The sequence below is a fragment of the Eulemur rufifrons genome, chromosome 17 (genome assembly GCF_041146395.1).
Source record: "Eulemur rufifrons isolate Redbay chromosome 17, OSU_ERuf_1, whole genome shotgun sequence".
Taxonomy (NCBI): domain Eukaryota; kingdom Metazoa; phylum Chordata; class Mammalia; order Primates; family Lemuridae; genus Eulemur; species Eulemur rufifrons.
In genome coordinates, this window is record NC_090999.1 from 87969963 (window position 1) to 88199843 (window position 229881).

Below are 229881 nucleotides of genomic sequence, written 5' to 3' on the forward strand. Positions count from 1 at the left end.
ATAATATATCAGAGTATCCTCAGCATGTGTTTGCTTCCACTTATTTCTGTTGAAATGTTAAGCCTACTATAGGTGTTATATTTATACTATATATATCCCATATTTATATTTCATATAAATATGAAATATATATTCATACATATATTTATATTCATATTATACTCATATTTATACCCCAGAAGCCTGCATGGCACATAACTTTATTATTATAAAGACTTGGGCCACACATAATGGCATGTACCTGTAGTCCTAGCTAGGGAGGTTGAGGCAGGAGGATTGCTTGAGCACAGGAGTTCAAGGCTGTAGTGCTTAATGATTGTGCCTGTGAATAGCCACTGCACTCCAGCCTGTGCAACATAGCCCTGTCTCTAAGAAAAAATAACGAATCAGTGAATTGAACAGGGAAAAAAAATCTCAGGAGATACAAAGTAATGTTTGCCCTTTTAAGAAGAAACTGAAGCAGAAATAGTGCAATCTTTGCTTCTACTATAAATACTTTTGAGAAATGAATAATTCATTGGTAATATATAGCAGATACTACCTTATTGTCTCATTAATATTGGGCAAAAAATAGGTTTATCAGGAATAGAGTTCTACTAGAATGATGTCCTAGTATTATATCCATGGTTATATTCCTTACAAAGGTATAGTTTGTACATGGGATAATAACTTATTCAAGTTATTTATTATTAAAATCTTTGATTCAGACGTGGTACATTCATTAGAATATTCAGTACCTCCAATTAAAATATTACATAAATATTTTTAGCCTTAAGCTCAAGAAAGTAACAGATCCAGACTTCATTCCCCTTGCCCATGTTTACTAAAAGATAAGCAGTGTGTTGGAAATTTCAAGTAAATTATGTGAACCTCTGATACCTACCAACATTTTAAGATTTAGTTATTTCAACACTCAATCCATCAATCTTTATTTCTATTGTTCATATTTCTAAAATGCTTTCCTTCCAAATAAAACAAGAGCATTAACAGTGCTAATAACATAATCTTTTAGTTGTGTAGGTCTGAACTTAAGTATTTTTTTATGAGATGGAAAGTTAAAGGGGCTAAGGCAGCATAATATAGTGGAACAAGCTAAACTAACATACATGTCTTCAGTCTTCTCAGTAGCTGTAGGACTTTGCGCATGTCACTTAAATCTCTTATCTATAAAATCTATAAAATCTCTTATCTATAAAATACATCTATTCTTGAAGTGCCTTTCTGCTTTAAAATGTTTTGTTTAAAATATCAAACTTCAATATAAATATTCTATTAGAAAACCAAATTCTAATCAAAGACTACCTCCTATTATGTAAAACAATGCTAGAGCAAAATGAATGTAAAAATGTGATTTTTAACACAGAAGAGTAAGTTTTTTTTATTGTGTTTTTACTGAACTATATTCAACTATTCTACTTGTTTTTCTCCACCCACAGTCTACTTGTTTTATACATATATATTTATATTAATCTCAAAATGCCCTTGTTTCATTGTTGCTACTGAATTTTTTCCTTTTTCTCCAGATCTAGTAAAGTTTCTCAAGTTCACTGTACAAATTGTTTCATGAGTGGTTTTGAATATATAAAATAAATAAGCCTCTTAACATGATCAGCTTTCTTTAAAGGAAGAAAGTCAAATAAGTAGAGAAGGAAAGTATATTCATTTAAAAATGCTTAATCTTAATGTCTAAGGGAATTATAAAGACTTCCATTTTTCTGTCTTAAAGGATGTGACTAAGCTAAATGGCTACTTCACTTTTCCTGCCGTGGTCCTGCATGGGCAGTCATGTGACTAGGGAAACAGATGATATTCAATAACAGTAATGGCAGGCTGATCAAAGTCATCCTATTTAGCTGACAGTGGTGACCGGTGCCTGTAGTCCCAGCTGCTTAGGAGGCCGAGGTGGGAATATCGCTTGAGCCCAGGAGTTTGAGAGCAGTCTCCAAAAAATAAAATGAAAATTTTTAAAAGTTCTATTTTAAAGGAAGGAGGGGTTTGTGGTAGTGAGGAGGGAAATAACACTTGTGAAAAGGAAGTCCAGTCACTGGCTTAGGAACCTTAGAGGCATTTCTGTATCATTCACTAGTCAAGAAATGTATATGTTATGATACCTGTGTGTGTATGACATATTCCTTGTTTCAAAGTATTGAAGAAAGACTGAATAGAACCACTATCCCCTTACTCATCTAAAATTCAGAGTAAAATAAGTATCATTCCTAACCCTCACAGTAAAGGATATGGTTGCAAGTAATAATGAAAGTAGATCATGGGCCAGACATGGAAATAACAAGAAAAGGAAATCATTTGACACAACGAGAGAGATGTGAATTAATTGTTCATTACCCTGCCTTTGTGATCAGGGCAATGGGGAGAGGTCATGTTAATCTGGATGAGGTCCTTAAGAGTTTATTTATTTATTTATTTATTTATTTTGAGACAGAGTCTCACTTTGTTGCCCAGGCTAGAGTGAGTGCCGTGGCGTCAGCCTAGCTCACAGCAACCTCAAACTCCTGGGCTCAAGCGATCCTCCTGCCTCAGCCTCCCGAGTAGCTGGGACTACAGGCATGCACCACTATGCCCGGCTAATTTTTCTATATATATATTTTTAGTTGTCCATATAATTTCTTTCTATTTTTAGTAGAGACAGGGTCTCGCTCTTGCTCAGGCTGGTCTCGAACTCCTGACCTTGAGCGATCCACCCGCCTCGGCCTCCCAGAGTGCTAGGATTACAGGCGTGAGCCACCGCGCCCGGCCTTAAGAGTTTAGATGAAGAAAGGCCAGGTGCAGTGGCTCCCACCTATATACCAGCACTTTGGGAGGCCACGGCGGGAAGATCATTTGAGGCCAGGAGTTCAAAACCCAGTCTCTACAAAAAATAAAACTAGCTGGGTGTAATGGCACACACGTGTAGTCGTAGCTACTCTGGAGGCTGAGACGGGAGGATGGCTTAGGCCCAGGAGTTCAAGGCTGCATTTAGCTATGATGACACCAGTGCATTCCAGCCTGGGCAACAGAGTGAGGCCCTGTCTCTAAACAAGCCAAACTTTTACACCAAATAGAAATATAATGTGAGCCACATACATAATTTTTAAAGTTTCTATAGCCAAATTTTTAGAAGTAGAAAGAAACAAGGCCAGCCGTGGTGGCTCACGCCTGTAATCCTAGCACTCTGGGAGGGCGAGGTGGGAGGATCCCTTGAGCATAAGAGTTCGAGACCAGCCTTGAGCAGGAGTGAGACCCTGTCTCTACTAAAAATAGAAAAAATTAGCCAGGTGTGGTGGTGCTTGCCTGTAGTCCTAGCTACTGCGGAGGCTGAGGTAAGAGGATCGCTTGAACCCAGGAGTTTGAGGTTATAATGGGCTGATGACGTCACTGCACTCTAGCTGGAGCAACACAGCAAGACTGTCTCCAAAAAAAAAGATTTAATATTAAATCCAGTGGTTCCAATGTACTAAAACTTATGAGATATTTTACATTGTTTTTTGTATTAAATCTTTGATATCCATGTGTATTTTACAGTTTCATTACATCTCCATTCATACTAGCTACATTTTAAGAGATTAGTTGTAACACGTGGCTAGTGGCTATGATATTGGACAGCAATGGTTTAGGCAACGCCTGTGGAAGTGAAAATGGAAAGTAAGTCCAACAGCTAGTTTATTTACCATCCTGAACCCAGTGAAGAAATCAAAGCTGAATAAAGGACTCCTACTTGGTGCTTTTAAGGGGCAAATACAATTTAGGTATAAAACTTTGTAGCATAATGTTTTGCAAGTAGTGGATACTCAATATCTGCTATGAATAAATTGTAGCATTGTGTTGCCAGAAGGAAACTTACAGACTGTCTCTTGACCTCTTCATCTTACAGATAAAATAGCAGATTCAGGGCTTAAATGATGATTGAACTGATTTTTCCTCTTACATTTGTGTCTTAATCATGTGTGAACATTCTTTGAAAATGTATGATAAGTTTTTCAAGATTCCTGTTCTAATCATTTATATATAGAATTCTAGGAAGTCCTTTGGGATACAGAGAACTTATTTCTTCAAACTGTTGCTTCAGAAGCTGCTAAGAATAGAAGATTGTAGAAGATAGGGAAGTTGTGGCTTTCTGTCTAATTTTTTAATGAAGTAATTAAAAATGCTCATCTTCCTTTCTCTTGTTGTCACATACTTTTTAAAAAGTCTCTGAAGATTGAATAATTTTAAGTATTTCTTAACTGGGTGAAATGGAAATTTTGTAATTAAAGCCAATCAAGGTGAAGCTGCCCATTTGTTAATACACAAATTATTTTCTTAAGGTCAGTTAATGGGATAAACCATTTTAAGAGAGTATTTTGAGAAAAAAGTTCTATTTTAAATTTATATATGTAACTGTTTGATAAAAATTAAAGTTAGACAAAACTTAACAAACTATTTAAAGAATAAATTGCCTTCTTACTGCTTCATAGTCGTCGTATCTTGATTTTAACCTGTATTTTATTTTCTAGATCTCTATTTCAAGTGTTCTCACTATACATGTGTATACAGTGTGTGTGTATTTGTGTGTGTGGAAACGTGTGTGTGCACGTGACAGTAGGCTTTTAAACCAAACTTAGTTTCTACGTTTAAGTTAAAAATGCTTCCCAGCCTTCTGTAACTGAGACGTAAAACCAAAAGCTTATGTTTTCAAAGTTACATTTCTTAGGCGTCATAATTTTACCAAGACCAACTTGAGTTGATTGTATTTCTGAAATCTCTGCCCTTCTCATTTCTCCTGTTTCTCTCCCTTGGTCAGGATCTTAAACCACCTGCCCACCCTCCAGTCCCCAGCCAGAACCAGGGTCAAGATCTTGTTACCATTTACCAGAACTATCTTAAATCTCCTATGAAAGGCTATTCTTGTAGTCTCTCCCTACTCTGCTACTCTTACAACCTGCTGTTAAATTGATCTTCCTAAAGAATTCTTGTCACAGCACTGTGCTCAGAAATCTCCAATAGACTCCCTGCATCCTACAGATAAAGTCCAGATGCTCCGTGATCTGGTCTCAAACTACTTTTCCTGTCTTGATTCTTACCCCTTACCTTCACCCATCTTTTGCTTTAATCAAATGAGGTTCCTGGCTTGTGAGCATACCCTGTTCCTTCCTGGTTCAGTGTTTTTGTTAATGATACACCTTGTCTGAGTTACCTTTCCCTTTTAACAGCAATTGTTTAAATCCTACCCATCCTTTAAACTTTAAAGCCAAATTTAAAGTCCACGTCCTTGTCAGTTCCCTAGCTAAAAGGAAGGAAGGAGGGAAGGAATCTCTTGATCCCTCCATATCATTCTAATAAAAAGTTTCTTTCAGATTGTACTTACTGAGATCTGTCTTGTATTATAGTTACCTGGCCTTACTTCCTTGACTGGTCTGTATGTTTCTTGGGAAATGACCATGTCCTTATTATTTCTTGTAGAACTTAGTGTGTTACAGTCAAGACAGTGTAATGGAGTGCTTAAGAACACAGTTATGCATTCAGCCCACTGGTTTGAATCTTGGCTCAAGAACCTACAGTATTGACCATGAGCAAGTTATTTTTCTCTAGAACCTAAGTTTCCTTATCTGGACAATGGAAAGTACTCCTTCACATGCTCCTTAAGGGCATTAAGATAACTGATATGGATTTCTTAGCAAGTGCTTAACAAGTATTAGCTATTATACATCCAATAAATGTTTGCAGAACACGGAACATCTCAGTATGAACAAAGCACCTGCGTTTCGATTATTTCACCAGTCCTCTTTAAGGCTTCTTCAAAGTAACAGGTTGATGCTTGCCTAGGGCCTAAATAGGCTTACCAAAAAGGTTCCCTCCCAGAACAGTCTACCCCAAGGAGATCTACTCTGAGAGTCCAGGGGCTGAAGATCAGATGGGGAGGGGAGGAAAGCTTACAGTCAAAATCCATTAATATTCAGCAAACAAAAGCTTAAAACTCCCCCCACCACGGAGATATTCTACTACAGTTAAATGAGTGTTGTTGGTAAATGTCAGAGACCTTTAAAGAAGACTGGAGGCTAAAAAGGAAGGGCGAAATAGAAATGTGGTAATTGCTTTGGGAACAAGAAATTTATTTTCATACACATTTGTGTAACAGCCCTCAATATGTAGTAGACTAAGGGAAATAGTAATCTGGGAAGAAAGATGGAGAGTGAGAATTTCATGAGAACAATTGATGGAGTGGCAGCCGTCCAGCCAAATGATGCGGGCACCTGAACCACTGCTGTGGAAGTGAGATAATTTAGGGGAATGGAAATAAAGATGGCAGGTTTCACTTAGTCACTCATTTATTAGAGATTTATTTAGAGATCGGCATGCGGATTTCAAAATCCTGGGTAAAACTAATATCTAAGGGAAGAATGGAGGAAAAAAATCAGGTAGATAGAATCTCAGAAAAGTGGGGATATTTCTTACTTTCAACAAAAGGAAAGGGTAGAATGAGTATATTTGGAGGTGAAAAAGAAAAGCTGTATGAGTTTTAAGCCTGAAAGTTTTTATTTTCTTGATGAAGTAAGAAATTAAGCCATCATCAGGGGGCGATGTCAGCAGGAAGGCCAAAGGAGATTGGAGGCCAAAAAAAGAACAGTAAATGTTTAGAAAAAAGAAATAGAGATGAGTGCTAATTTTCAAATCAGTTTGGAAATCACGAATTTACAAATAAAGCCAATGGAAGAAAGTATCCATTTCTTCAGCCATCAGACAGCAGGATCTAAGCAAATTGATGGACTTAATACTGGGGATTGGTGGTGGGTTTGAGGGAACATGGGGGCGGGAGGGGAAGAGACTTTGAGATATGAATTTAAAAGACTAAGGTTACATTGAGCAAAATGAAGGCAAGAGAGAGAATACAGTTAGGAACTGGAGGGTTGGGATGTGATGAAGTGAAAGCAGCTTTTCTGGTAATGAGGGAATAGAAAAGGAGGAGAGCCCGGGTGCGGTGGCTCACGCCTGTAATCCTAGCACTCTGGGAGGCCAAGGTGGGCGGATTGCTTGAGGTCAGGAGTTCGAGACCAGCCTGAACAAGAGTAAGACCCCCGTCTCCACTAAAAATAGAAAGATACTATCTGGCCAACTAAAAATGTATATAGAAAAAATTAGCCAGGCATGGTGGCACGTGCCTGTAGTCCCAGCTACTCGGGAGGCTGAGGCAGGAGGATCACTTGAGCCCAGGAGTTTGAGGTTGCTGTGAGCTAGGCTGACGCCACGGCACTCACTCTAGCCGGGGCAACAGAGGGAGACTCTGTCTCAAAAAAAAAAAAAAAAAAAGAAAGAAAGAAAGAAAAGGAGGAGAAAGTCAAAGGCAGGAACTTAAGTTTCAGAATCAACATTAAGTTTTAATGCATTTGGCACTTTTTTTAAAAGAATGACTTTAATATGGCAAACAACTGTCTAGGCCATTGGGGTTATTTCTGTGGCATTCCTAGAATTTGCTTTTTGATTTGCCAGTGTCTTAGAAGTTTTTGTTTGTCAATATGTAAAAATCTACTGCAGTCTTCTGATTTTTTAATGTTTATTTTATTAAATTAATACATGCACAAAAATCTGAAAACTTTAGCATTGGCAAGGCCAATGAAATACAGTGGTTCTTTGCCCCACAGGGCCCCGGTTTCCCCAGTCCTCTTCCTCAGAGCTCTTTCTACTCTTAGCTGTTTCTTCTGCCACCTTCCCATTTCTGAATAACAGGCCTACACTGCTATCAAACATCAATTTTGGACATCATCTACTTGTCTTTTTTATGGTAAGTAAGAGTCTAGGTCACTTGCTCTGCCACCGCTCTGCTTTACCCACTTGTCCCCCACCCTTCCAGTGCAGTTATGTTACAATTTTTGGTTAAATCAGTATCTGCATTATTGTGCCTACAGAAATACTGCTCACAGCGGAAAGTTGTAGTATAGTCAATGATTATCTTTATTCAAAAAAAATTAACTTTATTTTTTAGAAGTTTTAGATTTACAGAAAAATTGTGAAGTTAGGACATACAGGGTTCTCATATACCCTGCACTCAGTTTCTCCCACTGACATCTTGAATTAGTGTAGTACATTTGTTACAACTAAAAAATACTGATACATTTTTATTAACTAAAGTCTACTTCTTGCATTAGTTTAGTACATTTGTTACAACTAATAAATATTGATATGTTTTAACTGAAGTGTGCATCTTGCATTAGTATACTACATTTGCTACAACTAATAAATATTGATACATTATTACCAACTAAAGTCTGTAGTTTATTCAGATTTCCCTAGTTTTTGTTTAATATGTTTTTTATGTTCTAGGATCCCTTGCAGGACACCACATCCAGGATACGTTTCTTATAGTTGTCATGTCTCCTTCTGCTTCTCTTGGTTGTGACAGTTTCTCAGGCTTTCCTTGTTTTCAATGAACTTGCTATTTTTTTCTGAGGTAAAACATACTTTAACTTTTTTTTTAATTTGGTTGGTGCTTTTTTTTCTTAATCTATTGGTAATTTTCTCCATGTCTTCCCATAGTGTCACAGTGCATTTTCCTGTAAGACCATTCACATCAGGTAATCTGACCATTCCAGTTGTTTTCCTTAGAGTCCTCCTGGAAAGTAATATTCTCTCTGGGGCTAGTGCTCTCCGGGCTTGCTGTAGAGTTACCCTTGGACTTCTCTTGCTCTCAACTTTGGAATTGCCTTTGCCATTCTCCTGGGATGTATTCTCTACTGGGACTCAGGCCACTTTCTTTCTTTCTTTTTTTTTTTTTTTTTGGTTTATTTTCTTGTGTTGGTGATGTATATTTTCCAATAGTTTCTTTAGATTAAAAAGAAGATATGGCAGAAAGCATTGTGAAAACAGCTCTCAAAATACCTACCTCTTGAGTCATGTTGCTCTAGTCTGGACTGGTTACCTTGTTAAGCCCGTTGCACGTGGTGATCCTGAAGATTCCCCTCACTGCTTCCCTGGGTTGTATCTTCTACTTTCTATACCCATATTTTCCTCTTTCTTGACTTAGTCCCTCATTTTGGTGGATATACAGGATAGGTTTCTGTACATGAACGCATAGAAAGTATATTTTTTGAGACCTTATGTTACCCTAATCTTTTGTAGGGTAAAAGAGTTCGAGACCAGCCTAAGCAAGAGTGAGATACCATCTCTACTAAAAATAGAAAATATTAGCTGGGGCTAATGGCACAGGCCTGTAGTCCCAGCTACTCGGCAGGCTGAGGCAGTAGGATCACTGGAGCCCAGGAGTTTGAGGTTGCTATGAGCTATAATGGTGCCACCGCATTGTGGCCCAGGTGACAGAGTGAGTCTGTCTCAAAAAATAAATAGATAAATAAATAAAAGCTTGATCAGTAATCTGTGGCTCAAAGATTTCATGACTACATGATCCTGGGTTATATTACCTGTTTCAACCAATCTTGAAGTTGTTTGGGCGGTCTTCTGCCATCATCACTGTTATTATTTTAAAAATAAAAAACAAATACTGCTTCCTAGCCCTTGAAAGTCGTATTGCATCTTATTGTACATAACACTTCCTCATGGGATCATTACAAAGTTTATTATTATTACTATTATTGTTTTGGGGGGACAGGGTCTCACTCTGTCACCCAGACTGGAGTGCAGTGGGTGGTCATAATTCATTGCAGCCTCAAACTCCTGGGCTCAGGCAATCCTCCTGCCTCAGCCTCCTAAAGTGCTGGGATCGCAAGTATGCGCTACCGCACAGGGTCCCAGCTGAGGAAACTTGATTATCAAGTTACTCAAGTAAGCCCTGAGTTTCCTTCCTTAGGTTAGAGCACAGTGCAGAATTGAAACTGCTCTTTTGGAGGTGACTTGTGGGTCACTGAGAAGTGACCTCAATTAGCCAGGAAAAAAGGTGACCTGCCAGTGAGCTTCTTGGACTGCAGCTGCTTTTAATTCAGTTTGTCCTTGAGAGTAGGGGGCATTTCAGCTTAGCAAACTGTAGAGTTTATGATGGAACTCTGAGTCACGGGACAGAGAAATAACTGGGCTTCTTGCTTTCAGAACTCGCCTGGAAAGCCCTCTACATTAACCTCATCTGAGGATCCATCCTCCTAGCCCAGCACTCACACACTGGCAGCTCCAAGATGTGCCCTCCTCTCAAAACTCCCTACTTTTCGCTGTGGCCTGAGACTAGACCACCATTCCTTGTTTGTTCTGGCCAGCACCTCCTGATGAACTAAACAGCTCTGTGGACTCTCTGCTGTGAGTTTAGAGCCCAGCTCATAGGTTACCTTAAGCCTCTAGTGACTATCACAGTGTATTGTGTGATTTATCTGCCTTACCGACTAGGTTTTAGGGCAAGTGCCATTTTAAAAAGTCTTATCATGGCCAGGTGTGGTGGCTTTCGCCTGTAAACCTAGGGAAGGATGGGGCGGGAAGATCCATGAGGACAGGAGTTCTAGGCTGCAGTGAGCTATGATCACGCCACCGCACTCCAGCCTGAGCAACAGAAAACAAAAAAAGAAAATAATGTCCTCAGCTGGGACACTTAATCTTTGAGGTACTTTCAAGCTACTAGTCCCTACCTTTTATTGCGTCTTCTACTTTCTCTCATTGTTAAAAATCTCCTTACAGTTAGAGGCAGCGTTTTACAAGTGGAGCCTGAAGCAGGAGGGCTCATCCCAGGGCCCCGCCAACTTTCGCGCTCGCTTTCGGGCTCTGTAGCCCAACACCGTTGCCAGCGTCCACGGCCAACCCAGGAGACCCTGACCTTCGAATCGAAGGGAAACACGAGAGTCTTGGTGAAAGTTGGAGGGTTCACAGCTGTCCGTGCCCTTCAAGGGTAAAAACAAAAACTCAGCCAACCGAAACAAAATTAAAAAGCTTCACCCTATTCCATTCCTTTCTGCCTCGCGAACTGCACTCCGAGCGCCGCCGGAGCCCCAGGGCAGGGAGCGCCGGGTGCGGCCGGGTGCGGGCGCGGGGGCGCGCGCCCCTTTTCTGCAGACTCAGGTTTGCAGGCCCCGCCTCCTGCGGGCCCAGCTGATCTCCGCCGCCCACTAGGCCCGAGACTCGGGCGCCTGAAGCCCTGCGCCCTCCGCCCCGGTCTCCCGGCCCGGCCCCGGCCCCGGGCACGCCCAGAGCGCGGCGGGCGCGGCGTGCGGACCCGGGTCCCGGCCGCGCAGCCTCGGCGGGCGCAGGGCCCCGGAGGCGGGGCGGCCGCGGCCGTGAGCCCGCCCCCCGCTCGCCCTCCGCCGGCCGACCGGCGCGGCCATGGAGGTCTACATCCCGTCCTTTCGCTACGAGGAGAGTGACCTGGAGCGGGGATACACGGTAGGCGCGGGCCGCAGCGGGACAGGGCCCCGCGAGCCGGGCCTGCGGCGCTGCGCCCCGGGAGGTGCCCCAGGCCGCCGCCGCCCCTGCGCGGGGGTCGCCTCGCTCCTCTCCCCTCCCCCGGCCCAGAGGAAGGGCTGTGCCCTGCCACGGTTGCCAAGGAAACGGGCGCCCCTCCCTGGCGCGACGGCTGCGGGCGCCCCCAGGCCCCCCGGTTCCATCCCTTCCTGCTCCCGGCCTGGGCAGGAGCGCCGGGCGCCCGGAGCTGGGACGCGGCGCTCGCCGTTCTCCCCGCCGCCCGCCCTCTGGAGCCGGGGTGGGCTGCGTTCGCTCCGAGCGCAGCTGCCCCCTTAGTCCAGACTGAAGCAGCTTCGCGGCAGGTTCTTGCTGGCTTCCAAGTGCTGTACGATTCGTGCAGCTAGAAAACATGGTACTTTAAAAAAAAAAAATCATCATTTGTAGTTGTTTATTAGCCAAAGTAAACACATGTGTCGATTTTAGAGGGTTTCCAAAGTTTGTTTTTTTCTTCTTTTCCAGTTATGCGGTGCCATGAAATGGCAAAATCAGTACTTACTGAGCACCTGTTTCATACATAGGACTGTGGTCGCCCAGAAATGTGAAACTAAACCCCTGCTCTCAGGAGTGAAGGGGAGGGCAGAGACCAGGGCGTGGGCTCTTTGGGGTAACAAGTTTATTGAGTGAACTGTTGGTGGTGATTTCTCCATGAATTTAAGCATTCTTGCCAGTGGGGGAGATGTCAGAGGGTGTGGGTAAACCTTGGAAGAATTTTCCAGTTGTTAAAGAATGGGTAGGGTTGGAGAGAGACTGTAGAGAGCCGTCTGAAAGGATTATTTTATTTACGGCAAATTCACTATCTTGCTAAACACCAGTTACATGAATTTGGAAGAGAAGTATTTTAACCCATCTCCCCTCCTCTAAATATTATTGGAATTTGGTGACAGTCTTTTGGGTCCTTGTGTTTTCATAGCAAGGACTAAATCGCCCTGTCAAAGGAAGATTTAGAATCAAAAGCAGTGATTGAAAAATAAAAGTCCAGCAAGTATGTAGGTTTTTAGAATTCAGTAGACTGTTGGGTCCAAGTGTCCTGAGACAAGTGCTTACTGAAAGTGCTTTCCATGGGAGGAAACTGCAGGGAGAGGGGAGGTGTGCTATATAGTGGCGGTTATTTATACAAATAACCCTTTTCAGTGCATTAACATTTGGTTAAATATTCTTTTTTTTTTTTTTTTTTTTTTTTTTTTTTGAGACAGAGTCTTGCTTTGTTGCCCGGGCTAGAGTGAGTGCCGTGGCATCAGCCTAGCTCACAGCAACCTCAAACTCCTGGGCTTAAGTGATCCTCCTGCCTCAGCCTCCCGAGTAGCTGGGACTACAGGCATACGCCACCATGCCCAGCTAACATTTTTCTATATATATTTTAGTTGGCCAGATAATTTCTTTCTATTTTTAGTAGAGACGGGGTCTCGCTCTTGCTCAGGCTGGTCTCGAACTCCTGACCTCAAGCGATCCACCCGCCTCGGCCTCCCAGAGTGCTAGGATTACAGGCGTGAGCCACCTCGCCCAGCCTGGTTAAATATTCTATATCTTCTTTTTTAAAAAATTGAACTTAAACTTGAATCCATTCAAGACTTTTTTTCTTGGAGGTTTTATCCAAGTCTCCTAAGCCTAAAACCTTGATTCATTTTTCCAGGGATCTCACTTCTCTCATCAGCATCCTCAACAGTCGTGGAGAGTCTACCATTTTGGGGGCTTTCTTTTAGGGTCTGAAGGTAAAAAGGCCGATTGTTAGGGGCCTTGGTTTTCAGAGAGAAGATGAAGTTGGTTTCAGTAGTCCAAGCTAAAAGTTAATTACCTGCAGAATTAAGCACTTTGAAATAGATCATAATTAAGGCTCTTTGCCTATTATTGATTTTCTTCTGCTGGAGGATCTGTGCTCTTTAAAAGTTTACTTTAAAAAAAAAAATCCTAACTCATTTAGATTGGGAGCCAAACTGTTAAAATGCATTCTGAAGTGATTTTTTTCCTCTATGAGTTTGTGAAGCAGTTAATACCTTTTCCCACTGAGCAACTGATTTTATACTTGTACAGCAGTTGATTCATTCAACAAATATTAACTGAGCACCTGCCGTAAATCTCTATTCTAGGTGCTGGGAATATTGCAGTGAATATTTCAGCTTAAAAAAAGCCCTAGAATTTAAAAATATAATCTCAGTTTCCTAAGTAAGAAACTGGTAAGATAATGTATACCTTTGTAAAAACAAACAAACAAACAAAAAACCCCACCTTTTTACTTTAGTGATTATGTTTGTGTTTTAAATTTAAAAAGCATTACATCTCATTCTAACAAATTCAATGATAGGATGTTTAAACTAGAAACAGATAGTTTCTCCTTTCTGCTTCTAGTCGCATGCCCCCAGAGATAAAGTGTAGGGGTATGTCTTAGAGATTTTTTTCCCTATACTGTGAAGACATATATTTTTTTCTTTCTTAAAAAATAGGTGGCAAGATTTTACTACAGCTGTCATTCTACAACTATGGACGTCATTCATTGTTGATATGAAGAGGTCTGCCGCCTCTTTCTAACTACTAGTGAAGGACTCTTCCACAGTATGGTGTACCATAATTTGTTTACCCAGGTCTCTGTTGATGGCCACTGACATTTGTTTCTAATTGTTAGCAACTATATCTATGTTGAAACAAGACGACATTGTCCATACTTTTTTATGGCAACTACTGAGATTTCTGTAGAACATTAACTAGAAGTGGTACTTCCATGCCTTTTAAAGCTTTTATAGATAATGTGCAATTGTTATTCAAAAAGTTTATACAAATTTATGCCCAAGGTACAAATTTATTTAATTTTAAAGAGTAAATTTTTGCCCTTCAAGCATTTAAAGATTTGCTGTGGGCTTGCACTGTGTTGGTGGGGATTTAAAGGAAGGAAAGGTTTTGTTCCTGTCCTTAGGGATTTTCGGCCCATCTAGGGAGCTGTTCAGAGCAAGGCAGGGCAGGGTTAGGGTACTCAGGGGCCTGAGGGAGTGAGAGGTCAGTTCTGCTCTGCAGGGTGGGGGTTGGGGTGCTTAGGAATGCTGACTTTGAAATCTGGTTAGGTTTTTGCTAGGATTGTAAATTTTAGAAAGAGGAAATGCAGGGCAAAATGTCATCTCAGAAGAAAGGCATTTTAAAACTCAGATACACCAAAAGGGGGGGGGTGTTCGGGGAGGCACTTCTCAGTCAGTTTCCTTTACAAAGAAGTAGGAAAGGATATTGTAACAAAATGTGATGAAGTCAAATGTTATTGCTTCCTGGGAAAGTTATTCTCTTCTTTGTCCTCCTCCTGCCCCACTCCATATGCCAGTAGTTTACTTGTTTAATATCTGTTTTCCTGCTAGGCTATATACTCCTTAAGGCTAAGAATAGTGTTCATCTCCCCTGTTGCACCTAGTACAGAGCCTATCACATAGTAAGAATTCAGTACACGTCTGTTGAATAAATAGTGATTAGATCTTTGTGAGAGGAGAAAATCAGAAGAGCAGTGATCTTGAGGCATGAAGCAGCTCAGTGGGTTATGTGGGGGTCAGGCTGCAAACTGAAATTTTGAGTAAGTAGCAGGGATTGTGCAAAGTGATTCCAGAGAGAGATGGGGGAGAGACTGGCTCACTAGCCTTGAGAGCTATAAAGGGAATATGGACTTTAACCTCAGATAGGGTGAGAAGTTGGAAGGAAGGAAGAAAATAACATGATTAGCTTTGCAGTTAGAAAGATGACTATCTTAGTTCAGCCTTCTAGGTAGTTTATAAACAACAGAAATTTATATCTCACAGTTCTGGAGGCTGGGAAATCCAAGATCAAGGTGCTAGCAGATTGTGTCTGGTGAGGGCCCATTTCCTGGTTTATAGATGGTGCCTGCTTCTGTGTTTTCTCACATGGGAGAAGGGTTAAGATCCATCCCCCTTGGACCTATTTTATAAGGGCATTAATCCCATTTATGACGGCTCTGCCCTCGTGACCTAATCACCTCCCACAAGGCTCTACCTTCTAATATCATCACCTTGGGGTTAGAATTTCAACATGTGAATTTGAAGGAGACACAGGTATTCAGACCATAGCAATGGCCCTGGAGCACTCATCATTTAAGAGACACTTGCAAATGATCGGGAAGGAGAGGTTGAGGGCCTGAACTGAGGCTTTACATTGAACACGGAAAGGAAAGGATGACTACAAGAATCTCCAGTACCTGGGGACCAGATGTAGGGCAGCAGGGTGACTCCTGTGGATGCAGGTAAGATAAGAACTGAAGCAGGGGAGATGTTCATTTGGGCACCTGCTGAGTTTTGGTGATCGATGCAGGCATTTGATTTTGGAGTTCTGGGTTAGAAATATGGCTCTAAGGGGACATTCAGCATAAAAGATGGAAAAAAAACAAGCAAACACATGCAGAGTGCGGAAAGAGGGAGGGGCAAGGGTAAAATCCTAGGATTTGCATGAGCAAAGATGTCTGAGCACAGAATCCAGAAGGAGAAAGAAACCGGGGGATGCGAGGCTGGAAAAAGGAAGGGTGGGAGATGCTTTACAAGAAAGTACCAAATGTTGCTGAGTGGTCTTACAAGGTGAGGACGGAGAACAGCCCAGTCTAAGACCCAGAATATGAGGTCTCAGATGCCAGCTTAGACTAGTATTTTCAATTTTAAGATATTGTTGGCTGGGCACGGTGGCTCACTCCTGTAATCCTAGCACTCTGGGAGGCTGAGGCGGGAGGATCGCTTGAGCCTAGGAGTTTGAGGTTGCTGTGAGCTAGGCTGACACCACGGCACTCTAGCCTGGGCAACAGAGTGAGACTCTGTCTCAAAAAAAAAAAAAAAAAAAAAGATATTGTTGGTAAAATCAACAAAACTGGAATTACTACTTAGGTAACAATACAAAAGTTTGAATGTGTTAGATTTCAGTTTTCATAGCTATAAAAATGAAAGCATGAATTAGATTGAAGTCCATTTTAACTGAATGTCTGACTATGTGTGTTATGGTTATACAGATACAGCCTTTTGGGATCTGGAACCTGTGGCTAATTTACTTGTTATACACTGAAAATGTATTATGCTCTTCAGTACATAAGGCAGCTCTAGATGTACATATATACAGGATCATAATATTGTGATATATGTTGTTTTAAAGTTTTTATGGATTAAAATACAAAAATTGAACAATATAACAGACCACCATTTACCCCTTACTGACTTTCGGTATTTTATAATTATTATTAATATTTCATTTGCCGTCCCTTATTCTCTGTCTTTTTTTTTTTTAAATTCTGGAGTATTTTACCTGTAAATATTTCACTGAATATCTGACAGTTAAAGACTTTTGAAAACCATAACCAGAATGTAAATATTACTATAAAATTAGCAATACTTTAATGTCCAATTCCCAGTTGTTTTTGTTGTTTTTTAACATAACTACAGTGAAAGTACTACCTTGGAATTAACAATGACTTATTGCTATTTTATAGCAACATAGGTTGAGGGTGTCTGGCTGGCTACTGGAAAGTGGCCCTCTTATCTCTGTTTGCTTTCATCCTCAGAGCAGCTTCCACCTGAAGACAAAATGGACAAAATTACAGCCTATTTAAAAATTTTATATACTGTAGCATCCAGAGGAAGAGAGGATATTTCTTCATAGGAAGGGCACTTTTTACCCAGGAGGCATGAGCAAATAATCCCTAGCTGGTTTCTCAGACAATCCTCCTGCCAGGGGAATTCAGAGGAATTCTGTATGCCAGTTTGCTGAGGCCAGGGTTATCTGAACCCACCACCATGGGAAGAAGGGTAGGTTAACCAGGTGGAGTTAAAATAGTTCGGCGGCACCTCTGGAGCTGGGAATGGATCAGTGCGTTCCTGCCACCTAACGCCCCAGGCACCACGGTGGGAGAAGGGCCGCAGGGTGTCAGTGAGACCACAGTGTCCACAGCAACGTCCTTCAGTCATCCGTTACCAGCACGTGTGATGAAGGCGGCCTTTGTGTAACAAGGATGTAGCTGGCACGGTGCCTCATTTGTGGTAAGCTCATAGCAGAAGCCCACATTAAATATTTGTTGAATGATTAAATCAAGCATGTGTAAGATATGTTCCTTACCCCGAAGGACAAGAAATACAGCTTGAAAACATTCTTCTTGACTATTAACAAACTTAGAACAGTACATTCATTTAAAAGTCAAAATAGGTACAAGAAGGTTGAGTTTTGAAAATGTAGTGTTTAGGAATTTGGGGGCAGAATTAAGTTTGTTTTCACTGAGCTAGAAATATGTTTTAATCTTTTCGTAGTTATTTCCAAATTTATGTATTCTTTTTAAGAAACTTATAATTTTAGGTTTGCAGAAAAGATGGGAAGTTAGTACACAGAGTTCCTGTGTACCCCTCGCCCAGTTCCCCCCATTGTTAACGTACCACATTACCATGGTACGTTTGTTGGAACAAGGAAGCTAACATTGGTTCGTTACTATTAACTAAACTCCAGACTTTATTTGAAGTTCACCAGCTTTTCTACTAATGTCCTTTTCCGTTCCAGGATCCATTCCGGGATACCACATTGCATTTACTTTAGTTTGCTTTGATCCGATTCTAAGTGTGTTGTCCGAATTGTGGCACACTGTGACTTGAAAACGAGACAGGTATATTATTAATAGATGAACCTGCACAGATCACATTGAATTTTGGTTATTTCACATGCTTCCTGGGTGATTTTTGCCTGTGAGCTTGTTTATAATATTCCACCCGTGCATGGTGGAAGCTCACGTTGCCTGATGGTGAAGGGCACGGCTGTGGTCTCGCGCTGTCTGCGTTCGAAGCTGCCTCCAGCACTGATGAAGAGATCAAGCTACTTAATCTCCTTGTGCCTTATTTTCCTTGTCTACAAAAGAGGACAATCTGTAAAAGAGTACCTACCTTATAGGTCTGGCTTGAGAATTCAACGAGATAATGTTTACAAAGGGCCAGGAATGTTCTACCTATGTTTGTAATTTATCATTATTTCAAGTAGGGTCTGCTTTGAAGTTTACTGATTTTTTTAAAGCTCTTTAATGTAAATTAATAATGTAAACAAAAGTCCAGGTGAAATATTTATGTTATAAAAAAACTCTATGCAAATAATTTGATATACAGTACTTTAGAAACAACAATGACATATAAGCAACTGGTATTCTTACTACAACTTTCAAAGTGTGTACTCAGTTAAGGTTCCATTTTATCGCCTTGTTTACTATCCGTGCTTTTTTCTCTCATGATCATTCAGGCCAATATATTTACACATATGATTAGGATATAGTACAGAGGTCATGGAGATATTTCCAGTCTTCATTCTTTTCTGGGCCCCACTCTGCCCCTTCAAAACAAAGGAACTGTCAGGTTCATGCTTTGCATTCTTAATCTGGTTTAGAAACATTTAGATTTTTTTTTTTTTTTTTTTGAGACAGAGTCTCACTCTGTTGCCTGGGCTAGAGTGAGTGCCGTGGCGTCAGCCTAGCTCACAGCAACCTCAAACTCCTGGGCTTAAGCGATCCTACTGCCTCAGCCTCCCGAGTAGCTGGGATTACAGGCATGTGCCACCATGCCCGGCTAATTTTTTCTATATATTTTTAGTTGTGCAGCTAATTTCTTTCTATTTTTAGTAGAGACAGGGTCTCGCTCTTGCTCAGGCTGGTCTCGAACTCTTGAACTCAAGCAATCCTCCCACCTTGGCCTCCCAGAGTGCTAGGATTATAGGTAGGAGCCAACATGCCCGGCCCATTTAGATTTTTAATGAAATTTTCTGTTATTTTGTCTTTGTATATGTGTTTACCGTGTTATTTTTTACTGTTGTCTTACTCCCTCTTGCTCTTTTAAAACTAACTATTTACTATGGAAAATTTCAACTTATGCAGCAGTAGGGAGAATAATGACCCCTTTACCCAGATTTGAAAATTAGACTCAGGACCCATGTCCTATTCTTTCCCACTTCTCCTTGCACATCCTTCCTCATTCCATTCGGAAGCAAATCTCAGACCTATCTGTAAATATTTTCAGATATTTATATTGTATGTCTAAAAAACAGATTCCCCCTTTAAAATATTGCTATAATATCATTCACTTAAAAATGAGCAATATCACAAATACCAGTCTATTTTTACATAAATTCATTATGAATTTGAGGATATAGTATATTTGATATAGTTCAGTCCGTTGCTTTTACCATTTTTATGACTTTTTATGCCAGTTTTGTTCATTTTCAAATTTGGCCTTTTCAACTTGGGTGCTATGCCCTTGATACAACCTTAGTAGTCTTTGATAACTTCCTTGCTTTTCGTATAACAAGATATTCCTGATACTTCTTTTACTTTCCCACTCCAGATCTGGGATTAGCCATTTCTCTAAAGATCCCTGATTGCTTTTAGCGGGAAATGATATTTAGAAACCACAATCTGGGCACAAGGTGTGGACTAGTTTGTGAAGATTTCTAGATCTTTTCAGTGATCAAATGTAGGATTTTTTTTAAGAGAAAATACATGATAAATTGAGGATATCAGGATTTTTTTCTTACTCTTTTCAACCTTAAATAATGAGATTCAGAAAATTATTAAGTATAGAGTTTATTCAAATGCAAAGCTTGAGGACAGCCACTTGGGAAACACACACTCCAAATGAATGGGGTCAGCTGCAAATGAGTGGGGAGCTAAGGTTCCAGTTACACAGGCAGAGCCTGAGAAGTTTTAGCAGAATTACATTTTCATACAGGACTAGTGCATACATTACAGGGATTTGATTGCTTACAGATTACTACATTCCAAGGAAGATCACTTTATTACTCCTGAGGAGGGATAAAGATCTGAGGGGGTCTTATCTCTGGAGCTGCTTGGTCTTCCCGATTATTTACAGAAAAAAAGGCAGAAGTTGCAGCTGCATGCCAGGTGACTCAGGCTGCATAGCCACATTTTTCTCAAGGTTCGGAATAATTTAAAGTTCCCAACAGTTTTAAGTTTGAATTGCTTAATTTTACACTGTCTTCAGTCTTCAACAGTGACTTCTTTCTCCCACAGTGAGAATCTTGGTTCTTGAGTTGCTGAAACTGATAGAATTTGCATATCACATGATTAGCAATTTGCATTCTCTTATAAGCATAAATATGTCTTAATTATAATACCAGTACTACCATCAACAACATGATTACTGAACACAGCTTACAATTAAAAAAAAAAAAAACAAGTTCTTTGATTCTTAGACCTATTCTACTAGGTGTTTTAAATCTATTGGATTAGTTCTTCTCTGCTTATAACACCAACTGGCTACCCAATCTCATTTTGTATTTTTAGGAATTTTTTTAAGAACTAATTTTGTTTTAGACTTGTGTAAGATACATACATAATTCTAAATGAATTACACGACATCAGGTTTGTCTGCTAAAATTCAGCGTCCGTTTATGTCCTCCTCGCCTTGTTCCCCTCCCCCCATTGGTTACCATTATTGAAAAAAAAAACAAAAACAAACGTTGTGGCCAGACATGGTGGCTCATGCCTGTAATCCCAGCACTTTGGGAGGCCAAGGCAAGGGGATCACTTGAGGCCAGGAGTTCAAGGGTACAGTGAGCTATGATCACACCAGTGCACACCAGCCTGTTGGGTGGCAGAGTGAGACCCTGTCTTAAAAAAAAAAAAAAGATATGAGACTGTCACCACACTCCACTGATAATGAGGAACTATTTTTTCTTCTGTGTACAGAAGAACTCACTGCTAGCAGATTATGGGAGCAAAAGAAGGAATGTAAAAAAAATCAGTAAAGTGTTTCCTATGTAAAGAAAAAAGTTACGAGTTATCCTTTAGTTTAAAAAATATATTAAAAAATACTAATATATTTGTAGCCCCCACTTCTTTTCTTAGATAAACAATAGTATACTAAAACATTTTCTTCTACCTTGCTTTTTTGTACCTTAACAGTATATCCTGGAGATCACTACACAGAAGCATGTGTTGCAGAAGCATCATTCCTTTCTATACAGGCATACCTCATAGATATTGCTGCTTTGGTTCCAGACCCTGCAATAAAGTAAATATAGCAATAAAGCAAGTCACATGAATTTTTTGGTTTCCCAGTGCACATAAAAGTTATATTTAGGCTAGACTGTAGTCTGTTCAGTGTGTGATAGCATTAGGTCTAAAAAACCCCAATGTATTTACCTTAATTTAAAAAATACTCTATTGCTTAAAAAATGCTAATGAATATCTGAGGCTTCAGTGAGTCAGAATCTTTTTACCTGCCTCAGCATTGATGGCTACTAGTCAGGGTGGTGGTTGCTAAAGGTTGGGGTGGCTGTGACAATTTTTTATTTTTTTTATTTTTTTGAGACAGAGTCTCACTCTGTTGCCTGGGCTACAGTGCCATGGCGTCAGCTTAGCTCACAGCAACCTCAAACTCCTGGGCTCAAGCAATCGTTCTGTCTCAGCCTCCCAAGTAGCTGGGACTACAAGCATGTGCCACCATGCCTGGCTAGTTTTATATATATATATATATATACACACACACACACACACATATATATATATATTTTCTTGTCCAGCTAATTTCTTTCTATTTTTAGTGGAGATGGGGGTCTCACTCTTGCTCAGGCTGGTCTTGAACTCCTGAGGTCAAACGATCCACCTGCCTCAGCCTCCCAGAGTGCTAGGATTACAGGCGTGAGCCACCACGCCCGGCTGGCTGTGACAATTTTTAAAAATAAGATAACAATGAAATTTTCTGCATCGATTGACTCTTCCTTCTACAAAAGATGCCTGTGTAATATGTGATGCTGTTGGATAGCATTTTACACATAGTAGAACTTCTTTCAAAATTGGAGTCAGTTCTCTCAAACCCTGCTGCTGCTTTATCAATTAATTTTATGTACTATTATAAATCTTTTGTTGGCATTTCAACAACGTTCACAGCATATCACCAGAAGTAGATTCCATCTCAAGAAACCACTTTCTTTTCTCATCCATGAGAAGCAACTCTTCGCCTATTGAAAGTTTTATCCTGAGATTTCAGCAATTCAGTCACATCTTCAGGCTCCACTTCCAATTCTCATTCTCTTGCTGTTTCCACCACATCTGCAGTTACTTCTCCCACTTAAGTTTTGAACCCCTCAAAGTCATCCATGAAGACTGAAATCAACTTCTTCCAAACTCCTATCAATGTTGATATTTTGACGACCTCCTATGATTCACAAATCTTCTTAAATGGCATCTAGGATGATGAATCCCATCACTTCTCAGCCTTTTGGCTAAGATCATGTGTAGAATGGTGAATCCTTTCCAGGTTTTCAATTTACTTTGCCTAGATTCATCAGAGGAATCACTGTCTATGGCAGCTATATCCTTATAAAATATATTGCTTAAATAATGAGACTTGAAAGTTGAAATGACTCCTTGATTCATGGGCTGCAGCATGGATGTTGTGTTAACCAGCATGAAAAAAATATTACTCTCCATCAGAGTTCTTGGGTGACCAGGTACATTGTCAATGAATAGTAATATTTTGAAAGAAATCTTTTTTTTTCCTGAGCAGTAGGTCTCAACAGAAGGCTTAAAATATTCAGTAAAGTATGTTGTAAACAGCTGTGTTGTCATGTAGGCCTTGTTGTTCCATTTATACAGCACAGGCAGAGTGTTCTATATTTAGCATAATTCTTATGGACCCTATAGATTTAGCATAATTCATAAGGGACCTAGGATCTTCAGAATGGTAAATGAGCATTGGCTTTAACTTAAGAGTCACCAGCTGCATTAGCCCCTAACAAGAGCATCTGCCTGTCCTTTGAAGCTTTGAAGCCAGACATTGAGTTCTCTCTGGTTATAAAAGTTCTAGATGGCATCTTCTTCCAATGGAAGGATGTTTCATCTACATTGAAAATCTGTTGTTTAGTGCCGCCACCTCCATCAGTGATCTTAGCTAGATCTTCTGGATAACTTGCTGCAGCTCCTCCATCATCACCTGCTGGTTCACCTTGCACTTTTCTGTTATGGAGATGGCCTCTTTCCTTAAACCTCATGAACCACCCTCTGGTAGCTTCCAACTTGTTTTTCTGCAGCTCCCTCACCTCCCTCAGCCTTCATATAATTGAAGAGTTAAGGGCCTTTCTCTGAATTAGGCTTTGTCTTAAGAAAATGCTGTGGCTGGTTTGATCTCTATCCAGACCACTAAAACCTTCTCCATGTCAGAAATAAGGCTATTTTGCTTTCTCATCATTCACGTTCACTGGAGTAGCAATTTACATTTCCTTCAAGAACTTATTCTTTGCATTCACAACTTGGCTAATTGTTTTGTGTAAGAGGTCTAACTTTTGGCCTATCAAGGTTTCAACATGCCTTCCTCACTAAAGCTTACTCAGGTCTAGGTTTTGATTTAAAGGAGAGATGGTGTGACTCTTCCTTTTACTTGAACACTTAGAGGCTATGGTAGGGTTATTAAGTGCTTAATTTCTATATTGTTGTATCTCAGGGAGTAGGGAGGCTGGAGGAGAGGGAGAGAGATGGGGAAACAGCCAGTCAGTGGAGCAGTCAGAACACACACATTTGTGAAGTTCTCCTCTCATGTGGGTGCAGTTCGTGACTCCCTCAGACAATTACAGTGGTAACATCAGAGATCACAGATCAACATGACAGATATAATGATAATGAAAACATTTGAAATGTTGAGAAAATTGCCAAAATGTGGCACAGAGACACAAAGTGAGCACGTGCTGTTGGAAAAATGGTGCCAGTAGACTTGATTGACTAGAATTGCCACAAAACTTCAATTTGTGAAAAATGCAATATCTGTGAAGCACACTTGTTCTCCATGGTTTGGCTTCAATCAATAGCCTTGTGTGTATGTCTTTTTGTATTTTTGTGAGTGTATCTGTAGAATAAATTTTTAGCAGTGGTTATTGGACGAAAGGTAAATGCATGGTTAAGTTTGCCAGATATTGTTAAATTCCTGTCCGTAGGGATTGTGCTACTTTTGCATTACCATAGCAATTTATGAGTGTGCACGCTTACTCACAAGCTTGCCAGCTGAATGTGTTCTCAGGCTCTGGGCTTTTTTTTGCCAGCCTGATAGGTGAGCAGTGGTATCGCAATGTAGTTTTTTTGTTGTTGCTTTTTATTTATTTATTTATTGAGACAGTGTCTTACTCTGTGGCCCCAGGTAGAGTGCAGTGGTGTCATCATAGCTCATGCAACCTCAAGCTTCTGGGCCCAAGTGATCCTCCTGCCTCAGCCTTCCAAGTAGCTAGGACTACAGGTGTGCACCACCATGCTCGGCTAATTTTTCTATTTTTTGTGGAGACGGGGTTTCACTCTTGCTCAGGCTGGTCTCCAACTTCTGGCTTCAAGCGATCCTCCCACTTGAGCCTCCCAAAGTGCTAGGATTACAGGTGTGAGCCACCTCGCCCAGCCTCAGTGTAGTTCTTAATGTCATTCATCACATCTTGAATTATGAATGAAGTTGAGCATCTTTTTATATGATTAAGAACTGTTTGCATTTATCTTTCTGTGAATAAGATAGTTTATATATTATAAATAATAAATTATTTTATTAACATATGATTAAGAATATTATTTAATATAAGTAAACAGAATTATTATTTTAAACTTTTCACTATTTCAGACAACCTTCTATCTAATTACTATTACTCAGATTTTATTAAACCAGTACACAGGGATTCATAGTGAATCAAAACATCCCATTAAAAGAGAAGTGTTCGTTTCTTTCATTAACCACTCAAATATAATTTTATCAAGACCAGCCTGGGCAATATAGCAAGTCCCTGTCTCTACAAAAAATATGAAAAATTAGCTGGGTGTGGTGGCATGTGCCTGTAGTCCCAGCTACTTGGTAGGCTGAGGCTGGAGGGTCGCTTGAGCCTAGGAGTTGGAGGCTGCAGTGAGCTATGATTGTGCAACTTCACTCAAACCTGGGTGACAGAGTAAGAATATATCTCTTAAAATAATATTAATAATTTTATCCTGACACATTTATGTGCACAAGATAGCTCCATAAATAAGGAAAGTGAAAATAAAATATCCTCAAAAATATTTTATATAAGGCTAGGCTAGTTAGTAAAGGTGGCTGTTTTATCCTGTTCCTAGAGTATTTATTCATAAATTGAACTAGTAAAAGCATGCATTTCACAGTTCTTGAACTCCTGGCCTCAAGCGATCCTCCCCATCTTGGCCTCCCAAAGTGCTAGGATTATAGGTGTAAATGGCCAAAAGCATGCATTTCTAAAGCAAGATTCCCACCGTGAAGGGTTCTATATTTGAATCTAGTTTTCATTGAGGTTCCTGACAGAAAAGATAAAACACAGGTCAGACCATGGGTTTGGGGTAACCTAGTGATTTATTGATGATGTGCTAAGCTTCATACTAAAAATTACATTTAGTACCGAGGTATTCCATTCAGTTGTGAAGCCTAAGGGTTTTTGGTGGAAACATCTGTGTCTTCAGGAGTAACTTGCATGCTCACACACTCCAGCTTTGTGAATTGACTGCAGTACACAAAACCTCAGGTAGCTGAAGGGAAACTTTCCCAAAATGTCAAGTTCTAGTTTGTGTACTAATCAGATAAAAGAATCATTCTACTCCTAAAGTCTGCCTGGTAAGTTTGGAGTTGTCTGCTTTGAGATCATAATGCTTGCAGATGAAATACAAATATTATCACCTGTGAGCTATAAGGTACTAAAAACTGTAAAATACATAAGCTTTCAGATAGTCACTAAATTTTTCAAAACATTTCTTTTTTGATTGTTCCATATTCTAGGGAAACATAGAGTAATAATGGTTCATTTGGCAAAATGAAGGCCAATAGTTGGTTCAGGAAAATAGGGACAAAGAGATGTCTAACTTGTGTATATTTATGAATTTCTGCTTTGAAAGTAGGCAGTGAGGTAATGCAGAAACATTTGGTAGTCACTGTAGCTCCCCGAAGGCAAGGACCAGGTCTGTTTTAATGCCATTGATTTCTAAGAAGCACGCATGGATATTGTCATCATTTGCACTTGAACAAATGAATGGATAGATATGGCTCACCTCGGAGGCGCAGACTCACCACTGATATGCTTCACCTGTGAAAGTTCCCTAAGCACTTCCCCCCTCACTGTCCTGGCTCAGAGGCTGAGCTTGTTATCTTCAGCCCCCTGTGAACATTGAAAGAAAGCTGACTCTATTTTTTTCATTCATGGAACCAGATTAGCCCTGTAGGAAATGGAAGGGCATTTACAGGGGTATATATTTCTAACAGTTTGAAAAGACTGAAAGAATAATTTTTAAAAGCTGAATTATCTGTCATGCTAGGAAAATGTCACCTCGTTTCAGTCGGGTGGGGTCTTTTTGCCACTTCCTCTTATGTTCCCAATCTAATAAGTAAACGCAATTAATGATTTGGGAAAACTCTGAGAGGATTTTTTTAATCGTCCCGAAATCTTTAGAAGGAGCAGATAACCTTTCATATAGCTAAAAGCCCTCTCAGATCCCATGTAATTAGCTGGCTAAATCTGATTACTAGATTGGGCATATTTGAAACATGCGAGTGTCCTTTTCTAGAGCCTTTTCTTTTTTGATGACAGTAGGGTAGGTATTTAAAATATGCTGTTGTCCTCTTCTTATTGATTGTATTTTATTTCTTTTTAGAGACTGGGTCTCGCTCTGCTACTGGAATTCAGTGGCATGATCATAGCTCACTATAACCTCAGACTCCTAGGCTCAGATGATCCTCCTGCCTCAGCCTCCTGAGTAGCTGGGATGATAGGCATGTACCACCATGCTCAGCTAATTTTTAAATTTTTTTTTAGAGACAGGGGTTTCACTATGTTGTCCAGGCTGGTCTGGAACTCCTGGCCTCAAGTGATCCTCATGCCTCATCCTCCCAAATTCCTGGGATTACAAGCATGAGCCACTGCACCTGGCTCTTATTGATTTTATCATTCTCATTCTAAGGAAGAACCAATGTGTGAATTAAGTCTCACCAACTGCCTTTTTTTAGTTCTTCGAATTTAGATGAATTTAGGAATCTAGGGATCACTTTAGAAACTATAAGCTCTCTCTTCTACACCCCTTCTCTCCTCCGTATTGCTAATGGAAATCTGTTGTATTATTGAGATTACATAAGTGGGTAGAGCAAAAATTCATTGCTATGGTTATTTATGTTTTGCATCCCCACTCCTAGGCACTGTGTTAGGATCGTGGGTGCAAGAGTAGCTGACATGGAAACTTGTTCTGGAAGGGTGAGTGGAAGTTTGACATTTTGAGAAGGGGAAAGAGATCATTTCAGGTTCAAGGAAGGGCTTGGGGAAGGCCAAGAAATATGGATGGTTGGTATGGAAGGGTAGATGATGGGAGTGGGACTGGAGTTTGAAGATTCAGGTTGAGTGGTTGCAGTGGGACTATATAGCTCCCCAGCTAAAAGGATGGCCTGGAAGCATCTACAAGTAGAGAGGAGTTTTCTGTTTGTTTTTGTGTTTTAAGGGAGAGACATCAGAGTTACAAATGACCAAAAAAAGAAAAGATAGTCAATTTCACTGGTAATTAAAGTCAAAGTAAAAACAGAGTTTGTGTTTTTTTTAATTTAATAGGCAAAATGAAACAGATTGATAAAAACCAATACTGATGAGGATGGAGATGAAGGGAGACAGTTCTCTAACACACTATTGATGAGACTGAAAGTTGGAAGGTCTGTTTTAGAGGTTGATTTGGCAATATTAATAAATAAGATATTTACCCTTTGACCCAGCCTTCCCACTATTTAGTCTATATCTGCAGATGCACAAGGATATCCATACAAAAATTGTTCATTGTAGCATTGTTTATAATATCTAGAGAAAATGGAAACAATCCATTTACTTATTTAACAAATACTTATTGACTGCCTGTTAAGTGACTGGCACTAATCTGCCTGCTGGGGATACAGCCGTGAACAAAACAATCAAAAGTCTATCCTCAGGGAGCTCAAATTCAGGTTGAAGGTGGGAGGGCAGAAATCAACACGATAATTACATTCTATATAGTATCCCAGGCAGTAGTGAGCACTAAGGTGAACAGTAAACAAAGGGAGGGAGACAGAGGGTGCTGGGAGATCATCAGAGGAGCCCTCCCTGGAAGGTGACCTTGGAACTGAGACCTGAAAGAGGCAGAGGTGAGTCATGAGGTTATCAAGGGAAGAGTGTTCTAGGCAGAGGGAACAGCATGTGCAAGGGACATGAGGTGCGGGTGTGCTCAGTGTGTTTTAGGAATAGAAAGGAGTCCAGTGAGGTTGTAATAGAGTAAGAGAACAGAGAGCAGTAGGAGGTGAGGTTGTACGTGGTATGGAGGGGGCCAAGGGGAAGTGGAGTGGTGGGGTAGGGAGGGCAGCCAGTGGGTCTGGTAGGCGATGATAAGGCGTTGGCTTTCACTCTGAGAGATGGGAAGCAGAGGAGTGGTGTGATTCAGTAAGTATTTATTCATTGGCAGCTGTGTGCCAGGCACTGCTCTAGATGCCAAGGACACGGCAGTGAAGAAACCAGATGAAAATCCCTGCCCTTTTGGAGCTTACCTGTTAGTTACATGAGTTATGTCTTAAAAGGATCACATTCTTACTTTGGTGTAGAGAATACGCTATAGGAAGGGTGGTGTAGGCAGAAAGCTCAGTTAGGAAGCTGTTATAGAATCCCAAGTAATAAAAGATGATGATGGTTTAGAACAGTTCTGTAGGAGGAAATGGTGGAAGATGGTTGGATTTGGGATAGATTTTGATGAGGGCACCAATAGGACCCACTGATGGATTTGATTTATGGTGTGAGAAAAAGTGAGGAACGAGGGTGACCCCTAGGTTTTTAGCCTGAGCAAAGGAAGGAATGATGGTGCGGTTTACTGAGAAGTGGAAGAATGTGGGTAGAGCAGGTTTTGGGAACAAGATCAGAAGTACCATTTTTGGACATGCTTTATTTAAAATGTTTGACCAAATATCTGGGTACTCTGTGGCTCAATCAAGTTGATACATAAAATTAACCATCACAAGTCTACCCCTTGTCAACTTGACACCCATACATGTCTCCCTAAACCACACTTTTTTTTTTTTTTTTTTTTTTTAAGACAGAGTGTTGCTTTGTTGCCCTGGCTAGAGTGAATGCCGTGGCGTCAGCTTAGCTCACAGCAACCTCAAACTCCTGGGCTCAAGCGATCCCCCCCGCCTCAGCCTCCTGAGTAGCTGGGACTACAGGCATGTGCCACCATGCCCGGCTAATTTTTTCTATATATATTTTTACTTGGCCAGATAATTTCTTTCTATTTTTTTTAGTAGAGACGGGGGTCTCGCTCTTGCTCAGGCTGGTCTCGAACTCCTGACCTTGAGCGATCCACCCGCCTCGGCCTCCCAGAGTGCTAGGATTACAGGCGTGAGCCACCACGCCCGGCCTCCTAAACCACACTTAATAGCAAGGTCACAATTCCACTTGACACAACACAACTAACCGGAATACAACCAAAAATCAACTAATCCCTTCCCCAGGAGATAAGGTCCTTGAGTGATGCTTGCTCTTCTCCTTGATAGCCCTCGTAACACATAAGAGGAAAAAAGAGGGAAGAAAACGATATTTGGTTAATACACACACAAACAAACATATTCCTAACAAAATAAGGAGGGAATACGATAATGACAGTCTTCATTTCTGTGACTGGTTGTGTGGTCAGAGCTGGTATTTATGACTGCCACCATCATTCCATATTCCCTCTGCTTTCAGGAAGCACCTTAGCTCATCATATTTCTTTACCTGGTGTGTGACCCAGATTTTCATTCCTGAAGGATCTGGGCTGTTAGTAGCCCTGCCTGAATTGGGTTGCTGTAGTTTTTTCATTGACTTTAGTCACAAGGGATCTCCTGTGTTCCAGACGTGTTCTTCCTTACCTCCATGGTGGAGGAGTAGTCCAGTTTGCCCTTGGTAGTCAGGATCTGCCACCCCAGCGAGTACATAGCATGGCAATACACAGCACAGTAACTCCCTTCTTTTCTTGTCAATTAAGACATGAGGAGTATAAAATGGCCAGGCTGTAGCCTTAGCTTCCATTTCAATGAAACTATTGTTGTGTCTCCTAGTGGAAGCATTCCTTTCTTTAGAACCGAGACCTCTAGGCCACCAGAGCATGCAGTCTTGGGACAGGAAACAGGAATTCTGCTGGTGAATCACTAGGGGTGAGAGTGAATGGTGCCACTCCCATCTTCACCCATTGATTCCTGGCCCTGTCAATCCTGGCCATGGGAAAAACAGCACCATGTATCAGAGGCTGATTCAGAGCATATACAGCCTTCTGGAGAACCTTGCCCAGCCCTGCAAGGACTAGCCACCTAGCTGGCACTGTCACTAGTCTTCAAAAGGCCATCTATCATTCATCAATCCACCTGCTTCAGGATGCTGGGAAATACGGTAAGACCAGTGAATTCACATGGGCTATAAATACTTTCACACTGTTTGTCTATTCAGATACCACATACCTCTTCCTCAAATTTCTTTGTCACCAGTTTTCCAGTCATATTCCTTCCAAGTCCCTGACCATCCAGCCAAACCATTGCATGAATAAGTGTATACTCACAAATCTAGCCATTTCTCCCTCCAGGGAAAGCGTACAGCCAGGTAGGTGCACTGCTTGAGGCGCTGCCCACAGGGAGGATCTCCTCTCACTACTGTCCTTCAGGGATGTCCCAGAAAGGGGCTGGAGTGCTACAGCTGTCTGCTTTGGGGTCGTGCTTGCAAATAAAGCAGAACCATCTGTAAACCAGGTCCTAGTCTTCTCTACCTCTGTCAAAATGATCGTAGGGCACCCCCCATGAGGCTGGGAGGGAGAAGGCAGTGCAGCAGGAGTGGGCACCAGGGGCATTTGGGCCACTTCTTCGTGGAACTCGTGCCTTCAGGACCTGCTTGGACTGATCTCATATATACCACTTCCGTTTGATGATGGAGTGCTGCTGTTCATGCTCAACTTTATAGCTTGGTGGGTCAGATAACACCCTGTTTGTGATGGCCAGCTCAGGTGACATGGTAACTTGGTGGCCCATGATTAAGCATGCATTCTCTCAGGACCAGTAGCAGGCTAAGAGCTGTTTCTCAAAAGGAGTGTAGTTATCCACAGAGGATGGCAGAGCTTTGCTCCAAAACTGTAAGGACCTGCGTTGCAATTCGCCTATAGCAACTTGCCAGCGGCTCCGAACAGCAACCCTGTCTGTCACCGACACTTCCGGTGCTATCTACGTGCTGGATCGTGTGGCCCAAGTGGCAGAGCAGCTTGCACAGCAGCCTGGACCTGTTGCAGAACCTTCCCTTTTTCTGGGCCTCACTCAAAACTAGCAGCTTTTCAAATCACTTGGTAAACGGGCTGACGTAACACATCCAAATGAGGAACATGTTGCCTCCAAAATTCAGAGGTCTGCCGCATTATGGAAGGTAATCTGCCTTAGTCTACAGATTTAAATATAAATCTCATCTAAAAATACTCTCACAGAGACACCAGAGTGACGTTTGTCTGCATATCTGGGCACCCAATGGCTCATTCACTCTGACACATAAAATTAACCATCGCATTCCCTTTCTAATGTGAAATACACTCTTCACTCGTGTAAATAAACATTGTAGTGTTTTCCTCCATTTTGTTTCAGTTCAGATGAACATAATATGAAAAAAACAAGTTTTTATATTTTATTATTTGCTATTTCTTTTAAACTTGTTTAGTCCTTCCTGCAGTTGGGAGGTTTTTCTTCAGCACATACCTATGGACAGTTTGCATCCCAGTTTTCATTTTCTTTTTTCTTTCTCACTTTAAATCAAAAGCTAGCATCCCAGTTTTTAAAATGTAAATACAGTTCAGGATAAAAGTTTATAGAAAAGGTCTGTTTTCCTTGTTTATCAGTGAACAATTAGATCTCATTGTCAGTAAAAAATTGATGACTGCAGCTTCCCAACTATTGAGCCCGTGCTAATGAATGCAACAGTTGTTCATAATTTGGTGGTAAATGACCTTTAAATGTAGCTGTTTATGGAGGCTGTCCTTAGGGAACAATTTAACTTCCAAATGACACCCATGAGTACTTGTTATTTAAATATGCTTCCTTTTGTCAATAACAGAATAACAAATACTGGTTAGATTTCTGATGTTGATTCAGATACTAGGAAATCTGCTGAATAAATTAGTGTGCATTTGATTTATATTGACCAAAATTTTTTACATTGCTCTGTTACAGGTCAAGGTGACATGCATTTAAATGCGTTGTAGAGCAGAGGTCATGTTTGACTGACATGAATGCTTACACTGTTTTTAATTAACTTTTAAATATTATCCTAAAATTCCTTCTTAAGTACCAACTATTAGGAACAAAATTGAAATTAACTTAGGACATTAGTGGAGACCTTATTTTAAATGTCAATAAACTTGAGCTTTCCTATAAAAATTACTGGAATATATTATTGCTACATTTTCTCTCATAATTTGTATGGGAATCAGATCTGCTTTTTCCATCACCAACTCTGAATTCATCGTCTGTGATTTTTCCGTTGATAGTTTTGCAGAAATAATCTGAGATAGCATTGAGAAAAGCACCGTAACGGACAAAGTCTTACCTAGTACAGGAAGTACTCTTATCAAGCAAATGCACTTTCTTAGTGCCATGAGCTTTTTCACTGATGTTGTGCATATGTGAAGGAGGACTGTGTGCAGGGTGAGGATGTGGATTAATTTTGTCAGTCATTCATTAGTAGTCCAAAGTGGTATATGCTTTAGGGAAGCTTTAATCAACACCTGATTTCCTTTTTGAGAGAATATCTTCACCCTGAATGCTGCTGCTTTTGCCTTTAAATATTGTTGGATAAAAAGCATTTTGTGGCCAGTGCCTTGGCTCATGTACTGTAATCCCAGTGCTTTGGGAGGGCAGGGTGGAGGATCGCTTGAGCCCAGGAGTTTGAGACTAGCCTGGGTGACAAGAAATAGACAAATTAGCTGAGTGTGGTGGCACACACCTGTAGTCCTAGCTACTCAGGAGGCTGATGCAGGAGGATCACTTGAGCCCAGGAGTTCGAGTTTGCAGTGAGCTATGAGTGCACCATTGCACTCCAGCCTGGGCAACAGAGTGAGACCCAGGCTCTTCCTTCCTCCAGAAGGAAAAAAAAAAGCATTTTGGTTTCAGTTTAAAATATTTTTCATTACTGCCCCATGTAAGAATGTTTATGTAATTCAAAAGTTTAGAATGGAAACGTATAAAGGTTTTCATTCTTTTCAACCATGAAGATCTTTGTTGTTAATCAAATGTGTCTTTCGGGAATTCACGATAACCTTTTGAGCTTTGCATCTTTACGAGCTGCATGTAATCAAAAGGCAGCACTAAGCTCCTCTACTTCAAAACTTTCCAGTATGAACTTTTATAGATGTAAACAGAGCTACCCTCCAGAGTAAAATGGACCTCAACTCTGCCCGCATTTAGAGAACAGCGGCAGTCCTGGGATGTCAGCTTAGTTTCAGCCACACTGTGGTTCCTTAGCCTGTAGCTTTGTGCCTAAGTTTAATGTGTCCAGAACAGTATTAACTCATATTGTTCATGAGGGCAAAAGAAGTGACAGTGTTGAAAATGCTACTAAGAGAGAAAAGGAAGTGGAGATGATAAAATTGAAAGTGGTGGTAGAATGACAAACTTTGCATGTGGAATGAATCATCTAATAGTGGGAATGATTCTGGGGGACAGAAGGGAGAGTCATGCAGCGTTTCTCTGAAGCAGGCATGCATATGTGCAAGGAGTTGGGCCACGTGATTGACAAATGGAAAGGCTTTTTGGGTGTGAGTACCAAGTTTGGGGGCCTGACGCTAGGGGAGAAGGCAGGGAATTTGAGAGGAGGCTAATCATTGGTGCGACAGTGCTGCCGGTGGGCAGCGCATTGGAACACCATCCAGAGAAGGTTGGGGCTTCTAGTGCACACCGCTAGGTGCTGAAGCCACGGTGCTCATCCCTTGCTGCACACTGGCATCACCCGGAGAGCTTTACACACTACTAATGCCTGGGTCCCACCCTCAGAGAATCTGCTGGTTCTGGGATATGGATTGAGCGTGAGAATTTTTTTCTGAGAAGAAGGAAAGAGAAGTTTATTGCTTTGCCAGCAAAGGAGGAGGATGGAGACTACTGTCTGAAAAATGCCATCGTCCTCAGAATAAGCAGAAATACAGAGCTTTTGAAGGGTGGGTTCTCAGCTTCAGGAAATTGCTGTTCAACTACAGTTGATGATTCTAATCATCCCATCTCCACTGAAGACAATGTCGTGACCTCTGCCCAGGACCTCCCTCCGCCAGGTCTGGGCTGAGCCATCTGAGCATCAGAATTTTTAAATGATTCTAATGAGCCATCAAAGGTGAGAACTCCTGCACTAAATATGTCCCCCAAGATACATGTGGAGATGATTAAGGCAGGTTACTTGCCCCAACACATCTTAATGAGGTAGATCAGTGTTTCTTGGCGAACATTTGAAAATAGATTTTAAGGCTTTTGTCCCCAGAGATTATCATGTAATTGGAGCTCCAGCTGTGGTACTGTTTAACAGCTCTCCAGTGATTTTAATTTGTAGCTAAGCGTGCAAACTATGGGATGGGTGGCTTCCCTGTTTTGGAAAAGATGCCGTATAGAGTGTATCTTTAGCATGAAGGAGAAACATCAGCTTTCTTTTAAAGCTTTATCGAACTTGTTCATATTCTGATTCAGGAAATGTGCATCTAGGACTGGCTTATAAACCTAAGAAAAACTTTTCTGACCTCAGCCTGTTTGAGGAACTACTAAGGAGTGTCATTATTGAGCTTTGGAGCCAGACAGACCTGGTTCCACATTCTAGCATTATGACCAGTTAGGGAACTTGTGCAAGTCATTTAACCTCCCCGAGCTTCATTTCCCTGAAATGCCTGTCTTGGTTTTCTCCTACGGGTCAAGGGCAAGCACCAAGAACAAAGTAGGAACTCACTACGTGGGGCAGCTGTTGTTATTTCCAATACTTCTAGTGAACTTTTTGCCAGTTGGAGTTAATGTATCATCATATATTTTACCTCCCTTTCATCTAGTGTGAGAATTTATCTTGTTTCTCACTTTTGAATGATTCCATATTTAACTCACTCCTTTAAATGAAGTTTTTAAAAAAGCAATATCGAAAGATCCTTGAAGTGCTTTTCAATTAGAGAACGACATCAGAAGTGTCCCAGTCACTTCATATGTAAGAGTGAATGAAGAACCCTGATTCTGTGGTTAAACAAGCAATTATTAACAGCTATTTATTGATCACGGAATACTTCAACTACCTTTCTGTACTTAAGGCTCCTAAAAATATTCTCAGGAAAAACCCTTGTATTGGTTCCTTACTTTCTCCATTTATAAGAAGGTCTTTTTAGAAGAAGCCAGAGAGATAGCCCCTACAGATACCAAAATCCACAGATGCTCGAGTCCCTGCTATAAAATGGCATAGTATTTGCAAATAACCTACGTACATCCTCCTGTATGCTTTAAATCATCTCTGGAGTACTTGTAATACCTAATACAATGCAAATGCTATGTAAATAGTTGTTGTACTGTATTGTTTAGGAATAATGACCGAGAAAGTCTGTACATGTTCGGAATTTTTGTGTCCTAATATTTTCTATCCACGGTTGCTTGAATCTGTGAATGTGGAACCCGCAGATACTGAGGGCCAGTGGTCCCTTGGCCTATGGCTGTAGCCTGGCAGTGGAGTGGGGCCACCTCCCACCCAGGCCCGTGCCTGTGAGCTTTGCTCTGAGCAGCAGTAGACATTTGGACTCCTGACTTCTCAGTGTTCAGGTCCAGCCAGGTTCAGATGAGGCCAGTTTCAACGATCGTGATTTTAACCTAGAGTTTTGTTTCTGAAGCTGTTTTTGCAGTCAGGGTGTGCCCCCTCAGTGAGTTCTGGGTCTAGAAAGGTTCTGTGGAGCTCATCTTGCTGTGGCCCAGAGAATTCTAAATGCCTGGTGGGGATGCTGGCGGCCTGTTTATTGGAAGTTTAGCTCAGAGTTGATGAGATATGCTGGTGCTTGGCAGGGCCTGAAGAGAGGGCTGGCGGGGGCAGGCAGCGGTGCCACGCCAGAGCTGTGAGAGTGGCAGGGGGTGAGCGCTGGGTGAGAGCACAGAGATGTCGGGTGTGAGGCACAATTTTGTCAGCCCTGGTGTTTACTTAGACTCATTTATACAACCGATGATCCCTGAAGGTCTGCCGTGTACCAGGCGCTGTGCTGGGCTCTGGTGCTGCCATCACTCTCAGTAGTTTTCTTTCTAAGACCCTCACGAAATTCCAGAGCTCGCTCTCAAAGGGATTCTTCCTGTTTGTGAACACAGTCTACACCAGAGCTGCAGTTAACTCACCTTGTGTTGCTCCCTGGAGAGCCAACATGTAAATACAGTTGCGTCAGTGAGCTTAATGTGAACACTGGTAACCTCACTTTCCTTAACAGCAGTACCTAACCGCATAGGGTCATTGCCGAACTTGAATAATGCGTGCGAAATGTCTGGCAAGGTGGCTGCCTCGGACTGCAGTCAGCTCGGCGGGATCAGCTGCTATTGTTAGGCCTGTCTCAGCCTTCAGCACCTTGGCTGGGGCCTTCCCTGCAGGCCAGGTCCTGGACAGTCAAGAAAGTTCTGTGAAAGACAGGAAAGCAGCTGGGTCAGAGAGCCCGAGGGAGGGGTGTCTAAATAGGTTTCCTCGGTTTCTAACATATTGGCAAACCAGGGCGGGGCATTAAACAGGTGGGATTATTCAAGTAGAGGGAAACGGATGTGCATGCCTTGGGTGCTGACCAGTGAGCAGCATGTTTTCCTCGCTCTGAGACTGGACCCCCGGCACGAGAGCCAGCTCTTGTGAATCACAAAGAAGCTAGGCTTATATTTATTCTGTAAACTTGACCTTTGTGGGAGGGGTTCTGTGAGGAGCGAAGTAACAAAGCAGTTGAAGAGTGAACTTGGGAACCGATGGAGCCTGGACAGGCCCGGCCCTGGCGCTGCCCAGCCATGTGGTGAACGGTAACCGGCGCGTAACCGCTCTGAGCCCGGCTTCCTTCGGCGGGGGTGACGGTAACGGCTTCATAGCCAACAGGAACGGTTTTAATCACATGAAATGATAGGTGTCAGGGACCTAACACATAATCGGTCCTATAATAGCTAGTGTTGGCATTTGTTTCTAAAAGTTAAAATCTTTACACTGGGTTTCTACAGAGAGTTAGACTTGTGTGGGATTTCTGATCTGAGGACAGTTAATCCCGTAAACCCCTCCCCTGTTCCTTCACTTTACCTCTAGACCTAAACAAAAACAACACAAATAATGCTTTCAAGTAAACTTTTTTTTTTTTTTTTTTTTTTGTTGAGACAGAGTCTCACTTTGTTGCCCAGGCTAGAGTGAGTGCCGTGGCGTCAGCTTAGCTCACAGCAACCTCAGACTCCTCGGCTTAAGCGATCCTACTGCCTCAGCCTCCCGAGTAGCTGGGACTACAGGCATGCGCCACTATGCCCGGCTAATTTTTTCTATATAGATTTTTAGTTGTCCATATAATGTCTTTCTATTTTTAGTAGAGACGGGGTCTCGCTCAGGCTGGTCTCGAACTCCTGACCTTGAGCAATCCACCCGCCTCGGCCTCCCAGAGTGCTAGGATTACAGGCGTGAGCCACTGCGCCCGGCCTCAAGTAAACTTTTGATAGACATTTCAGTATGGCAAAGGGATTTTGGGTTCGTGAAGTTGGATTGGAATTTCACCTGAGTTCATTTTATGCATGAACTATTTAGAATTGTTTCTTGTGCCCAGCAGAGACACTCTATTAAAACCAGTTAATGATATAGTTTCAACAAATGGAAAATACGATGCCATGAAAAAGGATTATCCAGAACTCCCCAGAGCCCAAATATTAAGACTTCATTTTTATGGGGAAAACGTATGTAAGTCTTATGGGTAGACCATGCAAATAAGCACTTGTGAAGAAACCCTCTTTCAATGTTTCGCCATCATTTATTTACCTGGGGCCCATGCAGTCTGGGAGGAGTGCGGCAGAGCAGAAGGCAGGCCAGACCTGGGTTCTCACCTATCGCGCCTGCACACGCCTCAGGCCCCGCATTTGTAGGGGGCAATGCTATCACCGAACCTTGTCAGGATAAATGCGTGATGGAGATAATGAACGAAAAGCACCTAGTACAGTGCCAGGCATGTACTAACAAATAGTTAGCATCATCCTGGGTCTAAAAAGCAGGAGGAGAATTGTAGGTTCTCTTCATTGCAAGCAGGATATGAAGAGCACCGATTTTACATTTTCTTGTGCCATCTCTACCTCTGGCCTGGGGCATCCCGTTCTCCGAGTGCTACCTGCTTAGGGGCGGAATCTCTTGGGATTTGCACTGCATGAGAGGAAAGTGCAAGCAGCTTAGCCTGCCCGGTAGATTGCATGTGGTGTCCTTTCTGCTATGGAGAGTATAAAGGAGGAGGACTGCTGTGTTTCTGGTGCTCTGAGAGGCAGAGTTACTCTTGACTGGACCAAAGTGCCAGCAGCCCCAGCAATGAGGATCCCACCTGAACCAGGGTCCCAAGGGCTCTGGCTTTGCTGTTGCCAGCCTGGTCCTGGTGCGAGGGTCATGCTAGTGCCTGATGGGGAAGTTGCTGGGCATGCAAGGGATTTGGACGTCAGATGTGAAATGCGGGAATTAATTCAGGCAACAAAAGAGAGTTTTCCAGAATTGTCATTAAGCACTGGCAAGGAACTTAAAACAGAAACTCAGTGCTTGGCATGGTCCATGGTAGAGTGAGTTTTGGTAATCTGAGGAAGTGTTTTGTAAGGTTAAATGTCCAGTAATGTGTAGAGTTAGTATATAGGAAACATTTTCACATAAAAAATGGATGCAGAACCAGAAGTGCCAGGACTGGCTTATTAAATAATAATGATGAAAAATGATTTGAAATCTTGTGTTGTATTTGTGTGTGTGTGTGTGTGTGTGTGTTTTTAAAGTTAGATTATCTGAAAGGTGGCCTTAAACACTTCTCTTGTATGATTTGTCCAGTTTTTGCTCCCTTTTGGGTAGTCTGGGTCCATGCAAAAAGCACCTCCTTGTACAAGGGAGTATTGTAAGACTAGGAACTTTCCTCCTGAATTTCTTGTGGACCATTTTGTTTTTAAGCATTTATGCTCAGTTTCATTGGTTTTTTCAAGTGATATACAGACTTTCTTAAATGAGTATGGGTAGGCACTGGGTTTTTGAGTTGGCCACACTGTCATTTTGAAAGTATATATTTATTTTACAATTTTTTAGATTTGGAGGGTTTTTAAAAAGCATATCTGCTTTATGTTAGAGATACATTCATTTTCATTGGCCATTAATAATGTCAGTTTATGAAAAGGAGGAATATTAGTCTTTGAAAGCACCTGAACATACTTTGAACTGATTGTTTAATATATTTGTAACATTGTAAGACAGTTAATTTTAAGAAAAAGTTTCATAAAAAATAGATGGGGATTATTAAAATCAATGCTGTTTAACCTCTTGTGCTCTTAGTTGCAACATACCATGAAAGCAGAGCATTTATGTATTACAAAGTAGCATAATTAATTAATATAATTCAGTAAATCAAGTATTTGAGTGCCTGTGTTGTGCCAGCTACAGGCAGTTGACTACTATAAGGTATGAGTCTAGGAGGTAAGGAGTCTATAAGATAAGGAGTTTGTAGTTTGGCTCTGCACAAAATGATACAATTCCCATGAAATGATAATGAATGCTTATGGTAATAAATTATTTTGCATGGAGATTTTGAGAATGAAATCAGTGAGGAGTGGAGTACAATACCTGGAAGACTTCCTGAAAGAGGTGGTAAGCTTCGTTTTGAAGGCTAGGAAGGATTTAGATAAGCACAGGAAAGGATAGGGCTTTGTGAAGGAGCCCATCCCCAGTAAAGTCAGAAAGATATAAATGAACATTGTATCACGGGGAATGGGAAGCGAGCAGTGTCCTACGTGCAGGAGTGCGTGGTGGGTAGAGAATGGAAATATTTTGGATCCCTGAGCAGAGCACCTTGCAGAGGTCCGTGAGGAGCACTGCCTTTGTTCTGTGTGCTCTTGGAGGGTGGACAGTGACCAGTGTTGAAGGTATTAGAGTCCAGTCCACTTTTGATGGGGCGTAGGGAGAGGGGGACACATTCCAATAGGGGGAATACATTGGTTGCTTTGGGGGGAGGGGTGGAGAAGAGAGAATGCCCCATCACTGGCACTGTTCAAGTCGTATCAGGACCACCAAGGATGTTTCTGGCAGCTGTGCACCAGGTAAGGGTAAGAGCAGAACCTCTGAAATCCAATACCTTTGCACAAATAAACAGCGCTGTGTAGAATGTTTCTGAACAGCATGGTGATATGAAAATGTAGAAATCATGCTGATTAAACTTACCTTGGTGTATAGAATGTTTCCAAAGAAGATTGACTGAAATCAGCTATGGAGTCCCAGGATGATGGTCTGGGCTGGGCCAGTGGCATAGGGTGGACATGAAATTCTTAAGAGAGTGTCAGTAGGCTTTAGAAACTATCTAGAGTTGGTAGCTTAAAGAAAAAGGTAAATGAAAAAAATAAAATTTAGTATCCTCTATCTCATCTCTACTCACTGTCTACTCAACACTTCCTGCCCTGCACTCCTGAACTGCCCCCGCCCACCCTCAGTTGCTGGAGGGCCTGGGGTGCTCATGCTTTGGGTCCCATGATCTTCTGCCTGTCTCTTCCCGCTACCGAAGTTGGCTAACTTGCATTCTGCCTTTCCACGCTAGTTCCAGTTTCACTTCCTCCTCGTAGCCAATGGTGGGATTTCCACTTTTGCCCCAGAGTTTGCTCCTTACTCCATTGACCCTGTCTTCAATCCTATATGCCAATGAGTGATAATTCCCCACTGGACCCCTTCTTGGTGGCCCTGCTTCAATGGACGGGAGCCCTCAGGCCATGCTCTGAAAGGTGGCTGCTACGTGGGGCGGGATGTCCACTCTGTTCAGATGATGCCTGGGACTCAGCCTGACTCCAGCTTTTCCTGGACAGGAATGGCGTGGGGTGGGGGACAAGCCCACACAACAGAACTGTGGCTGACCCAGGAGGTTCCATGAATAGCACAGCTGCAGTGAGCCACATCTGCCTTGAGCCAAAGAATGCCCAGGTAATGAGAGGACATCCTCTTTGGCACCAGGGGTGGGAGAATGGGCTGGGAAGGTTAGTGCCACTCCTTTTTTTTGTTCACAGAATTTAGTAAATAAGTTTCTGTCCTTCCTTCGAAGTGCCTGGTTGGTGTTCAGGTCCGTTGAAGCCTGCTGTGTGGTTCTAGGGAACCAGCTGCTGTTCTAGAAAGGTCAGGAGAACCAGGTGGAGACGGGGCCTATGGGGGATGGAGTCCGATTGCACTGCATTGAGGGAGTTGGGGGGAGAGTGAGGGGCCTAGCAGATGCTTTGCCTATGAAAAGAGGGAGAGAAATCATAGCAGCAAGGAGGGAAAGCGGGGTAGGTCAGGTGAAGGCTCTTTGTAACTTAGACCAAAGATGGTGAGTACTTCAAGGTCACGGACAGGAGGCAGTGGTGCAAGAGCCTGAGAGCTGGGAAGGGAGAGAGCCTGTGAGTGGGAATGAAGCTTCCCAGGAGGCGAACTGCCGTCCTTGGAGTTGTTTTTCTTGTCAGGATTACAGATTTGAGCTGATGATTCAGCCATGCAAAGTTTGGGATTAAGGGGTGAGTTTAGAGCAGCATTGTCTGATAGAAATGTAATGTGAACCACAAATGTGAGCTACATAGGGATTTTAGATGTTTTTTGTAGCCACATTAAAAAAGAAACAGGTGAAATGAATCGTTAGGATATATTTGATTTAACCCAATAAATCCAGAATATTATTTTATCATATAATCAGTGTAAGCATTATTAGTGAGATAGTTCATGTTATTTTTGTAGTAATTTTTTGAAATTTGGTGGGTTTTACACTTACAGGACATGCCTGTTTGGACTGAGCCACACTTCAAATGCTAGAGAGCAACATGTGGCGAGTGCCACTGTGTTGGATGAGGAAGATTTAGAGAACAGGAAGGGTCCAGCTTACAGCAAAGCATGCAGTGAGGCGGGAATAATAGTATTTGGTTTCAGGAGCTGAAATCTCAAGCTTTATCATCTGCAGCTCCTATTGAGAATGTAATCTCACTACCACTTGTCTACACTGTCAACGTGAGTTCTCTGCAGCTCTTGGCTGCAGCACAGGTGAGGCTTATTGTTCTTGTCACCTTGTCCTTAAGTGAATGGAGCTGTGGAACTAAGAAGCAGTGTTGAAGGGGGCTCACGGGAAACGCTTTGGGCTCAATCCCCATCTTTGCAACTCATGAGGTGTGAGACTTTGGGCAGATTACTTTACCTCTCTGTGCCCCAGTTTCCTTATTTCTAAAATGGGGGTAGTGATAAGAAAGTTTAATTAAATGGAACTGTATACTTATATTATAAAGTTGTTGCAAAAATTAAATATAGTTGGTTTAGAACACTGCCTGACCCACAGTTAAGACTTAAATAAATTTAAAAAGAAAACATTTAGACTACTTTATTTGAATCAATGTTAATCATCATTAGATTTTTTTCAAAAATAAATTTTTAGGGACTAGAATTTTATGAAATGTTGAAAATGGAGCTTACACAAAAACTGCCTCCTTCAATCTTGTGTTTTCTTTCTTTCTTTCTTTCTTTTTTTTTTTATTTGAGACAGTCTTGCTCTGTTGCCCAGGCTAGATTGCCATGGCATCAGCCTAGCTCACAGCAACTTCAAACTCCTGGGCTCAAGCAATCCTTCTACCTCAGCCTCCCAAGTAGCTGGGACTACAGGCATAAACAGTGTGCCCAGCTAATTTTTCTATTTTTAGTAGAGGTCTTGCTCCTGCTCAGGCTGCTCTCGAACTCATGAGCTCAAGCAATTCTCCCCCCCTCAGCCTTCCAGCGTGCTAGGATAACAGGCGTGAGCCACTATGCCCAGCCTAATCTGGTGTTTTCTTTGGGGAAATATCAGAACATAGACAAGGTTTCTTGTTTACTAAATTAAAATATACGGAGCAATAATCGATATATTCTTCTTAGGAACTGCCTTAGAGTGGGGAATACACTCTTTAAAACCTTTCACAGATGCAAGGCAAACTTGAATCTGAGATGCTGGTGTTTCTGAGAAGTGTGCCACTGACATAAGGCAGCTTCGTTCTAATTGCATCCCAAATTGGAAAACTTTTTCGTTAAGAATATCTGAATGAAGAGGCTATTAGAATGGAGGTGGGAGTGGGGGAGAGGGGAACAAGGGGAGCAGAAACCTTGTAAAAGCCACTGTCCATATGCCCTTTATCTGTTAGTCAATGCCCCATTTTTCAAATGAGCTTTTACAATAACCAGATAGCTGGATCACATCACTAAGTGAGGATTCATGAACCGGCCCTGCCTGCTTATATCCTGCTCAACCCTTCTGAGTCCAAAGTTGATTTTTGCCTATAAAAATGGAAAATGGACCTGATAAAAATGTTTAGTCTGCAAGGCCTCATTTTATTTATCATATCAGAAAAGAACAATGTTTTGTTGTGTTGTGGTCAAAATAGAAGCCGACCTTGCTTGTTCACAAAAGCTCAAATTCTAGAGATAAGGGGGGCAAAATAATAGAGTACAATGGAAAGAGTAGAGTGTAATTATTTGTAGCTTGTCAAGTGAAGCCCTTTCAAGCCCCAAGTGATTCAAATCTGGGAACTCTGCACAATTCTGTAAACTAACCACAACCAGCATCAGAGAAATCTCCCCTGGCCCGCAGACAGCACTGAAATTGCATCAGTTTGTCATGCACTGAACATGCCGGCCTCACACAATATCATTTGGTTGCAAATGGGCCTGCCCCCAAAGCCCTGAAACACATTCTGTGGTATCTGACTCTTGGCCTGCGATTTGTCATGTCCCTGCTGCTATCAGTGTACAGTAATTTTAATAGATTCTGATGGTTTCCTTGTAGAAACACAGAATGCATCTGGTTTGGACATAGGACACGGGAGACTCTTCTGGCTGAAGACAACAGGAATGTGTGCAGAAAAATTGAAGATTCATTTTTATTTCATTAAAAATTGGTTTTAGGCTATAGAGTTGTGTTTTCTGATTTAAAAAAAATTTATTGCACAGTTTAATATCTATAAAACATATTGTTTGTTTTTATTTTTAAAGTAGTTGCTTTTTTAGAGATGTATTGCTAGCAGCACACTCAACTTTCAGAAGTTATTGCTTTAAGTATAGAGTCAGTCTAATATAATAGTTTATTTAGCTCCTTGCTGCTTAAACCTTGGTCCGTGAATCCGCAGCGTATGTGGGAGTGTGTTAGAAATGCAGACTCTCAGGCCCTGCCCTAGGCCCACAAATCGGAGTTTGTAGGCTCACCAGAGCTCCAGGGGATTCACATGTGTTAATACTTGAAAGTTTGAGCAGCTGAGGACCTCGGGGTTAGAGCACAGGCTCTGGAGTCAGAGATTTGTGTGGAAATTCCATCTCTCTGACTTAGTATGTTTGACTTTGGGCAGTTTGGTCGGTGGTGTTAAGCTTCAGATTCCTGATCTACAGAATGGGGATTATAGTAACTATATCGTGGTTATTTTGAGGATTAAATAAAATTATGTATATATAGATGGAGGTATAAAGATACCTCTATATATACAGTGTCTGACATAGGGAAAGCATACAATAAATTAAAAATAGTATATAGTGGTGGTTCCATGGATTTTGCCTTAAGAACATTAAAATTTGTCTAATTGTGAAATAATTCACCTGCAAATAATTCCCAGGATACAGGGGTTGTGAATTTTATAGGTGAACTTTAGCCGACTGTGTTTTGTGTTCAGATGCCTCTGTCCCCTCCCACGTAATCACATGACTTGTTGACCTTTGTCCTACAGCATTGTTCTGTCATGATTTAGAGTATGTGGTGGAGCCGTGGAACATGCTGGCTACCTGGAGAGGTGTCTCAAATGCACCTGCGGACTCTTGGAGATTGGACTGGTGCCATCTCGGCCTCGGCCAGGTTCCAGAGTCAGAGCCCTCCAGGCCTCCTGGCCTTGGCCTAGCATGGATAAAGCCCTGTCCTTGTCTCTGTGCCCTCTGTTCTGGACCCGCTGTGTATACTTGGGGCTGTCTATGTCCCTGAGACCTCCTAATTGCCACAGGCAGGAGTGCAGTCTCTTTTCTTGGAAATCTTGTTTTCTCTCAGTCTCTGTCTGCAAACGTAAATTTTCAGCACACTGGCTTTTAAAATTATGAATAATAACATAAAAATTTAGTTAATTAGGTCACCCAATTATAAGATTTATTTTCATATCGGGACCAGTTAAGGAAGTGGGAGTGGGAGGGTATATCCCTAGGGAGACATGGGAGTAGGTGAGGAACTGGGGAAAGCTGGGCAGAGAGGCAGAAGGGATCAGGTGTAGGGACGGATGGAGCCGATCTGAGGGAATGAGGAACAAAGAACCCAGAAGTGGAATACAGAGCAAGGGGGTGTCCAGGCCCAGCGGACGATCAACTCAGCTGCAGGGGTGTGTTCAGTATTGGCCAACTGCTTGCCAGTGTTTCTAAAGGTGGGTGGCAACTGCTCTTTGCCACAGGTTCCTATTCCTGAAACTACATGCAGAATCTTGCATGAATCCTCATGTATCCACAGAGGTCTTTCAGTTTTCGGATCTATGACCCCAGGAAAGGTTCAGAATCACTGCACATCACTACTCCAACTGGGATTTCTGCAAAAGCCAAAACCGTTCTCTATAGTTGTATTTCTCTATATTTAAGGACTCTCTTCTTTGTTAATCACTGTTACTAATATAATAGCATTTTCTGTATTTGTTCATATGTGATTATATTTAATGAAATCTCTTAATGTGTCTTGAAAGGAACAAATGGCATACCTACCTAAATATTACCATTACATTCTTTTCAGATTTTAAACCTACTTGATGAATTGGTTGCTTTAGTGATGGTTAGCTTCTGCCATAACTCTGTGAACCTCTATAATGTTTGTGTATTTCACTGAGCTGTTAATGCAACCAGTAAGCTTCCAAAACTGTCACAAGTTTATTACTCAGGATTTGTCACATCATTGATTCTTATCTTATATATAATAGAACTTTGCATGGGTAGACTGATAAATACTAATATTTTCTGTGATAATCTCATTGGTTCCATAGAGGAAACAGATTTAGGGGCAGCGTTGACTAACACTATTTGATTTATTTAATTGAATATATAAATGTGCATTTTAACTTATGAATTTAGAATGTGGAAGTCTCAGATGTGAAACACACTTTCTAACTTTTTCTTGGGTTCCTATAAGAGTGAGTTGGTCTGATTTGAATTCGGGATCTTTTCTTTGCTTCTTGCTATATTGAATTACCCCCAGTCGTTTCTTTATCTGACAAAACATATGTCAGACAATCAGTTTCTCTCAATGAAATCTGCCCTCAATAATTACAGCCCCGACTGCAGTGGACTCACCTTAAACTTTAATAACAGGGAATAAGCAGTAGAGACTGTAAGTGTGTCTGGTGAGGATTAAGAGGAAGGTTCTGACGAAGAGTGGGGGTGGGGGCTGGAAGAGCGGGTGTCAGGGGCTGGGGGTGCTGTGTGGTTGCCCAGAGCGGAGCACATCTCCGTGAGGGGGTCTCTGTTCTAGCAGAAGGTGTGTAGTCTCTGAATGGAGAGCTCAACTTATACTTAGCTTCTCAGAAGAATGCATCCACTGCAGAAAACATTTGTATCAACACTTCTGCATCTGACTGTTGTACCAGGTTGGCACATACATTCTTAGAGACCCACTGGCCATTTCCGAAGAATGGTTTTGTGGAAAAGGAGACATTGAAATGAAAGTGGTATAAGCAGTTTAGAAGTAAACAAGTCAAACAGCTTTAAAAAAGCACAGGTGCAGGGCTGGACTTGAACGGGGGAAGGGCCCCCTTCTGTGAGAATGGAAGGAAGAGAAGAGGCTGTCGTGTAGGTGGGCTGGGGTGTGTCAGTAGCCGGGCCCCTATGTTGGGGGCTCCGCATTTTTCTTGGGTGTTGCTTTCCTGCGTGCCTCCCTAGCTTGCCTCCTCCCCACGCTCATTCTGTTCCAGCTAGAGCCCCCGCCTGTTGCTCACAGCCTGGCCCACGGTGGGACGCACTGTCCGGTGGCCCAGGGCCCTCTGTGGCCGGGTCTTCACGGGTTTGGGACCCCTGCCTCCCCTCCCAGCTTTTGTATCATGCTCTTTTGTGCGTGCTCTGAGAACTGTGGCCTCCTCCTTCACCCCTTCCAATGCCTTATCGTCTGCGACAGTTTATGACGTACTGAGAGCATCCTTTCTTTTTTGTAATGTGGTTGTGAATTTGTTATTTTGAGATAGTCATTTCTAAGGAATTTGGGGCAGACGGGGCAGCCTACAGCCTACACCCAGTCCGCCAGCGTCACCTTGCCCGGCGCGGCTCCTCCGTTCCTGTGCGCCCTCACTTCCGCGGATGAGCAGGCAGGAAAGGGTCAGGAATCCGTGGATTTTGGGTAAGGACAGAGGTTTGGAGGGGTCTGGGTTTGGGAAAAATGAGAGCAGAGGTGCTGGAGCAGAACCAAGTACAGTGTGTGCTAAAGGACAGGGCTGGCCTCTGAAGTGCCGGGAGCAGGACGGTGGGTGGCGAGAGTGCAGGAGACGCTAGAGCTTCGCGGTGATGGCTTGGACTTGGGGGTGGAAGACTAAAGATACTGAATTGATTCTTGATAGTGGGAAAGAATTCATTTTTATTAATTACTTTATAAATGCCTATGGAATACTTTATAGAAGAAAATACAAATTTTAATAAAGCTGTCCATTTGGTTAGATTACTGATACGTTTCTATCATCTTATAATTTGTGTTTTTTATCAGTCTTAATTCCTCCCTCTTTCTCTCTTCCCTTGTCTTCTATTAGGCAGATAGTTTTCTTTGTTTCTCCTTTCCACATACTTTGCCAGCCATTTTGGAAACTATAAATTTTAGAATATTTAATACTGAAAAATTTTTTTTTTTTTTTTGAGACAGAGTCTTGCTCTGTTGCCTGGGCTAGAGTGCCATGGCATCAGCCTGGCTCACAGCAACCTCAAACTCCTGGGCTCAAGCAATCCTCCTGCCTCAGCCTCCTGAGTAGCTGGGACTACAGGCATGTGCCACCATGCCCAGCTAATTTTTTCTATATATTTTTAGTTGTCCAGCTAATTTCTTTCTATTTTTAGTAGAGACGGGGTCTCGCTCTTGCTCAGGCTGGTCTCGAACTCCTGAGCTCAAACAATCCACCTGCCTCAGCCTCCTAGAGTGTTAGGATTACAGGCGTGAGCCACTGCGCCTGGGCCTTAATATGAAATTTTTACATTTATCTTTTGTTGTGTGTGTTTCCAATAACATTTAAAATGAATCATTATTTTCAGATTTCTCCTGAGCAAGGCAAAAACCTTAACACACCTTAACTACTGTACTCCCCCCAATCGATTTTTCTTTTTATGTAGGAATATAGAATTTTCGTTTAGTTTTTTAAATTAAAAAAAGCTATTTTAACAAATAATTTATCACTATCCATATTCACTATTTTCTCCTGCATCCCATTGTTTCCCTCTGGTCTTATATTTTTTTGCTGAAGTTCATTTAATTTTAAGCAAAGGTCTCTGGGTGATAAACGTTAAAAAATTAATTAAATAAATAAATATGTAGTCAATCATAATTTTGCCCATAACTGGGGTGATAGTTTAGCTTCATTCACAAGTCTGGATTGACAGTTATATTTTATCGGCACCTTGACTATATTACTTCATCTTCTGGCATCTTTTGTTGCTGATAGAAGGTCTACTGTCAGCCTAATTGTCATTTGTCAGTAAGTAATCTGATTTTCTCTCAAACAGCTTTTAAGCCTTTTTTCTTTATCTTTGCTGTTATACATTTTCACTATAGTATGTCCAGGAGGGAATTTTTTTTTAATTTTTCTTTTTTATCATTCTGTGTGCTTTTTAAATCTGAGGACTCAGGTCTTTATTGAGTTCTGGGAAATTATCAGCTTTTGGAAATACTTTTAGATGCATGTAGAGTCTTCTCATTCCCTTTCATTACTCTTTTATATTGTTTATGTCCTGGTCTCTCGCTGTGTTCTGGGTAATTTTACAGGATTTCTCTTCTACTTCACCAGTTTTCTCTTTAGCCTTGTCTAATTTATTGTTTAACTGAACCAGTAAGTCTTGATTTCAGTGACTATATTTTTCATATGTATAAGATTTATATTTGATTTCTTTTCATACCTACCTATATATGTTTCATTTGACTTGCTTTTGTTTTTTTATCCTTTCTAATGAATGTCATTTCTTTCTTCATTTCTTTATCCCTTTGAGCTGATCCAATGTTCTTTAAATTTTTCAGTTCTATTATTTGCAGTTTTTTCCAATTACTGTTTGTTGACTATTCTCATGTGGTTTGGAATTTTAGTCTACAGGCTTATTTTGAATGTGAGTCCTCCCTCCCTCTACCCCTTGTGTTATCCTTGTCTGGTGGTTTGGTGGACGTCCATCCCCTCTGTCCTGCCCCAGCCTCCTGGTCTCTAGTTTAGGCTGGGCTCCTACCACTTAGAGAGAGAGATAGTATAGCACAGTTGCTAAGAGTACAGCCTCTGCAAACTGATAGCTTGAGCTCACATCTTGGTACTACAGATTACTTGTGTGTTATCCTGAGCATATTGTTCAACATTTCCATTCCTCAGTTCCTCGTCTGTCAAATGAGGATAATGGTGGTATCTAAGTTAATCTATTATTTTGATGATTCAGTGAGTTATTGCTCAGAAGTGTGTGTGGCTCATAATACTCACTCAATAAATTCTAATATTTTGGGAATATTGCAGATCCAGAATGAGCCAACAGGATTTTTGCACAATACCTCGTTTCTTGGCTGTGTCAGCTATCTCCTGCTGCCTCCGATATGCAGCTTTATTTAAGGCACAGCCCTGGGTGGCTGTAACATTCCCCAATTTCAAGCAGTGGGTGAAACTCTACTCCCAACTCTATTCCCTCAAAATGGACTTTTATTCCCCATTACACTATGGAAAATGAATTCCCAGCCCCCTCTGCCTGCATCTGGTTCGTTGTAGATATAATGGGACAACTTTATTTTATAACTTTATTTTGAAATAATTTCAAATGTACAAAAGAGTTGCAAGAATAATAAAAGGAATTCTCATTTCTGTATACCCACGTTCATCAATTTTTAACATCTTGCTACATTTCTCCCCTCTTTTATCATTTCTCTCCTGTCTCTCTCTGTTTTATATATATATATATACACACACACACACACACACACCCCCCATATCTAATCTATCTGTATAAATATATACAGTTGAGTATCCCTAATCCAAAACCTGAAATGCTCTAAAATGCAAAACTTTTAAGTGCCGACAAAAAGCTCAAACAAAGGAAATGCTCATTGGAGCATTTTGGATTTTGGATTAAGGATGCTCAATCAGTGTGTATAATATAAATATATTTCAAAGTCCAAAAATCCAAACATTTCTGGTCTCAAGCATTTCAGATAGGGGATACTCAACCTGTGTATATGCATGTATATGTGTGGGGTGTGTGTGTGTGTGTGTGTGTGTGTACGTAATTTATTTTTCTGAACCATTTGAGAGTAGATTGTATATATTATGCCTGTTTATCCCTCATCATTTCATAATACCTAAGGACAAGGTTATTTCCTTAACATAACCACAGTAAAACTGTCAAATCAGAAAATTTAACATTGACACAATACTTTCTAGTCTGTATTACAAATTTGTCAGTTTTCTCAAAATGTCTTTTATAACATTTTTTTCCTGGTACAGGATTCAAATAATGCATTATGTTTAGATGTCATGTCTTTTTAGTTCCCTTTAATCTAGAACTCTCAGCCTTTCTTTGTCTTCCATACATTGTCATTTTGTAAGAGACAGGTCAGTTATTTTAGACTGTCCTTCAGTTTGGCTTCATCTGATGGTTCCTCATAGATAGCTTTAGATGGTGCATTTGGGGCTGGACGACTCTATGAGTGATACTGTGTCCTTTTTAGATTATCACATCCAGAGGCACATGGTATCTGTTCGCCCCTACTAGTGATGCTATTTTTGACCACTTGGATAAGTTTTGTTGGTTTTCTCTGTTGTATGATTAGTATTTTTCCTTTTGTAATTAGTAAGTAACATTTGGGGGGAGACACTTTGACATTATATAAATATAAAACATTTGTTCCTCATCAGATGTTTTCCTTTCTGAATCTGTAAATGTGATGATTCTTGCCTGAATAAGTTTTTTCTCTGTTGTTGGCAAAATGGTAACTTTCTAATTCCATCATCTCTTCTCTGTGAGGAAGAGGTTTCCATTCAGAGGGGATTTTTAAAGCATGAACTTATAGCCCCTATTTTGACAATTAAGTCCTCAATATTTCAATATTCCTTTTGGCTTCCTTTTTATAACTGATAATTTCCTTTTTATAATTTTCCATAACTGATTATTTTGAGAAAATGAGTTGTAATTGAATAATGAATTTAACTGTAATCCTTTTGTAGCTTTTCAGAAATAATAATTATTAGTTAAAACTTTTATGCTTATAAGATTTCCCTGCAAGGATTATAAAGTAAAATTTAAAGAATACATAAGTATATGAAGTAAAAACTAAAAGCCTCTTTTCTTCCATGTCTCACCTCTCAAGGGGTAATAGTTTGGTATACAGCCTTTTAGACAAAAGTGAAATTATATGTAATTATTCTGCAGATTGCTTTTTCAAATTGAGAATTTACATATCAAATATTTTTGACTTTATGAAACTTTACCTAACATTTTTTACCAAAGGATTTTATTTTCTTTGTTGAAATTAAGAGTGTTGACTTTAAAATGCTTATCTTGGCTGGCATGGTGGCTCATGCCTGTAATCATAGCACTCTGGGAAGCCAAGGTGGGAGGATCCCTTGAGGTCAGGAGTTCAAGACCAGCCTGAACTAGAGCAAGACCCTATCTCTACTAAAAATAGAAAAAAAATAGCTGGGTAACTAAAAATAGAAACAAAAAATTAGTCCCAGCTACTCGGGAGGCTGAGGCAGCAGGATAGCTTGAGCCCAGGAGTCTGAGGTTGCTGTGAGCTAGGCTGACGCCATGGCACTCATTCTAGCCCAGGCCACAAAGCGAGACTCTTGTATCAAAAATAAATAAATAAATGAAAATAAAATGCTTACCTTATTTATTTTAATATTAACATATTCTATTTTAAAAAGTACTGATTGGTAGGTAACTTTAAGAACTCTCTAAGGCTAAGCATTAAATAAGAAAAGCTATTTACAAAATGGTATGTACAATATGAGACTGTTCGTGGGAAAAAATACCAATGAATTCTGTTTCTATTGGTACACACACTCCAAGTTGATAATCATGGTTACCTAAGGAAAATGCTGTTTTACAGGAGGTAAAATGGGAGAATTTTCACTTGGTTTTATTTGCTTTTTTTTTTAATGGTGATAATGTATTCATTTTTAAAAATAAAATCTATTTTTTAAAAGTATAAATTCTTCATTATTACCTCGCACAATTTTCAGTTGTCTTTTCCCACACTGACCGCCCTTCCAGCAATCATGCATACTCACAAAGAAGGCCTCTTATTATTCTGAAGAAGTATCCCTGGATCTTCAAGTTTTATTAAAAATTAAATTGACTCTGGTCTGATTTATTTTTGTATAGACTGATCTTTTCTCAAAACCTTGTTAGTATGTTCAGCTGTATTATTCATTGACTAGGCTTTTTGGACTGGCCAGGAAAATTAATGTTTCTGTGAAGAAATGTGTTGTTAGATGTTGACTTATGAACAAACATGTAAGAATAAAATATGTGTGTTACGTTGGAGACTGTCTAGTGACCGAAAGGGAGCTTCTCTCAGTGAAATAGGAGTTGAAAGTGTCAGAATATGGGAGAGTTGTAAGGTCAAAGGCATAAGTGTGTAGCACAGTGAGGTCCTTCAAACTGGGAGAGTTCTCACTGCAGACTTCTTTTTGGTTTTCCCACCAATGATTAATTTTGAAAAATTTAAAGCTCAAGGAATATTGAAAGCATAATACAAGGATCATTTTTATTCACTCAGATTCACCTGTTAACCTTTTGTCATGTTCACTTTATATTATTTTTCTCTCTTAGTCTCTCTTTATACACACACACACATTTTATGTATTTATATTTTTTGGATGAACCTTTTGGAAAGTAAGTTGTACTTTTACTTTCACCCCTAAATTACAACATTTCATCCCTTTGACCAAGTGATTAACTAGAGTAATGGTCTTTGCTTGAATAAGCTATTACATGGGTAGTTGCAAAATAGTACTTTTCTAATTCTATCATTTCTTCTGCATTTATTAGCTGGCATTCTTCTGTAAAGAGGCACTTCTCCCCTTCCTTCTTCCTTCCTTGTATCTCTATACACTCCTGCCTTTCCTTTTCAAATTAAAAGTGTTTTCTACTATTGTCATGATTCATTTCAGTGCCCAAATTGTTTCAGATTTGTCTCACGGGATCTCCTTTAAGTTGGCTCTTGTGTTCTTTTGACACGATCCCATTTGTCTTTGATTACCATTTCCTGCTTTCTGTCCAGAATGATATGTAGGTTCAGCTTGTACTTTCACAGTTCTAGATTTTTCCAAGGACCTCTGTTTCCTTTTAGTGGGGAATGATATGCAGAAACCAAGATCTGGGTGGTAGATGTGCTGTGGTTTATCATTGCTTCTAGATCCTTTCATATGCTTATTATATATGTGTGTATATGTAATATATACATACATTTATAATATATAGTTATACATAACAATTTATAGCTTTGTATATTTTAAAGTATGAGAATATACACATATTTTAAGCTATGACTACATTTAATTTTATATCTTTTTTCCTCATACATAATAATTCCAGCATTTTAAGACAAAGCTGGGGGGACAGGTGGTACATGGGCAACGTATGTAACCTGAAATTCTGTATCCCCCATAATAAGATGAAATAAAAAAAAAAAAAAAAGACAAAGCTATTTTAACAGTAAACCTACTAAACAGAATTTAAGATTTTTATGCAGTTCTTTTTGTCTTAAAATATACCCCATTAGGTTTATGCAGTCAGAGTACTGTGTTCAAAAGTTACTTAAATTATTTGCCATATATTGTTATGTAATCAATTTTATATACAGTAAGGCTCTTTTTTTCCTGCTTATATTCCATTTGTGGGTTTTTTCCCCTTTCTTTTCACTTAAATTTATGAATATATAAAACATTTATTTGGTTCAAAACCCAAAACTGTATGAAGGTATTTTTGAAAAAGTCTTGTTCCCCTTCCATCCTATGCCCATGTCTATAAATAATCATTTTTATTAGGTTCTAGTTTATACCTCCTGTGTTTCTTTTTTTGTACGCACACATACTCTTTATCCCTAATATAATCTATCTCCATCTCTTATTATATCTCAATCCTTTATTTTTACTTTCTTAAATAATATCATACTATATATAATCTTTTCTTTCTTGATTATTTTTTCAGACAATATATCCTAGAAAAGACTCCATATGAGTTTGTAAGAATCTTCCTCATTTTTAGTAGCTACATGGTACTTCATTGTATGACTGTACCATAGTTTAACCATAGTTTATCCAACTAGTCTCCTTTGAATGAGCATTTGGGTTGTTTTTAGTATTTTTCTCTTACAAATAATGCCCTCAGCCATTTTTTTTTTTTTTTTTTTTTTTTTAAAGACAAAGTCTCCTTCTGTCACCCAGGCTAGAGTTCAGTGGCATCATCATAGCTCACTGTAACCTCAAACTCCTGGGCTCAAGTGATCCACCTACCTCAGCCTCTTGAGTAGCTGGGATCACAGGCATGCACCACTATGCTTGGCCTATTTGTTTTATTTTTTGTAGAGATGGGATCTCTATGTTGGTCAGACTGGTCTTGAACTCCTAGGCTCAAACAATCCTCCCACCTTGACCTCCCAAAGTGTTAGGGTTATAGGCTGAGCCACTGCACCCAACCTCAGCCAATTTGTTAAGTGAACATTTGTTATAGAAAAGGCATTGTCTTAGTACTGCTTGGTGATACGGTGAAGAATAAGGTATACTTTCTCTGCCCCTGAAGTGGAGGGAAGCCCTCTAGTGGAGGGATAGTTTTAGAAGGACGATGGCTAGGAAGAGAAGTAGCCTAGTACCTAGTGGTTAAGTATAATCTGAATTCTAAGTGATTTTTGAGTATCAAATGCACATTCTCATAAAAACAAGATGAGATAAATATATAGGAAGGAACTATTATGCTGTAGACTAGCTTCCAAAATAGAACAAAACCTTTTAAATTAAATAGTCTTTAGTAAATCTGCATTTAATACATTTATTTAACTACAAGTATTAAGTTTCAGTGTATCACTTCATTTTAGTTTAACAGCACTTTCTAAAGGTAAAATACAGTTAGGAAAATCTTTCTCATATCAGTATTATTCATCCAAAATAGTCTGTTTTTTATTTTGTCTGTTTTAAAACTTCATATCTAACTTTCCTTCTTACACGGTAAACACAAACATGGCTTGCATAGCCCACTCACAGTTTTAAAAAATTAATATGTATTTTTAAAAGAAAAGTTATAAGACAGAAAAGAAGAGAGAATAAACTTAGGGGAAAGTTTAAATCATTAACTTAGCCATTGATTAGCTTACCCAATTTCATTAATTTTAGGGAAAACATGTCTTAATTTTAACATGTTGTCATTTCTAATGGAATACATTAGAACCAGGTTCAAAAGGCCAGTGATGTACTAGCGGAGAGTTCACTACTGTTCAGATTTAGAAGTCAGCCCACCTGTGATAATTCCCACCATCTCATATCCCACAACTTGGGCCAAGGGTGTAGGCAACCTTGGATCCTGGTGACTTGACCCAGAGCCTCACTTAGGCTCTTTTCTGGTGGAAGGGTGAGATTGTGCTAGAGGCCCTCAGCTAGGGGGATGCAACGTCACCCTGGCAGGGGGGACTTCTGCAAAGCGTGTTCCATGAGCTCCACCGGCCACTGCTTTCCAGGCCAGTGCGCCCTGCATGAGCAATCGTCTCCGCCACCTTCACCGTGCCTCTCCAGCTATCCAAATAAAACCCCCCTTCTGCTTATTGAGCCATGATAGGGCTGTTTTCAAACTAGATTTCACTTGGAAACAAAGGGAAAGACCAAATACATGAAGAAAAAATGCAGCAGTATAGAAATGGGTGAGTTTATGAAGCAGAGTTTTGTTTGTTTGTTTTTAATCTTAGGGTAATGATGTTGCAAGTCGTTGGCACATGCATTGTAATTTCCCTTCACCATGCCCATGGCAGACATTGCTAATTGATCCCAGCACTCTCTTCTATTGATTCTACCTTGGAAATCAGAGCAGTACAGTGTAGCCATGATAGTCAAGCAGCTTTGCATGCAAGTTGCATACCTATTCTTAAGGTAATTCAATTTTGCCAACAGGTTGGCTTCACAGACAGAACTTATCATGCATATGTTCATGTCATTCTATCTGGTCCGGCCCGAGGCCAACTTAGTTGCAGCTGGCTAAGGATCTCCTACAGTGGCAGCCCCTGTGGCAGCCACCATTCCTGCCATCTCTGGAACCTTCTGTCGTGTTCAGCTCCAGACTCTTCTTTTTCTAGTTTAAAGTGAGACTACCTATACTTGACCAGATTTCTGATGGATGCTCTGCTTACTTGCCCATATTTTTCCAGCTGCTTCATCTTGAATTTATTTCTTTCCCTCCAGCCAAATTCAACAATAGCATATGTATGGTCAGAAAAAAAAGTCTTATGAGTCTTGTCTTGTTTCGGTGATAGACCACAGCTTATTTATAATAGGCCACAGCTTATTTATAAAGCAGCTGACTCCCCCAACTACTATTTTCTTGGTTTATATGATTTTTAAAAATTATCACGTTATGTGACTGCCCTCAACCAAGCATATTGATCTCAGTGAGGTCTGAGGTTTAACTCTAACCGCCAAACATAAATGCTTACGGCTTTTGGAAAATGTGAACTGAATGCTAAAGTCAAGTCTCCAAACCCTGTGTGTGTCAGTCCGGTGGTGTCAGTAACTTGAAACTGAAAACAGACGTGGGCTTTTCCCTTGCTTCTTTCTAGTATTAGGTCAGTACAGTGTTCTAGAATATTGTACTTAACTAACGTGTCATGTTACAGGAGGCATATAAACATATCTATTTCAGAGTCCTCTGCCTATGTATGAATTTTCACATCTCGTCTGCATTGCCTCATCTGTATGCCAGTAGGTGTCACTGTGTACATTAAATGGAAATCAAAGTTGTCATTAAAGGAATTTCCAAAATTAAGTATATCATTGCAGTTTTTTCAAAAACAGAGTTCCCAACAGTAAGCAAGAATATTTATGCCTTTTTTGTTTTTAAAACTTTCTCAGGCTATTTTAAGAAAACATAACTTCATTCTTTCTCTCCCCAGTCCTCTACCTTATATGAGCTCTTAGGTACATATGAAAATGTTTGAGCGTGTTCATAAGAATCAAAAGACAACATAGAGACTAGTATGTTAACTTGAAGGAATGGATCATTTTGTGCTTGTGTATGTCACTCTTCCTTTGTAGAAGTGTGTTGCTAGACATCTTTTTTTGAGGGGTTGTGGAGATTTCATCAATTTTTCCAAATATTTTTCCATGTGTTTTCCAAATATTTATTTATGTCAGTACAAGAGTACTTTTAGAAACCTAACATGCAGTGAATAAATACACATGTGTGCAAGCACATGCATGTTTGCTGCCTGAGGATTTTTTTAACAAGTATTTTTAGGTACTCCATTTTCTTCAGATTCTTTAGTTTTTGTGTAACAGAAGAAAATTTTATTTCAGAAACTTCTGAAACAAAAGAAACTGTTTCCTATCTTATCATATTTCATAGTCCTAACTGATCAAGTTTTGTATGTAGTAATATTAGTGGGACTTCATTGTCTAAATCTCTGAGTCTTTTCTCTATGGGTTCACTGTCCTGTTTACCGCTTAAAAAATATAAAAGCATTTGACTTTATGTCTTGTGTTGCTTTTTGGGGGGAAATAGTAAGATGCTCACTTATTCTGTTACAAGGCTTTAACTGTTCAGATTAGTAGCATTGTAGAATGCTTTCTTCAGTTTAGCAATACAAACTGAGGTTGTACCAATGTTCTGGAAAGCTGTGTTTGTGTGTATGTGGGGGCTGTGGTGGTGTTGAAATCGTGATCTGTTGTCTGAAATACTTACGTGTGATTTTTCCATTCAGAAGAAGGTTGATATTATTTTCATGAAGAGTGACTCGAGGAAGATTCATGGTGACTGAGAGGACCTGTGCGAAACTTTAGGGCATTGATGCATTCCTACAGAGTCAGTGTGAAATCGCCTTCAACCCTATTATCCCTGATATGCACAATAAACTTACAGATATGTCCTAACTGGTGGCAAGAGGAAAATTGGCTGCAAGACATACTACGGATAGCAATTGAAACGCAATGGGGCCTACTCAAAATTTCTTTCCATTCATAACTTTTTAAATTAATAATATTTAGAGTAAAAACTCTTGCCCATCCGAGTTCCTGCAGGCAGTGTGGTACTGTGCAGTGAGCCAGGTGCCTTGGGGTCAGATGGCCAGAGCTTCAGCTGCTACAGCAGCACTCCAAGTTGGGAGTTTATGGGCAGAGCTCAGATTTTCTCCAGCTTTGAGTTTCCTAATCTGGGAAAGGAGGACAAGTGTTGTTGTGTAGGTAAAACATGGGGCTTTAGCTGAATCAATCACATTTCGTTTCTTCAAAGAAAAAGAAAAAGTGAAATCAAAATAATGTGGAAAAACATAAATATCTGTTAAATCTTGATGATGGGTAGATGTGTCTGTTCATACTGTTTTCTGCCAGTGACTGATGTAATTGGTCTGGGTGAAGGCCTGGGCACTGGTATTTTCAAAACATCCTGCAGGTAGCTAACGTGCAGCCAGATTGAGAATCATTGGTGTACATGGCGTCTTATTCCTAAGCAAGCCAGCCAACTGTGGTTGGTGGGAGAGAGATGAGATCTCTGCCACACCTGAAGAGCCCAGCCTCTTCTGCTCTTCACTCCTGTGGTCTTCAGCATATACCTGGCTGGGAGTGATGGTGGCTCTGGAGGTAGAGTAGTAAGTCTCTCGCTGTTGGTAGGGTTCTGGCAACAGATGTTCTAAGGGGAGGTTGGCATCGGCAGTAGCAGCAGTAGTGTGAGTGAACATATGTCTTCAGCCATTGCTGAAGCAATAGGAATTTACCGTTTGCTCCAGAAAAAAAAATAGCTTAACATCCAGTCTGTTGGTAATGCTTCTGTTGAATAATATAAAGTTCCTTCAGCACTTACTTGAGCACTTACTTGACTCTTTGCTAGGTACTTATCTTACGGTGATGAAGGAATTCTGTGAGCTCTTAATCTTCAAGGGCAGCACGTGTTCTTGTGGGGATAATTTTCATAGCAGAGTAGGGGACAGTTTTTCTTGGTAGGACTGATTAACTCACAGGTGAGTAAACCAATAGCTTGAGTACAAGCAATTTTTAAAATCTCGATTCCTCCCTTTTTGCCAGCTTTATTGAGGTATAATTGACAAATAATTATTGTATATATTTAAGGTGCACAAGGTGATGTTTTTGATACAGGTATACACTGTGAAATGATTTCCACAATCAAATGAATTAACATATGCATCACCTCACATGGTTTTGATTTTGTGTGTGTGTAGAAGAAATTTTTAAAATGCAATATATACTTTTTTAAAAAATTAAGAACAGAACATGCAGGTCTATGCATTAGAAAGTAAGTTCAAGTTTCAGTTCCGTGTGGTGTATGGAAATGGTATTATGTACCATAGAAAACATAAGTGCAATAAAATCTTTTTAGAGACTTAAGAGCCAAATTTTTATTTGTTTACCAATATAAGTAATGCTGTTTGAGAGGGAAAATGATTTATATATTTTAAAAAGATAAAATAGTATTTATGATGAAGAACTATTGCATCCTACCTAAGTTTTGAATTTCTGAAAATACAGCTTGTTTTCTTTTCATTTAGTAAGCATTTATTGTGTTCCTACTTTATGCCTTGTATTATGGGGACAATAAGTAGGATGTAGAAGATTTATAACATGTAATACCTTTCTCATAGGAATTTGCAGGCTATTTAAAGAGATTGCAGTTGAACAACAATGAAAACTACTGTATGGTTAGGGGCAAAATACAGAGATAAGAAGTCTTCTAGGAATTTAGGGACTATCAACTTGGTCCAGAGGGGCTGGCACACAGAAGGCATTTGGGCGTCCCAGCGCCTTTTACTGCCAAGTCCAGGACCTCACGCTCCGCTGCTGCCTGTGTTCCATACTCCAATTTGACGTTTACCTGGCCTTGGACAGTTTTGAATTTATCTTCTGTCATTGCCCCTTGGACTTCACAAATTCATCACACAGGATCTGGACCCTCCATCCTCTCCCCTGGATATGTCTTGAACACATGTTCTTGTTCTGTTTGACCTTGGCCTCGGGGGTAAATACGATGCCTAGCAGATATCTGGTCCTAGGATCCTCCTCTGCAGTGGCCCTGACTGACTTCTCACAGGTTGTCTGCCTCTGGACATCCTCTAGGTACCTAACTTCAGGATGTTTAAAAACTAATGGTTGTGTTATCTCTATTCTGTCCTTCTCCTACAAGATTATATTTAATGGTTGTCATGAGCCTTGTTAATTGTGAGTACAGCATAGTGGGTCTGATTTGAGTCAATTTTTTATTTCCAGATAGGCCTAGAACACAAAGAATGTGAAGTAAAAGTATTTGGAAAATAACATGTGGCCCATAGTTCCGAAGCCCTGCATTTATGAGTGCTCTAAGGCTGTGGTCCCCAACCCCTGGGCCACAGACAGGTACTGGTCCATGGCCTGTTAGGAACCAGGCTGTACGGCAGGAGGTGAGCAGCAGGCAAGTGAGCAAAGCTTCATCTGTATGTACAGCCGCTCCCCGTCACTCGCATCACCGCCTAAGCTCCGCCTCCTGTCATATCAGTGGCGGCATTAGATTCTCACAGGAGCACGAACCCTACTGTAAACCGCACTTGCAGGGATCTAGGTTGCGGCTCCTTATGAGAATCCAATGCCTGATGATCTGAGGTGGAGCTGAGGCGGTGATGCTAGCACTGGGGAGCGGCTGCAAATACAGATTAGCAGAGAGGTTTGACTGCACAATAAACGTGATGCCCTTGAATCCTCTGGAAGCCATCCGGGATGCCCCTCCCCCACCCCCAGTCGGTGGAAAAACTGTCTTCCATGAAACTGGTCGCTGGTGCCAATTGGTCAATCCAGCTTTGGCACCAGGGACCAGTTTCATGGAAGACAGTTTTTCCATGGTTGGGGGATAGGGGAGTGTTGTGAGGGGGAGGCAGAGCTCAGGCAGCGCTGGGGATGCTGAGAGTGAAGGGGAGCGGCTGCAAATGCAGATGAAGCTTCACTGGCTCACCCACTACTCACCGCCTGCTGTGTACGCCCCCTTCCTAACTTTCATGCAAGACAGTTTTTCCACGGACGGGGCAGTAGGGGTAGGGGTGGGGTCGGGGTGGCAGCAGAGCTCTGCAGCGCGGTCCGTGGCCTGGGGGTTGGGGACTGCAACTCTAAGGCCTACGTTTTGGTCTGGGTGATTAAAAAGGAAGATTTTTAATTCTGGTAACTTCAAAATACAAAAAATGAAGCTGAAGCATTTTCTACGGTATGATTTGTGAAATGGCAAAACTCATAGTATTTCTTGAAAAATCTCACATTTTGAAATAAAGACATTTAGCACCTTTCTGTTTTTCAGTTACTTTTATTTTCATTATTCAAGCTGGTGCTATAAGAAAAGAGTCATACTAATTGATCACAACCAGCCACAGATTCCTTTGTTCCTTCTCCACTCCTACTGCTTCACTTGACCAGCCTTTAAACAATAAAAAAAGAAAAAAAGTCAGAAGCAATGTCAGGGCCAGGCGCGCTGGCTCACACGTGTAATCCTAGCACTGTAGGAAGCCAAGGTGGGAGAATCGCTTGAGGTCAGGAGTTCAAGACCAGTCTGAGCAAGAACGAGACCCCGTCTCTACTAAAAAATAGAAAGAAATTAGCTGGACAGCTAAAAATATATAGAAAAAAAATTAGCCAGGCATGGTGGCGCATGCCTGTAGTCCCAGCTACTCGGGTGGCTGAGGCAGAAGGATTGCTTGAGCCCAGGAGTCTGAGGTTGCTGTGAGCTAGGCTGACGCCACAGCACTCTAGCCCAGGCAACAGAGCGAGACTCTGTCTCAAAAAAAAAAAAAAGAAAAAAGAAAAAAACAAAGTCAGAAGCCATGTCAGACCATCCCTTATTCAGATCCACGTAAACCTCCCCATGTGGCCTGGCCATGCTGGTGTGGCCTTCAGAAGGGGGATGACCAGGTGTTTGTTGATTTAGCCAACTCCACTCAATGCGTGCTGGACCCGGGCGCTGTGCTGGGCCCTGAGGACTTGCGGGGAGACCTGGCTTCTGTCTTCGAGGAGCGTCAGGGCTGAGGGAGAGGCCCCCACATAAAACAGGGAAGTGCGCTTGAGCGGTGTTGCAGGAGCTGGGAGGAAAGCAAGGGGCAGGGCTTGGGTGGGGTCCGACGGGAAAGCTTCGGGAGGCTGCTGACGGGGGTCTCAGTGTCTTCTGTCCTCTGTCCTTTCTTTCTTTCTTTGATAAATGAAAGTCTATATATGGAGATTGGGAAGAAATGAATAATAATGAATGGCTAACACTTGTTGAACATTTTCTTAGTTTCAGATACTATGCTAAGCACTTTGTATGCATAATCTCATTTTCTTCTCAGAGCAGTTCTTTAGGGTTCATATGCTGTTAGTCTCTCCTATAGATGAGAGGCAAGTGAGGCACAAGGAGGCTCAATAACTTGTGGGGGAGGCCGCATGGTAAACGGGAGGGACAGGATTTGACCCTAGCAGCGTGAATCCAGCTCGTGACTTCAGCACACTACGCTCATGTTCTCTGGGTTTGGATACAGGCCAGCTGGTGCTGCAGGAGGTGCGTTAAGTGGCGCCTGGACATTGGATAACATGGATTTCACAAGGGAGAAAGATACTCCCTTTTTATTTATTTATTTTTTATTCCTATGTCATTTCCCCCAACTCCCTAAAAAATTCTCCAAAAGCTTTAACTTGGCTTTAGTTTGCAAATCTCTCTTTCTAAGCAAAGGAGAGCAGCTTCAGGCTTAGAACCTTCTGTAAGAACTGTAATTTAACAATGAATATTTATTTTTATAGTCACCTTCTATTTTTGGCACATTCTATTGGCTTCCCTTATCTATTTGTGACATAAAGTTTTCTTTAAATCTTATTGAAGTAAAAAGTCTGTGGAAAGAAAAATATTAAGTCTAGATAGGATGCAGATGTGGCCAAGTTGTGAAGGTAGTGTGGGAATTCGTGATCTGGGAGAATACTCCCTCCTCAAGGGAGGAATTAAGGAGCAGAGATAAAAGCCAGACAACCAGCAGGGTAAAGTTTTAGCATTCTTTCACCTAGGAGTCAGAGGGCTGGTAATTCTGTCTCATTTGCTGCCTTTTCCTTTTCTTACAGTTGAGAAGTCACATGGCAAAATATTAAGAGTCTGTCTGACTTAATGATCCCTGTTCCAGACATGTACTGATTTATAACTTTACAGTCATCTATCTGCATTGGCAATGGAAATGGAAAGTGGTGGAAATTGTTATCTTTAAAACTGAAAGGGATAATGAATAATTTGTATGCAGAGGGCCTTCATATGGTATATTAGTTCTTAGAAACAGCCAAATTCTCCCATTTATAAGTAAATTTTGACTATATCTCAAGTTATCAATTTTTTGTTTTCCTGACAATGGCACAATAATCAAAGAAATACCCATTTAAACTTCTTAACACAGTGGTATAAAAGTTTAACTTAAAAGTATAACCGAGCAGTTATAGTTCACTAAATGGTGATTCTTTTTTTTTTTTTTAAAGGACAGCACAATTAGATTTTGGTAAGATTGAGACTTCAGTGTCTCTTGGTATATTTGTCAGGACAGATTCACAAGTAGTTTGCAAGTGTTCATGAACAAATCAGGTTAGTAATACATTGAAACCAGCACAAATGGATTGTCCTCATCACCACATAGACAAAACAGTCAGGAGATGGGTTTGGTGCTGTAAGCACAAGTGGCATGATATAATGAAGTTGTATTCCATTAAGCTCTTGTGTACGGGGAGCAAAATGTCATCACCTGAATGTGGCTGCATTTCTGTGATACAACCTCATCTGTTCCGTCAACTAGTTTTGCTCTGATCAATAAGCAGTTTTCTGTGGCCTTTCACCGCTGTCAGATGTCATTGAGTGATGTAAATGCACGTCAGAAACTAGAAACTTGACAGCTCACCCGGAGTGGGAAGGGAGAGAGGAGAGGGAAATCGCTGCAGTGGACGTGGTTGACAGCTGACATCTCCTCGGGGTAACTGATTGGATACTGGAGCAGCCGGCACTTTTCCCATGTAAACACGGAGGAAAATGATCCTGTTATGTGTAAAATACAGAGCAGATGTTTTAAAATAATAGAAGGGAAAAACTATTCTTGTAAACTGTAGCATAGTGATTGTATAGATCGTGTAAAATATACCAAAAATAATTAGTTGCCGTTAGTTTTTTGACTAAGAACAACTAAGGCAAGTGAAAATATTATGTTTCTACCCATTTTTTCCATTACCCACTGCCAAAACTATAATTAGGAAAGTTTATCAGTCCAGAAAGTGATGTAGCCATTTATATACGTAATATATGTAAGACATTCATTATAACAGTATTCATGCAACAGAATATTATGTAGCAATAAAAGGAAGGTCTTGATGTTATGGGGAGATTGTCAAGGTCCACTGCTGTGTGAAAAAGCAAGAGGTAGAACGGCATGTGTAATGTGCTGCCTTTTGTGTACAAGGGAAGGACATGAGACTCTCGTTCAAATGTGCACGTAGCAAGGCTGAAAGGATCTGCTACCAGTGAGCGCTGGGAGGCGGGGACTGAAGCGTGGGACCTGGTCAGAGAGTGGTCGGGTCGCAAGGGAGACTTTTTACTGTATGTCTTTTTTTCCCCATTTTTAAACCCTATGACTCTATTACCTATTCAAAATGTTAAATTATAAAAAGATATTTATTTATTCCATATATGAAATTGTCTTAAATACTTGGAAAAAAATCCAGTATTGCCATATTACCAAAGGACACATATCCCAAGAGCACTCTGGTTAGATTCTTCATTACCAAAGCTAGAAAAAGGCATTCCGAAATATTAAAATGAGGGGTTATGATTTCTCATTAAATCCTGGTTTAAATGATTTTAATGTCATTTTGTCATTGACAAAAATTCAGGGACACTTAGATCATGAAAGTTATAATACCTATTTTTGATTGAGTGCTTACCTTATGCTAGACTCCATACTCTGTGCTTCATAAATGTGAACTTATTTAAATCCTTGCAGAGAAGGTAGTGTTATTGTTTCTATTTAAAAGACAAAAAAAAATGATGCTCAGAGTTTAATTTTAATTTTTTCTTTTCTTTTTTTTTTTGAGACAGAGTCTCGCTTTGTTGCCTGGGCTAGAGTGAGTGCTATGGCATCAGCCTAGCTCACAGCAACCTCAAACTCCTGGGCTTAAGCAATCCTCTGCCTCAGCCTCCCGAGTAGCTGGGACTGCAGGCATGCGCCACCATGCCCGGCTAATTTTTTCTATATATATTCTTAGTTGGCCAGATAATTTCTTTCTATTTTAGTAGAGACAAGGTCTCGCTCTTGCTCAGGCTGGTCTCGAACTCCTGACCTCGAGCGATCCACATGCCTCTGCCTCCCAGAGTGCTAGGGTTACAGGCATGAGCCACCATGCCCGGCCTCAGAGTTTAAATAATTTACTGTAGGTCATACAGGCTGGTAAGTAGGAAAGCTAAAATTTGAACCCAGGTTTTCAATCTCCAGAGGCCAGGATCTGAGCTGCAAGTGACAGGCGCAGACACTTGAGCATGTGTCTACATGTGAGGACAGTTGCCTTAGCCTGGCCATGCCATCAAGAGTAGAGCACAGTGCTAAATCTCTGGGGTGGTCCTTCATTGCCGGGCTTCCCTATTAAAATGATTTTTGCCACCATCTACGTTTCCTTTTAGCACCTATTTTAGTCATAATTATGTGCTTATAATTGGTTAATTTATCTCCTCCCTGAGTTCCATGGGGGACAGACTGCCCACTATATTCCAGCTCAGAGTCTGGCCCAGGGAAGGTACTTAATACTTGCTGAAGGAATGATTCCATTACTACAGACTGATCCTGTGGTAATGACAAGGTTGCATTACGTTGGGATGATTATCTTCCAAAACTACCTAATGGAATAATTCTAGTGCATGCTTTTCACTAATGAGGAATGCAATTTTGAAGCCAAAGCAGATTGAGAGCTTGTAGGTTCAAGGCAGAAAGATATCAGTTTATTCTATAAATAGTGAACCATCACTTCAGTATTAGGAGTATAGCTGTAAAGAGAGAAGATTAGGAAGTTGAGAAAATCACCAAAGATAAAGTTTACTTTGAGAATGGGAAACTTAATTGAAAAAAATCCAGCGGAACAAAGTTGTGGTAGAACTTTAATCCTACCACTGTGATGTCAGTGTTCAGTATTCAGTGTTTGCTTTGAGTGGGGATGTCCTGAGACCTCCCCTCTCCTAGGCTAATTCCCTGGTCTGCAGCCCAGGCGACTTCTCTGTTCACAACCATCCCCATTTCTGTTGCCTTTTGTTTTCATTTTTACTTTTGAAGTTCTTTACCTGTTCATTTCAAGACTAAGGTTATAAAAATATGGGGAAGAGTTCAAAATTACGGTCATCCGTACTGCTCCTCCAGGCCCAGCCTGCTGGAAGACAGGCTTTGATGAGTGAGGTAGAGAGGACAGAGGGAGGAGGGAGAGGGAAGAAGGAATTTAGGTAGGGGGTGGCTCTGTTGAGGATGGAAACTCCAGAGTGGATGATTCCTGACCATTTTTCCTTTGATCCAGGTGAGGTGGAGGTGGGAGGGGATGCTACTGATAGGTACTGGTTGAGTGTCCCTTATCAGAAATGCTTGGGCCCAGAGTGTTTTGGATTTCAGATTTTTTTTTTTTTTTTTTGATTTTGGAATATTTGCATTATACTTACCAGTTGAGTATCCCAAATCTGAAAAGCTGAATCTGAAATGCTCCGATGAGCATTTCCTTTGAGCATCATGTGGACACTCAAAAAGTTTCAGATTTTGGAGCATTTCAGTTTGAATTTTTGGATTAGGGATACTCAATCTGTACACAAAAAACTGTGCTCTGGATATTATCCTTTTGTTCCCCACCCACACCTTTCCCTAAGATTGGCTTAAAGTACCTTCTCTGTCCTCACATACACTTTCACGGTGCTTCCTGCAATGCATGAATAGGCTACAGGTGCATGTGCTCCCGTGTGCCCTTGTCCCCTTCTCCCATTCATGTGCTGGATGGAGAACGAGACCTCTCATTGGTACTTATCTCTGATACTTGAAAATTATGTCACCAGCCTGGTCATTACATGGTTGACTGGAACCCAAAGTTGTTGTCACACATAATCCCAGTCATAAATAGGATACATTGTTTCCTCCTGATGGACACTAACCCAGATACTGTAGATCTGGTCCATCTTTATCTGAATCATTATCATCAGGACACTTGACATGTACAGTTAATCTGGAGACCTCAAAGGTCTCTCTTGCAGTATTCTTTCCTCATAGGACAACTCAAAACGTTCTACTTCTCTTTCAAAATCCAGTTCCCCCCATGGATTAATTACCTCAATGGTTACTCTGGTATTCCACCCCCAGCCCCCAATCCGCTCTTCCCTGGTTTGTTTCCTTTCCTCTGGGCACACCTGCAAACCGCGGACGTTGCACTGCCCTCTTTGCCCTCGAGGGGGCTCCACATGCTGCAGCGGAGGCAGAGGACCACTGGCCGGCTCTTCCCGCCTGGGACTGTGCCTTGCAGACTGGCAGGGGTTTTTCTCGCACATCTCAACTGGCAGAGCAGCCTCCTCTTGGTCTCGCACGGAGGGAGAAGTGAGAACAGCCTTTTGGGAGAAAGTTCTTAAAAGGTCCTGGTGACTTCATGTTTAAAATGCCAACTATCCACTTTTTTTTTTTTTGAGACAGAGCCTCATTCTGTTGCCTGGGCTAGAGTGCCGTGGCGTCAGCCTAGCTCACAGCAACCTCAAACTCCTGGGCTCAAGCAGTCCTCCTGCCTCAGCCTCCCGAGTAGCTGGGACTACTGGCATGTGCCACCATGCCTGGCTAATTTTTCTCTATATATATTTTTAGCTGTTCATATAATTTGTTTCTATTTTTGGTAGAGACAGGGTCTCGCTCTTGCTCAGGCTGGTCTTGAACTCCTGAGCTCAAACAATCCACCCGCCTCGGCCTCCCAGAGTGCCAGGATTACAGGCGTGAGCCACCGCGCCCGGCCCCACTTTCTTTTTGAACTTCTAAAGACCCAGCTTTCTAATTGTTACATGACTGACTGCACTTTTTAGTTGATAACGGTGTAATTATAAAATGCTTCTGTGAAACACTAGAAACAATATTTTTGAGATGGAAGGGAACTTTGGAGAAGACTTTAGAGGGTTTAATCTCTTTATTTTAGTCTTTCTTCACATTTCCTTCTCTACAGCCACCACTACACACCCAGCTTTCAAGCCCCGAACTGGGGAGTCACCCTGGTCTCCTCCCTTTCTGCCAACCTCCACGTCTAAGCCCCAACACCAAGTCCTGGGGACTCTCCCACCTAATCACCTTTTAAAATCCGCCTACTTTCACCCACGCTGTCTCCCTCATCTCTCCCTGGACTACTGTGCTAACCTCCTACTCCACCTGCCCCTCCTGCTCTGACTCCGCAGCACCCACGCCCGTCACACTGGGCCAGTCCCCACGTGCAGTCGTCGGGAGGCTTCTCCTTGCTCCCCAGTCCTTGCTGTGGCCTGTAATCCCCAGTGTCATCTGGCCTCTCCCTACCTTAGCTGTTCTTGATCCCTCAGCCCCCTCAAGCTCCAGGTTCACAGTCTCAGTTCTTCACGTGAATCTGTTTGTTTGTTAAACTGCCTTCCCTCTTTGCCTTGTCCTCACCTCCACCCTCAACTCCCCCTCAATTCCTCCTCAGGCTTCAGACCTCAGTTCCATCATCACCTCCGCAGAGGCTCAGCCCTGACCAGCCTCTCTTGTTTCGTGCTCTCTGCAGTGATTCATTGTGCCCTTAGTTCACTGTATTCCCAGCATCTAGCACACGTTCACACGTAAAAGTCATCAATAAATTTTTACCGAATAAATAAATAAAAGTCGCTATAGCCAGAAGCGAGAGTAAATGATGTATCCAGGATAGCATGGCCACTTAATATCAGAATTAGGACAAAACCCACAGCACTTTCTGCTGTATCTGGTTTTTGTTTCTTTATTAGCAGTCCGGGTCCACATATGTGACTTGCTCATTCGATTGCGTGAGGGAAATGTGTCTCTGACTTTGTTTCCAGGGAAACCTGGATCTCTGCTTTTTGTTCCCAGCCCTTCCGTGGAGTTAGTGTCTTCTGGTACATTTCCTGTGTCCCCTCTTAAGGTCCATCACCGGGGGCCTGCTTTATTCCATTGGCATCAGAAAGCCAGAACTTGAATATTTCTCTTTTTTTAATTCTTTAAAGTGACTGTTTCAGGTTTTATGTTTATAATATTTTGTGCTTTTGTATTTTACCTTTATTCTGAGCCTTGATCATGATGCTTCCTTATGTTTAAATAGTCAGTGTGGGGCCTTTATTTTTAACTTTCTGCATCCCAAATTCTGTGTTATTTCTATAGTTAATGTCGCCCTGGCCCTTGTTGATTGACTTTGAAGAAAGAGGCTGTTTACTTAAGAGTAACATGTAGTCTGTTTCCCAAAATACATACTCTGACCAGAGACTGGGTTGAATAGTAATCCTTCCCCACATAACCTTCCTGCAGATTGTCAGCTCAGCCTTATCTGGTGGGCGATTTGGGATATGGGCTCATTATGCTTGCAAGGCATACTCTGTTGTGATCTTTTTTCTCATCTCTAGACCGTACAGAAAATTTACTAGCTGGCCTTAATTCTGTTATTGGGATCTATAAAACCTCACTACAGTCCCTCAACTCATTTGCTCTGAAAGTGCTTGAAGACTGCTCCCTGGGGTAAACATCTCTCCCCGCTCTTCAGATGCCATAGGGAAGACCTCTGGCCCTGCTGTAGCTTCTCCATGAAAAAGACTCTATCTCATTTGACAATGACCTTCTTAAAATGTGTCATCCAGACCTGAGCACAATGCACCTTTAGAAGGTGGTTCTGTGTGGACCCAGTGTATAGGTTTTAGCTTTGCGGTAGAATTAAATAAATAAGCATGTTGTTTGCTTGCTTATGTCTGTCCCCCGCCGCCCCATTCTTCCCTTCTTCTTCAAATTCGGTTGTCACACATTCAGGAAGGAAGATGTGAAGACAACCTCTGTGGTTTGGCTTTCAGTTTGCAGGTGTATCTTCAAACCATGGTGGTGGTGGTGGTGCTCACCATAAACTTTCAGGCCTTGGTGTGAGGACCGTGCCCCAAATCTAATAGCACAGAAAACATGAAGCTGTGTTCTTCACATGTCAACTAAATAAACGTAAGATAGAATTAGAAATGGTTGCAGTAGCTTCATGGTGTTCAAGGTAAATACTAGGTACTATTTTGAATGATGCTGACAAACCAAGGGACATGGCCGAGGGCAGTGAAGGTTTTAATGGGACCAGAAAGGTCGCAAGGATGAAGCCTCCTTTGGCCTTATGCGATAGTTAATTTTGCAGAAAGGCCCGCCCATAGTATCCTGGAAGACAGACTACCGGGTCCATTGTGAGGCTTTTGAGAAGTCATTTACTTTTCTAATCCCCATGTGATCTTCTCTCTGCTGTAAGACGATGATAATAACCTGCTCCTGCCGCCTCTCATGAGCTGGTAAATAATATCACAAAACTGCGATAAGCATGATTAAGTGATTGCTACGTGGCTATTACATGTTCCAGAGGCATCTTGGTTTAGGGACTGTAGTAGTTAGCTTGGGCTGCCCTAACAAGGTGGAAAAGACTTAAACAACAGGAATTTCTCACAGTTCTAGAAGCTGGAAGTCCAAGATCAAGGTGCCCTCAGGGTTGGCGTCTGGCGAGGTCTCTCTTCCCAGCTTGCAGATGCTGCCTTCCCACTCTGTCCTCATAGGGCCTTTGCTGTGTTTGCACTTAGAAAGAGAGAGATCTCTGGTGTCTCTTCTTATAGGAGAACACCTAGTCCTATAGGGTTAGGGCCCCACCCTTGTGACTTTATTTAACCATAATTGCCTGTAATTACCTCCTTAAAGGCCCTATCTAAATACAGTCACGTGGGGGTTAGAGCTTCTCCATATAAAGGTGGGGGGAGGGGGGGGGGGGAGGGGGGCATGCATAGCCCGGAACAGGGCAGCGGCTCTGTGCACAGGGTTTGTAGCTTGCCCAAGACCAGCGTTAAGTGACCATATAATGAATAATCTCCTATTTGCCTATAGTTAGAAAGCCAAATTACATAATCTGGATGACTACCAATAAATTTGTATCCCCTGTTTGCATGTACAGCTACTGCTTAAGACATTTTGGAGAGAGAATTCGGTTTATATCATTGGGGTGGCAGTTTTACATATTGCTTTATAATTAACTATGTTTACATGTCTTCTTTATTAAATTTTAAGCCTCTTAAAGTTTAAGAGGATTAGAATTTATATAATATCTTACTCTATCTTGTGTCTAGTACAGAGCCTAGCATAGCTTAGGAATTTAATAAATATTTCATAGATTTTTAGAGCTGAAAGAGTATGTGGTGACCATCTAGTTTAACATTCTCACATATTTACAGATGAAAGAAAAAGGAGATCCAGAGAAGTTAAGTGGTTTACCAAAGTCACAGACTCCTAGAGAAAGAACAGAATGTGGCCTTTGTGAAAACATATTGCACTGCCTTTGAATAGTTTAAATGAGGGTTAAAAAGTGTGATTTAAGGGTGGATGCCTTTATATATACTGTTTTAAATATGTCTCCCCATATGCAAATTTAAGGGTGTATATGTCTAATCTATACAAAAATTTATTTTATACTCTTAGTGCAATTACAACTTTTTGCCGCTTATTAAGACTTCAGAGATACAAACCAGTAGCTCAGTAATTGCTTTCTTGAATCTGCCTTTAATAATTACATTTAGTAAAGCTGTATCGAAAATTAGAAAGGCAGAGACTAATGGAAAACTAGATTTTTCACTGAATTAGAAAGCAAGACAATCCATATATTGACAACACTTCAAGTTGAAACAGATCAGGAAAACTGTTTTGGACTGTTTGTGCAGAGAGGCAGGCCTGGACCTGATGGGCAGTGGCGTCCGTATTTCGTGGAAGCAGAGAAACTCTAAGAGATTTCATGTAAATCGGCATGTGGGGAGGCGCGAGTCCAGGTCTGATTTAGGTACAAGTCATTTGAATCTTTTAAAGCCTGGAATTTCTCTTTGGTAATAACAAAGAAGTAGAAAATAAAGAATTGTGTTAATGAAGTGGGAATATCTTTGAGTTAAAAAAAAGTACGGGACTCGTTTGGGGGTCATATCATGCAATCAAAAAGAAACCTGTGCAGGAAAATGGTGAGAGGGCTTCATTTGACTTGCTCTGGTGGTGTTTGGTGTAGTACTTTGGCTGTTAGTAATTTTAGTTTTACTGTATTTCAGAAACTGTTTTAAAGAGATCCTGATAGTAGGTTAACTCGGGATTTTTTAGATATTAGGAAAATAATTAATACAAGATGTAATGATTTAATTGAAACCAAAAAAACCTCTTTTTCACCTGTCAGAGGGACAGTGTGGTTTTTTTTTTTTTTTGGAGACAGAGTCTCACTCTGTTGCCCGGGCTAGAGTGCTGTGGCGTCAGCTTAGCTCACAGCAACCTCAAACTCCTGGGCTCAAGCGATCCTCCTGCCTCAGCCTCCCGAGTAGCTGGGACTACAGGCATGAGCCACCATGCCAGGCTAATTTTTTTTTTTCTATATATTTTTAGTTGTCCAGATAATTTCTTTCTATTTTTTTAGTAGAGACGGGGTCTTGCTCTTGCTCAGGCTGGTCTTGAACTCTTGAGCTCAAATGATCCTCCTGCCTCGGCATCCCAGAGTGCTAGGATTACAGGCGTGAGCCACCGCGCCCGGCCGGGACGGTGTGTTTTTGCACAGTAAGCCGAGAGACAGGCCGAGTAGCCTGCTGATGGAGCTCCTCTCCCAACCCAGACTCTGGCTGCACAGGTCACCGGCACCAGGGCCTGACTAACCCTTCCCATACTGTAGCGAGGCCCATGGTTATAACAACTTCAGAAAAATGCCTTTAAAAGGGTCTGATTTATGTGTCGCATTATCATGGACATCCTAGCTGAATTTTTTAATAGCGACTCGTTGGCCAAGTCCATCTCTTCCTGAGAATTAAGGCAAGTGTTTGCTTAAAGCCTATAGCAGTAGAATGTTTTCTGTGTCCCTCCAAGGCAAACGAAAACATCTAGAAACAAGAGAGTCCAGGTGGATAGCAACATGCAGGCTTTATTGCATTGCTTTTCAGGCCAAGGGAGAGAGAGGGGTAAGGATTTTGGAAAAGCTGGTAGGATGAGAAAGCACGAAAAATGAGCAGAGGGTGTGTGGTCAAGCCTTTTTGAGAACTAACTTCTGGCCCAGATTAACCTGGGGCTGACATTTGGTAGAGCTCTCTGATTCCATAACCAGAAATTGCACAATGGATGGAGAAGCAGAGTGGGGTATGTAGGGTATGGGATAGATTTGTCCTGCCTTGAGAACTGAATTTGCTATTTGAGAGATACAGACTAAGACAACTAACTGAACAGAATCTGATCCTGAAGACAGTGATTTGAATGGTAAGGTGAACATGCATGGTTAGTTGTAAGTGTGCTAGCATTGATTTGTCCTGTGCAGTGTGTAAACCGTGGCACAGTCTCTACCTTAGAGTGGACTTGAGCCATACACATGACAAAGCAATACACAGTTGTTATGAACAAGTAAAATATTAAGATGCTAGAAAGCACTGGGTCACCCCCTCGTGTTATAGATGAGCAGGCACAGGGCCGAGAAATGACTTTTCTGTCTGTGTGGCCAAGAAGGGTCAAAGAGGGACCTGGAACTCAGGATTTTTGATTCACAGCTATTTTTTCTCCTCATAGAATGTTTTCACTCAAAATTTAAAAAAATGATATGAGATATACATGTCCAATGTAGAAAAAGTACAGGGAAAAACTGAAAAGTACAAAGAAGAAAAAAAGTGTCTATAATCCCTCCAAAACATTGATATTTTTTCCCCCTGCTTCTTTTATAAAGAATATACACATACGTATACATACACTATTATGAATATACATTTACTGAATGAAACTAAGGTGTACTCTCTGTAGACAGCTTTTATTTTTTAAAAAAATTTAATAAGAGTAATCCTATCATTTCATGTTAATAAATCTTGTGAGAAATGATATGAATATGCAACCATTTATCAATCGATTCTTTAGTAAAATATTAGGTTTATCATTTTTTATAATTATAAATATGCTTTTTTACTTTTAAAAGTCATATTTTCATTTCAGGTTAGTGCCACTGTGTTAAACAAATAATTCTTATCTGTGCATTACATGTTCATCTGTTAGTTGAGAAATCACCCTTACACATTTTCTAGTCTTCATAGGTATCTTTTCAGATAATTTATTCTTATACCTCCCATGAAAAGCTACATGCTAAAACTGATATAACTGGCCTTTCCTACTCTCAACTATATTTAAATTGGATGCACAGTTAATCCCCGAGGGCCAAGAAGCTCATCTCTCTGCAAATGTTTTTATGTGTCCATGTTACAGTGACATTGAGAATTGTGGTTTACACAAGGATAGCTTTGGCAAAGCCATGGTGAGGGATAGAGTGGTTGGTCACTTAGAGAGCAAATATTTGGAACATACAGACATTAATCATGGTTGGAGGTATTAGTTCCCTGTCTTGTGAACTGTTTTTGCCTAGGAAAGGACTTCATCAAAAAGTTTCCTTTAAGTGTGTGTGTCCTGGCCTGTGGCGAAATGGTCGGCAGAGATTCACAGCTGTACCGTCTGTACAGAAACACTGCAGAGAGAAAGAAAGAAATATTCATATTCAGGTGATTTAATTGTGAATGTCTAATATATTAAACCTAGTGATAAGGCTTGAGAAAAGCTTTATCCTTCCTACCCTCAGGAGCAATGTAAGAGTTTTCAAATGTTGGCTGCTTTAGATTTAGCTCAGACTCTTGGGAATGGCATGAATTAGAGCCTTGCATTTTCAGTTTTTCTGTAGAGACCACACATGTCATATTACTAAGGGAAAGCAACCCATACCAGCAGCAAAAAAACTTGCAAAATGATTATAGTTTTGCAAGTCAACACCTTTTCTTGAATCCATTGTTCTTTCTTTACAGTAGTCAGACAAATTAAGTGATTATGATATATCATGTAACTAGGAGGATCTCTTTGTTTGGGGTAAAAGAAATCAATACAAGAAGCTCTTGGAACGGCCTTTTCCTCTCTCTCACTTTAGCAGTTCCTTACATATGGGTTTAGAAATGCTGATTCTACATGAGCAATGACAGTGATTCATGCTGAGGCCCAGCCTTGTTAGACTCCGAACTTCTCTCTGAAAGTCTTTGACATGGATGTTGGTTATATATAGTTGCAGAAGAGGTAGTCATTGCTCTAATTCAGAAATTTAGTTGTAAATTGTTTATTCGATAAGCTTAGTATTTAACATTTAAAGCTGCATATTAGGGCATTTTTAGGGAATTAACTTAAAAATGAATAAAATAAAATAAAAAAGGTAGGCCAAAAAATAAAATAAAATAAAAACCATGAATGGATGCTCTCTAACACCGATCCATAGGACAGAAAAAGCTTTTCCTTCAACAGGAACAGGGTCCCTCTTCATGAGGAGGGGCCGCGATTGTGGGCCTTAGGAAATGGCCTGTGTGCACGAAGCTTGTCCCTCTCGACCTGCTCTCAACCCGCCTTTCACAGCCCAGCGCAGAGCTTTGAAGCTGGCAGCCGTATTGCACACTGCTGTTCTCAAGCAACCTTCCCCTTCTGGGATCCGGTAAAGACGATAAGCTTAGCCTTGGGAGAACACAAGAGTATCTTGGATCTCCTCTTCCAGATGCCCAGAAAAAGGAGCGTGATGCATCATGAATGAAACAAATAATTCTCAGCCACCCAAGCTTATGCTTTGCACCTCTTTTGGTTAAAGAAATAACTATCTATCTATCCATCCACACACATATGCATGTATATTTAAGTGTGTGAGAGAAAGAGAGGACACTGTACGGTTTTTGATCTTTTGAATTACGTAGGATTTTAATGAGAATGTCCCTTTTCAGAAATAAGCATAGCACATCATAGTACTTCATGGTGTTTTAGAGAAATAAAGGCTACTGATAGCTTTAGATTCCATTTAGATTTATGAGAAACCCAACAATACAGTAGGTCCCCTCTTATCTTCGGGTGATCCATTCCAAGTCCCCCAGTTGATGCCTGAAATCCTGGCTAATACCAAACTCTTATGTATACTATGTTTTTTCTTATACATATATACCTATGATAAAGTTTAAGTTATAAATTAGGCACAGTAAGAGATTAACAGCAATAACATAATAAAATAGAACAATTATAACAATATGCCATCATCACTATTCTTGTACTTTGGGGCCATTATTAAGTAAAATAAGGGTTAATTGAACACGAGCACATATCATGACAGTCAGTCTGGTAACTGAGATGGCTCCTACGTGACTACTAGGCGGTTAGTATCGGCAGCGTGGGCACAGTGGACAAAGGGTGAGACAGGACAGGATGGTGTGGGACAGTGTGAGATTTCATCCCTCTACTCAAAAAAGCATGCGATTTAAAACTTAGAAATTGTTTATTTGTGGGATTTTTCATTTCATATTTTCAGATGTAGTTGGCCATGGATAACTGAAACCACGGATAAGTGGGGGAGGAGGCACCTACTGTATTCAGGGAGATACGAGAATGTATTAAGCACCAAACATGTGCGAGACCCTGTGCTAAGGGCTCTATATACCTTGTCTTATTTATTTACTTCATCACCAGCCCTAGGAAAGCAGGCATTATCATCTCCATTTTACAGATGTGAAAACTGAGGCTCAGAGTGGATTAGCAACATCGATAAGGAAGTACAGCCAGGAGGTGGCAGATCTGGGTGTCAGGTGTGTCTAACTCCAGGCTGGTGCTCTTTCTACCATGTCACTAGCTTATAGTACAAATTATTAAGACTGACAGTTTCTTTTCATAATAATAAAAGCTCTTTGTTTTCATAACTTTCAGGCCCTCATTAACAGTACTCTTTTGACCAACTACAACCACCTTCCTATAAGAAACCATCTTATACTGCACAATCTGCCTCTATCATATCTAACTTATCGGTTCTTCTTTCTAACAAAACTGAATCATTTTACTTTTTTCGCGATAAAATAGCTAAGCTGGACAGAGGCGTAGTCGTGTTCTTCCCAATTTGTCGTCCAGCTCTCGGTTACCTGCTCACCGTTTCTTCCCCTCCTCCCTTATCTCATGGATTCAACCTGCTTTATTGCCAGGTGCTGCTTAAGGCCGTGGGGATATAACAGTGAACAAAACAGATGAAATTCCTGTCCTAATGGGGCTTATAATTTAATGAACAAACCGATAATAAACTAGCCAGCCAGCCAGCAAACATTGTGTGTGTGTGTTTATGCCAGACCGTGGTAAATGGTAAATGCACAGAAGAAAAGTAAAGCCAGGGCTAGGGATAGAGAGGAGCTAGTTGCTGTTTTAGAAGGGGGGTTAGATAACACCTCTCTGAGATGACTTGGAACAGCAATTGAACGAAATGATGGGGAAGCTTTCTAGGTAGATCAGCAGTCCCCAATCTTTTTGGCATCAGGGACCGGTTTCATGGAAGACAATTTTTCCATGGGGCGGGGGTGTGGTTTCAGGATGATTCAAGTCATTATATTTATTGTGCAGTCAAACCTCTCTGCTAATGATAATCTGTATTTGCAGCCGCTCCCCAGTGCTAGCATCACCGCCTCAGCTCCACCTCAGATCATCAGGCATTAGCTTTGCATGAGGAGCCACAACCTACACCCCTCACAAGCGCAGTTTACAATAGTGTTCCTGCTCCTATGAGAATCTAATGCCACAGCTGATCTGACAGGAGACGGAGCTTATGTGGTGATGCCAGTGATACAGATGAGGTTTCCCTCACTTGCCCGTTGCTCACCGCCTGCTGTGTGGCCTGATGCCTAACAGGCCACGGACCAGTACTAGTCCACCGGCCAGGGGTTGGGGACAGCAGAGGTAGAGGAAAAAGCACCGCAAAAGCCTATAGTTGGGAATGTGCTTGTTATGGTTGACAGTGAGCGAGGAGGCTGGTGTGGCTGTGCCAGGTGAGTGAGGGGTGCGTGTCAGGAAGTGAAGGAGGATCTGATACAAGACTGAAAAGGGCCCCTGTGGCTGCTGTGAAGTGTGGATTGATTGCCACAGGGCAAGAGTGGGCAGGGAGACCAGCTGGGAGGCTGCAGAGTGAGCACTCGGGCCTGGGTGAGAGCACAGAAGGCAGGTACTTCAGATTTACAGATGACACACAGCTTGGCAAAGATACTGACTCATGTTTTGGATGACAGAATCAATTTTCAGAAAAGTTTCAACAGTCTTATATAATGGATCAAAATTAACATGATAGGCCGGGCGTGGTGGCTCACGCCTGTAATCCTAGCACTCTGGGAGGCCGAGGTGGGTGGATCGTTTGAGCTCAGGAGTTCGAGACCAGCCTGAGCAAGAGCGAGACCCCATCTCTACTAAAAATAGAAAGAAATTATATGGACAGCTAAAAATATATATAGAAAAAATTAGCCGGGCATGGTGGTGCATGCCTGTAGTCCCAGCTACTCGGGAGGCTGAGACAGGAGGATCGCTTGAGCTCAGTAGTTTGAGGTTGCTGTGAGCTAGGCTGACACCACGGCACTCACTCTAGCCTGGGCAACAGAGAGAGACTCTGTCTCAAAAAAAAAAAAAAAAAAAAAATTAACATGATAGTAGTTAACAGGTCATTTATAGAGCCTGACCTCAGATCTGAAAATTACCTATTCAGGAACCCTTGGGGAAGACCTGGGGGTTTTATTTGACCTCAGAGGCATCATGAGCTGACATTGAGATATGGTTTCCATAACATTTAGGTGAACGCAGAAGCTAAGACTGAGGGCAGCCACGGCTCCACTCAGGAGTCCAGGGCTATGCGTGGGCGTTGGCCGAGGTGCGTGCAGAGGCCACACAGTGTGCACTGCGGGTCAGCCCCCTCGGGTGAACGTGGTCAGCAAATTCCTCTCATGATCGTTTTTCCCTCTCTCCATCTATCAACGGCTCCCCCCACCCCCACTGCTAAAGAAATAGTTGTAGCTGTGGTTAGATGTCAATGATGATATGAACAGGTAATGTTGTTTGGACTCTTGCTAAATGCCACACAGTGTTGTAAGGATTTACGTGGATAATTACATTTAATCCTTGCCACAAACCTATATGATAAGCACCACTATAAGCTCCATGTTACAGGTGAGGAAATTGAGGCTTGTAAACTTGCCCCAAATCATAGAGTACTAGCAGAGCCCAGAAGAGAGTAGTAGAAGACACAAAATTCAAACCCAGGCAGTTTGATTCAAGAGCTAAAACTCTAAACCACTGTGATTAATACTGCAAATCTGATGGGTGAAATAATATCAGTATTGTAATTTATGTATATTTGTATATTGTATATATTGTATACCATATACAATATATTGTATACAAACATATATATTTGCATATTATATTTTTTTAAAGGTTGACATTAAACCTAACTATCTTTTGTACTGATTCTATCGGAAAATGTGTACTGAATTTTAAACTACCTGAAAAACGGATTTTGGGGACATGATCTGTTCCTTATTGGGAAATACCAGTATTTCATGGAGTCCTGGATTCAACATTTTAGGGACAACATTGAAAAACTGTATTTTATTCCAGGAGTTGCAGTGCACGACCTGAAAACCATGTGATCAGAAGGACAGCTGTAGGAGCTAGAAGGTTTAATTTGAAAGAGGAAGGCATTAAGGCATTTAAAATGAAGCAAAGGCTTCTCGTTGCTGAAATGATAAAACCACAAACCCTAATATGATCTAAAGACCTCTAAATAAACTTCTCTTTCTAGGTGATCGGATCTAGTCTTCATTCACACTCTGATGACTCCTAAATTTCTGTCTCTAGCTGAGACTTCGCCTCTTATCCCCAGACTTGTCCTACCCAGCATCTCCACTTGATGTCTAATATGCATCTCAAACTTAGCATGGCCAATGCTGAGCTCTTATTTGCCCATACCTGGTCGATGCTGTCTTCCCCAATTGAGCAGTGATGGAAGCACCACCATCCTGCCGCTTGCTCAAGCCAAAACCATCACCATTGCATTTGATTCCTGTCTCTCTCTCATTCATTTTTCCCAACCCCATATCCAGTCATCAGCCTGTCCTGTTGGTTCTACTTTCACTCACCTGTCCCCATGACCACTCAGACCTTCTCACCGTTCTCTCTCTTGATCACTCGAGGAGCATAGACATGCCAAGCAATCGCTCTTCCTTCTGCCGGACCACCCGCCTCCTGCCCCAGTCTCAGGACTCCCACTCATGTCCTTCCCATCTGTGGTGCGTGGAATAATGGACCTTCACCACTGTCTACACCCTGATCCCCAGAACCTCTGAATATGTTACCTTGAATATAAGATATTATATTTATATATATAATAAAAGAAGGGACTTTGTAAATGTGATTAAGGTTAAGGACCTTGAGATAAGGGAGATTATCCTGGATTATCTGGGTGGGCCCAGTGTAATCACATGGATCCTTCAGAATAGAAGAGGAAAGTAGGAGAGTAGGTTAGAGAAGGACTCGAGCTGCTGTTGTTGGCTTGGAAGATGGAGAAAGGGGCCGGGAGTCAAGGAATGCAGGTGGCCTCCAAGGACCTGGAAACAGCCCGCAAGAAAATGGGGACCTCAGTCTTACAACTGCAAGGACCCTACTACAGGAACCTCAGAAGGGAACACAGCCCTGCCAGCACCTTGAGTTTAGCCTGGGGAGACTTGAACGGGAAAATTAGTTAAACACACTGGACTTCTGACCTATAAAACTGTGAGATAATAAACGGGCGTTGTGTTTATTACAGAAGGAATGGGAAACTATGCAAGGTCTCTTCTCAAATATTATTTTACCTTCAAGACCTTCCCTGACTACTCCATATAATAGTCATACACTCTCTCATCCAGGCCCTCTCTGTCCCCATTGTCCTGGTTTATTTTTCTCTATAGCACTTATCATCAGCTCATATGCATTCATTTGTGTGATTGTCTTTAACACCCTCCCCCACCCCAGCCCAATAAAATGTAAGTAAGCTCTGTTAGGGATTTTTTTCTATGTTTGCTGTTGTATCTCCTGTGGCTAGATCTGAGCATGGCATGTGATAGGCAATTAATACTTGTTGAGCTGTTTTGTGCAATTAGACTTTTCCTCCCTCTCCAGCCTCCTGCAGAGATGCTGTCCTCGCTGGCTGGCTGTACTACACTCAGCTTCCTCCACCCCTCACCTGCTGCTTCAGGGTCTTGGTACCTGTTCTGTCTGCAATGCTTGCCCCTCCTCTTTGTCCGCTTTTACTGTAGGTCTATTTGGAAGCATCAGCTCCTGAGGGAAAACATCTTGGACTCTGGAGAGCACATCTGTCCTGTCTTACACATTCAAACAGTGTTTTAAAAACAAGCATTTTATATTGAGTGTAGGTCAGGTAGCTTCTTATACTTCTCCTTTATGACATACTCACAGTTCCTTATAGCAAATCCATAGTCTTAGCCTTCATGGTGCTTATAGACTAGAAACTAAGAGATATTAAGATACTTATAAAAACAATTCATAATTATAAGGTGTAATGTTAGCTGCTGCTTCTGTCATTGTTAATACAGAGCGTAGCAAAGTGCCTGGCACACAGCGCAGTAAATATCTGTGGAAATGCATATGTGAATTTCCATTTAGGTGCTTCTGTTTAAAGGGGAGGAAGACATTGATGCCTGACGTTCCAGAAGGCTCTGGAATGGAGGTGGAATTTCACTTGATCGTGGAAAGGAGGGCAGGGTAGGAGTCCTGGGCCTGAGGAAGGTGGGCCAGCTCTGTGCGGGTGGTGCCCAGAGCGGGGAGGATTCAGGAAGGAGTTGGCTGTGGCCGGCTCCTCCAGGAGAGCTGTGGAACACAAGAATGTGTCGATGGGTTGGAGCACATTCTGGAGGATTTTGGAAGCAAGTGGAAGAGTTGGTCTTTTTTGCTGAAGCCATGGGCTTGTGATAAGGAGGTACAATCTATGGCTAAATAGTTTTGAGAGAAAAAAGATGGATTATTTTGTTCCTCTATATGACAGGCTATTTCAACCACAAATCCCTTCTTTAAGCAGCCTGTGAGGAAGTCTGTCCTGAAATGCCCATGAAAGCCGTTCTCTGTTTCCTTCTGGAGACTTTGTTGACCTCTGCATAATTTGCAATGATTATTCCTGCCATTTCAAAGTATCTTACAAAGCACCAAGACATTTATTATCCAGCAATCTGGTACAGTAGACCTTGTTTTGTCATTCTTTCTTATTTTTATTAATGAAGATACTATGACTCAAAAGATATTTAGAGATTTGCCCAAATTAGTACATAGTGGAGATAAAATTTATTTATCTGTTTACATTCTTTCAAAGCAGGATGTAAAGGAAAAAAATAAAGCTATATGATAGCAGCTGTCTTCCAGAATGTTTCATTGTTTAACATGATTTATTGTCACAGCTCAGGTAAGCAAAGAACCATCAGTATTCACATTTTATAGAAAAATCTAAGTCAACATTATATGACATTGAAACAAACGAAAAACTAGGTAGCCAATCAGCATGTATGACCTGATGTATTTTAGTGCATTTTTTCCCTCACACTGAATTGATTGATTGGTTTTTTGTCATATTGATACAGCTTAAGAGGAGAAAAATGAAGACTTTTCACACTCAAATAATTAGTCAAGGAGCTATAGCTAAAATTAGTCAGTCCTAGGGTTTAGACTTGAAACTTGGAATCCTATAAATATCTGTAATCCTATAACCCAATAAATATCAGTAAACTCAAGAAAATATTTTATTTATAACCAGAAAGATTTAAAACATTTTGCAGAGATTACATTATTATTAGGATGTCTGAAAGTAATATATGTGTGTGGAAAAAATTCCAACACTACATAAACATGTAAAAGGAAAAAAATAAAGTATGTCTAGACCTTCCAGAACCGGAAGTTAGTTGAAAAGTTGCTGGTTTGTTTAAAGCACAATAACTATAAATAACGTATCTATATTTCCATTTCTTGATGTCTGAATCTTCGAATATCTCCATTGTCCTTCCACTTTGAAAGGTGAATTTAACTCACCTACCCATGTATTCACTTTCCCTCCACACTCAATTTTCACTTTGTATATGATTTTAATATCAGTTTTTTTAAAAAATTGACATTATAATTTTTTCTATTGGTTGCTTTGCAGCTTGAATCTTTCTTCACCCACCAACTTTTATTGGTAGTATCTTTTGACTACCAATTATTAAGATGAGAAAATGCACCCCGTTCAATTCTTTTCACCCATTCCCTCCCCAGTTCATCTCATATCTTCTCAGCGTGCCATGTTTTTTTATATTGACAGGTTTTTAAAATATTTACAGTCTGTTCTGTAAAAATAATTGTCTTCTGTGCTATATAGGTTGAATCTAAAAACTGAGCACCATAATTAATGTTTCCAATAGTATAGTTATATGTATGTGTGTATATGTATTTATATTTTCACTATATAATCAACAAGTGTGTTTAGAACTGTAGAGAAGGAAATATTCCCTTACAAATTATTGAATCTGTAAAGCTCAATGGAAAATATTTCAAAAATTATGACAATGGACACTCTTCTTATTATTCTAGAAACTGTACCAAATCATGTTATATTTAGTTTGCTTTATATTTGGACCTTTATAATATTTGCAGTTTTGTTTGTTTTCCTCGAAAATTTTAAGCACCTTTTTTTTCTTGATAGAGAAAGATAAATGCTTTGACACTATCACTAAAATCTTACAAATTATAATTGGTATTTGAAGGCATTCTTCTTGGAGCCCCTGGCTTCTTATTCTAATTCAAATGCTTTTAAGGCTTCAAAGCTGCCATTTTAGGTTCCCCACTCACCATTTTCTTCCTAAGTTGTTTCTTAGAATAGAGGAAATGTGATTTAAGGCTCAGAGTAGAAACAATCAAATTTTTACACTAATTTTTTTAACTGTAAATATACTTAGTAATCAAACATCATACTAATTCTTTACAATTAAAGGGTTTCTTACCCACATTCCCACATAAAAACTGTATGCATTGTGAATACCTTGTTGAGAATCTGGCTCATAACAGGGAAACCATAAATAGCTCTTTTAGAGATTTAACTTTTTATCGCAGAATAACAACCTTCTTTATTTTATTTTATCTTTATTGCTTATTTCTACTCAGGAAGGAGAGTATGTTGATTTCAAGCCTGGAGTTAATATTTGGTGCATCTTGTTCTAATGTATATATGAAAAGTCATATTCTTAGCAGATAGTAGTCCTTTGTGTATTAATATATCTCAGATTCCTAGTTTAACAATATACTGACCTAAGCTAGTGTGGAACACTGGAGCTTAACACTTTATTTGTATATAGAATCCCCATCTGTATTTGGCAGGCACTTGAGTTACTTATTAGACACTTTTAATCTGTTATAAGGAAAGCTTTTTTTTTTTTTTTTTTTGCTGCTTTGATTAGAAGTGAATAATATTGTAAGATATAAGAATCTGGAAAGAGAGAGACCATTTAACCTGGAATATATAGGTTAAGCCCTTCCTTAGGTGAAGTTTATTTTATTTCTTAAGTATATTCCTGAAAAATCAGGTATAAACCCACATTTTGAAATATTTTATCATTGACTTCCAGTATAAGTTCAGAGATATTATCACAAAGGAAAAAAATTGGCTCTGACATTTAATAAAAACCATACTGAGGAATCAGAATCTTCCGTTTAAAGTAATGGCATTTGTTTTTCTTTTTAAATTCTATTGACTTAATGTTTCTAGAACTGTGGCAAAAATTTAGTCAGAGTAACAAAATAATTTGTGTTTTGTTAAGCAAACTTAAATGGAATCCTTAGTACATTTATTTAATTAAATGCAGCTTCCCTTGCTTTATACAGAGGGATTTCTAGAAATCTCTGAGGGAAAGATATCTCTAGGAGAAGAAAGCATAACAGGTAGGTTGGGCTTCTGTGTAATTTTATGGGAGATAGTTGGAATGGAAACATATGCCAACATAAGTTTGCATACTTATTAAAATATACCCAATTAAATCTCATTTCACTCACCAGAATGGCCAAAGTGACTAATAGCCAATGTTGATCAGGATGGGCTGGACATTCCACATTCTACTGGTGACAGTGTAACTTAGTACATTAAGTGGGGGGGAATCTGGCTAAATTTTTGGTAATTTATCCTATGTATGTATGTATGTATGTACATGCACAGGTACAAGGATATTCTCTTTTTATATTATAGCATAAGACTATAAATATGTTTTATCTACTTTTTAATGGGGTTGTTTGATTTTTTTCTTGCTGATTTGCTTGAATTCTTTGTAAATTCTGGTTATCAGCCCTTTATCGGATGTATAGCATGCAAATATTTTCTCCCATTCTGTAGGTTGTCTGTTTGCTCTATTGATTGTGTTCTTGGCTGAGCAGAAGCTTTTTAATTTGATCAGGTCCCATTTATTTATTTTTGTTGTTGCTGTGATGGCTTTTGAGGTCTTCATAAATTCTTTGCCTACGCTGATATCTATAAGAGTTTTTCCAACATTTTCTTCTATGATTCTTACAGTTTCATGCCTTAGGTTTAAGTCTGTTATCCATCGAGAATTAATTTTTGTGAGTGGTGAGAGGTGCAGGTCCTGTTTCAGCCTTCTACATGTGTTTATCCAATTTTCCCAGCACCATTTATTGAATCAGGATTCTTTACCCCAGTGTATGTTTTTGTCTGCTTTGTCAAAGATCAGATGGCTATATGAGGATGGATTCATATCTGGATTCTCTGTTTTGATCCAACAAACACATGAAAAAATGCTCCTGTCTCTAATCATCAAGGAAATGCAAATCAAAACCACAGTGAGATGCTGGCAAGGGTGCAGAGAGAATGGAACACTTATACACTGTTGGTGAGACTGTAAACTAGTACAACCTCTATGGAAAGTAGTATGAAGATACCCCAACGATCTAAAAGTAGACCTACAATTTGATCCAGAAATTCCATTACTAAGTATTTACCCAAAGGGAAAAAAAGACATTTTATAAAAAAGACACTTGCACTCAAATGTTTATAGCAGCACAATTCACAATTGCAAAGATGTGGAAACAACCCAAGTGCCCGTTAATACATGAGTGTATTAATAAAATGTGGTATATGTATACCATGGAGCACTACTCAGCCACAAAAAAAATGGTGATCTAGTATCTTTTGTAACAACCTGGATGAAACTGAAAACCATTCTTCTTACTGAAGTATCAGATGAATACTCAATGTACCATAAATACCACATGTACTCAGGACTAAATTGGAAATAATCAATCAACACTTACGTGCACATATGGAAGTAAAACCCAAGGGAAATCAAGTAGGTGGGAGGGAGGAGGAGGGGATGGGCAAATTCACACCTAACGTGTACAATGCACACTAACTGGGTGAAGGGTACCCTTACAACTTTGACTCCAACTGTACAAAAGCAAATCATGTAACTAAAATGTGTGTACCCCCATAATATTCTGAAATAAAAATAAATAAATAATACTGTAAGTGATTTAATGTTCACCTTAAAATCCTAATTAGATAAATTATGATACAATAATATCATACATAAGAATATTATATATAATTATACCATACATAGGAGTACTATGTAGCCATTAAATAATGAGGTACTGTACGTCACAACATACCAATAAATAAAGATGTCCAAGATGTATTAAATGAAAAAATAAAGTGGTGGAACCGTATGGTATGTCTCCAGTTGTGTAAGAAAATTAAGTAACTTCAATATACATTTGTACATACAGAGTTATATGTGTATAGACAATTTTTGAAAGGATATTTAAGATACCTCTTGAGTTGGCAATGACTTACACAAGTCTCTTATATAGGAGACTTAAACTTTTCAGTTTATATTCTTTTGTGCTTTTTGAATTTTTTTCATAACTACATATTATTTTTATAGTAAAAGCCATACAAGCTAAGATTTGGAACCACAATGTAAGGAGATTCAGAGGGTGGGGAGGATACAGACCCTGCCAGGAAGAGGTAATAGGAAAAAGCAGCCTTCTGCTCTACAGAGTTGTGTGCTTTTTATATAGACCTATGTCTGGTTCTTTCGTGTCCCTGTTACCTTTCTCAGGGGAGTGAGAGGGGCACAGGCTCGAAGTAGCTGGGGACAAAGACCTCATGCCTCCTCTGCTTCCAGGTTCTGTGTTCCTGCAAAGCCCCTTTCAAAGGGCAGAAGCTTGAGAGAATGGATAGAAGATACCGTCATCACTCCAGGATTTTTTTGTGTTTCTCTCACTTCCAAGTGTTTAGTTTCCCAACGAGTAAGACTATATTTAAGGGGGTCTATTCACTGGGGGTCAGTATTGTGCAGGGGTCAAGAAGACAGATTCTGAGCCAAACTGATGGATTCAAAATGCAGTGCTACCATGGTCAAATTACATAATCTCTCCATTTCCTTACTTGATCTCAGGTTCCTTACCTGCAAAATGGGAGTAATAGTACCCATCTTACAGGTTTGTTTGTGAAATTTAAGTGAGTCATAACTATGAGTGAGAGGTTGAAACAGTGCCTGCATATAATAATTGCTATGAAAGTCTTTTTGTTACCTTGCTATTATTGTTATTCGACTGAGAAGAATAAATACTTTTAAAATAATGATTAAAATTTTAACTGGCCTTAAAATTGTACATTTTTATTTTATACATGGTACTTTACATAGAACATATTTCTATTAATTTAAAAACATAACTTTAAGTATATGAGCATTGAATCACTCTCATAAGCTTGGTTACTTATAGTATTTCTTTTTTTTTTTTTTTTTTTTGAGACAGAGTCTCACTCTCTTTCCCGGCCTAGAGTGCCGTGGCGTCAGCCTAGCTCACAGCAACCTCAAACTCCTGGGCTCAAGTGATCCTCTTGACTCAGCTTCCCGAGTAGCTGGGACTACAGGCATGCGCCACCATGCCCGGCTAATTTTATCTATATATACTTTTAGTTGTCCATATAATTTCTTTCCATTTTTAGTAGAGACGGGGTCTCGCTCTTGCTCAGGCTGTTCTCGAACTCCTGAGCTCAAATGATCCACCCTCCTTGGCCTCCCAGAATGCTAGGATTACAGGCATGAACCACTGTGTCAGGCCCAATGTCTTGAGAACCATTTTTCCCACGTTATTTTGTGCAGTTAGTTGTTTCTAGTGAGAAGGTAAACCTGCTCCCTGTTACTCCATCTGGGCCACAAATGCCTTGGGCTTTAACTTTAAAAGAAATTTTTTTAAAAAATAGGAGTAAAAATAGTCCTTGTTCACCCACTGCCAGTATGAAATTCCGGAGGCGGCCACACTGAACTCTTGCATTCCCTTTTCTCCGTGTCTCCCCCAGGTCCAGCTCCCCTCACCCTGCCCCACTCAGGGAGATCTTCTCTGACAAGCTCTCTGCACCCTCTTCAGCTGCTATATTGTTCGCCAGAGGACTGATGATTTCTGAAATCATGATATTTGCTCATGTTTTTATAGTCAGCCTCCCTCACTGGATGGGATACAGGCACCACAAAGGCTGGCCTCTCGTCTGTTGTGTTCATTGCTGAATCCCAGAGCCTGGAACAACTGCTGGGCATATCATAGGCCCTCAGTGAATATCTGTTCAATAAACAAATGCATGCCAGATACCGTGCTGAGTGCTTTACACTGTCCTGTGATGCCAGGTACATTATAACTAGTTTGCAAGGAGAGCAAAGCAAGAAAGGGGACAACATATGTAAGAAACGCAGAAAGACTTAAAAAAAAAAAAAAAAAAGAGGTCTGGTATGGTAGTCAGGAAAATAGGATTTATTAAATTGACTCCATTCCTTGCTTCACTTAGTCATGAAAATCCTTATTAACCAACTTCCTTTTCAAGATGTTTTCCCAAAATTTAGAAGAAAAAAGTCATAATGGTATTAGGTATACTGTGTACTTTTTCAGGAGTGACATAAATATTAGAATTAAAGTTTATTACAGACTTTCCCGTGTGTGTGTATGTGTGCATCCACCTTGCCCCTCCCAGCACCAGCCCTCACTGTGAATTTAGTGCTTGTGAAAATAACTGTGCAACTCGGTAACGGAACCGTCTGATCAGTAGACGGGATGATGTTCCGTGAAGCAGACTCTGTGTAACTTGTCTTATCCCTGGCCTTCAAGAGGGGGCAATCGGAGGGGTGACCCAGTAGGTTGAGCCTTACTGAGTCGTCAGCCTTCTCCCTGTTCTATAGATTCTGTGGCAAACGTGCCAATTTAGGTGGTGGTTTTTGTGATGAAGCCTTAAGTAACTAGAGCCAGAACGTAATTTTATTCATTTCATACAGCTCAGCAGGTGGAAACGACTTTCATTTCTACCACATTGTCCTGATTTCAATCTGGGACCAGACACTAAAAAGGGAGCTCTGTAGCCTATTAACCAAGCCCCCAAGTTAAAGCTGTGTTTGTGTTCTTGGAGTATTTTCCTGATTCTATTTCTGGCAGGGTCTTTGAAGAATAATTTTCTTTGTTGAATTAGTAAACAATTTAAAAAAATAGTGTACATATATTGGAGAGTTTGAAACATATGCATGTGTTTTTAGAAGAAACTACTTTTACTAACTTAACAAAGAAAACTATTTATTTATGGGAATTTCTTGAACAAACAAAATGTTACTAAAAATTTACCACTTAATAAAAGCGAGTTTCTTAAACTGAGCCATGCAACAGAAGATTTTGTTTCCGATTCAAAGAAGCACAAAAAATGCAAACAGATTTTATGTTTGATGACATAATTCCTGGCTTTCTAAAACAGTCATATTTACATATAAGGCAGAAATATAAACATAGGGATCTATTTTCATATTGAAAGTATGTGACTTTGTATCTCATGCTAAATTTAAGTAGTTCTTTTTTTTAGGCTTAAAGTAAGCATACTTTAAGCACTCTTTAGTGTTATATGACCTCACTGTAGTTTAGGTTTGTTTTTTGTTTTTTTTTCCAGAAGGGCAATTGAAATAGAAAATTAGGCTTATTGCGTAATTGAACAATATTCCTTCATCTTGGTGTTTACTGACTCTCACTTAGCAAAACAAGGGTCAAATACAAACTCTTGGAATGACAGAGCACCTTCTCTTTAGTTCCTGCCAACCAACCCTCCCTACCCGACCTTAGCATTGTATTTTCATGAGCATTTCACAATATTTCTCATCCCTTGTTCCCAGTCTTGACCCACTGACCCAAGAATCAAGAAAATGTCATGTTAGTGCCTACTAATTAGTGCACCCAGAGAGCCTTTTCATCTGGCCTTTCAACCTTCTGGAGGTAGGAGCACAAGCTGTCATTCGTATCATGCAGGGAAAATGAGCCTTTACTACATTTTTCCCTGTTTTGCAAACAGCAGAATAAGCCCAGCTGAGACTGGAGATGAATATGCAGGTTAGGAAGAAATTAACCTAAAATGCACTACTGTTTGCATGATTGTCTTTTAGATGACATAGTACTGCCTTCGTGGAAATGCCTGTAATGGAGCGCTGTGTGCCTGAGATTTTTACCCGAGTGGTGTTGTTGCATCTCACTTCTATTTCAATACCATCATATTTATTTGGTGAAATCATTTTAAGCAAAAAATATTTTCTGGTTAACATATTAAGTGGCGTTTTAATGGATTCCAGTTTCCCTTGTTTTTAGACATGTTTTTAGAGAATACTGTAGTTTGTTAGTGAGCGTTTGGTTCGAGTGCTCATTAATCAGTGCTGTTGGGCCAGGGTCTCCTGAGCCTTCTGGGTTTTGGGGGAATCAGCTACTGTAATTAAAGGGATGAAATATATCATGGTCACAAACTTACCAGATCAGACAATTGAAGGTTTTGGACTAGTAAAATTAATCTTTTTAATTTTTTCCTCTAGGTGTTTAAGATAGAAGTGCTAATGAATGGAAGAAAACATTTTGTTGAAAAAAGGTACAGCGAATTTCATGCTTTGCACAAAAAGGTAACCTTTTTTTTTTCTTTCCGTTTCTCTATATGGCAGATGGTATAACATTAAGGCTCTTCTGTGGTTCTAAGTGTTAATATTTCTTATGTATGTACGGTTTCTTTTATCATGAAACAAATTTCCTTTTAAAATAAATTACTCAGTCCCTTAAAGGTGTGCTTTTTGAGTAGGTGGGATTTCTTTTAAGATTGTCTACTTCTCATTTGTAAAGTGAGTATCAAAAAAATAAAGAGTTGCATATAAAAATCTGAGGCTGCAAGCTGTTTGCAGTGTGCTACACTGGATGTTATAGGTTCAGAAAGAATAAGGCCCAGGCCCTATTTTGTCTATGAAATATACTTAATGTTTTTTACAAAAAGGAAAAAAAAGCAAATGATCATTTTACAGGAAAAAATTTATTAAATTCAACTTATACTTACATGGACCTAGAAAAGATCATACATATATGTACATGTGTATTCAACGACTGGGAACACATGGAAAGAGGCTCATAGCCTTCTTTTGAATTGTAAAGGGCCACTTTACAAAACTGATGTTTCAATTCCTGATCCACTTCATTTAAAGTCTTAGATAAAAGAAACAGAAATGCAAAAGGAATAGCTGAGTTTGGGGGGGAGAAATGATCAGTAAAGCATAAATGAATGAACACTTTTTTATTTTCTACCCAAATTTAATTTTTTGCAGGTGATAAATTATTATTGGGATGCTGAAATTATCTTAATAACTAGAAATGCCTCATGAGATTGTCCAGAAAATCACCATGTATCAGCCAGTATAATTTTACCATTTTTATTTCACATATATAATGAATTATATATGTACATGCACATACATATACACACACAGTGAATGACAATTCAGTTTCTTCACTTTGTTAGGTAAGAAGTTAGATGGTTAGATACTAAGTATGTTAAGTATGTAAGAAAGTGTCTATTTCAATTTCATTAAAAACTTAAATTTTCTGGGAAATGTCAGTGCATAAATGATGTGACAGTGTGCTAACTCTATTAAAATTTTTTTTAGCATTTTTTAAAATTAATTTGCTGTTTCACTTTTTTTTAATCAAGAGAATAGAGAATTCAGTATAAATTTTAACAGGATATTATTGAGAGATTGTCAAGACTATTTCCCTCCGTTTTCTTCTAAAGGGGGCTGTAAGTTGTCTGCACACTGTTTGTTAGGATGGCATGGGATTCACATTAGTTCTCCAATTAGCATTTTGTTAAATCCAGGTTACTTGCAGAAGAAACAATACAAGTGAATACAGTTTAGACCAGGTGTTGCCCATAGACTTTACAAAGGCACCAATCCTGAGGGCCTCAAAGAGAAACAAACCCAGAATCTGGGTCTCACTTCCTTCTCGTGGAATTCTGTTTTTGTTTGTGTGTTTTTGGAGGAAACGGATTCTAGAGAGGTCTCTGCCATGACCTGATGAAATAAGTCCCTACGACTGAGATCAAAGCCAGAGCTCTCCTCCTGTCCCAGCCTCTGCTGGCCAGGCTGGACTAGGCAGCCTGTCACATGCAGGCCCCTTCCTAACTTCCCGGGTCAGCACCTAGCACTCCATGACCCCGACACAGCTCAGCTGTCCTCTCCAGGTACTCGGGGACCAACTCCACTCGAGGCACAGCTGGATGACTGCCAATTAGGCCCGCCCTGAGCTGCCCAAGCTTCTTGAGTGGAGGCTCCTTCACCCCGTCCTCTCTAATACGATTTATTTCCTCCTGCAGAAGAGGACCCACTCCCCCGTGATCGTAGGCAGTTCTTAGCTATTCGTGGTCAGGAAGAATTCCTAGATCTTCTGGGACTCGCTCTTCTCTCAATTTCGGCAGTTCTATTAATAATATTAGCTAGTCTTGTAGTTATATAATGAGGCCTACCAGAGTTAATAAAGTAGAAATTCTGAAATCTCTCAATTTTGCATATTTCTAGCAGCCTTGGTAAAATGTTAGAGACATCCTTACAGGGTCATGGAGATAAAAATAGCTTTGTGGGGCAGAGTTTTAGTGGAGATACACTATCTGATCTACGTATTATAGAGGGGAAGCTTGAAGTCTTTTTCACTTGCCCAATGTGATTGTATTAGAGTTGACAAAAAGGTAACTCTAAAAGGCAATTAAATGCAATTGAATACAAGTAACGGTAAGAGTGTAAAAATAAACAAAAATGGGTAATCATGACTGTAAAATCGTGTGCTAAGAAGGATTAAAACAGGTAAAAATTTAATCAGAATACACAAGCTTCACTGACTGTTGCCGCCCCATTGTGCAACGTTATCTTTTCATTGCAATTTTGGTATCTTCAATTTCCATATTTGAATTTTGTGACATGCTTTGAATGTTATATTTTAACATAAAATATTTTCCCTTTCAGTGCAGTTAAATCTATTATTTAATTTTCTTGAAATATTCAACTGTGTTACCCCTCCAAAAATTATATTTGTTTATTTAGCAAGCATGTATGTTGCCTTATTGTTGTTTTAAGACAGGATCTTGCTCTGTCACCTGGGCTAGGGTGCAGTGGCACAATCATAGCTCACTGCAACCTTGAACTCTGGGCTCAAGTGATCCTCCTCCTGCCTCAGCCTCCCAAGGAGCTGAGATCATACGTGCACATCATTGTTCCTGGCTAATTTTTTTTATTTTTTATTTTCGTAGAGACATGGTCTCACTATGTTGCCCAGGTTGGTCTGGAACTCCTGGCCTCAAACTGTCCTCCTGCCTGAGCCTCCCAAAGTGCTGGGATTATAGGTGTGAGCCACCACGCCTCCCCCCACCTTGTTTTAATTGCTATTTCTTAAGTTTCTTTAGGAGTTGTAGTCCCTTTTTTTTGAATTATCTATTTATGGGCTTTCTCATTTATCTGCTGCGGTCTTGGTTGTTTTTACTTACTAGTTTGTGTGGCCTGTTAAAGAAATACTAGCCATTTGCTGAAAGTATTTTTTACCAAAGGCCTTTTTATTTTGATTATGGTATTTATCTTAATTTATAAAAGTTTTAAATTTTTATGTTGCCTAATATGTCAATTTTTACCCTTTCAGATTTTTTCTAAAATTAGTCATTTCTTCGAGAGCTATGATGAGTATTTGATTCCATTTTCTTTTAGTTTTTCTAGATTGGTCTTTTTCAAAGTCTGAGTGTTAAGGGCAGATTCCTGGGCACCCCCTCAGACATACTGAATCAGAATCTTTGCGACGGGAGCTCGGATGCTCTTAATGCCTGTTGAAGGTTGGGAATTCCTGTTGTGTGGTTATATTTTTAAAGGCATCACTTAGACATGCCCCTTGCCACCCCATCCCCCTCACACGCACTGAAACCACAGGTTTAGAACCATGCATCTCAAGGTTTTAAACCTTGAAGGTCCTTCTACCTTTCTGTTACCCTGCTTTATTCAGAATGTCACTAAGTCCTGTTGGTTTATTCTTCCAAATTTCTGTAATATGCACCACTTTTCATTTTCTGCTCCTACCATCCCAGTCCACATCTTACCACTTTGTGTTAGGGGTGCTTTAGCCATTTCGGATTCCCATCTTCTTATCTGTTCTCTGCTGCAGACAGGTTTTCCTAAAGCACCATTTTCATCTTCACTCAAATACGCTGAACTAGGTCTTTGTTATCTCCCACGTCATAGACATTGACTCCCAAGGCCAATAATCTTAAACCCTGTATTAGCTTCCTATTGCTGCTGTAACGAATCGCCAAAAACCCAGTGGCTTCAAACAACACAGATTTATTATCTTGCTCAAACCGGGGTCAGTGGGGCTGTGTTGCTTCTGGGGGACTCTAGGAGCGGATCTGTGTCCTTGCCTTCTCCGGGTTCTAGAGGCTGCCCTGCCCGCACTCCGCGACTCACGGCCCTCTTCCATCTTCAAAGGCAGCAGTCACCTCACGCCACCCTCTGCTTCCATCCTAACATCTCCTGTCATCACACGTCCTTCTTCCCCCTGGGATGACACTGGGCCCATCCAGATAATCCAGAATAATCCCCCCATCTCAAGATCCTTAATTTAATCACATCTGCAGAGCCCCTTTCCCAGGTAAGCTAATATAGACTCAGGGGATTGGGACTTGGACATCTTTGAGGAACCATTATTCTGTCTACTACTAACCCCTTAACTGGCCAACCTTATATCTCACTCCTTCTGCTAGGAAATCTTCAGTGACAGCCGAGCCAGTCTCCCCCCTGACCCCATTACATGCGGTGAAAATCACTGCCCGTCTGCCTCTGCCGTGCTGAAAGTCCTTCCCTGTGTGCACTGATCGGCTCCAGCCAAACCAAGACTTTATTTCAAGTTCTCTTTCTTCTGTGTTAGCTCCCTTTACTCCCTAATCTTTTTGTTCTTGGACCTCCTATTCCATTTAGAATAGAGATCTCTACTTGAACATTAGAAACATTTAAGAGGTACTTGCACTTCAGTTATCCCTAAATTTTGTCTAATTAGAAGAGACTTTTTTTAAGTAGGGACCATGTCTTATCTCTCGTAACGTCTTCCACACTGTTAGAGTGTTAGGCACCTATTAGACTTTATTCAATAAATATTTGGCAAATGGGATATTTGGAGAACATTATGCATATTTATGAATTACTGCAGGAACATTTTGTTTGGGAAGAAGAGTTTCTACTGTGGGGCTTTACATTCAGTGTGAAATGTGACCGCAGGTTACACTTGGCCCTCGTTTCTTTGTAGCTCCTGCTCTGCTGGTACGAGGTGGGAAAGACACCACCACCACACTGAAACAAAACAAACCCCTGTCCTGCCCCTAGTGACAGCTCAGGGGAGGCTCTGGTGACAGGGTGAGCCTCCAGGCTTGGAAGTGCTTCCCCTGTGCTCTAGCTGGCCCTGTCCATGCCCCACTACAGCCAAATAATCTACCATTCTAAATGGTGGTGTTGAAAAGAGCCTTACTTTCCTGGGCCCAAACTCACATGTCTGGGCAGAAAAGCCTTCCCTGCGTTGCAGACTGCTGAGCGTATTTTATTTTACACGCTGTCCCAGCTGTTTTGTGTCAATTGCAGCCCACCCGTTTATTCACAGAGGTTTCAGGCAGTGATGGTGCTGGTTCAGGTTTAAATTAACTGTCCTCACTTTTGTTATTGCGTACTTTGGGCTTGAGTAAAATATTTCATTGTCTTATATTTAGTTCAGTGAAGTACACGTTTCAGAAGAACCAGAAAACTGCCATATGGTGTCAAAGCAGTAGTGCAGCACCCTGTGCAGGGGCTCTGAAGGGGACCCTGAGGAAACAGGGGTGACAGAATGGGGAGAAAGATTAGATTTTACCCCCAAATGTCCCCTACTTCTTTAACCTTTTTTTTTTTCTTTTTCCTTCTTTTTATTCACGTGCTTGAGAAAAGTATTTCCGATCCTTCCTGTGGAAGACGGCTGCCATGACCAATGTATGTGATGACAGGTCTATATGGGGTTACGTTCTGTGTGAATTCTCTTAGCAGTATAAACAGGAAAGGGAGTGGTCACACCAGGACGAGGGGATTGTGTTGGTGGTATCGTGGGATCTGCTGCTTATCTGCGTGGATCAGAAAGGCCGTTTGCCTGGACACAGCGTGGCCAGGACAGTTAATCATCGGCGGAAGCAGCAGAGGAGTATTTATCTTGCAAGCAGCTGAGCCTTACTGGAAACAGATTGTCTTGGGTTTGTCTCTCATCTAAAGCAATTCATTACTCACCTACAAATGCTGTCACGGACCCTACCAGCTATGACGATCCGCTTCCTTGGTACTCCTGACATAAATAAAAAGGAAATATGTTTTCAGTGTTGTATCTTCAAGGTTTTTGTTTTTTTTTTTTAAAGAAAGGTAATGGAGTTGATTTTCTATTCTGAAACATAAGATATGTTGTGATTCGATAATTTTAAAGCAAGTTAGGTTGTGTTTAAATGGAAACTTAATAAGCTTATTACCACAGAATAACTTAGCATTTTGGCCTTGTTCCTGTTGAGAAATACCTCCAGCGGTGTAGAGATGAGATACATATTTACTCCTTTGCAGGCAATCATGAATTCCCCTCCTCCTCTCTCTTGCATTGCCAGTTTCCCCCTCAGTACTGACTCAGTCTCGTCCCTCAACGAGCCTGTTACAGTAGTTCCTGTTTAACAAAATAAAGCCCACGTTGGCCCCGTGCTTCCCTTCCACGTTGGTCCCATTGCACTCCTTCTCTTTTAGTAGAATTCCTTCCTAGAAGAGCCTCTGCTTCCCCGCTCCCCTTCTCTTTGCACCCCCGTTATTGAGTTACTGACTTCCCATCATGACCTGGCACGATCTGATCACACCCGCCTCCTTGAAACACTTTCCTGACGGAAGTTACTTTCCACGCCCTCCTCACTGATTGCCCCGTTTCTCCTCCCTGCCTGTCAGAGTTGGATGTCTCGGACCTTGGCCCTTGTATTAGTTGTCTACTGCAGCCTAACGAATTACCACAAACGTAGCAAGTAAAAGCAACATATTTGTTACCTCAGAGTTTCTGGGAGTCAGGAGTCTGGGCACAGGTTTACTGGTTTTCTGCTCAGGGTCTCCCCTGGCTGAAATCAAGGTGTCTGCCAAGGCTGTGATGTCATCTGAGGCTCGGGGTCCTCTTCCACACTCATTCAGGCAGAATTCAGTGGCTTGCAGTTGCAGGACTGAAGTCCCTTTTTCTTGCCAACTGGAGGCTGGGGGCAGCTCTCAGGTCCTCGCCATGTGGCCCCCTGGTTGCATGACAGCTTACTTCTTCAAAGCTGGCAGTCTGCTGGGACTAAGTCATATATAACACAGCATAATCCTGGGAGTGACTATCCCACCATATTCTCAGGTCCTGCCCATGCTCTAGAGGAGGGGATCACATAGGGCATGTACCCCAGGGGACCATTTTGGGATTCTGCCCACCACAGCCCTGCTTCTCCATCCACACCTAAATCCCAGTGTCACCTCCTCTAGTTCTATGGCTCTAAATACCACTTACTATATGCTGACTCCCAGATTCGCAGACTCATATTCAGCTGCCTACCCACGATCTCCACTTGGATCCTATTGGGCATCTCTGACTTAAAATCCTCAGAACAGAACAATTGATTCCTTATGTTAGGGCTCTCTTTGGTTGCATATAATAGACACTTAACTAGGTTTCTTCAGTAAGAGATTTATTACTCTCACATTATAGGAAAACTAAAGGCAGGCAGTCCAGGGTGGTGCAGGAATCTCACAACATCCATGTTCCAGACTCCTCCTGTCTTCCTGCTTCACCATCCTCACCTTAGCAAGTGATATTCACCCTTCTGGTTATGACATAGTTGCCATCCCTGGAGGCATTGTTTCTGCATTTCTGGCAGGAAGAAGAGCCTTTTTTTTTTTTTTTTTTTTGGAAAACAGGAGCCCTACCCAGTTTACTTGTACTACATTTCATTAACTCTGTCACGTGGTCACCCTAATTACAAGGGAACCTGAGAAACCAAGGTTTTTAGCTCAGCATGTTGGCCCTCTGAATAACATTGGAATTTTGTTGGGGGGGGGTCCTCCAAGAAAAAGGAGGGAATGAATATTGGGTAGGCAGCTAGCAGTGCCAGCCACATCCATTATTCATGTGGGATTAGATTTGGCTACAAGTGACTCTAAAACCAAAATAATGGTGACATTAACAGGTACAACCTTGTTCCTCTCTCACATAAATGTCTAGGGCTGGTGTGGCAGTTTCATGATCATAAGGGACCCAGGCTCTTGTTGCTTTGCCTTTTTCACCGTGAGGTTTCTACCTCAGGGACAATGGTGGCTGCTGCAGCTCCAGCCATTTCACAGGCTCCTTTTTCTTCATGCTGTATGACAAATTTCAGCCTAGCATGGTTCATGGTGAATGTATTCTTAATTCTTACATATGGGAAGAATCTCTTATTACAGATTTGGCTGCCCAGGTTTCATTTTATGCATTTTCGTATTGTTATGCTGTTTCTTTGCATGTGTAGTAAAGGAGCAACCTTGGTAGATTTTTCCAAGTTTTTAATTAGAACATTAAGATTCATTCCATTTTTAGGGGCCCTGTATTACTTTGCTGTTGCTGCTGTAATAAATTACCTTAAACTTAGCGGCTTTAAGAAACACAAATTTATTATCTTATACTTCGTGAGGTCCCAAGTCCAAAATGAGTTTGGGCTAAAATCGAGGTGTCACCAGGACTGTATTCTTCTTGGAGGCCCTAGGGCAGAATCCATTCCCTACCCTTTCCAGCTTCTAGGAACTTGCCTTCCTCCTTTGTCAAAGTCAGAGTCTTCTGATCTCTTTCTGACTCTGACCCTGCTGCCTCCCTCTTCTAAGGATCCTTGTGATTACATGGAGCCCATCCGGACAATCCAGTATAATCTCCCCATTTTAAGATCACTAATTTAATCAAATCTGCAAAGTCCCTTTTGCCATGTAAGGTAACATTCACAGGTTTAGGATTTGGACATCTTTGGGTGAGGGAGATTATTCTGCCTACCACAGGCAGCTCTAGTTTAAATTCCAATAGAATTTTTCTTTTGTCCCCTAAAACTACTGCCAGAAAAAACCTAGCTAAAAACAATCATTCTGTTTTCATGAACAGAATTTGAATCTAAACCGGGTGTATGGTGCATACCTGAAGTCCCAGCCACTGGGGAGACTGAGGCAGGAGTGATCGCTTGAGCCTAGGTGTTCTAGGTTGCAGTGACCCATGATGATGCCACTGCAGTCTAGCCAGGACAACAGAGCAAGCCTAATTGTTAGGAACGTTGGAAAGATTGGTCTCTATGATTTTTAGCTCCCTTTCCAAATGATGTGGTCTTGTTCATATGGCATTTCTAGGGACAATGGTTATGAACAATAACATTTTGTTTTGCTTTCTGGGAAAAATATGTAGAAAGACTTTTTATCATAAAAGTACTTACTCCAAGCAAAATTTTGTTGTGTTAATTGATTTTTGAAACTAAATTTACTTTCTTTTTAACTCATTTGGTGGACTTTTTATTTTGGGGGGAAAATTACAATCTGAAATATCCACAATAACATCTACCAAAACATAAAACCCTTATCTTGAAACCTGAACAATTAGGACACTTAAATAAATAATTTTTTGACAAAATTTCAGTATAATTATATTTTCCTCTATTTTTTATTGGGGACAACAGTGGTTCACTTTCTTTTATTGGCCTTTTTTTCCCAAATAATATCATTATAATTAACAGACATCTCTGTTTTTTTTCCTGTTATGTCTTTATAGCTTAAGAAATGTATAAAAACTCCAGAAATCCCTTCTAAACATGTTAGGAACTGGGTCCCAAAAGTGTTGGAACAACGACGACAAGGTTTGGAAACATATTTACAGGTAAGATATGTTTAGATCCCCAATTAATATAATGTAGCTTAAATAATCATGTGTCTATTTTTTCTTAGGCTGTATGGGTGTGATGCAAAATATATCAATCAGGCAAAGATTCTAAATTAAAGGAAGTTCAAAATTATAAATATGTCGTTAACTGGTTCTTTTAGCTTTAATTAGGTTCCATTTAAAATTGGTTATATGCATTGGTTAAGTGAAATTTTATTACAAAGGTGGAAACTAGTATAGAGAGGATCTGTCCATTTTTTAATCCAACTCTACAGATTACTTTGTTTTTGTTTTTTGTTTTCCCTCCAGGACTTTTACTTCCTCATAGCAATCCCAGCCTTTAGGTTTTGGGTTTTGGGGGGCTGGTTGGAGTGCGGCAAGAAACTGAATTTTCAGTGGGCCTGGCTAGTGTATCTATGGAATCAAATTGAAAATGAGTGTATACAAATTGCCTGTGATGAAGTGCCAACTTCTTTGAAAATGTGTGTTTAGAAAGAATGCGTTAGGATGCTCTTTTCTGCAGCAGAGAGGAGCAGGCAGCACAGTCTAACTGAGATGAGACAAAGGCAGTCTCTCCACCAAGTGACAGAAAAAGCGAAAGGAGGAGGTTGAGCAGTATCAGCTTCTCTGAGTTTTAAAACAAAAAGGCCTAGGAGCCCCCAGTGGATATTCGTGGCAGGTGCCGGGACGGGCTGGCCTTGGGGCGGGTGGGGGGTGCACTCGAGCATCTGGGTCCGCTTGAGCGGTGATGCACGAGCTCGCGGAGGGGAACATGGCCAGGGGCGGGGGAATCTGGGGTCTCAAAAAAGAAGAGCTGGACCTCACCTAAGAGTTCTGAATTTTTGTGCCTGACCCCTTTAAGATACGTTACAGCCAAGAACTGGGCAGGCGTGACTGTGTCTCCCTTTGGTACCTCCGCAGCCCCTTAACCCCGGTGGATTCTGTGTATGAGGGAAGCTGGGGACAGTGTGGAGCCAGGGTGCCGTTTCCTACTGAGCTCGTGAATCACTGGGGATTAAAAGCTGAGGAGAGGCTGACTCCTCAGGTTGTGCTCAGTGACAGATTCTGAGGACTCTCTCAGTAGAAAGATGCCGGAAGGCTGTTGCTGGCCTCCTGTAGTTTTCCTGGTCTTTATGATGCTCAAACAGGACCGCTGACGGCCAGAGGCCCCTGAGACGTCTGAGGAGGGCTCTGTTTGCTCTTTTTGCTCTTCTGCTTCTGGGCTTGGTGGAAGAATCCTTCACTGCCTGTCCCCGGGGCTCAGAGCTTGAAGGAAACGGAGATCACAAACCACAGGAGCGTGTGTGGCCCTGGTTTTTGAGACTCTGTAAGAAGAGCTATGGCACTTCCATGGCCTCAGGCAACACTGCAGAGCAAAACACAAACTGGAAAACCAAAAAATGAGGCTTCAGAAATTGCACGCAAAGAATAAAAATGTATGTTCTCTATAATTAAATGGAATAGGTAAACAATGCATTTTTATTTGTAAGCCAGATTTTCCACAGATATTGTATATCTTCAGGCTTTAGTTCTGAATAAAGCTTTACTCTCTTCCCCTCATTGTATTTGACACATGACTTCCATTACTACTCAGTGTAAACATTTTAAGTTGTTTGTACTTTGGATATAAATATGTGCATAAAATCATCTGGCACAGAGAGGAGTTTATAGTGACACTCCAATTGAGCTTAGGATTTTCTATTCTCAGAACTAGGGCTTGAACGATGTGGGTGAAGGGCCGAGAGGGCTTCCTTCCTGTTGTGCATTTAGTGGTCAATTTGTTGTTACTTAATTCCCCGAGGAGCTCAAGGGAGCTTTCTCCTGTCCCTTTTCCACCTGATGCTATTTGCAGACAATAGGAGCTAGATAGAACTAGTGTGGAAATGCCACAGTACAAATAGTAGCCTTGCAGCATCGTGGATAGGTTCTTTTTTTTTTTTATTTCATCTTATTGTTATGGGGGATACAGAATTGCAGGTTACCTACGTTGTCCATGTACCGCCTTTCCCCCCAAGTCAGAGCTCCAGGCGTGTCTGTTCCCCAGGTAGTGTGCGTTGCACCCATCATGTAGGTATATATCCCTCCCTTCCCCACCCCCCCCTTCCCGAGTCAGCACCTTCAAGCCTTACCATTCCCCAAACGGTGCGCAATGCACTCATTGTGTAGGCATACCCCCATCCCCTCCCCCACCCCCCACCTCAGTCTGATAGTGGATAGGTTCTAATCAGTGAATTTATAATACCTTCAAAAACTTTTTCCAGCTTAGAAATTTCCAAATGGTCATTTTCGCACATTGTAACAATATGTTAATAGCAACTACAGCTAGTGCTATTTAGTATTACTTGCCTGGAGATTTTTTTTTTTTTTTTTTTAAAGGTAGTATGGAGGCTCCATGAGTGAGTGTTTACTTTTTAAGTATATTTCTGAACCGTTATTACTTTCCTACTTAAATTTCCAAATGATTTTGGTTTGAAGCAAATTCTAAAACAAAATTTACTAAATGTCTAAGTAAGTACAACATCTTAGAATCCAAGTCTAGAAATAACCAAGAAGAGGATAAAAGTTACACTTTGCATTTGAGTAATTTGAACTGTGGCAGTCCACCTGATGAACAGCGAACTTTAATTTCATTTCTAGGATCATTTTCTACTTGTTGAATAGGGAATCAAGTAGCGGTTACTTGTCATGTTTTCTTATCTTCTCCTCCTTAGATAATACACCCCAGGAAAACTCCCTGAGGTTTGATGAATGAGGGAATTGATCATCTATAAAGGTAGAATTAAGCAAAACAGTATCTTTCTACGTGAATGGAAGGAAGTTAATTGGTTTTCATCCCAACAAAATATGCCAAATAAAAATTTTTTTCTAGTAACAAACTTTTATTTTCCAAGTTATATAAACTAGAAATTCATCTACTTCAGGGGATGTTTTATACTAACTTGAAGGTAAAAACAAGTTAATATTTGATATTAACTGACCAATAAATGTATGTTTGTATATAGTTTTGCTTAATGATAAGCATTCTTCAAACACCTGTGGTGTTTGAGGCAGACGCTTCAGAGAAACCTTGAGCCATAGCCCAAATTAAATTACTGTAGCTATTTTATCCATCTTGCTTTTTCACTGTCTATGGTGTGAGCTTCATCTGGCCCCCTGATGGTACAAAAGGGCTGCGGCAGGTCCAGACCTCACCTACTCGCACCATATACCAGAGTACAGGGGAAGAGTAGGGTCTCTTTCGGTAGACATCACAGAAGAAAGAAGAAAGGTCTTTTCCTAGGGGTCCCAGCAGATGTCTTCCCTCATCTCATTGGTTTATATTTGTGTACACGCTCCCCCCTGAGCCTCACTGTGGCCAGAGGTCACTCACTGAGTTAGTGAATCAAGGCCTGCTCCTGAAGCTGAGGGTGATTTCCCTAAGGAATAACTAGGGTATTCTTGGTAAAAGAAAAGGCATATTCTGAGCGTGGGTGAGGAAGTGGAAGGCAATCAGCAAATTCCCACTGCAAAAAACGATGGTGCCCCCAAAATCCGAGTGAATTGTCGAAGGTTATGTAAAGGTAGGGACTTTCCTCAGACTAGAATTCAAGGCTCTTTCCTAGATAGATAAAATTTCTTTAAAAATTTAGTTATGAGTATCCTTGACTTTTGATTTAAAGCCTAGAGGTGTTTCTTCCCTTCATTTTTGTTTTTAAAAATATAAAATAATAATTCTCATTAGCTAATGTAATTACTTTTAGATCTAAAATTTTTATTACCAATGAAGTTATAAGCTAGAACATTAATGAATTTAGCATCTCATAGTGTTTACCAGTTTCTGAGAAGAAGCAAAAATCTTAAGAATAAATTATTAATAATTGCAGTTTCCCAAATCTATGTGACCATCAAATACGATTTATATGGTAGGTTTGCTTCTTGATTTGAGATGACTTGCTGTCTTTCCTGAGATCTCCCACTGAAATAAAAGTTGAGAAACTTAAGAAGGAATAAACCCAACAGTTCAATAGTAGATAGGCAAAGAAAAGAGGGGATTGTTAAAGGAAGAAAAATCTGGACAACTTTCTGGGAGATAGGATGTGCTGGGAGCGTGTGAATGGACATGACAGAGGGGAGAACCCGCGGTCCAGGCTCAGCCAGAGGGCCTGCAGTGGAGGCGTGAGGCCGCCTGTGCACGGTGGTGCAGGAGAGGCTGGCATAGCAGGGCTGAGCAGTGAGGCTGAGCACAAGTGGGTCTGTTAGGGGTGCAGGTTGAGTATCTTAATGAGAAAATCTGAAAGCTGAAGTACTCCAGAGTCTGAAGCATTCCAAGTGCTGACATGATGCCACAAGTAGAAAATTCCATGCATAAGTACTTAACATACACTTTGTTTCATGCACAAAATTATTAAAAGTATTGTATTAAATTACTTTCAAGCTATGTGTGTAAGGTATATAAGAAACATAAATGAATTTCGTGTTTAGACTTGGCTCCCATCCCCAAGATATCTCATTATGTATAAGTAGATAGTCCAAAATCTAAAAAAATATGATATACAAAGCACTTCTGCTCCCGTGCATTTCAGATGAGATGCTCAACCTGTATTTGCATGGAGCAGCTGCCCGGGCCACTCATTCTATACAGAATACATGCAGCCTAATGTTTATGACCTAATTTTTTTAAAAAGACTTGTCTCTTAAAAACAAAACAATAAAACAACAAAAAGTTAAACAGAATGGCTGCGTAGAGGTAAGGCCTCTAATGTGGCTCTTAGGGCCTCCAAATTGGTGACCCCCTGCCCACTTACTTACCCAAAGGAGGAGCCTGCCTGACTACGTGCTCATGGCACTGTCTTTCCACTCAGGCAGGGGCCTGGCCAAGCCCTCCTGCTGACATGCTGGCAGAGGAAACCACCCAGGCAGCTTTCTTCAGTGTGATCTGATGACCAGGCATTTGAAGAAAACAAGTAGCATGAACAAAAAGACAAAGATGAACTAAAATACTGACTCTTCAGGAAAGAGAAAATTCAGAACACAAAATATGTCTTAAAAATTGATGTAATAAATCCAGAGAGCTTCACAAAGGTATTATAGCCAAATGATTACAATAGGATGCTGTGTAAAAGGAACAATCTGAGAACATACAAGAATTCTTAGAATTAAATGTGTTGTCCAATTGAAAACATTCAGTAGATGCTCAGTTGGGAAACTGTTCCACAAAATACAGACAGAAAGACTCTCAAGCAAAAGGCAAAAGACACAGAGGACCAATCCAGGTCTAATGTCCTACTTCTTTCTGGAGTCCCAGAAGGAAAGAAGAGGGCAAAATACACAAGTAGGGAAGGGCATAATCAAAGAATAAATAAAATTAGCCAAGCGTGGTGGTGCATGCCTGTAGTCCCAGCTACTAGGGAGGCTGAGGCAGAAGGATCGCTTGAGCCCAGGAGTTTGAGGTTGCTATGAGCTAGGCTGATGCCACGGCACTCTAGCCCGGGAAACAGAGTGAGACTCTGTCTCAAAAAAAATAAAATAAAATAAATTAAAATAAAAAAGAATAAATAGTTGAAAACTTCCCTAAGCTGGAGAATATGAGCATTTACATAGAAAAGGTGCTCGAAGGGCGGAGAACAAAGACTGCCAGAAGCTCTAATGCCTAGGCACGCCCAGTAAAATTTCAGTACATTGGAGATAAAATGCACAATCTTCCAGAAAGTGAAAAAAATGGTGGGCAAGGTTGAGTTTCCGTCATGGCTTCTTCTCCTCCTTTGAGGCTGCTTTAGTGGGCTCATCCCTGCTTTCTTCAGGGGCAACATTAAATGGTAAACTGGCGTAATTTCCAGACAAAAGTTTTTCAGAAGAATTATGCGTACTTATTTGTTCCATTAGTTGCAATAACATGAAATATATCTTTCTGAGAATATTACTATTATATATTATTCTTTATTTGAGAATAACAGTTCTTATTTATATTTTCATCTTTATAAAGAATGAACAATAATTAAATGTACAGTGGGTGTTGGGAACTAAACAGAAATGGCTCAAAGAATTCAGGACTAAGAATAATGTAACTAATAATATAAGTCTTTTTTAAAAAAGTTCATTTGAAGAGAATAGTTCTGAAGCTGGAGTGGGACTGGTTTGCTAAACAGTAGTAGATGCAGGTTACTGTCTTTACAAGACCCTGTTACTTGACTAGCCTGCCCTTCATTCATTCTTTAAATTTCACAATAAGTTATGTTCCATTGGGAAAGTAGCCCACAATGGGTCAAAGAGTATTGTATTTTTAACTTTTCTAGTTGTACATGAGACATTTACTAAAATTGGCCAGATGTGCTTAAAAATGTTGTGTATTCTCTAATTCTTGAGTGTAGTGAACTATATATAATCAGATCAAAGTTGTTAACCAAGCTGTGTAAGCTCTTCTAAGCTTAGCCACTTGATCTATAAGAAGAAAGATGTGTTAAAATTTTGCACTTAAATTTACTATGATTATTGATATAATTGTGCTTAATTCAACCGTCTGTGCTATCACTCCATATTTTTCTATGAGTTTTGTTTTTTTTTTTTTTTTTTGCTTGCTTTTGGATTAGTGACAGATTTTTTTCATTTTTCTACTTTTCCCCCCTGGTTAGTTTATTCTTTTATTAATTACCTGTTATCTTTATTTTCCTCCTGAACCTTACAAGGACCTTAAAATGTTTTAACTCTGATCACTCTGGATGTACGATTCTGGGTTGAGAGTTCTTTTTTTTTCAGCACTTGGAAAATATCATGCCACTTCCTTGTGGCCTCCGTGGTTTCTGATTAAAAAAAAAAAATCAGCTGTCATATCGTTTTTCCCTTGTATGGTTATTTTCCCCCTGTATACATGTTGTTTTAAAATGCTGCTTTCAAGATTTTATCCTTGTCATTAATTTTCAGAAATTTAATTGTGGTGTGTCTTGGTGTGTATTTCTTTGAGTTTTTCCCATTTAAGTCCTCTCAGTTTCTTGAATGTGTAGGTTAATGTCTCTTGCCTGATTTGGGAGTTTTTAGCCATTATCTCATGAGTGCACTCTCAGCTCTTTCTTTCTCCTCTCCTGCCAGTACTCTGATAACAGGAATGTTAGATTTTTTATTACAGGCCCTTAAGGCCCTGAGACCCTATTGTGTTCACACTGCTGTTCCTCCATTGGTCAGGTTGGATAATTTCTGTTGTCCTGTCTCCCAGTTCACTGATTCGTTCCTTCATTCCTTCCATTCTGCTGCTGAGCCCATACACTGAGCTTTTTATTTTGGTTATTATATTTTTCAGTTCTAAAATTTCCATTTGGTTCTTTATAGCTTTTACTTCTTTGTTGGGACTTCATATTTCTTCACTGAGTTTTTCTCCCTGGGGTTTTGTTTCAAATGTGTTCATAATTACTCATTGAAACATTTTTATTGTAGCTGCCTTAAAATCATTGTCCAGTAATTCCAGCATCTCGGTCATCTTAGTGTTGGCATCTATTGATTATCTTTTCCATTCAGTTGAGATCTTTCTGGTGCTTGGTAGGATGAATGATTCTGATTGAACCTTATACATTTTTGTATTATGAGACTCTGGATCTTATTTAAACCTTCTATTTTAGCTGGCTTTCTCTAACAGCTCCATCAGGGGTCGATGGGGTATGGAGGATATCGCCTTGCTTCTGCCAGGTAGGTGAAGGTAGAAGATCAGGTTCCCCACTTGGCCTTCATTGACAGCTGGGTGTGGAGGGTGCTCCTCATTACTGCTAACACGCAAAAGGTCCTTACTCTCCACTCGGACTCATCTGATGCCGTCCTTGCAGAGTGGGGGAAGAGTACCATGTTACTGCCAGGTAGCTATGGAAATCCAGGCTCCCCACATAGTCTCCAGTGATAGCATAAGAGGGGGGTACAGTACCAGGTCGTGGAGAAAGTCTTGGCTCCTTACTTTGCTATCTCTGATCCCACCCTAACCTTGGGCACCTCATTATACCCTCATAAAGGTGGAAGTCTAGGCCACTATGACTTTGCTGCCATGAGTGGAGGTGGGAGCCACAGTTTCTTCTGTGGTGTTTGGCTGGAATAGAGTGGTTAGTGTCTAAAAGTTTTCTGTCTTGCTAGGCTGCCCTTTTGTTTGTCCTTTGGCTAGAGAAAGTAGGCTTTTGGTGGGGCTTTATTTATCAGCATCTCTGGGTATTTCCTGATTGCCATTTTTTTTGACTCCAAGTTTGCAATATATGGGGCAAAACAAAAATCCAGGGAAGATAAAATTCATCATTTTGTGTGTATCTTAGTCCATTTTCTGCTGCTATTACAGAATACCACAGACTGGGTAATTTATAAAGAAAAGAGGATTATTTGACTTATGGTTTTAGAGGCTGGGAAGTCCAAGATTGAGGGGCTGCATCTGGTGAGGGCCTTCTTGCTGTGTCATAACATGACAGAAGGTATCACATGGCAAGAGAGACAGAGAGAAAATGGAGGGTGGGCAAAGTTATCCTTTTATCAGTAGCCTACTCCCATGATAACTAATCCACTCCCATGATAACAACATTAGTTCATTTGTGAGGGCAGAGCCCTCATGACCTAATCACCTCTTAAAGGTCCTATCTCTTAATGCCGTCATATTGCAATTAAATTTCAAACTGAGTTTTGGAGGTGACATTCAAACCATAGCAGTCTTCAGGTCATTCCTCAAGTCCTGGTATCCCTGACAGGTCTGTCTTCTTTCCTTGGCCTTTCATAATCTGCTTATGTTTGGTATATAATGTCCAGGATTTTTAGTTGAACTTATCAGCAGGATGAATAGGGAAAAGTACATCTGAAGCTGAAACACTATACCCATTGAACAATAGCTCTTCATTTCCCCCTCCCTCCAGCCTCTGGCAACCAACATTCTACCTTCTGTCTCTGTGATTTCTCACTACTCTAAATACCTCATATAAGGGAAATCACATGGTATTTGTCTTTGTGACTGGCTTATTTCACTTAGTATAATGTCCTCAGGTTTCATCCATGTTGTAGTATATGTTAGAATTTCCTTTTTTAAAAGCAAAATAATATTTCACTGTATGTATATACTACATTTTACTTATCCATTCATTCATTGATGGAAACTTGGGTTGCTTCCACATTTTAGCTTTTGTGAATAATGCTGCTATGAACATAAATGTACAAATAGCTCTTTGAGGCCCCCTGCTTTCAACTCTGTTGGGTGTATACCCAGAAGTGGAATTGCTGGATTATGTAATTCTTTTTTTAATTTTTTGAGGAACTCCCATACTATTAGTATTATCCATAATGGCTGTATCATTTTACATTCCCACCAACAATGCACAAGGGTTCCAGTTTCTCTACATCCATTATATTTTCTGGGTTTTGTTTTTTTATAATGACCATCCTGATTGGTGTGAAGTGGTATCTCATTATAGTTTCAATTTGCATTTTTTTAATGATTGGTGATGTTGAGTATCTTTTCATGTGCTTATTGGCCATTTGTATATCTTTTTTGGAGAAATGTCTATTCAAGTCCTTTGCCATTTTTTAATTGGGTATTTGGTTTTTTTCATGTTGAGTTTTAAGAGTTCTGTGTATATTCTTGATATCAATCCTTTATCATATAATATGGTTTGCAAATATATTCTCCCATTCTGCATATTACCTTTTTATGTTGATAATGTCTTTTTGATGCAGAAAATTTTCAAATTTTCATGAAGTCCTATTTCTATGTTTTGTCTTTTGTTGCCTGTGCCTTTGGTGTCATATCCAAGAAATTATTGCCAAATCCAGTGTCATGAAGCTTTTATCCTTTATTTTCTTCTAAGAGTTCAGTAGTTTTAGGTCTTATATTTAGGCCATGGATCCATTTTGAGTTAATTTTTGTATATGATCTTAGGTAAGACTCCATTGTTTCACGTGTGAATATCCAGTTTTCCAGCACTATTTGTTGAAAAGACTGTCTTTCCCACATTGGATGGTCTTGGCACCCTTATCCAAAATTACTGGACCATATATGAGAAGATTTGTTTCTGGACTCTTTATGCTATAACATTGGTCTATTTGTCTACCTTATGTCAGTACCATATCGCTTTGATTACTGTAGCTTTGTAGTAAGTTTTGAAATCAGGAACTGTGATTTTCCAGCTTTGTTTTTCTTTTTCAGGATTGTTTTGGCTATTTGGTGGTCCCCTTGAGATTTCATATGAATTTTAGAATGGATTTTTATATTTCTTCAAGAAACCTCATTGGGATTTTGATAGGCATTGCCTTAAATCTCTAGGTTACTTTGGGTAATATTAACATCTTAACAATTTCAAGTCTCCTAGTCTATGAACATGGGATATCTTTCCATTTATTTGTGTCTTCTTTCATTACTTTCAGAAATGTTTTCATTCTGCAAATCTTTCACCTCCTTGGTTAGGTTAATTCCTAAGTATTTCATTCATTTTGACGTTATTGTAAATGAAAATGATTTCTTAATTTCCTTTTTTGATTGTTCATTGTTAGTGTATCAAAATTCAACTGATTTTTGTATTTTGACTTTGTATCAGCTACTTTGGTGAATTTGTTTATTAGTTATAACAGTTTTTTTGTGGAATCTTTAAGGTTTTCTACATGTAAGATCATATCATATGCAAACAGATAATTTTGCTTCTTCTACTCCAATTAGGATGGCTTTTATTTCTTTTTCTTGCCTAATTGCTCTGGCTAAGACTTCACACCCATGTTTAATAGAAGTGGGGAAAGCAGACATTCTTACTTTGTTCCTCATCTTAGAAGGAAAACTTTCAGTCTTTCACCATTGAGTACAATGTTTACTGTGAATTTTTCATATATAACCTATATTATATTGAGGTAGCCTTTTTCTATTCCATTTTGTTGAATGTTTTTTTCATGAAGGGATATTGAATTTTGCCAAACGCTTTTTCTGCATCAATTAAATGATCATGTGGTTTGCTTCCCTTCATTCTGTTACTGTGGTATATTGCATTCATTGATATTTATATGTTGAACAATCCTTGCATTTCAAGAATAAATCTCACTTGGTCATAGTGTATAATCTTTTTAATATGCTGTTGAATTTGATTTCTGGTATTTTGTTGAAGATTTTTGCATCAACATTCATAAGGGATTTTGGTCTGTAGTTTTTTCATGGAGCGTCTTTGTCTGATTTTGGTATCAGGTTAGTGCTAGACTCGCAGAATTAGTTAGAAAGTATTCCCTCCTTTTCAAGTTTTGGAAAAGTTTCAGAAGGATTAGTGTTAATTCTTTAAATATTTGATGGAATTCACCAGTGAAACCATCAGGGCCGGGGCTTTTCTTTGTCAGGAGATTTTTGATTACTGATTTAATCTGTTACTAGTTATAGGCCTGTTCAGATTTTCTATTTCTTCATGGCTTAGTCTTGTTAGGTTTTGTGGTTCTTCCGAGAATGGACAGTTTTCCGCTTGCCCATTTCATCTATGTTATACAATTTGTTGGCATAGAATTGCTCATACTGCTCTCTTGTAATTATTTTTATTTCTGTAAAATTGGTAGCAATGTCCCCACTTTAATTCTCATTTTAGTAATTTGACTCTTCTCATTTTTTTTCTTAGCTCATCTAAAGGTTTGTCAATTTTGTTGATATTTTCAAAAAACCAACTTTTAGTTTCATTGATTTTTTTTTTTTTTTTTACTATTCCATTTATCTCTGCTGTAATCTTTATGTCCTTCCTTCTGCTAGCTTTGGGTTTAGTTTGTTATTCCTTTTCTATTAATAGTTCCTTATGTTGTTACGTTAGGTTGCTGATTTGAGATCATTCTGGGTTTTTTTAATTTAATTTTTTTTTTTTTTTTTTTTCGAGACAAGATCTCGCTATGTTGCCCCGACTGGCCTTGAACTCCTGGGCTCAAGTGATCCTCTCATCTCAGCCTCCCAAGTAGCTGGGATTATAGGTGTGCACCACTGTGTCGGCAGGATCTTTTTGTTTTTTAATATAAGCATTTAGTGTATTTCCCTCCAGAGCACTTTGTTTACTATGTCCCTTAAGTTTTGGTATGTTGTGTTTTCCTTTTCATTCATTTCTAAGCATTTTCTAATTTCCCTTGTGACTTCCTCTTTGATCCATTAGTTTATTAGTAGTGTATTATTTTATTTCCACAAATTTTTGAATTTTTCAGTTTTCCTTCTATTACTGATTTCTAACTTCATCCTGTTGTGATTAAAGAAGATATTTTATATCTACCTTTTAAAATCTATTGAGACTTAATTTGTGGCCTAACATATGGTGTGTCTTGAAAAATACGTTGCTGATAGCTCTAGAGTATTTGCTGTCTGTCTCTGCAGTCATCATCTGAGTCTTCTAATAATTGTGAAACACTTTCCTCTATCAACTTTTTTCTTTACAATTTTAAGTGGAAAAGAAAAATTTCTGAAATTATAACTGTGTTCAAAGAAAGCTTAAGGAAAACTTCAGCAATGATGTCTGTAGACCTCTTTGAAAGATGATGAGTACTTTGAGCAACATAGCAAGAAAACTGAAGGGTGAGGTAATAATTATGATTTATTTCATTATCCTTCTAGATGATTCTGTGGTTCTTCAATATTCTTATTATTTTAGTCTTAGCATTGGGAATAATTGGTGAGTAATGATGAAATGATTCTTAGGATGATGAAGAAGTTAAGTGTTTCAAGGTCTTAGGAAAAAATAAGATCGTTAAGATTCCAAAATGTATTTTTAGAAAAATTTCAGCGGATCCATATGGTAATCGTAGGATAGAATGAATTTTATTCTATTTTTAGAAGCTATGTAAATATTCTCTTTATTCTTGGAAGACATCTAAGAAAGCATAAACTCATAAAAGATTAATTTTTATGAATAGGACTGCTTAATTCTCTGCCTTTTGAAAATAATGTGCCATTTTTCTAGGATCTTCTTTTTATCTTTGGTGTTCTTCAGTTTTACTCTAGAACTTCATTGTTATAGTTGTTTCATATCTAGTTGTGGATTTTTAAAAATTTGTAGTTTTGAGGATCGTTTTTTATGCCCAGAACATTTCTAGAAAATGCTCAGGTATCATATCTTTGAATGTTTTCTCTTCTTCATTTTCTGTTCTATTTTCTATTTTGAGTCTGATAACTGTAATAACTTATGCCGCCACAGGTCTAAGTTGAGTATCTCTTGATTCTGCTGGTTCTTGCTCATGATGCTTTGTTTCCTCATAGTACATATGTATGATTTCTTTGTTTGTTTTTATGTATTTGGCTGGTAATCAAGTTCCTGGGATTTTTATCTTTAGAATTTATGGCCAGGACTGAACTGAATTTACACAGAATTTTCATTTGCTTTTGCCAAAAATCTGGGAGCACTATCAACAGGGACTTCTTAGCTGAAGGGGGTTTTTAGGGAGGTTTGTTTGGTTTGTTTTATTTTTGGTGCTTTTGGGGTTTTTGTTTGTTTGACCACACTAATGGCATTAATGTAGGTTACAGTCCTGTCAGGGAGCCAGCTTGTAGTTTTGAGTTCTCAAAGGGTATTTATCCTCTCCGCCTTCACTTCACAGTGCCACACTCAGGCCATTCTTCACGGTGTATTTATTTCCCGTTTATTGCCCCTTCCTCCCCTGGGATGCATCCCTTTAAGGCACCAGCTTTATTTGGAGGTTGCCTTTGAGATCTCCACCCCCACCCAACTCCAGCAAATGTCTGTCTTTATCTACATTCCCTGTGCCCACTCTCGGCTCCCAAAGTGGCCGCTCAGTGTCACAGGGTTTACAACAGGCCTGAAAGACAGAGCCGGCTGTAGCTCTTGCTTGTCCATCAGGATTTCTGTTTATATGCAGTGCAAGGGTGCTGCAGATTCCTTACTTTCTTACCAGGTCAGTGATATGTTTTCTTTTCTTTATTAAAAAACAACAACAAAAAAAAAAAAACAGCATTTTTAGGAACCTAAGAATTCCTTTCCAAGAAAATCTGAACACTGCGCTTCTCTGAGCAGTGACGTCCACGCTCTCCGATGATACACTCCTCAAACATGGAGAGGTTTTGAAAAAAGAATTATTTTACTGACCTTAAAATTTTGTTTGGCAATGTTTGCTTTCCAAATCAAAATTCCAAGAGATGCTGTATCCCACCACACGAAATGGAGTTCAAACCCTATTCATTCAAGAATGGGAATATAGGAGGTGGGATCGTGGTTGCACAGGAACCTGGGGGTACGGGGTCCAACGGTGGCAGCAAGTGGCTGGTCATATAGACAGTGCATTTGAACGCAGGCCCTAGTGTGACATGCTTCTATATAAAATGCAGCCTGTCAGACTTGCACACATGTGGTGGGAAATAAACCTTCGACATTCCCACGAGATAGTCCCAGCAGGGGCTGCATCAGGACCTAAACAGTTTTTTGAATTGCACAGCTTATCTATAGGCTTAATATCATGGGGTATGAAATAGTAGAGTCTCTGTGTCTGCCTTTGACCCTTTTCAACCAGCCCCTGTGCCTTAGACATTTTCTTCCAAAGTAGGCTGCCTTCCCCCACACTGGATGTGTTTTCTGTCTATCTTTCTTCTCCTCAAACTCCCGTGTTTTCCTAAAGAAAATATTCTGTGGCAACTTGATCCCCTTCCCTATGATGCAGTGAAAACTGCTTCTAAAATGATGGAATCATTTTTTTATTTTGAAAATTTGTTGAGTCAGTAGCTTCTCTGCTACCATTATCACCTGTTGCTTCATGAAAATGCTTAAACGACGTCCCATCTGCCTCCAGAGTGATGTGGTCATTAATGATGTGTGTCAGGCAGAGCATGTCTTGTGCCGCCGTGCCGTGTTCTCTGGTGTTCGCTTTCACTTCATAAGCAGCTTTTGTACGAGTTGGGACATGCCCTTACAGTATTTTGTGAACCACTGGAATGTATTCATGGACTTACTTGTCATGACCGTAAACCACTTATATATATTTGGCATTTTATTCTTAAATAGCCTAAAATATCTATTTTATGGCTAAGAGCCATTTTTAGTACATATTTCCACATTTTCCTCATTTCTTTAAGTAGTACTAGCAATTAATGTTCTTTGGAGGGGCCTTTTCTTCAAGTCCTGTGGAGACCCCCAACATTTTTGTTTGTTTGATAAATCACTCCATGAGAATTGTAAAGTACACATAATTGAGCTGAGAACAATGGACTAAATTAGACAGAACTGAGATTCAGGTCTTTAAAATTTTCAAGGTCCACTTACCAGAGAAGGGGCTCCCTCTTACTTATCTTAGCAAAATTGGAAATCACTACATATCATAAACTGCTAGGATTTTGAGTAGTCAGAACTTCAAAGGTTAAGTTTAGAACAGATTTCTAATGAATATCAGAGAATTATTATTTCTAAGTTTTAATTCTTAAATTTTCTCATTATTATCATGCATATAGGTGTCTGTATAGATAAAAAAATTTCCTATGTAAAATATTTTTACCCTTTCTTTTTCTTCACCTTCCATTTTTCTGGTCTTAAGCCAACATGTGCATATCTGTTCCCAGCCATCCAACTCTCCCTAAGGATTCATTGAAAGTTTCTCGTTTAATCCACCCTTGACAAGGTAAAGGCATTGCTGAAGCTGAGTAGAGTCTGAGTATAGCAGGGAAGCCCTGTGTTGTCTGTCTCTGCTGCCACCCTAACCCTGACAGCTAGGTTCTTAGCATTTTGAGTTTAATTCCTAGATTAAGAAGTGATTTGTAATGGCATCTTTGGTTCTTGCCAAGGATTTCCTTTAAACTGCAGCTGAAGAAAAGAACAAGACCTTATGTATTTAGGAGCGGGTGGGGGTTGGTAAAAGAGGGACGTATAGTTTGAACATTATAAAATCACCATAAAAGCCTGTGGAAGTATCTATGAAGATCCTGCTTATAACATGAGACAAACTGTTCTTTGTTCTTGTTAAAGATTGTGAACAGTGTGTTAAATAATATTAATGGCTGGCATTGTCAGTACTTAACAGTACCTTCCTTGTACAAGTGATTTTATTGATTGATACAGACTCAGTGTAACGGGGGCAGATTATTTTTACTGATTTTATCGAAACCTTAACCAAGTTTGTTAGTGTACCACATATCTTTAAATAGATCTAGATGATGATGTAGATTAAGAAAAGCAAACCACCATCCATCTCTTTTTGATCTGTTAATAACTTAAATCTATCATTGCTAGCAAGTGTTTTCGGATTCTGTTGTGCATACTTGTTTCTGTTGTGCCTGGCTAGAAATCCTATAACCTTGTTTCAGTGGTTGGTTTTTCATACAGAAAAACTCTAACCACTTATCTATGATTTGGCAGACAAGTTTGTCATCATAATTGGGTGAAATGACTGACAAAATATGAGAAAGAAAAAAACCTTTAGAAGTCTTTATTTTGTAAACTTAGTTTTAATAGGCAGTGACCTATAGATTCGTAGGTTTTATGGTAGTTCTATAAGACTTTTTTGTACTAAGCTGAAAATACTTTCTGAAGGCCACAAATAATTTCTTAGGACAATATATGATACTTCTTCTCTATACATATTTTAAAGGCTTGCATTTTAACTATAGAGAACTGTGTTACTTAATTTCAAATACATTTTATTTTTCCCAGTGATTTGCATGCTTTCTGTCCACTGATCTCAAAACGGAGGTCATTTATACTTCATTATTTTGAAGTATACTTTATACTTCATTTAAAATAATTTTTAGTGCAGACCAGTTTTTTAAATTTCTGTAACCAGCCATATATATTTTTTCTTTAAGGGAAAACAGTACACTCCCTTTTCAAGGACATAAATTAAACTAGTATTTTTAAAATTCCAATAATGCATTCTTGCTCACCTGGGGTGGACAAGCATGGTGGAAGCCAAGCCTACCAAGCTGTAGATAATGAGCCTGCAGAGATAATAGGTCAGTGGAGGTACCATCAGTAATGGCAGTTTGAAAAGCTTTGGATTCTCAAAAATGTTTATTATTTAATGGAGAGGAATTCATGTGAGAGAAGAGAATGAAACAGAAATATGAAACTCCAGTGCTTTGTGGCCCTAAAACTTTGGGCTTAAAACTTAAAACTCTGGGACTTTTAAACCGATGAATTATCAAATGTCAACCACCTGTTTGGCTGTGTGTACTGATTGAAAAAAATCCTCAATAGTCATTAATTAAGGTTCAGGGCCCTAAGCTGGAGCCCCATATTACTGAGTAGGTTAAATGCTCCTCTGGAACTGGCTGTGCTGGTTGGTGGGCTCATGGCTGCGTGACATTTCTAGGAAGAGGACTGGAGGGGTGTGTGGTGACATCGCACAGACCTGTACTCATTACTGGAAAGGCAGCTCAAAGCCCCTTCTAGAAATAGATAGTGGGTGGTGTCGTTTCGTATATATGGCGAGAAAGACCACATACTGTAATACCTTTGCTTCACTTGCAAACTTATCTTAAAAAGTAGATGGTTTTGTCTGATAAAAACTTAATGTCCCAAGTTAGCATTTTATTTCTGTGAATATCAGTCCCTTGAAAGTGGCTATGGGCTTTCATCTCTTCAATATTGCAATTTTCCATTCAGAGAAGATTGTAGAAAGTCAGACATTATTCTTGAGATACTTTTGATTAGTATTTTATCAGATTTGTGTGTGATGGAATTGTAAGCTTTAAAAGAACTAGCTTTTGTAATGAGGTTCACTTTTAGCTTGATGACTCCAATTTAATCAAAGGAGGATCACTACATATCAGTTCCATAGTCATTTATTTTCTAATATAAGTAGTTTATTTCTTCACAGACTTTGAGAGTCTATTTCTTCACAGATATTAAGAGTTCTCTCCTTGCAGGTTAATATATTTTAATAAAAGTATTTTTTTGTTATTGTTCTGATTATACATATGTGTGCATATTCAAGAACTTTGGAAAACAAAGAACAAAAATAATTTTCTGTAATTCATCTACTCCTAGACTGATAGTTATGAACAAAAGGAAGCTTTTGCCTCACAAGGGACATTTGGCAGAGTCTACAGATATTTTTGGTTCTCACAGCTGAGGATGGGGTGCTACTAGCATCCAATAGGTAGAGGTATGCTGCTAAACCCCCCAAAATGCACAGGAAGGCCCCCAGAAATAAACAGTTTGGGCCCAAAATGTCAATAGTGGCAAAGGTGAGAACCCTGACTTAAGGCATGTCAAAATTGTGATGTGCTTTCTTTGTCTTTTTCTTGTGTATGTTTATAATAATATATTTTAAAATGTTATGTCATCTATAATGCTTTATAAACTATTCTTTTAATTTAAAAGTACATCATAAACATTTACCATGTATTAAATACTCTTCTTAGACAAAGTTTTAAAAAATTTCTTAACTTTGCTATTATGCAAATTTTCAACATATAAGAAGCATAAAAATAATATAATTAAGTCTCAGGTTCCCATCATCGGGCTTCAACAATTATCAGCTCAGGGGAAATCTCACCTGTATTCCCCACACTTACCCACTCCCCCCCCTTATTATTTTGAAGAAACTCCCAGATGTCATATTTTTATCCATAAATATTCAAGTACATATCCCTAATAAATTTTTTATAATAAGATTATTTTGTAAAACAATTTTAATAAAGGCCCCATAATAGTCTACCCTGTGAATACTTTATTTAACTAAGAGCCTGCTGTTGAATTGTTTCTAGTTTTACGTCCAGAATTTTTTTTGTTTTTTTTTTTAATCTTCATATAGCGTATTCTCCTTGTTCTACAGGTGAAGCAGAAAGTGTGCAAACTAAGCAAGGCAAGAATAAGCACAGGACCCTTAATTTCATTAAACACTGTGTAACTGGTAAAGATTAATGTACATATCTCTTGCTAATTCTTTCCAATTACTTAGTTCATATAAATTCCCAAGCCTGGTTAATTATGCTGAAGTCAGGTAGTAATTTTGAACGGTGTTCCGACAACAAGGGAATTTTCCTGGTGTAACCTTGCCCTCTGCACAGACTCTCAGCAGGTCGGGCTCGCAGCCTGGAGTGCATTCATTTTCCGCTCAGGCCTAATTGCTGCCGACTGGCTGCCACAGGTACCTGGATAGCCTGAGTTTAAAGAGGCAGCGACTTCTGAGAACAAATAAGGAAAGATTAATTGTTTGTTTTGTTCCCTCCCAAGAGAAATGCGGGTGCTTAATCAAGAAAAATAATTTCTTCTGTTGATTTGGCTTATTTGGAGAAAAGATAATTGTGTAAAGGTAGGTGCAAAATGATGCCTTTTATAAGAGGTATTGCCACTTACCTACACAAGAGACAAGGATACGGGGAAATAAATGTAAGACACTGACGAAATGGATGGCAATGGCTCGCATTTCTCATAGTAAGTAATTTGGCTGTTGGGCTTTTATTTGTACCAATAGTGCTAGCTAGTATTGTCATTTGTTTTGTCTGGATCTTCGGAAATCTAATCAAGGAGACAATAGTGTAAAAAAAATCAACAACACTTTTCCAAATTGTTCTTAATTGCTCGAGTACAAAGTGAGCTAAATGCTGTGATGTTTCCAATTAAAGAACCTGTTTCAAGCAAGCACTATTAAATCTATCTTTCCCAATCTGATAAATAAGCTATCAAAGAGTGGAGCAGATTAATTGAGAGCAATTAGTTCCAGATTTCTTATAATAGAGAATGTGAACCAACATTATTAATGAATCTGGCAGTTTTTGGCATGGTAACTGTGTCACTTTTCCCTCTGGCTAATCGAAAAAGAAAGTTGATTAAATGTTATCGTATTGCTTATGATTTTTAGTACCAAAAACCATTTGCTTTCCAAAATCTCCAGTTATATAAGAAGGATGTTTGATATATTCTAAATCAAAGTTGACCCTTGAATTTGGAAAAGAGGAAGTGATTTAATTAAAAGAGAAGTGTGTATTGTTCCTCTGATAGGCAGGGATAGACTTGCAAACACAAGGACTTCTAGACAAGGCAGAAGTCAGCAAACTTCTTTGTAAAAGATCAGATAGTAAATATTTTAGGCTATGCAAGCCCTATGGCTCTGTCACAGTTACTGAATTCTGCCATTGCAATGAAAGCTACCACAGATGAGAAGTAAAGAAAGGAAAAGGGCTTTGTTGCAGTAAAACTTTATTTGCAAAGGCAGCAGCAGGCCAAATTTGGCTCTTGGGCTATAGTTGACCCAAGATTGGGCAGAGAGGCTACACTAAGGGCTGGCATGGAAGAGCATGGCCTGGCATGAGGTGGATGTGAGTTCAGAGCCCTGAGCCTCCACTCTGTGCCGTACAAAGGAGGGTAGTTACTGAATCTCTCTGAGCACTAGTTACCTTTTCTATAATAGAGGGATAAAAAGACACACCTCATAGAGTTGTTGATGATGCCTAAATGAGTGAAAATACATGAAACACCAGCCAGTTCCTGAAATATAATAGGCATACATTTTTTTCCTGAATCTGGGCTGTATTTGGCATGTATGTTTTGTCCTCAATTTCCCCAAATCCCAGAATATCCCTAGGACTCCTTAGCCTAATCATAATTATTTACACATGAAAATAAAATCAGAAAATGTTCTTTCAGGAACCATTTTACCAATTCAACTGAAACGATGACTAATTTAAAATGCTATTTGGGATTATACAAGGCGGAAATTTTAAAGATAATGCAGAATGTTGTGACTAGAAAGTTTATTGTGTTTTCTTTGGAGACAGAGTCTCTCTCTGTCACCCCGGGCAGAGTGCAGTGGTATCATCATAGCTCACTACAGCCTCCAAGTCCTGGGCTGAGTCCTGCCTCAGCCTCCACAGTGGCGGGGCCTACAGGCTCCCACCACACACCCGGCTAATTTTTTCTATTTTTGGTAGTGATGGAGTCTTGTTTTTGCTTAGGCTGGTCTCGAACTCCTGAGCTCAAGCGATCCTCCCGCCTTGGCTTCCCAGAGTGCTGGGATTACAGGCGTGAGTCACCATGTGCGGCCCTGACTAAAAAGTTCTGATGGAATCTTATATCCATTCTCTCATTTATTCATTAAGTCACAAAATGGACATCTTTTAAGGACCTGTTCTGGGCCAGACTCTCTGCAGGGTGCTTTACGTTTGCTCCCTCGCAGTTGTCACCACGGCCCTGGTTCAGTGACCTCATCCGGGACTTGAGTCAGTCCTCCTAAGTGTGCACCGTTTTGCTCAGGACAACAGGCATAAGTAAGCCTGTCTGTGAAGTCCCTCCATTTTCCTCAGTAGACAACATGGTGGCAACCTGCGTGCACATGGTCTTGACCTTCTTTGAGACCTTCGTGGTCAGGGCACCTGATCTGGGGAGGGCGCCTGCAGCCCTCTCACTGGGGGGGGGGGGGGTCCCCGAGGTAGAGCATGTACAATGACCCATGAGGCTGCAGGAAGCAGTCAGAAAACTTGCCTGTTTTTATCTTCTAATGAAGTGAATTAAGCTTTATTAGTATTACTGTTCAAACTGATATCACCACTTTCACGAGTCCAAGTGTTAGACCCCCTGAGGTCACATGGGATGTGGTTGTCCCCTCAACAGGGGCCTGACTCGGTTGTTCATTCCAGCCTGCTGCAATTCAGGGGCCTGTTTAAGTGGGCTTATGGGCTCTGTTATCTGCGTTCAACTCAAGCGCACAGAAGGCACACGTGGCTCAGCGGGAGTCCTGCCGTGAAACCCCAGACTGGAGGTAAAGGCAGGAAATGGGAGCGCGCTGAGTGGCGGCAGCCCCCGTGCCAGCGCCGCTGGGCTCCTGCTGCAAGTTCCCTGCACCGTCACTCAGTCCGACCCTTCGGAGTAAAGGGCCTTTGAACACCAAGTAGGAAAGTAGGTGGCTTTTAAAAGAACACAAGTCTCGGAGAGAACATTCAGAACATGAATGTTTGAAAAAGTTTCTGTCATTATGGGATTTTGTTGCCAGAATGAATGTGTATAACCTATAAAACGCTCTCTACTTCTTTTGAAACTTGGAAGCAGAACTTTTAAGCCTGCTCAAAAATCTTTTATGGGAAGACTTTCAGTGGGTCTCTGCCCCCCAAAATTTAAAAATGCAACATTTTCTAGTTGTTCTATAAGCAACAACTGTGTGACATCAAGAAAAGGGAATTTCCTGGCCAAATCTCATCAGAAAGTCTTTGCATTGTAGGTGGATGGAGTTGAAAAAAAGAGTATGATTCGTAAGTGCAGCTGTTGGATCTACTTGTCTTTGTGCGTTGTTGTTTTCAATAATGGCCGTCACTAAAACCAAGCATTTATGAAATCAGCCAAATTTTCAGTCACTCATGACACAATGAACAGCAATCACTGTGTTCCAACCTAACAGCATATTCAGTCACAGTACTCACATGTTAAAATATCATTTTTCATTTCTAAATAAGAACAGCAAGCTTCTTTGTACCATTAATAAATATGGTAAAATAAAATTTGTTTTAAATATTATTTCATTTTATTTAATTTTAACATGTCTTTTTGTTTATGCTTTATGTGGTACATAATTTACACAGTAGTACCATTATATCAGGTATAATTAAATAAATGTATATCTGTTAGGGTGAGGACTCAACCCTTTTTCATTTGGGAGGTGTACGATGAAAAATGTTTGGGAAACACTGACCTAAGACGGCTCTGTCTTGAATGAAAACCCCTGCTCCATTCATGCCGATGGGTTTTAAGTAAGTAAAATAGTATAGTGGCAGTGCGTTTAGGACTTTTTTTATTTAAAGATATTCTTCCTGGGGTGCTTGTTTATAATTTATTCATTAAGGTGCTCTATTTCCAAAAAAGAATCTTTATCCTAAAAGTCCTTTCCCATTCAAAAAGTGGCAAACTTGCTTGTAGGGTGTAAGTGGTGGGTTATTTTCAAGAGAGAAGAAGGGCCTCGCTTGCACACGCCTGAATCCAGAGTAAATTCTAATTGTGGCAATGGGGTTAAGGTCTGAACAGCTAGTACTTTCCAAAGCATTCCCTGGCTTTGCCTTCTCTACTTTTTCTTGTCCCCATTTACAGAAATTTACAGAATGGGTATTGGTTTTCAAAAAATTCTTACTTTTTCCACAGAGGATGCTTGCGTCCTCAGTGGCAATTGTGGCTTGCATTCCACTTCCTCTGTTCCCCAGCCCTCGCCCGGATTCGGGATGACTTGTTATTGTCTCTCGTCCCAGGGTGCCTTTCGTGTGGCGGATACACAAATAAGTCAACTTTTCTCTTTTTATCCCTCATACACCTGGGCAGGAGAGGTAGGGCAAGGACATCATGTGATGTTGAAACTCTAATAATCTGTCTCTGTTATTGTGTTAAACCATTCACAATAGGAAACCCACTCTGGACTCATACCCCATTGAGATTTTCTTTATGTTTGACATATGTTACCAAATTCAGCATCATCTACCCAGGCTGCTGCTGCCTGGGCTTGCTTATTTCAGGTATTACTGTTCTTTGTCTCGTCACCTCCCTCTGTTGGAGACTTTCTTCACAGGCCTCTCTTATACTGTTTTGGAAAAATCTGGGCCCTTCTTAGGTTCTTTTATAAAAATCACTCTCTTCACTAAAAATAGACCCATCGCTGTGCCCTGGACGCTATTCATGATTAGTCAAAGGAATGCTTTCCTTGTTCGTCATTCCCACTGCCATTATCATCTCTAGGTGCTTTGTTCCTGTAAGATCGTCGCGGTAGTTTCCTCATTAGCTCTGGCTACTTTAATTCACCCTCAGTTTCTGGGTAAAAATTCCTTTTCAACTTTATCTCTAATCATGAAAACTACCTACCAAAAAACTCTTTCATGGCTCTTTGTCAACTATAAAATTGTGATATTCTTTGACCAGGTGTTCAGAATTCCAGCCTTATTCCACATGGATCTCATGTGGCAGCCACCCCATCTTACTAACTGTCCCCTGGGCTTGGCTCATCTATTTATCATACCCAGGTACCTGGTACCTCCTCTTTTCTCATCTCTGTTTACCAAAGCACATCACAAGGTTCATTTCCAGTACTCCCTCTTTCGTGGGACCTTTTTTGATTCTCCACACCCAGAAGTGCTGTTCTTAACCCTAATGCACTTTACTTGACTGTCATCCCATCACATTTTACGTTTGGTTATAGCTCTCAGGGTGTTGGTCTGACTTCTCCACACCAGGTTACTGGCCCTCCTGCATCATGTCACCTATCTGGGCTTCCCCCAGTGTCTTCTGTCTTCCAACTTGAGAGCTCAACCCCTCTTTTTTTTTTTGAGACAGGGTCTCACTCTGTTACCTGGGCTAGAGTGCAGTGGTATCATTGTAGCTCACACTCACAGCAACCTCAAACTCCTGGGCTCAAGGGATCCTCCTGCCTCAGTCTCCTGAGTAGCTGGGACTACAGGCATACACCATTGCACCCAGCTAATTTTTTCTATTTTTTGTAGAGACAGAGTCTTACTCTTGCTCAGGCTGATCTCAAACTCCTGGCCTCAAGCACTCCTCCCACCTTGGCCTCCCATAGTGCTAGGATTACAGGCATCAGCCACTGTGCCTGGCCTCAACCCCTGTTGATTGCGTCCCAAGGCTGCAATTTAATATCATTGTAACCCTTCCTTTTGTTTGCTGAGAATGAATTTGTATATTTTTGTTCCTGTTTGATAGCCTGGAATACAATCTTTGATTCAAATTAGTCATGTCTACATGATTTTATTATGTTGTATTTCAGTGTATTATATTGAGTTGATAGGGGTATTTCTGTATTACTTGATAGGTGCAACTTTTAAAATTTGGCCACATAAAAATTTTAAAATTCTATACAGCAAACAAGCCACTACAAATTCAAATCATAAAACAAATAGACTGAAAAAAATATGTACGATACATATGACAAAGGTCTAATTCCCATGATATGCAAAAAGCTTTTACAGCCTACTAGGAAGAAGACAATCCAATCAGAAAATTGGCAGAATTCATTCATTAAAAAATAATTACAAATGCTAAGTAAACAAGGGAAAAGATACTTCATTATTAATCAGAAATGGTAAATTAGAATGAGGTAATATATTTACTTTTAGATCTGAAAAGATTAAAACAAAACATTTGTAACCCATCGTTGGTAAGGGTACAAAGAAACAAGCATTCCCATGAGGTAAACTGCAAATTATGGCAACCTTTTGGGGAAGCAATTTGGCAATTCTCTCTCTATAAATTTATCCTAAAATTATTCTTACATAATTAGACTCTGCTGTATTAAAGCATTTTCATTGCAATATAATTATAAAAATTGTCCAATAAGAGGGAATTTGGTTAAAAATATATTGGAATATCCACACAGTGGAAAGATTTATAAAATACTCCATAGCCGTTCAAAATAATGCTATAAGTTTATGTATTCTGATAGGGAAAGATGTCCAAAACCTATGGCCCAATATAGAAAGAATTATGGAAAGTTTTCCAGAGACTTTTTTTTTTAAAAAAAAAATAATGTTTTCTGATCAGTTAACATTCACAATTTGAAGGTCTGTGAAGACCAAAATACAGGAAAATCTCATACTCAGTCAGATTCATAAAAAACAGGCAAATCAATCTTATGTTTTTATCTTTTTATGGTTGGAGTTTTTTTTAAAGCCTTGCTTAAGTCTAAGAAATCTGTAGTATTTATTCTCATAACCACAACTTTCTATTGTTGTTTTTTGGATTAGCAAGACAAATCATGTTTAGTAACCCGGCTGTATCATCCTAGGCCAAATAAGAGAATTTGCTGTAGAAATTCGAGGATGAAAGTCACTCTTCCAGATTGCTGCTATTTATTTTTCATTGGCACACAAAAGGTTGCCACTGAGCATCCCCTGGTCAGGTCCTGCCAGCCCTTTATTCCAGTAATTGCATTGTTCCACGTCTTTATCAAGGCATCCCTTGCCAGTGAGTTTTTGGGAGGGACAAGTGTCAAGGAAGAGAAGCCACAATGAAGTACCGGTGATTGAGCAAAGATTACACTGCTCGGGTCATTCTACAAAAACTTGTCAGTTTGCTGCCCAAATAAATGCCTAGAATGCGTAAAACACAGAGCACAGTGACCCCAGGAAGAAAAATCAATTGCAATTCATATTTCATATGTCTATAATTGCTTGTGAAAGCACGGCCGCGGTTTGTCTGCAGGGCAGCCTTTCCTCTCCTGTTGTTTCCTTCCTTCTCTCATTTCTAATGGTCATGTTTTTCACATGCTCTGAGGCTACAGTGGAGCAAAATTTGGATTTTTTTTTCTTGTCCACATTACCATTCTTATTACTGGTGCCCTGTACTGGCTTTGATCAGTGCATCGAACTGTAGACAGGCATAGACCATACACTGGAAATGGCTATTTTGCTTTGAGATTCTTGAAGGTTTGGTCTGATATACTTTATTTTGCTTTGAAGTAAGCAGTGGGGGAGGTTGTGGAAGGAATCATCTTTTATTAGGAAAGTTACTCATTTATTAGGGTTTTAAACATCACAAGTGATTTTTACTTGTGGCTGTGATCGTAAATGCTTTTTCGTCAGGATAGGGGACCCATAATACCTGCTAATTTTGAAAATCACCCAATCTGTCTATTCTATCAACCCTCTCTTGCTCTAACCCCCTCCCCCCACCCAGCCCCCTGCCACACAGACTCTTTCTTATACGAAGCTACTTTTGGATTCGTAGCCCTTCTGTGGACTGAGATGTCATAGGGATAGAGAAAATGCTGCTCACTTTATGGATTACTGTTAGGTCAACAAAACTTTGGCAGCATTGATTAACTTGACACTGAGTACAGCAGTACATTTATCACTTATGGCTGTGCTGTAGAAAATCTAATAAGAGGCAAACAATTCCCTTTAGAGCAGTAACAGGTTCACTGTGGCTAACGGTGCATGCACTGGAAATTTCTGCCTTTAAATTATCCCCTTGCTGCTGGTTGGGTCATTGACTCAAACCTCCTGCACTTCTGTAGTCATGCTGTTGTTAATTTCATCACAGTTATTTGACTTAAGTAAATATTTAAGTTGTTATGTATATGTAGTGTTTTAAAAGTCAGAGTAGATGAGTTAGCTACAGTTCTAGAATGATGATTTTAAAATAATAGCAAGAAAGAGAGAGTTCTATTGTTTGAGTTCTCGTGATGCCAGGAATATCGTAAGGAAATTACTTCCCACAATCAGTGCCATCAAATTTAGCTTGTTTCATAATGGAGGACTTTGGGGGAAATTTTAATCTCAGCTAAATACTTTGTAAAGAAAAATATTTTAACAGTCTTTGTGAAATGACATATGAATATGTATTGATAAGAATTTGGTGGGATTTTTCATTGTTTTTTCCTTCATATTAAAGATATCCTATTAAGACTTTTTCCTTCTTTATTTTCCTTCCTTCTACCTAACAAATAGCATTACTTTTCTCCATGTGTCATTAAGATCCTTATTGCACTTTGTTTATACATGTGACATAATAAGACAAAATGTCTATTGAGTAACAAATTATATCTAATGATTAGAAAAATATTTACAAGTATGATAAATTCAGTAGATCAGGGTAATGAATAAAAAGATTAGGTTTTTAAAGGGTGCTGTAAAAGCTATCTGGAAAACTAAAGAGAATTTGATTAATAGGTCACTCTGGTGACTTTTATAGCATACAGAAAATCTGAAAGCATACTAAGAGAAAAGCCATCTTCTCAGGGGCAGTTCTTATCTCACACGGCAATATTTTTCTGTCAAACTGCTTGTTAGACTTTCTAGAAAGATATCTAATTTATTTTATCTTATTTTTTATTCCTGTGCTATGCTAAAATTCACAGCTCAGCTAGAGAGATCAGGTTAAAATGGAAAAATTTCCGGCTTTTTCAGTGCTTTGCATTCTGCCAGGAAACAGTCTTCAGTTGAGGGCTTTTATATGGTAGCATCTGTGAGATGATATAGTTTTCTTTGTTGGGAGAAAAGTATTCTGCCTGAATCAATTGTCAAGAGGTTTAATATAATAAGGCAGCGTGTGGTATGACTGAAAGAAGCACCGTGCACAAGAAATTCCCACAGCAGTTTGTTTTTAGAAGAAAAACTGAGTTCACCTGAAACATGAATACATTGAAAACCAAGACTTAATAAGGCAGAGCAGAGAAAGAGCCTTTGGTTGCTGTCCAAAGGCCCGTGTCAGTGATCTCATCCAATATTTGTCTTTGAGATTCTAAAAGGCATACAAACCAAAATTACTTTTTCTTGAGCTTTGGGAAGTTCTGGCTTGAATCAGTAACATTCAAGCCTGTTGATGTTAGTTTTTGATTCAATTCAGTGAGAATGTGTTCTGTGTAATCTACAGGGTAAATGTAATATATCTCCTTTCTAAAACAGTCTATTCTGAAAGAGCTACATCCACCACTCTGGATTGCACAGGTTACAGTGGGAGTACCCCCACCACCTGCCCTCGTGACAGAGGCCGGGTATTGATTAACTATCACGCTGGCATCAGAACTACTCTTAGGATTCAATTTTTTTTGTTGTTTTGCATATTTTATTGATCAAAGTGGTAAATGAGCATCAAGCGTGCAAGAGGACGATGAATTGTTTACTTGCATAAAATAACCTTTCAATAAGGGAAGATGCATGGCTTACACTTTGGTTCTGTTCTGCGGCCGAAGCAGATGGCATTCAGCTGCTATTGATTTGCTTCCATAGTTAAGGAGCAGCCTGCAGCCCGGCATGCCCACCGCATTGTGAAAAGGGGTGTGGATTTGGGGACCAGGGCAGAAGACAAGAAGGACTGATGGGCCCACCCCAAAATCCTAAGGAAAAATAAAATCTTACTTGGAAACCATGCATATCTACTTACATGAAAACTTGAATTAATTAGATGTGATAGGGCCACTTTATGTGCTGGTGCTTTTAAAGAAAGAACATTTGTGGTCCTCACTTATGCACATGTCTCCAGTGAATAACAAATAGAGTAATAATCACAGAATACTAATTTTAAGCATGTGATATTTGAAGAAAACCTTTCCTCCTGCCTTTGGGGTAAAATTAGGCAATCTTCAGATATACCATGTAATGCCCACCACTGAGCCTTCTGGCCTTAAACAAAAGGGAACACACAAGTTCTGCTAACAGCCACCTCTCATTTACCAGTTGTGCCATCTCCATTTATTCAACAGTCCACCCACATCCTTTGTCAGCAGTCACATTTGGTTTTGAAATGTCTTTCCATAATAGGTAGTTGCAGATGTTGAATTTATAAACATTTTCCTTGAAGCTGTGTCCAACAATGACTTTATACCTCAAAAACTAAGGATAGGCTAACCTACCAATTGTGGGGTTTTTTTCTTCCCCTTCCAGACTCTTTGAATACAGAAAGCCTCTTGTCAAAAACAATATGAACAAATAGTAAGTACATTTACATAACAAAACACGTATTTTCTAATGCAGTTATACACACATTAGTCATGTTTAGCTAACTTCAACTTTTTTGCAATTTATAATTTTAAATGTAAGCAAAATATTAAGAGAAAACTTATAATGAAGCTGTTTGCCTGTAATAGTAGAATTTTTCAGGTCTGCCTCTCTGGGTTCTTTTTCACAAACTGTTGTAACAAATAATTGTTCTAAAAGCGTTTCTGTAACTGGTGTTATTCCTTATAATGGCAGCATTTTATTATTTGACATTTTCCTGTTTGTGGAGGAAAAAGGCAAGTTCACTTTGCTGAGTCTAAGTAAAATGTTAGATCTGTCTCTTCCCAACCTCCACCCCTAACCCTGGCAATAACGGGTCTGGGGGTGAGATTTAATTTCTTTGCTTCTGTAACAAAAGGGAGTTGGACTTCATATTTCTTTCTCTTCTCTTCTAATACTAGAAAACCCAACTCATTTCTCAAACCTTTCACACAAGAGACAAACTTGGAGAGCAGAAGGGATTTAGGAGAAGGAGGCACACTTGGAGTGCTGTGTGTCGAGTTGAGGGTGAGCGCCCTGACTGGTTTACTTATTCGGCGCCCCTTCCGGGATCCGGTATGACGCAGACAATACCTTCTCAGTGTTTTGCCCCTGAAATATAAGCTCTCATTTCCAAGATAGGAAGGTAAGACATCAGGCTTGTCAGAATCAAAAGGAAGTTTAGAAGAGGGAAGTCTTCCCCTCCGCTGGTTGCCATGGGTGGGGGAGGAGGACCAGTGTGGGAACAGGGAGTCAGGGCAGGGCCCCTGGGATTGGCAGTGCTCATGCCATGGCCCAAACCAACAAGAGGAGTGTCCGTGAGGTCAAAAGGTAGTCAGCAAGCTGAAGGTCAGATGATGTCAGAGAGCAGATATTTAAATGCTTTAGAACCAAGCTACCGACATCCTATTTGCATGCCCATGCGTCGATTGTGAAAAAACTAAAGTAGAATTATTAAGGTTAGGACTTACCCTAATTCAGGCAAAGTATATGTCATTTGTGCAAATTCAGTATGTTTGTAGTAGATAAGCAGTACTTCTACTTTGACATACATTAGATACATAAAAAGTGGTGAGCTGAATTAGTTTTTATTAGGCAAACAAAATTCCTCCTTATGCTCTTGGTAACACCGGACACTGAGTATCAGCCATACTTAACAATCTTTCTGCTGACCCAGGAAAAACTTGATCAGCATCTTCTAGGATTTACTTAGCCAAATCATCTGACAATTAGACTCTGAATATCAGCTACAGGGGAGTGAAAAGAGAAAAAGATGTACTTTTTTTTTTTAACAGCTTTACTGAGGTACAGTTTACATACCATAAAATTCACATTATAAGTATACAATTAAATCATTTTTAGTAAATTTACAGAATTGTGTGACCGTCAGCACAATACAGTGTTAGAATATTTATGACACCCTCAACATGTGCATCACGTCCACAGGATCTACTTTTTTGCCTGTGTAATTTGAGTGGTTTTTATTATAAACTTGAAATTTAAAAAAGTAAATGCATGTTAATTGTTGGTGCCTCCCTTTTCTTATCCATTAGTGTTTGAGTCTCTACTCACTAGTCCGTTTCTGGTTTGGAAGACTGGTCCTTGAAATGTAGGCTACCTTGAAAGGTTCTGCCTCTGTCTTAAAATGTGGCTCTTGGAACCTGCATTCCAGATAGTAAAGAGAAAGAGATAGAAGGCAGGAAGTGGAGAAAAGGAGAGGCAGGAGGAAAGTAATTTCACCTTCATTCCATTTCTGCTTTAGTCACTTCCTGTGGCTCACATGTTTGTTGTCCAGGGAAGAATGCCTGGTAGATAATGGAAACCTTTTCCGAGTTAATTTCATCCCTGACTGCCCTATAGTAGCGGATGCCAGGGGGAAAAGGAATGGGAACTTAAGTTTGTTGAGCACCTGCTATATTTTAAGGGCTTGTCGGTGCTTCCTATGTGGGGTTGAATTAAACTGCGGGGGCCGTTGTACGACCTTCCACTGTTACTTATTCACCCTTTGTTTTGGGAAATTCTTTTAACACATGTTTAATCATATTCCATTCAGCATGTAAAATGTAGTATTTTGTGGCAAATTAAACTATTTCATGTACTACAAAAATTTAGACTTATAGACAATTATTTGTGCTAGTGGACAAAAAGGGGACCTGTGGGTAATCTAAAATGATAACTTCTACTAAAAGCATTTCTTATGGGGTAAAATTTTGTAGTTACCAAAATGTGGAACATGCTGTCAACAAACTAAGAAAAAGATGCCAGCGTTCAATAGATACTGAGAAATCTGCGGAAGGTGGCTGGCATAACTTGTTAACACATAATCCTTGCCTTTGAGGAATTTAGGTCGACCATTCAGATATCTAAACAAACTCTACAGTGTCATTTGTATGTTTGAAAGAAATGTGTACAGTGATACACAGATACTAAAGGGAGATCAGTCTGGTTCATTGCATGAGTGGTTCAGAGAAGTTACTTAGCTTTTAGCCTAGTGCTTTAGTAGAATAAAAACTGATATTAAATTTAAAAGTAAGAATAATAAAGGTTCAGTCCATGCATAGGAGATTTTCTTATATTAACTATCATGGATAATATGTTAAGTATTGCCTAAACATCAGATACTTCATTTGGAAAAATGGTAATTTTTTTAAAAACCTGTTCAACAGTAGTGGTAGTGGTGATAATAATAATGATACAAGGTATCACTACTTACTGATCTGCTTCTCCAAATAGAATTTTAAATATTTACTTCCAAAATTTGCCTGTCTGCTTCACTGTAAAATTAAGGAAATCAGACTAATGGTTCTATTTTCAGTCTGAAATATTTTCTTCTCAATACTTATGAGAATAAAGTAATAATAAAATTAGTCCCAAAGATAGAAATAAACGAGACCCATATCCATTCTCAAGTGAACTTTTCTGACATTATTGTTTGCAAGTACAAAAATTTAGGTTGTATTTTGATTATTCTTTCACTTCCATTCCTTTCTTTTTCTCTTAAATATTAAATTTTACATATCCTTGTTTACTTTGCATAACTACATGGTATCTTAAAATTCCTCTTCTCTTTTGTTCTTTGCCTTAAAACAATTAGAACCTGTGGTTTTTAAGCATTTTTGGATATTTAGCTATACCACATAATATAAACCACTTACCCTAGACTCCTTTCAAGTCAAAATCAACTCTTTTGGAGCCACTCATCAGGGCAGACTGTCAGGCCAAGGCCAGGAGTTAGTTTATATTATAATATTATATTATATTATTAGAATTACTGGCTATCCAGACTTTCTCAAGAGTGTTCAAATATAAGAAACAAAATAATGAGCAGTTCTTTATAAACTATGAATGTATCACTTCTATTTCTATTTAGAGTGAAATTCATATATTTGAAAAGGCATACTTTTGGATTTGCTAAATATTCATATTATTGTGGTAGTCATTCACCAAATTAATAACAGAAGGCCACTGAAAAATCATGGAGCTCTATTGGTTGGGTAGAACATCAGTATCAATGTTTTTTCGAGTAATACCTGTTTGTATTAGTTAGTGGAGAAATGCCTACTCTATCAAAACTGGGCTTCCTGGTGGAGAGTCCGAACACAGACACAGATCCATCACCCTTCCCTCTGCAGCTTGTTCCTTTGTGCTGTATGATCATCACAGCAATCTGCTGAAAGTTATTACTTGAATAGCAGTTTTTCCCTGAAGATATGATTAGCCAGTTTGTTTTGTAAGTACTTAAGCATTTCAGAGTGTTTCCTTCGAGCAGCTACAATACACCCAAAAAGTTGTATTTTATAACTTTCCATTTCGATTTATCAGATTGATCCTTCTTGTATCTTTACACAAATGACACAGTTAGCTGGGGATATCTAAGCTTAGAGAAGATCCTAAAAAAAAAAATGAGAGCATTAACCCCAAGTGCGCTGAATTCCCTGAACGTCTTGCATTCTTCTGCTCCAACTTGAAGTGGGCACCTGCTGTTTAACGTAATTAGTTTCAAAGGGAATGTCAGACCAGTCCTCAGGAGTTTACTCTGACCCAAAAACCCTCACAAGGAAATATCAGTGAGACAAAACAAGAAAAGTTATCACAGTTGGGAAGCTTCCTCTCACTGCATTATTCGGACGTGTGTTTTAAAAGAGTCCAAGCTGCTGTCTGACTCAGTTATTTTCTGTACTGAAGACAGATTGCTCTAGCAAGTAGCTGTTTTCCTCTTCCAGAAATGAAGACATGGTGGGCTGTGTAAAACAAATTAGAAAATATTTGAAAATGTAACGCTAAATTTTTAACATTTATGATAATAAGATTTAAAAATTAAAAAGAAATTAAGCTAGTCAATTTTCAACCTGCATTTTTCCACATGCATTAAAAAGTATACTGAACAAAGCTGTTTCCAATTTCCCCTTTTATCCTTATTAAAGTTCAGATTGTAATGAGCTGTAACAAAGGGCTCAAAAAGCGACTTTGGGTAGCAGGGTACATTTAACACCAAATGAAAGCATCACTGTTCTGTTTGGTTTATTTTTCCCAAGATTTAGATGAGCAGTGGCTTATCTTGTTGGTGATTTGTAAGCCACATCCTAGTGTCATGGCCCTCTTTGTTTATTTCCCTCTGGCAGCCTCCTTGGTTGAGTCAGCCACAGCCTGGCCCTGCTCCAGAGCTTAAGAAAGCAGCCGCGGGTGCCCCTGTGGCCTGAGGGTGAAGCGGGAGGGGCTGGCCCCTGAAGGACCAGAGCTGGGGAGAGAAGGACCCTGAAGAGCACTTCAGGGAGCAAGTGTGAGACTGGATCCCTAACACTCCTGACTCAAGGGGCAGACGTTGTCCATCTTGGAGGATCTGGGCTTGGTTTTATTAAGAAGGACGGCAGATCTTTTAACATCTCAGAGGCAGTTTTTCATCCATAAAATACTTTTGAGCTTATCTACCTCAAAGGTGGTTGTGAGGATTAAGTGACCTAGTATATGTGAGGCCACTTAGCAAGACAAAAAACATTATGCAGATATTAGATATTATTATTTTTTTCTTAGCAAATTCCTTGCATCGTTTCCTACCTGTCTGTAAATCCTTGCCACAGCATTCTTATGGACCGAACTTCCAGCTGCTTTTGCTCAAATACTTGCTGCGGCGGTACTTGTTACCTTCCAAGCAGAACATTCCATCAGAAGGCTTCGGTTATAAAGTTTCTCTTTCTAGTAAGCCAAAATTTGCCTTCTCAGTATTTGCCCTTTTTGGCCCTGATTCTGCTTCTAGAATACTCCTCATGCATTCAAAGCCCTGTCTTGGGTGTGAGGTCCAGCGGTGAGTGAGGCAGACTCAGTCCTGCCCTCGTGGAGCTGGAGCTGAGTACACAGAAACCACGTAAACATATCAATACGATATTTACTGGGGCTATAAAGGAAACAAGTGAGGAAGTGAACAAAGGTTATCAGAGTAAGAACCGTTGCTTGAGTTCAGGTCGTCAGGGCAGGCACCTCTGCGGTGGCATTTAGGCTGAGACCTAAGAAGGAGGAGTGTGATCCGTGTGAGGTGTGGGAAGGCGGCCCGCGGAGCACGTGCAGAGGCTGTGGGCAGATGGGGGCGCAGCGGGGGGTCTGGAGCCCACTGTGGCTGCAATTCTGTGCACACGTGGGGAGAAGCTGCAGGCGGGGCTGTTGGTGGCCTGCGTGGGAAGGTAGGGAGAGGAAGCTGGGTGGACGGTGCATTCATTTGCCGAGGTGAGGAAAGTGGTGGGGCTGGAGGGGAAGGGGTTTGTTGTTGTTGAAGGAAATACTGAGTTCTGCATTAGACCTTTTGAATTAGAGATGTCTACAAGAGATTCAGACCCAGATGAGACGGGCAGCCTGGAGAGGTGAATTCAAACCTCATCAGTGTTAAGGCTGGGAAACCCACAGCGATCAGTGCCCTCAGGGAGAGAGGGAGTGTGGGCAGAGGTGAGGGCACCAGCCAAGCCTTGAAAATCCCGTTTTGGTAGAAAAGGAAGAGGCAACAAAGGAGGGTGCGACTGTGATAGGAGGAAGCTTAGAAGAGTCATAGAAAAAACAAATGAGTATTTTAGGAAGGGGGTGGTTGTCTGGTTGGGTAACGGCTGTGCAGAAGTTGAGTAAGGTGAGGATAGAAATGGCCATTGAATTCAGCAAGATGAGAGAGACCTGTGACCCTGACAGGCGGAGGATGGTGGAAACTGAAGCCAGTTTGCAGAAGAATGAAGGGACTGGACCTGAGAAGGGGAAAGAGCATCTCTTGAGAACTTTTGCCAGGAAGAGCAGGAAAATGGGCTATAGCCTCTGAGGGAGTTTTTGGTTGGTTTGTTTTGTCTGTTGTTTTATAATGAGAGATTCTAGTGCGTGTTTACATGCTGATAGGAATGGATTCAGCAGAGGTGATGGGAAGATGGGAGGTAGATAGGTGAACGGATGGATGGATATACTTAGTGAACAGGCAAGAGAGTGAAGAGCAATAACTAAAAAAATAAATATTTGAGAAAGGCCAGGGGGTTGCTGAGAGCCAGAGCTGAGCTGCTGGAATCGGCTTCTGACAGGAGGAGCCCCCCCCGCAGCAGGGGAAGGAGAAGGTTGGTGGAGGTGGAGCGTAGGTAGGGTCAGTGCAGTGAGGGGGCGGAAGATCCGGTCCGGTGGGAGAGTGGAGGAAGGGGTGGGGGAGATAAAAGGAGAAGAGAAGATATGAAATGAGTAAAGATGGATTCTTCTCCAGCAGTGGTTTTCAAAGTGTAGTTCCTGGACCATTAGCTTCAGCATTAACTGGAAATTTGGTAACTTCTTTGAAATGCAAACTTTTAAGCCCCACCAAAGACCAGCTAGCTCAGAAACCCAGCGAATTGTGTCTTAACAGGCCCTTTAGGTGCTTCTGATACTGACTACAGTTTGAGAACCACTGTTCTAGAGAAAACTAACAAGATTACTGGACGCTATTTTGAGGATAAGAGCTTGAATCTTAAGTGAAACCAGCTTGTTTGTACTTTGTGGTTTTCTCATGGTGCTGGGCTGCTTGAGTTGAGGCGCAGCCAGCCCTGGGCTGTCCTGAGTACAGCAGAGGGAGCCACGCAGGTGGGATTGGAGGTGTTTCAGGGGGTGGATTCCAGTGGTAGCTCGGGGAATGTTAAACTGGGCAGGGAGGGCAGAAAAGTCAGAGGGCTAATGGGAGTGAGAAAGTACTGGGTCAGGGTATCAGAGGTCTCGCTGATAATCGAGGGCCAACACCATTGCACACAGGGGCTTTGTATGGCAGAGCTAGGTCATGTCTGAACCTACTGGCCCGCAGAGGTAGTGCTTTGAAGATCTGGCTAAATGGACTCTGTGTACAAAGTGTATGGAACAAATACTTTCTTTGGCCTGTGTGCATGCATTAAGGGGCCAGGAAGTTACAACATAATTGGATTACATACAAATCACAAGCATTTTAAAGCAAAGCTAATAATGATATAAGTCAAACCGTGTAAGAAAGTGTTCTCTTTCTTTAAATCAGCTATTTAAATAGCTTCTGTAATAGATTATTTTTTATCTAATAGTACTAATAATAACTTATATTTATTAGATATACCAGGCATTCATTTATTATTTTTAAATGTATTTATTTATAAGTAATCTATATTTACTAGATCACTACTACATACCAGGCACTGTAGCAAGTTCATAAGCGTGAGTCTCATTTTATCATGACTGTAACCTCTGAATAGATACCATTATTGACCCTTATTTATAAATGAGGAAATTGAAGCACAGAGGACCTACCAAATGGGACTAAAATTTAATTCCAAACAATTTAAGTAAGTAAATGTTCAAAAATGCATACAATTTTTATAAACCAGAACTACCTGCCTATCACTTCTCAGTTAACTATGAAATCTCTGGCTGTCCCAGAGTGATCTCACCCAGCTGAGCCTCAGAGAGATACAGTTACATAGCGAAGCGTGTTGGCAGGAAGGAGGAGCACACCTGTCAGGGCCTCCCTAGCCTGCTCTCTGGGTTGGGACAGGCTGGGTGTGAGGGTGGTTGAGTAGACTACTGCCTGGCCTGGCTCGTCTGCCGACTGGAGTGGTTGGTGTGCAGACCCGACAAGCTGTCTACATTGTCAGGGATGGGTCTCTCCATCGTAGGGGGTGGTGTCTTTGTGCATCTCCTGAGCCTCTGCCCAGGCCCAGTGATGTGTCGCCCCTCAGTTGGCTGTGCACCCAGGGACAGCCATGGGCAGGGAGGAGAAATGAATCCAAATATGTTATCCGGAGATGCCAGAGGCACGTCTTCCAGCTTCTTTTTTATTTTCCTTTTAAAAAATAAATTAGTGTTTCTCCTTCAAACTTAGCTAAGATCTTCAAAATGGAAAACCTCTGCTTAAAGATGTATGCAGTCATTTTAACTTGCTAGAATATTAATGTAAATCCTTGCTATCTCCCATTAATTGCTCTTCATAGAAAGCTTTTAAAAGATCATAAAATTTGTGATTAAAAAGATCTATTAAAGTAGCATTGTATTTTCTTCCACCATCCAATGCTAAATTACTGCCCATAGCTCATTCCACAGTGATTCAGACAATCCTTTGTAAAGTAAGTTTAATGAAACACGCCATTTCCATGGCGATACTGTCTATGATTTATTTAAAAGACCCAATTGAGGAGGAAATTTTCCAAATAATCAGCTTACATTTTTCTGTGTTTAGTCTCATCTTGTTACCTGTATGCTTGATTTCTTTACTGCCTCGTGATCAGTGTTCTTACCTGCTGTGTTAGGTGTGTAAGTTTTCCATGTATTGTTCCTTGCTTTTTATAGACTGTGCAATGTCTGTGTGAACCTAATTGATTTTTCATTTTTCATATGCTATTCTTTACGTTATGGACTTTTTAAAAGTAGTAAATTAAAAGTATCATATCAGGATTATTTTTTTTCCCCCCAAGTATTCTACCCAGTACTAAGGTCATAAATTAAAGACAGACTATCAGAGTCAAGCAGGGTGGCGCACACCTGTAGGTCCAGCTACTCAGGAGGCTGAAGTGGGAGGATCACTTGAGCCCAGGAGTTCAAGGCTATAGTGCACAGCGACCGTGCCTATGAATAGCCAAGGCACTCCAGCCTGGACAGCATAGCAAGACACCATGTCTGTCTGTCCATCCGTCCTCCCTCCCTCCCTCCTTTCCTTCTTTCCCTTCCCTCCCTGTTTTCTTTCTTTCTTTCTATCTCTAATTTTTACAAAAAAGAATATTAAAATTGCTTTTTTTTTCCTTTTCTTCTTTCTTTCTCTCTTTTTAGAAAGTAGTCTATTCAGTACTCTGTTCTATGGGCCAAAAATAGGACTTTACAATCTGCAGAGGCAAGAGGTCTGTATCAGTAGGGCTTTGTGTTCTACCACAGATAACAACCCAAATACAAGGACTTAACTAAAATTATGGTTCATCTTTCTCAAGCACTGAGAAGTACAGTGGTAAGTAATTGTGGGTTTGGTTCACTGGCTCAAGGTTATCAGCGATTACATCTCTTTGATTCTTTTGGCCTTTCCCTCATAGTCACAAAATGACAGCTAAGCTCAAAGATCTTACCCATGGTCCAGGCAAGAGGACGGAGGAAAGGGGTGGAGAGATGAGCAAAAGGATGAGGGCCAGTGTAGCCTGACCATCCATCCACTTTGAGGAAGTCCCATCCAATGACTTCCATTGACATCTTACTGGCGAGATCTGTGTCACATGCCAAGGGACAATGCTGGGATGGGGTTTTGTGGCGAAGTGTTGTGAGGGGCAAGTATTGTTATTTTCATTGGTTTTTGTTACAGTTGTTTGCTTTTTTTGTTTTTTAGCTTGGAAACTTGCCATGCACCCCAACAACATTGGTGTTCCATTAGTAAGGAGGAAGGGGAGAATGGCTCTTTGGTGGACAACTGGCAGTCTGTGCCACAGCCTCCAGTGGCAGGCGGCAGGCAGTGGGTGTTGACGCTCACGCGTGGAGCAGCTTTCCATGCATTTGTTCTGTTCCTCCCTCCTGAGGATACCTGGGAGCCAATCAGAAAAAGGCTCATACAATCCAGAAAACTCACAGGGAAAGATCCATGTCCATTGTTCAGTATAGGGCCAAAAAATGTCTATAATTTAAGTTATGGGACGATTTATTTCGGTGTTAGATGTGGGCTAGAGTAGATATGTCCTTCTTTCTGTGAACTCAGAGAACAGGTCCCAACTTGGACTTACTGTGCAGTCATGACCAGTCATGGATATATAGGCCTAATTTCTCATCTTTCTTGCCATTGTGTTCTGTCTCCCTAGGTGTTGTCCCCTTTGGCTACTGCTACTTACCTGTGTGTTTTATGTGAACAGTTTCATTGGTTGCGTTTTCTGTTGTAGTCTAGAGGCCAAGCGCCTCCTCCTACCTATCTTGATAGATTTGTTTTTAACTTTAGACCCATAAGCCATCTCCACAAGTGCCTCTGTTCATTCTTTGTGTTGTGTCTCTGAGGACTAGTTATGCATCCTGAAATAAGTCTGTTGTTACACTCTGTAGCTGTTTCCCATTGTCTTCCCACTAAGTACTGTGCACTTTGAACTTTGCTCATTGAGCATTCCTAAATTCATATAAAACATTAATTGCACTACTGTAGCATTTAAACAGGCGACTCACAGGGCGTGTAACTGGACAAATATAAAATGGTGTTGGAAGTCTCCATTTTAAAAGAAATGATGTTAGTTCAGTACGCTATGTCTTAACTATAGTTCAGTAAGAATGTGTGTGCCTGGGAAGGCCTCATTGCTCTCAACTACACCCGCTGAAACCCAGCTGTGCTGGAGCTAGGTCCAAGTGTGCAGTATATAAAGAAAGAGAATGCTAAATGAACTAGAGGAATAAACTAGGTAGTTGGGGGAATGTGTAAGGGACTTGAGAGAGCAAATTGTTTTTAAGTGCTTTAAACACTTTAAAAACATCAATTCATCAACACGCATGGGCTATGCTAATTGTAAATCTTTCATTAAAAACCGGTCTCCTGAGGCCATCTCTAGGCAACATCTTACAAGCCTAGTTGTGATTAATATTTCTTCTTTAAAGTAATAAGAATATGCTTCCATAAGCATATTCTATAATTTGTATTTAATTTAGTGCCTTACCACTTTATTTGAATTATTAAATCAGTTTTGGTTTGCTTTGCTGTGATGCGCTAATATTCAAATGGGTTAGTCCCCTGATCTTAGGTTTGACTTACAGGTAAGTATTAATAGCTAATTTATCATTGCTTTTAGAATTTGTTTGTTTGGGTTTTTTTCTATTGGATCATCAAGAAAATACCTCATAAATTTTGGTGTTACATATAAGGCACATTTTTATTCAACACACGGGTAATTTAAATGGATCAGATGTGTATAATATGTGACTTTAAAGTAATTTTACCCAATCATTTGCTGAAAAGAATTGAGTTGGTCAGAAGTTGTCAAACAGATTTTGAAATGTTACAAGGCCAGATCCTTTTGTTTATGGTTTTGTTTTATTTTCAGGTTTTTAAAAATATAATAGAGAAATTGATAGAATTTATTCTTCTGGAAATCGTTGTATACTTGTAAGAATTAGTTCTGAGGTTAATAATTTTAAATTTTAAATGTTAAATCCAAGGAAAATGAGGAATGTATTTTAAGATAACCAATTTCAATGACTTCTTTAAATTCATCTCTGGAATAAATTAAGCTTATAAATAAAATTGAAAAATATATATTGGGAAATATAGAAGATTCCAATAAAATTCAATAAGAAGAAAACTAAACTATGCAGCAAAGTGCTATTGGGCATGTAGTAAATGTCAATAAATATTTAGGGAATGAAGGAATGAATCAGTGAATCAACACATCATCCAAATAGCAGGGGGGTTTTTTGTTTTTTTAGTTTATTTTTAATTTTTTAATTGTCCAGCTAATTTCTTTCTACTTTTTTAGTAGAGACAGGGTCTCGCTCTTGCTCAGGCTGGTCTCAAACTCCTGAGCTCAAATGATCCGCCCGGCTCGGCCTCCCAGAGTGCTAGGACTACAGCCGTGAGCCATGGCCCGAATAGCAGTTTTGAAACTAGAGATACCTGGGTTCCAATCCCACATGTTCCCTTATCTTCTTAGAAACTTTGCACAGGTGATTTAGCCTTTCTGAGCCCCAAATTCCTAATATATAAAATTTTGATAATGATATCTCATGGTATTATGAGAATTAAATAAGATAGCCTGGCATACTGTAGACATTAAGTAAATATTATTGTTATTGTTGTTATAAATCACATGAAAATTGCCATATTTGGTAGACTAAAATTGTTGAAAGTTAATATGACTTAACCTAGTATTTTTTACATTTTATTTATTATTTTTTTTTATTTCAATAGATTTAGGGGGTACAAATGGAGTTTTGTTACATGGATATATGGTATAGTAGTGAAGTCTGGGCTGTTAGTGTACCTATCATGCAAATAGTGCACGCTGTACCCACTAGGTAACTTTGCATCCCTCACTTCTCTTCCCCCCTCCCCACTTTTGAGTCGCCACTGTCCATTATACCACTCTGTGTGACCACGGGTAGCCATAGCCTAGCTCCCACTTATAAGTGAGGACATGCAGTATTTGGTTTTCCATTCCTCACTTATTTCACTTAGGATAATGGCCTCCAGTTCCATCCAAGTTGCTGCAAAAGATATTATTTCATTCTTTTTTATGGCTGAGTGGTATTCCATGGTATATATATCCTACATTTTCTTTATCCACTCATTGGTTGCTGGGCACTTAGGTTGATTCCATATCCTTGTGATTGTGAATTGTGCTGTGATAAACATAGGACTGTAGGTGTCTTTTTGATATAATGATTTCTTTTTCTTTGGGTAGACACCAATAGTGGGATTGCAGGACTGAGTGGTAGATCTACTTTTAGTTCTTTGAGAAATCTCCATACTGATTTCCATAGAGGTTGTACTAATTTACATTCCCACCAACAGTGTACAAGTGTTCCCTTTTCACTGTATCCATGTCAACATCTGCTGTTTTTTGAGTTTTTAATAATGGCCATTCTGATTAGAGTAAGATAGTATCTCATTGTGGTTTTAATTTGCATTTCTCTGATAGTGATTCAACTCAATATTAATCATTACATCACATAAAATGATTCTGTTATTCACCAAAACCCAACTTGAGGGTTTAGGGAAAGTAAACTCAGTGGAAATCAAGCAGGGAGGAGGGGGTAAAAGGGGAGGGGCAAAAACCTATCTAAAGTCCTGCCGAAGACGAGCTTATGAACCAAAAACTACAAAACACAGAAGAAAGTAAACAGCTATGAGTGAGAGTCAGTAGACTCAAAAAACAGTAGGATTAGATCCTAAGAACTTCAGGTATTAATAAAAGAACAATTTAATGGGAAACAAAATATAAAAATGTTTAAAATAATTGAAGACATAAGATCAAGAATCTAAGAAAAATAGAACAGGCAGATTTGAAAAGGAACGAAATATGAAATAAAAAGTATAGTCATTAAAATTAACTTGATGGGTTAGTTAAGAAGCATTTTAGAGACAGCCAAAGAGAGGCTTTAATGCATGGTCCCCCCATCTGAGGAACACTACTGCTGTTCCAGTTACAGTCAACATACAAATAGGATCATGTCACGTACACCTAGATACCCACCTACCATCCACTCACAGAAGATCACATCATGGCCCCTGAAATCCTCAGAAGAGAAAAAACAAACTCCTTCACGTGGCCCTGGAGCCCTGCCCGACCTCTCCAGCTCAGGTTCTCCCATCTTACCGCTTAGCTTCATTATTTTCTCTGGCCTTCTATCAGTTCTTCTAATGTCGTGCTTCTACCTTTCTTAGGCCTTTGAACAAGCTGTGCTTTGTGTTTGGAATATCCTACTCCATTTACGTTAACTCACTCATTCAACTCCCACCTCAAGGGTCACTTCCCCAGGGCAGCTTTCCTTCATCCCACAGGTTAATAGGATGCTTTGTTACTAACGATCAGGGAAGCTAGCCACTTGCCTTCAAAGTACTAATTCAGTTTATAATTTTATATCATTACTGTAATTATTTGAATAGCATCTATCTTTCCCACTAGACCATAAGGCCCAGTGGGCAGGACCATGTTTCTTTGGCTAACCATTGTGTCCCTAGTACCATGCTTGTACTTAGTAGGTGCTGAAAAAATATTTTTATATAAATAGACGGTCCAGGAAAACACAGAACATAAGTTTTGACATTAAAATAGCTCCAAGGATGATTGATTTTCTAGTTTCTTTTGTTCTATGGTTAGTTTTGCCCTTTTACCTACATTATCAGAAATGATACTCCTTTTTTTTCAAATCTGCTTAAGTCAAATTATATTGTTACTTTGCACAGATTCTTTGCTGTTTTAAATAGACCCATTTCACATTCAGCTTTTAGTGCAGGTCCTTGGATTTGTTGCAAGATAGTCTATAAAGCCCCGTGGAACCATAACAGATGTCTGTTTAAATTCCGTGAGTATTGCAGTTTTTACCAAGGCACAGGGTGGACAGGTCTTAGGAATGGTGTCACATGTGGAAAGAAGGTTGCATGGTGCGGTGGGTTCTTCAGAAGCACATCTGATTTTTATTTTTCAGGTGATCATGATCCTTCTTGGATCTGTTTACTGGCTGCCTTTTTTTTTTTTTTTTAATGTGTTCCTTTACTAACCTGACCGTGGCTCATTTTGTAAAATTGTGACCAAGTGCAGGGAAGTGGGTAAGGAGAAGACAGGACTGCAAAGCATCTGTGAGCCAGTGGATTTGGGTCCCAGAGGATAGTGACACTGTGGCCCACTCACTGCAGTGAGGAGGTATTGATTTTCCTCCCTCCCCGTGCTTAGCTGTACCTCTGAAGTGGATATGGTAGGAAGCGTCTTTCCTGGTGAAGAGAGGAAAAACTGTCGTGGTGAACTCTGTCACCTTAACAATTGGACATTTCAAACCAAACCAGATGGAATGGGAAAAGGGCTTAAAGGACTCTTGTAAACCTCCTGACTTAGTTCAGTACCGTGGCTTTTGGGACAGAGAAGTTCCCTACAGTTTAAAGCAACCTTGATAGACAATGGGAAGAAATATGTGGGTGTGTAATGTCTTGAAAAGGGAATAAAAGGATCAAATCAGCGAAAACAACACAGCTTTGTGCAGTGATCTTGGAAGGTTAGCAAAGTGGTCTTGTCCAAGTTTTCAACAAGATGTTCCATTCCTGTTATAATTGGCTGCCGAGTAGGTTTGGACCTAACTAGAATGCCAGCGTTCGATTTCACCGTGTCCTCGGTGGAGATGTGTCACCGTTTATGCTCGCCTTAGTGACAATTTTCTAAAATGGAAACTCGTGGGAAATCATTACAGTGTTTATATGTCTCCCTTGTCGGACAGCGTTATCCTGTGATATTTTACCAGTGTTTTCTACTGCATGATGGCATCTTGCGAAGGTTAAGGCAGAACAAGTCCCTCTGTAATTTTGTGACTACATTTTACTTCCTGAAGAAGAAAAGATAACTGACAATTAAGTATTTGGGATGTCACAGAAAGAACATGTGCAACTAATCAATGGTATCCTTTGGGAACATGATTTTATAAAGCTGATAAGGTAGAAAAATTGGGATTTTGTGATTTGTGTTACATGATGATAATTGCACCTTTTCAATAAAAAAGACATTTCTCCTGGAGTAAACATTGAGCTTGCAGGGGCTGCTGGTAGCAATGCTGTTGTTGTTCTGCCCCATTCAGGCAATTTTTTGTAAATGCTTTCGTAGAGTGTAAGATTTTCCCATTCGTCTTTTAGAATATTTCTGAAGGACTATTGGGTCTATTTTAAGGGAAATCATTTATTCTTATGAGTAACATTGTATAAAGAAAAATAATTTTTTTTGTTTTTTATAAAATACATCAGTCACTCAGTTTTAATATTTATCATAGTTGGATGTAGTAATATCAAAGTAGGTCACACAATATACCACACACTTATTATGGTTCTTTGATTTAACCCCATTTCCTTTGTGCATCTTAATAATAACCTGATTTTTAGTCTACATTCATTCTTTTTCTTTTTTATCTCTCTCTTTTTGTTTTTTAATAAGTAGCGGGGAGTGAGGTTCAATTTCCCTGGGTTTTTTTTTTTGTTTGTTTGTTTGTTTGGTTTTTTGAGACAGAATCTCACTCTATTGCCCTGGGTAGAGTACAGTGGTGTCATCATAGCTCACAGCAACCTCAAACTCCTGGCTCAAGGGATCCTGCTGTCTCAGCCTCCCGAGTAGCTGGAACTATAGGTGCATGCCACGAGGCCAGGCTAATTTTTCTATTTTTGATAGTGACAGGGTCTCACTGTTGCTCAGGCTGGTCTCGAACTCCTGGCTTCAAGCAATCCTCCTGCCTTGGCCTCCCAGAGTGCTAGGATTACAGGTGTGAGCCACCGCGCTGGCCTACTCTACATACATTGTTAAGTGACCAGTTGGGTGGAAATTTCTTTAGTGCATTTTTCTATTAATTCTATAGCATCTCCAGTCTGCGTGTGTATTAAAGAGCACAGGATATGTAGACATTCTTTGATGCCTACTCCTCCCAGACCTGCGCCACTTTTGCTAGCTTTATTGCACAGGCTTTAATTTAGAGATAGACTCCTTCCCTGCTGGTTATGACAGTACTTTCTTCTTATTCCAGCAGCTTTGAAAATGCTGGCTAACCAGCCACCACCTTCCTTAACAGAACCGTTAGTTAACTTAAAGATCACTGTCCCCTTGGCCCTCCACTGCCGCACTCCATGCTTGGTACCCGCTGTTGGATGACCTCTTTTTATGGAAACTATTTTGAAATCTTTTAATTATTTTCTTTGCTTGCCTCTAGCTCTTCCTAGGTTTATTCTTATTTCTCTTTTGGGGGGGAGGGGCTGGGGGCGGGGCTTGCTAACATTGCAGTGAGCGGAGTGAGGGGATTGTTCAGCTTATTTGACACCTGGTGGAAGCAGCACTTCTTGCTGACCTACCACTTGAAACCCCAACCTTGTAGTAAGCAGCAACTCTGCATCTTGCATCTGGATGATTCTGCCTCTTACAGTGTTTCACTCAGTCCATACACCTGTAAAATGTAATGAGATTTATTTCTAGCTCTTTCTCCAACTCACCACTTTCCTTTTGAATTCAGACGTTTTCCTGCATAAACCAGTTGCTGGGCCACGTGTGCCACTTGCGTCCAGGAATGGGACAAGCAGTGCCAGAACTGGACCACCAGTCGGCAGGCGTCAGTCAGGAAGCACCGGGGCTGGGGCCCATGGCCACCCTGCGGTCCAAAGTGCCCCTCGTGCCGGGTGCAGCACACGAGAGCTCCGCCAGCTCCGCCAGCTCGACTCTGACCCAGCAGCCATAGAGCTTTCCCCAATATTTTGTTGGCTTTGGGAACCCTCCACACCACTGATTGTTGCTTTTTCAAGTGATACATAGAGGACACAGAAGCCATGAATATGAATTACTTTTTAGAATCGGCGCAGCAGATTTTGGTCTAATCAGATAGAATCCTTTACCGTGGTAGTGTCACTGCCAGACAAGTATTTTCAACCTCAGCCCAGAGCTGAAAGCATTGATGGATTCTAATAGTGAGGCAGTGCACCCCCAGCGGGTGCTAATTGACAAGGAGGGAGAGGGAAACGAGGAGGCCAGCGTGTCCTTTGCGGAGCTGGCGTACAGCGCGAACCCCGCAGTGCACGAGGCTCCGGGCCAGAGGACAGTGGGCCCAGCAGTGTTGCTGCATCGGCCGAGCCAAAAGCAGGTGTCCTGGGCTGGGCTGTCAGGGGCCACTGAACCTCCTGCCACTGAAAGCACAATTATATGTAGGTGTATTTTCTGGCAAGCACGATACTCAGCTTTTATCTGATTTTCAAAAGAATCCCTGAATTGTGGAGGGCTAAGAAGCTCTGTTCACCAGATGGACAAAAATCTAAACTTCCAAAATGAATGAAATAGATTGTTGGGAATTGATATAACAAAAATACTCAAAGGAAAGAGAATTAACACCTATTGAATGCTAATTGTATGTCGGAGACTCTTGGAGACTCATTTAATCCTCACAACAACCCCTTAAGGTAGACAGAGAAGGGATCCAAACCCAGGTCTTTCTCTAAAGCTCACATGCCTCCTACACCACAGAGCCTCTCTGAAGAATGAAAATGATTAACTATTGAAGACTGATCAAAAATAAACAATCTAAAACCATGGGGAAGTAGGATTTGATATTCAAAACTGTGGTTTGTTTTTAAAAATTAAGAGCTCATCTGTTGAATAAAGTTAGGTGATTTGAACCGGAGTAGGGTCCAAAGTACATGAGGTGAGCCAGGGTGCAGCCGCAAGAAAGGGAAGTTCCTCCGGAGCAAAAGCTTTTCGAGAAGCTGAAACGTTGTGAGGCCCCGCTACACTGCTCAGTGTCTCGCGAGTGAGGTCATGTGTTTATGAACAGAAGGATTTGGTTGAGCTGATTTAATTCCTCTTTTGTACGTCTGCCCTAAGTGATGACAGTCATTTCACTGTACATAATCTATTAACATAGGTAAATTCTGCTATATTACACTTCATCTCTGCTTGGACTGCAGTATTAATTCTTTTCTTATAAGCTTTTAAAGAGAGTTTGGGAAATAGTCCTGTCCACATAACTGGAGGCTTAACCCCAAGTGCTGCCTTCTTTATAATTCAGTCTTAAAAGCACATATTGGTCATTGTTTTATGAAAAATATTATTTGAGAATATTCAGTGAAAATTTAACAAAATAATATAAATTTCTGGAGTTTTTTATATTCCTTTTTGCCCCTGTAGCTTACGTAAAGCAATGTGATCATCTATTTGGAGAACTCTGTTTGGGGAGGCTGAGCAGGATTAATTCCTGTCCCTGTGTTGCAGTGTAAACAGCTTTTTGCCTGTCTTTTGTCATTAATGATCATGCCGTAGCTGTAGCCAGTGCATTGTAAGCCAATCTGTCAAGGCAAATAAACAATTCACCTTGTTAAAATTCCCTAAATCTTGCATTAATAAAACCAAAGTAACCCCCTGAACACTCAAGAGATGTCTTCCTCCATACTGCCGTGATGGATGACATGCCTAAAGATCCTGGAAATTAAGTAGTTCAGGTCATTAAAAGTGTCCCTCACTTGTTATTGATTTAATTTATTTTAAAAAGGTGGGGGTGGAGATAAGAATGTTACACCCTCCCCCAATTTTTTTTTTAATCTGAAAGCTACCACTTGTACAGATAATTAAAACTATTGCCTGGGGGAACAGATCTATATTTGTTACAACATTAAGCTTTATTATTCAAATAAGTATTATATCATCCCCTTGAACAGATATCTAGAAAAACTAGGTAATCACTGAAACTTGTGTCATAGTAAAAAATAAAAATACCTTGGAGTTTTATATGTCTGATGATTCTTAGAACTTTCTGAGTTCTGGGCACTGAAATCATGACCTCTGGTCACCCAAAAATTTCCTTGGGTAGGTAAAAATTTAGATGAAGATGAAATGATTGAAGGAAACTTAACTGAAATAGTAATAGTAATAGAAATAGTAATTTAACTGAAATGCCTGGGAGGAGGCATTTGTTTTCTCTTTATTTTCTAAACTTTCCATTTTTCTATTTTTATAATCAGGAAAAAAGTAAACACACATATACACACAGGGAGGGAGGGATGGTTGGATGGATGGAAAAACACTTAGAGAATGCATATATCTATATCACTGTATTCTAAGGCAAGTTCAAGTTGTTGTTTTGTGTGTATATTTAACTTGTTTATCACTAGTTTTCTCCACCAGCCCATGTTCCAGTGGACCAGTTGTATTCACCGCCATATCCCAGTGCCTAACATAATAGATGCTCAGTAAATATTTATTTAATGAATAATGTGTAACCCCCACTTTTATTGCTGAAGCTTCAGTAGACACAGTGGGCTACGTCAGGAATAGTAGCAGCCCCCTGTAGAGCTGGCTGTCGGGATGACCCTCCCCAGGACAGAAGGGCAAGAGGGTTGTGCGCTAGTGTGGAACAGAGGGCAGCCTGGGAGGACTGGCAGCCTGGACAGTCACTCACCCCGTTTATATGTCCTGAACCAGGTGACAATATTCCAAAACCTGGCGAGAAATAGGGCAACTCGGTATGTAAACTATGGCTAAAAACAGGATGTTATATAGAGCCAAGTATACACAAGATACACGTCATTCAACATTGCTTTTGTTACTAGTTACGTATCTTGTGCATGAGCTTGCAATGTTCCTGAACAGCCGTGTGAATGGGATTTCACATTCACTTCTCACTGTTCTTCAAACAACATGTGCACTCATTGAACAAAACTTACACCATGTTAAGTTATAAAAAAAAATGACCCTTAAGAATAGTTATATTGATTTCAGGGGTCATTATATAATCTTTGATGCTTTTCTCATGTTGTCTTTGGAAAAAAGGGGCGAGGGGATGGCAAATGTGTAGTCATTTCGCACACTGGGCCAGATCTGTGAAAATACATAGGTACGAAAATGGACTCTGTAGCTCTCCGTCAGATTTCTCCTTCAAACTGCTCAATTTGGATCTCTGAGTACTGACGTGGTTGTGCCATTATGCCAGCTACTTAGCAGAGCTCCCTAAATGGAAGAACTCTATAGATTTTTTTCAGTATATACACTGATTTGCACTTTGGCAGTAAAGTTGTTAGTGACCCTTTAAGTGGAGCTGTCCAAATGGCAATAAATGTCAGTTGATCCTAATGCCGAAACGGGTGATAGCTGAGGGGTCTTGACTAAATCTTTCAGTTAGAAAAACCATTTATCGTATTTCCTAATCAGCAGTGGTCTCCTGTGGAGATATACACACACACATGCACACACACACACCCAGACCACTTCATCACTCAGTAGGGAAAATTTGATTTACATGTCTTAGCAGCGTTGCTGCTGTCTCCAGGTTTTGAAACATTCACTCTGGCTTAGAATCTCCATGAAGGCAGGGACCAAATCTAACTGGTTCCCCACTGTCTTGTCCCCTAGTCAGCATCGGGCATGCAGTAGGTGCTCTGTAAGTGCTGGTTGAATGGAAGAAGAGATAAAATGCAGCGTTTGCTAGCGCTGCACACCTTGCTGTCAGCCCGAATCCTTGGTGGGTGACATGGGGACCACTCCTCATACTGATCGTGAGGAATGTTGCTGGCAAGAACTTTGATGGACGGTTATGACTTTTTGAAATAGTTTGTTTGATTGATCACCTAGCAAACTTCACTCCAGTTTCTAATTCTGTTTTCTGCTTTCACAGGCTGTCATTTTAGAAAATGAAGAACTTCCCAAACTGTTCCTTGATTTTCTAAACGTGCGACACTTGCCCTCTCTACCAAAGGCAGAAAGTTGTGGGTAAGAACTGTCGTTTACATATTGGATGCATATTTTAAGTCACTCTTCAATAACCAAGTACCAGTTGGCCTAACAAGTAGCCCAGAGTGGGGCCAGAGGGGCCGCCTGGCCATGCCCATTCTTTTGACTTGGGACAGCCCTTGCTCGCCCCCTGCTTGTGCCCAAAGGAAGTCCTCATCCCTGTCTTGGCCAGGTGGCCAAGGCTCAGTAACTCATGGTTAGACTTAAGGAATCGACTGTTTAAATTATGCTGTTACATAGAGTGATGTTACATGGTTCGAATTATGAATCTAGAGAGCCTGTTTATGGCCTAATTTGTTTATTTGTGGATGCTCGAACAAAGTCCATATCCTCTTGGCATACATAGTCATATAATTTTAAATCTATAAATGACCTTAGAAATTATTTGCTCCAACTCCCCTCATTTTGTAGCTGAGCAAAGAAAGACACAAGAATTAAGAACCTTTCCTAAGATCTCTTGCCTTGTAGCTGGCAGAACCCAGGCCTTCCAACAAGAGCCGTCTCCCTCCACTGCCTCTCCTCCCCCAGGAACTTCTAATGCCAGGGTGGCAGATCCAAACCTCTATCTACCAAGGAACCAGAGGTTTGATATCGCCAGCAATTGGGAAAAGACCACCCAAAGAATTAAGTCTGAAACAAGCCACTTGCCCAGTGATGGGCACATGACTTGGGCTGAGCTAGCCTCAGAGGTCGTTGTCAACAGCATCCTTGGCATAGTAAACCCATCTGCAGAAAAACAAGTCATCACAAACTCTCTGAAAACCCAAACAGGGCAGAGAGTTTTACCTATTTTCTCGCTGCCTCCACACCTGCCTGAAGGACCCACACTGACTACAAGAGCATCCTGCAGACCACACGCAAAGTCACGTTAAACCCCACTGTCTGCTGGATGAGGGGCCGAGAACACCTGTCAGCTCCGCACCGGTGCTGCTGACTCAGGGCCACGACGTCCCGCTCACCCCAGAATTATGAATTATGCACCACACTTCCTAAATGATCTGTGTGCTCAGTGTGTTCTGTTCCTACTTGTCTGCGTTTACTGGGAGGTCAGGCTTCGTATGTGTTTGTGTTTTTTAGAAGAAATATAAGCAATGGCAGGGAGCGAAATCTTTTCTCCACTATACAAGCCCAAAAGTAGTAATAAAACATTGGGATTTTTAAGTGATCTTCAGGAAAATGGAAATCCAAGAATATCCCAGTCTGAAGATTCCCTAGGGTGAGACATCAGCCATTCTGTGGCTCCATGAAAACTCACAACTCTTTTTTTTTTTTTTTTTTTTCCTAATGTTTCCCAATTCATTGCTCTAAGAATACTGGCTTTGTTTTCCTTTGTTGGCATAAACATTGACCCAGCTTATGTGATCTTTTTCTTTTTTTTCCCCCTTTTACAAAAATCCTAGATCTTTTGATGAGACAGAGTCTGAAGAGTCAAGGTAAGAACTAACACTAGTCGCTCGGGGGTTGTACGGACCAGGGAGAGGACTGTGGTCTTGTGAGATGTTCAGGCACCCACCGTGGAAGTGTTTCAGGTCGTGTTTTTCTTGAAAACCTTTGTTACGAAATTAGTTTTAAAATTATAAGTATTTGAAAGGCCCTTACAGGAGTAACCGGTTATAATTAGGAGGGAAGGAGTTAGAGCCCTACCTTGATCCATACGAGTAATAAGAATGTTTTATCCGTAATCGTATTATAAGATTTTTAAGAAAGCACTTTTCAGCGATGATTTATTGTCTAGATAGTATATCTGCTTCAAACTCCACAAAGAGGGGTTTGGGAGGGGGGTGCGGGGCTAGTGTGCTCTGACTCTGTTTGCTGTTACTCTCTCATTCACCCTCCCTGTAAGATGCATAAACCTTGAGACGTCCCCGCACAGCAGTTTGATCCCCTCAAAGCTAGTTTGTAGTGTTTTCTGTTTACCGTCGTCCCCTGATGCTGACATGCCTGTTCTTGACCTTTCCAGCAAACTGTCCCACCAGCCCGTGCTGCTGTTCCTCAGGGATCCATACGTCTTGCCTGCAGCCAGCGGTAATCAAACCTGTCATCTGCTAACAGCTCTTTACTGATCTGACCCTGCACCACATAAACCACGTTTTTAATACAGGTCTAACAGAGTGACATTGGTCCAGGGCTTAATAATCTGCCAATAAACCAGTGCTCTTGGTGTAAGAGACATTTAGAATTTTAATTGGGGCCAGGCTTTCAGGAGGAAATGTAATTTTTCTTTCTCTCTTACTGGGCTATTTTGAATTAGAGTAATAAGGGGGAAAGGTATTTATGGTCTTTAATTTTTTTGTAGTGTTATTTTGGCCTCTGCTTGTTTTTGTCCAGATGGCAGAATTCAAATTCAAGCCTCTAATCTTTTTTTAAAAAGCCCCTTTCCAAAAGCGGTATATGCACATTGCCGGTGCGTCTCTGTTTCCATTTAGATTACAGTGTCTTTGATGGTCAGCTATATATTTTTAAAAGTTGTGTATTTTAAATACAATTAATTGATTTGACTGTAACTGTAATCAATATTTTAGCCTGAGGCCTTTCTCTGTGCCAAGAAATTCAAACTTCTCCAAGTCCCTCTCAACGTGTCCTCTTGTGCAGCTCTTTCTGAGTATGTTCTCAGACATTTTCTCAATTAATTTTCTTAACAACTTTATGAACTAGCCAGGGCAGGTATTACCCCTGGCTGAATGAGAAAATTAGGGCTCAGGCAGATCCCTGACTTGTCCAGTCCTTGTAGCCTGAGTTCTCCTTCTGTGCTCTTTGCATATAGTGAATTTTCAGCCTTTGATTTTGAGAGTCACTAACTGGCAATGGATAGATGATCCACTGAAACCATTCCTACTTTCTGACAATAAAACTTCATCACCAGCAAGAGAAAGGGGCCTGTTCTCTGTGGCAAGGATGTAAGTAGTCAGATCACCCACTTAGCGGCCAGTTTAAAGAAGGCTGGTCAGGACACAGCCCTCCGCTGTTGAGGAACCTTTCAGCGCCCTGATCAGAGAGGGCTACCTTTACTATATAGCAATATTTGTTCACAGTGTTTTTCCTGTAAGATCCTTGCAGTGGTAACATATGCTCGCCATGTTTAACTAATATGCATGTTATATTAGTTGATGTTGTGTTAAAGTGTTATATTTAACAAATATTCATGATGCAACCTAGTCTAGATTAAATAGGCAGTGTTTTGTAAATTATTATCTTTTAAAAATGGAGATACTTCATGCATCTGATTGAAATTCCTGCCGACGTACAGAGAGTGCAGTGATCACCGTAGACGAGAACAGCCAGGATACTTGATGGAAGAGGGAAGATGTTTCGTGACCCTTAAATCCAATTCCCCCAGCTTAGTGAGCAGCACCTACCGTGTGCACCGCACCTGGCTTGCAACAAAGAACAGGAGGAACTTCCTGGGAAGTAATATCAGAAGTAAATGTCTTGAGCTAGAAAGAGTGAGAGCAGGTATCGTTCATTGGTAGCATGGAGTGTGGATGAAGACTTGTAAAATAAGGGGATTCCTGTGTGACAGTAAATGGCAATCATGGGTTTGATGGATAGGACGGAACAGGTATAGGAGGGCCAGTCACCTTATCTATTTTCTTGGAATTTTGACCAACCCACTTTCATGAATCAGATTCCTGTTGTCTTAGAAATGTTACATAATGATATATTCTTGCAAATCTTTAACATTTAATTTGAAGAGAAACTTTACTTGCATCACTTTTTTGTATTATGAAGCCCCGTAGGAAGATGTTGAAGTTATTATTCCAGAGAATACTGAATATGGAAATATCTTCACGAATATACTGACCACCACAAAGTCAGAGGAGTGGTTGTCTTTAAAGATCTGAGAATTAAACATCTTCCTCTTGTAAAATGCTAATAATCGAACATTATCCTCTTAGCTATTAATATCAGAAGTCAGGAGAAAAGCGTATGCTTTTTGGTCTTTGTTCTAATCTTTCTGGGAAATTTAAAACAATTCTTGCCGATGTCCTTAGTGACTTCACTCTGGCCAGACCCATGGACATTTTTCAGTCCTCGTCTCCCTGGGCCTCTCATCAGCTTTAGACGTGTTGACCACTTTCCCTCCTTCAAGCACCGTCTCCCCTGGGCTTTCTCACTTCTCTTCCGATCTCTGGCCGCTCCCCTGAGGGCTCTCAGAGACACTCTCCTCTTCTCACTGTGTTTCTTTGGAACAATCTCCTCCTTGCTCTGTGACTACCCAGGGATACAGCTGAGTCACAATGTTGTATTTCCATCCCAACCCTCCCCTGCCAGCGCCAGACTCTTACTGTCATTTCCAAATCCCTCTGTGGCCTGCCCCGGGCTCCTGTTTCAACCGGGACTCCACACACTCTGCCCCGGCCACGCTGGAATTCCTTCTGGGCTTCCATGTGCTAACCTCTCCCCTCAACCCTGGGGCCCTGCTGTTCCCCCGCCTGGAACCGCCCTGTTTCCGCTGACGGGGGCTCTCTGCCCTGCTGGGTCTCGTGTTAGATGCCGCAGCTTTGGCCAGCACTCCCCCTCAAGTGGCCTCTGTGAGCCCCTCCACCCGTTCACAGTAGATGTTTATTAAATAAATAGAAACCAACAAAAATAACAACGGAGCCTATCCTGCGTCGTGTTCCTTCTCATCGCCTCTTAATGGGAATCAGAGGCAAGGACAGTTTCCTGACTAATTCAGATCATAATGGACATTGAATTAAATCATGCATATAATGAGGCCAAAATGCAAAGTTTAAAGTGGGATGGAAAAGGTGAGGAGAAAAGCCCAAAGCCTTGCTCATCTTTTTGTTGATCCCTAGCTGGTTATCAAATACCTCCATCCCATTCACTTTTTATCGGAACGTCCTGTGTGCTTCCTTCATAGGAATGGTCACAGACTGTTTGTCTTTGTTCCCCTCTCTCTCTCTCTCTCTCTGTCTCATATTTACCCTCTGAATCCCCAGCGTCTAGCATATGCTCAGCCCTTGGCAGACAGTAAATTCAGGGCCTTAGCACTTGCTGTTCCCTCTGCTGGGAACACCCTCCTCCCAGCCACCCGCCCGGTCATCTGCGATGTCACTGCATTCAAGTCTCTGCCCAGACGCACCTTCACACAGGCTGTTCCCTCACTGTCCCACCCTGCCCCTCCCTAGCCCTATGCCCCGCCTTTATTTTCCTTGCCTTTCCCTCGTCACCGCTTGACATATTACCAGTGCTGTAGAATTACCCATAGTATTTAATGTTATTCTCCGTTTTGTCCTTTTTTGCTGAACTTATTTCGTCAAATCCATTTAAGCTAAATGTGCTTATGATGTAACTTCACCGACCTTCAAGCAGACTTTTGCATTTCGGATGGCAAAGGATACAGGCATGTGCGCTCCTTGAATGTAATGTGTCCTATTGGGGATTTTATTGAAAATTAATCAACAGCTCTATTCATGGCTATTGATTTTAATATGCGTCTATGTGGGAGAAATACATTTAAAATTAAAATTAACTTAGCCAAATCATTGTTTTTGATTGGCTTTGAAATATGCAGGTGTAAGACCTATTGCACGCTTTTAAAGACACGTTTTATGAAAAACTATGTTACTTCATGTTGAAGAAAGGCATACACTAGGAAATCAAGTGTCAGCAACCAAAAGTAACTGGATACTCATGTATTAGAGCTGTTTTTAAAACATATTTTGGACCGGGCGCGGTGGCTCACGCCTGTAATCCTAGCACTCTGGGAGGCCGAGGCAGGAGGATCGCTCAAGGTCAGGAGTTTGAGACCAGCCTGAGCAAGAGCGAGACCCTGTCTCTACTAAAAATAGAAAGAAATTATCTGGCCAACTAAAATATATATATAGAAAAAATTAGCCGGGCATGGTGGCGCATGCCTGTAGTCCCAGCTACTAGGGAGGCTGAGACAGGAGGATCGCTTGAGCCCAGGAGTTTGAGGTTGCTGTGAGCTAAGCTGATGCCACGGCACTCACTCTAGCCCGGGCAACAAAGCAAGACTCTGTCTCAAAAAAAAAAAACCAAAACATATTTTGTTCATCTGCTTGTCTCCCCGGCTGGCATACGATGTGTCCCCTGGCAGGGGCAAGGACAGTTACTTGCTTGTATTTCCAGTGTTTGCTATGGAATAATAGCTGGTACTCACTGTGGGCCAAGCCCGGATCTGAGCACTTTGTTCCACTCAGCAATCTTTACGGTCGCCTCTAAGGTAGCTACGATCATGGGATCCATTTCCCGGTTGAGCAGAGGGAGGCACAGAGAAGTTAAATAACTCGCCTAAGGTCACACAGTTATTAAGTGGCTGATCTAGGACACAGAGGCCTCTCAGTAACTATTTGCTGAGGGAGACTTGTCACTGTGTCCAGCCACTCACTTGCTTCCCCTCAGGCGAGTCTCGAGGGTACCTCAAACTCAGCAAGTCCCAGACTGCACTGACCGTCTTCGGTTTTACTCCCGTTCCGTGTCTTCTCCCCGCTTTTCGCTTTTCGTGGTGCTGAAGCTAGAAACCCAGCAGGCGCTCTTGACTTCTCTTTTTCCCTCACTAGCCGCGTCTAATCTGTCACCAGGTCACGTCCTTCGTTTCTGGAAAAGCCCTTCAACTCCCTCTCTCCCCCCATCACGATCTTGCACAGGCCGCCGGGTCTCCCTCTGCCAGGGACTCTGAGCTGATCTCCCTGTGTCCACGTTGAACTTGGTCCAGTCCGTTCTCCAGCTGACAGCCAGAATCATCTTTTCAGAACACAATTCCGCCCTGTCTCACTCTGCTTTAAAATCCCTCAATAGCTTCTCATTGCGTTTTAGAGAAAGCCAGAATTCCTGTCCATTCTTCTCAGACATGACTTGGCACCTGTGCCCTCAGCCTGCTCTTGCTGCACTGGCCTCCATTTAGGTCTCTGGAGCCTCCAGGTCCCCTCCTGCCGCAGGCTCCCACCCGGTCAGCTCCCTCTGCCTGCGCCTCCCAGAGCCTCCCTGCCTCCCTGCCATCCTGCCTCCCTGCCTCCCTGCCTCCCTGCCATCCTGCCTCCCTGCCTCCCTGCCTCCCTGCCATCCTGCCTCCCTGCCTCCCTGCCATCCTGCCTCCCTGCCTCCCTGCCTCCCTGCCATCCTGCCTCCCTGCCTCCCTGCCTCCCTGCCATCCTGCCTCCCCGCCATCCCTGCCATCCCCGCCATCCCCGCCATCCCCACCTCCCCGCCTCCCAGAGCCTCCCTGCCATCCTGCCTCCCTGCCTCCCTGCCTCCCTGCCTTCCCACCTTCCCTGACGAGGCCCGCTCCTCTTCTAGCGGTTTCACATAGTAGGTGCTCTGCAGAGGCTGGATGGACGGACACATTACTTTGTTCTTAAAATGTTGCACCACTTAATTTTCTTATATGGTAACTGTATTTATTTAAAAAGCTCAGCTTTAGCATAATTCCTGGACATAATTATGTACAGATTGAAGTTCAGAAACCAAACTTCTGAACCATGAGACAGATTGCTTCTCACATTCAAGTCGCCCATTCATATTTACCTGCTCTCCTAGCTGGAATGCAGTGCCGTGTACTCCACACCTCTGGGTTTCCTTTGTATCCCCTGCAGTAATGTAGCTGATTGTTCCAGTTCGGCAGGATGGCTTTTGTCAGAAAGTTGCCCTTGTAAGTTCGGAAGACAGGCCCCCATCTCACTGCTCTCTAGAAGCTAGTGTAATAGAACAAGTATACTCAGGACCACGTGGACTAAACGCCGCTGTAAACCATGATGGAAAACTGCAGCGAAGTATTCCCAGTAGAAATCTTGGAATTCCTTCAAGTATATTGAGATTTTGTTAGAAATTGAATTGCCAGTGTAATCCATCTTCCTTGTGAGAAAACATTCAGATAAAGAGCTGGGGCCCAGCAGCATTAACCATTAGAACATCCCTTAAATCAATAAGCTACAAATCTGGGCGCGCATTCCTACCGCCCGGCGGTGTGCTGAGCGGAGGCCGGGCGGCGTGACTGATGGCTCCTCCCAGGCATCTGCACAGAGCTGCGGTTCCTGCCGTGTGCCGTGGGCCTCGCCCTGCTAAATTCTACGAAACGCAGTTATATTTGATTGTGGCGCATAAGGAAAGCAGTTTTTCCTCTTGTTTTTCAGATTTTCCAAATGTGGTTATTGAGGGAGTTCTCCATGGGATATTTTACCCTCATCTGCAGCCCAGGTAGAAATCCTACATGGCTACAAGAAGCTGAAGCAAGTTTCGAAGTCACGGCCAAGGAAATCGATGCCTACCAAATTAACCTAAACCTATGACATGATGGCTCTAGCTAGTGGTAAAATTCACAGTCCTGGCTTAATTCAGGGCAGGGCCCTTTCCATTAGAATGGTGCTTTTAAAAATAGAAACTAAACCAGGGCAGTGGTCAGGTTAAGGCCGACTGTTTAAGAAGTAGAATGTAGCTGCTGACTTAGAAACCACGGAAAGGAGGCCACAGTAGATTGCTGGGAGCGCTGGGCCAGCAAAACAAAGTCACCCTCTGCTTCAGTCACACCATTTGCTAATTGAAAGTCACATCCTGAATCATGCTGAGACTGATCAACTTCGGTAGCTTTTTTGTTCAGATCTTATGACACACTAATCTCACCAGGACGTTTTCTCAGCCAGCGATAGTACATTCTGAAGTGCCGGCACCAGGAGACTGTCCCAGAAACACACCACGCTCAATGTGAGGAAGGAACTAAACTGGAAATTAAATTATAATGATAATCTTAGGGCATTTTAATTTGCGTGACAGTGGAGTTGCATTATACCCAGGGTTAGCTTCTAACAGCAGCGCGGAAGCTAAAACGGGCTGTTAGGATGATTCTTGGAAGCCTTTAGAAAGGCGCCATGGTGGAAATCTGTGCGTCCATCTCCGCCAGCTCTCACTCCGGTGTTGGAAGAAAAGAGCGTTTCTTCGTCTGAAGACCAGACGAAGTCGTGGGCGTGTAGGGGCCATTTTGTATAGAAAGCACATACCTTTGAACACGGTAACGCTCGGCCCTGCGAGATGCCTGCCCCGTGAGAGGAAGACGCGAACTGACGGCGAGCGAGGGGCCAGCAGGTGGACAGCAGCGTCTGGGCTCCGCCCAAGGCCTGCGTTCGTCAAACCCACAGTGTCGCCGCAGGAGCGTGTTAGTTTCCTCATGGCCTCTTTTTTCCTGACCTCATGTATTTAATGCAAGTTAAATGCGTGTATGATACAACTCCACTGTACATCAGACATCCACATTTTGAATAGCAAAGGGTAAACGCATATATACTGCCTGTATGTATGTGCTGTATGTGGACATTTCATTGCAAACCAATTAATATCTAGCCTATTTATGGTTATTAGTTTTAATACGTTTCTGTGTGGGAGAAAAATATTTAAAATCAAAACTAATAACTCAGTCATGGTTTTTGATTCAGATCTCAACATAAAGGTTTAAAGCCTACTGCAAACTGTTAAAGATATGTTTTATGATAGATTCTGCTACTATTAATACATGTTGGAAACAAGGAAGAGCTAAATAATCAAGTGTCATCAACCAAAATTAACTGACTAGTCAAACTTTGGAGATATTTTTAAAATGTTTTTATGTTATTAGCTATTTTGAGTTAAATAAAAATAAAGAACAAGAAATATTTGAGTTTGTCTTCTGCTCCTAGGATTTTATTGGAAACACAAATTGTGTTTGTCTCTTTACACGTACAAATGTACACACACACAAAAAAAACCTTTCACATATGCACATAGACATTTATTTCTAATCTGACAGGATAATTTATTAAATTACCTCATCTATTATTAAGCCCATAGATACTTATTAAATATTTAATGATTCACCAAGGTAAGTTTTTTATTTTTTTATTTTTTTTTTTATTTACCCACTGTGTGATATCTGGAACAATAATGACTATCCCATGCCTTCATTTTCTCATTTAGAAATTAATTAATTTAAGTTAAATTAAACTTTTCTCAGTGAAATTAAATATAAAATCAAAAATAAAAATTTCAAAAGCATTTTACCAATTACATGTGTTCATTTCTTTTTTTTTTTTCCCAACATATTGTGGGAGTACAAAACTTTAGGTTACGTATATTGCCCTTGCCCTCCCCTCCCAGTCAGAGCTTCAAACGTGTCCATCCCCTAGACCGTGCACATCTCACTCATTATGTATGTATACACCCATCCCCTCCCCCACATCTGCCCGACACCCGATCAATGTTATTCCTAAATGTGCTCTTAGGTGATGATCAGTGAAACCAGTCTGATGGTGAGTACATGTGGTGCTTATTTTTCCATTCTTGGGATACTTCACTTAGTAGAATGGGTTCCAGCTCTATCCAGGAAAATACAAGAGGTGTTATATCACCATTGTTTCTTATAGCTGAATAGTACTCCATGGTATAAAAGACAAGTTTTTTAAAAGACCAAGCATCTATTATGGTACACTGCTCAAGAAATCTTTTTGGAGAATTAATTTTTTTAATGATGATTTTCTTTTTTTATATTTAAGTTTTTAATATGTAATTTTATCAGTCAGGCCTATTGTAGGAACTAGAAACCACTGTAAGTCTTTTAAGTAGAAAGGGCTATAACATCAGAAACTGAATGCTTACAGAATCTTTTGGAAGGGTGAGAGACGTGAACCACTGGTGGGTGTCCAGAAATGGACTCCAGGACGCCACAGCAACCTCCAGCACCAACCTGCCAGGGGAGCTGCAACCTGTGCCCTGAGCAGGAGTTCAGGGAGTCAGGAGGCTGCAAGTGCAGCTCTTGAGATAAAAAACAGCACCATAGCTGCGATCCGGGATCAGCAAGTAGGATCAGGAAGTACCTGTTATCTGCATGAGACAGGGAGATACAGGAGACATCACAGAGATATTCCACAAGGTGCTGCCTCATAGCAGCACACAGGAAGCTGGCGACCGAGCACTGGAACAAAGTGTCCAGCTGCCACCCCCTATGTCATAGTTGCCTCTCAGCACCCACAGACCTGCTCGCCAGCAACCACAGCCCAAAGCCGCAGGAAGATAGTATTCGCCCACTCCCACCTCCGGCTCCATATCTCCCTTCAAAGTACATCCAGTTTGTAGAAACTTACTCTCAATCCCTAGCTGCAGTGGAGCCTGGGAAGAAGCTGGTGGCCTTCTAGTCTCTGCAGCTCAGGAATGCACATTGGAAAGATGATGGAATATATTTCCATGGTTGAAAATTTAATTTAAAAAATATTCATGTAAACATACATATAAAGGAAATTCTTCTCCCATCTCATCTATATACCCAATTCCCCTCCCATAGGCAACTACTGTACCTTTTGTATTAATATTTTCAGAGATATTTCATCTACATGCAAGCAAATATTATACATTTGATGTACATATATTCCATTTCCCTCTTACAAAAATGGTAGCATGCAGTACTCATTGTTTTCTTTCTTTTTTTTTTTTTTTGAGACAGAGTCTCACTCTGTTGCCCAGGCTAGAGTGAGTGCTGTGGCGTCAGCCTAGCTCACAGCAACCTCAAACTCCTGAGCTCAAGCGATCCTCCTGTCTCAGCCCCCCGAGTAGCTGGGACTACAGGCATGCACCACCATGCCCAGCTAATTTTTTTTCTATATATATTTTTAGCTGTTCATATAATTTCTTTCTATTTTTAGTAGAGATGGGGTCTCGCTCTTGCTCAGGCTGGTCTCGAACTTCTGAGCTCAAACGATCCGCCCACCTCGGCCTCCCAGAGTGCTAGGATTACAGGCGTGAGCCACCGCGCCCGGCCAGTACTCATTGTTTTCTACCTATTTTTATTTAACAGTGTATCTTGGCAACCTTTCCATAGTAGTACATAACGTATGTTCCTCTTTTTTTTTTACAGCTGCATGCATTTGCTATACTTGATGTAACCAGTACCATAGTAATGGGCATTTGTTTTCATTTTTCTATAAGAATGCTATAGACAATAACTTTTTTGTGTGTATATATGTATCATCACATTTTATTAATAATTTGCATAAAACTATAAAGCCAAAAGAGCAAAAACTTTTATTAAAAAACTGTCAGATATGTAAATGCACATCTATACTATTTCACTGGGCATGGCTGCCCCATATTGCCGTGCAGGTTGTGCACTGCATGAGTCCAAGCAGTGTCATTCACATGGACCGCAGTGTGAATGGTATTTCCTGATTCATGCTCGGAGCCCTGCATTTGGGGAAATATAAAGAAAACTAGATTATTCAAAGCATGGATTCATAGACAATAGAGAAGTAAAGGGTAGAAGGAAGAAACCAGAAGAAAAGGAAAAGAAATCCCATTACCACTTAAGCCAGGATGTGGGGACAGCCCCCGCTCTCCTATGCTGAACTTGGTGTTTTGCCTGGACTGTTCCCGGGGTGGCTTTGTGCAGCGCCTCTCTCAGACTCCACCCCCCTCGCCCGGCCACTCTGCATACTGGCTGCCCTGGTGTCCTTTCTCTTCCCTCCATTTCCAGCAGTCAGATGTCTACAAGCCCAGTAACACAATGACTATCACCACCTGGTAAATCCTACAGTTATATAAGCTCCCTTTGAAAGATGTCGAAATCTCATAAAGAGTTTAGAGAAATATCATGATCACACTTTAGAAATAAACAGCTTTCATTTCACTTGTCAGCTTTGATCAATTGATAACAGCAGCCTGAAGTGCTACACACCCGTGAAGATGACTACTATCAAAACAGAAAATAACCAGTGTTGGAGAGGATTGGAGAAATTAGAATGCTTGTAACTATACATTGCTGGTGGAAATGTAAAATGGTTGCAGCCTCTGGGAAATAGTATGACGATTCTTCAAACAATTAAAACACAGAATTACTATATGATCCAGCAATTCCATTTGTGGATAGATACGTAAAAGAAGTGAAAGCAGGGACTCAGACAGATATTTATATACCCATGTTCATAAAAGCATTATTCATAATAGCCAAAAAGTAGAAACAATCCAAGTCAATAATGATTTCATTAATGGATGGACAGATAAAAAAGAAGGTACAACGCAGATGAACCTTGAAGACAATATGTTAAGTGACATACTACATAGGCCAGTCACAAAAGGGCAAAAACTGGTCTGGGCATGGTGGTTCACACCTGTAAGCCTAGCACTCTGGGAGGCCAAGGCAGAAGGCTCTGTTGAGATCAAGAGTTCAAGACCAGCCTGAGCAAGAGTGAGATCTCATCTCTACTAAAAATAGAAAAATTAGCCAAACATGGTGGCATGCACCTGCAGTCTCAGCTGCCTGGGAGGCTGAGGCAGGAGGATCCCTTGAGCCCAGGAGTGTGAGGTTGCTGTGAGCTAGGCTGATGCCACAGCACTCTAGCCCAGGTGGCAGAGCAAGACTCCATCTCAAAAAAAGAAAAGAAAAAAAATAACCCAAAAACTAAAGGGCAAAAACTTTATGATTCCATTTACATGAGATACATAGAGATAGTCAAATTTATAGAGACCAAAGTAGAATCATGGTTGTCAGGGCTTGGGGAAAAGGGGGAATGGGGAATTAGGGTTTAATAGGTTTCAGTTGGGAAGATAAAAAAAGTTCTGGAGATGAATGGTGGTGGTCTTTGCTCAACAATCTAAATGTACTTAATGCCACAGTATTGTACACTAAAAATGATTAAAATGATAAATTTTGTTATGTATATTTTACCACCATAAAAAAGACAACAACAACAACAAAAAATTTTTTTGAGTGAGTATGCGCTCGGTAGTAATCAGTTAGCACTGTCTGCCTTGGGTGCGGGAGGAGTTTGGGCGCACACACCAGGGGCTACTTTCACATTCCCGGCAAACTCTAAGGTGCCAAAACAGTGGTTCTAAACCAGAGATACGCATCAGAATCAGTAGTAAGTCTGGGCTGGAGCCTGTCGTTGGGTAGTTAGAAACACCGCCCAGTTGATTCTGATACCAACAGTGTTCGGGCTCACTGTTTCAGAGAGAGAGTCTATGAACTACCCTTTAGCATCTCCTTGAATGATTTACTGATGTTTATGCCTCCTTCGCAATCCACTGAAGAATGTGAACCCAGCAACTGCTGTGTGTGCCCAAACTTCTCCGCACCCAGGGCAGGTAGCGCTGGTTGATTCCTACATCTTGCTCAATGAGCATATACTCACTTAAAATCCTTCTTTGTTTTGGTTTGGTTTTTTATGGTGGTAAAATATACATTAAAAAAATTTATCATTTTAATCATTTTTTAGTGTACAATACTGTGACGTTAAGTACATTTAGATTGTTGGGCAACCACCACCACCATCCATCTCTAGAACTTTTTTTTCTAGCATGCTGAAAACATTTATTCACAATGTAAAGGTGATCGGTCAACTGAGCCACAGGCAAAATTATTGGTGGCAGCCTCCTCCCTGTTTGGACAGTGGAAAGAGATGCTGAAGAGGAGGAGGAACTGCTATTAAAGAAAGACCCAGAGAACAAAGTTATTAACTAGCTGACTCTACCAGGAGTTGGCCTTGTTTATCTTCACCTGTGGTGGAGGAGCGAGAACAGTCCATTTTCAGGCTGGGTGTGATGGTATCTTTGTCTTGTAGGGCCGTTGGCAATAGATAATCTTGTGTCTGCTTTTGTGGACATTTCATGCTTGCTTTTTCAAAATGTATTATTTGAGCATCATTATTTGAGATACGCATGCACACAAAACCCCAAGATTTGGATTCTACCCCAGGCTTGGCCACCAGCTGGCTGAATGACCTGCAGCCAGTTGCTTCATCACTGAGACTTAACGCCTCAAAGCTGTGGCTCTAGCTCAGGGTTTTCTTCTATCTAAACCGGGACGCTTTTGTGAAAGCGGAGCTGTCCCGGTGGAAGTGGCAGAGGGGCCCCAGGACTCTGCCCACTCAGCTCCCGGTACCCTCCCCACCCTGCGTGGTGCCTCACCTGACCCGTGGGAGGATTTGAACTGCACTGGCTCGGAGGACGGCCAGAGTCCCCTCCGGTTCATCAAGGAGAAGCGTCAGCTGCAGGAGCACCGCTGGCAGGCTGCGGGAAGCCGGCAGTCCCGTTTCAGAGCGAGGCTCAGACCCCGGAGCCTTGCTCTGCTCCTGCTTGTGCATGGGAGCCAAAGGAGGCCGATGCTGGTGGGCTCTAGCTTCCCCCAAAGAGGGGGTTTCTTACCTACATGAGCTGCCAGAAGATACGGAGGTTCTAGGAATTTTTATTAAGAATTCTTTAATTACAAATAGCTTCTATTCATTACATCCTCTACTGAGAATCATGTAATTTCCCGACTTCCAGTCCAGCCCCTCCTTGCTAGCCAAGGCTGCCTCTTACCCTTCCAGCTCCCCATCTCCAGAACTTTTATCTTCCCCAGCTGAGAGGGGATGGAGGTGATGAAGGAAAAATAAATGTATTTTTTATTGAAAATAAATAAATGTATTTTTTTTTTTTTTTTTTTTTGAGACAGAGTCTCACTCTGTTGCCCGGGCTAGAGTGAGTGCCGTGGCGTCAGCCTAGCTCACAGCAACCTCAAACTCCTGAGCTCAAGCGATCCTCCTGTCTCAGCCTCCCGAGTAGCTGGGACTACAGGCATGCGCCACCATGCCCGGCTAATTTTTTCTATATATATTTTTAGCTGTCCATATAATTTCTTTCTATTTTTAGTAGAGGTGGGGTCTCGCTCTTGCTCAGGCTGGTCTCGAACTCCTGAGCTCAAACGATCCGCCCACCTCGGCCTCCCAGAGTGCTAGGATTACAGGCGTGAGCCACCGCGCCCGGCCAATAAATGTATTTTTAATTTAAAATATAAATACATTTAGTTTTTTGCCTTCATCACCTCCCCCACCCCCACTCCACTTCCCAGCCTCTGGTAACCAGCGATTGAAGAGAACATCTGCTCAACTCTCAGGATACTGCGTGAGACCACAGGAAGGGACTCTGAAGCAGCAGGAAGGGTGACAAGTTTGAGCAGTGGTCTCGGTTGACACCCTATGTGTAATTGGGAAGTTATTGATACATATTCATTCATTCACCCATTTGTTCAATGAATGTATTTGAGTTTGCATTCCCCGCCCACCCCAGATAAAAGCACTTTATTAATCACCTAAGGAATAAAGACGTAATCCTTGTTTTTTGGAATTTTTGGCCATTGCTAGGGAGCATCTCTCCATTTTACTGGGTTAGACATAGAGTTCAGTGGTTAAGGCTGTCTTCTCCAGTCTCTACTCTGCTTGCAAGTAATCGTTTTCATCTTGGCTTTGTCTTGGTTTTCATCCTTGATGATAATTATAGATTTTGAATTCAGCAATGGAAACCCAGGGAAGTAGCAGGTGCTGACTCAAACCTGAGATTCCGAAACATTAGTGTTTTCTGTCCATGCAAACACACAGTGACAGACTGGCTTCTGATGAGGGTAAAGGGGCATTTATTTTTGTATGAAGGGAGGGAGGGTGTATTAACTATGGTAAGCCAGTGGAGTGCATGTAATGTACTGGAGAGGAATTTTGTTTTGTGTCCTAAGAGTGTAGTCGTAGATCTGACATAGAAAATGGGAACCATTTTCTGTCTTCATTACTCGTAACAGCAGTTATAGTGACATCATTGGTGTTCCCAGCTATGATATTCTTTTATGTGTGTATTTGTGGTCTTTTGTTTCTGGTTTCTATTAGCTTATTTACTAATTTATTTTTATTTAGGTAAAATACATATGTATAATTTACTATCTTTACCATTTTTAGGTGTACAGTTCAGGGGTAATAAACACATTTATATATTTTCCTTCATCCCCTTTCCCCTGCTCACCTTCCTAGCCTCTGCTAACCACCAGTCTACTTTCTGTCTTCATGAGATATACTCTTTTTAGCCCCCACGTATGAGTGAGAGCATGTGATATTTGTCTTTCTGTGCCTGGCTTATTTCACTTAACATACTGCCTCCCAGGTCCATCCATGTTGCAGCAAATTACAGGATTTCATTCTTTTTTAAGGCTGAATAATATTCCATTGTGTTTATACACCACATTGTCTTTATCCATTCATCTGTTGATGGGCACTTAGGTTGATTCTATATTTTGGCTATTGTGAATAGTGCTGCAATAAACATGGGGTGCTGGTATCTCTTTGATATATGGATTTCCTTCTTTTGGGTACGTTACTCAGCAGTGGGCTTGCTGGGTTCATATGCTAGTTTTATTTTTAGTTTTTGAGGAACCTCCATACTGTTCTCCATAGTTGCTGTGCTAATTTACCTTCGCACCAAGAGTGTACAAGAGTCCCCCTCGCCCCACATCCTCACCAGCATTCGTTATTGCCTCTATTTTTGATTCAAGCCCTTTTAACTGGGGTGAGAGGATATTGCATTGTGATTTTGGTTTGCATTTCTCTGGTTAGTAATGTTGAGCAGTTTTTCATATACCAGTTGGCCTCTTGTATGTCTTCTTTTGCGAAATGTATGTTTGGATCTTTAGCTCATTTTTAATAGGTTTTTTTTTTTCCACTATTGGGTTGTTTGAGCTCCTTATATATTCTGTTTATTAATCTTTTGTCAGATGTATAATTGCAAATATTTTCTCCCATTTGTTGGGTTGTCTCTTCACTTTGTGGATTGTTTCCTTTGCTGTGCAGAAGGTTTTTAGCTTAATATAATCCCAGTTGTCTAGTTTTGCCATAATTGCCTGTGCCCTAGCTATGATATTCTATGTCATTTAGATTCTGCTACATACTGAGTTTCTACTGGATGTTATGTGTTGTTGGACTAGGATTTTGCATATATTATCCTGTTAAGTTCCTTACAAAGTAGTTTTTAGTGCCCTTATTTTATTGAAGAGGAAAATGAAGATCAGAGAGACTAATGATAATAAAAAGTAGCTAATATGATTGAGCACTAATTTGGGGGCCTAGAGGCACTGGGCTAAATCCTGTTCACAGATTATTCCATTGAAGCCTCACAACATCTTTAATCAGATATGGATTCTTATTCCACTTTACAGTGAGAAAAATGAGGTGAAATAACTGGACTGTGGCCACCAGTTAATAAAAGGGATCAGGATTTAAACATTTCCTCTACAAAACTCTCCCCCAATCAGCTTGACAGTAGAACTGTATTTATATGCATTTTTGAAGCAGACATGAACACGCAAATCAGAAAGAACTAGTATTATACCAGCTGTTAATGTTTCTGTACCGCGTTATAAATTGCAAAGTGCTTTCCCATCTTACTTGACTAAACCAAGCTCCCTGCGGGCAGCAGCCTCCTCCCAGGTCTGTCTGCTTCCACTGCTAGTACAGTCCGTTCTCAGCACAAGAGCCAGAGTGATCTTTTTAAAATGTTCATCAGATCATGTCACTCTCTCGCTCAAAATCCTCCAGTAGTGTCCATTCCCACTGAGAATGAAATTTGAGTTCCTGCCACCCCCTCCAGGTTCTTGGTGCACTCCTCTGGCCAGCACTCACTGCAGACAGCCTTTCAGTTCCCAGGATGTGCCAACCTTGGTCTCTCACGCCCTTTGGACCTGCTAGTCTCTGTCTGAAACACCCTGTTCACCACCTTGAGTAGCCTGGCTCATTCTCACTTTTTAGGTATCAGCTTAAATGTCACCCCCTCAAGAGTCCCTTCTTGGTCACCCCATCTAATATAGCACCCTAGTTCCTACTCCACACCATTAGTCTATCGTGGCAGATTGTTGCTTCCTTCCTAGCAGTTAGCACCACCTGAAGTTGTCCTGTTTATTTGTCACCTGTTGCCACCTGTCACAGCAGCATCTAACTTGGTGCTTTCTCCAGTGCGGGGCCCAGAGTTGATGTTAAGGACCACTGTTGAATGTGTGTGGCAGCCCACGTTCCTGGCCCCCAGGTCAACGCTGGCTGTGCACTTCAGAGCAGGGGCTTCAGAACTGTCCATTGATTAAACGGCCTTGAAATAAGATTCGTTAACATCTTCCCAGATTCCCACAGTGGTTTGTTACGTCCTGATTGTTCTGAAAACAGTGACTTTCTATAGTTCACTCACCAACTTGATTCACAGAGTGGTTAATGGGTTATGTAACTACATATTTGGATGATCTCTCCTATGTCTATTCTCCTTTACAAATAACTAAGCTACTTCCAATTACAAACCCTGGTTTTGCGACACCCTCGGCAGTGGTTTGCAAAGTGTGTCCCTAGACCAGCGACATTGGCATTGCCCATGTCCTGCCCCAGACCTGCTGAATCAGACACTCTGAAAGTCAGGCCCAGAAATCCGACAGGCCCTGCAGGTGATTCTAACGCACAACCAAGTTTGAGAACCACAATCCTAGGGCATTTCAAATTATTTTCATGTTACACATTTTTAGACGTTTTAAACTGTCTAATTAAAAAAGAACACAAAAACACCCCAAACCCACCTCAATATTTCTAGGGGGAGCTGGCTCAAATTCAAAGAGAATGCCAGGACAGCTACTAGGAGAGGCTGGTGATACATTTCAGACGGCAGTCCAACGCTTCGGCAACTCAAGCAAATGGATGATTGAACAAAACTAATAAGGTATCTTAAAAGCAGTAAAAAAGAAAAGATATTATACACTTAGAAATTGTCATCTTTGCATTAACTTTTATATCTATTTATAGTAATTTTTTCTCATCACAGCAGGCAACACACTGTCTTTCTAAATCCTTGGTATCTTCCTAAATTTGAATTTGAGTAAACTAGAATCCTTGCCCTCATGAAATTTACAGAATGATGTGATATTGGCTCGATAAATACCGAAACAACTTGTAATTATAAAGTGTGTGTTAAAGCCAGGCATAGTGGCTCACACCTGTAATGCCAGCGCTTTGGGAGGTCGAAGTGGGAGGATCACTTGAGGCCAGGAGTTCAAGACCAGCCTGGGCAACATAGCAAGACCCTATTTTTACAAAAAATTTTTAAATTAACTGGATATGGTGGCACACACCTGTAGTCCCAGCTACTTGGGAGGATTGCTTAAGTGCAGGAGTTCAAGGCTTCAGTGACCCATGATTGTGTCACTGCCCTCTAGCCTGGGTGACAGAGTGAGACCTTGTCCCCCCAAAAAAAAAAAAAAAAAAATTTAATAAAAAATTTAAAAAGTGTACGTTAAGTGTTATGAGGAAAGATAAGGTTTGCTTATATGCAGGGAAGATACCCAGTTTAGATTTGGACGGGCCAAAAACCTTCTCTGAGCTAGTGACTTTGAAATTGAGACCTGAAGGATGCTGGAGGCACTAGCCAGGCAAAGCCCTGGGGAAGAGAAATCAAGACGCTAGTCAGGGTCCTGAAGGAAAGCCTGTGAGCTGGAGGATAGGGAGGGGCTGGGCTGTGAGGTGGGCAGGGACAGGATCCCACAGCGCCCTCCTCAGGAGGGGGTGGTGGAGTTTGGCTCATAGCCTGTGGGCGGTGGGAAGCCACTGACAGGTTTAACACAGGAGGGACATGATCTGAATTATTTAACTTTTTTTACATTCATGTATTTTTAGTAGGTGTGAAAGTTTTAAAAACATGATTTTAAAAAATCCTCCAAATAGCTCACGGGCATCAGTAAACACTATGCAGCTTAGGATAAGGTACATAATGGATCGCAGTTGATCTGGTGTGTTTTGGAAAGCTCGCTCTGGCTGCTGGTGGAGAATGGAACGGGCAGGTGCAGGATCTGAAGCAGAGAGGCCATTAGGAAGCCACCGAGTAGTCCAGCTGAGAGGTGCCCCCTCTGGTTAGGGTGGCAGCGGTGCAGAGGATGAGATACGGACATTCAGGGGTCGCTGCAGGGCTCCCGGTGAGCTCGCTGGTGGACTTGGATGTGGGAGGTAAACGGTGGGTTTTTGCCTTGAACAGTTGGGTAGAGGTTGGTGCCATTCATTGATGGGAGCCGCAAGGTGGGGACCCCATCTTCGGGGAGCTCCGCGTGGCTGGAGAAGTCCTTCCCCAGGCCTCGTTCCCTCCTCCAGTTCAGGCACTCCGAGCCCCGCTTGCTAGGATGTCTGCAGCTGCTCGAAGGCGAAGCTAGATGCAACACTGACCCGCCGGCGGCGGGAAACGAGCCGAGATTCTTTCCATCGTGGAGACAGATCTGTGCTGAACCATCTCCAACTTTTCCCCTGTTCACTAGGGTCAGGATCGGGCTCTGTAGCCCGGAGCAAAAGCCAAGCACAGAGCTCAAACCTGTGACTTAGACCTCAGTGGAAGCGCGTCACATCGCTGCCTGAATGTACCGGCGGTGCGCGGTGTGGCTCGTGGGGCTCGGGGGACCACGGAATCGCCTGACACATGGGGGTTCCAATGTGGAGGTTTCCAGGGTGGACCCCGTGTCCACGGTGCCTGAGACTCCAGGGAGAGGCTTCCTCACCGCCTGTCAGGTCAAACCCAAACCGCTCGGCTCCTGGGCCGGGCGGGCAGCGCCACACTCACAGCCACGCTGTGACAGGTGTGACGCCGGAGCGCCCCCGTCCCACAGACTCCGCCGCCTGCGCTCGCCTCCCCTGGGCCTCCCGCTCTGTTTCTGTCACGCCCTAAGAACCTCAACTCTGAAAATAAAGAGGAGAAGTTTATTTATTTATTTTTTTTAAAGATAACAGTCCTTTGAAAAATAGTGGAAACAGTTGAAAGATGAACCCAATGTTTGGCAATCTTGCTGGCTTGAGAGCTAAGTACCTCCTAGTATAAATTTAGGCATTTGGGGGGTCATTTATTCAGAACATACCTAGTGAGCATCGGGTGAAACACCGTCTGAGGGTGGATTAGGAGGAAGACCCAATCCTTGCCCAGAGGGGCGTCCAGGCCAGGGGGAGGGGAGACACCGCGGCAGTTTGCACTTGTAACTGGGATGTGGAAGCATCTAGAAGCTCCCCAGGGGAGCCAGCCCTGAGTCCCGAAGGACGCCCAGGAGCAGGCAGGGAGAGCACCTTGCAGGAGGCTCCGATTCAGGAGCTCCCAGGTCTTTGCCAGACACTTTAAGGCCGGCAGGGTTAAGCCAAGGGAGTTTCTCTGCTCCAGGCTGGCCGGTGGCGCTTCCTCCGCTCCTCAGGGCTGTCGGAGCGTGGCTTCTGCGGTCCGGAAGAGACGCAGACTTGTCTTCGAGACCAGTGGAAGAAGAAGGTTCAAATTTTCAAGCAGGCCGGGCGCGGTGGCTCACGCCTGTAATCCTAGCACTCTGGGAGGCCGAGGCGGGTGGATCGCTCAAGGTCAGGCGTTCGAGACCAGCCTGAGCAAGAGCGAGACCCCGTCTCTACTAAAAAATAGAAAGAAATTATCTGGCCAACTAAAATATATATAGAAAAAATTAGCCGGGCAGGGTGGCACATGCCTGTAGTCCCAGCTACTCAGGAGGCTGAGGCAGTAGGATTGCTTAAGCCCAGGAGTTTGAGGTTGCTGTGAGCTAGGCTGACGCCATGGCACTCACTGTAGCCAGGGCAACAAAGCAAGACTCTGTCTCAAAAAAAAAAAAAAAAAAAAAAAAAAAAAAAAAAAAAATTTCAAACAGAGATATCTATCCAAATAATAGGACCTAATATTACCACGCAGGACAGATGGTGACCACGGCTGAAACAGCCCTTACAAGGCCCAGTGTGCTCCAGGAAGAAAGACCTTCACGCTCTGAAAAATGACTAGGTGTGGAAACTTAACATGACTCCTAATAAAACTTCAAAAGTGGGTACTAGAAGGTGTTTCACGATGTTGAGTCCTCCAAATCCTCCAAATTTGTGACTCCTAAGCATTCTAACGACTGCTGGGATTTTTAAAATGTATTTTGTTTTAACTCAGTATTTGTCAGATGGATCTTTGTTTTCTGACACAACTCCTGTGACTAAGTCTAATTCTGCATTAATGCCAGTTGTTTCCCCACCACTCTAGAATGTCAGTAACACTAGCAAATCTTGGAGGAGGTTATGTTATATCACACCTAAAACTTACTCTTGGCCAAAATCTTAAATCCACAAGATGAATTACAGACTTAACTAAAAGCCGTTATGTACTTAACGGCACCAAAATTTTCCATTACAAATTCTGTTTTTACTCTTCCTTAATTTGAAAAAAAAAAAAAAAAAAGTTGCCTTGAGGGGGCTTTGAATTTCCAAGCCTTCTAGATCAAAGATTTCTTGCGCTGTCTGAATTATAGGAATGCTGAAAAACAAAAACAAATCCTTTTCCTACTATAAAATCCTTGCCATGCTTTTGTCTTTATGTGACTCAAAATGGCTGAACTGAGAAATGAGGCTGGTGAGTCCTGTTCAAAACCTAAAAATTCATCAGAAATGAAGTAGTCGATAATTCCAAAAGTGTCATTCCAACTAATCTGACCCCAAAATAAATTTTACTGAATTCTCATTTGATGATCCAGAAAATTGCTAAATAACACTTGTAAGAGAAAAAAATAGATTATGGCTAAGAATACCAAAACGTTTTAAATTGTTTATTAAAGTGATTCGAGACTAAATTATAATAATTCGGGCTTGGTGGTGTTAGCCAGTGTAAATTTTCCTGATTCCACACCAGCCCACAGCTACAAATGTGTGCTTTTGGTAACATGATCAGCAAAATAGTGAACTATTTCAAAAGCTTTTGCAGAAAACATTAGACTATAAAAAGTAACAGTTTGTATTTTCATAGTCGTCAGTTTGCTGATGTTTTTGGTATGAGGCCGGACTCTCTTGGCGAACAAGAAATAAGCTGTTTTTTAGCAGGGGTGTGTCCTTCACTCATCAGTCATCTGGCATAACAGGTAATATGGTCACTGACCACCTGGGCCCTAGTGGTCTCAGAATTGCAGCACTTCGACAATGAACCACTTTTTGCTTTATGACTAGAGAGATGTCATTTATGCTCACACCAGTGAAACACTAGGTAGCAAATACGGGGTAAAGTGTATGTCCTTATGCACAGGGGTAGCGGTGGCTATGTGCTGTCTGACATTGGAGACATGAGGCACTTCGCATGTGTAAGAGCTCATTTGTTTCCAAATTCCTCCCATGTTACCTTTATTTAAAATTTTTTAACTTTTATTTTTCTAATTATTAAAAAGAAATGCACCCTAGAGAAAAAAGACTGAAAAAAGAACATAAAAAGAGTGAAAAAAAAACTCCCACCATTTGCATTTACTTTGTGTGAATTTACATTTTGCTGCATTTGCTTTAGGAGAATGTATTGACATAACAGAGATCACGCTGCATACAGAATTTCTACTTTTTTCTTTAGATCATTTTCTCATGTTACTCTAAGTTCTGTAACATCAGTCTTAATGCATACTGTTCTATTATGGGATGTATGTTTTATAGCCATTTTGGGACATTCAAGTTGCTTCCAGTATTTTGTTATCATAAATATTCTGCAATTCACATCTTTATACATAAAAATTTTTCAGTATTGCCTCATTAGAGAAAGACTTTAGGTGGCAAGTCAAAGCAAATCATTCTGGCTTAAGAAAATGTTTTGGTTTACATAGCAAAAAGCTAGGAGTGGATTAGCTTCAGGCGTGGCTGGACACAGGGGCTAAATGACGGCCTCAGGAATCCATCTTTCTCTCTTCTGGAGCAGCTTCCTTCTGCGCTGGCTTCATCCTCAGGCCTGCTCTGTTACATCGTCTTCTAGAAAGACAGCTACCCTTTCCCAGTAATTCCCAGTAATTCCAGCAGAAGTCCAAGGAGGGAAGCTCATTAACATGACTGAGGTCAAACACCTGGGCCTGAGCCAGTCACTGGGGCCAGCAAGGGAATATTCTGGTTGGCCCACAAGACAGCCCTGCCCCTCCCCAACCTCCCTCACTCTGCACACCTGGCCCTCTCTGCTGTTCCCTGAGCCCACTGCTCTTGCCCCTCCACACTCTGCCCCAGGATCCCCAGGGCCTGCTGCTCCCTTGCTCCCACTCACAGGCCTTCCCGGGCCACTCTTCACACTCTATTCTCTCCCCCTGGTCTTTTTTAATTCACAGACTTATTACCACCTGACGCTCTATTATATATTCATGCAGTATGATGTGTCACCTTCACGGGAACCATGAGGGGCAACACTGTTTGCAGCTCCATCCCACACTCAATTAATATGCATCAAGTGAGCTAATGAATGAGGCTGCCAAGCCAAGTGTGTACCCATCTGCAGAGTCAGCCCACTTGAAGGACAAGAGATGGTTGAGTGAATGATGTGATTCTCCAAAGAAAAAATAAGAAATAGCACAGGCATCACCAGAAAAAGGGGACTGGATGCTGGGCTGCCCAAAACCCGGATGTCCGTTACAACCTCAGATCACTTTCCAAAGCAAATCCCAGGAGTGGGAACCCAAAGGATGTGAAGGTTTGAGCTTCCTGATAAGTACTGCTTCCACTGTAGCCACTATAAAAATTCTCCTTGTAGAAGATAATGTTTCTTAAATGCAGATCACATCACACCTCTCCCTAACTTAACACTGGTAGCTCCCCATCGTACTGTGAATAAAAGAACTCCTCTCCCCAGTGCCCAGGCCGGAACTGGTCTGGTCTCAGCCTCACCTCTCTGACCGTCACACTCCCTCCGCACACCCGGCCCCAGCACACTGGCTTTCTCTTCTGCGTGGAATCCACTCATTCTGACCTCAGGACTCTCCTATTTTCTCTTCCTCCTGGAAGGTCCTTCCCTCAGGCCTTGGCGCAGATGTCATCCCACAAGAGGCCTTCCTTGGCCACTGTAAGGATGCTCCTCTTCCAGCCTCTCCAGTAAACACAGCCGTATCTTCTTCACCTCCCTCACCACTCTTTACTATTTGTTTCCTGTTTGTTCTCTTCTTTCCCATGTAAAACCCATGAGACCCTTTTCTCTCTGTCTGTTGTTGTGTCCCCAGAACTCAAACTAGAACCTGGCATGTCAAAGACCCTCAATAAATATTGGTTGGAAAAAAAATTAACAAATTGCCCTCTAATTTATAAATCAACAGTAGAAACATGCATTTCGGCCGGGCGCGGTGGCTCACGCCTGTAATCCTAGCACTCTGGGAGGCCGAGGTGGGCGGATCGTTTGAGCTCAGGAGTTCGAGACCAGCCTGAGCAAGAGCGAGACCCCATCTCTACTAAAAATAGAAGGAAATTATACGGACAGCTAAAAATATATATAGAAAAAATTAGCCGGGCATGGTGGTGCATGCCTGTAGTCCCAGCTACTTGGGAGGCTGAGACAGGAGGATCGCTTGAGCTCAGGAGTTTGACGTTGCTGTGAGCTAGGCTGACGCCATGGCACTCACTCTAGCCTGGGCAACAGAGTGAGACTCTGTCTCAAAAAAAAAAAAAAAAAAAAAAAAAAAAAGAAACATGCATTTCATCTCTTACTGAGGCAATTTTCTTTGAATGCAACTCCAGAGATGAGTCCTTTTGTGTCCTCACTGCGTGAGTCCCGGAGGAGAGGCCATGGTACCCGGTTCCAACAGGTCAAGCTTCCCAGCCAGACAGAGATCAGGCACCCTCAGTCACAGCCAGGTATGCTGCAGGGCCAGGCAGGATGTTACTTCCCATCTAGTCTAAATACAGCCTGAATCTTAATCCCCATTATGTAAGTGACAAAAAGATTCCTTTCTATTGCAACTGGAGTCAAGGGAGCTTTATGCAAATGTAACACTGAGTAAAAATTAGTGAATAATTAGCTTACATCTCTGGAATATGGACAGGCATAATTTCTCTGCATTCCCATCCCAAATTATCCAATGCATTAGTATTTTGCTTTATAGAACTCTCTTTAATCTGTTCATTGTTAACATTAGGGTGCATGTATTTTTGTATATTTTTTAAAGAACTTTAAATTTAAAAAAAATCTTGCAAAAAGAGTTGATCCATATAAAAAGTATTTAATATAGAGAACACCAAAGCACCTTTTTATCAGGTAAAAATCCCTGTAATATATATCAGATTATACTAATCAAATTTAGCTTTACCTGAATTTCTGTTTGAATACAAAATAATAAACTTCATGTCCTCATCTGTTTCAGACAGATCTTCAGCATTGCTCAACTTGGGGATCATAATGAATTCAGCAATAAAAATTTACCATGTTCTTAAAAAAAAAAAAAAGCCAATACAAAATTTTCTAGTTTAAAAATAGCACCATTGGAGGAAGGGGATATGTCTAAGTTCAAATCACCCTAAGCAAATAAATTTACCAAAATTCATGCAGACTCAACACTGATTGGTTGATTTTTATAACTCTTGTGATCTGGGGTAAAATATTAAAAGAAAGTGAAAAAACAAAGCAAAACAGTAACTGAGGAATTGAAAGACAAAGACAGACATAGACACACACACACACATACACACATCCCCCTGCCAAAGTATGTTCCTTGTTTTCTGCTAGTTGTGTCACCAGTCAGCGACCTCAACCACAAAGGGCGTTTTCACGTCTATCTTGCCACTGTTGACAATGGAGCAGTTGGTGAGCGGACGGTCGTGCCCATCGGTGGCTTGGAGCTCTATGGAGTGCACCACTGTCTGGTGAGAGAAAAGCAGACACGTGGCTCAATTCTGACCAGCAGCTATGGCAATCCACAGGTAAAATCAATGCTAACTAAAAAACCCAAGCGTGAAATAATTTTTCTTAATGACTACAAAAACCATGCAAGCTAACTGTGGAAAACTTAGAATATGCAGAAAATGTATACATCGCAAAATAAAATTCATTCACTACCTTGTCACTCAGAGAATATATTGGTCTATTTCCTCCCTTCTTTTTTAATAAGCATTTTATATTAAAAAATTAGATATTTTTGTAAACACCTAGCTCTAATAAAAGGTATTTCTATCCATCTGCTACTACTTAATATAAGAGTTAACATGGAGTTTGAGTCAGTTCTAGCTCTAACCTATGACAGTTCTAGGCATAAGAAATAGGCCAGAAAGAAAATTTAGAAGTGGACCTACTTCTGGGTTTGCCCATTTTAAAGGAGACCCCAGGCCATTAATCTACAGGTTGGGTCCAAATACTAATGTCACCCCAAACTCACAGTGGTGGAAAGGCCCTTTGCTCTGCCCTGGAGGGCTTCACAAGGGTTTCACCCTGAAGGAGGTGAGGACTGGTCAAGGACCAACAAAGTAGGCTTTTGATGAGTTTCTCAAACAGGGTGAGTCTACTGGCTCCGTTCCCGGACTTCTGCTGGACAAAATGAGAATAACAGCTAGAGAGTTGTGGAAGAAACACAGAACTGGGCAAGGGAGCCGAGGATGGTCCGGGGCTGGGTCAGGCAGACCGCGCAGGGGCCAGTTTAGGAGCGGAGACAGCCACTTCAGGCTGTTGCTAAGGAGAAATGTTGAGAGTAAAAGATAATGAGGATTTTAAGGAGTATTCCTGTGGGTTATGAATTGGACCCCTCTGACATTTGTTGAGACCTCACAGTATAGATTTGAATTCTCTTTAATTTTTGGTTGCTATCTGTGTGTCTTTGGAGGTGACTTGGTGTCTGCACTGAACCACATGGGGTTCTGTTTTTTAATATTTCATGCTTCATTGTAGTAAGAGACACATAAAATGTATCATCTTATTCATTTTAAGGGTACAGTTCATTAATGTTAAGTGCATCCACATTGTTATGCAGCCAATCTCCAGAGCTTTTTCATCTTGTAAAACTTAAACTCCGTACCCATTAAACACAACTTCCCACTTACCCCGTCCCCAGCCAGCAGCTTCCATTATACTTTCTGTTTCTACGAATGTGACTTCTTTAGATACCTCATATAAGTGGAACCATACAGTGTTTGTCTTTTTATGACTGGCTTATTCCATTTAGCATAATGTCCTCAAGGTTCCTCCATGTCATGGCATGTGTCAGAGTTTCCTTTCTTTTTCAGACTGAATAATAGTTCATTGTGTGTATATATGGCGCCCTGGTTTTATTTGATTCCATTAAAAGGGGCTTTCTATTTATATCAAGAGGTGAAATAAATTAAGTATTTAACTTCTCCTTGTCAAGTCCCTCGCTGCTGCTCCAGTTCCCCCAACAATTAAAATGCCATACCATACATAATTTATTCACCTTTGAAGAAGCCAGGTTTAATAATGGGTCTCTAACAAGCACATTTTAAGATTAAAATAAATCACTACCAGTACTCTCATTAAAAACATAAAGCTTGAAAGGGAAAAAACATACCAACTTACCATCCCATCGATGACTTTTCCAAATACCACGTGTTTGCCATCCAGCCAGGTGGGCTTGGTCAAGGTGATGAAGAACTGAGAGCCATTGGTGTCCGGCCCAGCATTGGCCATGCTGACCCACCCGATGCCGTAATGCTTCAGCTTGAAGTTCTCGTCTGGAAACGTCTCGCCATAAATGCTCACACCTGTGTGGGACAAAAGGCGGAGGAGCAGAGTCAACAGATGTCACACAAGAGTAAACTCTGCAACGGGAAATGTAAGGCTTTGGTGGAATCAGTTAGTAGACCCCTGCAGGGGGTAGGGACGGGAGAAGGTGGTCAAACACAAGAAGTGAAGGAGGGGATGAAATTAACTCCTTAAGGAATGAGGGCACCAGGGCCTAAAACAAACAAACAGAAAGCTCCGACTGTGGCACAGGATGTCAGGGTGCCCTCTGGCCACAAACCAAGGGCCAAACCGTGATCAAGCAGGTCAATGATCTCACTCTGGAATGAGAAGGAACTAAAGGGCAGGACGGCCTCCTAAAGCCAGATGGAAAGGTGGGTGAGCCACCCCAGTGGCTCTGTTTCTGTCCCGAGGCTGAGGTTACTTGTCCTGGGCCACTCCTACCTCACCACCCAACCTGGGTGTTCCAAGCACTCACGATACGCCCTTAGCTAATTCCCATAACCACCCTGAGGAACAGGTATTCTCAGTCCCATTTTACAATGGGAAAAAGAGGTTAGAAAACTTGAAACTGGCAGAGCAGAATTTGAACATCTGACTTTCTGACTCTAAAGCTGGTGCTTTTTCTTGCCTCAGCACCAAGAGCAACAGCAGCTAGTCTGGAGTCGTTAGGTACAACGACTTCTGGGCTCATCACGACACAGAGGGTGATGGCAAGTGGGGGCACCCAGTGATCAACCTTGAACAGAACAACCCAGGGAGGCATGTGGTCTGGAGTTCTAGCAAAGCCGCGGGCAGAGCAGACCTTTGCCCATAGACCATGAGAAGTGTCCACCCGCTTTCCAACACCTCCCCTTCTGCGGAGCTCCTTATCCATCAGTTGCCAACCTCAAAATCCTGGCTCGGTGACAAGACCCAGAAGTGGATCTCAAAGAAAAGCAATTTATAACTGGTTGGTCAGTGGCAATTAAGGCGTCCTGGTAGGAGAGCTCTCCCACAGAGGGGTCCAGGCTAAATTTAGATGCTCTACAAGTTCCTCTCTCCAAAATTCGCAGACTTTTAACTCAAGACATGCCCACGCTGGGCAGGGAAGGTAGCGAGAGGAGAACAACAGCAGAAAGAGTAAAGCGCGGTCCGCACTCCTGCTGGCCCTGGGTGGGAAGGTGGGATGCCAGCACAGGCCCAGGGCGGCAGGGTTTGCCGGGAGAGCTGGCCGTGCAGCAGCTGGGGGTGCTTGCCTGAGCCCTCCCAGCAAACCCCGTTGCCCGGAGCGACCTGAACACGGTTCTCTGCTCCATTCGACATCCCTGTACGCTGCAGCACTTTGGCAAGAACTAAAACTAATCTTCCCAAAGTGTGTGACAAACCAAAGCATTTAATGGTAGCCATTTTTTGTTATTAACATAAATGAAGAAACCATGGCAATAAATACAAAATTAGAAATAGTGCCTGGAAATGGCCTAAGTGTTTCTTTAAAAATTGACAACTAATATCCACCAAAACCAGTAAGTATTTGCTGAATCGAAAATCTGAAACCTGAAGTCAATTTAAATTCGGTGTAGCTCACATACAGTGCGTGTTCGGGGGAAGAAATCACGGCATTTGTGAGCGAAAACGCTCCCTGGAGCTGGGAGCTGTAATCCTCACTGAGAAACAGGCTGAGGGAGACTTGGAACTCAAGACATTTAATTGTTTGTACTTTATTAAACTCAAACTTTGTTTATAAGAATTAGTTCATACTGTAATTTTGACAACTCAGCTATTACTGTAATTTTTTTTTTAATTACTAAAAAAGCTGACAATAAAATGAAGGACTTTTGAAAGAAGGCGGGAAAAGCACCGTGATCCTGCCCCAAACGCCAGTCTCCCCCTCGGTCCTCCCCCAACACCTGCCTCGGCAGCTCTGCCGCCCCGGAGCACACGCTTCAAGTTCTCCACCGCTGCTCCCTGTGGCTGCAGGCCAGCAGTCTAGCACTTCAGTAACTGCAAAGCATCCTGCCAGATGAACATACCTCCACCCGGAAAGACAATGAACACCAAACAATCCCGCTTCAAATCCGGACTCCTTGCTCATTCACACCTACCGAGATTCTGGTAGATAAGGCCCTCAAAACTCTATCCTTCTTAACGAATTAGAGTTGTCTTCATGACTTTGTTCCTTAAACTTGGGATTTTAACATACTGGGTTAATATATTGGCTTAATCTTAGGTTTCAGTCTGGCAAGTGGGAAAGGAGAAAGGGGAAGACGGACATTACCGCCAGTGCCATCTCCAGCGGTGAAGTCGCCTCCTTGAATCATGAAGTCCTTGATGACGCGATGAAACTGGCTTCCTTTATATCCATAGCCTCTCTAAAGAGATTATTTCCATTAAATACACAAGCAGATACAACACATACTGAAAGATAAACCCAGTGTTTATCTGGGAATGACACAGTGAGAGCCCCATCTCTACAAAAAAATAAGAACAAAATGAGAAAATTAAATATCTATAGGACTTGATTAGGTCCCAGCAACGATTTACTGGGAAAATTTTATTATTAGCTGACCAACAAATAAACAAACTACAGAAGTATCAACGTGAATAAGTAAAAAGAGAGCAAAGTGCATTTTCACTTGATCATTATTTCCCCCCAATTTCTAGAAGCCTCAGGGCACTGAGTGCCTGAATTGTACAGATTTTATAGGAAAATAAAGCAAAATATGATAAGATGTCACAGGTTCATCTGACATACTAATTTAATACTTATTTTCCCAGAAGACTTCTTTATATTCTGCTTAAAAGAAAGAAGATCCAATTTTGTGCACAGTTAAAGGAAATAAAACCAAGACCTACCTCTCCCGTTGCGAGAGCAACAAAATTTCCCACAGTCTTGGGCACCACTTTTCCAAAGAGGCCAATCACAATTCTGCCAACATCCTTGTCTCCAATCCTCACGTCAAAAAAGACCTGTGTGCGATTGAAAGGCAGAGTGGAAGGTTATAATGTAGAAAAGCCACAAGTACAAGGCACGTCAAAATTAAAATCTGAGAATTGATCCAAATACAAAGGCCCTGTCCACCACTATTTTATAAAGGAATCATGAAGGAGCATGGTATCAATTAAAGGTACTCTAAAACCATTGTGTAGGTGCATTTCACTCACAGATATTCACTCAACAAACATTTACTGAGCACCACCCATGGGCTAGGCACTGTTCTAGGTACTGAATTTGAAGTCTTATCCAATGCTGTTGGAGTCAGCCAACAAAGTGTTCCAGAATTCTTCTCCCCTCAACCCCAAACAAATACTGCTGCTACTTCCTGTTTCCCGGCTTTGTGGATGAAGATCAGAGTGGAAAATGTGTCTCTTAAAAGGTAGTGCTCTCTAATCTGGCAGGAGAAAAAAAACAGTGAGGAGAGAAAAGGGCTAACCATCCAGATTTATTGTTTTGTAATTTCAAACAGTGCCAAACCCAATGAGTTCTCAATAGACGTCTGCTATCCAAGAAACTGTGAAAAGGGATGAAACACACCGTGGTCCTCCAGATGGCCTGCCACTCGAGTATGGGCACAGTACGGCACCAGTACCCAGCCTCATCCAAAGGACAGCAAAAGTTACGTTCGGGTCCTGACAAAGCCATTCACCCTGCAAACTTAGACGCTGGATTTGGTCCTCATGTTCCCAAAGTTACCCAAGAAGAATTTATTCTTTCTTTACCACAATGTTTTAGAACAGAGAAAAGAAAACATGTATCTAGAAGTGAGTGTGTCACTTTTTGCAGATTAAACCTTAGAAGTTCTCTTTTTTCAGCTATTTCATCTGAAATGAAATTATACACATTTTGCTTTACAAACCACCGTGTTACGATGATTCTGAGAATGCTGAAAAGGCCATGGAGTCGAAGGGCGTTCTATTAGCGAGTTTAGATTATATGAACCAATTTACTGTTTGAATGGGTAAAAAAAGACATTCAAGAGATGGCTTTAAAAAATATAAGAAGGGTTGTCAAAGAAAAAAGATGTCTTACAATTTAGAAAAATCGCTAAGTAAAGACTGTCAAGCTTTAGTTCAAGACAAGAGTTTCTGCCAATACATCGGTACGCCTGTCACTGGGTGATGTGGTATTTAGTGTTCTATGTGGCATTTTAAAATTTTTACATGGCCATAGCAGCAAAGCTTTTATTATTATTTATACAGAAGCGCTTTATAGAATGCATAAAAAAGGCCCTGCCCGGGAGACGAGGCACGCAGGAGAAAGCAACCCAGTGTGGCCGGGGGATAGGAAGCCGCGTCCACACACGTGTGAGCCGGGTCGGTGCAGAGCTGGTGTCGAAGAGAAGCAGTGTCTCCAAAGGGACTTCCATGCCAAGGTGAAAACTCAATAACCGGCAAAAATAAAGCAGCACCAGAAAGAGAATCAGGAACATAATCTTAAAAGAAGCATCATATAAGACATCAGAAAAGCCTCCCAGACTTTTATTTTTATTTATTTATTTTTGAGACAGAGTCTCACTCTGTTGCCCAGGCTAGAGTGAGTGCCATGGCGTCAGCCTAGCTCACAGCAACCTCAAACTCCTGGGCTCAAGCGATCCTCCTGCCTCAGCCTCCCGAGTAGCTGGGACTACAGGCATGCGCCACCATGCCCGGCTAATTTTTTCTATATATATTTTTAGTTGTCCATATAATTTCTTTCTATTTTTTTAGTAGAGACAGGGTCTCGCTCTTGCTCAGAGCTGGTCTCAAACTCCTGACCTTGAGCGATCCACCCACCTCAGCCTCCCAGAGTGCTAGGATTACAGGCGTGAGCCACCGCGCCCGGCCCAGACTTTTAAAGTAAAGCAGAGAGAATAAATCTGGGAGAGCAGCAAGAGAAGATGAAGGAAAACAACCTGTTACCCAGCAGAAATCTTCAATAAAAATCTTTATTTTTTTACACACAGCCTAGCATACATACTAATATGATTTTTTTCCCCCAAATTGCAGTATTCTTCAACTTCATGAGTGAATGCAAGAAAATACAGTTTTCCCAACTTTACTGTAAAGGATAAAATAAAATCTTATTTAGTCAACAAGTATTTATTAAAGATCTATGTAAAAGGCAACGTGAGGGCACAAACTGCACAAGGAAATCCCTGTCCTGAGGTAGTTTAAAATAAAGAGACAGGATAAGTAAACGCGTAACCACAGTACCAGGCAGCAGGTGACCAGGGCCCGAGAACACTGCACACCCAGGCTGAGGAAGGGCGGGCGGCCTGGAGGAGGCATGATAGGACGCTGGTCTGGGAGGAGGGGAGTAGTTTCCAAGTACAAGACGGGCACAGGCCCCGCCCTGCAGAGTTCTTTCTGGGACCAAAGCACCAGGGCAGGGAGTGTGGTCTGTGTTCAGACAAGCAGTGCAGCCCTGCGGACCACAACAGGGGTTACGGGGACTGAGTGGGAGCCACCCACCAGTTCCCGAAGGCAGAGGAGAGAACGCGTTTTATTAGGCAACAGAGGGAAGGGAAAGAATAGGGCCATGGGAGGCTTTGGGAATGTTACCCCAGTGGGGAGAAAGAAGATCTGGAGGCTCTTACTCTAAGGTCAGGATGGCCTGCACTAGGGTGGGGGCTGAGGGACTATATGGGGTTGGGGGGAGGGGGGCATTTAAATAAAGGGGGAGAAACTGGAGGAGGAGGGAGAAAGAGGGAAGGAAACAGACATGAATATCTTATATAATTAATCCTCACCACACCCTGGGGCGGGGCAGGAACTATTATCATTAATTTACAGATGAGAAAAGTGGGAATGAGGGCGGTTAAGTGATGTGAGAGCTGGAATCTCAATCCCAGGCTGCCTCCAGTTAAACTGTGATCTATCATTAACAGGGCTCTCCCAGTCTAGGCAGGGAACCCCTAAGGGGTAGAAAGTGTTAGTTGCCCCAGTGCCTGGCACAACGTCAGGACAAGCAGTTAGGAAATGTTACAGGGGTTCAGTGTGGACTAAGCACTTCATCTTCTATGGTTTGGATGTTTGTCCCTCCTCGAAACGTCATGTTGAAATTTGAGCCCCAATGTTGGGGGTGGGGCCCAATGGGAGGTGTTTAGGTCATGGGGTGATTCCTCATGAGCAGCTTGGGGCCATTCTCCAGGCAGTGAGTGGAGGGAGGGAATTTTCTATTAGTTCCCAGGAAAGCTGGTTGTTAAAAGGAGGCTGGCACCTGCCCCCTTGCTTCCTCCCTCACTGGTGTGATCTCTGCCCACACCAGCCCCAGCTTCCCTTCGCCTTCCACCAGGAGTGGAGGCAGCCTGACGTTTTCACCAGATGCCCAGTCTTAAACCTTCCAGCAGAAGCATGGGCTAAATAAACCTCTTTTCTTTATAAATTATCCAGCTTCGGATATTCCTTTATAGCAACACAGACGAAGACATTTGCTTGATCATATCTAGTGCAAAACCCTCCCAGGTAGGTATTATTTCCACCCCCATTTTACAGAGGAGGAAACTGAGCCTTGGACATTGGATAACTTGCCAAGGTCAGCCGTAGCCTCTTGGCCACTACATGCTACTGTGCTCACAAGTGGGCGCTTGTGCATGCAGCTCAAAGGATGGCACCACTACTTTGTGCACTCTCAGTGCTGGGCCCTGCACAGACCCCACGGCGCTGGCTGGAAAATGCAGGGCTGCAAAATCGCAGACAAGTGAACCAGAGCCCCACCTGAGCCTCTATGGCTGGGGCAGGAAGCCGCCAGGCCGGCCCTGCAGCAGGATCCATGGAGGAAGTTAGAGCCACTAACAGGCCCCGTGGCACCTCTCTTATTTACAGATTCCTGTTTTTAAATGAAATCCGAGGTAATCAAAAAGACTGCTGAGGCAAACGACACACTAGAGCAATGGCCAATTAAACTATTTTTCTGCAGTCAGAGAAATCACTTTTAATGTCTTCATTTTCCCATAGATTTAGTTATTTAAAAAGTTCACTAAAAAAATTAAAATAAAAAAATTAAAAAAAATAAAAGTTCACTGAAAATGTATAATAATTCAACAGAGTTGAATCTGTTTAAGACTCGCCTACACAGTTAGCTTTTAGAACTTAATGATAAATTTGGTGGGGAAAAATATGTTAAGTGACAGTTTTGAGAGGAGAGTACACGAAAACTCTCCCTTAGTGACAGTGCCCTGGGCTAGGGGTTAGGATACCCCAGCTCTTCCTCTCCTGCAGCCCCCCCAGCTTCCTCCTCCCTTAGCTGTCTCCCCCACTGGTTTCCAGCTCAGGGTCAGAATCACCAGAAAGCTTCTAAAAGGTCTGAGACTAGGCCCCACCCCATGATTGTAATTGACTTGCTCTGGGACGGGTCTCTCCATCAGATTTCAAATGCTTCCCAGGTGAAACCTGTTCACAAAATACTGCAGGGGATATAGTCACTAAAAAATTATTCACTGTTCATCTGAAATTCACATCTAACTGAGCATGCTGTATTTTAGCTGCTCCCCATTTCCACGATTACCACACTAACACAAGCCACTATCTGGACTCCGTCTTGGAGCTCCAAATGACCTCCCAGTTCACTCTCCACTGAGCGGCCATGGTCATTTCTTAAAAGCATACATGAGATGATGTCATTCCCATGCTTAAAACCCTTCAGTGGCTCTAACTGCACCTAGGATAAGACCTCAAATTATAAGAATACTTGCCTCAATACCCACATGCCTACCTGTGGCCTGAGGCCCTGCATGATCTTGCTGCTCACTCCTTCAACCTCATTTCAAGTCACTCTCTTCTCATCCTGCGCTGAAGCCACTGTCAGCTCTCTGCATCCTCTGAGCGCACAAGCTTTTTCCTGTCTGGAGACCTTTCCAGGTGCAGTTCCCTTTGCCTCCTGAATTTTCACCAGGTTGGTTTTACTCAACTTTCAGGTGTTTTTAAATGTCACCTAATCTATATTAGGGTTTACATCCATCACCATTTCATAATTTTATTAATTTTATGTTCATGGCTCTATCCCAAGGGACCCCTGTTCAGCTCTGTGGCCTTGCACAAGCCATTTCCCAACGTTAACATATGCCTAAAAGATCAAGGGCTGAGAATAGAGTCTGTGCTTCTCAAAACAATCAGGCTGAGTTCCAACTGCACCCGCAGCGCCGCTTGGCCATTACGTTCTCTCTTCTGCTGCACCAGATGCTGAACACCCCTCTGGCCACCCCTTTTCCTCCTCGCGCTCCTCGCTGCAGAGGATTTAAGTATTCTACGGGTTCAACAGTATAATTTCCACTGGCAAACCCCAGCCTGATTGTTAAGACCACTTTCAGCCTCCCCTCTGTAGTTTCCAAGACGCTACTGCCGGAGGGTTTTCTAGAAGTAGTGATCATGGGCACCAAATTATTCCCTTCATCTCTCTCCCTGCACCCTCCCATTATCTTCTATCCTTGGGTAAATACGCTGAAAAAAAGAATTGAAGCGAAGTACGAAGAAGCCTTAAGGACGCAGTGGCCAGCAGATTGCCACCCCCACCCCCACCTCCCCATCGAAGCTGTCCCCAATTCGACAGGTGCTGTCTTTGCGTGCCCACCAGCCCTTAGTCTAAAAGCGAACCTCTCCTGGGAGGGGGGGGGGGAATGACGATTCCTAAACAGAGGAGGAGGATAGCCTCTCTCTTAAGCGAGGCACTTAACGCCTGCCCCGCAGCTCTAACAGCACCTGGTGACGTCCGCAGCGGGTGGCCCGGCTGCCAGCCCTCTGCTCCGAGCGCTTCCTCTCTGCGCGTCCCAGTCCCTCCCGTATTCGTCCAGCTCTGCTCCCGAGTCCAGGCCACGCCGAAGGAAGTACTTGGTCAGTCTCCTTCCTGGAGAACCGGCCCGCCGATTCCGGAAGCCTCTCCAGTCCCCAGGTTGGTGACTTCGGACCACCGACCCGGGAGACTGAGTCCGAACAGCCGGGGGCGGGCTGGACGCAGCCCAGAACCCCCAGAGTCTCCCGGGAGAGCGTCAGCCCCTACCCCGAGGGCGGCCCCCTCCCACCTAGCCCCGCGGCGGCCTCCCGTCCCCGCCCCGCCAGGGAAGCCCCCTCCTCGCCGGCCCTGCCACAGAGGTCCCAGTGCCCAAGGCACCCGAGCCCACATAAGGGGAAGTTGCTGCCCGCCCCTCGGTCACCTTGGCTGTCACCAGGGGGCCTCGCTTGCGAACGCCTGAGGCCTCCGAGGAAGGCACGAGCGCGCCGAGCCCCACGCACAGCACGAGAGGTATCAGCAGCCGGGGCCTCGGGCCCATGGCGAGCGGTGGCAGCGGCGGGAACCGCACGGGAGCGACCACTGGCTCCCGCAGCGTTGGCGGGACTCCCGGCCGGCCGCGCCTGCGCCTGCGCGCTCCTGGTGGCGGCGGGGTGGGGATCCGGCAGTCCGGACAGGGCGGGGACTCCGAGCGTGTTCCTCCCAAGTTCAGCTGCGCGACCAGAATTTGGGACACGGAGCAGCGCGCGCGGACGGCGCCGCCGGGTCCGACCTCTGCGTCTGCGGCGGGTGCCCCGGACTCCAGGGCCGGGAGGGAGCCCCCGCTGCCCGCGCGCGGCGCCGGAGCGGCGCGGACCCCGGCTCGGAGCAGGTGCGGCGGGAGCGTCCCGGGAATCCATGGGGTAGGCGCGGATAAACCCGCACGGAAAGTCGGGGCTCCCGGGACTCCGGCACCCCGCGCGCCGCGGGGCGGGGACCTCTGCGGCCCGGGCGGGGTCTGCGGCTGCAGCCGCCTCGGGCCAGCTCCGCGCGCCTGCGAGTCACTGGCCACCAGAACCGTCAGCGACGCTTCTCAGAACTTCGGCGATCCCTGGATGGCCTCTCACTGAGATGATTCACGTTTGGGGGAGAACTGGAAATTGCTGGATTCACAGTATTCCCTTTGCCTTGGAAAAACTTTTAAATTGGTTTTAAGTACTTTATTTGGAGGGTGATCCTGTGATCTTAACCTACGCTGATTACAGGGCAGCGTTTACCTACACAGGCCCACAACCATGGTCGATAGAATTCTTTCCTATGAAAACAACGTAGACAAACTGACTTTTAGGTATATTTATAGGATGGACTTTTTACAAACTTAAGAATTATGTTTAGGAAGATTATTTAATGACTGGAGACATTATATTTTTAAATGGAAAACTCAGGTTGCAAAACCACATAGAAATTCCGTTCTCAATTGTGAAAATTAATATATACAGGCATTTCAAAAATTGAAAGAGATGCACCACATTTGCAGAAGCTATGGTGATAGAATTATGGATTTTTGTTTTCTTTGTAATTTTCTGATTTCCCAGGTGTTCTACCATGAGCATGTAAGTATTTCATAATCTGGAACATGTTGCTTTAATACTCAATGCTTTTTGAATTAGGATTTCAAAAACACTTTTGGATTTTAGAGTAAGAACCCTAAACTTAACTAAAAATTAATGATATTCTCTTGGTTTTTTTAGGGGCTGGTGTCATGACTTTCAAGCCAAGATTTTCCTTGGATAAACGGATGGGATACCTAAGGGTAACTAAGTGTAGATCTAAAATGTCATTGGAACCATTTATTATAGATAAAAGGAGTAACTACTGCTTTTTAGGGGAGGCAGAACACTTCTGAACTAGTTTTATGATTCAGTCCAGTGAAGGACTTAATGGCTTTCCTCTTCAGCCCCACCCCCAATAAAGAGTCCAAGTTGTATAGCAAGCTAAGGGTAACTCTCAGAGCACTTTCCCCACTAGGTGATTGTATATATCTATCTGTGTTCATTACTGCAATTATTTTTGTCTGTCTCTGCTATCAGAGGAAAGCACCACCAGAGCAGGAATCATGCCTTTTGATGACCCTGATATAGTACAATGAATGCCTGGTATATAGTGATTTCTCTATAAATAGTTGTTGAATGAATGAATGTGCCTACCTACTTTTTATACCACCACTTCCCCACCCCACTCCAAGGCAAAGAAATGAAATATTCACCAGCTTTCCAGAAATTCCTCTTATAGCTCCTGCCAATTAACACTTTTTCCTCTCCAAATTAACTGCAATCCTGACCTCTTATAGTTTAGTTTTGTTTTCACTTTGTATGAATGAAATATTACAGTATTTTGTTGCTACTGCTTAACTTATGTGTGGAAAATTCATCCATATTTTTGCATGTAGCTATTTTGGTGCATAGCATAAGGTAGGGAACAAATTCATTTTTCCCCATATTAATATCCACTTGTTATAGCACAATTTATTGAAAAGTCTCTTCTCACTGCTCTTTAGTGCTATTTCTGTCATGGAGCAAGTGTCGTTATATGCATGTGTCTGTTTGTGGGCACTCTGTCCCATTGGCCCCTTTGTCTGTGTGCCAATACCCCACCATCTTAATTAAAATAGCTTTGTAATAAGTCTTCATATTCAGTACTGCATGTCCTCTCAACTTTGTTCAACAAATTCTTGGCTATTCTTGACCTTTTCCATGTCCATATCAACTTGAGAGTCAGCTTGTCAGTTTCCACATACAGGGATTTTGATTGGGATTGCCTTGTATCTATAGATCATTTAAGACTTGGCAAATTTACAATTTTGAGTCTTCTAACTCATGAACATGGCATATTTAGGTCTCCTTTAATTTCTCTCAATAAGATTTTATAGCTTTCTGCCCAGAGGGCTTACACATATTTTATTAGATTGATTTCCAAGTATTTGGTTTTTTATGCTATTTTAAGCATTTATTTTGTTTGTTGCTATTATATTGTAGTAAAATTAATTTTATATATTAACTTTTTATGTACCAACCTTGTTAAGCTTACTTATTTATTCTAATAATTTATCTGTGGATTATTTAGGATTTTCTCTATAGACAATTCTATCATTTATGAATAAGGATTATTTATTTCATCATGCCTTTTAGTTCTTTCTTTTTTTTTTTTTTTTTTTTGCCTTATTGTACTGGCTAGGACCTGTAGTACAAAAAGAAGTGGCAACACTGGGAGTCCTTGTGTTGTAGATTGAATTGTTCCCCCAAAAGATATTGAAGTCCTAAACCCAGTATCTGTGAATGTGACCTTATTTGGAAATAGAGGGTATGTAGACATAATCAAGTTGAGATGAGATCATACTGAAGTAGAGTGTGCCCTACTCTGCTAGGACTGGTGTCCTTATAAAAAGAAGAGAAGAGACACAGACACACACACACAGAACACCCTGTGAAGATGGAGACAGAGACTGCAGTGCTGAACGTGCAAGCCAAGGGATGCGAAAGATCACTGGCCAACCATCAGGCTAGGAAGAGGCAAGGAAGGATCTTCCCCTCGAGCCTTCAAAGAGAGCCTGGCCCTGCCGACACCTTGATTTAGGCTACTAGCCTCCAGAACTGTGAGCCAATAAATTTCTCTTTTAAAGCAACCTGGTTTGTGGTTGTTACGGCAGCCCTAGGAAGCTCATACACTGGTCTTGTGCCCAGTCCCAGAAGAAAAGCTTTTAATGTTTCACCATGAAGTATAATGTTTGCTGAAGGTTCTTTTGGGGAATATCTTTTTTCAGATTAATAAAATTCCTTTCTAGTCCTAGTTTGCTAGGAGTTTTTTGTTATCATATGTTTGATTTGAATTTTATTAACATCTATTGAAATCAATTGAAATAATTATATGATTTTCTCTTATTCTGTTAATGTGATGAATTGCATTGATTTTCAAATCTTAACCCAAGCTTGCATTCTGGAATACAGCCAACATGTATTGGCCTTTTTATATATTACTAGATGAGATTTGCTAATTTTTTTTTTTTTTAAAACTCACCAAAAATAAACAAACAAACAAAAAAGGCTTTCTCCTAAAGTTCAGGAGAAAACAGTAGGTAAGCGTGGCCCTGGCTTTCCAGGGCAGACTGAGTTGATCACCCACAGGCTATTTTGATGTTAGTGGGTAAATTTGCTAATACTATTTTCAGGATATTTGCATCTAAATTCATGAATGAGACTAGCCTGAAATTTTTTCCTTTCTTGGAATGTCCTGTCAATTTTTATATCCCTTACCATGAAATGGCAAATGGTAGCTGTTTTTCCTATACTCTTAAAGCATTTGTGTAAAATTGCTGTTTCTTCCTTAAATGTTTGTTTAAAGCCACCTGGGCCTGGAGTTTTCCATATTGTAAAGTTCTAAATCATATATTTAATTTTTTTAATAGTTGAAGGGTTATTCAAATTTTCTATCCTTCTGTCAATTTTTACATGTATTTTTCAAGGAATATATCCATTTCATTTATATTTTAAAATTGATTTAAAGTTTAAAATATCTTTTTATGATTTTATAGTAATGTCTATAAAACACAGACATATAGTAAGGACTTATAGTGATACCTTCTTTTTTATTCCTGACATTGGTTATTTATTTTCTCATTTTCCTTGGGCACTTTCACCACGGAAGCTGGTGAATATAATATTAATTTTTTTTATTTTATTAATTTATTTTCTAACTTTATTACTTCTTTGAGTTCAATTTACTGTTATTTTTCTATCTTCTCGAGATAGACTCTTAGTTCATCAATCTTTATGCCTTTTTTAATGCAATGAAAATTATAAAAGTTTCCCTTGATAAGCACAGATTCAGCTGCTTCCCTCAAGTTTTGATTATCATTCAGCTAAAAATATTTTCTACTTTACATTTTTATTTCTTTTTTGACCCATATTGTAGAAGTATAGTACTTTATTTCCAAAGGATGACTTATAAAAAATCTTTTTGTTAGTGATTTCAAGCTTAAGTTATATTGTGGTCAGAGAACATATTCTGTATTATTTCATTGTTTTCAAATATGTAGAGACTTCCTTTTCACAGAGGATCTGAATAATTTTTTGGATCCTGCCCTTGTTGGGTTTAGTATTCTATGGATTGATACGTGTCCATTAGATCGTCTGTCGGCCCTGCATTCATGTCTGTATTCTCACTGACTTTTTATCTGCTTGTTATGAGAGTTCCTGAGAGAAGTGTGTTAAAAATGTATCTCATTATGACTGTAGATTGTCTATTTCTCCTTGTAGGTCTGTAAATTTTTTCTTTATATATGTTTCTTTATATATTTTAAGGCAATTTTATTGAATGCAAACAAATCTAAACTTTTGATAAATTTTTGTTATTATATCATTCTTTATTTCTAGTGATGCTTTTTGCCTTAAAGTCTGATATTAATATGACTCTCTTTTGGTTTATCTTTTTCTTTTTTTTTTTTTTTTTTTTTAATGAGACAGAGTCTCACTCTGTTGCCCTGGCTAGATAGAGTGCCGTGGCGTCAGCCTAGCTCACAGCAACCTCAAACTCCTGGGCTTGAGTGATCCTCCTGCCTCAGCCTCCCGAGTAGCTGGGACTACAGGCATGTGCCACCATGCCCGGCTAATTTTTTCTATATACATTTTTAGTTGGCCAGGTAATTTCTTTTTATTTTTTAGTAGAGATGGGGGTCTCGATCTTGCTCAGGCTGGTCTCGAACTCCTGACCTCAAGTGATCCACCCTCCTCGGCCTCCCAGAGTGCTAGGATTACAGGCATGAGCCACCGCACCCAGCCTGGTTTATCTTTTTCTATGATTCTACTTTCATTCTTTCTGTCCTTATGTTTTAATATATCTCTTTTAAGTAGCATAAATTGGTTTTTAAATGAAGTTTAATAATCTTAAATAGAACATGTAGTCCATTGACATTTAATATTTTCACTTACATATTTGAATTTAAAACTAACATCTGTTTTCTTTCTATTGGTTTCCTGTTTTATGTCCTCCTTTTTCCCCTTTCTTGCTTTATTCTCATGTGGTGTGACAGACTTTAATATTCTATATTCCCTCCGACACACGGCATTGATAGTTATATATTCTTGTATTATTCTTAAGTACTTATACTGGAGATTACAGCATGTATTATTGATTTTTCAAAGCCTAACATTACTTTTTACTTTTATTCTCTTTCTGAGTAATGGCAGAACCTCGGGATACTTTAGCTCCTTTTGCCCTCTGTGGAATTTTATGCAATGGTGTCATGTATTTAATTTTACCCCCATAACACATTATTATTGCCTAATAAACTCATATACACTTAGATTCATCCACACATTATCATTGCTGTTCATTACTTCCTGTATTTCAGACTTTATACTTGTGATCATTTATCTTCTGCCTGAAGAATTCCATTTGGTATTTACTTAAGTGCTAGTCGGCTAGTGACAAATCATTTTATTTTTGTTTACCTGAAAATGTCTTCGTTCCTGAGGATACTTTTGCCCAGTATAAAATTATTTTCTTTCAGCGATATGACTGTGTCATTTCTTTTGACTTCTATTATTTCTATTGAGAAATCTGTTAGTCTAATTATTGCTCCCTTGAAGGTATCTGTTTTTTTTTTTATCTAAATGCTTTTAACATTTTTCTCCATATATTTTGTTTTTTAAGCAGTTTTAAAGAATTTGTGTAAGTAGATTTTTTTTAATGTATTTATCCTACTTGGGATTCATAGAGTTTTTTGATTCTGTGACTTGATGTCTCTTAACAATTTTGGAAAATTCTTAGTCACGAATTCTTCAAAAGTCACTTACAATCAATCTTACTACCCTAATACAATTACTGTCACTTGTGGGCATTCCTGTATGGTCTCTTTCACATGCAAAAAATATTTGAAGTGATATAATCATAGTGTAAAATTGTACAATTAAAATTGTAGATAAAATGTAAGGCTATGAAATGAAACCCTAGTATCACATGTATGACTTATAAAAAGATTAGCTAATCTTTTGGCAGTTATATTTTATAATATCAAAATAAATAATAACAGTCTCATGTTTTCAGTTTGCCTCTTTTGTTGTTGTAGTTTTGATTCATCACAGAAACAGACTGCTTATGTTTCATTTGTTAATCATTTATGAGTACCAAAGAGTACAGTTTTATCCATATTTAGTGGGTTTTGTTCCCAGCATATCAGAAGCAAGTTTTAGATTTCAGCTACTTATAAAATGTGGCTCTCAAAACTACATTTCAATGTCTTTAAAACCCTTTATTTTTTGTTAAGTGTATTAACTTTTTCCTTCATTTATGTAAATGACATCTTAGTTCAGTCAAATATTACTTTTCGCCTCAAACTACAATGGAACTGGCACAAATGCCTTTTTAACATTAAATTCACTTTTTGCAAATAAATGCCTAAGGAGGCCTTTGTTCATTACTAGCTGTTTGCATGATGAGTTTTTGCCTGGGAAATTTCCTTCAAGTGTTAGGATAAGGGAAGCATGAAGTCCCCTAAGATCCTCAGGAGGTGCTGGAGCCTCCTGGCTAGAACTTGACAGCAGGGGGGAGATTGCTGGGCTCTCACGTCTTGTCGTTAACATGCATAGCATGTTCTGGAGCTGGTCGTGTTCTCCCCTTCATGAGTGCCCCTGCCAAACTTTCGGTGACAAACTCTTCAAAGGATTAAAAACTAATCTTGCTTTTTATTTGCCAACCTGGACAAAACTGACAAACACTCTTCTAGACAGGTGTCATGAAGTCACACTGCTCTCACCCTCCCTGAGCTCCTTTCCCACCAGCCAGAACAGAAGCAGCAGCGTTGACCTGACCCAGAATGGGCGCCCGACACAAAACGAAGATGCCCCAAGGCATTTCACAGGTAGGCTGTGCACATGGACAGGTTTAAGACTATGTAAAGGAATATTTTTCAGCCCATGGAGAAAGATTGCAGAAGGGAAATCTAACCTTCATCAAGTACTTACTATGTACAAAGGATCTTGCATGCAATGTGCTCTTTAACTCTGGGAGGAAGGTATTGTTAGAAACCAAGAAAACTGAGGAATTGAAGTTTATCAGAAACTTTAATATGCCTGTTTCTGTGATATTCAAGTGTCGTGGAGACTATACAAACATCTAACTTAAAGTCAGTGGTCAAAAATGGTTAATTTAGGGAACATGGAAGCACAGGTTATTCCAGCATGATAATTTGGAAGTGACGAGAAGAACAAGTAAATACGGTTCTTGCAACTTGTGAAGGAGATGGATTAAACATTGATTATATTCCAAAAATTAAGGAAAATTTATTTATGCAAGAGAACTAAAATCTAGTGCCGTGAAACCCTGATGATTCCTACTTCATGCTGCATTGATCTGAGTGCTGGATGTGTCTTCCTTGACAGTTCAGGCAACACTGTTTTTAATACTTTGGAGACAATCTGTTATTAAATTGATCTGTGTATTTATGTTCTGTCCTATTCACTGTTATTTACTGCTCACCGAGGCTGCCAACTTTTAAACAGTCTTGGTATAAATGTTTGTTCCCAAACCTTTGCTGATAGATGTGTTTTATGTAACAGTTATGGAGTCCATTAACATGAAGCACTAAAACACAAAAAGAAACTAAAGAGATTTATAAGCATATGAAATGCCCTCACCAGAGACAGTTGAAATAATAAATCCAAAGTCAAAGGAACATTTGTGAAGTTGCTATGAACAGATTTACCTACTTCAAAACATGTTTTGTTGGACTGAATCATGCTGTATATAATGTTTAGCTTAAAAGGTAAAATACAAATTGACTCTCATTTATTGGTAATGATTCCGCACTGTGTTTGAGAAAATCCTACTGTTTTAGAAGAGAGAAATTCCAGTTTAAACACATCTATGTCATTTGCATTCTTGTTAAGAGAAATTGCCTGAAGGAATTTTCTTTAAAAGTTGGAAATTTAGGAAAGCTCAAAATATTTGCATTTTAAGTGACATTAAAATACTTCCAGCATTATTATTTTATGAAAGTACTTAATTCTGAGCCCAATTGCTGGTAGCAACAGTAGTCTAGAGGGAAATTTTTTCTTGACTGCAACTTGAGATATAATTAGTATCCTCAGAAACAGGCAACCCCTCCGCCCCCTACTAAAAAAAAAAGGTTGGCAAAGCAAAATGGTGGCATCTGTCTCCTCGTTAAAACATCAGATTGACAAAGTCCATGTACTTCTCTGTTTCAAAAAGTTCCAGCTCTTTTAAACATTGACATTCTTATCATTTTGTGTGTTTGGTGCTGGCCACTGGCTAACAGTGTCTGTGTGGATTTCTCCTTGAATATCTTTCCTCCATCAACTGATAAGCGAGTGGCTCCTAGGATTCTGGTGGCGAGCTCTGCTCCAGAAAGCGAGCTGATAGTACCCATTTGAGATCGTCACAGAAAGCATTCCTTCCCTTCTTGTGTTGTGTTGTTGTTGCTTGCTTGTTTTTTTCCTATTTAAAGGAGCTTGTGAAGGTCTAACAGCTACTGGGCTTTCAGGTTGAGGTGGCCCGGGAACTAGAGTGACAGTTTAACATGCTTTCCTTGGAGAGAGGAGACACTGGTATTGTAAATCTAGCCTGTATTCACTATCACAGGCCTAATCCACGGCCGTAAAATTAGAGTCAAATGTAAGATAAACTGCAAGCCACTGTTTTCACATCGATCTGTACAAACAAACTAATTATGTTATTTTAGGAGTGAAAAAAAAATTCTTAACTTTCCTTGAGCATGTAGCTCTAGGTCTGGGATTATTATAAAAAGTATTTTTGAGCAAATTAATTTTTCCTGTACAACATTTTTTAAAAAATAAAATAAAAAAGGTTAACTTTCAGGGGGAAAAAATCCAATCCCAATCCCCCAGAGTAAATACTGTTAATATTTTGGTGTTTTTCCTTCCAGTTATTCTGCTCATCCAAATTTGTATTTTATTTTTTCACTGAATACAATTAATATAATGCTCTGGGATGTCTTTTACGATGATGCGTAAATTATGAGTTTAAGACATGTTTTTGGAAGACATAAAATGGAAAGGAAAAATGCTTAAGTGCCATCTCTCCTGCAACAGCAGTAACAAAATTGTTCAAAAGCAAAGATTTTCAAATCTTGTGAACAGCGCACAGTAGTTTTCAAGTGTGGGAACTAAAAATTGAATTTGAAGAGGTAGCAGGGAGAAGTAAAAACTCCAGCCTTGATGGGCAAGGGTCTGAAGAGTCAGTCACTTCCTGGGGTGAGCACCAAGGTCCCCCACCTGCCGTAGGGCCGCTTGGCTCCCTATAGACCTCAGTGCTGTCCTCTGTGTTGCCCTGCACAGGGCGCTGCAGCCAGCCAGGCCCTGAGAGGAACGTGGCAGGGATGCCCTGCCCATCTGCCCTGCTTCTAGAGCCTCACGATATCAGAGCAGGAAGGGCTTTAGTCCAGCGCCTCTCACTTAACAGATAAGAATGCGGAGGTCCAGGGAAGTAAAACAACACAATGCAGGGCTGGTGCTGTCACCAGGCAGCAGCCCTCCCTCCCCAGGCATCTGAGGGAGAACCGGGGCCACTTCTCCACCTCTCCTCCCAGATGGCTCTGCTGCCTGCAGGGGACTGCCGAGAGCAGCGGTGGGCCCAAAGTCAGCCTGTGTTCAAGGATAAGGCCAGAGGAAAGATTTTAAATAGAGGAGGAAGAGGATTTCTATCTCCCTTTCTACCAAGGGCATATCAGAAACCCATTTAAATGATTCTGAAAAGCCTCCAAATTTTCCATTCAATGAAGGAACATGCCAGAGAACCTTAAAAACTAAAGTTTTCAACAATAAGACCTAATGAAGTCCTGCTGCTCCTTCAAGGCTTGATATAAATTCCAGAATTCTAGACTCTTGGGGCTGGAAGGGGCATTAGAAAGGTGATGTTTTGTTAAAGACTTTTAAGCTACAGTTAAAAAGAATAACAAAACCAAAGAGGTATTAATTCCATCACCAAGAGGTTACTAAACATTCCTGCCTTCAACTACAATTACTGCAGAAATAGTTTTTAATTTTTCTGAATTGAATTCCAAAACAACAGTGAGAAATTATTAGTCACTATGATGATTGTGTTTGCCTTGATTAGAAGATGGTATTGAACATCGAATTTCTGTATCATCACTTACCGTGTTCTTGCTGCTATAACAAAATACCTTAGACTGGGTAATTTATAAATCATAGAAATTTATTTCTCACTGTTCTGGAGGCTGGGAAGTCCAAGATAAGGGTGACAGCCAATTTGGTGTCTGGTGAGGGCTTGGTCTTCTAGCTGCATCTTCACATGGTAGAGGGAGGCAAAAGGGGTGAGGAGCTCCCTTGTACCTCTTTTTTTTCCTTTCTTATATTTAGCTTTTTAAAATATTGATATGTAATAGTTGTACATATTTCTGTGCTATGCGTGATATTTTGTTACATGCACAGAATGTGTAATGATTAAGCCTGGGTATTTGGAGTATCCATCACCTTGACTGTCATTTCTATGTGTTGGGAACAATCCAAGTCCTCTCTTCTAGCTACTTTGATACATATAATATATTGTTGTTAACCGTAGTCACCCTACTCTGCTATTGAACCTTAGAACTTATTCCTTCTCTCTAACTGCATTTTTGTGCCCATTAACCAACCTCTCTTTGCCCCACCCCACCCTTCCCAGCTTCTAGTCATCATCATCCTACCCTTTACCTCAATGAGATCAATTTTTTTAGCTCCCACATGTGAGTGAGAACATGTGATATTTGGCTTTCTATGCCTGGCTGATTTCACTTAACATAATGTCCTCCAGTTCCATACATGTCACTGCAGATGACAGGATTTCATTCTTTTTTATGGCTGAACAATATTACATTGTGTATATGTACCACATTTTTTTATCCATTCATCCATTGATGGCCACTTAGGTTAATTCTGTACTTTGGCTGTTGTGAATAGTGCTGTAATAAACATGGGGGTGCAGATATCTTTTGATATACTGATTTCCTCTCTTTTGAATATATACCCAGCAGGGGGATTGCTAGGATAAATACCCAGTGATGGAACTACTGGATCATATGGTAGGTAGTTCTACTTCTAGATTTTTGAGGAACCTCCATACTGTTTTCCACAGTGGCTGTACTAATTTACATTTCTGCCAACGGGACAGGAGGGTTCCCCTTTCTCCGCATCCTTGCTGGAATTTGTTATTTTTTGTCTTTTTAGTAGTAGCCATTTTAACTGAGGTGAGATGATATCTCATTGTGTTTTTGATTTGCATTTCCCTGATGTTAAGTGATATTGAACATTTTTTTCATATACTTGTTGGCCATTCATATGTCTTCTTTTCAGGAATATCTATTGAGATCTTTTGCTTATTTTTTATGTGGATTACTTGTGGGTTTTTGCCATTGAGTTGTTTGAGTTCCTTATATATTTTGATTATTAATTCTTTGGCAGATGGATAGTTTGCAAATATTTACTCCCATTCTGTACGTTGTCTCTTCACGTTGTTTCCTTTGCTGTGAAGAAGCTTTTTAGCTTGATGTAATCCCGTTTGTCTATTTTTGCTTTTGCTGCCTGTGCTTTTGAAGTCTTGCCCAAAACTTCTTTGACTAGAACAATGTCCTGAAGCATTTCCCCAATGTATTCTTCTAGTAGTTTCATACTTTCAGGTCTTACATTTAAGTCTTTAATCCATTTTGATCTAATTTTTATATATGGTAATAGATAAGGTCCTAGTTTCATTCTTCTACATATGGCGAACCCAGTTTTCCCAGCACCATGTATTGGACAAACTGTGCTTCCATAAAGTATGTTCTTGGTGCCTTTGTTGAAAATCATTTGGCTGTAAATGTGTGAATTTATTTCTGGGTTCTCTACTCTGTTCCATTGGTCTACATATCAGCTTTTATACCACAACCATGCTGTTCTGGTTACTATGACTTTGTAGTATACTTTGAAGTCAGATGATGTGATGCCTTCAGATTTGTTCTTTTTTCTCAGGATTGCATTGGCTATTTGGGGTCTTTTGTGGCTCCATATGAATCTTAGGATTTTTTTTTTCCTATTTCTGTGAAGAATGTCCCTGGTATTTTGATAGGGATTGTATTGAATCTGTAGATCGCTTTGGGTACTATGGACATTTTTAACAATATTAATTCGTCCCATCCATAAGCATAGGATATCTTTCCATTTTTTGTGTTCTTTTCCATTTCTTTCATCAGTGTGTTAGTTTTCTTTGTAGAGATCTTTCACTTTTTGATTAAATGTAAAACTAGGTATTTTGGGGTAGCTATTATAAATGAGATTGCTTTTTTATTTCTTTTTCTTGATTTATATAAGCTATTTGTTTATATAAATGCTACTGATTTTTGTATGTTGGTTTTGGATCATACAACTTTACTGAATGCATTTATAAATTCTAAGACATCTTTGGTGGAGTCTTTACATTTTTCTAAATATAAGATCATATCATCTGCAAACAAGGATAATTTGGCTTCTTCCTTTCCAATTTGGATGCCCTTTATGTCTTTTCTTTTTTTGTTGATTTTCTGTCTGGATGATCTGTCCATTAGTGAAAGTAGAGGTGTTGAAGTCCCCTACTAGTATTATATTGCAGTCTGTCTCTGCCTTCAGATTTATTAATATTTGCTTTATCTATTTGAGTACTCTAGTATTGGGGGGTATATATATGTGTATATATATATAAATTATATTTGTATACATTGTATATATAAATTGTATTTATGTACATTGTATATATATAAATTGTGTGTATATATAAATTGTATTATATATATAAATTGCTAATCCTCTTGCTGAATTGACCCTTTTATCATTATATAGTGACCTTCTTTATCTCTTTTTACCATTTTTGACTTGAAATCTATTTTATCTGCTATAAGTATAGCTACTCTTGCTCTTTTTTTGGTTTCCATTTGCCTGGGATATATTTTTCTACCCCTTTACTTTCAGTCTATGTGTATCTTTATAGGTGAAGTAAGTTTCTTGTAGGCAGCATATAGTTGCATATTGTTTATTAATCCATTCAGCCACTCTATGTCTTTTAATTGGAGACTTTAGTCATTTAAATTCAATGTTATTTTGATAGGTAAAAACTTACTATTGCCATTTTGTTACTTGTTTTCCAGTTGATTTGTAACTTCTCTCTTCCTTTATTACTGTCTTCCTTTGTGGTTAAGTGATTTTTCTTGTATTACAGTATGTTTTAATTCCTTGCTTTTTATTTTTGGTGTATGTATTATAGGTTTTTGCTTTGTGGTTACCATGAGGCTTACAAAAAGATCTTATAGTTATAGCAAGTTATATTAAACAGATGACAACCTAACTTTGATTGTAAGGAAAAGAAAGAAAAAAAGAGAGAAAGAGAGAGAGAGGGAGGGAGGGAAGGAAGGAAGGAAGGAAAAAAGGAAGGAAGATAAGGAAGAGAAGGAAGGGAGGGAGGAAGGGTGGAAGGAAGGAAGGAAGGAAGGAAGGAAGGAAGGAAGGACAGACAGACTAAAAAATTCTACACTTTAACTCCATACCCCCCTCCCCATACCTCTTTTATAAGGTCATTGATCCCATTCATGAGGGACTTAATCACTTCCAAAAGGTCCCACCTCTTGATGCTATCATATTGGGGATTAAGTTTCAACATATGAATTTGAGGAGATACATTCAGACCATAGCAATCACTAAATGTTTAATTGTATCAGCTCTGAATTTACCCATGTGGTAAATTGTTTAATGACCCCAAATCCCCTCCTCCCCTTTCCAACCCCATTATGCACTCCTTTTTGTAATGTGACTTTGCTTCTCAACCTATCCAGAAGTGGTGTCCATTTCATCAGCCCCTTGAATTTTAGCAGACCTTGTTTGCTCTGACCAATAGAATGTGGTAGAAGTGAGGTTGTTTGTGTTCCTGAGCCTAGGCATCAAGTAGCCTCGCAAGTGCTGCCTTCACCTCTTGGAGCACTGCTCTGGGACTGCGGTGTAAGGAAGCTGGGCTAGCCTGCACGAGACTGGGTGCACATGGAGGAGAACCGAGGCACCCCAGCCAGCACCAACTGCCAGATATGGGAGTGAGGCTGTCTTAGCCTTCCAGCCGGATAACCTTCCAACTGCATGGAGCTATGTGAGTAAGCACAGGCAAAACCAGCATGGAAACTGCCCAGCCAACTCACAGAAGTGTGAGAAATAATAAGCCATTATTGTTTTAAGACACTAAGTTTTGGGGTGATTTGTTGGGCAGTAATAGATAATTCATGCACCCTGTCATAATCTTTTAATCTGTAATTATGTTACAGAAGCTTATTTGCTTAAGGGAATCCTTTATCATTCCTCTGCATTGTTCCCTTGTTCCTCATGCAGAGTTAGACTTCCTGTTAGGAAAGTTGCTTACTTGTGTGATAAAAGAATACCCTGAACTTCCAAGGTTAGTAGAGGAGGGAGAATCTTTGTGTGTGTGTGTGCGCAAATACTGTTTGTTTATTTATTTATTTATTTATTTTTATTTCAGCTTATTATGGGGGTACAAAAGTTTAGTTTATGTATATTGCCCATGCTCCCCCACCCCACCTCCCGAGTCTGAGCTTCAAGCGTGTCCATTCCCCAGACAGTGCGCATCGCACTCATTATGTAGGTATGCACCCATCCCCTCCCCCCCCCCCCCGACACATCTGCCCGACACCCAGTTGGTGTTATTCCCAAATGTGCACTTAGCTGATGATCAGGGAAACCAATTTGCTGGTGAGTACATGTGGTGCTTGTTTTTCCATTCTTGGGATACTTCACTTAGTAGAATGGGTTCCAACTCTCTCCAGGAGAACATAAGAGATTCTATATCACCGTTATTTCTTATAGCTGAGAATCTTATATAGGGAGTGCTGCTCCTCCCTTTCTTCTCTTCAACCATCACCACCCTGGCACCGACACAGACCCACCCCCAGGTGGAGCTGGACCTGCCAAAGGCTTGGGAAGAAGGGAAAGGGGGAAAAACACTCATGTACCCACCGCACATGTGCATGTCTGTATTGTATTAGAGTGTGTGTGTGTGTGTGTGTGTGTGTGTGTGTGTGTGTGTTTGGAGACAGAGAGATGAAGAAGAATTGGCTCACCTGACTGTGGAGGCTGAGGAGTCCCATGATCTCCCATCTGCAGGCTGGAAACTCAGGAGAGCTGCTGATGTAATTCAGTCCAAGCCTGAAGGACTATGACTGGGCAGAGGATGACGTAGATCCCAGTATGAGGGCAGGAGAAAAAAGGAGTAAAATCCTCCTTTCTTCACCTTTTATTCTCTCAGGCCCTCAACAGATTAAATGATGCCACCCGCATTGGGAAGGACCATCAGATTTACTAAGTTCACCAATTCAAATGCTATTCTCATCTGGAAACACCCAGTAGACCCACCCAGAGAAAATGTTTGACCTGGATACCCCATGCCTATTCAAGTTGACACATAAATTAGCTTGGCACATAGATTAGCCTTTATGTATATATATATCTAAAAACCATTATATACTGTACTAACATTATATATCATATATGTAATATTAACGTATATAATAGTTGACATTTGATGTAATATATAAAGTATGTATCATATATACAGAAAAGCTAAGGTCACATAGCTAGTGAGGGGGAACTAGGATTCAAACCCAGCACTCTGGCTCCAGAGTCTGTACTGTCAACAACTACCCTCCACTGCCACAAAGAAACACCTACAGTGACCCCTAGGTGCGGTTATCTTAGGAGCCCTCAGGTACCAACCCGTTCTAATGGGGTTTCCTGCTGCAAAGACTCCTTATCTAACTCCCAGCCTGCCTCGCTGGTCCAGACGCTGTTCTTCCTCCACCGCCGGGGAGCACCCTCTTGTCTGAACTCTCAGAGTCCAGATGAGTAATGTGGAGAATTCCTGTTCCCTTTAGGGTGTGGCAGATACTCTAAATTACTGCACTCAACATTCTTTCTAATTTCACTTCAATTTTCTTTCTTGTACTTTGCAGGGTGGAATGCTACAATTACATTATCCCAAGATTCCCTTGTAGTTAGTCCCCACACGTGACCTAGCTGTCACTGAGAAGATATACTGCTTGAGACTAGGAGACAAAGATACCAAATATGAGTGGTGGCTCTGCAGAGAGAGATCAAATCTGGCAATTGCAGTGAGCCAGGCACCTGGATGTCCTGGGACAGCTGTGCTGGGGACTTTGGAGTCTAAAGCCCAGTTCTCTAGCCTTTCCAGAAATTCCACAAGGTACCCAATACCTTTTAATAAACCCTTCTCTGCTTAAACTACCTAACATGGGTTGTGTTGTCTGCACTCAAAAATCCTGACCAATACAGGGGATACTGCACCCCCAACCATTGGAATGGGCCCTACAGAGCACATTGGAACACAGTAGCTCAATTCCATTTGAGTACCTACAAGATCATTTCCCTTGATTTCAATTTCCACCTGTCAGCTCCAACGTAAGAGTGGAAACGCCAAGTTCATACTGGAGAGAATAGGAGGGAATCCATAAAACCTGGTTCAAAGAACAAGTGTTGAGTCAGGGATAGGCTGAGTCAGCAACAAAATCAACCCACAGAGACCTCAGGCCTCAGCAGAAATAAGCAAGAGAATCCACATCCGAAGAGCAAGGTCACGTTGGCTGGAGAAGTAAAGCCAGGATACGAGGTCTCAATTGAGTTTCATCAACAGCATTTCGCCAAGTCAGGAACACTTTATGAAGAGCGCTGGCCCCCTTCACAGGCGTGCATGCTCTAATCTTAGTGGATCAATATATGGGATATGTCTTAGCATTTCATTGGTGACCTTTTTCCTTGTGGGCATGAGGAAATGGTATCTCCTGCTGAGATATCAGAGAGCTTTCTTGGTTTAAAATGTAAAATGAATCACAGGTAATTTGTCTCAGTCAGCCAATATATCATAAAAATATTTTAATTCCAAGTATTGCCTTTGTTTATCTTATAAGATAGAGTTCGTGGGAAGAAGTGAAAGCAAACCAAAGTTAAGTTGTTGCTTCTGATGAGGCAAACCCTGTCCAGAAGAATTTTTGAGGACCGAGCCTTTCTCTGATTGACAGGTGGAGCTGGGAGTTCTCAGGGGCAGGATACTATTGCAAAACACAGCTTGCTTGTCTCCATGGCGCTCTCAATCCCCATGGCATCGACCAGGGGACAAGTCCAGGCAGCTCCCCATTGGAGAAGGGTCTCTTTCTGTCATGCCTGTCATCAGCTGCGTCTCCCTAAAGGGAGAGTAGCCAGACATTGAGCACTTGGTTCCTTGGGGTTCCCCCTTTTCCTCTTTTTCCATAACAATGCAGTGAATGGGCTTTTTAAAAAGTTCTGAGTGTTAAGAACAATCTACTATATTTGACTGCAGATTTTTCATAAACTCTTTCTTCTTGCTCAAATTCTTCTAGCTAATTCTGACATGCTATCCACAATACCCAGTAGCCCCTATGTTTGACAATGACTCTTTGGCAGGTCTCTCTGTGAAGCTTACAGGAGGAAGACCTAAGAGGAAATGCAAGGTGTTACAGGAAACATCAGTTCTCTGGCTCTTTCAACATTTTAATTGCTGTTTCTTTCATGAATAGGCGCCGAAAAAGTCATTGCTCTGAGTGATCATCTTCTTTCAGTTACCCACAGGAGAGGACGTACATGCTAACTGCATGACTACAGATTACAGCAGCTCCCAGCTATCCTACAGAAATCTACACATTAATGTACATCTAAAATAGTAAAGGCTTTGGTGGTTTTGTGTAAAATACATAAGAGAACTGAACAAGGTTTGTTTATACTGAGTACTCAATCCAATCAAGTATCACTGAGTGATTGTTTTCAACTTTTATTACTAATGTCAGCTTCTTGGGGGGCGGGGAGAGCTTTCTTTCCCTTTAGTTGTTTGGCTATCATTGAAGGGAGATTTAGTCTGTATTTACCATTTATATTTTCTCTGTGAAAGTTACTCTGGTTTTTTGTGGTATCATTCTTGTAGTGAAATGTTCTTCCTAATTTTTCTAAAGGATTCTTTGAACATTGGTAGGGTAGCTCAGATTTTGTGACTCTTGAAAAAACAAACGAAAAAAAAAACAAAAAACGCTTTGGCAAGGATTCCCTGATTCTTTTTAAATAGACAGAGTCCCCGTGGCCTCCACAACCTCCTCTCCTCCCTGCACAAGGGCAATGCCTTCTTGGGCGGAGTCGATATAGTCACAGGATAGAGAGGGAGACCAGGGGCCTTCTTCCTGCTGAGCCACTGCCTTACTTTCTGCTGTATATTCCGCTTTGTTTCGGCAGAACAGAGCCTTGCAGAATAGGTCTTTATCCCTGATGCACTAATTGGCCGGTGGCTACGTGGCCAGCCTAAAAAGGAGTGTGGCTTGTGTGCGAGCTGGATCAACACAGCCTTAGCAGCTCTGGGTCACATCCTGTTCAAACGGAACTGCGGAACTTTCGGTGGGTGAGGCCCTGCATGGCAATGCTTTCCATTTGATTTCTGCCTCATTAGCATGGAACCCTTCCTGAAAGGGTTGCTGATTGTCACACGTAGGTTACTGAGAGATGGAAAACTGAAAAGTCTTCACATGGTGCTCCACATCTTTGTTCCGCTGAGCACTCACTTGGGAGGGCTGTGCACCCTCTCTGGGCACACACAGTCCCTGCCATGACCCTGCCACAGTCCCCGGCTTCTCCAGTTCTGTAACTGTGGACCCAGACAAGCCTTCTGAGTGAATCTCAAGTGTAGTCTTCCCGTCTTAGGAAAGAACCCAGGCTAACACAGAGACATAGTTTTTGCTACTAATAATGTCAAAACTGGGTCAAGTACATGTTAAATGAAAGCGTGTGAGAATGTAAGGATGTAACATGTCCTGTGCATCTAAATTTAGCAAGAAACAAAAGAGGTAAAACCAGGGATTTCAATTACTAAGTCATGTGTTCCCTCTTCAAAGAACAGGCAGAGTCTCCTGACGGTTAAAACCATCTCCCAGTTCGGCCAAGGAGCCATCAAATGTCTCTCCCATGGTCTCTTCAATGGCAGAGGCTGTGTCAGATTCATCTTTGTACCTTTAGCACCTAGTTCACATGCCAAGAAGTAGGCACTCCATAAATGTCTGTGCAATGAGTAAACGCAAAGACAATCTCAGGAGACACTGTAGCAGTTGGACTTCTAAACTCTTTAACTGCAAGGGCTGGGGGACATGTACTCTGTCAGATGAAACGGATTGGACCCTCCCAGCAGAGGATGCCTTGCAATTCATTACAAGGACTGGGAATTTCTTCTCCATAATGCAACCGCAAAGACTGTGCCCCTAACCCTTAGATTCCAACCCACCACTGTACAGCACAGGCTTCGATGCTTGTGTGGAATTCAAAAATATTTTCCTTTCTTTCTTTCTTTCTTTTTTTTTTTTTTTTTTTTAAGAGATGAGGCCTTTTCCTATGTTGCCCAGGCTAGCCTCAAACTCACCTCAGTAGCTGGGATTACAGGTGTGTGCTACCACACCCAGCTAGAAGTCAAAAATATTTTAAGAGACCTCAGGAGGGTAATTTATGGGCACACAAAGTATTTATTACATCCTGCTTGCAGTGAGCTAATCTGCTTGAGTGGTGTGTGTTCATATCTATATCCACACATATATGTTTTAATCTATGTCACTTTTCAGGTGACTCTATTAATTCTTTTCCCAGTCCAAGCTAAAATCCTGGGGCTTTTTTTCCTCTCCCTAGTTCTCTCCTTTCCCACTTTCTTTTTTCATCCTATTTTGAGCACTGGGTCACCCAGCTGGGGTCTTTGAATTCCAGAAGCCCTGTGGCATTGGGGATCCTGTAGCCTTCCATTCACAGGAAACTTCCTAAACTAATTTCTCTTTTTTATTGTCACATTTTTCAGACTCTGACTTGTTCCTTCCTTCCACTTCTCAATCTTGATCGAAGCATCCCAGCTCCTGCTCCCCTGTCCTCTCTTCAGCTTCCTTGTGTCTGGGGCCCTTTGCCTGCGTGGACAGCTCCAAATAACTGCCCGTGTGTGATCACTGCCCGTGTAAGAAGCTTCTGAAGCCCCCTCTTACGTTAGGTAATCATTTCTCTTCTGCAAGGAAATTGGAATTTACGTCATTCATAGTAAATTAAAATTATTTTTCTTCCCTCTCTCTTTTTTCAACCTTTTCTTCCTTTTAAAATTCAGAACCTCTGGTTATTACTTCATGGTTTTATCTAATATAGTTATTTTGGCTGATTAAGGAGGTTATTTATATAAGTACCATAATTATCTTTACCATATATTCCTGAATTACATACGTCATACAATTAGCAGAAATACTTATAAAGGAGCAAAAAAGGCTGGGTGCAGGGACCGACATCTGTAATCTCCGCACTTTGGGAGGTTGAGGAGGGAGGATCACCTGAGCCCAGGAGTTAAGGCCAACCTGGGCAACATAGCAAGACCCCATCTCTACAAAAAAACAAATAAGTTTTAAAAATAGCTGGGCATGGTGGCACATACCTGTAGTCCCAGCTACTCAAAAGGCTGGGGTGGGAGGATCTCTGAAGCCCAGGAGTTCGAGGTTACAGTGAGGTATGATTGGGCCACTGCACTGGAGCAGAAGAAAACACCACAATGGAGCTTCCTGGACAACATGGCAGGTTGAACACATTTGTCCAATTTTGCTCCCTCCAGAGCAAGATTGTAGTAAAGGGATCTAAAATAAAAGGTAAACTCATCCGGGCAGAGTGGACACAACAAGAGATAAGAACAGCAACATTTTGTAAATTAGAAAGCAGACGAACAGGAGGCATCTTCGCAGACACAGGAAACTAGATTCTAACCCTGCAGCAGGAAAAGCTGAGAACCAACCTGATTTGCACGCAGGGTCCTCAAAAGCCTCGGGCACTGGCAGCACCCAGGACTTCTGGGACAGAAGGAAGACGGTTGTGGGGAGAACAAAATAAGGAGGCCCAGCTGAGAGCAGTTGTGGAGGTGTGTAGAGCCCTGTGCTGCATGCCTCTCCACCCTGGGAACTGGCCCCTCAGCCTGGGAGGTTTGCTCCCTGCAGAGGGTGAACTGATGATGTCTGGACAGGGGGGAGGCCAGGCAGGGCTCGGGCTGGGCTACCATATTCAAACAATTCACAATCACAAAGATGTGGAATCAACCCAAGTGCCCCATCAATGCATGAGTGGGTTAATAAAATGTGGTATATGCATACCACCGAGCACTACTCAGCCATTAAAAAAGGTGATGATCTAGTATCTTTTGTAACAAGCCGGATGGAAAATTTTGCCCTCCCTGGACCCTTTCTCAGGAAGGTTCTGGAGGCTGTGCCTTGCCAAAGCAAGGGAGCAAATAAACCAAGAAAGAGGAAGAACCGAAATGCAGTACCAGGAAGCTCAAACACGGGAGTACACTACAGGAATCCTCAGGATATTTGGGAACAGGATGCCAAGGTGACAGCTGTGTACCAGGGGAGGAGGGAAACCAGTCCTGACTGGAGCAATGTGACTTAAGAGATAGACACGGTGCCACTGTGCTGCCCTTTCAACCGCGTGAAGCTGTCAGAGGCTGTGCCCTGCCAAAACAAGGGAGTGCACCAAGCCCGGGGAAGACGTGAGTCCCATGACACGGAGAATCTAAACCTGGAGATGGGCAAAGGCAGTTCAGCGCCAAGGGAGGGCTCACCATGGCAGCTGCCAGTAGGCCTGTCGTGATGATCCTAGCTAGAAGGACAGTGGAGTTCTGTCGGACTGTTTCTTTAAAAAAATTATATATGTGTATATGTTTATATATATAACAGATTAGCTGGATGAGATTGGTTTGTGAGTGAAATGTTTTAAAAGACTTTTGGAAGGTATAGGATGAATTAATAAGAAACTAAGCAAAGAAAGTAAGCAAATGAAAAATCAAGGCAATTATTAACTTCAGGAAAAACGAAGAGTGTACAATGTTGAATACATTTAATCTAAAATTGTACTAGATACTGAGAGGATGGGGCACGTGAAGCAGATGGGTGATGGTGTAAGAAAACTAAATCCTCAACTCCCCTAATACAAAGTGAAATGATAATGTGTAAATCGGAGGAAGCGAAGATAGCATAATTTTATACTTGGTATTGCTGTCACATACAGTACTCACGAGTGCCGTGTCATGATGTTTGCAACCTACCTTTTAAAGGATGCATCAAACGTGTGTGTATAATTACCTATGTATGTATAAGTTGTAACATGTTTTTCATAATAAAAAATTATAGATAAAAACGTATGAATTGGAAAAATTAAGATGTGTAAATGATGGAAACAAAAGCTCAAAAGCGGTACACTCTGAAGATGGGGGTAGCTAATTACCGGTCAGGGATTGGTGTTTTTTGTGAGAAGGCTTTTAGTTTTTACTTTTTGACTTTCTAAGCTATGAACACGTTTCACCTAGATTAAAAATAAAATTTTGTTGAAAAATTTAAAGAAAGGGAGAAAAAGATTTGTGGTCCAGTTATATCCCACTACTAGCTAGTTAACATCACCCTGGGCCAGTCCTTAATCACAGAAGACAGCAGGTTCTGGACTATTGTATGAAGAAAGTTTAACTAGACCCCCTATTTCAAGTCCACGGTACTGATCCTCTGATCAGACACAGGCTTATTTATTTATTTAAACTTTGCCTTTCTTCATTACCTTAAATGTTATATGTCTAAAGGTCCAAAACTATTTTCAGAGTATCAGATTGGGCTGACCAGAAAAGTAATTTTTAATGAGAGTGACGTTAGCTGTTTTGTCACAAAAAATTTGCACTTGTACTCAGATATAGCCTCCTCACCATTCAACAAGAAAACCTGGTCTTCTAGGTTCCTAGTCTAACATGGAAAAAAATATGGAGCATGTGGAACAAAAATAGCTCCAATGTAGAATCACTCGGGGAATAATTTGGACTTACACAGTTAAACGAAAAATCTCCAAAGTCATATTCACCAGAATTACATCCAAAAACAACGTTTTATTTAGCGACTAACTGAGATGAATAGCAGCTTCAGTAGCTCTAAGCAAAGGCTCTATTCATCAAATTTAAGGACACAGGCAAAGGAAATTGGTTCATTTCTGGACCTGATTGAGTTTCCACAGTTAGATGCATTGGAGGGAGACACGACCTGAATGCTTCAATTCTGTGGTCATTGCCTGCATGTAATCTGGTCTGGAACACCCCACCCTTGTGTCTTCAAGTCCAGCCAGGCTCCCCACATCGAAGAGATCTCCAAACCAATTTTAGAATAATCAGTGAAATCTTTAACAAATACTTGTGATCTTTCAACGGAAATACGGCTTTCTCTTAGGAGATGCCTGTATGTATGAAACAGGAGGCTCAGGAAATATGGGACTGTCTTATGAAAAGGAGGGCTCAGCCTGGTGCCTTGCACTTAGTTGGTGCCCTGTCGATTCCTGCCAAATCAAAGGCCTCTTGTTAAACTTATCATGTTTGCCACTGTTACAAGATTTATTTTCACCTTTCTCCCCATCGTCTTGAGAGCTTGCTTGGGAGCCAGCAGGTCCTTCCCCTGTGGCATGTTCCTATCACCACTTCCATGGGTCTTTAGAGCCCCTTGATCACTGGCTTGATATCTTCACCAGCCATTAGTGTGTGAGCTCCGTGAAGGCAGAGACCAAGTCTATACATGCACATCTCCTAAGGCAGGGCGTACAGCAGGTGCTTAAAGGATGCTCGTGAGAGGGGTATTCATCAACTCGGAATTCCAGGGTTGGCACTGGTTTTCTATTCTAAACATCCAGGAGGCTTGCTCCGTGTTGGGATTTAGGTTCCTCAGTTAACCCGCTCAGTTGGGTTTTGGAGCCTTGCCCTCGGAGTCAAAAGGCCCTAGGTTTGAGCCCCAATTTGATGTTAGCTATGGGACCTCAGATGATTTACTTAAACTCTGTGAGCTTCTGTGTCTTCATCTCTCAAAAGCAGGTGAAGATGATAACATCTTGTTCACAAGATTTTGGTGAGAGTTAAATAAAATTTTATATTTATATATATGCCAAAATCATATATAGTGTCTAACACAGAATCTAGCACATAATAAGTGTCAATAATCTCGGATCTTTTCTGTTTACAGCCCAAGCAACTGATGCATTGAATTCCTTGGATGTAGTAACAAGGGGCTGCAAACTACTTTTAATAGTTCAAAAAGACTAATAGAATTATTACATTTACTTGTAATAATATTAACTAAAATGTAAAATTCTTTTGGGGAATGTATCAACTTATGCTCATTAGCAATCTTTCTTGGTACATACACATATTACATTTATTAAAAATGAGAAAATGAACTATTCATATATGTAACTTGACATATAAAAGCTCACATATGGAATTTATGAAGTGTCCTCGGTTACTTGGAATCCAGGGAGTCCTTGGTTCTTTCCAAACCACCTGTTTTGTGTCTGGCTTCCAACTCCAGAGTCGTGATGGGCTTCCAGGATTGGAGGGACTGAAGTGTTTGCTGCCGGACACAGAGTCCGTTTAATAATGAAACTAAACCAGCATCACAGCAGTAACGACACATATTCTGGCTACACTGAGCTACTTACTATACTTTTGCCTGGAACTCATAACAACTGCATATGTTTCATTTGTGTTAGAGGATTTTAATGCTAATTACTAAATAGCTTAAAATCAATAATTTTACCACAGGCTTTTATTATTAGGCAGTCAGACTCTCACAGTGGCATGAAAGGACAATGGTATTCTAGAGAAAAACAGAATTATATTTAAACAGTCTAGATTATTTGGGAAATCCTAGAAAACCCTCAACTCTCTTGTATTTTAGCCTAAAAAATGTTTCAAGAAACTATCAACTAGCATACTTTGGGAAGATAAAGTCAGAGAAGAGTAACTACTTACCAGTCTCATAAATTTGCTATAAAAATCCTAATTATTTGATCAGACTTTATTTGTTTATTACTAAATTCCTTTGGGACTACTTATGGTATTCAAGAAAGAAAGAGAAAGAGAGAGACAGAAACTTGATCTTTTGGTAGTATTTCCTAACTCTTTTAATATGTGGATAATTTTTATTTTGTATTTTTAAGTCAAATTTCCCATTATCCTGATTGAACTAGACTGAAACTAGGTTAAAATTTGGAGGAAGGCCTGTTTTATTAACAGAGCAACTAAACATTAAGCCATTGCAACCAAGAAGTAAGTCCTATTTATATTTTTTTAAACTAAAGATGTTTTTAATGTCCCCTCATATTTTTATTATTATTGTTTTGAAAATATTGTGAAAACCTGCTTTAAGGAAGACTGACACACCACAAATACCCATGTGTCACTTGTGCCTGTTGGGCACAGAAAATGACTCAAATTTTGTTCACCTGTCCATAAAGAATTTGTGATGTGTGTTTTGCCTTCCTTCCCTAAGTCACTTCTACAACAAGACTTGATATCCAAGAGTAAATTTTCAAAATGCTACCTACTTATTTGAATAAAAAATGATCTATTGAAATCCTTTGCTTACAATATATAAATGAAAAACAAAAAGTTGTGGCCGGGCACAGTGGCTCACACCTGTAATCCTAGCACTCTGGGAGGCCGAGGCAGGAGTGCTTGAGGTCAGGAGTTCGGGACCAGCCTGAGCAAGAGCAAGACCCCATCTCTATAAAATATAGAAAAAATAGCCGGGTGTGGTGGCATGCTTGTAGTCCCAGTTACTCAGGAGGCTGAGGCAGAAGGAGTGCTTGAGCCCAGGAGTTTGAAGTTATAGTGAGCTATGATGATGCCACTGCACTCTAGCCAAGGTGAGAGAGTAACACTCTAAATAAACTAAAAAAAAATAAAAAGTTGTGAGTACATTTATCACAACTTGGATCTTGTAAAAGGGCTGAGCACAGTTCCACATTCTCACCAGAAATGGGTGAGAATTCCAGTTCCTCCACGTCCTAACCAATACTTATTACTTGCAATGTGGTGTGTGTGTGTGGGTGTGTGTGTGTGTGTGTTTTTAAAGCCGTAGCTACCCTAGTGGGTGTAAAGTTGTATCTCACTGTAGTTTTGATTTGCACTTCCCTAATGAATGTTGAGCAGTTTTCATGTGCTCGTTGGCCATGTGTATATCTTCTTTGGGGAAGTGTCTATTCAAGTCCTTTGCCCATTTGTTAATTGGGTTGCTTCTGTATTTCTTTTTAAAAATTAAATTACATTTTCTCTCCTAAAATTTCACAGTTGTGCCTTTTTGAAAACTTACCTTCCTGCTCCATAACTGTGTAGTTAAGTAGGGAAAATATAGTTACCACATTCTTAAAATACTCTGCTGGTGCAGAGCTGTGTGTACGCGGTGGGCAGTCGGCCTTGCCTGTAAGATGTAAACGTTCCGCAGGTGGAGTGGCAGCCGGAGACAGGAGGGACGAGCTCAGCCACCTGTGCGCGGAGGTGCTGCTCGGCCTGCGGGGGAGCTGCTCGGTGAGAGGCGGGGTCGGTGCGGGGTCGGGAGTGTGGGCTCACTGAGGGCTCGCTGAGCTCGGGCCAGGAGGAAGAGGAGTCGCTGCCGTGCTGCCCTGTGTCGCAGAACAACGCAGCACCTGCTCTGGAGGAAAACACCAGGCTGCGGGTGGCAGCAGGCGGGGCAAAGGGAGAAAGGCACACGCACTTTCCCGCACTAGCCTTCCTGCCGGAGAGCATGACCTTGGGCCGGGCGGTCGTCTGAGAGTCTTCACACTTTTTATGCGGGTTCTATTTTGGATCTGTCTTGACACCAAGTACATCTCTTCGTGACGATGCCAGCCCGTCCCAGGTGTGCTGGGGCGACACAGACAAGGGTTTGTGCGGATTCCGGGCAGGAGTTTGAAGGGTGGGAAGGACGGACTCCGGAGCCGGATGTCAGGGCTAGTTTCCTCTGGGACCCCCCCTTCCCCCCGACATATTTAGCCCACGGGAGCTTCCATGTTCTTTTGCACATGTGACCGGACAATTCTCTGAGATACTAATTTACAGACTTTTCTCTTCCCATGTTGTCCTCCTTCGCCTCCTTCCTTGCAATCAGATGGTTGGCCTTGGCCCATAATCGCAAGAAAAGAATATAAATGGCCAAAAAGCAGAAGCAAATGGTAAGTTACTGATTTCTGTGCTCCAAAAGCCTAAATGTTTAGGGGTGCTAAGTAGATGATGAGTTTGAACCAAGTGTTTGGGAGGGAAGGAGCTTTATTTTCTCCTCCAAATTTGAAAGAAGATTCTCCTGGCCTAGTGGGGAAGGCTAAGGAGGGTGTGTGGGCGAGGCTGCAGGGAGCAGTGGGGGTCTCAGAGCAGAGGGGCCTGTGCCCTGCTTTCCAGCACAGCCTGGAGGCAGCGGCTCCGGGGAGGGGATGGATTTGTGGGATGTACAAAGTGGATGAATGGCCCCCCCTAAATGGCCACGTTCTAATTCTCAGAACCTGCGAATGTTACTTCACATAGCAAAAGAGACTTGGTAGATGTGATTGAGTGAGGGATCTCGGGGTGGGGAGAGTAGCCTGGAGTACCCAGGTGGACCCAGTGTAATCCCAGGGCTCCTTGTTAGAGGGAAGTCGAAGAGTGAAGTCAGTGAGGGAGTTGTGATGCTGCCACGCTGCTGGTTTTGAAGATGGAGGAAGGGGCCACGAGCCAAGGAATGTAGGCAGCCTCTAAAAGGTGGCAACGCATGAAAACATATTCTCCTCTAGAGCTTCTAGAAGGAGCCAGCCATGATGCCGCGTTGATTTGGGCCCATAGGACTCATTTTGGATTTCTGACCTCCAGAACCATACAATAATATGTTTGTGTTGTTTTTTGCAGCTGAGTCTGTGGTAATTTGTTAGAGCAGCTATAAAAAACTAAGACGTCAGGGATGGAGGCAGGAAGGCCATGGGAGGCTGGGCAGTGCCCCTCCTGTGCCCCAAATGCAGTCCAGCAGCAGGGAGCCAGCAGGAGACCCGAAGGAACACGCACAGGGACACGGGAAGCCATGCAGTGACATGTGTGTGGCCTCGTGACCAAGGACCCAGTGGGCTCCACAACCACTGCCCTGGTATGACAGGCACACCCCAGAATTTCCTGTCGCAACCCTGAGGAAGGCTAGAAGCTCCCTTCAAGTGAGATTAAATTTCGGTCACCCAGGCTAAATGGGCACTTAAAATATAAATAAAGGAAGTGATCATTCTTGCATACTGAGCTTGGGGGCTGAAATTCCTGCTGTCTAGCAATGTTTTCATTTCCATTTCCAGGGGAGGCATCCACTGTGAGCCCATGCTTTATATGTGCTTGTTCTAGTTCATTTTTGCAATCCAGTGAGTTAAGTGCCCCGCGTTATTAATTTAATTTGTTCCTGAAAATGTGCCAGAGGATTATTGGGATGAGAAAGATTATATGCCATTATTTTAAATATAAAAAAATTATAGTGAGTTCCAGGCTTATCCAAAAATTGTAATAAATTTCCTCACATTCCACCAAACCTCTTCAGCATCTATGTGGCAATCCACCAAGGATTTCTGCATCGTATTAAAGCATTAAGAACACCAATCATTAATTATTAAACACATCAGTGGATATTTTGTGTTGGAAACACAAAATGTACAGTATTATATACCAACTACATTTTCCTTCTACACTGAAATGAACTGTAATGAAAATAAGCAACATGCATGTGTGTTAAAGATACACAACAAATGCAAATAACACAAAATGCAGTCCCTTAGGGAAAATGGATGAGCTACCACTGTGATGTTCTCTGCATCTTCTAGCCTATGCTCAGCATGCAACATAAACTTTTTCTCAGTCATGTCCATGAGAATTTATCAAAATTTGGGTGACCATATGATTCACGGTCAAGTTGGAACAGTTTTTGTGAGTGTAAGGGGAGCTGTTACTATTATGCTGGGAAAATAGCTGAAACTGGCTCTACCTGGGGCAAAGTGGGATGCGTGGAGCAGTATCCCATTTTACTGGGAGCAGTTCTGCAATGTGGACGAGGAATTCTGAGTAAAACTCTTTGTAAATTTCATGGCAAATATTTAGATAGTGAGAGTTTAGTATTTTCTTATTCCTGTTTTCCAGACAAAAGGAACCAAGACCCAAAGAGAACAAGCATTTGCCCAAGATCACACAGTAATTTCTGCAGTGGAGTGGAATTCAAATCCAGGTCTGTGTGCTCCGTGCTGTGGGTTTTGTGAGAGATTTCAAAGGCTTTGGACTTGGACCTCTTTTCTGAGACTCCAGAGAACTTGTTCCAGCCCCACAACAGGAAATGGAGAGGCTCCCGGCAACTCCTCTGTCCTGTCCTTGAACTCACAACCCCCAGTGCTGATTTTAAGGGTCCTTCGTTTCTTGGAGGGTGCCCGGGTCTACTTTGAGTGCTGCACAGTAGCAGTAGGGGTAGAACAACTCCAGGGCCTATTCCTGAGGCAAATAGAAGGGAAGTTGCTAGTGCCAGACCTCCCTTCAGCCTTCTGGAATTGTGGTAAATCACAGCTATTGACTGTTTCAGGGAGGCTGCTCATGCCACAGGGAACTCACCTGGGCAGCCAGAGCCAGGCTCCTCCATGGTTATTCGCTGATGAGCAGAAGTTCGTCCATCCATTCTTTCTTTCACCTGATCTTTGTTGCTTTTGTCTGTGACCATGATTCTTTTCAGGACTCCTGTATTAGTTTCCTGTGGCCACTGTAACAAAGTACCACAAACCGGGTAACTTAAAACAACAGAAATTTATTCTCTCAAGTTCAGGGGGCCAGACATCTGAAATCAAGGTGTCGGCAGGGTCATGCTCACTGCTAAGGCTCTAGGGGAGAATCCTTCCCTGTCTCTTCCAGTTTCTGGTGGCTCCTCAGCCTGTGACGGCAGAACTTCAATCTCTGCCTCCATCTTCATGTGGCCGTCTTCCCTCTGTGTCTCCACGTGGCCTTCTGGAAAGGACATCAGTCCTGGCTTGGGGCCCAGCCTGATCCAATATGATCTTATCACAACTTAAATACTTACATCAGCACAAAGACCCTGTTTCCAAATCAGATCACTTTCTGAGGTTCTAGTGGACATGAGTTTGGGGGAGATACTATTCAGCCCAGCACTACCCCCTTTTACTGCTCACAAAATCACCACTTCTGTGCTTTTGCCAAGGCATGATCAAGACTGAACATCACCAGAATCACCATGTAAAGAGAGACTTGGGTGCCACAGTCTGGTGGTAAAAGGTGGGAGGGGGACTTGGCTGAAGTTATGTTTGCATGGCCCTTTCTATGGTATTGGAGACATATCCATTTCCTTTATGATGAATAAGGGGTGGGAGGTACTGATGGACATTTGAGAGTGCTAAGTGTGTTCAGAGTCCTTCTTGCCATGATGGTGGAGAGGTCTTTGGAAAGAAGAAATTTTCTAAAGGCACCTTTAAAAAAACGGTTTTTAAGCAAATAGGCTAGATGGAATAGATATGACTTGAGCAATTTTATTTCTCCAGTTAGGGACTTTGTTTTTTTTTTTTTTTTTTTTTTGACAAGTAAAGAGGCTTTATTGGAGTGATCCTGAGTGAGGGTAACGGGTCCCAAGAGAGGGGGGCCCGGGCAAGGTTCTCGAGTCCTGGAAGAGAGAGAGAAAGAGACCCGAGAAGTCGCCCAGTTAAGGACTTTGAAAGGTGAATGTATTTTGCTCTCACTTTATTTATGTCACATCCTAAACTGTGAAGTCTTGTCTTATTCTTTTTCCTTCACTTTTTAAAATTTTACATTTTTTTAAAATGTGGTATATTCTTATTTTAAAAAGCCGCATCTTTGTTCTCACCACCCACACACAAAAAGATAACTATGTGAAACAATGGAAGTGTTTGTATATATATCAAATCATCCCTCCATCTAATAGCTGTTGCTACTCTGTGGACCTTATAACAAAGAGAGCATGAGCCTCAAGTTAAACGTGGTTTGAAGCGTCTAGTTCTCAGGTGCATGTTCAGATGTAGAGGCACCTCGTGAACATGGATGGAGATGCCTTGACACGTGCCAGGTGAGATCACTGCTCAGAGTTCATGCAGGACTGATGCACTGCCCTGCTGTCTTGTGAAACTGCCCTGGTTTTCATGGTAAGAGAGTAGTCTAATAAAGCTCTTGGTCCATGAAGAGAAAGCATGAGTAATTCATGACCCCAGTCTAGGACAAAATATGGATCATTAAAACCAGCATGCCTCAAGCTAAGCTTTCAACACTCACAACTTTGGAACCACAAATACTGGATTGTTATCATTTTCAAGCAGGCACGCTTCCAGCATTTCAAGTTCTAGTTCCTCGGGGGAATTGGGCGTAGAAAACTCCCACCTAACTTTGCTAGGTGTCTAGTCTAGAGAAACTCCAATTCTCCTTCTTCAAATCTCTCTCATTTTGCCCACCATTAATTTAATTTCCATAGTAGAAGGTTACCCTGAACATTATATAACAGGTACTGCATTTCAATTAAAACAAAGAGGATGAAGGATTTCAGCCCATTTCTTTTTTCATCTGAGGCTGAAATAAGCACAAAAAAATATTGCATAAACAGTTAAAGACTTTCTGTTAAGTTGTAGATGTCTGAATGGCCTCTGTACCACAGGACCCTAAGTAATTATGCAGTCTGTTTGTTGGTACTTTGAGTGGAAAAGGAGGACACTCATTCAGGATGCCTTAGTTAAAGAACTCTGCCCCACTGCAATGTCCTTAAGAAACAACACAACTTGAGACAATGGGCCATCCTATTGTTTCTTTAATAGTCAGCTTCTTTCTATTTTTTGCCTCTCTACTGTGCTACTATGGGGTGACTCAGCTTTTCTCTCTCTTCTTCCAAAGAACCTGCTCTTATAAACCCAGAGACTCTATCCCAAAATCACACTACTCAAGAGAAAAAGTCAGCCAGTTGCCACCACCACCCAGCACAGAGTTTGCCTCTAGGCAGAAATCTGGGACAAGGCCACCTAGTCACGTAGAGACAGCTGTGATTGGTTCAGACTCCCGCTCCTGTCCAAATGAGCTGTGGCCAGTGTACTGGTTTCACATGATGGCACCTATATGCTATGTCTGCTGGTGATGGACCCCTCATGGAAATTGCAGGCACGATAAAGTATCCCAGCCCCTGGCATTCTGTTCCTTGAGAGAAGTGAGAGTCTCTAATCTTCATCACCACTCTTTTCTTTCCGCATTAGACCCCCATCTGCCCTGGCCTACAGCATTCCCTACCCCACCCTAATCCCGTAACTGCCGGCTGTGAAGGGTTTCCCTTCTGAGTGTGTCCACTTGTTCACTTTTGACTCAGAAATCTGGAAACTGAGTGTATTTAATAAATGAAAGTTTCCTTTACTTTTCCAGGAGCTGACATAGCTTATGTTATGTACAAACTCTTTATTCCATGTATTAATAGAATTCATGAAGCATGGAGTTCAAAATTAATTTGATTGCTCTCTCAGATTATTTGGGGCTCTGCTAGGACCAGCCAAGTTCCTGGTTCTTCCCTGTGTGTCAATTAGATCACATGATGTTTTATACTGAGGTTTCACAGCTCGTGATTACGCTCCGTGGAGCTCATTTGGAATGTCTCAGTGTGGCTCCCGTGTGAGATATGAGTGCATTCTGCCAGTCCACAGACGTGTGCTGGCATTTCCTATTAAAGAGAAAATGGACCACACACCTCTGGCTCATGCTTACAAGGTCTTAATGGAAATTATTAGACCACAGGGAAGACTTATAAGAGATAATGGTAATGTGGTAATTTTATCAGGCCATTCCATTTGAGAGGAAGAATCTATTAATTTTCCTTCCTTCACTGGAAGAACTGTTTATGAACGTATAGTTCAACAAGTCCAAAGGGCTGCATGAGGCCTACATGGGGGTCTCAGGGGCACAGACCCTCTGCTTCTGGAAGGATTCAAGAGGATAAACAGGTGCAAATGGGGAAATAATTCAGCGTGTAGCTATGTATGACTGGCATCATGACAGGGAGTGAGCCCTGTATACACAGGCAGGGCGAAAGAAAGCACTCTCCCCAAACAGGGAGGGCGGCAGACTCAAGCCTCCAGGTTGCCGGCCTCACCCTCTACCGTGCCATGGTCTCTGAGCACCTTGAGCCACCGCTGGCTTTGACTCTGGGTTTTGTCTCTGACAAGCCTCCATGCGGTAGGAATTTGGGGCCAATTCATTCATTCATTTGTGCATTAATTTATGTACACTCTTGGTCATTTATTCATGCACTCACTAACACATTCATTCATTTAACAATGATTCAACAAGTATTTGATGGAGAACCTCTATGTTCCTAGTGGCATGTCAGGTACTGAGTTGTATTTGAAAATAAAGGACAGTTACAATGCCTGCCTCCAGAAATTTATGATTTTACTTGAGAGGCCAATCTAGCACATATTGTAGAGTTTAGTACAATACTAAATTGTGTTCATAATGTCAGTGCCAAAAAAGTGACCCAGATAGTATGAGCTGTAGGAGTTCCCAGAAAGGCGAACATGAGCAGTAGAGGCTACCTGGAGAGAGTGGGATTTGAGCAGGATCCTGAAAGATGGGGGATGTTAGCTGGTATGGAACAGAGAGTAGGAACCTCAAAGCAGAAAGCATGGAATAAGCAAGGGCCAAAAGGTCATAAATGATAATTGCATTTATAGAAGAGAGGGAGTAGACCATTCTGGCAAGAGAGAAGGAGTTATGAAAGATGAATGTCAGATTAGAGCGACACAATTTTCAAAAGAAAATATACAAACAGCCAACAAACATAGAAAAAATGTTCAACATCACTAGTCATCAGAGAAATGCAAATTAAAACCACAATGAGATACCATCTTACTCCTATAAGAATGGCCATTATTAAAAAGTCAATAAACAATAGATGTTGGCCCAGGATGCAGTGAAAAGGGGACACTTACACACTGTTGGTGGGAATGTAAATTAGTACAACCTCTATGGAAATCAGTATGGAGATTTCTCAAAGAACTAAAAGTAGATCTACCATTCTATCCTGCAATCCCCTTACTGTGTATCTACCTAGAGGAAAAGAAATCATTATATTGAAAAGATACCTGCATTCATATGTTTATTACAGCCCAATTCATAATCAGAAAGATATGGTACCAACCTACATCCCCATTAACCAATGAGTGGATAAAGAAAATGTGATACACACACATACACACACACACACACGGAGTAATACTCAGCCATAAGAAAGAATGAAATAGTGTCTTTTGCAGCAACTTGGATGGAACTGGAGACCATTATCCTAAGTGAAGTAATTCAGGAACAGAAAAGTAAATGCAGCATGTTCTCCCTTTTAAGTGGGAGCTTAACTATGGCTATACAAGGGCACACATAGTGGTATAATGGACAATGGAGACTCACAAATGGGGAGCGTGGGAGGGGGTAAGGGATAAAAAATTACCTATTGGGTACAATGTACGCTATTTGGGTGATGGGTACACCAAAAGGCTGGAATTCACCACTGTGCAATATATACGTGTAACAGAATTCAACCTGTATTCCCTAAATCTATTAAAAAAGAAAAAAATTAGAGCCAGAATGATAAAGGAATTTGAATAAGAGAAATAGTATATTTTGATATTATTTAATATGGGTCTTGAGAACCTCTGACACTCTTGAATAGAAATGTGATGCTGTTGCAAAGAGCTTAAAAGACAGTTCAAGGGTTCCACCATTACCCAAATAATCAAGTGGTATTCCTGGATGTATGGGGGGAAGTGAGCCCTGACACAGGCAACCCCCTTAATAAGCAGTGGGAGGGAGGATGGGGAAAGGGCTCAAAGAAGGGTGATGTTTTTTCCTGACCGTATGTGAAATGTTGGAGGCCACACTAAGATGTTTGCATGGGTAAACCTGAATCAGAAAGGGTTTGCTGGTGAGAGAGAGCCTTGTGTGCAGTGGCTTATTTAGAAAGGGGAATGTATTGGCTCATAAAGCTAAACGGTGGGAAAGGCTTAATGGTAATGTAGCTCAGGGCAAAAGGGATGGTTTTATTAATACATGCAACTCCAGCACTTTTAACTAAAGTTGAAGACAATCATTTTTACTTGATCTTTATTAAGTTTCAAATAATTCACATGTCTAACAAATTATACTTTCCTTAAACATTAGCATCACTTATATATCCAAATTCCCATAGACAATTTCAAACAAGAACAAATTATATGTAGATATAATAACGTACATAATACTTATATAGTACTATATGCTAGGCACTGGACACTGTTGTAAGCACTGTGTATATACCATTCATGTAATCCTCACAATAGCCTTATTGAATAGGTTCTGTTATTGTCAACCCCATTTTAAAAATGGGAAAACTTAGACCCAGAATCTCTTCCTTTGTTTTGTGTTGCTTTAAAGAGATACCTGTTTGGCTCACAGTTCTGCAGGCTCTTCAAGAAGCATGGCATTAGCATCTGCTCGGCTTCTGGTGAGGGCCCCAGGCTGCTTCCACTCATGGCAGAAGGCCAAGTGGAGCCGGTGTGTGCAGAGATCGCATGGCAAGAAAGGAAGCAAGAGAGAGAGGGAAGAGGTGCTAGGCTCTTTTTAACAACCAGCTCTCTCGGGAACTGATAGAGTGAGAACTCACTCACCCCACCCAACGAAGGGCATTTATCTCCTCATGAGGGGTTCACACCTATGACCAAAACACCTTCCATTAGGCCCCACTTCCAACATTGGGGCTCAAATTTCAACATGAGGTATGGGGGGACTAATGTCCAAACTATAGCACAGAAAGTTGTATACATTTTTAGTAAGCTGTACAGATTGGATTCAGACCCAGTCATTCAGAGTTCATGCTCTTAACCACTACATGTTTATCTCTCAGTCTATATAGAACTTGTTAAAAGGTATATTCCAAAACCAGCATCATGATTAATGGGGAAGCATTACTAGTATTATTATTTAACAATATTCTGCTGTTACTGGACAATGCAACTCCGTATGAAAAATAAATTAGAAACATGAAACATTGAAAAGTAGGAGATAAAATGATGATTATTTGTAGATGGCATGATTATACACCTAGAAAACAACAAGATAATCAATATAAAAACTCATGTAAGTAATCAATAAGAGAATTCAGTCTATCAACTCATTTTCATAATATAATTTATAACTATATAATTTATATAATATAAATCATATATAAAATTTAGTAAGCTTCATATATAAAAACTACCTAGATAGAAGATATAATGAAAGAAGTGCCCCATTCACAACAGTAAGAATAGAGCTAAAACTCCTCAAGATAAACTAAACAAAATTTGTGAGACACACAAATGAAACGGAACATTGCCAAATGTGAATATACTTCCAATGCATTCTTGCCCCCCCAAAAAATAATAATAATTTTGAAAATGCTTGCACTCATCTTACAAAAGCATTTTGGGGGGACTAGCTCTGTAATGCAACCCATGGAAATCTGTGAGTGAATGTGACCAACAGAAAATCTTAAAGGTGACAGAATAGTAGTGTCAGTCCTATGTAAGAAGTTTACTGGAATGCTTGGCTTTCTCTGCTGGCTCCAAGACAAACATTTGTTTTGAGGAAACAATTGTGAGAAATGCTTCTGTTTGAAAACATTAGCTTATGGAGCAAACATTTGATTTTGAAATCTATACTTAAACTATTAGGTTTCTGCCAAATAAAATACTTGTCCACCCAAACATATGTTTCAGTGGAAAATGTTTGCCAATGTAGACAGACAAGAAGGAAATGACCCAAATATGGTCAAACTTAGCGATATTTTTAAAAGTCAAATTGTTAATCACTGAATTTTCAAAATGTTAATTTTCTAATCAATGATCCAGTGCCACTTGTCAATTACTATATTATATAAATGGACTAAGAATGTATTATACATCTTTTTAAATTCTATTTAAGAATCTGGCAGTCTTATCAAGGCAGAGATTTTTTTTTTTCTTTGAGTTTTGGGAATCTTAAGTCATTTTTCTGCAATTCTTTTTTTCTTCTGAAAGGAAATTAGCCGTAGATAGTCTGTAAGGATTTTTGGCAATTGTATTGGCTCATTTTAAAACATTTTCCTACATGGTGTTTTCCCTCAGAAGGATCTGGATCACTGGTCTTTTAAATTTTTTAGCTTTATTTCTTTTTTTAAAATAGTTCTTTACAGTTAAAAAAAGATTAGGTCAGAGAATCATAGCTTGTTCCATCCAGAGCCAGGAAATGGCATTTCCAAGCTCACCAAATCACAGTTCAATGCAATTTCTGCTGCACTGATGGCTTCATCCTGGAGCCCTCAACTGTTTTTCAGTTGCCTTAATTGTGAATTGATTCTCAGACTTAAACTTGAGTGTATTTTAGGTCAGGGCATTCTTATAGAAGCATCTCTCTGAATCTGGGGAATATGACTTCAGGGACTCCAAGGCTATGGAGGCCTGGCCCTTAGAGAGGGCAGCCAGCTATCCAATTGTTATCCTCACTGACGGAGGAAGAAAAGTCACCTGGGCCTCCCAGATAATTTGTGCAGGGTCCAGTCTTTGATCTTTGCTCAGGAAGTTCCCCTGTCCTAAAACATCTTCCCTCTCTCCCTGCCTGAACACGGGAAATCTGTATAGCCCGTCTCACTTGCAAAGCTTTGCTTGATCATCTCCTAGACTAAAGTGATGGCTTCCTCTTTTGAACCCTCATGCCACTCACTGGCTCCAGAACCAGGGCACTGGAGAAGGAAAGCCGGTCTCTGAAAGATTTCCCCAGCATAAGATCATTGAAGGCAGGAGCACCATAATTTACATCCTTTTGGTTTTTCTTACAGCACCCGGCACAGTGTCTTTATTTTGGTCTAAAGTCATGTTTTCCAGTTTCAAAAAGGAAACTCAGAGTAGTTTCTTTTTTTCTTTAACTGCAAGGCCCTCACACAGGGAACATATAGTCACTGGAAATAATCCAATAAAAACAAGCCTTAGGCTCACCCTCTGACACCCCAGCTCAGAGGAGGGCACCTGTCTAGCCAGGAGCGTGTATAATGAGAGAGGCAGACAGGCTTCCTGCAGGTATGTGTACGAGCCCCCATGAAAGTATGTGTCCTTTTTCCTCGGGCTGCCCTGGTGGGAAAGCCCAGGGCCCCTTCATTTATGGGGGTAACCAGAAGCTGTCCTGGCTCCCTCACACTGTTGCTGGGTGCTCAGGAGGAGCAACCATGCAATGCACTAGGAACTTCCAGCCCTCAGACCGTGGACCAACCGTAGCATATGTTCCTAATTTCAGACAGACGCCCTGTAACATGCTTGCTCATCCTTCTTACAACCAAAGGCCTACAGGCTTCGATTAATTGAGGGAAAAATCTGGGGACCAAAAGAAGACTGTGTTAGAACTGGGGAGCATTTGCTAGAAGAGCTTCAGAGGAGATTGTCCCAAAGATCTCTATCAATAGTCCCTTGCACACAGTAGGTGTCCGTTAGATATTATGGATAGCTGTTAAATTGCAGGTAACTTTGGCTGGGCTTATCTATTCTTACAGACTCTTTGAAAAAATGTAAGATTAAATTCCTGGGGAAAGGGTTGATGGGAAGGAGATAATGAAGGGAATATGTGAGTTTCTGAAGGGACTGTTCTCCTTGTCAAGACTTAAAAAAAGAAAAAAGAGCAGCTGTTTTTCACCCAATGGCTATTCATTAAATCTTTATGGGACTGAACTGCCGCCAATATATTTTAAACTCACAAGACCTTTGTAAATTATAATAGCTGATTTCTCTGCAAAAGGGAGGGATATATTTAGAGGCTTCTTGGGAGAATGAACTGGCCCCAGGGATTGGGAATGGACTGTACAGCCTTTCACCTCAAGGTCAGTAGGTCAAATCCAAATCAGGCCTGAGTGGCTGAGAGGCATTGTTTGAGTGGCAGCTGTTGGGTGACCAGGGTGAAAGGAGCTGGAAGGTTCTGCTGCATTTCAAGTGAAGTGAACAGGTGCTGTCTGCACGGTCCTGGCAGAGGATGAAAGAGAGTGGCTAGAAATCGCCTGAGCGTGGTCTCTTGGCCC

At 41.1% G+C, this 229881-nt stretch overlaps 2 protein-coding genes across 2 annotated transcripts; one reads left to right on the top strand and one right to left on the bottom strand.

Moving 5' to 3' along the window:
* The first annotated feature begins 11164 nt into the window (after positions 1 to 11164).
* Positions 11165 to 161526, top strand: SNX24 (sorting nexin 24). The gene is made up of 7 exons (XM_069492243.1): positions 11165 to 11280; positions 91885 to 91968; positions 101192 to 101296; positions 151881 to 151975; positions 153397 to 153429; positions 153957 to 154021; positions 160093 to 161526. Exons 1-7 carry the CDS (start codon positions 11221 to 11223, stop codon positions 160158 to 160160), a joined length of 510 nt encoding a protein of 169 aa, XP_069348344.1. The 5' UTR covers positions 11165 to 11220; the 3' UTR covers positions 160161 to 161526.
* A 17255-nt stretch (positions 161527 to 178781) lies between these two features.
* Positions 178782 to 190498, bottom strand: PPIC (peptidylprolyl isomerase C). Its single transcript, XM_069492173.1, has 5 exons — positions 190300 to 190498; positions 184028 to 184141; positions 183450 to 183543; positions 181028 to 181212; positions 178782 to 179367 (listed from the first exon to the last, which is right to left on the bottom strand). Exons 1-5 carry the CDS (start codon positions 190414 to 190416, stop codon positions 179239 to 179241), a joined length of 639 nt encoding a protein of 212 aa, XP_069348274.1. The 5' UTR covers positions 190417 to 190498; the 3' UTR covers positions 178782 to 179238.
* Positions 190499 to 229881: the final 39383 nt, after the last annotated feature.

Coding starts and splice junctions, on each gene's coding strand:
- SNX24 (XM_069492243.1), top strand. CDS start 11,221: ATGGAGGTCTACATCCCGTCCTTTCGCTACGAGGAGAGTGACCTGGAG. Junction 11,281..91,884: donor ACCTGGAGCGGGGATACACG/GTAGGCGCGGGC, acceptor TTTTTCCTCTAG/GTGTTTAAGATAGAAGTGCT. Junction 151,976..153,396: donor CCAAAGGCAGAAAGTTGTGG/GTAAGAACTGTC, acceptor CAAAAATCCTAG/ATCTTTTGATGAGACAGAGT.
- PPIC (XM_069492173.1), bottom strand. CDS start 190,416: ATGGGCCCGAGGCCCCGGCTGCTGATACCTCTCGTGCTGTGCGTGGGG. Junction 183,544..184,027: donor TTGCTCTCGCAACGGGAGAG/GTAGGTCTTGGT, acceptor TAATCTCTTTAG/AGAGGCTATGGATATAAAGG. Junction 181,213..183,449: donor CGCTGGAGATGGCACTGGCG/GTAATGTCCGTC, acceptor TGTCCCACACAG/GTGTGAGCATTTATGGCGAG.